Below are 243,749 nucleotides of genomic sequence, written 5' to 3' on the forward strand. Positions count from 1 at the left end.
TCAAGAAAAATGTGTCTTGATGATACAAATATCCACAAAGCCTCGAGAAGACAGAACTGCTCTTCCTCCCGGGGAAGGCCTGTCCACGCCAAGACCATTCCATCACGGTTGACAACTCTGCAGTGTCCCCCTCCTCGTGCAAAAACCTTGGCGTGACCCTGGACAACACCCTGTCAATCTCTGCAATCATCAACGCAGTGACTCATTTATGCAGGTTCATGCTCTACAACATCTGTAGAGTATGACCCTTCCTCACACAGGAAGCGGCGCGCATCCTAATCCAGGCTCTTATCATCTCGCATCTAGACGGCTGCAACTTGCTGTTGGCTGGGCTCCATGCTTGTGCCATCAAACCCTTGCAACCTATCCAAAACGCTGCAGCCCTCCTGGTGTTCAACCTTCCCAAGTTCTCCCATGTCACCTCACTCCTCCGCACACTCTACTGGCTTCCAGTCAAGGAACCCATCCTCAACAAGACCATGGTTCTAGCCTACAGAGCAGCAAGGGGAACTGCCCCTCCCTACCTTCAGGCTATGCTCAAACCCTACACCCCAACCTGAGCACTCCACTCTGCCACCTTTGCTCTTCTGGCCCTCCCAACCCTATGGGGGGTCAGCTCCCACTCAAAGTCAAAGCTCTTCTCTGACCTGGCACCCCCTGAAGCTAGGACAGAAGAGTCCCTACACGTCTTCCGAAAATATCTGAAACCCTACCTCTTCAAAGAGTATCTTAAATGAATCCTGCGGCGCTATGACTGTGATATGTGGGTAAATGATGAATGCACTATTTTTATGTTGCTCTGGATAAGAGTGTCTGCTGAATTACAAAAATGTAAAATAACAACATGAGAAATATATCGCACTTACGCCTAAAGTTCTTGCCAGTCATGGAATCTTGTTTAAGTTAGCTTATGTGGCTCTATCATAACCTCCATCATGGTGGTCTGGTCTCCTGAGTCTGATGGAGATCCTCGTGAAGACTTGTGTTCCTGGGTGCAGTGTTCAGGCCAGGGCCTGAATCTGGTGGAGCCTGTCTCCCTGCCTGCTCCCTGGTTTTGTGTTGTGGAAACAATCGGGATGCAGTGGGCCCCGGGGCCCCATGGCCCCTGGGAGGTGTCACAGAGCAGAGATCCTTGTCTGTCATCATCCCACTGCAGAGCACACACACACACACACACACAAAGATCCTGACACCGGCTGCAGGTAAGCAGGCTTTAATCACTCTCAGGCTCAGATCTTCTTCAGCACCTCTGCCATTTAGAGGTGTTTACACAACTGCACTCCACAATACCTGGATCTAAACGATGACCACCTGGAATAGGGCTAATTCCCCCGACACCATCCCCTATCACACCTCATGCCATCCGATTTACACAGTTTGGGATTTGAAACAGACCTGGGAATTGTTTTGGTTTGATGGGAAAGGGCGCACGGCACACATGAAACTGGGTTAGGTCATAGTTTATGTATGCTGTACAGTCAGTTACCGAATCAGCTTCTAGGGAGAATCTACTGGTTGATGTATTACTCAAGATATATGTGTTTTCCCGACTCTGCCCAGAATGGGTGAGAACACGCTTCGGTGATGCCATTTCTGAGTCGTCTTCGGTGATGCCATTTCTGATTTGATTGGATTTGATTTGTAAAAGGGGTGTGCAAAGGGAGGGGTGAGATTGGGATTGCATGTGGGAAAGCTTATTTTATTTGCAGTGAATTTAAACATGTTAACGCAGGACACAAAATAAAAGTTCAAAATCATCCTCAGCATCATCATATGCATGCCAGTATCAGTCCCTGAAGTAGCCTAATGACTAGAAGATGCTATGAAACTAAAGTACTGTACTGTACAGTCAGGCATCAATTCACAGACAGCACACTGTACTCCTAACTCTCAAGGGCAGGGGGAGAGTGAATGGGGAAATGAAGCCACGGTTGTACTGGGTGCACAGGCCAGGTGGAGCTGTGATGCTGCAGCATGCAGCCACGCACCCCTCCTCCAGATGGAGGGGGGAGGGGATCTAAACGATGACCACCTGGAATAGGGCTAATTCCCCCGACACCATCCCCTATGACACCTCATGCCATCAGATTTACACAGTTTGGGATTTGAACCAGACCTGGGAATTGTTTTGGTTTGTTGGGAAAGGGCGCACGGCACACATGAAACTGGGTTAGGTCATAGTTTATGTATGCTGTACAGTCAGTTACCGAATCAGCTCCTAGGGAGAATCTACTGGTTGATGTATTACTCAAGATATATGGGATATGTGTTTTCCCCACTCTGCCCAGAATGGGTGAAAACACGCTTCGGTGATGCCATTTCTGAGTCGTCTTCAGTGATGCCATTTCTGAATCGTCTTTGGTGATGCAATTTCTGAATCGTCTTCGGTGATGCAATTTCTGAATCGTCTTCGGTGATGCCATTTCTGAGTCGTCTTCGGTGATGCCATTTCTGAGTCGTCTTCGGTGATGCCATTTCTGAGTCGTCTTCGGTGATGCCATTTCTGAGTCGTCTTCGGTGATGCCATTTCTGAGTCGTCTTCGGTGATGCCATTTCTGAATCGTCTTCGGTGATGCCATTTCTGAGTCGTCTTCGGTGATGCCATTTCTGAATCGTTTTCGGTGATGCCATTTCTGAATCGTCTTCGGTGATGCCATTTCTGAGTCGTCTTCGGTGATGCCATTTCTGAATAGTCTTCGGTGATGCCATTTCTGAATCGTCTTCGGTGATGCCATTTCTGAATCGTCTTCGGTGATGCCATTTCTGAATCGTCTTCGGTGATGCAATTTCTGAATCGTCTTCGGTGATGCCATTTCTGAGTCGTCTTCGGTGATGCCATTTCTAAGTCGTCTTCGGTGATGCCATTTCTGAATCGTCTTCGGTGATGCCATTTCTGAGTCGTCTTCGGTGATGCCATTTCTGAATCGTCTTCGGTGATGCCATTTCTGAGTCGTCTTCGGTGATGCCATTTCTGAGTCGTCTTCGGTGATGCCATTTCTGAATCGTCTTCGGTGATGCAATTTCTGAGTCGTCTTCGGTGATGCCATTTCTGGGTCGTCTTCGGTGATGCCATTTCTGAATCGTCTTCGGTGATGCCATTTCTGAATCGTCTTCGGTGATGCCATTTCTGAATCGTCTTCGGTGATGCCATTTCTGAATCGTCTTCGGTGATGACATTTCTGAATCGTCTTCGGTGATGACATTTCTGAATCGTCTTCGGTGGGGATTTTCTCTAACATTACCGTAATAGTATATATAAAAAGTGGGATTTTTCATAACCTAATACATCTGATAATAAGCACTGAGCTCTGTTGACAGGGTGGTGCAGCTTTCTCGCTGCAACTTGAGGATTTTACATGTTATGGTGGTCATATTCAGAGTTGTTTCCACGGATCACAAAAAATATAAATTAGCATGAACACGACCTGAATTAAATGTTAAAGGCTTTGAAAATGAAAAGCTTGACAAGCGATGTTCTCTGGGTTAACAGCGGGGGAAGTAGTGTCTGGAGTGGTGTATCCAGCCCTGGCACGCACCCTCATGTATGTCACCACAGGCCTCCTCCATCGTCTGGAGAAGGGGTATGCATTGGTGGGGTTGCCGATTCGAATACCTTCCAACGCCATGCCGAAAATAACTCTTCTATTGGGTTTAGAAATGGAGAATATGGTGGCAGGTTGAGCATCAAAACTTGCGGATGGTCAATGAACCAATTGCAGACGAGAGCAGCCCGCTGGAAACTTACGTTGTCCCAGATAACAACAAACCTGGACTGCTCTGGCCCATTCCTCTGGTCATTGGGAGTGAAGATATTAGGCAGGGTGTCAAGGAAGGTGATAATGTGGGCAGTATTGTAAGAACCAAGAGTGGCATGATGATGAAGGACATCGTTCTGACTAATGGCTGCACACATTGTGATGTTGCCACCATGCTGTCCAGGGACATTGACGATGGTGCGGTGTCCTATGAGGTTCCTTCCCCTGTGTCTTGTTTTGGCTAGGTTAAAGCCGACCTCATCAACATAGACAAAATCATGATGCTCTGCAAGACAAAACATTATTGCGTGACAGTATGAATAGACATATAGCATTCAATATGTAGCACAATACACTGGAATACAGTACCAATGACAGAATAGTATAGCTTACTTGTATGTATTCATAGCGCAGTTGTTTCACTCGGTCAGAATTTGGCTCAAATGGTACTCTGTAGAGCTGCTGCATACGAATCTGATGGCGTTTCAGGAGACGGCCTAGTGTGGATAAACTCACCCTATTTATGTTACTGAATGCTGTGTTGTCAGTCATGATGTGGTGTTGCAGTTGTCGTAAACATATGATGTTGTTTGAAATGACCATATTCACTATGTGTTGTTCCTGCTCTGCTGTGAACAGCTGGTTTCTTCCTCCATTGAAGGGTCATCTAGCAATTCTGCAAAAACATGATGTGAATGGTTAAGGTGCAAGATTTCTTTCAGTATGAAATGTTACTGTAGTGCTGTAAGTGCTGTAGTACTGTACGTACAGTAGCATGGTATGGAGGGTAGGTTTACTTACCTGATCTCATTTTGAAATGTCTGGATGCCACTTGCTGCAGTGTAGCGGCTCAAGTTAGGCTGGACCCTCTGCCCAGCCTCCCTGAAACTCAAATCAAGGTTGACCAAATGGTCAAAGTGGCCTGGATCTCATCCGTGACTGTTCTCCATCCTCCTCTTCCTTGTCCCACTTCTCATCCTCATCCCCCTCCTCATCCTTGTCCTTGTCCTCATCCTCTTCCCCCTCCTCCTCCTCATCCTCATCCTTGTCCTCTTCTGCCTCCTCCTCCTCCTCCTCGTCCTTGTCCCCCTCTTACTCTCACTCCTCTTCCTCTACCTCTCTCTCCAAAATTGGTCTCCATTGTTGTCCAGAAAGCCAACCTGAAGCCTATTTATAGTGCTCAAGCTCTGATTTCTAAGTGAAGAAATGAGCTATAAGTGTTTTCACACGTGAGCACTGGGTTTAGGTAATCAGTAAATGAGTGAGGTATTTTGAATGGCAGTGTTTTCCAAATGAAACACAAGACCTGTTAGTTTTGAATGATGTGTCTAATGTAGAGAACTGTGTTTAGTGTTTTGCGATAAGTGTGTTTTACAATTGCAAACTGAGTGTAAAGCAGATAATATGCTTGCAGTTCGCAGACTTGGTCTGAAGATGAGGTACATGAGTTAATGGTTTGACTGAGAGTGCCTCAAGTACCACTTTAAGTGTGGAAGAGATTGTAAAAAAAAACTCACATGAAGAGCGGATACTAAAATAGGAAAATGTCTTACCTTTATATAGTTTTTTATTATTTGTTTCATTATTTATTACAAAAAACACAAGGAAGGGGTAACATTAAAGTATTAGAACATGAAGGACAAACAATACAGCAGTGCGTGTTCATGATAGTGACATAAAATATATGTCATAGTTTCCTTTTTCATGATCACAATCTTGTGAATCCCGAACCCTCCAAGATCCCCCCACAGTTCCCCAATAGCTGTCCCTCAACCATTCGAGACCCCTCCTACAGTCCCCCCCCCCGAAGAAAAAAAAGAAAAATACAATGAATTCCATTTCCCCAAGAACCCCCCAATGCAACAACAACCAAGAGAATGAACTAAAGAGAAAAAAAGACAGAAGAAAACAGCAAACAACAATGCCAAAAAATAAATAATAATAAATACATTTAAAACAAAGGACATCAAGGACAACTGAAATCATAACAGCAATGCCAACTGTATATGTTTGTGTTCATGTCTGGCACTATTACATGTATGTGTGTGTTCTTGTATGTGTTTATTTGAATGAGAGTTTGTGTATATGCATGTGTACAAACACCTGCACGGCATCAGCCTCAGGCAAACCGGCATTAGTTGTAAAAACACTGCCACTTAGTGTCATTCAAATGTACTTTTATTATGTTTTATTTTGACTTTTGTTTTCCTTTATCTTTTGACCATCATTCTCTCTCTCACACAGCAACTCCACTCCCACTTGACTCCAATTCCACATACCAACCCTCAGCTTCCCTCAGCCCATCCCATCCCAACCCTCAGCTTCCCTCAGCCCATCCCATCCCAACCCTCAGCTTCCCTCAGCCCATCCCATCCCAACCCTCAGCTTCCCTCAGCCCATCCCATCCCAACCCTCAGCTTCCCTCAGCCCATCCCATCCCAACCCTCAGCTTCCCTCAGCCCATCCCATCCCAACCCTCAGCTTCCCTCAGCCCATCCCATCCCAACCCTCAGCTTCCCTCAGCCCATCCCATCCATCTCTGCTGGCCACCCACTTTGTGTTTCTACGCAACACGTACTGTATCTGTCAACTATGCTATGATGTTTAACGTACAATTTCAATCAATCTAATCGAATAGAATCTACAGATTGCGTGTTGAAGATAAATACTTTTACTAAGAGTATTAGTATATTAGTAATTGACTGACCCGGTCTCTCCAGATCTCCTAACAGTACTATTTCTAGGGTCTATTTTAGATCAATGCTATGTATTTTCAGCCATTCCTGAACCTGAGACCAGAAACAGGCTACCTGAGGGCAATACCAAAATAAATGGTCTATTGATTCTGTATCCTAACAACAAAATCTGCAGAGCTTTTATGATTTTATGCCCCAAATATTCAACATTTTGTTGGTGGCAAGAATTCTATATAATTTTAGGTCTTTAAGTCTTGAATCTCGCTTTGTTTTATATATCAACTCGTACACCCTGTACCATGGAATCGGTACATCAGAAATCTCTTTCCAACTATTTTGCAATCTGTATGGCACAATTGTCAACATCCTGGTCCTCAAATGAAACTGGTATACTTTCCTATTTATGCTATTTTTATCCCTCCACCAGTTTTGATCCTTTATATTGGGCAGACAGACCAGTTCCCGACCTCCTCCTGCTGACACCCGCCTCCTCCATTTTTGGGGCAAAGCTGTAATCAATTGGTTGTACTCTTGGATTGAGCAGACTTTACCGTACAATTCTGAACTCCATGAAGGACATAACTCTACCATTACAATTTTTAAGAACAAAATACCCTTTTCAAACATCTTTCCCATAAATACAGGTATTTTATCAACCAGCACATTTGAGTTCAGCCATAATATTTGTTCTATCTTTTCTGGGGGATGAAATTGAAATTGTAGCCAGCTCTGCAATGCTTGTTTGAAAAATACATTTTCAAATAATCGAAAATGAGACATGGCAATCTGCACAAAGGCAAAAAGGCCATTTTTAAACAATGGATGAGCTTTTCTTAGTAATCTACTTGAGAACCATTTAGGATTCAAATACAACTTTTGAATGAGTGAAGCTTTTAGAGGTTTAGTGCTTTTATATTTAATAATCTCAACCCACCCAATTCATATTCATTATATAGATAAGCACGTTTTATTTTGTCTGGTTTAGCATCCCAGATAAAGCTAAATCTTTTGTGGCTCATATGATTTGAAAAATGAATCATCAGGAGTAGGCAGCGCCATAAGTGAGTAAACTGAGATATGACTAAGGAGTTAATCAGGGCAATTTTTCCATAAATAGACAGGTATTTACCTCTCCATGGTTGCAGTCTATGTTTACAAGTTTTCTATTGAAATTCATTGTGGAGAGCTTATTTATATCTTGTGTGATATGAATACCGAGTACGTCTACTTCACCATCAGACCATTTTATAGGTAAACTGCAGGGTAATGTAAAAGTTGTATTTTTTAAGGATCCAATGCGCAATATTGTACACTTATCATAATTAGGTTTTAGTCCAGAGAGCACAGAATCTAGAGAGCACAGAATCTAGATCTTTAATGAGACATTGCCAGGATCAAGCTTGCAGACTTAATATAAAACTTGAGTCATCGGCATACATGGACACTTTTGTTTTTAAGCCTTGGATTTCTAATCCTCTAATGTTGTTATTGGATTCTGAAAGCGCGAACCACTGCTTTTAATCAGGGCAAGGTGTCTGGCAACATGACCGAATACAAACAGTGCAGCTATTCCCTCCGCAAGGCTATTAAACAAGCTAAGCGTCAGTACAGAGACAAAGTAGAATCTCAATTCAACGGCTCAGACACAAGAGGCATGTGGCAGGGTCTACAGTCAATCACGGACTACAAGAAGAAACCCAGCCCAGTCACGGACCAGGATGTCTTGCTCCCAGGCAGACTAAATATATTTTTTGCCCGCTTTGAGGACAATACAGTGCCACTGACACGGCCTGCAACGAAAACATGCGGTCTCTCCTTCACTGCAGCCGAGGTGAGTAAGACATTTAAACGTGTTAACCCTCGCAAGGCTGCAGGCCCAGACGGCATCCCCAGCCGCGCCCTCAGAGCATGCGCAGACCAGCTGGCCGGTGTGTTTACGGACATATTCAATCAATCCCTATACCAGTCTGCTGTTCCCACATGCTTCAAGAGGGCCACCATTGTTCCTGTTCCCAAGAAAGCTAAGGTAACTGAGCTAAACGACTACCGCCCGTAGCACTCACTTCCGTCATCATGAAGTGCTTTGAGAGACTAGTCAAGGACCATATCACCTCCACCCTACCTGACACCCTAGACCCACTCCAATTTGCTTACCGCCCAAATAGGTCCACAGACAATGCAATCTCAACCACACTGCACACTGCCCTAACCCACCTGGACAAGAGGAATACCTATGTGAGAATGCTGTTCATCGACTACAGCTCGGCATTCAACACCATAGTACCCTCCAAGCTCGTCATCAAGCTTGAGACCCTGGGTCTCGACCCCGCCCTGCGCAACTGGGTACTGGACTTCCTGACGGGCCGCCCCCAGGTGGTGAGGGTAGGCAACAACATCTCCTCCCCGCTGATCCTCAACATTGAGTGGCTGCTGCCAACACACTGTCATTGACACTGACCCAACTCCAGCCACATTAATAATGGGAATTGATGGGAAATTATGTAAATATATCACTAGCCACTTTAAACAATGCTACCTTATATAATGTTACTTACCCTACATTATTCATCTCATATGCATATGTATATACTGTACTCTACATCATCGACTGCATCCTTATGTAATACATGTATCACTAGCCACTTTAACTATGCCACTTTGTTTACTTTGTCTACATACTCATCTCATATGTATATACTGTACTCGATACCATCTACTGTATGCTGCTCTGTACCATCACTCATTCATATATCCTTATGTACATATTCTTTATCCCCTTACACTGTGTATAAGACAGTAGTTTTGGAATTGTTAGTTAGATTACTTGTTGGTTATCACTGCATTGTCGGAACTAGAAGCACAAGCATTTCGCTACACTCGCATTAACATCTGCTAACCATGTGTATGTGACAAATAAAATTTGATTTGATTTGATTTGATTTGGATCTGATTTTAATATATTGTTTAATGATTCGAGAAGAAAGATAATGAGTTCAACGGGAAAGTGAGCCTGTCAGGCGTCCTTCACTCTCACACAGCATCCAGCCAAGCTGAAGCAATGCTGTGCAATTTTCCTTTTTTTCTCTTGCCGCCATTGATTTAGTCACCCTAATATTGGCTATCCTACAAGGGTACAAACTCCAATAACATTTCAACAGATTATGATAGAGACATGAAGTCTGGACCATTGGTTTTCTTAGGGTACCACAGGGGATGCTGGCCCACGTTGACTCTAATTACTTCCCACAGTTGTCAAGTTGACTGGATATCCCTTGGGTGGTGGACCATTCTTGATACGCACAGGAAACTGTTGAGTGTGAAAAACCCAGCAGCATTGCAATTCTTGACACAAACCGGTGAGCCTGGCACCTACTACCATACCCCGTTCAAAGGCACTTTAATCTTTTGTCTTACCCATTCACTTTTGAATGGCACACATACACAATCAATGTCTCAATTGTTTCAAGGCTTAAAAATCCTTCTTTAACCTGTCTCCTCCCCCTCATATATACTAATTGAAGTGAATTTAACAAGTGACATCAATAAGGGATCACGGCTTTCACCGGGATTCACCTGGTCAGTCTATGTCATGGAAAGATGTTTTGTACACTCAATGTTTTGTAGACTCAGTGTATACAAACATCTGAATTGGATGTTTACATTCCATGTGGGAATAGTAGTCAGAGGTTTGGACTCGAGTCACATGACTTGGACTCGAGTCAGACTTGTGTCACAAATAGGATGACTTGCAATTCGACTTTGACTTTAACACCAATGACTCGTGACTTGACTTGGACTTGAGCCTTTTGACTCGACCTGACTTGATACCCTCCCCAAGCGCAAATATAAAAAATTCTGCTATTAAAAAACTCTTAATTTAACGGATCAAATCAAAGTTTCTTTGTCACGTGCACTGAATACAGGTGTGTAGACCTTACAGTGAAATGCTTATTTACAGGCTCTAACCAATAGTGCAAAAAGGTGTTGGAGGGGGAATTCTGATGAAGCCCTTGGAAAGATGATACCCAAAATTATTATTTTCGGATATAAAGACAACGCTGTATCAACAAAAAACGGATTGCACCTTACAAAACAGGCGGGAAGAAGATTACAGACGCAGGCGCAACAATTTCCAACTTTGTTTGACATTTGAAGCTGCACAAAGAACACTAAGTTGTGGCTAATATAGCCGACAGCTATATAATTTATAACTGTAGATTTAACTTTATAACTGTAGAAGTGTAGCATGATCAGGCCCTACACCCAAACAAGGGCACTGCGTTCATCCACCTCTGGCCTGCTCGCCTCCCTACCACTGAGGAAGTACAGTTCCCGCTCAGCCCAGTCAAAACTGTTCGCTGCTCTGACCCCCAATGGTGGAACAAACTCCCTCACGACGCCAGGACAGCGGAGTCAATCACCACCTTCCGGAGACACCTAAAACCCCACCTCTTCAAGGAATACCTAGGATAGGGTAAGTAATCCTTCTCACCCCCCTAAAAGATTTAGATGCACTATTGTAAGTGGCTGTTCCACTGGATGTCATAAGGTGTATGCACCAATTTGTAAGTCGCTCTGGATAAGAGCGTCTGCTAAATGACTTAAATGTAATGTAAATGTAGGCAACATAACGTTAAATCAATGAGCCTCCACACAGTTAGTCAGTGCGGGAACGTGATCGTTGCACCCAAGATTGCGCTACAACGAGACACAGTGTGTGTGTTAGGGTTGGGCGATTGTGTACAAGCCTACATTGCCCAATTGCACCCCATAGCGATCCTCGATAGTCAATCACTATTGGGGGGTCTTTCTCATGGCTACCCATGTATTTACATGGAAATATAACGTTTATTAGTAAAGTAATAAATACAGAGATATTTTTAAAAGCATTCATGATTTGCGTAAATGTAATATACTAACTATTACTCTTGTTAAAAATATGAAATGGTATTACATTTGGTAAAGAGCACATTATGACTTGTTTAGGACTCGAAACTCAAAGTTCAGGACTTGAGACTTTATGGTCTGGACTTGATACTTGACTCGGACTTGCCTGTCTTGACTTGGGACTTGAGTGCTAAGACTTGAGACTTACTTGTGACTTGTAAAACAATTACTTGGTCCCACCTCTGGTGGTCATTATTATGGCCAGGAGTTTTACCTAGGAAGGTCAAGCGGTCAGGAAAAACTTCTTCTCTCAAATGTGTTCTTTGCACAGGTCAGCTGTTTCCAATGCCTGTGCTTTATTGCATTTAATGCAGATAAGATTTGCTGACACAGTACAGTAATGGCAATGATAATATCGGTTTTCCTTTTACTTTGTTTCACACACACACACACAAATAGTCCATAGGGACTGGTTGTCTACCAATGTCTGGTAGAGCTGGTAAAACTGGGCAGAGTATTAATATTAACAGGTGTGGCACCAATTTCCTCTGGCCACAGGCAGTCCATGTACCAAAAGAGAAAACAAAAAAACATAAAAGCCCCAGCGTCCTCCGAATGAGCTTGATTCAACGAGTGTAGAGAATTGATTTGCTTTGCTGTGGTTCTGGGACTGTTAAATGAAAAAACCTGGATGCTGTCCAATAATGTAAAAGGTAATATCATCTGTCAAAATGCCATCCAGGAAAAAGATATCACACTGGCTCTGGGAATTGAACAAAGTGACTACCACGATACAGCGTGAAATCTCCAACATCTTTATCTCCTTAGCATTTCTGACAACTAATTTTAGCACTATAGTATCTGGTGAGTTGGGAGCAGGGCGTTATCTCCCAGGAGGTTCTTAGAACTGCCACGTCCACTGAGACGGGCTGCCACCCGTTCTTCATCAAGAGACACCCTGGGAAATTAAAGACCTGGCCAGGGTCCAAGTTCCAGGTGGGTGGGGTTCAAGTTCCAGGTGGGCGGGGTTCAAGTTCCAGGTGGGCGGGGTTTGCACTTTTAGGAAATTTGTTTTGGTCTCAATGTAACGTGAAAGCTCAACCACAGTAATTTAAATTATTTCAAAAAGTATTTGAACCAAGGTCTGATAGACTGAAGACCTGTCTGAGAGTGACAGGGGCCAGTGAGAGGAGGAATGCCCAACACCTCGAAGGGGGTTTACAGCTGTAATCCTGCCATCAGGGGAAGGGATGAGCTTCCGAGCTGACGGATCCTTTGTGAAGGGATGGATAGGCTTTGGGACAAGCAGGGTTCACTCTGAGTGTGTGTAAAGGGATGAGCTCTGGGTTATATGGACTGATACTGGTAATGCCTAGAACAGTTCTGTCAGGTGGATGTATACCCAACCACTGGCTGGTGGTCTTGACTGAGTTATAAGGTCAAGTGGACAGAATGGCCATATACTTGAACACATGTGAAGGTTCTTACAGTTTCCACACGTTTGCTGAATCTTTGGGCCGGTTTCCCAAAAATCAAACCTCTAGCAAAAGGGGTTCTCTTTCCAAATTTTTTTTTTTTGCATCAAAATGACACACGGGTCATATGAACAGATCTGTCTACCAATCAACACACTGATGTGCTCAATGCAAAACACTACTGTGAAAATCCCATCAGTAGGTTTATGCCTTTTACATTTTCAGTGTTACACTGTAGCCGGTTGTAAAATATTGTTACCTAAATGTAAATTTTTAACACTTGTGTTTTGTATGTAACACTTTCCATACCCAACAGGAGAAAACCAGGAAAAACATTCAGTAAGATAAAGGGTTCTGTACAAAAATTAAAAATGAAAGTGGCTCAAACTTTCAAACTCTAAACACAAAAAGACAAAAACACATGCAAAATGACGTTAGGCTGCATCCTGCCTCCTATTTTGTTCTGGCCACACGACCTCATCTACATCACAAGCCATGTTCTCCCTGGCTAAACAGCACCTCATCTACATCACAAGCCATGTTCTCCCTGGCTAAACAGCACCTCATCTACATCACAAGCCATGTTCTCCCTGGCTAAACAGCACCTCATCTACATCACAAGCCATGTTCTCCCTGGCTAAACAGCACCTCATCTACATCACAAGCCATGTTCTCCCTGGCTAAACAGCACCTCATCTACATCACAAGCCATGTTCTCCCTGGCTAAACAGCACCTCATCTACATCACAAGCCATGTTCTCCCTGGCTAAACAGCACCTCATCTACATCACAAGCCATGTTCTCCCTGGCTAAACAGCACCTCATCTACATCACAAGCCATGTTCTCCCTGGCTAAACAGCACCTCATCTACATCACAAGCCATGTTCTCCCTGGCTAAACAGCACCTCATCTACATCACAAGCCATGTTCTCCCTGGCTAAACAGCACCTCATCTACATCACAAGCCATGTTCTCCCTGGCTAAACAGCACCTCATCTACATCACAAGCCATGTTCTCCCTGGCTAAACAGCACCTCATCTACATCACAAGCCATGTTCTCCCTGGCTAAACAGCACCTCATCTACATCACAAGCCATGTTCTCCCTGGCTAAACAGCACCTCATCTATATCACAAGCTATGTTCTCCCTGGCTAAACAGCACCTCATCTACATCACAAGCCATGTTCTCCCTGGCTAAACAGCACCTCATCTACATCACAAGCCATGTTCTCCCTGGCTAAACAGCACCTCATCTAAATCACAAGCCATGTTCTCCCTGGCTAAACAGCACCTCATCTACATCACAAGCCATGTTCTCCCTGGCTAAACAGCACCTCATCTACATCACAAGCCATGTTCTCCCTGGCTAAACAGCACCTCATCTAAATCACAAGCCATGTTCTCCCTGGCTAAACAGCACCTCATCTAAATCACAAGCCATGTTCTCCCTGGCTAAATAGCACCTCATCTAAATCACAAGCCATGTTCTCCCTGGCTAAACAGCACCTCATCTAAATCACAAGCCATATTCTCCCTGGCTAAACAGCACCTCATCTACATCACAAGCCATGTTCTCCCTGGCTAAACAGCACCTCATCTAAATCACAAGCCATGTTCTCCCTGGCTAAACAGCACCTCATCTACATCACAAGCTATGTTCTCCCTGGCTAAACAGCACCTCATCTACATCACAAGCCATGTTCTCCCTGGCTAAACAGCACCTCATCTAAATCACAAGCCTTGTTCTCCCTGGCTAAACAGCACCTCATCTAAATCACAAGCCATGTTCTCCCTGGCTAAACAGCACCTCATCTACATCACAAGACATGTTCTTCCTGGCTAAACAGCGGGGAAAGAATATTCTGGAGTGACGGATCCAGCCACCGAAAGCCCCCACATCAACTTCACCACATGCATCCTCCATTGCCTGGAATAGAGGCATGAGTGTGAGGGGATGGCGGTCATACACCGCATGGCAGTCATTTCCTCACATCGTATATAGACTTGTTTATACTGTATTATTGACTGTATGTTTGTTTTACTCCTTGTGGAACTCTGTCGCTGTATGTGTCGAACTTCTCTAAATGAGAACTTGTTCTCAACTTGCCTACCTGGTTAAATAAAGGTGAAATAAATCAAATAAATACACCTTCCGTCACCATGCCGAAAAAAAACTCTTCAATTGGGTTTAGGGGAACATGGTGGGAGGTATAGAATATATTGTGGGTGGTAGATGAACCAATTGCGGACCTTTGCAGCCCGGTAGAAAATCACATCGTCCCAGATGACAACATACCTGGGCTGCTCTGGTCCACCCTCTGCTCGGCTGGAATGAGGATGCCATGTCATGTGTCCAGGAATGTGATGAGAAGGGTGGTGTTGTAGGGACCAAGGTTGGCATGGTGATGGAGGACGCCTTGCTGCCTAATGGCTTCGCACATGATGATATTCCCTCCATGCTGTCCAGGGACATTCACAATCGCCAATAATGTTCCGTCCCCGTCCCCTTCTTTTGGCTAGGTTGAAGCCAGCCCCATCAATGTAAACATAAATGTGCTGAATTGCAGTGGCATCCAGGTACAAGACTCTCTGAAACAGACAACAAGACAATATGTGGCATAGACCTAGAGCAGTCAATATGGTGAGGCACAATACACAGGATTACAGTACTGTAATGTGTCTATACAGTGCTGATATGATAGTACATTCACAGTATAGTACTTGCACATATTCATAGCGCTGTTCTTTAACCCTCTGAGTTTCGCTCAAATGGCACCCTGTAAACCTGTTTCATCCGGATTCGGTTGCGCTGTAATACAGGGTCCAATGTAGACAAGCCCACCTGGTGAATGTTATTGTGTTGTCTGCAATTATGTGGTTCTGGATTTTTCGTAGTCTAATGGTATTGTTTGCCACCATGTTCCCAACAGCCGGTGTCTTCCACCATGGCCTGGCTGTATCTCAGTTCTGCTGAAGATCCACAAATATTATATGATTGGTTACAGTAAGCTAAAATAATAGATTTTCTTTCAATATGAAATGACATAACTGTAACATTCGCCAACAATCACTGAGTAACATAAGCCTAGTGATATGTCAGACTGCAGTATACATACATAAAGATTATAATGTAGATGGTAGGTAACTTAGCGGTTGTCATTTCTGAATGAACGGATGATAGATGCAACCGGCTCAGGTTGGACTGAACTCTCTGCCCAGCCTCCCTCATACTCAATCCATGGTTGAGAACATGGTCAACCAATGTGGCCCTCATCTCATCTGAGACAACTGTCTGTCTGTCTGTCTGTCTGTCTGTCTGTCTGTCTGTCTGTCTGTCTGTCTGTCTGTCTGTCTGTCTGTTTGTTTGTTTGTTTGTTTGTCCTTCCTCTAACTCCTTCACCTCTAGCTCTTGCTTCACCATTGACTTCCATTTCCCTCCAAAACAGGAGAGCCCATCTGTAGCCTTTTATAGCACTAAACCTCTGATTTCTAAGTGAACACTTCAGCAACTAGTGTTTACACCTGTGAGGAGTGAGTGTTGCCAATTGGTGTGTAGAGCCTGGCATTGTGATTGGCTTTGCTTTCCAAAGGGACTAACAAGATTTTAATTTTGAATGCTGTGCCTAATGTAGAGAACTGGGTGTAGTGTTTTTCAAAAAGTGTGATATAGAATTTAAAACTGAGTGTAAAGCAGGAATTGTGCTTGCAATTTTGCAGCCTTGGTTTAGGGATTTGGTACACGAGTTTCAGGTTTCGGTGACTGTGTTTCAAGTTCCAATTTTAGTGTGTAAACAACTGGGAAACACTGTAATTCAAAGCAGTCCGATTGGTCCATTAACTTTCTTTTGTCTGACTGAAATGATTCAAAGACTCTAATTTAAAATTATGCATCATCACACTAACGATACACCCACACACACCTGTTTATGTTACTTTTCCTAATTAGTCCACCTGGTTGGTTTCTAACTTGCCCCACGGCTACATGGTCCAGACACAGCGTGCCATGACTCAGTCTTCTCAAAGCCTAATGTAAAGAAGCAGCTGATGACTGTTCCACTTCTTACAGCGTCTGGACAATGCTAAGCGAACATAATAAACATAGAGGCAACCCTTGATGTGGTTTGCATTAAATTCTTTACCATAGGGGCGGCAGGTAGCCTTGCGGTTAGGCCAGTAACCCGAAAGGTTGCTAGTTTAAATCACAGAGCCGACAAGGTGAAACATCTGCCGATGTGCCCTTGAGCAAGGGACTTAGCCCTAATTGCTCCAGGGTTTCACCGTTGATAACGGCAGACCTTGGCCGTAACCCCACTCGCCGAGGGTGTCTTAGGGGGAGTTGGGTTATGCAAAAAAATATTTTCCAATTTATGCATGCGTATCATTCACGTGTGGAACAGGACAAATATAAACACCCACTTTTATTATGAATCCCATCAGCGTTAGAGGCAGAATGATAGAGGAGTAGGTCGACGGCGCTGAGGACTAATGGATTTCATGTAAGTTCATCTAAAGTGTCAGTGTTTTCTTTTAAAGGGTTACAGGACTGGCTTGCATTCTCACCTGTGTGGCTGTGTCTATTTTGCTGTGCCAAGAATGACCTTGCTTTCGATAAAGGACGATAAAATAATTATTGTTTTCTGGAATAATCTCGACCAATGTACTAGTACAAAATCTAAAACGTAGACATAACTGCTTTGCATTTATGTTATTGTCAGTGAATTTCTCCTTGCAGAATAACTATACATTTCCCTCCTGGGCCAGTCGACTTTTAGCATGATTATGAAAACCTACAGTAATTTGGACACCCTCCACCGGTATGAAGGCAAAATGCACTTGCCGTCATGTTTCTGTCTATGACTGTTAGGACATGATGAGAGTCTCTGAGCCAGCCAGCCTCTCCCCAGTGTGGCAATATGCAGGAGGAGCTGCAGACACTAGGCCCAGGGGGCATTCATTAATTCTCCCAGTATAAACTGGCAATCCATAGGGCCTCTTAATGGGTACTCAGATCCATTCCCACCCAATATGCTCCCCTATTATTTTGGTTTCAGTTCACAAATAGTGCAGCAGTTGTGGGCTTCAGGCTTTCAACCTGCATTGCTCTGCTTTCCCATCTCTTACCAGTTGAAAACAAGACCGGTCAGCAAGACAACACACACCAGCCACTATCCATGTCCATGCTCTGGGCTCATTCAGAGATTAGGTCTATATTTTCATATGGGTATATGCGAACTTTACACGTATTTGAACTACAATACTGGGATAGTCTTACATTTTGTCCTGCTCTTGCCTTCATCTATGTGGACAGAACTGACCCTTGCCTGAGTGGACGGGACACCCGAGGAGGCTGGTGGGGGGAGTTATAGGAGGACGGGCTCATTGTAATGTCTGGAATGGAATCAATGGAATGGCACCAAACACATCAAACTCACAGAAACTATTTGACTCTGTTACATTGATTCCATTTCAGCCATTACAATGAGCCCATCCTCCTATAGCTCCTCCCGCCAGCCTCCTCTGCAGGACACCAATACCCATGGGATGGGGGTAACTCCTAGGGTAGGAGAAGAGGAGATTTAAGGATATGAATGTGAGAGCGGTGGAAGTCGTCTGTAAGCACCAGGCCATGGGCAGTAGGAAGTACACACAGCAAGCTCATTTCCCCTGAGCTTTGCTCTCTGGGATATCTAAACATCACCTGTTGATCCTAACTTACTGAGAGAGAGACAGCGAGGGAGGGGGAGACAGGGAGGAATGTGGGAGAGAGAGTATGGAGGGGGGTGGGGGTTGATGGAGAGAGTGGAGAAATGGGAGAACGAGACATTTAGCAATGGAAATTAGAAAATGGGGTGGGGGGGAAACAGAGAGAGAGGAAGTGAGACAGAAAGTGAAACATTTTGATGTGGTAGAGATGAGAAAAACATGACCACTGTTAGTACTGGACTTACTTATAATACCCCCATCACCAGATGTAGAACCATTAAGGCGTAGTATTCATCATATCCTGCGTAACTACCTCACAGAGAGAACTGAGAAACAGAACCGAGACCAGGGCTGTCTTTATCCATGAGGTCATCTTCTGTTTTCAGGATATTGTATACAAAAAAAACAGGCGGAAGAAAATGGAGGACCCCCTATTGCACTGTCATCAAATCTCATGAGACAGTGCAGCTGAAAGTTCACAGCTGTAAATAACCCAAACACTGGGCAGCTGTCTCTGGCATGGACCATGGCACTTATCACCAGCGGGTTAGTGCTCTATGTGACACTAGAAAATGTAAAGCTCTCCAAATTAATTTGTCAGTGTTTCATATTTTGTCATACTTTGACCCCAAAAATGATGAGTTTTAGGGACAGTCGATAATGCAGACAATATGCATTAAATGATGGTTAGATACACAATATCAAAGATATTTCCCACACCCATCCAATAATTGCATATCCAGGCCAAACAAACGTCTCTTGGCAAGCATGCGTTGTGAGTAGAGATTAACTATATAATATATAATGCATCAATCTTTAACTGGAACACTCCCAGTGCTCTCTCCCCCTGCTCCCCATTAGCTCAGAAAATCCATACAGTGCATTGTGGTGGTGGTGGCCTATGGAAAACAGAGCTAAGTAGGTGTTTGCCCCGAGAAAGGATCAGCATAGAAATCCCAGCCTGGAGATGAGGGTTTGTATCAGGGCATATTTAGAGAGGGCAAGCTTAATTTAATTGAGCTTTTCTTTGCAGGCTTGCTCAACAAGTTGTCGCCTGTGATGCAATAGGTCCAGCACCACAATACTGATCAACAGCTTTTCTTCCCCCTTCTCCCACAGCCATTCAACACTCTCTCAAGAGTAAACACTGGTCCTGACTCCTGTCAAGATGTGTGGGGATTTCAAAATACAAGACATACATTTCTGAAAAGCGCCATTCAATCATGTGAGAACATTACTGTTTTCAATACAATCATCACAACATAGTATGAAACCTGAACTCTATTCTGTAAAAGCCCTATATTGTCTATCAGTGATGCCGTTTTTGTTCATGGAAATCTAACCAAACCTAAAGGGTTTGTTTGTTTTTAGTTTTCCTTTCTGGCGTTCTCCTATAATATGATGAGTCATTGGGGAAGACAATACAATGCATGAAAAGAGTTGGGTTTAGTACTAGGAGAGAAAGAGCTGTTTTGACAGTGTTTTAAAGCTGTCTCCAGGGCTAAGACTAACAATGCTCCACTCAATGGGCAGAAGCTGACAGACCACTGTGTTTAAAAGGCCTTGGAATTCACAGCTTACGAAGTTGGGCTCGGCTCAGCGCAGCAGTGCAGCGTTGGGGGCGGAAAAGCTCCTCTTCTTCAGGGGGCCTTAATCTGGAGTGCAAGCCAACACAGGTCTCAGGTGGCTGGCTGTGCAGCTCCTTGATCATCCACCATGAGAACCACCTGAAATGGAAAGCAGTGGGGGAGGAGAGGGGAAGTTTGAAGGGCGGGGGTGAGGAGAGGGGAGTGAAAGAGGCAGGGAAGACACGGTCTGGTCACCTTGTTATGGTAACTCCCTGTGTGACACAGTAACCCTCCTTCCACACCCCACTGCCTTCTCATTCTCCTCAGCATACTTTAAACCGATGTAACTATGTACAACTATGTGCATTGACAGAAAGCAAGAGAGATTTGAAGTATGAATATCTTGTTAGGTTAATTTAAGAATGAATGTCAGTATTGTACGCCTACTACAAGTAGTAATACTGTAGTAGCAGTATTATAATGTTCAGTTTCATACTCAGCAGTATTGTGTTACACGCCTCGGACTGAGACGTGGTCAGCAGATAGGCCTGAATTAACAGGGTGGAATGATGAGACAGAGAAAAGTTAGTAGTGTTCAGTATTAGGCATTCCCCAAGATTTATTCAAATACATTTTTATTTAGTAAAAAAAAAATCTCCATATTTTTGCATTGTTGTATGAAAATATTTTTACATTCCATGTTGGGTTTCAAAAATAAAGGTCTCAAGTTCAAAAAGCTATCTCTATACATCCACACATTCAAACACATTCACCTATGACCTCTCACCAATAGTCAAATGAATAGTGCATTTAATCTGAGGCTATTCAATCAGTAGTATTTAGCATCTAGCAACAAAAGCTATTTGGCATGTAAATTCACCTAGAGCTAGCTAGCTAGCTAGCACTTACCAAAGCTAAATTCGGTGAGCATAAAGCTAACAAACTGTTCAATGCTATTTTCTTACAAATGTATACACTTTCAACACATTTTATCATCACATTGCATATTTTCATATATTACCTGAAGTAAACTGAGCCTTTGCTCATAGATAATAAATAAAATAAATAGGAGCTAAAAACATTGTTGAGAAAAAGGTTTTTTTTTAAAGTTAGGACGCCATCTTATTTTCTTGCATATAAATCATTAGCTAGCAACTGAGCGAACCTCCATTACTTATAATGGGGAAAATACCAACCAGTTTTTCACTCGGTTAAAACTCCTTTCAATTGCCTTCAAACATCAACAAACTAATGGACTATGTAATTAACCATGTCATCTCAATATTTTGTCATTTTGTACTTTTGCGCATCACATACCTGCATTAACGGGGTGGAATGATGAGATGGAGACAAGTTAGTATTAGGCATTATCCAAGATTGAAGTTTCATCCAAGACCTGATGGTCCCACTAACGCTCCCAATTGACGTCACAGTTCCCCCTAGCAGCAGTAATCATATATATATATTACTTTCAATGCAAATACCTGGGAGGCCTAGATAGTGATACCAGAGATGGCTCCATAAAATAACAAACAAAATAAAACATAAAAATATAACAAGACATATTTATATTTATACATATTTATAACAGTACATATTTGTGTGCATCTCAATTGCATTAAGCAATTAGTATAATGTATTACATTTCATATACTCAGTGTTGTCTGAGCCTTATAAGGAAACCTCTTAAGCCTGTGACAACTTAAAATCCCCTTGGGGATCAATAGAGTATAATTGTCTTGTATTCTAAAAGGTGCAAATGCAGGTCACAGAGGCCGAACGTTGCAAAACAGAGGCAGCAAGTAAGGTTAACTACCCACACTCTAACTAGGTTAAAAAGCAACCCAGCACTGGGTAAACAGTGGACAGAAGACATATTGGGTTATTTTTGACCCAATAGTTTGGCCGCTTATTTGGGTTATTGAGCTACAACCAGATGGGCAGTATTTCTGTTACATGTATTTGAAATATGCATTTGAATTATTTCAGAGTATTTGGTATTTTGTATTACACTGGGCTGAACTACACTCCAATGTATTATACTTTCTAAAGCTGTAATTAGTATTTTCAAAATAAAAAACACTTTTCTATACAATTTCTTAATTGCTGTTCAGAATTGTGTGACCCCCTTTCACCCTACATTGGTATCAAAGGTCTGATGGCACGATGGTGTGATAAAAGCGCCTGCTAAACGACCGAAATGTAAACGTATGTGTAAAAATGTACATTTTCAAAGCATGTTGAGTAAAACAAGGCCAATGACAATACCCAGTGTGCTTTGCAGTTGTTCATTTTCACATATACATTTTGGTCATTTAGCAGACACTCTTATCCAGAGTGACAGTCCGTTCAACTAAGGGAAATGGGGAGCGTCATGCGTTGCCAATTTCAGTCAGGGGGAGTGTTTCATATTTTTTCCATCTAATCCAGGGGAGGGTCATGTCATTTGTAATCAATGAAATTTCAACATTTCTCAGTGTTTTAGAGTTAGTTGCTTACTAGGCTATGTATCGATGTGTGCCCGATGCCGCCCCTCATCTCTGATTCTCCGCTTGGCACGCAATATCATATGCGCCTATAGGCTATTTAGTGTGGTCTCAATCAAATGATCCATAGCCTATAGGCTATTTAGTGTGGTCTCAATCAAATAATCCATAGAGTATAGGCCAGAGGTACTCAACTCTTACCCAACGAGGTGTGGAACCTGCTGGTTTTCTGTTCTACCTGATAATTAATGGCACCCACAAATCAGTCCCTGATTAGAGAGACATTTGAAAAAAGCAGTGGAACTGGCTTTGAGGTCCAGAGTTGAGTTTGGCTATAGGCTATACAGGCTATATGCTACGAAGTGCATGCTTGGAGAAGCACAGAGCCAACTTACATGTCTAAGATAGCTGCAGGATGGTGTAAGTTCAACTAGACTGCTTTACACACTGCAATGGATATTCCAAGCTGAGCCCCGGCCTGCTCTGCTCTTGCTGATCAAAAAAAATGTTTTTGTGTGCTGCTTGGCTGTGCTGTGCTGTGTAGGGCTGCGGTGTCAATAAATCAATATATTTTGATTAGGCCTAGACCAAAACATTTGTGTGTGTTGGAGCCTAATTTCTTCCTATTTACAGATGAAATGAGGCTATAGGCTGCTATATCCATATTCCTCCACCCACCATGCACTCTTTAAATAGCCTACCTCCGTATCAGTGAAGGGCAGTTCAATTAAAACTCGAATTGAGGGGGTTTGAAAGGGTATGCCACTGGCCTACTATTATTAAAGAAAATGACAAAAAGCACATGCCTACCCCTTGTTAATTTGGATTATATAAAGTGATTTATAAACTGGGTGGTTCGAGCCCTGAATGCTGATTGTCTGAAAGCCATGGTATATCAGACCGTAAACCACAGGTATTACAAAACATTTATTTTACATTGGTTACCAGTTCATAATAAAAAATAAGGCACCTCATGGATTTGTGGTATATTGCAAATATACCATGTCTAAGGGCTGTATCCAGGCACTCTGTGTTGTGTCGTGCTTAAGAACAGCCCTTAGCCATGGTATATTGGCCATATACCACAACCCCTTGTGCCTTGTTGCTCAACTATGACAGTGCTTTGGTCCGCAATACCTTGGAAAGACGTGCCTCCCATGCATATTATGGGACAGCAGGGTAGCCTAGTGGTTAGAGCATTGGACTAGTAACTGAAATGTTGCAATATCGAATCCACGAGCTGACACGGTACAAATCTGTTGCTCTGCCATGTGCATTGAACAACCCACTGTTCTTAGGATGTCATTGAAAAGAAGAGTTTGTTCTTAACGGACTTGCCTAGTTAAATAAAGTTTTTTTTTAATATGGAATCATTGTTTTGTTTGACATTCAGAGGCTGACTTTGCTTGGGAAGTAATCTAATTCTGTCACTATCAATGTATTAAGCTAATCACTTTCTGTACAACAAAAGATGTTCAAACCCAGACAGCTTTTAGGGAAACACTTGTGACTTTCTCTCGGGTTGAACGACGGAAGAAGAGTAGCCAGTGGTTAAAGCTTACATTTTTTCTGTGTCGGTAAGAATACTCTGTCTGGGTGGAAAGGTCGGCCTAACATTTGAAAGTAGCCTACCATGCTCAGATTCCTAATGATGTCTCAGTTTAAATTATTTGCCTACAGGGACAGTTTCAATGCACACACTGATTTGGCATTGAAGAAATATGATAAGATGAACACATATGATGAGATGAACACACACACACACCGATCTCTCTGTTCATTCTTACACTGTATTTATTTTTTCTCTGACCTGCAAATACGATGATAGATTCATGCAATGTTTTTACTAAAAAGGGGATCTTTCCACCCCTACTTTCCACCCCTACCACAGAGGTCTTTGAACCCACAACCTTCTGGTCCACAGCCCTGTGCGCTATCAAAATTCCTGCATTATCATGTAAGGCTAACAGGACGAAGAACAGTTTCTAAAACTGCATATCTAAGGCTCTGGTCTGTCCAAGAAGTGAGGGTAAATGGGCATCCTGGCCAAATCCACATAGAAATGTGAGTTATAGATCTGTCATGCTCATTGAACGCAAGTCTAAGAAGTGGTAGATCTGTTCTATGTGCGCGACTTCTATGGTTCACATTCTTAAGTTTAATTTTGTGTGTTTTACTAAGCCATGCTTCCAGTCTTCTGATCCGACCTGGTGGGTAAAATAGAAAATACCCTAAAGACCAATGTATCAAAATACAATATAAGATACATGTATTTTCCATTTTTAAATAGATAAATGCCAAACAGCAACAACATTCTCAGTAATTGTTACAGAAACGTCTTACTTGCTATGACTGTGATATGTTGTTGAATGCACTGTCTCTCTGAATAGGAGCTTCTGCTAAATCAGGTGTGTCAAATTCAGTCCATGGAGGGCCTAGCGTCTGCAGGTTTTTGTTTTTTCCTTTCAATTAAGCCCAAGACAATCAAGTGTGGGGAGTTCCTTACTAATTAGTGACCTTAATTCATCAATCAAGGACAAGGGAGGAGTGAAAACCCGCAGACACTCAGCCCTCTGTGGAATGAGTTTGACACCTGCGTGACAAATGACCAAAATGGATATGTGAAAAAGTACAGCTGCAAAGCACACTGGGTATTGTCATTGGCTTAGTTTCGGCGCGGAGCTCATTATAGTAATGCTTCACAATTGTACATTTTTACATATACATTAACATTTACAATAGTTCATTTAAAATCAAATGAAATGTAATTTAACAGACGCTCGTCACACCATAGTGCAATCAGACTATTGATGACAATGTACAGTTAAAGGGGGCAACTACTGTAAAGAATAGTATAGGAAAGTCATTTGTATTTTGAAAATACAAATTACAGCTTTCGAAAGTATCTTGTTACAAAATATGTTGGATTGTAGTTCAGCCCAGTGTAATACAAAATACGCATTTTGCAGTGATATGCCATCCCATCTGGTTTTGCTCTATCACTTTTCTTTTAGGACAATGACCCAAAACACACCTCCAGGGCTATTTGACCAAGAAGAAGAGTGATGGAGTGCTGCATCAGATGACCAGTGCCCAGATTCACAAAACACTTCGTATGCAAAAACTAAAGAAAATTGTAAAGAAAAAAATAAGAAATTCATATGATATTTTGTAAGTGCAATTCCTCAACACTATCACAAGATTGAATTATTTTCTTACGAACTTGGTGTCTTCACTATTATTCTAAAATGTAGAAAATAGTACAAATAAAGGAAAACCCTTGAAGGAGTAGGTGTGTCCAAACTTTGGACTGGTACTGTATATCTGGAGATATACATCACTTGTGACTGGGAGTTCAAACTCACTTAACCACACTTAAGAGGGGAGATGGGGGTTGTTTGAACACTCAAGGCCAAGATTTGCTCAAACTGGGGGAGAGCAGGGCAGGGCGGAGGGAGGGGTGATGGGAGGTTTGATAGGGGGCGTCCCATTGAATGATAAATCACCTGTCAAGCAAGTTGAACGGCCGAGCCGTACAGTAGGAATTACTGACCAGGACCAGCGCTCATGGTTTTGGTTTGGAGCCTTACGCCATCGCATCTGGCAAGGGTTGACACTGGTATATTGCGCATGTAAGTGTTAAAACCATCTTGTTATTGAATAGCACCAGTTATTGTATGGATAGTGTTCATTGGATAGTGTTCATTGGATAGTGTTCATTGGATAGTGTTCATTCAGATTGTTGAACTAGAAGTGCAAGTAGGCCTCATTTTTTTAAATTATGAGATTAATCATGAGTTACTTGATCCTGTCACATTCTCATTGAGCTATGACACCAAAACAAGACCACTTTTTTACCAAATCATGACAACAATATATCGCTCAGTCATTATTCAGGGTCAAAACTCACACTATTGAGTTGAGTAAATGATCAACCCTGGTAAAAATTTCAAACACAATGGAAAAACGTGTTCCGCACATGTCCCTTTTCAGAGTCGTCCAAATCAAGCCAAGATGTGTTGTGCGACACTAAATATCCTCTCCTCAAAACCAAATAAGGCCCTCCAACATATTCTCCTGAAATAATTTGGAATACAAAAACGTGAAGCATTGTTCAAATATACATTACAATGACATTCTATCAATAAAAGGAATAAAGACATTTGTTCTCCATATGTGAAGCCTATAGCCTAAAGCCTACAGCGTACTGTTCAATCTGTTCTATCTGCAGTAGTCAGCAGCAACCATGTATTCCTCTGGTCAGACTTCCAGGACGCTTCATTGATGTGTTGCGTCAAACCACAGTCGACCACATGCCTCCTAAGGGAACAATCCGTGAGTCACATCCTCATTGTTTTAACTCACTGCTACACACTCACTGCACACTCACTGCTACTGCATTGCAATCAGTAACCCCTTCAAAGCACATGCACCACACGCTCACCCTGTTCCCCTAACCCCCTTTCCCGACCTCACTGGGTCAAGCCAGGCCAAGGCTTGTTTTCACGAGACAACAAGCCTGCTCAACATGTGGAACTCATAGGCACTAAACGGCAATTTGTTAATGTCATTGTCATCTGATATGTGGAGGAATGACCTCAATATGCAGACAATTAGTGGCTGCCAAGGGCATGACTTCTCTTTCTCTCCTTCCTCCTGCATACATGCGTTGTGTTCTGTCCAAGACTGGAAAGGCAGAAACTCAACTAGGCCATTGGACACACAGTGAGCGAATTTTCATGCTGTTTGTGCCTTTACGTCGCAGGAGGTTGGTGGCACCTTGATTGGGGAGGAAGGGCTCATGGTAATGGCAGGAGCGGAGTCTGTGGAATGGTGTCAAACACATGGTTTCCAGGTGTCTGATGCCATTCCATTTGCTCCATTGCAGCCATTATTATGAGTGTCCTCCCCTCAGCAGCCTCGATTGCTTTACATTGAACTATGTGAGCAACAATGTGAGCAACTGCAAGATCAGGTGTTTAGCCTCCAAATCCCATAATTCCAAGAGTCATTCAATTGGTCTGATGATGAGGTATCTGATGAATGTCCATCATGAGAGGAGGCAGATAGGAGTTTTCCTTATTCTTGCCTCGAGGGCAGAAATTCATGTGATTTTGGCAACCTTTAGGCAAGCAATCACAATTGGTTAAGGTTTTGGGTTAGGGGTTAGGATAATTTTAGGTATGAAAACAAGGGGTGCAGATGCAGTAAGGGGAGGGGTTATGAATATGTTACAGAATGCCTGACTCTCAGCCCATCTGGTGAGGGATTAACTAAGTCACATAATAATAAGCCTGCTGGACTTTACATGAATGAACCATTGCATGTGTGGAGGCTTAATTAGAAGGTGGGCTGTTATATGGACAACCCCATGCAGGCACTTGGCTCATTTAAAGAGTAGTCACTGGGTGCTGTAGGTGATGGGAGTGATGTTTGTTAGGGGTGGGGCAGGTTGTTGGGAGTGATGCTTGTTAGGGGTGGGGTATGTTGTTGGGAGTGATGTTTGTTAGGGGTGGGGTATGTTGTTGGGAGTGATGTTTGTTAGGGGTGGGGTATGTTGTTGAGTGATGTTTGTTAGGGGTGGGGTATGTTGTTGGGAGTGATGTTTGTTAGGGGTGGGGCAGGTTGTTGGGAGTGATGTTTGTTAGGGGTGGGGTAGGTTGTTGGGAGTGATGTTTGTTAGGGGTGGGGCAGGTTGTTGGGAGTGATGTTTGTTAGGGGTGGGGTAGTGTTAGGGGTGTTTGTTAGGTTGTGTTGGGAGTGATGTTTGTTAAAGTTAGGGGGGTATGTTGTTGGGAGTGATGTTTGTTAGGGGTGGGGTAGTTTGTTAGGAGTGATGTTTGTTATTGGTGGGGTAGGTTGTTGGGAGTGATGTTTGTTAGGGGTGGGGCAGGTTGTTGGGAGTGATGTTTGTTAGGGGTGGGGTAGGTTGTTGGGAGTGATGTTTGTTAGGGGTGGGGCAGGTTGTTGGGAGTGATGTTTGTTATTGGTGGGGTAGGTTGTTGGGAGTGATGTTTGTTAAAGGTAGGCACTTGTTGGGAGTGATGTTTGTTAGGGTAATGGAGCTTGTGATGTTTGTTAATGGTGGGGTAGGTTGTTGGGACCTGTTTGACAGTCCAATGGAGGATATGTTGTTAAATAAATGTTTGTTTGTGGTTTCTTCCTGGCTTCTTCTTTGTGGTTTCGTCCTGTTCTCTTGGTTTGGGGTAGTTTGTTAGGAGTTGTTTGTTATTGGTGGGGTAGGTTGTTGAAATGTTTGTTAGGGGGTGGGGCAAATAGTGTCTCTGTAGGTTGGGAAGCTGAACAGGTAGGTTCATCACCTTTATAGGCACTACTTAATAAAGTGATATCCAATGGGACTGGCACCTGTTTGACTGTAATGGAGGATATGTTTGTAAATGTGATTTGTATTTCTTCCCAGTTTTCTTTGTGGTTTGAGTCCTGTTTCTTGGTTTCAGGGAGTTGGACCAGAAATGTCACTGTAAAAACACATCAGTGAAGCTGTAGACTGAGGAAAGTAGAACAGGTAGGTTCATCAACAATAGAGCTATATCTCAGAGAACCTGGTTCATATGCAGCTTATGGGACTGCAGTTGGACTGTAACTGGTAGTTGTTTGTCAAATGTAATGCTTATTCCACATTCCCAGTTTGGTCTTGAATGAACAAGCTTTGAGAGCGGTTTACTGAATAGACACTGTGGTGGTTGGATAGATAATGTGGTGCTTGGATAGACACTCAGGGTGCATTAGATAATGTGGTGCTTGGATAGATAATGATGGTGCTTGGATAGATAATGTGGTGCTTGGATAGATAATTTGGTCTCAGGAGGACACTGTTGGGTTCATAGATAATGGGTGCTTGGATAGACACTGTGGTGCTTGGATAGATAATGTGGTGCTTGGATAGATAATGTGGTGCTTGGATTGACAATGTGGTGCTTGGATAGATAATGTGGTGCTTGGATAGACACTGTTGGGCTTGGATAGATAATGTGGTGCTTGGATAGATAATGTGGTGCTTGGATAGATAATGTGGTGCTTGGATATATAATGTGGTGCTTGGATAGATAATGTGGTGCTTGGATAGATAATGTGGTGCTTGGATAGACACTGTGGTGCTTGGATAGATAATGTGGTGCTTGGATAGATAATGTGATGCTTGGATAGACACTGTGGTGCTTGGACATATACTGTTGTTCTTGGACAATGTGCCATCCAAGTGCTCAGTTGAATTGGCCTCACTTCATCAGAATGGATGAATGGTCTCTTGTCACCATGATAGCCCTATACAAGTGAAGTCAGTGAATTTCATAATTTTATTACCTCATCTTGTGGATCCTGTTGTAGGCCTCACTTACTGACTTTAAGGCAAACTTTTGAGTGGCAGTAGACTGCATGAAACAAGAATTGCGACTGCAGAGATAATCTTTGAATGAATAGACAACAGCCATAACGTCAATGTCTTCTTGGACGTTTTTCTTTTTGTTTGAAAGTCAGAGCAAAAGACCTCACCACATCCGAATGCTCTTCCGGTGAGCCCACCGAATCTAATCCCCCACAATGAGGTGACATTTCTGGCCAAAGCAGATGAAAAAACCAAGGTCTCTTTCATATGTCCATCAAGTGTGCTCTAGACATTATGTGCCACAATGACTAATGAAGAACTGGACTGACCACTGCATCTATGAAGTAGGTCCACAGTTTACTCTAAACACATGTTATAGGGTAAATCCTTATTTAGATTGTATTATTGCTCCTGATCCACTGGTTTAATGAGGAAACGTTATTCATTCTGCTAACTTTTATGTGGGCTATAATACTTAATACCCATAGGACAATAATGAGTATACATTTCGATCAAATTCTGCAAAGCGGCATGCAGTGGGCTCTGTAATAGCCCAGCAAAACATTTGGTAACACTTTACATTACTGTTTAACTAAACGCCTGCAGGTATAATGCTTTATAACTTGTTGATGGAGACAGTTTTCTTTTACAGTTCTTCTTCACACAGAGTACAGACGGCCCCAGTTGTGTGTTGGTCGAGGCGCACTCATCATTGGTTCTCCGGCCTAGGGGCGTTCCTTGTGTTCCTGTGTTGGCGAGCGCTTATGGTGCAAGGGGTGTTCTATGGATGGTTAGTTGGCACTGATCTCTCCTTTCCATATAGACGTAGCTTACATTAGGCAGCAAATAGTCTGTTATGCATCGTAAATAGTGCGTGTTTACAGAGCATAGTGAATGCATGTTTAGCCATGCGATGAGGCCAGTGCACTTTGCAAGACTTGTGCTGCAGAGAGCCTCCGCAGATCCCACGACCTGTTGCTGACAATCTGGGAGAAGGAGAGGTGAGAGCCGCTTGAGAAGGGTAGCCTACTGCATTGGAGACGAGAGCCGGTGGTTTCTTCACCCGGGAAATCATGCAGTTTGCAATTTGGCTGGTTGGACTAATGTGTCATCTGTCAGCACTTGTCCGGAACTCCTTGGAATACCGATTGCATCCGAAACAAGGTAGGCTACGTATCTCGTTGATTTATGAATGGTAGGATCCATCCGGATAAAATGCGAAATCTGAAAGTATATGTTTAAACTGTTCAGTAGCCTAATGGCGCCGAAGAAAGATGCCAGTAGAGTACATTGTAGGCTAAGTGACACAAAATAGTTGGTGGTCAACAACTGTTACATTTACGTATCTCTCTATTGGCTACATATTTTACCGTTATAATCTCTCAGAATGCACCCCACTAATGCACGTTTCCTTGCATTTCAGAAAGTTTCATCAAACAGTTGTCATCCTATGAAATTATCACCCCGCTGCGGATAAATGATTTCGGAGAATCATTCACCCACAAGTTTCACTACAAAAGGAAACGGAGAAGTGTTAATTCTGATTATTCTGATGGTTTAAGTGCTCACTACAGAATTGAGGCATTCGGACAACGCTTTCATCTCAATCTAACCGCCGACTCCGGTTTTATTGCCCCCACGTACACTGTGACACATTTGGGAGCGGAACACAGCAACGCAACGGAGTCCCAACAACAAGAAGACAGCGATATGCGGCACTGCTTTTTCCGCGGACACGTCAACGCCAAGATTGAATCCACTGCAGTTTTCAGTCTGTGCACTGGTCTTGTGAGTATGACTTTTCCCCTCTAAACTTAAATACTTTTAATAGGCTCTGCTGAGTCTCCCTGGTTATTCCAATTTCAACGGATTCCATGGATATCCCCCATAACTCACAGCACTAGTAAAGCAACACATATCACTGCACCTGACCAGTGTATGTGACAATAAAACATATATTACTTTTGTGTTTGAAGTGCATATATGTAACATGAGCATGTATGGCTTGACGTGTCATTGACCACAGTGTGAGCAGGGACAGGGGCAGGGCAGCATCCCACCTCTTGCCTGTTCAGCAGTAATACCACCATGGTGATGTTGCTATTACACAATTCACATCATGTCCTCTGCTGGATATAATTCCAAAGTGTTTTTTTAGATTATGAAAGTCCTTTGGCACACATTTTGTTGATTTTTATTGTGCCAATGATGGAATGACACAGCGTTAGCCTCTTGGAATATATGAATCAACTTTTAAGAATCCTGGTGTTTTCTACAAGGACGCGGTGCATTATGTCATCAGGGATGTTAAGCCTACCCACTATACTTTCTGTCACTCTGGCCACTTTTATTGTGTATCTGTCTTACACATGGACTTGTATCTCATGGGGCTATAGTGGAGTTATTGGATGTTCATTGGCTTTAAACCAAGTTTCAGTTGGGTGAGAGTATCAGATAGTGTTGAAGGGGTGACTTCATGGTTCAGATAAGGTTACTGGTACAGGGGCAGGGTTTGAGCTCAGTCGTGGCAGTCGGATTCAGTGGGAACTGAACGTCTGCCTAGTTGGCCACAGAAAGTGACAGAGGGCCATAGCCCTCAGAGTCTCCCGCTGCACATGTCACTGCAACCCTGTAAGTGACGTCACACTTTATTTTTTAGATATGCACAGTTTGCATGACTCTGGCCTGGGGGTGACTGGCACTGGCCACGTATAAGATGTACTGCATGGCTGTATATCCAGCACAACACATCATCAACGGATTGGGTTTCCAGTGAAACACACCCTTCTCTTACTTCATTATCTATGCACTCTAATGTTAAGCGGGTGACTTCAGTTATACCGTACATACAGTACCTCATCTACTGGCATAAGAAGAAATAGGATATCATATTGCAAGCTTTGATTGTCATTCTTTCCAACTTGATGTCACTTCAACCTCTTTTCCAAACATTGATATATGACTTCATGCTCCTTTTTCCAAACATGTTTGCTTCCGCACAGTGTGTTACTGCCCTCTGTGATGTTATCATCAGTCATTGAGAGAGACAGGACAATGGCATCAGTACACCCATGGCTCTAGGCTATTGGGTCATAAACGTGTCGGCTTAGTCTCTGAGCGCTGAGGCTGCTGGGGCTTCGTCGGATGAGCACATGTTGGTGTGATGAGGGCTTTAAGGGATGATTAAGCCTCTAAAACAAAGGGGACATTTTGAGACGGGGAAGTTTCTCTTGCCTCTGGTGCCCAAAGGCTTCCCTCCAGGGGGCTAAGGGCCTTGTGTCTTTTCAAAGTGTGCTGTGACTTGTGGGGGAACAGGAGAAAGTGGCTGGCCTGTGGATAACTACTAATGAAGGTGCTGAGAGGAATCTAGAGTATGACTCACACCGTGGGAAATGTGTGTCCTCCTAGGGTTTCTCTGTTTAAAGGAACATAACGGGGGTACGTTCAGAATACCCCCAATGTATCCCATTCAGTATGTGTCTCTCTCTGTTTCTACTGTCAGCTGCCATGTGATAGATGTCTACACTAAAATAAATTGCTGGGTTAAAAACAACCGTTGTGTTATTTTCACTAAGCCAGTTGGGTCACAAACAAATCAAATCAAATCAAATGTATTTATATAGCCCTTCGTACATCAGCTGATATCTCAAAGTGCTGTACAGAAACCCAGCCTAAAACCCCAAACAGCAAGCAATGCAGGTGTAGAAGCACGGTGGCTAGGGAAAACTCCCTAGAAAGGCCAAAACCTAGGAAGAAACCTAGAGAGGAACCAGGCTATGTGGGGTGGCCAGTCCTCTTCTGGCTGTGCCGGGTGGAGATTATAACAGAACATGGCCAAGATGTTCAAATGTTCATAAATGACCAGCATGGTCGAATAATAGTAAGGCAGAACAGTTGAAACTGGAGCAGCAGCATGGCCAGGTGGACTGGGGACAGCAAGGAGTCATCATGTCAGGTAGTCCTGGGACATGGTCCTAGGGCTCAGGTCAGTTGAAACTGGAGCAGCAGCATGGCCAGGAGGACTGGGGACAGCAAGGAGTCATCATGTCAGGTAGTCCTGGGGCATGGTCCTAGGACTCAGGTCCTCCGAGAGAGAGAGAGAAAGAAAGAGATAAGGAGAGAATTAGAGAACGCACACTTAGATTCACACAGGACACCGAATAGGACAGGAGAAGTACTCCAGATATAACAAACTGACCCTAGCCCCCCGACACATAAACTACTGCAGCATAAATACTGGAGGCTGAGACAGGAGGGGTCAGGAGACACTGTGGCCCCATCCGAGGACACCCCCGGACAGGGCCAAACAGGAAGGATATAACCCCACCCACTTTGCCAGAGCACAGCCCCCACACCACTAGAGGGATATCTTCAACCACCAACTTACCATCCTGAGACAAGGCTGAGTATAGCCCACAAAGATCTCCGCCACGGGACAACCCAAGGGGGGGCACCAACCCAGACAGGACGACCACAACAGTGAATCAACCCACTCAGGTGACGCACCCCCTCCAGGGACGGCATGAGAGAGCCCCAGTAAGCCAGTGACTCAGCCCCTGTAATAGGGTTAGAGGCAGAGAATCCCAGTGGAAAGAGGGGAACCGGCCAGGCAGAGACAGCAAACAACCAATTGTTTTCTTTAAGTTGGGTTGTTGATGCAGGGTTATTGAGCAGAAAATGGTAGGTGTGGCTAAAGAGGAGCCTGGCTTCAGACATTTATTTCTGGCCACCTGTAAGAGTAAATGCCATTCCGGGTTAATCTGTATTGTCAATACATGTTAAGGTTGAGCACTGACACGTTTGTAGCTTTAATTAGGCTTACACAAGAGCAGAGTTATTGGATGTTAATTGGCTTTAAACCAAGTTTCAGTTGGGTGAGAGAATTATTAAAGTAAAATTTCACCCAAAAAACGATCTTATGGTATTTGTTTCATTAGTCCATTGTTGACATGGGATAGTTTCCACTTTGGAATAATATTGAAATACAAATGTTATTAATTTTTAAATAAATATACGGAATGTGTGAAAATATTGAAGGAAAATTGACATTTGCAGTGGAGAAACTTAACATGATGAACATGAATTACATTTACTCTCTCGGGTGGCCAAAAATAACTAGCTGAAAGCCACAGCCCCAATAGGCCACCCCTTTGGATTACCCACACATGGGTTAATTTAACCATCAGTTGGGTTTTTATTCACTTTCATGTTGGGTTGACCCAGCAGATGGCTCTTTTTGAATGCAATCCATAGGTTATTTTCAGGGGGTAGGGCTTTCAGATACAGTTGAAGTCGGAAGTTTACATACACCTTAGCCAACTCAGGTTTTCACAATTCACATTTAATCCCCTTTCTTAGGTTAGTTAGGATGACCACTCTATTTTAAGAATGTGAAATGTTCGAATATTAGTAGAGAGAATTATTTATTTCAGATTGAATTTTTTTCATCACATTCCAAGTGGGTCAGAAGTTTACATACACTCAATTAGTATTTGGTAGCATTGCTTTTAAAGTGTTTAACTTGGGTCAAACATTTTGTTTAGCCTTCCTTCCACAAGCGTCCCACAATAAGTTGGGTGAATTTTGGCCCATTCCTCCTGACAGAGCTGGTGTAACTGAGTCAGGTTTGTAGGCCTCCTTGCTCGCACACGCTTTTTCAGTTCTGCCCACAACTTCTCTACAGGATTGAGGTCAGGGCTTTGTGATGGCCACAACAATGCCTTTACTTTGTTGTCCTTAAGCCATTTTGCCACAACTTCTGAAGTATGCTTGGGGTCATTGTCCATTTGGAAGACCCATTTGTCACCAAGCTTTAACTTAGTGACTGATGTCTTGAGATGTTTCTTCAATATATCCACATAATTTTCCTACCTCATGATGCCATCTATTTTGCGAAGTGCACCAGTCCCTCCTGCAGCAAAGCACCCCCGCAACATGATGCTGTCACCCCCGCAACATGATGCTGTCACCCCCGCAACATGATGCTGCCACCCCCGTGCTTCACGGTTGGGATGGTGTTCTTTAGCTTGCAAGCATTCCCCTTTTTCCTCCAAACATAACAATGGTCATTATGGCCAAATAGTTCTTTTTTTGTTTTATCAGACCAAAGGACATTTCTCCAAAAAGTACGATCTTTGTCCCCATGTGCAGTTGCAAAATGTCGTCTGGCTTTTTTATGGTGGTTTTGGAGCAGTGGCTTCTTCCTTTCTGAGTAGGTTATGTCGATATAGGACTCGTTTTTACTGTGGATATAGATACTTTTAAACTTTTTTCCTCCAGCATCTTCACAAGGTCCTTTGCTGATATTCTGGGATTGATTTGCACTTTTCACACCAAGGTGCGTTCATCTCTAGGCGACAGAATGCGTCTCCTTCCTGAGCGGTATGACGGCTGCGTGGTCCAATGGTGTTTATACTTGTGTACTATTGTTTGTACAGATGAACATGGTACCTTGGAAATTGCTCCCAAGGATGAACCAGACTTGTGGAGGTTTACAATTTTTTTTGAGGTCTTGGCTGATTTCTTTTGATTTTCCCATGATGTCAAGCAAAGAGTCACTGAGTTTGAAGGTAGGCCTTGAAATACATCCACAGGTATACCTCCAATTGACTTGAATGAATTAATAGCCTATCAGAAGCTTCTAAAGCCATAACATCATTTTCTGGAATTTTCCAAGCTGTTTAAAGTACGTAAAGTATGTAAAAGTATGTAAACTTCTGAACCACTGGAATTGTGATACAGTTCAATTATAAGTGAAATAATCTGTCTGTAAACAATTGTTGGAAAAATTACTTGTGTCCTGCCCAAAGTAGATTTCCTAACCGACTTGCCAAAACTATAGTTTGTTAACATGACATTTGTGGATTGGTTGAAAAACAAGTTCTAATGACTCCAACCTAACTGTATGTAAACTTTCGACTTCAACTCTAGGTATTTTTGGCCACCTGTGAGAGTCAATGTCATTCTTGTAAACTGCAAATAAAATTTTCCTTCAATATTTTTGCACATAACATATTTTATTATACAATTAATAGAATTATTATTTAAATAACATAACAAAGTGGTAACTATCCCAACATTGATACACACATCGACACTTGAGGAACTTGTATGCCTCATTAAGCTACACATGTACCAGTGCTCAACTTTAACATGAGTTGACAGTACAACAGACCAGATGAACCGGAATGACATTTGATCTCACGAGTGGCCAAAAATAACTATAAAAAAGCGACGCCCCTACTATGTCACGCCTCCAGTCTTCTGATCTGACCCAGTGGATCATACATGTAGCTCAAAAACCCAGCTAAGTGACCCAACAGGCTCGGTCAAAAATAACCTAATATGTGTTCTCTTCATTGCACTTTTAGAAAAAAAGGTGCTATCTAGAACCTGTCCACATAGAATAACCAGTTGAAGAACCCTTTTTGGTTCCAGGTAGAAACCTTTTGAATCCAGGTAGAACCATCTTGGGTTCCATGTAGAACCCTTTCCACAGATTATTCTACATGGCACCAAAAAGGTGTTTACCTGGAACCAAAAAGAGTTCTTCAAATGGTTCACTATGAGGACAGGCAAAGGCCCGAAGAACCCTTTTGCAACCCTTTTTTCTAAGAGTGAACAGCAACATTATTGTGTTCGTCCAATTACTAAACCCCTGACACCATGCTTCCTAGTTTGTGCAAACGTAGACTTGACACTTGGTGTGTATTTAGCCGTGTGGGAACGCTTGGTGGGATAATGGGAAGAAGTCCATTCCTCACACCGACGATGTACTACTACTACATCATTTTCATATTTGTTCTTATAGAACTTGATAGATGTCATACAATGTACAATGTTAGGTAGGTCATAGTCAGTCTGTGCATCACCACAGTCTTGGCCCCAGGCTCTTTTGTGCAAAGCACATACACGAAGTGCCCGGTGCCCAGTCTACAGTTCATCAACTCAGTAATCACTCAGTCCTTGACATTACTGTACAGGACCGGTGTGAGTGCCTTAGGCTGACAGTGTCTGCGTGCACCTTGACATAACGCTGCATGGGATAGACTGCTACAAGATGTTTGCTGATGGCCTTGTATACAAACACTCCCACCCAGCACATGCTGCCAGTACCATGCCTTGTAATGAGACAAGTGTATCTGGACCCTGTTAATACTCTGCTCTATTCACGTTCACATTCACATTGACATTCATTCATCCTCACTATACTGACATGTCGTCAGAGGAGCAGAGTGGGGGCCGATCGAGGTGGTTTTCACACGGTGTTACAAGACTAAGACTTAGAGAGAGCTTCTAACTACTATAGCCATGGTTTGCTTCCTCTGCTTTGGGTCCTGTTATTACAAGTACAACCCAATCATTATGTTGTCCTTCGGCTCAGGTTGAGGTCTCATCCTATAGCTACTGTAGGTCTGCAGCACTCAGGCTTTCCAACATACAAGGGTATGTGTGTTCAAGTTTTTATCCCGTCTTTTTCCACCAGAAAAGAGGAAATGTACACATGGTATGTCCTTTATTTTCCATGGCCTGGATATTTTCTGTTTTCAAACACTGATCACTTGTGGGGATGCTCATGGAAATGACCCCAAAAAAAAAATAACATTCCACCACACAATATCCTGTTAAAGTGTGCGTGTAAAATGACCACACAAACACCTTTGTCTTCATGGCTGAGTGAGCCAGCGAGCGACTGGCTGTTGAACTAAGCAGCTTTGTGAGGGCCTCATCCTCCACATCAATATTTGCTTTGCCAAATCCTGTCACAATGATATCACTCCTCCCATTGGTTGTCATTCGTTCAAGACAGGATTTGAGTAGTGCGCTCTTAAATACCATTCAAAATGACATCTTTAAAGAAAAGATTTAGGTGGGTTGTAAGATTTAGGTGGGATGCTAATATTGTGTAATATGAAAGAAATGCTATGATATATGATGGATATACTGTATGTGTCAATTAGAGGTCGACCAATTATGATTTTTCAACGCCGATACCGATTATTGGAGGACCAAAAAAGCTGATACCGATTAATCGGCCGATTTTTGACATTTCTATTTATTTGTAAGAATGACAATTACAATATGTGAATGAACACTTATTTTAACTTAATATAATACATCAATAAAATCTATTTAGCCTCAAGTAAATCATGAAACATGTTCAATTTTGTTTAAATAATGCAAAAACAAAGTGTTGGAGAAGAAAGTAAAAGTGCAATATGTGCTATGTAAGAAAGCTAATGTTTCAGTTCCTTGCTCAGAACATGAGAACTTATGAAAGCTGGTGGTTCCTTTTAACATGAGTCTTCAATATTCCCAGGTAAGAAGTTTTAGGTTGTAGTTATTATAGGAATTAAAGGACTATTTCCCTCTATACCATTTGTATTTCATTAACCTTTGACTATTGGATGTTCTTATAGGCACTTGCCAGTGTAACAGTATAGCTTCCGTCCCTCTCCTCTCTCCTCCCTGGGCTCGAACCAGCAACACAACGAGAACAGCCACCATCGAAGAAGCGTTAACCTTGCAGAGCAAGGGGAACAACTACTAAAAGGCTCAGAGCGAGTGACGTTTGAAACTCTATTAGCGCGCGCTAACTAGCTAGCCATTTCACTTCGGTTACACCAGCCTCATCTCGGGAGTTGATAGGCTTGAAGTCATAAACAGCGCAATGCTTCACGCAAAACGAAGAGCTGCAGGCAAAACACACGAAAGTGCTGTTTGCTTGAAAGTTTATGCCTGCTTCTGCCTACCACCGCTCAGTCAGATACTTAGATACTTGTATGCTTGTATGCTCAGTCAGATTATATGCAATGCAGGACACGCTAGATAATATCTAGTAATATCATCAACCATGTGTAGTTAACTAGTGATTATGACTGATTGTTTTATATAAGATAAGTTTAATGCTAGCTAGCAATTTACCTTGGCTTACTGCATTCGCATAAAAGGCAGTCTCCTTGTGGAGTGCAATGAGAGAGATGCAGGTCGTTATTGCGTTGGACTTGTTAACTGTAAGATTCAAGATTGGATCCCCCGAGCTGACAAGGTGAAAATCTGTCGTTCTGCCCCTGAACGAGGCAGTTAACCCACCGCCCCTAGGCCGTAATTGAAACTAAGAATGTGTTCTTAACTGACTTGCCTAGTTAAATAAAGGTATAAAATATATATATATATATATATTTTTTTTAATCGGCACATCGGCGCCCAAAAATACCAATTTCCTATTGTTATGAAAACTTGAAATCGGCCCTAATTAATCGGCCAATCCGATTAATCACTCAAGCCCATCTTTTATCATCAAATTGCCTGAGGGTGATGCTGTCATCTCACCCATTATTACGCAACATCCTCTTAAGTACTCAATATTTCTTCAAGCATTACAAATGATGGAATTTGCATTCAAATGGAGGGCTCGATGGCCCATCCATATACCGCGGCACCATGAAGGCCCATTCAAATACTGCCGCGGCAAGATCGTGTTACTGCCACGACAAGTCTGGACACCTGTACTAAGACGGATTGCCAGTGTGATGATTACATCAATTGTGGTTGACTGAGACCTTTCTAAGTATTTTTGATTCTCTCCATGTTATTCTATTTCCCATTTTGTTTCCATTTCCACCGGCTAAAAATAGATACTTTCGGAAAATAGTGTACTATTGGAAGATATTCATTTTGCGTTATTCTTGTGTTGTTCGGACTAGTCATGGAACTAATGATGCATAGCACACTGTTGACTGGTACTGGACATTAACTCAGCATGTGGTCCTTCTGTAGCTCAGTTGGTAGAGCATGCCGCTTGTAACGCCAGGGTAGTGGGTTCGATTCCCGGGACCACCCATACGTAGAATGTATGCACACATGACTGTAAGTCGCTTTGGATAAAAGCGTCCGCTAAATGGCATATATATTACATGCTGTAACAGCTACATCACTCTAAAATCTGAATGAACAAACGTTTTAATTACCAGCTATTCAGCTATTACCTTGATTTCGGTTATTACAATGTCTCCTGGTTTGGGACAAGACATGCACTAGCAGCTAGTGATCACTGAAAGTATATGGACACCCAACCGTCATATTATAGCTGTCATATACACTGACCCTGTCACTCATATGACCCACACTGCACAGACCTCTAACCAACTCTTCTCTCTCTCTCTCTCTCTCTCTCTCTCTCTCTCTCTCTCTCTCTCTCTCTCTCTCTCTCTCTCTCTCTCTCTCTCTCTCTCTCTCTCACACTCTCTCTCTCTCTCTCACTCTCTCTCTCTCTCTCCCCTCCAGATCGGGACTTTTACCACCCAGCATGGTGAATACTTCTTAGAGCCCCTGATGAAGGCGGAGGAGGGGGAGGAGTACGACGAGGAGCACAACAAACCTCACCTCGTCTACAGACAGGACAGGAAGAGGAGAGAGGGCCCTGCCAGTGAACCCACACAACCCTGTTCAGCCTCAGGTAACAGACCTACCACAGTCTGGTTCTGCTCCTATATTATACTATATAACCACAGTCTGATTGTTACCGTGATTGTTACTGGGGTTCCCCTCACTCTTAGCCCCAGTATGACCTGTTCTTCAGCTCTGTGCCACAGCCGTAATAACTGTCCTAAATGCAAATTCTACCCAGTCACGATCCTTGGCTGCTGGCTTACCAAGAAGATTTGAGCCTTGATTAAGCGGGTTATTGAAATCCTTTATTTAATAAAGCTAAAATGCGTTCCAGCCCAGCCAGCCATCCCCTATCGGTGTTCACACCCAAGACCGCGGAGGAACAGAGGAAGAAATTATGGCTTTTTACTTTGTAGCACTGGCGAAGACAAATATAGAAACTGGAGAGCACTGCACTTGCAGGCTGCTATTTGAATGCTCTCCATTTCATTAGAATTTTTATAGCTACCGCCTTTAGGTGGAGGAGAGGCCCACAAAAAGCTAAGTGACCCAGCAGAGTTCACCCTGACGCAGGCCCTTAAAGGAGAGCTTGCGGGGAGCTTTGTGACAGCCTTTGTTGGCGGATGCAATAAATCTTTTATATGCTGGACACTTGATTTGCTTGTTGTCTGAACACGGCTATTGTCCGCTGGTTGTGGCCATTGTCTGTGAAGTAGTTGGAGTGACCCGAGGGGCCAGGCCAAAACCTCCTTAATATGCTTGCCTTTCACTCCATCAGTCTGTGTGTGGCAAACACAGAGGGACAACAATCTGGAGGGTCTCAGCCAGGCACTGGAGACCTTTGAAAAATGCTCTCTCTCTCTGTAGGCACTGTCAGATAGTGGGTGGGAGGCGGAAGACTCTTGGTAGGCCATTGTTTAACAGAAAGGAGGTGTAAGCAGCTATCTTGCTCACACAAGTTGTGGTTCTGTCAATATCAATATCCACCAACCACCCAGTCTCCCTTTAATATATTCCTAACCTCACAGATTAGATACAACATCAGCAGGTTTTTCTATACAAAGAGCCCAAGCAAACACAAGCTTCCTCCTCACCTTTTAACAAGTCAACGGGGTCTTGTTATAACATAGATAGATAGCAGGAGAAAGAGAAGACACCTGCAGAAAGCCTCATCAAAGGGCAGTAGAGCAGACACACAATGAGGCAGGATTAAAGGAGAGAGACAACACAGGGCCGGGTTAGGACAGGAGGACTGTGAGGTGTCCCGGGCTGTGGTTCCACACCTTTGCCTGATAGGCTCCACTCCAGATGCACTGATAAAGGCCTCTCTTTGAAGGCCACAGTAGGCCTGCCTGCCTGGCTGGCTGGCTGCTAGTAGGCCTCATTTCTTTTTATGGTAATGTGTGCAGTGCACACACTGCCTGCTACTATCAGGTCAGGAGTAAACACTGTGTTGGTTGGCTGCTCTCGAAGCACAACAAATGCATAATTGGTTTTGATGGTGTGGAAGAGCAATCTATTCGCTGCCTGTAAATTAGGGCTGACATTCTCATACAGTTAATGGTCAACTGGTCAGATAGATTAGGTGCACTAGGGGCACTATCTCCCCTCTCTCTTTATTGGCGTGTTTTTACATTACCAAAGCAAGTGAAATAAACAATAAACAAAAGTAAGATGACACAAAACAGCATCAACAAACTATTAGAATTAAAAATAAACATTTCACTCAAAAATGTTTCAAAAAGATAAAGACATTTCAAGCACATCTATGTGCAGTGTTTTAGCAATGTACAAATAGTAGGGGGAGATAAAAACAGATATACACTGCTCAAAAAAATAAAGGGAACACTTAAACAACACAATGTAACTCCAAGTCAATCACACTTCTGTGAAATCAAACTGTCCACTTAGGAAGCAACACTGATTAACAATAAATTTCACATGCTGTTGTGCAAATGGAATATACAACAGGTGGAAATTTTAGGCAATTAGCAAGACACCCCCAATAAGAGAGTGGTTCTGCAGGTGGTGACCAGACCACTTCTCAGTTCCTATGCTTCCTGGCTGATGTTTTGGTCACTTTTGAATGCTGGCGGTGCTTTCACTCTAGTGGTAGCATGAGACGGAGTCTACAACCCACACAAGTGGCTCAGGTAGTGCAGCTCATCCAGGATGGCACATCAATGCGAGCTGTGGCAAGAAAGTTTGCTGTGTCTGTCAGCGTACTGTCCAGAACATGGAGGCGCTAACAAGAGACAGGCCAGTACATCAGGAGACGTGGAGGAGGCCGTAGGAGGGCAACAACCCAGCAGCAGGACCGCTACCTCCGCCTTTGTGCAAGGAGGAGCAGGAGGAGCACTGCCAGAGCCCTGCAAAATGACCTCCAGCAGGCCACAAATGTGCATGTGTCTGCTCAAATGGTCAGAAACAGACTCCATGAGGGTGGTATGAGGGCCCGACTTCCACAGGTGGGGGTTGTGCTTACAGCCCAATACCGTGCAGGACGTTTGGCATTTGCCAGAGAACACCAAGATTGGCAAATTCGCCACTGGCGCCCTGTGCTCTTCACAGATGAAAGCAGGTTCACACTGAGCACATGTGACAGACGTGACAGTCTGGAGACTCCGTGGAGAACGTTCTGCTGCCTGCAACATCCTCCAGCATGACCGGTTTGGCGGTGGGTCAGTCATGGTGTGGGGTGGCATTTCTTTGGGGGGCCGCACAGCCCTCCATGTGCTCGCCAGAGGTAGCCTGACTGCCATTAGGTACCGAGATGAGATCCTCAGACCCCTTGTGAGACCATATGCTGGTGTGGTTGGTCCTGTGTTCCTGTTAATGCAAGACATTGCTAGACCTCATATGGCTGGAGTGTGTCAGCAGTTCTTGCAAGAAGAAGGCATTGGTGCTATGGACTTGCCCGCCCATTCCCCAGACCTGAATCCAATTGAGCACATCTGGGACATCATGTCTCGCTCCATCCACCAATGCTACGTTGCACCACAGACTGTCCAGGAGTTGGCGGATGCTTTAGTCCAGGTCTGGGAGGAGATCCCTCAGGAGACCATCCGCCACCTCATCAGGAGCATGCCCAGGCGTTGTAGGGAGGTCATACAGGCACGTGGAGGCCACACACACTACTGAGCCTCATTTTGACTTGTTTTAAGGACATTACATCAAAGTTGGATCAGCCTGTAGTGTGGTTTTCCACTTTAATTTTGAGTGTGACTCCAAATCCAGACCTCCATGGGTTGATAAATTTGATTTCCATTGATCATTTTTATGTGATTTTGCTGTCAGCACATTCAACTATGTAAAGAAAAAAGTATTTAATAAGAATATTTCATTCATTCAGATATAGGGTGTGTTATTTTTGTGTTCCCTTTATTTCTTTGAGCAGTGTATATATATTGGCGGGCTCAGCTGCCCTTTCTCTCTCTCTCTCTCTCTCTCTCTCTCTCTCTCTCTCTCTCTCTCTCTCTCTCTCTCTCTCTCTCTCTCTCTCTCTCTCTCTCTCTCTCTCTCCTCACTTATTTTCTCTCTCTTTCTCCCACACTCCTCCTCCATCCCACCGCAGACTGCCTAAACATGCAGTTCTTTACTGCAGCCTAATTGCTGAGAGCAAATTGCATTGAGCAACACTGTCAGGACCACCAGGCAGAGTGCAGTTGTAGGTGGGAAACTCTCTGCCTATACAATAGGAAGTAGGTATAGCTCCTCTTGAATGCACAAGCAGCTAGATGTGATTAAGATATTGTGCTCCAAAAGCAAGAGTAAACCTGCATTGCTGTGCAAGCCACCTAAAATAACCAGTTACTCTCTAAATGTCAGTTAGTATTCTATACAGTAGCAGGGGGGACTGGCCATCTGGCATTTCGAGCAAATGCCAGATATTTGGGCCTGTCTAACTAGTTGTTTTTTTTGCACAAAATTAGCATTCAGCTAATAATGGGGGCCTCAAGAAAAAAATTGGGCCGACGTCTTAGAAATTCCAGGGCCGATTTCTGGTTCCAGTCCGCCCCTGTACAGTAGTGACAGAAAAGATAACCTGTTGCTGGCAGAGGTCAGATTCCTCTCATCCATTCCCTCTATCCCTCTATTCCTCTTCCTGATGAGGAATAAAAGCACTCTTTGTGAGGGTCAATGATCTCATGGTCCTCTCTCTCCACTCTTTATGTCCCTGTGAAAGGAGAGTCTTTCTTAAATCAAAGTCACTAGCCGGAGTTTCATTGGTGAGGAAGCTGAAGGGTTTTGGGGGGTTGGACGGTTGGAAGGAGGCTCAAAACCTACCAACTATCCTGGTTGGTCAGAACAGAACACACATGGAAATGCCAGATGTTTTACAATGAACCATCCTGCCAGCCCTTCTTCCCTCTGTACATTTAAAAATATATTTGTTTTGCTGTTCCATTAGTCAGTCAGTGAGGAATGATTTCTTTCCCCTCTCTTTGCTGCTATGCTGTTCAGGGAGAGACATATTTTTGAAAAAGACAAAGATTTTGTCTGTTTTGTCAAGTGGTCTTCCAGGATACAAACAAAATGTGTATCAGTAAAAGGATAAGGTTTACATTCAGATAGGCCTATGTCGGCTCTTGTTGCTGCATTTGAGCATGCATGCTAGTTCAGGAATGTTATAGAAGAAGACTATTGTCTTGATGTTATACTGTGTCATTACTCTTAGTTGTATAAGACTTTCCATAGTCGGTGAGGTCCTATTGGTTTACATAGTTGGTGTAGTCCTGTTGGTTTCCATAGTTGGTGTAGTCCTGTTGGTTTACATAGTTGGTGTAGTCCTGTTGGTTTCCATAGTTGGTGAGGTCCTGTTGGTTTCTATAGTCCTGTTGGTTTCCATAGTTGGTGTAGTCCTATTGGTTTACATAGTTGGTGTAGTCCTGTTGGTTTCCATAGTTGGTGTAGTCCTGTTGGTTTACATAGTTGGTGTAGTCCTGTTGGTTTCCATAGTTGGTGAGGTCCTGTTGGTTTCTATAGTCCTGTTGGTTTCCATAGTTGGTGTAGTCCTGTTGGTTTCCATAGTTGGTGTAGTCCTGTTGGTTTCCATAGTTGGTGTAGTCCCGTTGGTTTCCATAGTCCTGTTGGTTTCCATAGTTGGTGTAGTCCTGTTGGTTTCCATAGTTGGTGTAGTCCTGTTGGTTTCAATAGTTGGTGTAGTCCTGTTGGTTTCCATTGTCCTGTTGGTTTACATAGTCCTGTTGGTTTACATAGTTGGTGAAGTCATGTTGGTTTACATAGTCCTGTTGGTTTCCATAGTTGGTGAGGTCCTGTTGGTTTCCATAGTTGGTGAAGTCCTGTTGGTTTCCATAGTTGGTATAGTCCTGTTGGTTTCCATAGTCCTGTTGGTTTCCATAGTTGGTATAGTCCTGTTGGTTTCCATAGTCCTGTTGGTTTCCATAGTCCTGTTGGTTTCCATAGTCCTGTTGGTTTCCATAGTTGGTATAGTCCTGTTGGTTTCCATAGTCCTATTGGTTTCCATAGTTAGTGTTGTGATGTTGGTTTCCATAGTTGGTGTAGTGCTGTTGGTTTCCATAGTTGGTGTAGTCCTGTTGGTTTCCATAGTCCTGTTGGTTTCCATAGTTGGTGTCGTGCTGTTGGTTTACATAGTTGGTGTAGTCCTGTTGGTTTCCATAGTTGGTGTAGTCCTGTTGGTTTCCATAGTCCTGTTGGTTTCCATAGTTGGTGTCGTGCTGTTGGTTTACATAGTCCTGTTGGTTTCCATAGTTGGCGTAGTCCTGTTGGTTTCCATAGTTGGTGTAGTGCTGTTGGTTTACATAGTCGGTGAGGTCCTGTTGGTTTCCATAGTCGGTGAGGTCCTGTTGGTTTCCATAGTTGGTATAGTCCTGTTGGTTTCCATAGTCCTGTTGGTTTCCATAGTTGGTATAGTCCTGTTGGTTTCCATAGTCCTGTTGGTTTCCATAGTCCTGTTGGTTTCCATAGTTGGTATAGTCCTGTTGGTTTCCATAGTCCTATTGGTTTCCATAGTTAGTGTTGTGATGTTGGTTTCCATAGTTGGTGTAGTGCTGTTGGTTTCCATAGTTGGTGTAGTCCTGTTGGTTTCCATAGTCCTGTTGGTTTCCATAGTTGGTGTCGTGCTGTTGGTTTACATAGTTGGTGTAGTCCTGTTGGTTTCCATAGTTGGTGTAGTCCTGTTGGTTTCCATAGTCCTGTTGGTTTCCATAGTTGGTGTCGTGCTGTTGGTTTACATAGTCCTGTTGGTTTCCATAGTTGGCGTAGTCCTGTTGGTTTCCATAGTCGGTGAGGTCCTGTTGGTTTCCATAGTCGGTGAGGTCCTGTTGGTTTCCATAGTCCTGTTGGTTTCCATAGTTGGTGTCGTCCTGTTGGTTTACATAGTTGGTGAAGTCATGTTGGTTTACATAGTCCTGTTGGTTTCCATAGTTGGTGAGGTCCTGTTGGTTTCCATAGTTGGTGAAGTCCTGTTGGTTTCCATAGTTGGTATAGTCCTGTTGGTTTCCATAGTCCTGTTGGTTTCCATAGTTGGTATAGTCCTGTTGGTTTCCATAGTCCTGTTGGTTTCCATAGTCCTGTTGGTTTCCATAGTCCTGTTGGTTTCCATAGTTGGTATAGTCCTGTTGGTTTCCATAGTCCTATTAGTTTCCATAGTTAGTGTTGTGATGTTGGTTTCCATAGTTGGTGTAGTGCTGTTGGTTTCCATAGTTGGTGTAGTCCTGTTGGTTTCCATAGTCCTGTTGGTTTCCATAGTTGGTGTCGTGCTGTTGGTTTACATAATTGGTGTAGTCCTGTTGGTTTCCATAGTTGGTGTAGTCCTGTTGGTTTCCATAGTCCTGTTGGTTTCCATAGTTGGTGTCGTGCTGTTGGTTTACATAGTCCTGTTGGTTTCCATAGTTGGCGTAGTCCTGTTGGTTTCCATAGTCCTGTTGGTTTACATAGTTGGTGTAGTCCTGTTGGTTTCCATAGTTGGTGTAGTGCTGTTGGTTTACATAGTTGGTGTAGTCCTGTTGGTTTCCATAGTCGGTGTAGTCCTGTTGGTTTCCATAGTCGGTGAGGTCCTGTTGGTTTCCATAGTCGGTGAGGTCCTGTTGGTTTACATAGTTGGTGTAGTCCTGTTGGTTTCCATAGTTGGTGTAGTCCTGTTGGTTTCTATAGTCCTGTTGGTTTCCATAGTTGGTGAGGTCCTGTTGGTTTCCATAGTTGGTGAGGTCCTGTTGGTTTACATAGTTGGTGTAGTGCTGTTGGTTTCCATAGTTGGTGAGGTCCTGTTGGTTTACATAGTTGGTGTAGTCCTGTTGGTTTCCATAGTTGGTGTAGTCCTGTTGGTTTCCATAGTCCTGTTGGTTTCCATAGTTGGTGTCGTGCTGTTGGTTTACATAGTCCTGTTGGTTTCCATAGTTGGCGTAGTCCTGTTGGTTTCCATAGTCGGTGAGGTCCTGTTGGTGAGGTCCTGTTGGTTTACATAGTTGGTGAGGTCCTATTGGTTTACATAGTTGGTGTAGTCCTGTTGGTTTCCATAGTCCTGTTGGTTTACATAGTTGGTGAGGTCCTATTGGTTTACATAGTCGGTGAGGTCCTGTTGGTTTACATAGTTGGTGTAGTCCTGTTGGTTTCCATAGTTGGTGTAGTCCTGTTGGTTTACATAGTTGGTGTAGTCCTGTTGGTTTCTATAGTCCTGTTGGTTTCCATAGTTGGTGAGGTCCTGTTGGTTTCCATAGTCGGTGAGGTCCTGTTGGTTTACATGGTTGGTGTAGTCCTGTTGGTTTCCATAGTTTGTGAGGTCCTGTTGGTTTCCATAGTCCTGTTGGTTTCCATAGTTGGTGTAGTCCTGTTGGTTTCCATAGTTGGTGTAGTCCTGTTGGTTTACATAGTTTGGTGTAGTCCTGTTGGTTTCTATAGTCCTGTTGGTTTCCATAGTTGGTGAGGTCCTGTTGGTTTCCATAGTCGGTGAGGTCCTGTTGGTTTACATAGTTGGTGTAGTCCTGTTGGTTTCCATAGTTTGTGAGGTCCTGTTGGTTTCCATAGTTGGTGAGGTCCTGTTGGTTTCCATAGTTGGTGAGGTCCTGTTGGTTTACATAGTTGGTGTAGTCCTGTTGGTTTCCATAGTTGGTGTAGTCCTGTTGGTTTCCATAGTCCTGTTGGTTTACATAGTTGGTGTCGTGCTGTTGGTTTACATAGTCCTGTTGGTTTCCATAGTTGGCGTAGTCCTGTTGGTTTCCGTATTCGGTGAGGTCCTGTTGGTTTCCATAGTTGGTGAGGTCCTATTGGTTTCTATAGTTGGTGAGGTCCTGTTGGTTTACATAGTTGGTGAGGTCCTATTGGTTTCCATAGTCGGTGTAGTCCTGTTGGTTTCCATAGTCGGTGAGGTCCTGTTGGTTTCCATAGTCGGTGAGGTCCTGTTGGTTTACATAGTTGGTGTAGTCCTGTTGGTTTCCATAGTTGGTGTAGTCCTGTTGGTTTCCATAGTCCTGTTGGTTTCCATAGTTGGTGTCGTGCTGTTGGTTTACATAGTCCTGTTGGTTTCCATAGTTGGCGTAGTCCTGTTGGTTTCCATAGTCCTGTTGGTTTACATAGTTGGTGTAGTCCTGTTGGTTTCCATAGTTGGTGTAGTGCTGTTGGTTTACATAGTTGGTGTAGTCCTGTTGGTTTCCATAGTCGGTGTAGTCCTGTTGGTTTCCATAGTCGGTGAGGTCCTGTTGGTTTCCATAGTCGGTGAGGTCCTGTTGGTTTACATAGTTGGTGTAGTCCTGTTGGTTTCCATAGTTGGTGTAGTCCTGTTGGTTTCTATAGTCCTGTTGGTTTCCATAGTTGGTTAGGTCCTGTTGGTTTCCATAGTTGGTGAGGTCCTGTTGGTTTCCATAGTTGGTGAGGTCCTGTTGGTTTACATAGTTGGTGTAGTGCTGTTGGTTTCCATAGTTGGTGAGGTCCTCTTGGTTTACATAGTTGGTGTAGTCCTGTTGGTTTCCATAGTTGGTGTAGTCCTGTTGGTTTCCATAGTCCTGTTGGTTTCCATAGTTGGTGTCGTGCTGTTGGTTTACATAGTCCTGTTGGTTTCCATAGTTGTCGTAGTCCTGTTGGTTTCCATAGTCGGTGAGGTCCTGTTGGTGAGGTCCTATTGGTTTCTATAGTTGGTGAGGTCCTGTTGGTTTACATAGTTGGTGAGGTCCTATTGGTTTACATAGTTGGTGTAGTCCTGTTGGTTTCCATAGTCCTGTTGGTTTACATAGTTGGTGAGGTCCTATTGGTTTACATAGTTGGTGTAGTCCTGTTGGTTTACATAGTTGGTGTATTCCTGTTGGTTTCCATAGTTGGTGTAGTCCTGTTGGTTTCCATAGTTGGTGTAGTCCTGTTGGTTTCCATAGTCCTGTTGGTTTCCATAGTTGGTGTAGTCCTGTTGGTTTCCATAGTTGGTGTAGTCCTGTTGGTTTACATAGTTGGTGTAGTCCTGTTGGTTTCTATAGTCCTGTTGGTTTCCATAGTTGGTGAGGTCCTGTTGGTTTCCATCGTCGGTGAGGTCCTGTTGGTTTACATAGTTGGTGTAGTCCTGTTGGTTTCCATAGTTGGTGTAGTCCTGTTGGTTTCCATAGTTGGTGAGGTCCTGTTGGTTTCTATAGTCCTGTTGGTTTCCATAGTTGGTGTAGTCCTGTTGGTTTCCATAGTTGGTGTAGTCCTGTTGGTTTCAATAGTTGGTGTAGTCCTGTTGGTTTCCATTGTCCTGTTGGTTTACATAGTCCTGTTGGTTTACATAGTTGGTGAAGTCATGTTGGTTTCCATAGTCCTATTGGTTTCCATAGTTAGTGTTGTGATGTTGGTTTCCATAGTTGGTGTAGTGCTGTTGGTTTCCATAGTTGGTGTAGTCCTGTTGGTTACCATAGTCCTGTTGGTTTCCATAGTTGGTGTCGTGCTGTTGGTTTACATAGTTGGTGTAGTCCTGTTGGTTTACATAGTCCTGTTGGTTTCCATAGTTGGCGTAGTCCTGTTGGTTTCCATAGTCCTGTTGGTTTCCATAGTTGGTGTAGTCCTGTTGGTTTCCATAGTTGGTGTAGTGCTGTTGGTTTACATAGTTGGTGTAGTCCTGTTGGTTTCCATAGTCGGTGTAGTCCTGTTGGTTTCCATAGTCGGTGAGGTCCTGTTGGTTTCCATAGTCGGTGAAGTCCTGTTGGTTTACATAGTTGGTGTAGTCCTTTTGGTTTCCATAGTTGGTGTAGTCCTGTTGGTTTCTATAGTCCTGTTGGTTTCCATAGTTGGTGAGGTCCTGTTGGTTTCCATAGTTGGTGAGGTCCTGTTGGTTTCCATAGTTGGTGAGGTCCTGTTGGTTTACATAGTTGGTGTAGTGCTGTTGGTTTCCATAGTTGGTGAGGTCCTGTTGGTTTACATAGTTGGTGTAGTCCTGTTGGTTTCCATAGTTGGTGTAGTCCTGTTGGTTTCCATAGTCCTGTTGGTTTCCATAGTTGGTGTCGTGCTGTTGGTTTACATAGTCCTGTTGGTTTCCATAGTTGGCGTAGTCCTGTTGGTTTCCATAGTCGGTGAGGTCCTGTTGGTGAGGTCCTGTTGGTTTACATAGTTGGTGAGGTCCTATTGGTTTACATAGTTGGTGTAGTCCTGTTGGTTTCCATAGTCCTGTTGGTTTACATAGTTGGTGAGGTCCTATTGGTTTACATAGTCGGTGAGGTCCTGTTGGTTTACATAGTTGGTGTAGTCCTGTTGGTTTCCATAGTTGGTGTAGTCCTGTTGGTTTACATAGTTGGTGTAGTCCTGTTGGTTTCTATAGTCCTGTTGGTTTCCATAGTTGGTGAGGTCCTGTTGGTTTCCATAGTCGGTGAGGTCCTGTTGGTTTACATGGTTGGTGTAGTCCTGTTGGTTTCCATAGTTTGTGAGGTCCTGTTGGTTTCCATAGTCCTGTTGGTTTCCATAGTTGGTGTAGTCCTGTTGGTTTCCATAGTTGGTGTAGTCCTGTTGGTTTACATAGTTTGGTGTAGTCCTGTTGGTTTCTATAGTCCTGTTGGTTTCCATAGTTGGTGAGGTCCTGTTGGTTTCCATAGTCGGTGAGGTCCTGTTGGTTTACATAGTTGGTGTAGTCCTGTTGGTTTCCATAGTTTGTGAGGTCCTGTTGGTTTCCATAGTTGGTGAGGTCCTGTTGGTTTCCATAGTTGGTGAGGTCCTGTTGGTTTACATAGTTGGTGTAGTCCTGTTGGTTTCCATAGTTGGTGTAGTCCTGTTGGTTTCCATAGTCCTGTTGGTTTCCATAGTTGGTGTCGTGCTGTTGGTTTACATAGTCCTGTTGGTTTCCATAGTTGGCGTAGTCCTGTTGGTTTCCGTATTCGGTGAGGTCCTGTTGGTTTCCATAGTTGGTGAGGTCCTATTGGTTTCTATAGTTGGTGAGGTCCTGTTGGTTTACATAGTTGGTGAGGTCCTATTGGTTTACATAGTTGGTGTAGTCCTGTTGGTTTACATAGTTGGTGTAGTCCTGTTGGTTTACATAGTCGGTGTAGTCCTGTTGGTTTCCATAGTCTTGTTGGTTTACATAGTTGGTGTAGTCCTGTTGGTTTCCATAGTCCTGTTGGTTTCCATAGTTGGTGTCGTGCTGTTGGTTTACATAGTCCTGTTGGTTTCCATAGTTGGCGTAGTCCTGTTGGTTTCCATAGTCGGTGAGGTCCTGTTGGTGAGGTCCTATTGGTTTCTATAGTTGGTGAGGTCCTGTTGGTTTACATAGTTGGTGAGGTCCTATTGGTTTACATAGTTGGTGTAGTCCTGTTGGTTTCCATAGTCCTGTTGGTTTACATAGTTGGTGAGGTCCTATTGGTTTACATAGTCTGTAGTCGGTGAGGTCCTGTTGGTTTACATAGTTGGTGTAGTCCTGTTGGTTTCCATAGTTGGTGTAGTCCTGTTGGTTTACATAGTTGGTGTAGTCCTGTTGGTTTCTATAGTCCTGTTGGTTTCCATAGTTGGTGAGGTCCTGTTGGTTTCCATAGTCGGTGAGGTCCTGTTGGTTTACATAGTTGGTGTAGTCCTGTTGGTTTCCATAGTTTGTGAGGTCCTGTTGGTTTCCATAGTCCTGTTGGTTTCCATAGTTGGTGTAGTCCTGTTGGTTTCCATAGTTGGTGTAGTCCTGTTGGTTTACATAGTTGGTGTAGTCCTGTTGGTTTCTATAGTCCTGTTGGTTTCCATAGTTGGTGAGGTCCTGTTGGTTTCCATAGTCGGTGAGGTCCTGTTGGTTTACATAGTTGGTGTAGTCCTGTTGGTTTCCATAGTTTGTGAGGTCCTGTTGGTTTCCATAGTTGGTGAGGTCCTGTTGGTTTCCATAGTTGGTTAGGTCCTGTTGGTTTACATAGTTGGTGTAGTCCTGTTGGTTTCCATAGTTGGTGTAGTCCTGTTGGTTTCCATAGTCCTGTTGGTTTCCATAGTTGGTGTCGTGCTGTTGGTTTACATAGTCCTGTTGGTTTCCATAGTTGGCGTAGTCCTGTTGGTTTCTATAGTTGGTGAGGTCCTATTGGTTTCTATAGTTGGTGAGGTCCTATTGGTTTACATAGTTGGTGTAGTCCTGTTGGTTTACATAGTTGGTGTAGTCCTGTTGGTTTACATAGTCGGTGTAGTCCTGTTGGTTTCCATAGTCTTGTTGGTTTACATAGTTGGTGTAGTCCTGTTGGTTTCCATAGTCCTGTTGGTTTACATAGTTGTTGTCGTGCTGTTGGTTTACATAGTCCTGTTGGTTTCCATAGCCGGTGTAGTCCTGTTGGTTTACATAGTTGGTATAGTCCTGTTGGTTTCTATAGTCCTGTTGGTTTACATAGTTGGTGTCGTGCTGTCGGTTTCCATAGCCCTTGCTGGTTTCCATAGTTGGTGTAGTCCTGTTGGTTTCCATAGTCTTGTTGGTTTCCATAGTTGGTGTAGTCCTGTTGGTTTCCATAGTCTTGTTGGTTTCCATAGTTGGTGTAGTCCTGTTGGTTTACATAGTCCTGTTGGTTTCCATAGTCTTGTTGGTTTACATAGTTGGTGTAGTCCTGTTGGTTTCCATAGTCGGTGTAGTCCTGTTGGTTTACATAGTTGGTGTATTCCTGTTGGTTTCCATAGTCCTGTTGGTTTCCATAGTTGGTGTAGTCCTGTTGGTTTCCATAGTCTTGTTGGTTTACACAGTTGGTGTAGTCCTGTTGGTTTCCATAGTCGGTGTAGTCCTGTTGGTTTACATAGTTGGTGTCGTCCTGTTGGTTTCCATAGTCGGTGTAGTCCTGTTGGTTTCTATAGTCCTGTTGGTTTCCATCGTTGGTGAGGTCCTGTTGGTTTCCATAGTTGGTGTAGTCCTGTTGGTTTCCATAGTTGGTGTAGTCCTGTTGGTTTACATAGTCGGTGTAGTCCTTATGGTTTCTATAGTCCTGTTGGTTTCCATAGTTGGTGAGGTCCTGTTGGTTTCCATAGTTGGTGTAGTTCTGTTGGTTTCCATAGTTGGTGTTGTCCTGTTGGTTTCCACTGAGATAAAGTGAACAAAGATCAAGTTGAAGAGATCCTTGTGTCCACTTGTGCAGTCAGTCGTCTTTGGTCTTTCAACAGAAATCTATTTTTTCCTCTCATATGTCGTCACCAACAGGGGAGTGTTGATAATTCAACTGGGCTTTTAAAGTGTAACCTCTTAGGTAAGATAGAGTTTCTGATATTTCATCATGAGTCATTACACAGTAATAAAGCTGTCATTGGCTGTGTGTTTATCCATTGTTGTTAGAGCATTACAGCATCCTTCCATGACTCCATGATTCACAGTAAAATGTTTGTCAAACTCAATATATAATTTAGGCATACTATGTTACGAAATTCAAGTTCAGATACAGTACCTTCCTTGACACTAACATGACCTTCCCACGACTGTTCACTTGGCATCAAGCAGCCACGTCTAGATCTACAGCTCTTTATGTACACTAAGCCATCCTGGCTGCTTTTACCACTGTTTTTGATAACTGTGAAGCTGGGAGCTGTTCAGTGGGTGATTCAGTTTTAAGAGGCGAACGTTCCTATTTTGTGCCCGGATGGTTTTAAAAGCTTCTCCAAAGGTGCTTGTCAGACGGAAATCCCAATCCTGTGACCGTGTCGGTCCCTTAATGCAACATTCTGGGGGGTTATCTGTCTGTGGGCTAAGGCTTGCATGTCATGTGAACCTCTATGTCGATCGTCTTGAGACGGAGATAATAAGAAAGATGGGGGGATGGCCCAGGATAGGGGCGGACAGTCTCTGCTCGCTCTGATAACTCGGTCTCTGCAGAGCTGACATCTACGAGAGCTTCGCAGGTAATTAGAGGTTGTAGTTGTGTGTTTCTCTCTCATGTACTTACCTTACTGCCGGCCTGACTCGTCCCTGGTACTAGGACTGGGTTGCTGTCAATGGGACAATTAGTGTGATTTTAGAGAAGTAGTTTCTGTTGGAGTGTACAGAGTTGGTTGGCTGTGGGCCTGCTCCCTCGTGCTCTGCCCCGTACGTCCGGTTGTTGAACTAGCCGACTTGAATCGCTCGCTGTTCTTTAGCGCTTTCGTGTATGCGAATGGAAGCACTTGTTGTGTGTTGTGTGTGACCTCGCGCTTGTGTCACCCTTTGTTTGGAGTCGCTCATTGGAGGGGATTAGACATTGGGTTCTTCCCGAGAGGTTTTCGGCCCTCCATTTCATCTGTTTACGCTCTCAGTTGAAGCTGTTTTTGTCTCTCATGGCGTGTTTGGAATGAGGTCAGCAGAGGTAGGAATGGTGTGATGGATGGATGGTTATCGGTCAGACAACCTCTTTCACCTTTAGGGTCTGGCTCAGATAGGTGTTGGGGCTTTTGGATGTCATCTGGCTCCATAGGACTTCCCAATAGACGGCCCATGAGGACAAATTTGATTTGGCCCCCAAAGTTGCCAATTTTTTGTTGTTGTTGTTGTTGGGCATTAAAGTCTGTAAAATAACAGGAAATGAGCGGAAATCAAATCAAATCAAATTAAATCAAATGTATTTATATAGCCCTTCGTACATCAGCTGATATCTCAAAGTGCTGTACAGAAACCCAGCCTAAAACCCCAAACAGCAAACAATGCAGGTGTAAAAGCACGGTGGCTAGGAAAAACTCCCGGAAAGTTATTTTCATTTAGGAAATCTGTTCCCATGTCCCCTGCATAAATAGAGAGGCACGTAATTGTATCCCATGTTATCAAGGTTTGAAATTATTCTGTTTTTGTTAAATACTATATACATTTGGGATTCTTGCAGTCAATTTGCAGTGCACAAATGATTTGTAACTATGTTCCGCACTCCTGACCATCCGCTCAAGCATAAACCATCCCACTGCTCAATGTAATTCCCGGCTGAATATAATTGGGGATCCCTGGCTTAGGCCCTCCCACTCTGAGCCTCCCTCCAGCCCCCCACCATGGAGCCGCTATTGTTGCTCATCCTGAAATGAGTATCTGGCAGTGCTTTGTTCAATGACTGAGTGTGTACAAATGTTTGCTTTGTTCGTGTGTGCGCGTGGCGAAGTGTGCGTGTGTGTAAGTAAGTGTACGCACAGACTGCGTGTGTGTGTAAGTACATGTACGCACAGACTGTGTGTGTGTGTGTGTAAGTAAGTGTACACACAGACTGTGTGTAAGTAAGTGTACGCACAGACTGTGTGTGTGTGTGTGTAAGTAAGTGTACGCACTGACTGTGTGTGTGTGTTTGAACTCTGCTGGGCTCATCTGTTTCACTCAGTGCGTGTTGTCTGTCAATGTGGCTGTGGATGAGACTACCCACTGAAGGGTTGGAATCACTGGGCGAGGAGAGGAGAGGAGTGGAGTGGAGTGGAGTGGAGTGGAGTGGAGTGGAGTGGAGAGGAGAGGAGAGGAGAGGAGAGGAGGGAGAGGAGAGGAGGGAGAGGAGAGGGAGAGGAGAGGAGAGGAGAGGAGAGGAGGGAGAGGAGAGGAGAGGAGAGGAGAGGAGAGGAGAGGAGAGGAGAGGAGAGGAGAGGAGCAAGTTTCTATTCATCTGTGTGCCCAGCCTAGTCTGCACTGTATGTGCCGGTCTCGTTCTAAACCCTGGCACCGGCCCCGGACGTTTCTCGGGCCCTCTCTGCCTTCCTCCTCCCCTCTACACCTGTGTCTCTATCTGTAATAGCCCCTCAATCCACATCAGAGTTTTCATCCTCAACTCCAACTGTACATCTACACAGGAGAAGGTGGACTGTGTACTAGCTGGGGCAGAAAAATATTGAACATGATGATACATTTGGTGAACATCATGCCTCTGTCTATTATCGATTGAGTTATGAAGTGCTGTGATGTTTCTCCGACCTAGCCAATGGTGAACCAGTATGTTATAGTTAGTATCAACAAACATCACTGGACTCCAGTTCTGCACTTGAGCAATAATAGAGCCCTCATTGCTCAATCTGTTGTTCAAATTCTAACAGCTATTTTCTGCCGAGGTACTCTGCCTTTGGTATTCTGTCTGAACAGATGGATGGGACGGGGATCCATCAGACCTACAGTTTTCTATTATAGTGTTATTATAGTGGCAGTTGTCAGAGGTGAGAGGTGTTAACAGGTGATGGACACGGTCCCCACAACGTGGCCCTGGACAGGCTGAGACACAACGGACCCTAATGGGAGGACGGGTGTAGGTCAGCTCCTCTGTCCATCTAGAATTCCTAAAGGCACCAAAACAAGTGGTTGAAATGTTACTGTTATGTCTGGAACGTCTATGGAGGTTACTTGATCTTGGGGAATTGAGACCAATGGAATATGGATGGAGAGGGGAATCAAAGATGTTGCTGCTGTCGTCTCATTTTAAAAGGGGTTCAGACACATCACGGGGAATATCTACTTCCCATCATCTAAAGAGCGCTCATGTCCTCATTAGAAGCTGAAGGGAAAGTAGATGCCAGATGCTTTGGGGTAATTGATTCAGTGCCGTGGTTTTACGAGTGTGGTTTTCTGCAACCCCTCTCATCTTTACTGTACACTCTCCCCAGAGAACAGAGCTATCAGAAATTAACCGTCCATTAACCGACCATCATCTCTACGCTGTCTCAACATGAGAGAAGCAAGGAATGTCTGGCAGCTTTCACTGTTCTTATCGTGTGAGGTAGAGATGGCTCCTAGCTGTTGCGTCATTGTTGTTGAACTCCAGAGCAGAGGAATGGGATTCCCTGTTGAGAAAGTCTGGTACCTAAACTCTAACCCTTAACCCCTTGGCCATCTGGTACCTAAACTCTAACCCTTAACCCCCTGGCCACCCTATGGCTTCTACCATGGATCTGGAGAGTAACACTGACACCACTGTGGGCAGACAGTGTGTGTGTGAAACCTGCTATCTTTCTTTCTGCTGGTCAAGGGTCATGCAGCCAGGTTTAAAAGCTTTCGTTCTTCAGCAACAATTAGTGCCCTCCTTTCTCGGTCTAGCCAGCAGCCACAGTAATTGCTCTTAATTGTAGGTCTGTGGGGGTCTACAGGATGTTGTACTGTCCATTAATCGACCTGACCCCTGATTGGCCCAGGCATGACCTATGCTTGGTGTAAGGTATGCTACAGATACACAATGCTACACTGTCACCGTAATTGGCACCCAAGTGATAGAGCTCTTTCTCTCCCAGTGGGTTATTATAGAATAATGTTAATTAGCTGAACAATGAAATCAGTGTTTCCTATTGTTGGCCTTTTGGCATTGACACTTCTGAACAAGAGTGAAAAGAGGTCGTAGAATAGATATAAATTGACTTTAATCCAGTTGAAGTGGAGGAGAACGTCATGTTTTGTTGACCTCATGCTTGAAAGATACATCTATGTTGTAAAAAAAGAAGAAGAAAAAAAGGGACAACAATCTGGTATCAAGTGTTGAAGTGATGTACTATTGATTTAATGTCTCTAAAAGGATCGTAAACCAAAATAATTGATATGGGTACCTTTTTGGGGGCTATTGTGCTTGTGTGAGTGGGTTTTATACATCTTAATCAAAGAATACATAAATAACTTGAGTTATTTATTATTACGTCGTAAAACGTTATTGGGATTAGAAATCCCTACCGTTTCCTGCTCTGTAAAGGCAGGCATTGTACCAGAAAATGCTTTTGATTCCTCAGTTACATGTATGAGTACATAAGTGCCAACAAAAACACTGTATTTTATTGATGGCACGCGTTGCAGAAATATGTGCCATTATACACTCTTAGAATTAGTGGTGACTCGAGGATACCTGGAGATCCTCAATGAACCCCTGGAGATCCTCAAGGAACCATTGCTGGTCAATGGTTTATATTTCCACCTTTGTTTAGTTGGGGGGTTCTTGGAGGATCCTTTGATGTTTCAATGTAGCAAAGAGTTCCTGGAAGAACCCTGGACCGGAGGCGTAGCTTAGTAGGGTTGTGGCGTTCAAATAGATTGCTGTCCATATGTTCTGTTGTATTGTCATCACATTACATTTACATTTAAGTCATTTAGCAGACGCTCTTATCCAGAGCGACTTACAAATTGGTGCATTCACCTTATGACATCCAGTGGAACAGCCACTTTACAATAGTGCATCTAAATCTTTTAAGGGGGGTGAGAAGGATTACTTTATCCTATCCTAGGTATTCCTTAAAGAGGTGGGGTTTCAGGTGTCTCCGGAAGGTGGTGATTGACTCCGCTGTCCTGGAGTCGTGAGGGAGTTTGTTCCACCATTGGGGGCCAGAGCAGCGAACAGTTTTGACTGGGCTGAGCGGGAACTGTACTTCCTCAGTGGTAGGGAGGCGAGCAGGCCAGAGGTGGATGAACGCAGTGCCCTTGTTTGGGTGTAAGGCCTGATCAGAGCCTGGAGGTACTGAGGTGCCGTTCCCCTCACAGCTCCATAGGCAAGCACCATGGTCTTGTAGCGGATGCGAGCTTCAACTGGAAGCCAGTGGAGAGAGCGGAGGAGCGGGGTGACGTGAGAGAACTTGGGAAGGTTGAACACCAGACGGGCTGCGGCGTTCTGGATGAGTTGTAGGGGTTTAATGGCACAGGCAGGGAGCCCAGCCAACAGCGAGTTGCAGTAATCCAGACGGGAGATGACAAGTGCCTGGATTAGGACCTGCGCCGCTTCCTGTGTGAGGCAGGGTCGTACTCTGCGGATGTTGTAGAGCATGAACCTACAGGAACGGGCCACCGCCTTGATGTTAGTTGAGAACGACAGGGTGTTGTCCAGGATCACGCCAAGGTTCTTAGCGCTCTGGGAGGAGGACACAATGGAGTTGTCAACCGTGATGGCGAGATCATGGAACGGGCAGTCCTTCCCCGGGAGGAAGAGCAGCTCCGTCTTGCCGAGGTTCAGCTTGAGGTGGTGATCCGTCATCCACACTGATATGTCTGCCAGACATGCAGAGATGCGATTCGCCACCTGGTCATCAGAAGGGGGAAAGGAGAAGATGTTCAAGAAGATCACATGTTAAGGTTGAACACTGACAATTTTGTAGCTTCATTGGGGCTTACAGAGGTATATGAGTTCCTCAAGAGCCTATGCAAATCCCGAAGTTGGAGTAGTTACCACTTTATTACTATAAGTAATCAGCAATTATATTAGACTATATAAAATTATATTAGACTATGTAATTTGCATAAATATTCAAGGGAAATTGAAGTTTGCCGTGTACAAGCGTAACAATATGAACACAAATGACATTTACTCAAACGGGTGGCCAAAAATAACTATCTGAAAGCCACACCTCAAATAAGCAACACCTCCAATTTTTCTGTTATTAAAAGGGTAAAATATTTAACCCCTCCCGTCACAAAAGGTTCTGGTTTGAACCTTTACACAGGGGTTCCTCGAAAACAGTTTTCAGAGGGCAGTTTTCAGAACTCTGAAAGGTTTTTACAGGCCCCATTACTTCTAAGAGTGTAGGGCTGGACTGCAATGTCATTATGTGTTGGGCTGCATTGCTAGTATGAGTTACTGCTGTAGTTATCTGGAACAGGGGATTTATGGATGTTTAATTATGTTTTATAAACATCTGGCAGAGGTTTTTCATAAATGTTTGATGAATATCTCTACATGTTTTATAGTGTTTTAATTGAGAGATAAATTCCCCTATTTTGGGTTTTGTCAGAGAATACTTTTAGTCCTCTGAGTGAATCGGGCCAGGGCGAGCCCAAACTATTCTTCTCACAGTGTAAGTAGCAGTTCACCGGCCAGTGAGAGAGGGGATTTGACTGTAAGGCGAATTCGGAAAGGTTTTGTATAGCTAATCTAATGTGATTTAAAGGCTATTATGACGTTGGACATATTTTCTCCTCTTGCTCCTCAACTTACTGTATTCCACTTCCACCCTATTTGCTTCTCACTTCACACTACATAGAAACATCAAAAGGTCTAGTCCACCCTTTCTCCTTCTCCACAATGCGGGATTGTTTGCTCCGCAGTGAGAAATCTGTCTGGTGGCGTTCTGGAGCTCTCTTTCGCTCTAGTTCCTGGAAAAAGAGGCCTTCGCCACGGCTCAGCGGCCTCAGCTGCTGTGTGGATGGGCAGTGGGCACCGGCTGATGGGCTTGGCGCTGACACAGGCGCCTGCCGCTGGCACGGGGTAGGGCATCGCGGCGGCAGGAGCTGTGTGCCGTTGTGCCAGGGTGTCACGCTCCATCTCGTGTGCCCGCCGCGCCAGGGGCATTGCTCAAATGATCTTGGAGTTTTCCTTTTCTTTTTCGCTCCCTCTCTTAAACCCTCTCTATCGTCCTTACAGTCTCTTTCTGTCTTGGTGGTTTGATAGAGTAGCTGGTGGGTGCTCAGACCACAAGGTGACCCTCACTATGACAGGGTTACCCAGAGGTAGTGCTGAGTGATTAACCAAAACGTTGGTTAATTTTCATTTTTTAAACAACTAACTGACCAACGTTGGTTCAGTTATCTGAGTGCCGTTCGTTTTCTCTGTGAGCTCAATGCACAGTTTCTCTAGAGATATATCAGATCAAGCCCGAACTGTGCGATGGGAGGTTACAGTTTCCAACAGGCCAATATTCTACCTAGTTTATTGCAGAAAACGTGGTAATTAACTACAATGACCATAATATATTATGCGCCTACTGGTATGGTCTGGGGGAAGAAGACACAGAAGGACGTGCGACCGAGAGGGATAGAGAATAGTTGCTTCGCAGGGTATCTCTACCTGAAAATACATGATCTAAGTGATCGATAGTTGGTACTCAGCAGTCATAAAAGTATGCCTTATTTACTTTGAAGAACTACAATCTAGTGATTTTGTCAGACAGCAGGCAGCAGCTCTATAGAGATGAGATGATGACTTGGAATTCAATAATAAAGTCATCAAAAAAACTACAACTGAATATTTTATTAAGGTAAAGTAATGTGAATAATTGATGGTTAATAAGTGATAAGCAGTAATGGGCAGTCACTGCCATCATGGGACTTTGATTAATTATTTTATTCAGTGTTGTTACAGCATTAAAGCCACATAGTGCATTTAATGTGAAAAATAACCAAAATTGAAAGCCGTTATTATTTTCCATCGAACCAAAACCCGACCAACCTCAAAAGGCACTAATCGCTCAGCACTAACCAGAGGTAAACAGTGTATAGTATATGTAGTAACTTCCTCATCCGGATACTGAAGTAAAAGGCAACTGGTAGAAAATCAAGTGTGTTGGGCTGTATATTGTCTATTGCCATGGATGCCTGGCAGACACATTACGATATAGTATTGTATTTTGATGCAGTCTCAGTACTGATCTCAGTGCAGGACAACAACATGATAAAGAATGAATATAACCAGTTACATGCTCATTCCGGCAGCTGCTTGGATCACAGTCTTCTAGTCTTCATCTTTCTTTCTGATTGGACGGTTTGTCTGGCCATAGAGATTGGTCTTACCTCAGCTGTGAGGCAGCAGAAAAATTGCAAGTCCTCATTCCGAGTCAGACATCTCAGCACATGTGGTTATAAATCAGCTCAAATGCGGAAAACCTGATGCGTGGTGTACTTTTCAACATACAGTACCAGTCAAAAGTTTGGACACACCTACTCATTCAAGGGTTTTTCTTTATTAGTACTTTTTAAAATAATAGGGAAGACATCAAAACTATGAAATAACACATGGATTCTTCAACGTAGCCACCCCTTTGCCTTGATGACAGATTTGCACACTCTTGGCATTCTCTCTACCAGCTTCATGAGGAATTATTTTCCAACCGTCTTGAAGGAGTTCCCACATTTGCTGAGCACTTGTTGGCTGCTTTTCCTTCACTCTGCGGTCCAACTCATCGCAAACCATCTCAATTGGGTTGAGGTCTGGTGATTGCGGAGGCCAGGTCATCTGATGCAGCACCCCATCACTCTCCTTCTTAGTCAAATAGCCCTTACACATCCTGGAGGTGTGTTGGGTCAATGTCCTGTTGAATAACAAATGATAGTCCCACTAAGTGAAAACCAAATGGGATGGCGTATCGCTGCAGAATGCTGTGGTGGCCATGCTGGTTAAGAGTGCCTTGAATTTACAAAGACACGGCTGTTGGAACCAAAAATCTCAAATTTGGACTCATCAGACCAAAGAACAGATTTCCACCAGTCTAATGTCCATTGCTCGTGTTTCTCGGCCTAAGCAAGTCTCTTCTTCTTATTGGTGTCCTTTAGTAGTGGTTTCTTTGCAGCAATTTGACCAGGAAGGCCTGATTCACGCAGTCTCCTCAGAACAGTTGATGTTGAGATGTGTCTGTTACTTGAACTCTGAGTCACGGGTGTCGTAGACCAAAGTGCAGCGTGGTGAGCGTACATTTTATTTTATTTTAAAATGTCGCCAACAAAACAACAAACAAAAGAAACAACCGTGAAGCTTACAGGGCTAAGTGCCACAAAAAAAAAGTTAACTACCAACACTGAAAGGAGGGAAAAGGGGCTACCTAAGTATGATTCCCAATCAGAGACAACGATAGAAAGCTGTCCCTGATTGAGAACCATACTCGGCCGAAACATAGAAATAAAGAAACCTAGAAAACAAAAAATAGAATGCACACCCCACATCACACCCTGACTTAACCAAATAGAGAAATAAAACGTCTCTCTAAGGTCAGGGCGTGACAGTAACCCCCCCTTTGGTGGCGCCTTTGGTGTGGGGAACCTCGCCGCGCCCCGGACTGGGGACCCTCGTTGTGGGCCCCGAACTGGGCACCCTTGTTGCGGGCCCCGGACTGCGCACCGTCGCTGTGGCCCCCGGACTGGGCACCCTCGTTGCGGGCCCCGGACTGGAGGCCGTCACTGGAGGCTCTGGACTGGAGGCCGCCACTGGAGGCTCCGGACTGTAGGCCGTCGCTGGAGGCTCCAGACTGGAAGCCGTCGCTGGAGGCTCCGGACTGGAAGCCGTCGCTGGAGGCTCAGGACTGGAGACCGTTGCTGGAGGCTCAGGACTGTAGGCCGTCGCTGGAGGCTTCGGACTGGAAGTCGTCGCTGGAGGCTCAGGACTGGAGACCGTCGCTGGAGGCTCAGGACTGGAGACCGTCGCTGGAGGCTCAGGACTGGAAGCCGTCGCTGGAGGCTCAGGACTGTAGGCCGTCGCTGGAGCCTCCGGACTGTAGGCCGTCGCTGGAGGCTCCGGACTGGAAGCCGTCGCTGGAGGCTCAGGACTGGAGACTGTCGCTGGAGGCTCAGGACTGGAAGCCGTCGCTGGAGGCTCAGGACTGTAGGCCGTCGCTGGAGGCTCCGGACTGTAGGCCGTCGCTGGAGGCTCTGGACTGGAAGCTGTCGCTGGAGTCTCAGGACTGGAGACCGTCGCTGGAGGCTCAGGACTGGAGACCGTCGCTGGAGGCTCCGGACTGGAGGCCGTCGTTGGAGGCTTCTTGCCATGACTCCTCACTGGAGGCTTCATGCCATGGATCATCACTGGAGGCTTCGTGCCATGGATCATCACTGGAGGCTTTGTGCCATGGATCATCACTGGAGGCTTCTTCCCATGGATCATCACTGGAGGCCTCATTCGTGCAGCAGGCACAGGACTCACCAGACTGGGGAGACACACAGGAGGCCTGGTCCTTGAAGCAGGCACAGGACTCACCGGGCTGGAGAGACACACAGGAGGCCTGGTGTGTGGGGCGGGCATCGGATACACTGGGCCGTAAAGGCACACTGGCGGTCTCGAGCACAGAGCTGGCACAACCCGTTCTGGCTGGATGACCACTTCCACCCGGCAAATGCGGGACGCTGGTACAGAGTACACCGGCCTGTGAATGCTCACTCAAGACACCGTGCACATCACCCCATAACACGGTGCCTGACCAGTCACATGCTCCCCACGGTAAGCATGGGGAGTTGGCTCAGGTCTAAACTCTGACTGCACCAATCTCCCCGTGTGCCTCCCCCCACAAATTATTTGGGGGGCTGCCTCTCGTGCCTGCTTCGCTGACTTGCCTCTTCATATTGCCACAGCTCCGCCTTAGCTGCCTCCATCTCCTCCCTCGGACGGCGATACTCCCCGGCCTGCGTCCAGGGTCCCTTTCAGTCCAGGATCTCCTCCCATGTCCAGGAGTCCTCTTTACCACGCTGCTTGGTCCTTTGGTGGTGGGTAGTTCTGTCACGGCCGTCAAAAGATGCGGACCAAATTGCAGCATGGTGAGCGTAGATTTTCTTTTATTATAAAATGTCGCCAACAAAACAACAAACGAAAGAAACAACCGTGACGCTTACAGGGCTAAGTGCCACAAACAAAGTTAACTACCCACCCTGAAAGGGGGGGAAAAGGGCTACCTAAGTATGATTCCCAATCAGAGACAACGATAGACAGCTGTCCCTGATTGAGAACCATACCCGGCCAAAACACAGAAATAAAGAAACCTAGAAAACAAAAAATAGAATGCCCACCTCACATCACACCCTGACCTAACCAAATAGAGACATACAACGGCTCTCTAAGGTCAGGGCGTGACACTCTGTGAAGCATTGATTTGGGCTGCAATCTGAGGTGCAGTTAACTCTAATCAACTTATCCTCTGCAGCAGAGGTAACTCTGGGCCAGTTTCATCATAGCGCTTGATGGTTTTTGCGACTGCACTTGAAGAAACGTTCAAAGTTTTGGAAATTTTCTGCATTGACTGACCTTCATGTCTTCAAGTATTGATGGACTGTCATTTCTCTTTGCTTTTTTGATCTGTTCTTGAGATAATTTGGACTTGGTCTTTTATCAAATAGGGCTATCTTCTGTATACTTTGTCACAACACAACTGATTTGATTTATTTTAATTTTATTTGACCGTTATTTGACCAGGTAACCTGACTGAGAACACATTCTCATTTACAGCAATGACCTGGGGAATAGTTACAGGGGAGTGGAGGGGGATGAATGAGCCAATTGTACGCTGGGATGATTAGGTGACTGTGATGGTGTGAGGGACAGCTTGGGAATTTAGCCAGGACACCGGGGTTAACACCCCTACTCTTACGATAAATGCCATGGGATCTTTAGTGACCACAGAGAGTCAAAACACCCGTTTAACATCCCATCCGAAAGACAGCGCCCTACACAGGGCAGTGATTGGCTCAAATACAATTAGAAGGAAAGAAATTCCACAAACAAGGCACACCTGTTAATTGAAATGCATTCCAGGTGACTACCTCGTGAAGCTGGTTGAGAGAATGCCAAGAGTGTGCAAAGCTGTCATCAAGGCAAAGGATGGCTACTTTGAAGAATCTCAAAAATAAAATATATTTTGATTCGTTTAACACTTTTCTTGGTTACTACATGACTCCATACGTGTTATTTCATAGCTTTTATGCCTTCACTATTATTCCAAAAATGTAGAAAATAGTACAAATGAAGAAAAACCCTGGAATGAGTATGTGTGTCCAAACTTGACTGGTACTGTACATATCCCTGGCCAAACTTAATCCATCCAGATACGTTGTTGATCTTGGACCAAAACATTGCAGCCCTGTCATGCATGCTCTCTTTACTCTCTCTGCAAAAAATGCTTTTTGTTAATGTGATACCAATATTCTCTTCCGTAGTAACACGTTGTCTTTGACTGAGATGGTCCGTTATTTCAGAAGTGGGGAAGGGTTGGGTTGGGTTGGGGGTGTGTACGACCCTCTGCAGCTGTACTCTACTGCTGCACTCTATCTCCCAAACAATGTAGCCTCTTGTGGGCAGCCGGGAGCTTGCCTGAGCGGAAAGTGAAGACCCCCACAGTCCCACAACCCTGGCCCTAGCTTCTCTTCCCTGGTGTGGTTATGCCTCAACAGCAAAGTATCCCAGGACACTGCCCTGTTCTCAGACAAAATAGATATGCATAATTAAGCTCTCTCCCTTCCTTTACCGCCACAGGTTGGCCTCAGGGTGCTTTCCTATATCCTTCTTATCCTTTCTCTCTCTTACTCTCTCCTCCTCCCTTTCTCTCTCTCTCTCTCTCTTTGTGTCTCTCTCTCTCTTTGTGTCTCTCTCTCTCGTTGTGTCTCTCTCTCTCTCTCTCTCTCTCTTTGTCTCGCTCTCTCTCTCTCGCTCTCTTTGTCTCTCTCTCTCTCTCTCTCTCTCTCTCTCTCTCTCTCTGTCTCTCTCTCGCTCTCTCTCTCTCTCTTCGTGTCTCTCTCTCTTTGTGTCTCTCTCTCTCTCTCTCTCTCTCCTTGTCTCGCTCTCTCTCTTTCTCTCTTTCTCTCTCTCTCTCTTTCTCTCTCTCTCTCTCTCTCTCTCACTCTCTCTCTCTCTCTCTCTCTCTCTCTCTCTCTCTCTCTCTCTCTCTCTCTCTCTCTCTCTCTCTCTCTCTCTCTCTCTCTCTCTCTCTCTCTTTTGTCTCTCTCTGTCTCTCTCTCTGTCCCTCTGTCTCTCTGTCTCTCTCTCTTTGTCTCTCTCTCTTTGTCTCTCTCTCTCTCTCTCTCTCTCTCTCTCTCTCTCTCTCTCTCTCTCTCTCTCTCTATTTGTGTCTCTCTCTGACTCTCTCTCTCTCTCTCTAGGTTGTTCTAAGGGTTCTTTTCTATTTTCCTCCTATTCTCTCCCTCTCTTTACCTTCTCTGTCATCATGGTAAAGGAATCTCACACTGACTGAGCTCTGCTGTGCTACACGTGCAGTTCATCTGAGGTCCACCTAACAGAGGAAAGGGTTGGAAGTGATGCCAATGGACTACATGTAGCCAGAGAATATGGCTGCTTTCCAGGTCTATGGCTGCTTTTTTAAGGTCTTTCTCCTTTGGCCTGAATATAACAGTCTCAACGTCTGAATCTAGTATCTGTTGCATTTCAGCTGTACTGTTCTGTTCAACTTATCCTCCCTTAGTGGCCCTTTCATTTGCTGTGATATACGGGCTGTGGTTTAAATGAAGTGATTTAACTACATGCTCTCGTGTGGAGGGCCCCTGTTGAATGCAGAGACAGCAGTAGAAATAGTGGGGTTTTCTGTGTTTGTAGAAGTCGAATTTGAAGCTCAGGGGTGCAGCTTCTCTGACCTTCAGCTCTAACCCTCAGACTTCTGTTACTGACCCTATGTCGCTCGCTACAACTTCTCTTCAGAACCTTGAACGTTTTTTGGGGTTTCAAGTCCAATATGTGGTGATTACTGTATGTCAGTGGAATGTGGCTAAGCTGAGGCCTTTAGCTTCAGACATGTAATACTGTGGAATGAAAATGCCAGTAGATGTCAAATAAAAGATGTATGTCCGGTATTAATTTTGTTTTGTATTCTATAAATAATTTAACGTGTTCCACTATTTACACTCAGGTCCTAGTCTATTCCTATTATCACAAGACCTTCAACCCGATTATTCACTCTGTTACTCTGTTCTATTGTCCGACAGGGGAAGGGTCTGAAGGTCCAGTTGTCAATCTTCAGAGCGATAGGAGTATGGGAGAAGAGTTGGATTCCCTGAGAGATAGAATGGACATCCACCACACCGGTTACGAGATAGACCACACGACAGAGCATCACATAGGCAACCACACCACCAACACTTCAGACCCCCGTCACAGAGCCCCGTCCAGGCAGAAAAGGTTCCTCTCGTACCCCCGCTATGTGGAACTGATGCTGACTGCTGACGTCAAGATGGCGCGCCACCACGGACGCAACCTTGAGCACTACATCCTAACAATCATGTCAGTAGTAAGTAAAATATTTTTTTTATTATGAAAAACACATTGTTGAATCTAGATGTGTTCGTTGCTGTAACTTACTCGGATTTCAGGAAATTAGACTTTTCTGTGGTACAAAGTAATTTACTTATTGGTTAATGATATTGGTGTCTGGTTGGTAGCTTGGTTGACTTTTTACTGTACCCTGTTTTCATTATCTAAGGATAACAGTTTTCACCTGCAATCATTACCCCTCTTTGTTAATCAATGTCAAGATCACTGTTGTGTCTCCCAATTTGTTGAGTATATATTATACTACACTGTAATGGTCTGTTTGGGTTTTGCCCATTAGTTTTCAGCCATGTGGATTGAGGTTTAACCCATGAACTATGTTTTACACAAAGGAGATGCATACAGTATTGTTCAGTGTGTGACTCATAAAGTAGAGAGACACAACACCCTGGAAGCCTTGACTTGGAGAATTCTGCCAAATGATACAACTTGGATTTGTGTTTACCTGTATGTAAACAGTATGTTGGATCCCTAAGAATGCAAGACAGAAATGCTGATAGTTTCTCTTCCTAATGTTAACCTGATAGCAAGCTCTCCTGCACAGTCAGAGATGTGGCTCATAAGGGGGATCAATAAGCTGACTCAACTCTTTATGATCTTATTGGCTTTTAGTTTGGTTAACATTACTACATGCTGGGGTTACCTCAGGGTTAACATTACTACATGCTGGGGTTACCTTAGGGTTAACATTACTACATGCTGGGGTTACCTCAGGGTTAACATTACTACATGCTGGGGTTACCTCAGGGTTAACATTACTACATGCTGGGGTTACCTCAGGGTTAACATTACTACATGCTGGGGTTACCTCAGGGTTAACATTACTACATGCTGGGGTTACCTCAGGGTTAACATTACTACATGCTGGGGTTACCTCAGGGTTAACATTACTACATGCTGGGGTTACCTCAGGGTTAACATTACTACATGCTGGGGTTACCTCAGGGTTAACATTACTACATGCTGGGGTTACCTCAGGGTCAACATTACTACATGCTGGGGTTACCTCAGGGTTAACATTACTACATCCTGGGGTTACCTCAGGGTTAACATTACTACATGCTGGGGTTACCTCAGGGTTAACATTACTACATGCTGGGGTTACCTTAGGGTTAACATTACTACATGCTGGGGTTACCTCAGGGTTAACATTACTACATGCTGGGGTTACCTCAGGGTTAACATTACTACATGCTGGGGATACCTTAGGGTTAACATTACTACATGCTGGGGTTACCTCAGGGTTAACATTACTACATCCTGGGGTTACGTCAGGGTTAACAACCCAAACACACAAATATGTATTTGGAAACACATGGGCCTCTGCATTAGCCCTTAAAGACATTATGAATGACCTTATGGCCGTACACACAAACATTTTCACACATACAGATGCCGTATCTTAATTTGATCATCTTGTTGTTGCAGGAATTTTCCTGCATATCAGGTAATGCAAACTTATAGTGTATTCAAGGTTTAAAAAGGCTTCTAAAGTTTGTAATTTCTACTTGAGAATTGCAGACTTTATTTGCCCCAACAATTTGTCCATGAAATATAATCCACATAATAATGCACATTTCCTGTTGTTGCAGGATAATTTTCCTGCTGTAGCAAACTGGTTCAATTTAAGATCCTACATCTGTACACACACACAAACACACACACACATGTACGTGCATACACACACATGCACACAGCTGTCGATGAAAAACCTGTCAAGGCCACTCAATCAAAAAGACCTGCCACGCTCCGGCCAAACCAACAGAAACCAGACCCAGCATTTTAAACAAGAACAGGGAAATCAGCCAAGACTGATCCGTCATCGTCATGGTGACAGCACGTTGTGCCTGTTAGTGGAGAAGGGGGCTAATGGGTGGGCTGCTAGCCCTCTGATATGATGTCATTGTGTTTACACTGACCACAGAGACACATTCCTCCAGTGTATCACAGCCTTGATTGTCTGTCCACTTATGTACCAGTGTGAAGCCGTAGTTTAGGCTACAGCACACAGTCGGGGTCCCCCTGTCTATCCCCCTGTCTATCTTTCTATCAGTCTGTCACCCTGTCTGTCCCCCTGTCTGCCTGCCTGTCTGTCTGCCTGCCTGTCTGTCTGTCTGTCTGTCTGTCTGTCTGTCTGTCTGTCTGTCTGTCTGTCTCTCTGTCTGTCTGTCTGTCTGTCTCTCTCTCTCTCTCTCTCTCTCTCTCTCTCTCTCTCTCTCTCTCTCTCTGTCTCTCTCTGTCTCTCTTGCTCGTTCTCTCTGTCTCCGACTCTCTCTCTCTCTCCTTCTCTCTTGCACCCTTCCTCTCTCTCTCTCATGCGCTCTTTCTCCCCCTACCAGAGGAGGTATCTGCTTCACTCAGCCCCCCAGGCACTGACAAGCTAAATGTTTATAGAGGGCTAATGAGTTCCTGTCAGAGCTCTGTTAGGATAGCCCCAGGAGGATAGTGACCCACACTGACAGGGCTGAACCAAAAGAAAGGCACACAAAAACAGTTTTGTCCAAGGAGCTGTGGGATACACACAAGTCAAGCGTTGCTGAAATTTTTACATTTAGTTAAAATGTCAACTCCCCCTGAAGGAATAAAAATCTTTCCTTTCTTCAACTGTTCCTGTTATTTTGGTCAGGCCTTCGGAACATGGTCTCTTGACCTACTCTCATTCAAAGTAATAATCATCTTCACATTAGTCCGTGTTGTCTGCTTTGTACCCTTAGTAGACATTTGCGTTTCTTGCCTGTGTGTTCATCTTGTCACAGGTTGCTGCGGTCTACAGCGACCCAAGTGTAGGAAACCTCATCAACGTCATGATTGTCAAGCTGATCGTCATCCACAATGAACAGGTGAGAACAGGCGCTGAGGGCTGCAGTGAGTGAGTACCCCCTGAGGCAGCTGACGTCAGCCTCTCTCTGTGGCCCTTCAGAAGGACACTGCACTCAGAGGAAAGCCTCAAGAGAAATCTCCTCAGAGAAAAGGATGCCACTATCCTGTGCTACTAACACAGCTGTGATTCAACTAGGACTGACTGAGGGGCATTCAGCACATGGCCTTGTAATGGCAGATAACTAACTCAGATGAAAATACTTGACACTTTCAGATACATGGTTACATTTTGTAGTTTTATTTAATTTTTTTAGCTAGGAACACCTGTTCAAATCCTCACCACTGTCTCTATGTCATCTCTCACAGGATGGGCCCTCGATCAATTTCAATGCTGCTACTACCCTCCACAACTTCTGTGTCTGGCAACAGACCCAAAATGTCCAGGACGACAGTCACCCTTCCCACCACGACACTGCACTCCTCATAACAAGGTGCTTACTGCTATTTCACCTTTGAACTGTACTGTCTCACTATCCTAACACACACACAACTGCATGGAGATGATGAATAATGGTGTCCTTTGCTTGTGCTTGTGTCTTCTCACAGGGAAGACATCTGCCGAGCGAAAGACAAGTGTGACACATTGGGTAAACAAACGGCTTCACATTCAGATTCAACTGTGCCCATGTCACCTTCAGTGACTCCGGGTTAACGTTCCACCACTGTTTCAATGTTTCAGCTAATATACAATAATGAGTTTATTTCAGGAGCTCATATAGTGACTGATTGGAACGGTGTAGTGAGAGGGAGGATGGAGGGTAGTACTGGTCTCTCTTATGAAACAGAAGTTTGACGGCTTAATCGCCTGTAGCGGTGGAAGGCTTTTTTTCCCTCCGCCCATTCAAGCCGCTGTGTATTGGTGACCTTCCAGGGCTGGCGGAGCTGGGGACCATGTGTGACCCGTACCGGAGCTGCTCCATCAGCGAAGAGAACGGACTCAGCGCTTCATTCACCATCGCTCACGAGCTGGGCCATGTGTAAGTTAGTGGTGTGCAGTTCGCGAACGATTCCTTCTTTTTGAGCAACTCTTTTTAGCTGACTTCGAGAGTCATGATTCATTTTACCAAATGACTCGTTCATTTTAGTCGTTCGTTTTGACCTGCTGGCTGGCCGAAATGAAACCTTCAGCAGGATTATTACGCACTCCCCCAGCTCAGCGGCTCCAGAGACGTGCTCCGACCACCAACCACCACCATAGATCATGTTGCGGGCAGCATAGAGAAGGCAAAAAGACACGTAGAACTGATAAATGATCTCATGGTGCAAGAATGAATGTAATTCATTGATTGTTGAATGTTATCGATTGACACAGCTTTGTAGAACCAAGACACAGCCTACACAGCCTGCCTCTGCTCAACAAACTCGAGAACGAATCGTTTGGGGGCTGCTGCAGTTCGCGAACAGTACAGTATGTGCTTATCTCCCTCGCGACAGTCAAGAGTTGTTCACAATCTAGTCCAGTTGCGGCCACAACTAGACCTCGTTTTAAGGTATCAAGAAATAATCTTATTTGTATCCCTAGCCATCACAAATGTACATTGTTTGAAGCACACTTTTGTAAGTCTCAGTCACAAATGACAGCTTCAAAAAGAGCCCTATGATAAATGAGAGGCTTTTAGAATCATGAGTCTTTCAAGTTTTTAGTTCATTGTTTGCTGGTAAGGGGGTCCTGCACGCTCTAGGCATTACTGGATCAAATTAACTAAATTATTGAATGATTTTTTATTTTTTTAACTGAAGGAGTTGAAAAGATCTTAATCAGTAAAAAGAGTCGAACTCCCTATCACTAGTGTAAGTACATTCTACCCCCCTCAACCCCCTGGCCCCCTTCTGAGCCTACCTCTCGGGCCCTTGGGGCCTGTCCCCTCCTGGGCATACCTCTCGGGGCCCCTGGGGCCTGCCCCCTCCTGGGCCTACCTCTTGGGGCCCCTGGGGCCTGCCCCCTCCTGGGCCTACCTCTTGGGCCCCCCGCACAACAAAAGCCCTATTATCCTGGGTGTGCATGTGCATGCAGGTGCAAAACATAATAAAGGGAAAAAAGAGGTTTAATAACATGCTAGCCTTCATTTCCTAGTGTAGTGCCCTGAGTTAAAGGGATACTTCAGGATTTTGGCAATGATGCCCTTTATCTACTTCCCTAGAGTCAGATTAACTTGTGGATACCATTTGTATATCTCTGTGTCCAGTATGAAGAAAGTTAGAGGTAGTTTTACGAGCCAATGCTAACTAGCATTAGCGCAATGACTGGAAGTAGCAGATACCAGTAATTGCGCTAGCGCTAGTTAGCAACATCCTTCAAACTACAAAATCCAGAAGTATCCCTTTAAACCTGTAGGTGTTCCAGCTTTGTAGAGGCAGCCAGGGGGATGAGGAGGAGCTGGGGCTGAAAGCCACTGCTGCCTGGGCTTTAGATGTGGTGGACCGGGGGCAGCCATTGCTTTCAACTAGGCGTCGAGATGGAAGGTGGTCATTGTAGGGACAAGTACATGTACATACATATTAAATCTATTTCATTTAGTGGGGACGGAGCACAATTCATTATCAAAGACTGTATAATGTTGGTTTTCAGGGACTGACTTGTCCACCAGCCTGTCCTAAACATTACCCCGTAAAGAAAGCTAACACTACCTGAACTGTGTAAAATAGAGCTCATCACAATGTGTTCATACTACACTGCATAATTACTGTGTAATAGCACTGTTATGATAACATTGGTCCCCGCTTAGGCTTGTTTCCACAACACACAGATGTCACCACATGTGTGAATGCAAAGAGAAGCCATATGAATAACTGCTTTGTGTCACAACATATGACCCAATCTCTTATAAGACTGCATGCATTCTAAACATTAGGCCCAAATCACCATGACAAACTGGGTATAAGTTATGAGGGATGCAAACTGTCTTTGACTTCAACTCTCCCTCTCTCCCTCCCTCCCATCCTTCCTTCCCTCCCTCCCTCCCTCCCAAAAAATACCCAACTGATGGTTAAATTAACCCATGTTTGGGTATTTCCATCAACCCAACATGTTGGGTTATTCACGCAACCCAATTGGCTAGCTCCAAATAATCCAACATGTGTTCTGTGTCCTATTTAACCAGCGCTGGCCGTCTGAGACCCAGTGCTGCTCCTCACACATTTCTCCAGAGACAGGGCTCTTTGGGCCTAGCCAGGGGAAACCAGTCCTCTTGTTTGGATCTGTTTATGCTAAAGTTCAAACAGCTGGACAGGCAGTTGGCTTCGCCTCTTGGTGCATTTAATCGCTGGGCTATATTCACAAGACCCTCTGCTGGGTGTGTGACCATCTGAGAAACAGAGTGTCAGCCAGGTAGTGGAACAAACCAACGCTCTCACAATGTTGCAGATAACGAAACGGAACCCTTAGCGCAGACTAATGGATAGGAGGCCTTTTTCATATACAGTAACTGTATAAATGTGTTCGTACAAATAGCCACTTTGGGCTCTGCTAGTGTGTTGGAGTCACTCGATATTAATACAAAAGTAATACTTACATGGCTAAATAGTGTTGAAAGGGCTTAATCGTCAAACGTTACCAAGTCCTTGCCGTCTTAGACTCAGATAACAGCTGATCCTTCCGGACGTTTTGATGAGTCATTAGAGCTACAGGATATATTTTTTAACGTCCTAGAAATATATGCAAATGTCTGAGACATGGAAGGAAACTGGCAGCTCAGTTTCTTTGCCCCGATGGACACGCAGAGTGGCTGATTGGATGAGGTCTGGATTTTTGCAGGCCATAAATCTAGAGGGAAGAGATTGTCATGTGCGTGTGTGTGTGTGTGTGTGTGTGTGTGTGTGTGTGTGTGTGTGTGTGTGTGTGTGTGTGTGTGTGTGTGTGTGTGTGTGTGTGTGTGTGTGTGTGTGTGTGTGTGTGTGTGTGTGTGTGTGTGTGTGTGTGTGTGTGTGTGTGTGTGTGTGTGTGTGTGTGTGTGTGTGCGTGTGTGTGTAGTGGCTCCCAAAGCTCCGTCTCTGTAGTGACAAGGCTGTGATTTTGCAGCAATGTTGTGATGACGTTGCGGATCTCTCACTCTGTCAGAGTGCTGACAGAGCCTGTTGCTGCAGTCCCCACGGACGTATTAAGTCTTGTTTTTGTTCTCCCCCATATGGAGAGAAAGTCATCAGGTCCTCTTCTTCACCGGGGAAGTTACTCCCTTACTCTCACTGTTATTTATCGGGTGTTAAGTCTAGAAACAAGTTGATTTGTCTTCCAGAGTCGTTCTATAGATGTTTTGTTTTGTAGAAGTTGGAGGGATGGGTATGATGATGTCATCTGTTTGGGATGAAGCTTGTTTTATTGCAGCTAAATAATAGGAGCCTGACTGTATGAGTAGAGTATTGCAGTACGCTATTAAAGCTGGAGAAGATTATGATCTAAGTGCACATTACTTCAGCAAATCTCCCTCCAGAGATGCCATTTTCCTGACTGAACTCAGATCGCATATGTCTCTCTCAGACATACAGAGAGCTACAGTAGCTCCCACTCTGCCGTAATTTACAACTTCATCAACGTAATAGAGGAAGTCCGTTCTGACTATTCCAGCCAATGCCCTCATACATGCGCTTCCCAGTAACAGCCAGTGGCTCTCCCGGTGTGTGAGGACCTCATTACAGGCCAGGGGCAGGCTGTGGCTCAGAGCACTCAATTAGGCCCTGAGCGGTCGGGCCCCCACAACCCCCTTCCACCCCCGCCGGCCCCTGTAGGGTGGGCCCCATGCCAGGGTCAGAACCTGGGCCAGGCCTGCCTTCTTTGTGTGGCAGTCAGACCAAAGCCCCAGCCGAGAGCCCAGCCATACAGTAGGCTCACATCCTGCAGTAAACACCACGCAGCTGTGTGTGTGTGTGTGTGTGTGTGTGTGTGTGTGTGTGTGTGTGTGTGTGTGTGTGTGTGTGTGTGTGTGTGTGTGTGTGTGTGTGTGTGTGTGTGTGTGTGTGTGTGTGTGTGTGTGTGTGTGTGTGTGTGCAGATTAAGGCCGACCTCATCCTTCCACTAACACAGCACACACAGCCAGTTGAGTCGGTCAGGACATCCTCTCGGATCAACACAGCCCGGCAGCACTATTCTGGACATCAAAAAAGATGAGCCACTTTATTAGACTCTTCACTATTCAGCTGGCTAGAATTAATTCAATCTGAGATGCAACGCTTCACAGGCCTTCATCTCCATATCTTAGTTCCGGAAGGCCATTGCTTGGTTGGTGGTGAGTGTGTTTCCATGTCAATTCTCTACTTCTATATATCATAGTCAGTGGTCGTGATTGAGGCTGTTATTTGAGTGTTCAGAACCTGAGTTCCATGGATGACCTCCCATCTCCCTCAGCCTTAAACCCCTTGAGAAGCTGACCCCTGATCTCGGGGAGATGAGCGGGATATGATGTGGTGTGTTCTGTATGTGGGCAGTGCAGTGAGGGAATTATGCTGGTCAGATATACAGATCAGGAAAGCATTAAAACATGTCCTTCTGGCTGGTGGAGTTTTACTGAGGCATTTGAAAACAGGTGGGAGAACCCATATGATTTGGTCGGGAAGTGTGTGTGTGTGTGTGTGTGTGTGTGTGTGTGTGTGTGTGTGTGTGTGTGTGTGTGTGTGTGTGTGTGTGTGTGTGTGTGTGTGTGTGTGTGTGTGTGTGTGTGTGTGTGTGTGCTCTCTCTCTTTGTGGGTGTATGGTGAGTGTGTGTGGTATGGGGCAGGCCTGAAAAAGTTCACAAAAGGTTTGAGGTCATCCGTTTTTAAAAATGGCTGATTATGAACCTTCTGACACTCATCCCCCTGGTTAGGGCTGATCCATTTCGCAGCCATCCCCCCTTTCCCCTAATCTCTCTCTGTCTGCATTCCCCCCCTGGGCAGGTTCAACATGCCCCACGATGACAACCCCAAATGCAGGGAGGCAGGCATGAAGCACCAGTATCATGTCATGGCGCCCACCCTCAACTACGACACCAGCCCCTGGTCCTGGTCCAAATGTAGTCGCAAGTACATCACCGAGTTTCTGGAGTAGGTACCTCCCGCTCCATCCCTTTTTCTGCAATTTTGAAACACGATGTTCAGGATGCCATCATTCTCATAATGTACACATTTTCACAGATATACAGATCCTTTTCACAGATATACTGTTCATTATGGGCCCTATTCAGACTTGAGATAAGTTGACTTAATATAGACAAAAAACGTTGACTTGAGTCCATGTTTTATTTACTTACTTCTGTGTTAAGTCTACTCAAGTCTGAATCGGGCCCTATGACTTTTAGAGATACATGAGCCACTGTAATAAAACTTTCTAATATCTTCCCTTTTCATTGGAAATGCAAGACAAAATAAATAACACAAACAAAAAGTGTTTGTATTCTTGTGACTTAATCTGGTAAGCAACCTCTGCTACCTTCTCAGAGAGGGAGAATGTAGAGCAGCGTAAACTATGTTATTGCTTGGTGTGAGACCGCATTTCCTGTTTGAAGCTGGAGTCTTCCTGGGGTGACCTGAGCGATTGATCCTCCCCCTGTTCCTCCTCTGTCTCTGCACTCAGGCAGAACCAGCTCTTGAGATGCTGGACAAACAGTCATTTAGTCGCTGGCGTGCTTTCCCCGCGAAAACGGTAACGCGGGGCAACAGCTCATTCAGCGGGCTCCAAAGCCAAGCGGTGGCCACCAACCTCTTCTGAAGGGCTTCCCTTTAAGATGGGAAATGTCAGTTATAATTAGATTTTCCCTGGACGTGACCCTTTGATCTCTCCTCCCGCTTTGTTGATTGTGAGGCTCCACAAAAGGCTGCCTTGTTGACGAGTTGCATCTTGGGAAGCGAGTGGTCGCTCCCATGCGAACGCCTCCTGTCGAGGCTGTAAGGTTACGCTCCCGACGCGCCCGACGCGCCCCGCAACTGTGCTGCATAGTTTCCTACCAGCGGATGAATCCATCCACCCAGCTTTGAGTGTTTGAATTGAACAATTTTAAAAGCAAGAACAAGAAAACTCCTTTTCATTTTTTACTGCAGAATATTTTTGTCTAAATGTCAGCTGTGTTAAGCAGGCTGAGTGTTCAAGCACTCGATGTGTGAGCGAGAGATAAATGTCAATGACTGTGAGCGAAACTTTCCATGCTGCATGAAGAGACAAGCTGATTTGTTTAACAGTGGCCATATTTATAAACAGTTCTTTGTAGCTGTGAAGAGGAGTGTAGGGTTCAGTGTGGAGGAGCCTCGGTGCTGGGAAAGGCCCCTGAGAGCGAGGCCCACTGCTTTTGAAGTCTGCGTGGCTTCAACAATGATCTAAACGGTACCTCCGTTGTCCAATAAGCTGGCCTGGTCAAGTACATCACTGTTTTGACTACTTATTCTTTTCTGAGAGCTCTCTAATGCAAAACACTCTCATGTCAACTTAAAGATGGAGGAACACACTACCTCTCAATCCCTCTTCAGGAGCCAACCCCCCTCGTTCTTATTTTTTTGCATGTGTCATAATGTGAACTCCCGTTGTGTGCACACCTGAGAGCTGAGTGGAAAGTGTCTTCGGTGTTCTTGTTGTTATTTTGTGTAGACCGTGATATAAAGACACTATTCATTCCGCTCCTGGCAGCCCGCCAGCTGGTATAAGCCACTAAACTATAAAGATCCAATTCTAATCTCTTGGTGTTGCCACCCACTAATTGATGTGTACACCTGTGTGGAGACCACATAATCATTAATACAGGCCAAGGCTATCATTTTCCATTCCAATGCCAGGCGCACACGTTGGGAATTATCCTAACCACACACAAACATCAGATGTCTCGCTAGTCGCTACCCAAAACAGTTAAAAAGTTTTCTCACGTTTTGGTAAAAAGTGTATACAAAAATCCTCAATTAATTCAAAATGCGTCTTCTGTGAAAATGATATTTTGATGACTCATACTTTTCCAGTTATTTCAGTGTTACAATGGTAATGACTGTTGTACTGTCAGGTCCACAATGATTGGCACCCTTGATAAAGATGAGAAAAAAATACTTTATAAAATAAACAATACAAATACTGAGCAATGGTGTATACCAAAGAAAATATGATTAATAAAATCTACAGGTTTTAAATGGGGTTCAAGGCCGGACTCTGAGATGGCCATTGCAAATGGTTGATTTTGTGGTCAATCATCTGTCCATAGCTCTGGTTCCAATCAAAGTGCCAATGCTGTTGAGCAAACTCAGGTATTTACATTTGTTGCTCGTGATAATGACTGGAGCAGTAGGAGTAGAATGGTATCAAATACAGGTGTTTGATGCCATTCCATTTGCTCTGTTACAGCCATTATTATGAGCCGTTCTCCCCTCAGCAGCCTCCTGTGGTCTCAATACTGGCTTTTCTCTGTCAACCCTTCCAAAGAGGCTATTGGCTTAGAGGTTTGGAGACTTGGTGACCCGAAGATGCGACAAAGTTCTGTAATACCCCAATTTTGGCCCTTGGTCTTTTCTTTGCCCACTGATCCACCTTCCTCACTGTGCGTGGGGGCCGAGCTCCCTGCCAACCAGGATACCGACACAACACACACACACACACACACACACACACACACACACACACACACACACACACACACACACACACACACACACACACACACACACACACACACACACACACACACTCACACACATACACACACATACACACACACTTTTACACTCATCATTGGCTGCTGCTACTCTGTTCTTTATTTGACTATTATGATGCCTAGTCACTTTACCCCGCCTTCATGTACATATGTACCTCAAATACCTAGTACGCCTGCACATTGATCTGGTACTGGTACAGATACTTCCTGTATATTGCTCCATTCTTGTGTATATTATTCTTTGTGTTACTATTTTTCTTTTTATAATAAAAGAAAACTCTGCGTCGTTAGGAAGGGACTGTAAGCAAGCATTACACCCGTTGTATTCGGCGTATGTGACATATAAAATTAGATTTTTTACATTTGATTTGACAAGATATACTTGCGTCCAATACCAGGCAAGTTTGCCACTGTTTCGGTGGTTTTGAACTTCTTAATTGTTTCCCTAATAGTGTTAAGTGCTATATTTGTTTTTTAAGGTATTCTTTTGTACCCATTGCCTGATTTATGGAGGTCAACAACCATTTGTCTCTTTTCAGATTTGTCATGTGTTACCACATTTTAATACCCCAGTGAAACAGTAAACCATGGAAGGCCACAATACAGATCCTTAAACTGAGATTAACTTTAAAAAAGTTGAATATAAATGCATATTTTATTTAGATAGATTTTATTTTAGAAGTATCTTCAGGGGTGCCAATCATTTTGACACCTATCTTTTTGAAAGAAAAAATATATTAGTTGTTAAACCAAATCTCTCTCTCTCTCTGAATAATGGTATTCGTATAAAATAATATATCTCCCATTTATTTTTAGAATTCAAAATGGCTCAATACTTGTATTATTTATTTTATACAGTTTTTTTTGCTCATCTTTATCAAGGGTGCCATTTTGGCTGGCTGTATATCTCCCTATGAAAAGGGGAATCACCCCAGTACTGTTTGCATTGAGTTTAATCCAACTGTGCAACCGGGATGTGCTGTGTCATTCATACAATGCATCAATCATCAATCTGACATATGAGCAGCCTCGTAGCGGCTAACAGCTCACAGGGAACTGTCTGCCTTTATGGAACTCATTAGAGAGCAGCTTATGACCAACTCTGAGAGATACCTATCAGTCATTTTCCAAATAAACTCACTTTTAAAAAGCCTCCCAATGTCTGCCACGTGTAGAACCGCTGTCGTTGCCAGAAGGGAGTCGTAATCACCTGTCTCGGGCTCTGCTCAGTCCCCTAAAAAACAGCGTGCCGAATCGAAAAATTGCTTATTTTTCCCCTCCTATCCGTCCAGTTTTTAATCACAGGCCCATATGGGTTCTGGAGTTCTGATTAGACAATGACAACCTGGTGAAAGAAGCTTGAGTATGGGGCATCAACTCTTCTCATTCTTCTGGACTCAGAAGACAGATAGACAGACCACTGACCTTATCGCTTTAATATGTGGCGTCTCTCTCTCTCTCTCTCTCTCTGCTTCTCATGGCCCTGACGGACTGTCTGACCCCGTCATAGCTTTCATCGTTTGTCTCTTCCCTTGAGCATTGGTAGGCAAACTCTTTCCACCAAGCACTTGTAGTCTTTTCTGGCTACAAAACCAATGGTTTCTTACAGTGTGTGTGGAAATGAGGGAAAACCGAAACAGTATCACAAGATAAGCCCAGGTAATTACGGTCCTCCTCATATCAGCTGGTGGTGTACCGTAGTGTACACACACACACACACACACACACACACTGTAGTCTGTATGTAACAGGTGCCTGAGCTCAACACAGGGTACAAATTGTAAGAGAAGTGTGGACATGTCGTGTAATTACACACATTATAGGCTACTCTGTTTCATCCCCAGTTTCTTTTCTGTTTTGTGTCACAGAATAAACACAGAGGAAAGATCTTTTGAGGAAGGGTTTACATTTGGTGAATGGCTGTTTGACTAGGTTTTGTGACTATGCTTTTAACATTGTCTAACGCTTAGTGCTTCATTCAGTGTTTTGGGTAAATAGCCCTGCATGCAGTACATTTTATCCAGCTGTGCTCTGTTGTCTTTTTGTGTTGCTGTAGGGGTAGGGTGTGGCTGACACACAATCTATCATTATAATAGTTCTGGTGAACTAGCCTGATTTATGCTAACTCAATGAAGGTACTTCAAATCCTCTGGGTTTTTCTTTTTGTGCACAGAGAAACGTCTGTTAAATAAACATGTGGTTGGGACTTTGCGTCTGTATGGAAATGCAGCTTTATTCCCTCTGTGTGATGGGGCCTGCCTCCGGTTTGATGGTGACGGCGTTAGCTAATGTATCAGGTCACTGAGGGGAAGTGGTGTCAGTTTCACTGTTAGGTAACACCACACACCAGAGCAGACCACCCACATGGGACAAGGTGCTGTGTGCATCTGAATATCATCACTCCTGGAGATGTTTGACTTCCAATTCTAAATGTCAAAGAAATGACACAGCGCCTACTTTCTCTCATACGACTATCGTATGCATCTTGACAGGAAGCTCTTGGTGTGAGGATGCATGAAGCAGAGCAGGAACACCCGGATCACCTTAATACACCTTTTACACATGTTTATTTCCTGTTTGTGAATGTGTGTGTGTGTGTGTGCGTGTTGCCTTCCACTTTCAGCACAGGGTATGGAGAGTGCCTATTGGACGAGCCAGTGAGCAGAACGTACGAGCTGCCCAACCACCTCCCTGGACAGGTTTACAATGCCAATCGGCAGTGTGAGCTCATGTTTGGCCCCGGCTCCATGGTCTGCCCTTACATGGTGAGCCAGGTTGCATTCCGTTCCTCTCAACCAAGTGTCTCTCAGGGTGGCACCCAATTCCCTATGGGTGTAGGCAATTCCATAGGGCTTTGGTCAAAAGTAGTGCATTATATAGGGAATAGGGTGCCATTTGGGATGTGCCCTTAATTCCTCTATTATCTACAGAAAAAGTGTGCCCTCAAACAAACGCCCTTGGAGAAGGATGTTATATGCTTCTAAGGTTCTAATGTGTCTTGTCTGTGATAAGGTGCTGAGATGATGAAGTCATAACGTTACATAGACAACACTGTAGGGCCCAGTCAGTGTTTGTCATGAGCTGTCTGTATGACGGACAGCTTTGGGGGTTTCATGAGACAATTGGCTTTGTTCAGGTTTAACAGACTGCTCGGAGGCAGGTTGGTTTCCTTCAGAGCAGCACACGTTCTCATGTTGAACATCCGGTGGTGAATGAAGAAATGCTTCTCTTGCCAGTCACTTACCCTGTAGGCTCGGCCCGCTCTCGTCTGGTTGGAGACTTCTGGAGTCATGGGTAGCTAATCTATAGTGACAGTAACAGCTGCCCTGGTGGCAAGTCTGTTACACATTTCACTGGTACAGTACAGGTCTCCTGTCTCCTGTCTGACTGTCAATATTAGGGATTTATAGTTTAGTGTTAAACAGTTGAATGATTCTCATGCAGTGGGCAGTGGGATTTTGCAACAGTGTTTAATTCTTCCTTCCTCACTGTCTCTCCCATTATCTCTCCAATGTGTCTCTCTCTTCACCCTTTCCCCCGCATGTCTCTCTCCCGCATGTCTCTCTCTTCCGCATGTCTCTCTCTCTCCCGCATGTCTCTCTCTCTCCCGCATGTCTCTCTCTCCCGCATGTCTCTCTCTCTCCCGCATGTCTCTCTCTTCCGCATGTCTCTCTCTTCCGCATGTCTCTCTCTTCCGCATGTCTCTCTCTCCCGCATGTCTCTCTCTCCCGCATGTCTCTCTCTCTCCCGCATGTCTCTCTCTCTCCCGCATGTCTCTCTCTCTCCCGCATGTCTCTCTCTCCCGCATGTCTCTCTCTCTCCCGCATGTCTCTCTCTCTCCCGCATGTCTCTCTCTCTCCCGCATGTCTCTCTCCCGCATGTCTCTCTCTCTCCCCGCATGTCTCTCTCTCTCCCGCATGTCTCTCTCCCGCATGTCTCTCTCTTCCGCATGTCTCTCTCTCCCGCATGTCTCTCTCTCCCGCATGTCTCTCTCTCCCGCATGTCTCTCTCTCCCGCATGTCTCTCTCTCCCGCATGTCTCTCTCTCTCCCGCATGTCTCTCTCTCCCCCGCATGTCTCTCTCCCGCATGTCTCTCTCTTCCGCATGTCTCTCTCTCTCCCGCATGTCTCTCTCTCTCCCGCATGTCTCTCTCTCTCCCGCATGTCTCTCTCTCCCGCATGTCTCTCTCTCTCCCGCATGTCTCTCTCTCTCCCGCATGTCTCTCTCTCTCCCGCATGTCTCTCTCTCCCGCATGTCTCTCTCTCCCGCATGTCTCTCTCTCTCCCGCATGTCTCTCTCTCTCCCGCATGTATTTTGTCCCCCCCCCCCACCCCACCCCTCTCTCTCTCCACACAGAAACAATGCAAGAGGCTTTGGTGTACGAGTGCTGAGGGGGACCATAAAGGGTGTCGGACACAGCACATGCCCTTGGCTGATGGGACAGACTGTGGACATGGAATGGTAGGACAGAATGTTGTATTTCTTGCGTTGGATCGAGTAATGAAGTTTAAATGGAGGGTAGGATGACAAACAAGGTGTATTATCTACTACTGTATTACTGTCATACCACTGTTCATGTTTTGCATTTCTGTTATCAAGGAGCATATTTCAAATGAAACATTCAGCGAGTAACCTGAAGCTTGAACATTAGCCTTAACCATGCTCTGAGGCTCCTACATTCATTAAACCTCATGTTCTCACCGCCCTGGGAGACTATGCTAATTAGCACTGTGGAAGGGGTAGTGGTGGGTACATAGTGAAAGGTACTGAGGAAGGTGCTCAGGGAAAGAAGAGTAAGACAGGGCTGGAGGAGAAGGAGAGGTGAAATCGTTGGGGAGAGGGGGGGTAGAGAGGGGTTAGATGGGATGGAGGAATCAGGTTGGCGTTTCTCATCAGTCATGGAGACTGCTCTGTAAAGTGTTCCCGAGCTAGCACAGCCATAAAATCATAAAATCAAATTTTATGATCAAAAATCAAATGATATGGAGCTGGAGGAATGTGGGGATGATATGGAGCTGGAGGAATGGGGGGATGGTATGGAGCGGGGGGAATGGAGGGATGATATGGAGCTGGGGGAATGTGGGGATGATATGGAGCTGGGGGAATGGGGGGATGATATGGAGCTGGAGGAATGGGGGGATGATATGGGGCTGGGGGAATGGGGGATGATATGGAGCTGGAGGAATGGAGGGATGCTATGGAGCTGGAGGAATGTGGGGATGATATGGAGCTGGGGAAATGGGGGGGTGATATGGAGCTGGAGGAATGGAGGGATGATATGGAGCTGGAGGAATGGAGGGATGATATGGAGCTGGAGGAATGGGGGGATGATATGGAGCTGGAGGAATGGGGGGATGATATGGAGCTGGAGGAATGGAGGGATGATATGGAGCTGGAGGAATGGGGGGATGATATGGAGCTGGAGGAATGGGGGGATGATATGGAGCTGGAGGAATGGGGGATGATATGGAGCTGGAGGAATGGGGGGATGATATGGAGCTGGAGGAATGGAGGGATGATATGGAGCTGGAGGAATGGGGGGATGATATGGAGCTGGAGGAATGGGGGATGATATGGAGCTGGAGGAATGGAGGGATGATATGGAGCTGGAGGAATGGGGGATGATATGGAGCTGGAGGAATGGGGGGATGATATGGAGCTGGAGGAATGGGGGATGATATGGAGCTGGGGGAATGGGGGGATGATATGGAGCTGGAGGAATGGGGGGATGATATGGAGCTGGAGGAATGGGGGATGATATGGAGCTGGAGGAATGGAGGGATGATATGGAGCTGGAGGAATGGAGGGATGATATGGAGCTGGAGGAATGGGGGATGATATGGGGCTGGGGGAATGGGGGGGATGATATGGAGCTGGATGAATGGGGGATGATATGGGGCTGGGGGAATGGGGGGATGATATGGGGCTGGGGGAATGGGGGATGATATGGAGCTGGAGGAATGGGGGATGATATGGGGCTGGGGGAATGGGGGGGTGATATGGAGCTGGATGAATGGGGGATGATATGGGGCTGGGGGAATGGGGGGATGATATGGGGCTGGGGGAATGGGGGATGATGTAGGGCTGGGGGAATGGGGGATGATGTGGGGCTGGGGGAATGGGGGGATGATATGGGGCTGGAGGAATGGGGGGATGATGTGGGGCTGCGGAGAAGAGAGGAGGGTGAGATGGTGTTTGGTCAAAGAGTGAAAAGAGGGGACATGGGGAGAGAGGGAGATAGAGGAAGAGAAAAGGAGGGGAGCAGTAGAGGTGAAGGCTCGGGCACTTTGAAAGGAGATGCCGCCCGCCGTTCACAGTTGAGTCACCAAGTTGTGAACCCGTGACCCTAAAACCTCTTTAAAAGGCAGGTAAGTGGGTCAGTGGACAGGCCATAACAGAGCCCAAGGCTGAGGCCATGCAGCTCTACACTCCCTCCACTCTGCTCAGCTGTTCTGCTCAGCTCAGCTCACACAATAGACCTCACATCAATGATTCCAAAAAGGAGGAGAGGAAAGAGGAGGAGGGAAAGGAGGGAGAGGTGGGCTAGGGGTGGTGTTGGTGGTGGTGGGGTGAGAAGGAGAGGACCTTATCTTCTAGTTAACTCTTTCCCTCCCACTGTAAAAAGTGAAATTTAAGCAAGCGTAAATATCTTACATTAATTTACTTAAAGGGATACTTTGGGATTTTAGCAATGAGGCCCTTTATCTACTTTATCTACTGTATTTTTACCTAAAAACAAAGGCTAAATACAAGCAATTTATTTAATTTCAAGATATTTTATCTTTTTCAATATCTTGAAAAATATATTGGTAAAAAATAAGGTCAATTAAGGTACAAAAATCTTGAGAAATTTCTTGAAATAAGATAAATTACTTGTATTAAATATTTTTGGGGTTAAAATAAGTTAAATTAATCAATCAAGTAATTTATCTTATTTCAAGAAATTTCTCAAGATTTTTTACCCGTAAGTTAAATTATCTTGAAAAATACCTTGAAATAAGATAAATTACTTGTATTGAGACATTCTTTGTTAAAATAAGCTAAATGATTTGCCAGTGACGTAAGATACTTTACCTTGGTAAGAAAAAACAAGAATTAGCACTCTATATAAAATATATTGAGTGTGTTCTCATGTAAGCAATATGTTCCACAATCTCTGTATTTTCCCCCCTGTACCATCCTGTTAAGGCTTGGATTACGACACTTAAATGAAGATAAATTAACTTAACTCTAAACACCTATGTGTCATTAACTGTGTTGGATTGTGGGAAACTGTCAAGAGAAGATTTGATCACACCTGATTGATTGCCATGACAACCTGTATGTCTGTATATATATATATATTTATATCCTTTATCTTCTGTTTTATAACCTTAATAATTATCCCAGGAGTCAATTGCCATCAATCCTGTTTAATCTATCTAATATAAATTGAAGAACGATCTGGCCTTAATGGCCATGTACTCTTATAATCACAGCCAGAAGAGGACTGGCCACTCTTCAGAGCCTGGTTCCTCTCTAGGTTTCTTCCTAGGTTCTTGCCTTTTCTGCAACTGCAGTGCTTCTTCTTGGTGGATTTTGACTGGGTATCTGTATAGCACTTTGTGAGAACTCCTGATGTAAAATGGCATTTATAAAATCCGATTGATTGATTGAGAAATTCTGCCTTTTTCCCAGACTATCCACAATAGTATCCTACAGCATAACAGGTCTGTCTTTGGGACACACTCAAGTACAGTATTTTCGCTTCACGCACTTTAAATGCTTAAAAAAAGAACACAAAGGGTTTTTTCAGCCATTTTTCATCTCTTTGGTGCCACCACCTTTTGTATGATGCTGAGGGCTTGGTGTCATCTCCAGATGGGGGTGCTTTGAAGTGGGGGAAGTTGAAAGAGAGGGGGCATCCCATTCCAGCACTCACCTGCTTCTACTGGAGCCTTTTATGTGGAGAGTGTCACTCTGCATTGTTCTGTGTGCATTTGTATGTGCATGTGTGGGGTGTGTATGTTTCTGTATCATATTCGCTCCCTCTCTCTCTCTCTCTCTCTCTCTCTCTCTCTCTCTCTCTCTCTCTCTCTCTCTCTCTCTCTCTCTCTCTCTCTCTCTCTCTCTCTCTCTCTCTCTCTCTCTCTCTCTCTCTCTCTCTCTCTCTCTCTCTCTCTCTCTCTCTCTCTCTCTCTCTCTCTCTCTCTCTCTCTCTCTCTCTCTCTCTCCCTATCTCTATCTATTTCTCTCTGTCTATCTATTTCGCTCTCTCTCTCTCTCTCTCTCTCTCTCTATCTATCTATTTCGCTCTCTCTCTCTATCTCTTTCTCTCTGTCTACCTCTCTCTCTCTCTCCCTCTCTCTCTCTCTCTCTCTCTCTCTCTCTCTCTCTCTCTCTCTCTCTCTCTCTCTCTCTCTCTCTGTCTCACTCTCTCTCTCTGTCCATCTCTGTCTCTCTCTCTCTGTATCTCTCTCTCTCTCTGTCTCTCTCTCTCTGTCTCTCTCTCTCTCGCTCTCTCTTTGTCTCTCTCTCTCTTTGTCTCTCTCTCTCTCTCTCTCTCTCTCTCTGTCTCTCTCTCTTTGTCTCTCTCTCTCTCTCTCTTTGTCTCTCTCTCTCCCTCTTTGTCTCTGTCTCTCTCTTTGTCTCTCTCTCTCTCTCTTTCTCACTCCCTCTATCAATTAAATTAATTTTCAATTCAAGGGCTTTATTGGCATGAGAAAGATATGTTAACATTGCCAACGCAAATTAAGTAGATAATATACAAAAGTGAAATAAACAATAAAAATGAACAGTAAACATGACACTCACAGAATTCCAAAATAATAAAGACATTACAAATGTCATATTATGTACAGTTGAAGTCGGAAGTTTACATACAATTTAGCCAAATATATTTAAACTCAGTTTTTCACAATTCCTGACATTTAATCCTAGTAAAACTTCCCTGTCTTAGGTCAGTTAGGATCACCACTTTATTTTAAGAATGTGAAATGTCAGAATAATAGTAGAGAGAATGATTTATTTCACCTTTTATTTCTTTTATTACATTCCCATTGGGTCAGAAGTTTACATACACTCAATTAATATTTGGTAGCATTGCTTTCAAATGGTTTATCTTGGGTCAAACGCTTCAGGTAGCCTTCCACAAGCTTCCCATTTTGGAATTTTGGAACCATTCCTCCTGACAGAGCTGGTGTAAATGAGTCAGGTTTGTAGGCCTCCTTGCTCACACAAGCTTTTTCAGTTCTTCCCACACATTTTCTATAGGATTGACGTCAGGGCTTTGTGATGGCCACTCCAATACCTTGACTTCATTGTCCTTAAGCCATGTTGCCACAACTTTGGAAGTATGCTTGGGGTCATTGTCCATTTGGAAGACCCATTTGCGACCTGACTGATGACTTGAGATGTTGCTTCAATATATCCACATAATTTTCCTACCTCATGATGCCATCTATTTTGTGAAGTGCACCAGTCCCTCCTTTAGCAAAGCACCCACACAACATGATGCTGCCACCCCCGTGCTTCACGGTTGGGATGGTGTTCTTCGGCTTGCAAGCATTCCCCTTTTTCCTCCAAACATAATGATGGTAATTATGGCCAAACAGTTCTATTTTTGTTTCATCAGATCAGGGGACATTTCTCCAAAAAGTACAATCTTTGTCCCCATGTGCAATTGCAAACCATAGTCTAGCTTTTTTTGGGCGCTTTTGGAGCAGTGGCTTCTTCCTTGCTGGGCGGCCTTTCAGGTTATGTCGATATAGGACTTGCTTTACTGTGGATATAGATACTTTTGTACCTGTTTCCTCCAGCATCTTCACAAGGTCCTTTGCTGTTGTTTTGCACTTTTCGCACCAAAGTACGTTCATCTCTAGGAGACAGAACGTGTCTAATTCCTGAGCGGTATGACGGCTCCGTGGTCCCATGGTGTTTATACTTGCGTACTATTGTTTGTACAGATGAACGTGGTACCTTCAGGCGTTTGGAAATTGCTCCCAAGGATGAACCAGACTTGTGGAGGTCTATGATTGTTTTTCTGAGTTCTTGGCTGATTTCTTTAGATTTTCCCATGATGTCAAGCAAAGAGGCACTGAGTTTGAAGGTAGGCCTTGAAATGCATCCATAGGTACACCTCCAATTGACTCAAATGATGTCAATTAGCCTATCAGAAGCTTCTAAAGCCATGACATAATTTTCTGGAATTTTTCAAGCTGTTTAAAGGCACAGTCAACTTAGTGTATGTAAACTTCTGACCCACTGGAATTGTGATACAGTGAATTACAAGTGAAATAATCTGTCTGTAAACAATTGTTGGAAAAATTACTTGTGTCATGCACAAAGTAGATGTCCTCACTGACTTGCCAAAACTATAGTTTGTTAACATTCCATTTGTGGAGTGGTTGAAAAACAAGTTTTAATGACTCCAACCTAAGTGTATGTAAACTTCAGACTTCAACTGTATATATACAGTGTTGTAACGATGTGCATAAAGGAAAATAGATTAGGATAAATATGGGTCTCTCTCTGTCTCACTTAGACTCATCCTACTCACCTTTACCATCTCCTGGTCTTTCATTCCATAGATACCCTCTCTATGACCTCTCTGTGTCTCCCTCTCTATGACCTCTCAGTCTCTCCCTCTCTGTCTCTCCCTCTCTGACCTCTCTGTCTCTTCCTCTCTGTCTCTCTATGACCTCTCTGTCTCTCCCTCTCTATGACCTCTCTGTCTCTCCCTCTCTATGACCTCTCTGTCTCTCCCTCTCTATGACCTCTCGGTCTCTCCCTCACTATGACCTCTCTGTCTCTCCCTCTCTGACCTCTCTGTCTCTCTATGACCTCTCTGTCTCTCCCTCTCTGACCTCTCTGTCTCTCTATGACCTCTCTGTCTCTCCCTCTCTGACCTCTCTGTCTCTCCCTCTCTATGACCTCTCGGTCTCTCCCTCACTATGACCTCTCTGTTTCTCCCTCTCTGACCTCTCTGTCTCTCTATGACCTCTCTGTCTCTCCCTCTCTGACCTCTCTGTCTCTCTATGACCTCTCTGTCTCTCCCTCTCTGACCTCTCTGTCTCTCCCTCTCTATGACCTCTCTCTCTCCTCTCTGTCTCTCCCCCTCTGACCTCTCTGTCTCTCCCTCTCTGACCTCTCTGTCTCTCTATGACCTCTCTGTCTCTCCCTCTCTGACCTCTCTGTCTCTCCCTCTCTATGACCTCTCTGTCTCTCCCTCTCTATGACCTCTCTGTCTCTCCCTCTCTATGACCTCTCAGTCTCTCCCTCACTATGACCTCTCGGTCTCTCCCTCACTATGACCTCTCGGTCTCTCCCTCACTATGACCTCTCTGTCTCTCCCTCTCTGACCTCTCTGTCTCTCCCTCTCTGACCTCTCTGTCTCTCTATGACCTCTCTGTCTCTCCCTCTCTGACCTCTCTGTCTCTCCCTCTCTGACCTCTCTGTCTCTCTATGACCTCTCTGTCTCTCTACCTCTCTGTCCTCTCTGTCTCTCCCTCTCTATGACCACTGTCTCTGTCTCTCCCCCTCTCTATGACCTCTCTGTCTCTCCCTCTCTATGACCTCTCTGTCTCTCCCTCTCTATGACCTCTCTGTCTCTCCCTCTCTATGACCTCTCTGACCTCTCTGTCTCTCCCTCTCTATGACCTTTCTCTCTGTCTCTCCTCTCTGTGACCTCTCTGTCTCTCCCTCTCTATGACCTCTCTGTCTCTCCTCTCTATGACCTCTCTGTCTCTCCCTCTCTATGACCTCTCTGTCTCTCCCTCACTATGACCTCTCTGTCTCTCCCTCTCTGACCTCTCTGTCTCTCTATGACCTCTCTGTCTCTCCCTCTCTGACCTCTCTGTCTCTCTATGACCTCTCTGTCTCTCCCTCTCTGACCTCTCTGTCTCTCCCTCTCTATGACCTCTCGGTCTCTCCCTCACTATGACCTCTCTGTTTCTCCCTCTCTGACCTCTCTGTCTCTCTATGACCTCTCTGTCTCTCCCTCTCTGACCTCTCTGTCTCTCCCTCTCTATGACCTCTCTGTCTCTCCCTCTCTGACCTCTCTGTCTCTCTATGACCTCTCTGTCTCTCCCTCTCTGACCTCTCTGTCTCTCCCTCTCTATGACCTCTCTGTCTCTCCCTCTCTATGACCTCTCTGTCTCTCCCTCTCTATGACCTCTCAGTCTCTCCCTCACTATGACCTCTCCTCTCCTCACTATGACCTCTCTGTCTCTCCCTCTCTGACCTCTCTGTCTCTCCTCTCTGACCTCTCTGTCTCTCTATGACCTCTCTGTCTCTCCCTCTCTGACCTCTCTGTCTCTCCCTCTATGACCTCTCTGACTCTCTCTGTCTCTCCCTCTCTCTGTTTCTCCCTCTCTATGACCACTGACCTCTCTGTCTCTCCCTCTCTATGACCTCTCTGTCTCTCCCTCTCTATGACCTCTCTGTCTCTCCCTCTCTATGACCTCTCTGTCTCTCCCTCTCTATGACCTCTCTGTCTCTGTCTCTCTATGACCTCTCTGTCTCTCCCTCTCTATGACCTCTCTGTCTCTCCCTCTCTATGACCTATCTGTCTCTCCCTCTCTATGACCTCTCTGTCTCTCCCTCTCTATGACCTCTCTGTCTCTGTCTCTCTTTGACCTCTCTGTCTCTGTCTCTCTATGACCCCTCTGTCTCTGTCTCTCTATGACCTTTCTGTCTCTGTCTCTTTATGACCTCTCTGTCTCTGTCTCTCTATGACCTCTCTGTCCCTGTCTCTCTATGACCTCTCTGTCTCTCCCTCTCTATGACCTCTCTGTCTCTCTCTCTCCGGCTCATGGGGTTTGGATTTAGGGGTCTGTGGGTTAGGGGATGGGCTGAATCCTGAGCCTGGTCTGGGGCACCTGGCTCTGAGGTGTGAGAGGGCCCCTGGTGATGGAGGTTTTAAGTCTGGGAAATAGTGAGGGCCTGATTGGGGAAATGCAGCAGGTATTGTCTCATTAACCAGAACTGATTATTTTACTGGCATTTCTGAACCTAACATTAGGCCCGACCTGATGTGTAATTTAAACCACTATAAGGAAACATAGTCTCTCATAAATATTTACATCAATGTGTTCCAAAAAGCCCTGAAAAATGTATGAATGCCTGTCAAAACTTTTTTCTCCCCGTTAGATCTCCTCCAAGGTGAAACGTATTAAATTCAACAAATCATAATAATGTGGCCTCTAAGTAAATGAGGCCAGCTTGCAAGTCTACTAAATAGGACGTGAAAAAAGTATGCGTTTGTGTACATCAGTAAGGAACTGGGGCACTATGCTGAGCTCATGTTGTGCTCTCTAGTATGCTCTCTCTCGCTCTCCTCCCTCTCGCTTTCTCTCCAAACACTCTGTCTTTCTCTCCCACTCCCTCCCTCCCTCACTCTCTCACTATGTTCTCTGTGCGCGGCAGTCCCTCTCCTCTTGTTGGGCGCTGGAGTGAGTAATGTGGTCATGTGACCCTTGGCGGTGCTTCTGTCATCCGGCCCAGTGGGCCGTGTGTTAACAAGGGCAGCCCATCACTTGTCTATAAATACCGCCACCATCCTCCTCCTCCTCCTCCTCCTCCTCGTATCTTCTTCAAAAGGGCCCTGCCTGTGTGTGTAGCTCTGGGGCCAACCAGCGCGTTCAATCAGGGCATGTCAACCCAAAGGCAGGCCCTCACTTTGTAGAGAACAGCCTTCCCTCCCTCACTGCCTCTCTTCTCACCACGCAGGGCAGGCAGCCTCACAGTGGCTTGGTGGGTGGCGAGAAGAATGCAGCCCTGACTTGAATGAAGCAAATGTGCTGTTGTTGTTGCCCACCAGTTATTAAGCACCTTACCCAGTGTTTAGGCCTGAGTGTGTGACTGAAAGAAAACTCTGTTGAAGTTTTTTTTGTCGGTTTTGTTCTGCTTGGTGCGGTAGATGGAAATTTCAATTGTGTTTCATTTCAAGACCGTCAATTCTTTCGAGTTCTGCATTTTAGTTGAACTATAACGCTTCCGGACTTCTTTCCGAAAGGTTGTTTTGAACGACTTGTGTCAAAGAGCCAGAGAGGAAATCCTAGTTGTATTATTCCAATCTGAACATTCCTCATAGCTGCAAGCTGCTCTCCTCTAATTTCAGCCAATTAGAGAGCAATAGTGAGGTCTTGAAAAGCAGAGCCAGGCTCAGGCAGAATAGAATGTGTTGGCTGAGGCGGGGAGTGTTGGCTCGGCCCCCTGGCAGCCAAACACGCTAGTGTCGTACGATGATTCCTGTGAGCTCAGGCTCTGGAATCTCTGACTCGTATCAATATCACTCTCTGCTAATCTCTGGGATTTTTTCCACTTCCCATCATCACAGACCTATTTTGCTTTGGCTGAACAAGTGGATTGTTGTTTTGCTAGCTCTCTCCATCATGTCATTTCTACGTATAATATTGTACGGTAGGGATGGAAGCTTTATGGAGACAGAGGATGGATTTCATTTTGATTGGTTAACAGGAGGTTGCTACATGACTGAGACAAATTAGGATATGCTATGTCCTTCTTCACAATGGAGGGTTTTTTAAACTAGATACAACATATATTAAATTAGGATATACTATGTCCTTCTTCACAATGGAGGGTTTTTTAAACTGGATACAACATATATTAAATTAGGATATACTATGTCCTTCTTCACAATGGAGGGTTTTTTAAGCTGGATACAACATATATTTTCTTCCTATCTAACTTTCTGATTTGAATCCACATATACAGACAATTTAATACCTGAACATGAACATTATGAAGCAAATAACCATGGCATAATCCAGAGAACCTGAAGAGGAAGAGGTAGCCTAATTTGACCCTAGGTTGAAGATACCCAGGTTAGGACAACCTAATAATTCATTGGGGAAGCTTTTGAAAATGAACAGATTCATGGGACCAGCGCCGATGCTAACTAGCATCGCTAGTCCCATTTCTTAGAATTCTTCCGCATCTATGCAGTAAGTTGTGGGATATTAGAATCCTCTTGTCTTAACCTTTGTTATCTTCAGCCTAGGTTTGAGTCTGTCTATGTGAAATGAGAGAGGAACAAACACCAAAGGTAAAAGTATCGGTACATGTGAATGGAACAGCTTACGGGCCAAACCACTCATTCACAGGAATGATAACCTTCCACTGCAGCGTAGAGAGGATGGAGGGAGGGGTTGGGGGGGTGGTTCTCAGCTTGTGGTTGCATCATCCCTCTAAGCCCCTATCTCACCTCTTAGAGTACAAGGAAGAGAGGAGATACTGTTTCCCATGATGGTTCACATCTCTCCACAAGGTTCTTTTTTGTTGTTAATCAATATGCGTACCCAGAACATAAGACCACTATTGGAAATACCAAACACAGCGCCACTGTCCGCCACACGATCGTTGTTATTGTTTTTGTTTTGTTGACGAAGCAGCACTGCAAAAACAAATATCGGACCTAGATTTTTTTTTGTATTGTTTTGAAATAATGAAGTTAAAATTATTAATTAATTAATTAATTACAGCCTCATTCTAAAATTGATTTTTTTTTTAAAGAAATCCTCCGCAATCTACACACAATACCCCATAATGACAAAGCGAAAACAGTTGTTTAGAAATGTAAGCAAATGTATTAAAATGACAGAAATACCTTATTTACATAAGTATTCAGACCGTTTCTTATGAGACTCGAAATTGAGCTCAGGTGCATCCTGTTTCCATTGATCATCCTTGAGATGTTTCTACATCTTGATTGGAGTCCACCTGTGGTAAATTCAATTGATTGGACATGATTTTGAAAGGCACACACCTGTCTATATAAGGTCCCACAGTTGACAGTGCATGTCAGAGCAAAAACCAAGCCATGAAGTTGAAGGAATTGTCCGTAGAGCTCCGAGACAGGATTGTGTCGAGGCACAGATCTGGGGAAGGGTACCAAAAAATGTCTGCCGCATTGAAGGTCCCCAAGAACACAGTGGCCTCTATCATTCTTAAATGGATGAAGTTTGGAAACACCAAGACTCTTTCTAGAGCTGGCCGCCCAGCCAAACTGAGCAATCGGGTGAGAAGGGCCTTGGTCAGGGAGGTGACCAAGAACCCGATGGTCACTCGGACAGAGCTCTAGAGTTCCTTTGTGGAAATGGGAGAAACTTCCATAAGGACAACCATCTCTGCAGCGTAGCTCTCCACCAATCAGGCCTTTATGGTAGATTGGACAGATGGAAGCCACTCATCTGTAAAAGGCACGACACCCCGCTTGGAGTTTTCCAAAAGGCACCTTAAGACTCAGACTATGAGATACAAGATTCTCTGGTCTGATGAAACCAAGATTGAATTCTTTGGTCTGAATGTCAAGTGTCACATCTGGAGGAAACCTGGCACAATACCTACGGTGAAGCATGGTGGTGGATGTTTTTCTGCAGGTAGGGACTGGGAGACTAGTCAGGATTGAGGCAAAGATGAACGGAGCAATGTACAGAGAGAGCCTTGATGAAAACCTGCTCCAGAGCGCTCAGGACCTCAGACTGGGGTGAAGGTTCATCTTCCAACAGGACAACGACCCTGAGCACACAGCCAAGTCAACGCAGGAGTGGCTTCGGGACAGGTCTCTGAATGTCCTTGAGTGACCCAGCCAGAGCCCGGACTTGAACCCGATTGACCATCTCTGGAGAGACCCAAAAACAGCTGTGCAGTGATGCTCCCCATCCAACCTGACAGAGCTTGAGAGGATCTGAAGAGAAGAATTGGAGAAACTCCCCAAATACAGGTGGGCCAGGCTTGTAGCATCATACTCAAGAAGACTCGATGCTGTAATCGCTGTCAAAGGTGCTTCACAAAGTACTGAGTAAATTTGAATACTGAATACTTATGTAAATGTGATATTTCAGTTTTTATTTGTAATAATTTTGAAACAATTTCTAAAAATCTGTTTTTGCTTTGTTATTACGGGGTATTGGGTATAGGGGTAAAAAAAGGGGTAAAAAACGATTTAATCAATTTTAGAATTATGCTGTAACATAAAAAAAAGTGAAGTGGTCTTTTCGAAGGTCACTGTAAAAATCCCCTTTCCCCTTTCTCACCTTGCACCTCTACAAGTCTGTTGAAGCAGTAGTATGGAGATATTCAGCATCACTCAGCCTTATGATAGAGTTATTGGAGATCTGTACCATGCTGGCCTTGGGAAGTAGGGGTGCTGGGGGTGTTGCCTATTGTTTGATTGGTGTTTACTTTCCTAAAACAATAACTGTCCACCTCACAGTTCAGCTGTCAAAGATTTAAGCACTAAATACATCAGAGGCCATTGCATGCGTAGATCCTTTCCTATAGGCTTATTTGTCCACTGTATGATATTCATCTTGAAAAAATGTCTATGGAGGAAGCTTAGAGAGAGATTGAGATATGCCGGAGACATGCTATGACACCAACATGCATTTCTTTATCCTTGTCAGATTGGCTAATGTGTTTGCTATACAGATATAGGGGTACAGAAAGGGGCTGCTATTATTATGTTCTTTAATGCTAATACGTTATTTTTCAATCAGAACATTTTTTATAAAGATAAGGATTGTATTTTTTTTTACCAGAGTAACTCTGGTAGGCCTAAAACAGTGTTTTACCTCACCTGTCAGAGTCAGTTGGAGTGATGATGCGCATTGCCTTCATTTCATAGGCCTGCAATATAATAGGCTAATAGCCACCCCACCAAACAAAGTTTCTAAACTTTATTAGGGTAATATCAAAAGTAAGTCAAGTCATTGTTTATTGGGAAAAATAAGAGCAGGATATTATAGCGTTGCAAACACAAACAGTTGTAAGTTAATTTGGCCAAAAACAATTATTCAAAAGAATGAAACGAAACACTTGCAAACTGGTTTAAACCTTCACAAAAAATAATAATAAATAATAATAATAATAATGACAGCAATGACAGCAATAGGCTAATAATATTTATTGTATGAAATATGACGCATCTTAAACTAAATACAGAGCACACAATTACAGATCGAACTTAATTAAGCCAACGAAAATGTCTCAACAGATTGAAACAAAACACATTTTGCATATTTAAAGAACTGGTTTGGATTAATATAACAATGATATACAATACGTATATTTCTAAAACAAATTATTATAAATAAATATATAAAAAAAAATTAAATGATGTCCTACCTGAATAGCGAGTTTCACAGTAGCCTGCATTTGGTCATTTGTGTGGTATTAAAAAATATTATGTAAATGACGTAGAATTGCATGAAATGCATTTATAAAAGGCAAAAAAATATCCCCTTGTGTGGAAATCCTAAAATCGGGTCTGCTCAACTGTATGCCACTACGCTAAAGCGATTATATGTAAATGCATGCAATGCCTATAAATAAATAAATGGGATTTTCATCTAACGCCCCCCAGCACCCCATACTCAAAACATCTTCCCATGGCTATGCATGCTAGCTTACACTGTGCTGCTGATTCAAAACATCTTCCCATGGCTATGCATGCTAGCTTACACTGTGCTGCTGATTCAAAACATCTTCCCATGGCTATGCATGCTAGCTTACACTGTGCTGCTGATTCAAAACATCTTCCCATGGCTATGCATGCTAGCTTACACTGTGCTGCTGATTCAAAACATCTTCCCATGGCTATGCATGCTAGCTTACACTGTGCTGCTGATTCAAAACATCTTCCCATGGCTATGCATGCTAGCTTACACTGTGCTGCTGATTCAAAACATCTTCACATGGCTATGCATGCTAGCTTACACTGTGCTGCTGATTCAAAACATCTTCCCATGGCTATGCATGCTAGCTTACACTGTGCTGCTGATTCAAAACATCTTCCCATGGCTATGCATGCTAGCTTACACTGTGCTGCTGATTGAACACGTTCATGGAGGTCTGGTGGTGGTCTCTATCGTGTTATATCTGAAAGTGACCCCTGATATGCAGCACACTACCCAGTCTGTTTTGGGTCTGAGGAGGAGAGCGATGGGGTAGCTAGCTAGATGGATGTGGTACTGATCTGTTCAGACCGTCAGGGACAGAAGCATACAAATCATGTCCTGCTGTGGCTGGCCAGTCTGTCTGTCTGAACTCCAACCCGGGGCTGTGAGAACCAGAACATGAAAGGTGATGCCTTTTGGAAATGGCTGTGTTAAAATTAAAGACTGGGAGGTTTTTAAATCAATCCCTCTGCCCTCTCATTCCTGTGATGATGTATGGCTTGGGGAGAAATGATGTACTCTCGAGCAACTTCCTCGCAATTACAGGGCGCAACCTCTAACCAGCCAGCTGAACTTAGAGGAGAGCAGATGCTGAGACTTGGTTTGCTGTTAGCTAAGCATTTTCCCTCCTCAACAACATGAAGCCTCACTAAACGTTGTTAAGCAACAACGTGTGTGTGTGTGTGCGCGCGTGCGTGTGTGTGTGTGTGTGTGTGTGTGCGTGTGTGTGTATGTGCGTGCGTGTGTGTGTGCATGTGAAAATTCTTAATTTGAAACAAATGCTAGCAACAGCTGGGCAAGTTTCTCTCACAAGGCCTTCAAATGTCTCACTGCATTCCCAATTGAGGACACATTTTGACAATCTGTCGAGGAAACTGTGGTCCAGAGCCCTAAAGGGTTATGCCAGCTTTACCGAGGTCTTTTCACCTCAGCGTTTTCCAAGGCTGTATTTGTGCATCCCTGAGACGTGCTAATTACAATCAATGGGGCCCCAGATGCTTCAGAGCATATATAGCACACTCAGACACACTCACACACCTCTCTCACACACACAGACACACACTCACACACACACACTTTTCAAGCTAAACAAAACGGTTGTAAACATGAAGCGCCAGAGGGGAGTGGAATGCCTTAAAGGCTTACAGGGGCTTTGGTCCTATCTGACAGACACTTGTGTTTGACAGTTGCTCAGGTCTTACTACCCAGCAGCATCGTGGTGGTCCTCCCCTGTCCCATACAACCATACTGTCCTTTTTTTTAAATGATTTTTTGAAAAACATTCAAAATGTCCAGGGTTGCCCATCTAAGGCTGGGCCAGGGTGGGGGGTGCTCTCTACCCGGCCATGGACCTCCAGCACCCCTCTGAAGGCATTAAGAGCCATCCCGAAATTTGCACCTGGTAACCCGTTCAATCACCAGGTGCACGGTTGAACATAGTGCAATGAGAAGGGGGCTGGAGGGGGGTTACACTTTTTAGGTCTTGGCTGACAATCCTCATTCTGGGGGGCATGCTGAGATGATGGTGAGAGACACTCAGTAAGCTGAGTTTAGGCAAGGTTAGTGTCAGTAAGCCTCCACCATGCTCTGCCTGGCTCTGGTGTTGTGTTATATTAGGAGGATTCTTCATTGGTTCAATCAACTCTATTGGGAGCGCTTCAGATGTTTCTCATACCACTTCCTATGATGTTTTACATTTCCTGAGCGAGCGGAGATCTATAGTGTTCAGTGTTTTCTCAACCCAAAGAAAGGCCTGCCTCGCCTTAGTACTGTGTGGAAGCCATTTCTGCGTCTACTCATGTGTGTGAGTGGTTCGTTTTTAGCACATTCCACTTTGTGTCTTTAGAACAAATCTAATATAGCTGTGGAATTCATTTGGCTAATGTCATTACAAAATTGGCCAGCATGTGGAATGTTGAGGGTGAGCTGAGGAGTGGGGGGGGGGTAAGAAAGGCCAGATCATTACTCAAAACTTGTCTGAATTATGGAAATGTTTGTGGTTTTGTTTAGTTCATCCCCCCGGGTTTTTTAACACCTGCCTGTCATCATGTATATTCCTTATACTCCATCATTGCTCTTTAGAGTGTATAACACCATAGCCCTCGTCGGAGTGGCCGTGCCAGATTCGGGATGTGTGTGTGTCTGCGGTATGGAAGGGAGATCCACAGGTGTTCACCCCAGGTCATGGCACAGCTTAGAGCACATTCATTCTCAGGCATACACAGGGACACCTCAACCTCACTGTTCCCCTGACGAGGACCCCTTGCGATTGACATTCTCTCTGGCTTAATAGAGTCATTATGAACATCTATGCAGGGTCTCATACTGTCAAACAACATCTGTTTCATAGGGGAGCGGGTGAGCAGTTTGAACAATAAGTCAAATGTAATTTGCTCAGTAGTAAAAGTATTCAGTTTGAGGCAAATTGGAGATTTAGTCGTAGGAGCTTTCCTTCCTGGCCTTCTGCATGACAAATGAACGTGGAGATGGGACTGTATCTATACATGTTACATACTATCGAAGACAGTTTGTGTACATTCAAAGCAGCACAGCAGCCTCCTTGGAGAGTGTGCCCAATGGGCTGTGGTCTGGTCACATGGTTTCTGTCTGAATGGGGAGAAAGGCAAAACGCTCCTGATGTCAAGCCAGTAATGAGCTCTGTTACCCTGTTATCACAACTCTAGAGTTTCTCTTATCGCCACCACGCCACCACTCCCCGTGTCTGTGTGCCCAGACAACGGGCTGCCTGCCTGCCTGCCGCAGTGCACCCAGACAGACGCCGTCTTGTCCCACATTCTTTCTCTGAAAAGGACCCTCCTGCTATCTTCTCTACGGAGAGAGAGATTTGGTTACACATACAGAACTAAATAGGCTGCCATGTTTGGTTTATGAAAGCACTGTTAGGTCTACCTCTTCTTGGCTGGGGTTGGTCGGTAGGTTTCCCGATACCCAGCTTAAATGCAGGATTTCATCAGTTCATACCACACTATCTCCATGCACAGTGTGCTTATGTAAAACAAAACAAAAAAGGTTATGAATCAATGTGAATGGGTAGTATATGTAAGGCCATACTGTGATAAATCCGTTGACTGTTTCCTCCTCTCCTATGTCTTTTTATGAAACAGCCCTTCCTCACGCCATATGTCCATACCCTTACGGGAAAACCCACATGATTTCACGTGAAATTTCAACATTTTGCACGTGACATTTTATTTGACATGTGAAAATTGGATATAAACCCACCCACTTTGCTAAAGCACAGCCCCCACACCACTAGAGGGATATCTTCAACCACCAACTTACCATCCTGAGACAAGGCCGAGTATAGCCCACAAAGATCTCCGCCACGGCACAACCCAAGGGGGGGGCGCCAACCCAGACAGGAAGTTCACATCAGTGACTCAACCCACTCAAGTGACGCACCCCTCCTAGGGACGTCCTGAAAGAGCACCAGTAAGCCAGTGACTCATCCCCTGTAATAGGGTTAGAGGCAGAGAATCCCAGTGGAAAGAGGAGAACCGGCCAGGCAGAGACAGCAAGGGCGGTGCGTTGCTCCAGAGCCTTTCCGTTCACCTTCACACTCCTGGGCCAGACTACACTCAAACATATGACCCACTGAAGAGATGAGTCTTCAGTAAAGACTTAAAGGTTGAGACCGAGTTTGAGTCTCTCACATGGGTAGGCAGACCATTCCATAAAAATGGAGCTCTATAGGAGAAAGCCCTCCCTCCAGCTGTTTGCTTAGAAATTCTAGGGACAATTAGAAGGCCTGCGTCTTGTGACCGTAGCGTACGTGTAGGTATTTACGGCAGGACCAAATCAGAGAGATAGGTAGGAGCAAGCCCATGTAATGCTTTGTAGGTTAGCAGTAAAACCTTGAAATCAGCCCTTGCCTTGACACTAAGCCAGTGTAGGGTGGCTAGCACTGGTGTAATATGATCATATTTTTTGGTTCTAGTCAGGATTCTAGCAACCGTATTTAGTACTAACTGAAGTTTATTTAGTGCGTTATCCGGGTAGCCGGAAAGTAGAGCATTGCAGTAGTCTAACCTAGAAGTAACAAAAGCATGGATTCATTTTTCTGCATCATTTTTGGACATAAAGTTTCTGATTTTTGCAATATTACGTAGATGGAAAAAATCAGGGTCCAGAGTAACGCCGAGGTCCTTCACAGTTTTATTTGAGACGACTGTACAACCATTAAGATTAATTGTCAGATTCAACAGAAGATCTCTTTATTTCTTAGGACCTAGAACAAGCATCTCTCTAAGTGAATAAGTGAATTAAATGAATTAAATGAATGATGAGAGAAGAGTCAGATTAACTAAAATAGCAGTTCAGTTGGCACCATGTGCTACAGACTTTGTGGTGCAGCAGAAAGATCAGCAAACCCCAAAATCAAGAAGCTGTGAGTTTAAATCCCAGGTGGGATGATATTGACAAGTCAGTACTGTCATCATGACAAATGTAAGCATATTATCATTGATTAAAGTTGTTTACACTATTTTAGTTGAACAGCGTACCACTTTCATTCCCTTACAAAAAACACATGTGAAATTGCATTGTCAAGTGAAATAGCTGTTTTCACCTGTTGAGCCGAAATGTCCACGTTAAAACAAAAGAAACACATGTTCACAATATGAAACATATGAAATATGAAACAATATGTTCACATGTATTAAATTTAGAGTTCACATGTTAACACCATCTTCTCACGTGAGGAGAATAATGTTTTCACCTCACGTGAATTACAGATTCACATTCAATATATCACATGTGAAAAATGTTCACATGTGAAAATCGAATTTGCACTTTCACATGTGAAAATCTAACCCTCACATGTGGAATTGCATTTTCAAATGTGGAAAAAGTCACGTGAAAATCGAATTAGCACTTGAGATCATGTTTTCACGTGTAGTTTCATGGTATCATGTTGCTTTTACATGTTGTCACATGTTATCACATCAACTTGACATAGGATCACATGTAAAATGAATGTGGTTTTTCTGTAAGGGTAGGGTGACTTTCAATTTCCAGCGCTGCTGATGAAATGGCAGGCTCGTCATGCATCCCAAATGGCACCCTATTCCCTACATAGTGCCCTACTGTTGACCAGATACCTATGGAACTATTTAGGGAACAGGGTGCCATTTGGGATGCCCCCTTACATAGTTTGGAGGAATATCTGGCTGTCCACACGAGAGGGTGGCATGTGACACCAGCAGAGAAGGAATTCAACAGGAGAGGACCTGGCTTAGCTCATTGAGAAGAAACAGCCAAACGCATTTGAAGATTTTATTGGCTGCCCCCTCGGTCAATCCATGATGTAATAAAGGCTGACAACATGGAAGTGTTGCAGTGTGCAGCTCTGCAGAGTGCTGTTGGCTCTGGTTCCACTCACTGGCACTGCCCTCATCCCCTCCTCTCCCCTCATCCCTCCCCACACAGCAGGCTAGGCGCTGAACCGGAGCCGACGGGCCCTATCCCCACAGCTGCATGGGGAACTTGAAAACATTCCTCTTGGGTAAATGATAGTAGGTTTAGCATCCCCCTTAGTTTCTTTAAGGGTCTAGTTTTACATTTGAACAGAGGATTAAGGAAGGGGAGGAGGGACAACACTCCCAGCTGTGATCGCTGTCTGCGCTAAATGTGGTTCTGCACCAACCAGAGCTGAGTTGACATTCTTGCACTGTGGTGTGTTGGTTGGGATTTGGATAAGTGATGATGTCACACTCTCTAAGATGATCCCCTGTGTGTGTTTGTGGTCTCAAGTTTCAAATTCAAGTTTATTTTTCCATATGTCCATCACGAATGCATTGGAATACATTGGAAATCTTACCTACCACTTATACACTACATGACCAAAAGTATGTGGACACCTGTTCGTCAAACATTTAATTCCGAAAACATGGGCATTAATATGGAGTTGGTCCCTCTTTTGCTGCTATAACATCCTCCACTCTTCTGGGAAGGCTTTCGACTAGATGTTGGAACATTGCTTCCATTCAGCCACGAGCATTAGTGAGGTCGGACACTGATGTTGGGCGGTTAGGCCTGGCTTGCAGTCTGCGTTCCAATTCATCCCAAATGTGTTCTTTTGGGTTGAGGTCAGGGCTCTGTGCAGGCCAATCAAGTTCATCCCTACCGCTCTCGACAAACCATTTCTGTATGGACCTCGCTTTGTGCACGGGGGAATTGTCATGCTGAAACAGGAAAGCGCCTTCCCCAAACTGTTGCCAACAAAGTTGGAATCACAGAATCATCTAGAATGTCATTGTATGCTGTAGCGTGAAGATTTCCCTTCACTGGAACTAAGGGACCTAGCCTGAACCAAGAAAAACAGCCCCAGACCATTATTCCTCCTTCAACAAACGTTTTAAATAGGTGCTATGGATTGGGGCAGTTAGTGTTCTCCTGGCATCCACTAAACCCAGATTTGTTCGTCGGCCTACCAGATGGTGAAGCATGATTCATCACTCCAGAGAACGCTTTTCCACTGCTCCAGAGTAAAATGGCGGTGAGCTTTACACCTCTACAGCCGACGCTTGGAATTGCGCATGGTGATCTTAGGCTCGTGTGTGGCTACTCGGCCATGGAAACAAATTTCAGCACTCAGTGGTCTCGTTCTGTGAGCTTGTATGGCCTACCACTTTGCGGCTGAGCCGTTGTTGCTCCTAGACGTTTCCACTTACAGTTGACCGGGGCAGCTCTAGAAGGGCAGTGATGATTTCATACACCTGTCTGCAACGGGTGGGGCTGAAATAGCCGAATCCACTCATTTGAAGGGGTGTCCACATACTTTTGTGTATATAGTGTACTCTTTCTCTGTGCAGCACTGCAGACATGGGAAGTGTGTGAACAAGGAGTTGGACCTGCGGCCGGTCCATGGGGAGTGGGGCCCCTGGGGACCCTACAGTGTCTGCTCCAGGACCTGTGGAGGAGGCACCAGGAGCACCTCCAGAGACTGCAACAACCCTGAGTAAGACTCTTATTCCTACTACTGCAACACACCAGGAGACTGCAACAACCCGGAGTTGGAGTCTTAGAGTAACCAGTCCAAACACAACAGCAGACTCCTTCAAACCTGAGTAAGATTGAGTCTTAGTCTAACTAAGCCAAACTAAGTCAAAACACACCAGGATTAGCCAGTAAAAGCAATAATAACACACCTTGAGTAAGGGCTCTGATTAGTCATAACAATACTACACCTGAGTAAAAGCCACAAAAAAAAGCCTGAGTTGCGTACTTGGCAAAACACATGTCAATCAAAGAGTCAAACCCTAAGTGAATGTCAGTCAAGTTTTAATCAAGTTCCATTGTCGTAATGTTTCTTCAGGCCCAGGAACAGAGGAAGGTTCTGTGTGGGTCGAAGGATGAAGTTCCGGTCGTGCAACACTGAGCCGTGTCCCAGAGGACAGAGAGACTTCCGCGAGGAGCAGTGCTCTCAGTTCGACGGCAAGCACTTCAACATCAACGGTCTACCTCCCACCGTCCGCTGGGTGCCCAAGTACAGCGGTAGTGAGTACCCTCTATTTTAATGCGTCTTTTGGGTCCTTGAAAATCACTACTGTATATAAAACTCCATGTATTATTTGTGCTAGGGCACACTGCACTAGCAGTTCAACCATGAGAACACCTTGGCATCTGTTATAGTTTGTAATGGAGGCACTACATTATGTGGTACCATTATACTATACTACCCCTATAGACACTTCTTGACGACCTCTCACAGATCTCAAAGAACCAGACTGAACCGGATTTAAGTAAACTGTCAGAAAGTCCACCATGCCTAATTGAGGGCTAAAAGGGATTATTAGTCAATATTTTTCAGGATGACATAAGTAAAACATGTCTCTGGTGCTTCTGTCTCCATACCCACAATGCCCATCTTGTCCTGGTAAATAGACTAACTCTACTGTTTGCTTTTGACTCCGTAGAGGCAGATTCTGTCAGTGTGTTCTTTCCCTCAACGCTTAGCATAGTCTGGATAGGAACAGACGGATGAATGTAATCAACACGATAGAAACATTCAATACTACCACATGATGCTCCTGGATAGCTTCCCTCTTCTATACCTCATGCGTTGTTATAATTATTGTGATGGCTGGCTCTGCTGGACAAGATGCCGTTTGGCAAAGCAGACAGGGCTTTGGCGCAGTGTTGATGATTTCGAAGAAGTAACCTCAAGCTGTCACAATACAATGTTAAACAAGCAAACTGACCAAGCACAGAGTCCAAATTGCTGTCAAGCTGAGTGGAATATTTCCAAATAACTGATAGAATTGTTGGTATTTCAGCAAAGCTAACTGCTGACCCTAGCAAAAATGTAAATAGTGGTATTATTGTGGATAATAAATAAATAAAAATGGTTGACTTGCTAACAGTAGGCTTATAATGTAAGATACTGTTGTTTTTATGTGTTTCCCTATAATATTGTCACATAGAAGAAAAAACAAACGATGGAGTATTCTTTGTATCTTTCCTTCCTCTGTAGTTCTAATGAAGGATCGGTGCAAGCTCTTCTGTCGGGTTACCGGGACAATGGCCTACTATCAGCTGAAGGACCGCGTCATCGACGGCACACCATGTGGCCCAGACACCTACGACATCTGCGTTCAAGGCCTCTGTCGGGTAGCTGTACTCCCTTACGTCAACACTGTGTATCAAGCACAGCTACACACTTATATGTTCTCTCAGCTGTGTCTGTCTATATCAGCATATCGCTTATAATGTTGTGACATGTTGCTGATGCTGACCTTCTGTATCAGAGTGCGCGCGCACACACACACACACACACACACACACACACGTTTTCACCATTTTTGCCTCCTCAAAGAGAAAGCTGTAGTTTTGTGGATGTTGGGTTGAGGATAACATCTATTGTTAGTGCAGGTTTGTGACTACCGATGACAGAGATAGCCCTTGGTGTGACCCCATGTCTGATTGGTGTGTGTCTGTGTGACCCTCTGTCTGATTGGTGTGTCTCTGTGTGACCCTCTGTCTGATTGGTGTGTCTCTGTGTGACCCTCTGTCTGATTGGTGTGTCTCTGTGTGACCGCCTGTCTGATTGGTTTGTCTCTGTGGCGTTTCCACAGCAAGCAGGCTGTGACCATGTGTTGAACTCCAAGGCGAAGAACGACAAGTGTGGAGTGTGTGGAGGGGACAACTCCTCCTGCAAAACCCTCGCTGGGACCTTCAACGACGCCGAGTATGGTAAGCCTGGCTGCCTTTCTTCTGTTTCCCTGTATTCCAAAATACTTAAGAAGGTATTGCACACTGTTCACAATAACAATTGTCGATGAACAGGTGAAATACAACACACTTGCCATAAACTATTTGACACTTGAATACTGCACAAATGACCACAGAATTATGACATAACTTTTGGATGCTTGTGAAGGCTATTATTTTTTTCCTTTTTGCTTTTGGACAATGCTTTGCATAACAGATATCCTGATAAAGTCCTCAAACCTGTGGAAAGCCCAGGTAAACACTGGAAGTTCTCAAACTGACCCCCTCAAACTCATAATTGGTATGATATCTCATCCCAGGCCAATCGCTAATTACATCCAATCACCTTCAAGTCTGAGCTACAAAATAACAAAATAGAAGTTACCATAGGTGTCAAGTTTACTCAATATTAGTTTTGTTCTTCGCTTCTCTTTGTCTCTATCTGTCCGTTCCTCCGCTTGTGTCTGTACCGAGGAGTCCTGGGCCAAGCATGTGTAACCACACCCTCTCTCTCCCTCCTCCCTCTCTTCAGCCAGGCTCAGCTATCCCAGGGTGCACAGGGGTGTCTTTCCTTTAGGACTGTGTTTACATTCTGCGGTCGCCCTGCGGTTACATTCGATTGTATGTGTGGTCAATGGTTGTTTTGGGGGCTTCGAGGGCCTGTGGAGGTGCTGTGGCTTTCTCTAAGGGGGACCTGGTCTGCGGTTTACTCAGTTCATCTACTCCTTGTACCTATGTGCTGAAGCTGTCTTCACCAGTTAGAGCGGGAATTTAACATGCTACTTAAATCCTAACAGCACAGAAGAGACATTTATGCTGCTGTTTGATTTTAGCACTGAAGTGAATGGGTTTGAATTGACTTGTAATGAACCTTCTTCAGCAATTGCTGTTTACCAACTGCTTTAAACCATTTATTTTGGTTTTGGTTGATGCTGTAAGACTTTTTTCTTGTGGTACCAGAGTAAACTGTGTGTTGGAGTGTTGTGATTGGCCAGTCGGCTGGTCGGTGTGATGAGAGATAACCTTTAGTAGTGCTAGCCCTGAGTGGCCCATGCCGTTCTCTCTCTTCTCCATTTCTCCCTGTCTCTCACCTCTGTTTAATCCGTCTCTCTCTTCCAACCCCTCTCCTCTCCCCTCATTCCAATATGTCTTCAAACTCCATCCTCCTAGTTCTCTCCCCTCTTTCCACCTCTCTCTTTGTCCCTTTCAACTCTATCTCCTGTTATTTTCCTACTCTCTTCCTCCCTCTTCCCGTTTACCTCTTCCCTCTCTTTCACCCTCTTCCCGTTCACCTCTTCCCTCTCTTCCTCCCTCTTCCCGTTCACCTCTTCCCTCTCTTCCTCCCTCTTCCCGTTCACCTCTTCCCTCTCTTCCTCCCTCTTCCCGTTCACCTCTTCCCTCTCTTCCTCCCTCTTCCCGTTCACCTCTTCCCTCTCTTTTACCCTCTTCCCGTTCACCTCTTCCCTCTCTTCCTCCCTCTTCCCGTTCACCTCTTCCCTCTCTTTCACCCTCTTCCCGTTCACCTCTTCCCTCTCTTCCTCCCTCTTCCCGTTCACCTCTTCCCTCTCTTCCTCCCTCTTCCCGTTCACCTCTTCCCTCTCTTCCTCCCTCTTCCCGTTCACCTCTTCCCTCTCTTCCTCCCTCTTCCCGTTCACCTCTTCCCTCTCTTCCTCCCTCTTCCCGTTCACCTCTTCCCTCTCTTCCTCCCTCTTCCCGTTCACCTCTTCCCTCTCTTCCTCCCTCTTCCCGTTCACCTCTTCCCTCTCTTTCACCCTCTTCCCGTTCACCTCTTCCCTCTCTTTCACCCTCTTCCCGTTCACCTCTTCCCTCTCTTCCTCCCTCTTCCCGTTCACCTCTTCCCTCTCTTTCACCCTCTTCCCGTTCACCTCTTCCCTCTCTTCCACCCTCTTCCCGTTCACCTCTTCCCTCTCTTCCTCCCTCTTCCCGTTCACCTCTTCCCTCTCTTCCTCCCTCTTCCCGTTCACCTCTTCCCTCTCTTCCTCCCTCTTCCCGTTCACCTCTTCCCTCTCTTCCTCCCTCTTCCCGTTCACCTCTTCCCTCTCTTCCTCCCTCTTCCCGTTCACCTCTTCCCTCTCTTCTTCCCTCTTCCCGTTCACCTCTTCCATCTCTTCCTCCCTCTTCCCGTTCACCTCTTCCCTCTCCTCCCTCTTCCCGTTCACCTCTTCCCTCTCTTCTTCCCTCTTCCCGTTCACCTCTTCCATCTCTTCCTCCCTCTTCCCGTTCACCTCTTCCCTCTCTTCCCGTTCACCTCTTCCCTCTCTTCTTCCCTCTTCCCGTTCACCTCTTCCCTCTCTTCCTCCCTCTTCCCGTTCACCTCTTCCCTCTCTTTTACCCTCTTCCCGTTCACCTCTTCCCTCTCTTTCACCCTCTTCCCGTTCACCTTTTCCTACTCTCTTCCTCTTCCCATTCACCTCTTCCCTCTCTTTCACCCTCTTCCCGTTCACCTCTTTTCTCTCCTCTCCTCTCTCTCCTCTTCCCTCTACCCATGTCGGCCTGTCATGGAACACAGACCCAGGGAAATTACAGGGTAATCGCCGGACCGGGCCGGGGAGTAATTACATATTATTTCACGGGTGGGCCTCTGTGAGTTAAATTAACCTTCTACAGGTTATTTGAGAGCTCCTCTTATTTTTCCAAGTGTGACATTTTAATCCCAGAGGTAAGAGCTCGCCTTCCCTTCCCATGGAAGATCACAGATCCTGAATCCTACAGCATAGTGAAGCCATTAAATCAAGGTGTGACTGTTCTGTTCAGTACTGGGACTGTTGTGGTTGCCCTTAGCTTTGTCACCGTAAACTACATCGCTCTCTGTCTTTCTCTCTCTCTTTTTGTTCTCTCTCTTTCTCTTTCTTTCTCTCTCTCTCCATCCAGGTTACAACACAGTAGTTCGGATCCCTGCAGGAGCCACCAACATTGATATCAAACAGGTCAGCTACTCTGGGAAGCCGGAGGATGACAACTACCTCGGTGAGTGTGTGTGTATGTATGTGTATGTGTGTGTGTGTGTGTGTGTGTGTGTGTGTGTGTGTGTGTGTGTGTGTGTGTGTGTGTGTGTGTGTGTGTGTGTGTGTGTGTGTGTGTGTGTGTGTGTGTGTGTGTGTGTGTGTGTGTGTGTGTGTGTGTGTGTGTGATTACTGTTCTGGATGTCACCTCAGTCCCATGTGGTTATGTGTGATGGTGTCACTAGTTAGCCACTGTGCCTCACACCAGGCCAACTCACTCACAGCCAGTTTATGACAAATAATTTCTAACTGTAGAGGCTTATAGCGATTTTTATTTTTGCCCCTTTAAATGGTGTGCACCATACAATAGGTCAATGTGATTCTCCCCCTCCTCTATCAAAGGGCAACCATTGGTCAGAACATGGTTACCCACCAGCGACCTCAGCTGTAGGTACAAGGTAAGGAAGGGGGTGAGGAAGTATGGACTAATGCCAAACCGCTGGTCATTTATATCAGTCAGAATGTATATGGAGGAAGCATGGTGGGGTGTGGGCCCACATAGTCAGGCCATAAGGGCTCGCTGGGAAAGAAAACGGAGTGGCAGAATGAGAGGATGATGAATGAGTGTAGAATAGGTGCTAATTAGAGGCATGTGTAACCAGGCCTGATGAAAGTACATAGGGGCTGGATGAGATGGACCATGGTTGTGTGTGTGTGTGTGTGTTTGAAATTCTTAATTTAATAAAACAACCACATTTTGAGAGTAGTTTTTATGATGTTTTTATGATAGCGGTGAAAAAACATACACACCTTGCTGTCTTGATCGTGTACTTTAACACTAAGTATGTTTCACTACCTATTGAAATAAATATGTATTCCTCAAATAATTTGACTGTGTCTTCGACTCACAGATTGATATAACACACGATGTGGTAAACTAAGACTTAAAACATCTATCCAGGTGTTGTAAGATCTGACATGATCCCCCCTGCTCAGACGTTGCATGTGTCAACCAATGCTTGCATGCCACGCCATTGACTGTGCCGTTGGGCACCAGATTGCTATAACATATGTGGTTAGTTGATACGCAAAATACCTATCTAGACATTGTAAGATCTGGCATACATCAGCAACGCCTGGGCAGAGGAATGCGTCAACAGCCTACCTTAGCATTCACACGTTTCACACGTGTAGCTTGTTGTTATTGTCGGCCAATCAAGGTGCCACTACAGTCAAAGGCTCTGTGTGTAGCAAGCAATGTAAAGTGGCAGGTCTCTAATCAAAGCTAAATGGAATTAAAATGACGGGTTAAATTAGCTAAATGAGAAGGAGGATGCTACAACAAGCAACCGACGGGTAGACTGTTGTTTAATCTGAATGGAGTTGTTGTAGACAAGGACGGGGAGCATAGCAAAATAGCCTAATTTAGCCTAGCTAGATGGCTATTTTAGCTAGCTTCTTCACATTGATTTGATGCAATAAAGACACTACCAGGTTCGATGGTTGATAACCTGTGGCATCTATAGGTTTGTCTAACTCGCACGAGTCCGCGTGGCTACTTTTTGTCTCTCTCCGTGCCAGAAACCTTGTCATTTCAGAAAGAATGACATTATTTAAAATACCCATTCCTACTGGAGACCTAGCCCATTCATAAACGTGAACTACCTGTAGCGCCTATTGATGAAGGCATCGTATGAGCCCCGACGCTTGCTCTAAACGTTGACACGCATCGCTTGCGGTCCAGGTTTTAGAAACATATGGAACATATCTTTCATATCAACTTCGAAATAATTGTTTGAAAAAAACATATTATATAGGGTTAGGGTTCCCACACGGCCATATCTCCACCGTACAGCACTTGTTTACGGAAGACATCGGCATTATCTATCTATGCCTCCGAACACCTCTGTGTGAGCATAACTGGGGAGGAAGTTCATCAACTGGAGGCACACATAGAGTTTGGATCTGTTCAAATCTGCTACAGGTGTATCTTTTTTTTATTTGAAAGATTATTTCTCACTGATTTAAAAGATAAGGGCCATATGTTTCGAAAACCGATCGCAAGCGATGATTGACGTTTCTAACATAGCATAGGAAAATGATAGTTCACAGGGCCAACCGTGAGCGAAGCTAATCGCTGAAAGGGTTTTCGAGAACCACAGGAGACCTAATCACACACACATTGTTTCAACATGGGCTCTCTCACATTGTAATTACATTGTATTTACTGCATATTTCTCAGAACCATCATTTGTTTGTGTGTGTGTGTTGACGGGGTTAGCTCGTTGGTGTTTGGTTGTTAATGTGTATATCAGAGTTGGTTCAGCACATGTGTGCGTTTGTGTTTGTTTTTATGTAATTGTTTGGATTTGGGGGTTACTTTGTTAGCATTGTAATGTCATTTGGCAAGGAGAGTCACGCAGTCTAGCTCCAAATTACTGCAATTTGGAGCCACCAATTCTTTTTACTTACCCCCATGCAACAATGGCATTGCAGAACATTATTGGTTTGAAGTCAATGAATGTTTATGCTACTTTCCCCCTCAAACTATTGTCCAAACCTGAAACCCACAAGACTCAGAGTAAATTGCAAAGAAAGCAGTTTTTCTCAAATGTGTTGAGGCTATATTTTATATTTATATATTATTTTCTCTTTTTGTTTCCTTTCAGCTTTATCTGACGGCCATTCTAACTTTCTCCTGAATGGAAACTTTGTGGTGGCCATGTTCAAAAGGGAAATCACCTTCAAGGGAACTGTCATTGAGTACAGCGGCTCAGACACCAAAGAGGAGCGCATCAACTGCACTGAACGTGTTGAGGAGGAACTCATCCTACAGGCAAGGCTGACGTCTGTCTCTGTCTCTCTGTCTCTGTTTCTGTCTTTCTCACATTCTTCTCTCTCTCCCTCTCCCCCTCATCTCTCCTTCTATATTGTCAAAGCTTTTTCTCATTGTTGCCCTAGGTTCTGTGTGTGGGGAACCTGTACAACCCAGACGTGCGCTACTCGTTCAACATCCCCATCGAGGAGCACAGGGAACAGTTTGTGTGGGACCCCTCGGGTTCCTGGCTGGAGTGCAGCCGCATGTGTCAGGGTAAGGTCATAGTCGTCCACCCAATTAGCCATGTGTCTTTGCAGCCCCTCTGCGCTGACCCGGTTGATCACATCCCAGTACATCAGGGTTCCCCAACAGAATAAATATTATTATGTTGTGCTATTGTTTCATTCATTTTTCACTTTCCCCCCTGCTGCTCCTCTGATAGAGTTCTACATCCCGCCTCCCACCCAACGAACACTAAAAGCGTTCCACAGGGATGCTGGCCAATGTTGACTCCAATGCTTCCCACAGTTGTGTCACGTTGGCTGGATGTCCTTTGGGTGGTGGACCATTCTTGAAACAGCCAGAAACTGTTGAGCGTGAAAAACCCAGCAGTGTTGCAGTTCTTGACACAAACCAGTGCACCTGGTACCTACTACCATACCCCGTTCAAAGGCACCTAAATATTTTGTCTTGCCCTTTCTCCCTGAATGGCACACATACAATCCATGTCTCTAATGTCTCAAGGCTTAAAAGTCCTTCTATGACTTGTCTCCTCCCCTTCATCTACACTGACTGAAGTGGCTTTAACAAGTGACATCAATAAGGGATCACAGCTTTCCCCTGGTCAGTCTGTGTCATGGAAAGAGCAGGTGTTCTTAATGTTTTGTACACTCAGTGTATATTATTATTGTCTCATTCACTTTATTATAAAACATTTGACCTACACTGTTGGATCTCGGCACATAAGAGTTTCACTGTACCCTGCGACTACATCTGCATGTGACTAATAAACTCATCTAATCTAGGCGGCCTGCGGGCCAAAACCATTATTGATGTTCTTGGACATAAAAATCTGTGAAATAACCAGGAAATGAGCTCAATGTGATTTTAATTTAGGAAATCTGTTGCCAGGTAATCCCATGCATAAATAGAGGCACGTAATCGTATCCCATGATATCGAGGTTTGAAATGATTCTGTTTTTGACAAATACTAAATCTGTTTGGCATTCTTGTGGTCGATCTGCAGTGTAAAAAATATCTATAACTATGTTCCGGCCCCCCGACCATCCGCTCAAGGAAATATCAGACCATGGCTGAATCTAGATGGACTCCTGCTGTACACCTTCCACCCCCTGAGCCTATAAGCAGGGGCTGATACTTCCTTTGCCTCAGAGCATACAGCATCATTAGCAGGATCCAGTTGAAACGGTTTGATTCCAGCCCGGCTAAGACCATTTGGTCTGAGACCCAATGACAGGAAATTGATCAGAACATGTAAAGGAGGGGGAAATGCGTACCTTGGCAGTCGATCCTTTAGTCAAATGGGGTCTAATCCAAAGTTTACCTGTGTGTGCGTGTACCAGTGTACCAGTGTACCAGGGTACCAGTGTACCAGGGTTGTCCTATTCTATTTTTAAAGACAATAAATACAACTTTTGCCAGCCAAAATGTCCAGTAGAAAACTAAATTGCATTACAAAATAATGCTTTTTATTAATTGATGGCAATTACCAGTAGATGGAAATACATTTGGCCATTATGCTTATCGGTCTAATTTACATAATTTAGTGGAATTCAATTGGCCTGTGCGTATTTTTGTTAGTCGTCATGTATCTTATTCATCCAACCCAACTATCACAAGCGTACAGCATACAGAGCCTCTTCTGAGACGGATTTCTCCTGCAGAGCCTCAGCTGGTTGCTGCTGTAGTAAAACTTGTTTTCGTCAGCCCATTGATTGAGCGACATGTTTTTTTAAAGTGTTTTGACGTTTCTCAGATGCTCTGATCCAGAGCGACGTACAGTAGTGAGTACATACATGTTCATATTTGTTTGTACGATTCTAAATCCAACCGCGTGTTTCAAAACAGTTTTTGGTGTACGATTAAAAACCTCTAACGTTACTATTTGTATTTCTCAACTAATTAAAGCGCACGTTCCTTTCACCATTCTAGTGAAGACGACAGGCTGTCATTTCTTTAGCCACCAATGGATCACAGTGTTTCAAAACTGTTTCAAGAAAATGCACATGAAAATCATAACTGGCACGAAGAATGGTAAAAATGGTAGGATAAATTAAGTAAGCTTCCCCAAACTTGAAACTCACGCACAGCCTATGAATTCTTTATCAAATAATTGCCTACACTTTTCCATGGTAGGAGTTTGCCTATAGTCTACTTTGACGCAAGCCTCATAATATGAAATAAAACATTCAGATTTCCAACAATTAAGTATGTTTTCAAAATGCATACTGCCTCCAGCTCACATTGTAAAGTGGAACGAATTGCAAAAATCGCTGAAGTTGGAGACTTTTATCTCCCTCACCAACTTCAAACATCTGCTACCTGAGCAGCTAACCGATCGCTACAGCTATACATAGTCTCGGTAAATAGCCCACCCATTTTTACCTACCTCATCCCCACATGCTCACGAGGCACTCCAAACAAAAGATCATAAAAAATAAAAAAAGACAAATCTTGGAAATTATAGTTATGAAATAAACAAAAATGTGTTTCTCACAAGTTTAGCAGGTTGTGAACTCTGCAAACAACGTTTCCACTCTGAGAATGAGAACGGTAATTTACTGTAATTAGTACATGCATTAACAGAAATGTATGTAGCCAAATGATGTGGATTAACGCTACTTTTACTACTGGTGACTTTTATACAATGAAACAATGAATGACTGGGGAGAGACTCCTTTATCTTCACCAAACACCCCTCCCCTTCTTCTTGTCTCAACATTTGAAATGACACTGGACACATTATCTTCACACATATTTGAGATGCTTTTCACTGACAGCCCCAACTCAATCATCAACTGAGCCTATTGCCTCGCCCACTACCCATATTTTGGGCTTCCCATATAGGCATAGGTCTACGAGCTTGTGATTTGAAACAGCCCACAGCTATTTTTTTTGTTGAAAGAAGCTAATGATCCTCGATTCCTCTGTGGCTTGTCAGTCATGCTTTCTGGTGAAGTCTTTTTTTTAATGATTTCCTTTCTTTCTGTGAAGACAGGTGTAATGATATAATTTTGGGACATTTATTTACTTCTCTATTGGACTCACCACTATGCAATTTCTCTCCTGTTCTATTGGATTTCATATCAACTTTCTGTCATTGTCCAGAAGCCAAAGGCACAGTCCTAGTTATATTAACAACACATCCTAGTTGTTGCATCTTTACATCTCCCCTCTTTCTAAGTTTCAACAGAGATCTTCGTCTCTGTCACATATGGAACTGCTATCAGGTGCGCTATTTATTTATTTAGAATGGTGTTTTATGACGTTTTATTGGCTGCTTCCTTACATAATCTACATGTTCTGTTGAGATTAATTACCATAATCTACATGTTTTGTTGAGATGAATTACCATAATCTACATGTGATTTCTGTCATTCTGAGCACCGTGGGTGGACAACCTAATGGGTTTATGCACCCAAATGCATATGGGTTCGGTCAATTTCTCAAATGGTAAATGAGAATCTTACCGGTCACTTTGTCCGGCGCCACATTTTCCTAACGGAATCCCTGGTGTGTGTGTGTGTGCATATAGGTGAGCGATGGCGCAAGGCAGCGTGTGTGAGGAAGAGTGACCACCTGGGGGTTTCTGACCAGCGCTGTGAGCCTCTACCCCGTCCCAACGCTGCCACTGAGCCATGTAACACTGACTGTGAACTCAGGTAGATACACACACACACACACACTCTGTGTATCTGTTAAACAGACACTAATCCATATAGCCTGTTGCAGGTGGCACATAGCAGGGAAAAGTGAGTGCTCTGCTAAGTGCGGCCCTGGCTACCGGACCCTGGACGTGCAGTGTATGAGGTACAGCTCGCTGAAGAGGCAGAGTGAGAGGGTGGAGGGGAGGGCCTGTTCTGACCTACCCAAACCACAGGTCAGAGAGGCCTGCCACGGCGACTGTCTGCTCAAGAGCTGGCAGTACAGCATCTGGTCCCAGGTCAGTGGAAACTACAGTCAAAGACACACATCATCTAAGTGAAAGATGATTATAATACTTGTTTTCACTACGTGATGCTATTGCACATTGTCTTGATAAAAAGCCTCTTCATTTCTCGTCTCCTCATGCAAGACAGATGCTACTTGACTTGTGCTTCCGTGTTACTATAAGTGGACATGATATAGACTTCCGTGTTACTATAAGTGGACATGATATAGACTTCCGTGTTACTATAAGTGGACATGATATAGACTTCCGTGTTACTATAAGTGGACATGATATAGACTTCCGTGTTACTATAAGTGGACATGATATAGACTTCCGTGTTACTATAAATGGACATGATATAGACTTCCGTGTTACTATAAGTGGACATGATATAGACTTCCGTGTTACTATAAGTGGACATGATATAGACTTCCGTGTTACTATAAGTGGACATGATATCGACTTCCGTGTTACTATAAGTGGACATGATATAGACTTCCGTGTTACTATAAGTGGACATGATATAGACTTCCGTGTTACTATAAGTGGACATGATATAGACTTCCGTGTTACTATAAGTGGACATGATATAGACTTCCGTGTTACTATAAGTGGACATGATATCGACTTCCGTGTTACTATAAGTGGACATGATATAGACTTCCGTGTTACTATAAATGGACATGATATAGACTTCCGTGTTACTATAAGTGGGCATGATATAGACTCGAAGTAAATGTGGGTATGTTATTCGTTTGGTGCAGTACAAGTTGAATGGTGAGTCTCATGCTGATTCTAATGTGTTGTGACGTGGGCAGTGTTCGAAGACGTGTGGTCGCGGGGCTCGTACCAGGGACTCCTACTGTATGAACAACCTGGGGAGGAGACTGGTGGACAGGGACTGTAGTGACTCCCTGAGACTGGTCACCGAGAGCTGCAACGACCAGGCCTGCCCTGGCTGGTCAGCCAGCGAGTGGAGCGAGGTACAGGACACACACACACACATGCGCCTGCACACACATAAACACGTCTATAAACACACATTATGTAAACATTCCTACACACATAATAACACACACATAAATACTGTATATACACGCTTTATAAACTATATGCACATCAATGTAAACACACAGATTTGCTCTAACATGCACACACACACTTTGAGGATAACATTTTACACATTTCACACACACACAATCACCCTCCCCACTCACACACTCCCTTCATACACACAAACAAGTTTAGACTTTATTCAATCTGATCTCATAGTTTCACTTCGGAATTTGCCGTAATTGGATGAACGTCGATCTTTGACCCCTTAATTCCGCGTGGTTACAGGGTTGAAACAGAAACAACTCAAAGGGTTCAGCTTTGAGCCTCATCAAGGTTGAGCCAGTGCTGTGCATTTGTGGTTTTTTGTTTAGTTTTTGGACCATTTCAAACGTCCAAAATCGGTGGCTCTTTGTTGTGACTAACTTGACTTTATTAGTCTTTCTCCTACACCCCATCTTTCCCTCTGTGTCCTCTCCCAGTGCTTGGTGACGTGTGGGAAGGGGATGAGGCACAGGCAGGTGTCCTGTAGCATGGGGGTAGGAGAGGAGAAGCTGAGCGAACACTTCTGTGACCCGAGCGCTAAGCCTCCGGCTGTGGGGAGCTGTGAGCTGCCAGAGTGTGCCTCCTGGCAGGTCGGAGTCTGGGGACCGGTGAGTCCAGATGGATCTCTGTGTGTGTGTGCGTGTGTGTGTGTGTGTGTCTGACAGAATCAGATTCTTGGTGTGCGTCTGTGTTTGAATCTTAGTGTGTGCATAGGAGTGCAATAGTTAATGTTGGAGTATGTGACATTATAGTGTGTGTTATTTATGTCTAGTTGTACATACAGTATATCCCCTTTTCCCAGTGTGTGTCGGTGGTGTTTGTCTGTGTGTCTGTGTGTGGGGTCAGATTTATTCCGACAGGATATGAGGGCAGAGTGAAAGCGCTAGGGAGGAAATGGCAGCTCAAGTCAGAGCACACCACTCCATAACTCACCAGGCTGTTAGGTTTCCCCACTGCCTTAGAAGGAGCCACACACACTCACACACACACCTTGTGAGTCTGCTAGTCCAATACTCTGTCTATACGCTAGAGGTCTTCAGGAGTCCAAGAAGTTGGACCCAAGGGCAATCAGACCTGGCCTGAGGTTAACTGGACCGAGACCAGGCCCAATTGGACCCAAGTGACAAAATAATGTTTATCAGCCAAGTTGCTCTTCTGGTTAACGAGTCTTTATATGTTGGCTAAGCCTTCTATAACTTAATTAATTGACCTTATTAGCGTAAAATAAATATGCTGTAGGCTATGCAGAGCCGTGGTTGGGTCCATTTTGATCCACTCAGCTGTAATTACATAGACCCCGGGACCTGATGACAATCAAACAGGAGCCAACCCTGACCCGAGGAAAAGTTTGAATTTCAGACCCAAACCCGATTGGGTTGTAGTCGGGTCTCGGGTATGTCTGGTCCACTCAGACCCATGAAGACCTCTACTATACGCACACCCGGTCTGGAGATTTGAATTTTGAAAATATTGAATAAATAAATGAATGAGCAAATAAATAAATGAATGAGCAATTTAGAGAATTAAGGAATGTCTTTGACCATTCATTGACTCAACTGAACGAGTTGGCGGGCGGGATACTCAGCTACTTCTATTGACAGCTGGTATAGATCTGTCTGTTAATACCTATGTAATCATAATCTACTGCCCAAATAAACATATACTGCAGCACTTCCTCCACCAACTCAACACCAAATGTGCACACACACACACACACACACACACACACACACACACACACACACACACACACACACACACACACACACACACAGAGCGATCTGGGGTAGAAGATTGGCATCTGGGGAGGTAGTAGGCTTCAATTACACTGAGTTAGACTGGGCTTAGCTGGGCTAGTTAAAACTGCGTCCACCCTTCCTTCCTTGAAGTAATCACGGATCTGCTAGCCAAGGTTTTACTGTCTGACCCTGTGTGTGTCTCTCCTGTGTGTTGTTGCAGTGTGCGGTGACGTGTGGCCATGGTTACCAGATGCGGGCTGTGAGGTGTGTGTCAGGGGCGTATGGTGACACGGTGGATGACAGGGAGTGTAACGCTGCATCCAGACCCAGGGACAGCCAGGACTGTGAGGTGGCACCGTGTCCCTGGGCCTCTCCTCAACACAGCACTGTCCGCCCTGACAGCTCTGGTCAGCTCTTCACACAGTGGAGATACGGCTCCTGGACCACGGTGAACACAGCACACACACAACCTTATATAGGCCCATACACACTCACCTATACAGTAGCACTCAGACTGGTACAGTAGTTTCTAGAATGCAGCACGCACCCCTGCTTCACACACCCCTGCTTCACACACCCCTGCTTCACACACTCCTGCTTCACACACCCCTGCTTCACACACACACCCCTACTTCACACACCCCTGCTTCACACACACACCCCTACTTCACACACCCCTGCTTCACACACTCCTGCTTCACACACACACCCCTGCTTCACACACCCCTGCTTCACACACACACCCCTACTTCACACACCCCTGCTTCACACACCCCTGCTTCACACACACATCCCTGCTTCACACACCCCTGCTTCACACACACACCCCTACTTCACACACCCCTGCTTCACACACCCCTGCTTCACACACACACCCCTACTTCACACACCCCTGCTTCACACGGACCCCTGCTTCACACACACACCCCTGCTTCACACACCCGCTCCCTCATCCTGGCCTCAGCAGTTTGTCTGCCTTGTTTAGGCTTCTGTCTGTCTAATGCTTTGCATTGTTTTCCAGTGCAAATGAAAACCAGGTCTAAACACCAGGCTTGGGTTTCAAACATGACTCTCAGACTATCAGCAATGTCTGACAGAGAGGTGGTGAGCTCACATGTCTAAGAGGAGGCTAGCGCAAGTGTGTTCCCTCCGACAAAAAATACACGGACATTCCCCTCAGAAGTGATACTTTTGATTGCTGTAGGTATTTACCGCTTGGTAATGTTCACTTTGTCCTCGCTCGGGTGCAGCTAGAATATCACCAGGTGAAAACCTTATGGAGCAGTCTTTAATGAAGACGGAGAGATATACCAATTATTCACACATACAGTTTGTTAAATATACAGAGTAAGTGGCTGAAGTGGTGTCTCAAACGTTTGTAGAAAAGGACTGTTGTTATATACCAGTATGAGTTTATATACTAAGCAACAGGACTGTTTCGCTAACACAGACTGGAATATATTCCGGGACCCAACTTGAGGAATTTACCACATCAGTCACCAACTCCATTAATAAGTACATTGACGCCGTCCCCCCCACTGTGACCATACCTACAGTACATATCCCAACAAGAAGAAAGACAACCTCCGCACTGAGCTAAAGGCTAGAGGTGCCGCTTTCAAGGAGCGGGGCGCTAATCCGGACGCTTATAAGAAATTCCGCTACGCCTTTAGACGGACCATGAAACAGGCAAAGCGTCAATACAGGACCAAGATCGAATCCTACTGCACCGCCTCTGACGCTCGTCCGATGTGGCGGGGCTTGCAAACTATCATGGATTACAAAGTGAAACCCAGCCCTACGGGGAACACTGAACCATGTGTGACAACACCAACTGTTTCGAACGACTGTGTGATCTCGCTCTCCATAGGCCAGACGGATGATCAGGATGCGTACTCAGATCATGCGCTGACCAGCTGGCAAGTGTTTTCACATACATTTTGCCCAAGAACGCCAAGGTAACCTGTTTAAACGACTATCACCCCGTAGCACTCACATCTGTAGCCATGTAATACTTTGAAAGGCTGGTCATGGCTCACATCAACACCATCATCCCAGACACCCTGGACCCACTGCAATAACGCATATTGTCCCAACAGATCTACAGATGACCAAATGTCTATTGCACCCCACACTGCCCTTTTACCCACTTGGATGAAAGGAACACCTACATCGTACGTGAGAATGCTGTTCATTGACTACAGCTCAGCATTCAACACCATGGTGCCCTCCAAGCTCATCACTAAGCTAAGGACCCTGAACACTGAACACCTCCCTCTGCAACTGGATCCTGGACTTCCTGATGGGCCGCCCCTAGGCGGTGAGGGTATGCAACAACACATCCGCCACGCTGACCCCCAACACGGGGGCCCTCATAGGTGCGTGCTTAGTCCCCTCCTGTACTCATTGTTCACCCACTACTCACCCTACACCATTATCAAGTTTGCTGACACGACAGTGGTAGACCTAAATCATCGACGATGATGAGACAACCTATAGAGAGGAGGTCAGAGACCTGGCAGTGTGATGCCCAGACAACAACCTTTCCCTCAACATCAGCAAGACAAAGGAGCTGATCGTGGACTACAGGAAACGGAGGGTCGAGCACGTCCACATCTACATCGACAGGGCTGTAGTGGAGGGGGTCTAGAGCTTCAAGTTCCTTGGTGTCCACATCACTAAGGACCTATCATGGTCAGAACACACCAACACAGCCGTGAACAGGCCATGAAAAGTCCTCTTCCCCATCAGGAGCCTGAAAAGATTTGGCATGGGTCCTCAGATCCTCGAAAAAGTAATACAGCTGCAGCATCTTGACTGGCTGCATCACCACTTGGTATGGCAACTGCTTGGCATCTGACTGCAAAGCGCTACAGAGTGTAGTGCATTTTGCCCAGTACATCACTGGGGCCGAGCTTCCTGCCATCCAGGACCTCTATAATAGGCGGTGTCAGAGTAAGGCCCTAAATATTTACTCCAGCCACCCAAGTCATAGACTATTAACTCTGCTACCGCACGGTACGCAGTACTGATGAACCAGGTCTGGAACCAACAGGACCCTGAACAGCTTCTAACCCCAAGCCATAAGACTGCTAGATGGTTAGTTAATAAAATAGCTATACGGACTATCTGCATTGTCCCTTTTTGCATGAACTTTTTTTTGACTCACCACATACGCTGCTGCTACTATTTACTACCTGTCACTTTATAACTAGCATGTACATTTACACCTGTTACCGCGTACTCCTGCACATGGACTCAGTACTGGTATCCCTTGTGTATAGACAGCCAAGTTATCATTACTCATTATGTATCTATTGTTACTTTTATTATTACCTGTTTTACTCTTCTATTATTTCTCCATTTTCTTTCTCTCTGCATTGTAAGGCCCATAAGTAAGTATTTCACTGTTTGATTTGTACTATTAGATATAGAAGGGAGACAGTTTGACACAATGCTTTTACTGTACGTCTGATCTTAAATGCTTGTTCCTCTGTGTGTGCCTGTCTCAGTGCTCTGTCTCCTGTGGGAAGGGGAAGCGTGCCCGTTACGTCAGCTGTCGGGACGCCCAGGGTGGCGTGGCAGACGAGTCCTACTGTGCCCAGCTGCTCCGGCCCCCAGAATCCTCAGCCTGCTTCAGCCCGTGTGGCCAGTGGCGCTCCTGGGAGTGGTCTCCTGTATGTTATAGTTGTAATTTTTCCAACTCTATTAGTATAAATATATGTCAACCGCTATTTTGTAGTGAAGTTGCCTTTACTACTGAAAGAATGCCTCACTTATGTCTGATGATTTGATCTGCTCTCTGCCCAGTGTTCAGTGATATGACCTTGTCTATTCTCTGCCCAGTGTTCAGTGATATGACCTTGTCTATTCTCTGCCCAGTGTTCAGTGACGTGTGGTGTGGGCCGGGCCACCAGGCAGGTGGTGTGCAGTAACTACCACCACCAGGTTGACGAGTCCTTCTGTGATCAGGACGAGAGGCCCAGCACAGAGCAGGAGTGTACAGGTGCCCCCTGCCCCTCCGTGTACCGCCAGAGGCCCAACGACCAGCCCTACAGCCCCCACGACCCCGCCAGCCACCCGGGACACAGCAGCTGGAACGTCCCCTCGGCAGACAACCAGTGGAGGACGGGGCCCTGGGGAGGAGTATGTACAGAACCGTAGGACCATGTCACCTGACCAGGACCAGAGAAGAGAATCATTCCTGGTCGGGTTACATGGTCAAGAAAACCCCCTGACACTTCGATACCATCTCCATTCACTGCTCTGTCTCACTTAATTGTCTAACTGCGTGCTGCAGTATCTCACATAGAGATCTCTTACTGAGACAGCAAGGATGTGATGTGTAACTGTAATTGGTTGCAGAAAATACCTGCTGCGTAGTTCAAGGCTATTCTATGTGTCACATTGTCCTTCTAAGGCCGATGCTTTCCATCTGTATGTGGACCGAGTGTATTGTAACTCCACAGTGTACTGTAACTCCACAGTGTACTGTAACTCCACAGTGTACTGTACCTCCACAGTGTACTGTACCTCCACAGTGTACTGTACCTCCACAGTGTACTGTACCTCCACAGTGTACTGTAACTCCACAGTGTACTGTAACTCCACAGTCTACTTTAACTCCACAGTCTACTATCACTCCACAATGTACTTTAACTCTACAGTCTACTATAACTCCACAGTGTACTGTAACTCCACAGTGTACTGTAACTCCAGTGTACTGTAACTCCACAGTCTACTGTAACTCCACAGTGTACTGTAACTCTACAGTGTACTGTAACTCCACAGTCTACTGTCACTCCACAGTGTACTGTAACTCTACAGTGTACTGTAACTCCACAGTGTACTGTCACTCCACAGTGTACTGTAACTCCACAGCTGGCTTTGGTTTACATTGCAGCTGGTCTGTTCAAAGTTGTCTGTGTATGTTTCCCCTCGGTCTGTAACACACATTCTGTGCCCGTCCATAGTGCTCCAGTACGTGTGCGGGGGGCTTCCAGAGGAGGGTGGTGGTGTGTCAGGATGCGGAGGGTCGCAGCACCAGCCACTGTGACCAGAGGGTCAAACCTGCCGAGTCCAAGAACTGTGACTCAGGACCCTGCCCTCTGTGGAACTACGGCGTCTGGGGAGAGGTCAGTACACAGGCAGTACAAGGACTATGTGCATCCCTTTCCTGCAGTCTCATGACCTCGTGCCCTCATGGGTGGAATGTTATTCAGATTTCATACTTAGTTTTTATTTATTTGTTTCTATGTCAAACGGATTTGTTATGTTTCAGTCTTCTGGTGATGTATATAAATTGTAGTATTGTGATGCAAACTCAAAATATTATACATTCAACTCTATATCTGACATGGTACAGATGTTTTCTTTTTTGTAAGTCCATAGCCATGTGTGTGAGGTGTATACTTTTGTTTAAAAAAATATTTGTTTAAGACCAAGAAACACTCTGTGTGACCCTGATTTAGCCCACTGCAGTAAAAGGTTATTAAGCAGATCTGCTTCTGTTAAGCGACGCTACAACAATACAGTCCACTACTAAACTAAAGATACTAATTTCCGACTCCTGGGCGTGAGTCAAATAGTCTAAAGTCACTTCCTTTCCTCTGCACCTCTTCATCATCTAATCCTGCCCTGAAAGAAGATCTATTGACATACTGTACTTAGGAGCCTGCTGAATACTCAGTGACCCCTCCCTCATCTTCCCTTGTGTCCTCTCAGTGTACCCAGACGTGTGGTGGAGGCAGGAGGACGCGCCAGGTGGTATGCCAACGGCCCAACGGTCAAAGACTCAACGACCACAACTGTGACATCCTGGACAAGCCTCCTGACGTGGAGCAGTGTAACCTGGACCTGTGCCCGGGCAGCGCATCCTGGCACCGCCGACCATGGAAGCCGGTACGATAGTACTTCCTCTTACCTAACTCCCCTTTGACTTCCTCCTTCACTGGGGCGCGTCACCGTGAGTAGACATGGGGGTGTACTTAAATTACAGCGAGTGTACTTCTGGCCGTCCGCTAGCGACTAACAGCTAGAGGCTAGCGGCTAGCTTACTGTGTTTTAGGAGTTCTGTAGGAGAGTTAATGGAGCGCTAGCATCAGCGCTAGGCTACGTTAGCCCCAGCCCACCCACACTGGGCCCTGCAGTGGCATGGTGCTGATTAGAAACAAGGGAGAGGGAGAACACACACAGAATGCTACTCCACATTGGGAATCATCAGAAACACATGGTTCCCATTTGGAACTTAGGCTCCAAATAAAACTATAAATTAGAAGGACAATGTTGTCCAACAATGCCATATATTTGTAGAGGCGAATTAATAACTCAAGATATATTTATTTCATATGTGAAGCGTGAAGTACATTTTCTGTTGTTGTGATTGCTGTCTCACCCTGTAACCGAAGTACACAAGTGTATATTTGTGTATAAGAGTTTTTAATATTATTACTTTATCAAACGGCAACAAATGACTGTTACTGTGTTTTGTGTGTGTCTTTGTACAGTGTGATTTTATTTTTAGTGGCTAGATTTCATAAATGAATATGATATTTCATATTTCTACTGGTGCTTTTCGGTCTGATCCTTTAAGTCTCATGAACAGTGACAGTTTGTACAGAGGAACATATTTTAAAAACAACAGTATGTTTTGTTAGTATTTTTTACGTTATGAAAATAGTATTTTTTTTTTTAAAGACTCATAAATTAAGGATGAAATGCAGTTTTCAAAAATGTCATGTCTCTTAGAATGTTATATTGAAGATGTTTTCACAGTTCTACCATCCCTGTGTAATCCTCGTGCGGTTAACATTTTTACTCATTAACTGCAAATGAATCACAAAATGTAAAAACAGTAACTATAGGACACTATAGATCGAGATATAACCATTTATTTTAGGATTACATTTGAATTGGCAGATGTTTGAAATGCTTAGACAAATACTGTTAGTGAAATAGGAAGAAAGCTATAATGCCCGTGCAAGGCAAATATCAGGTGCGTTAAGTTATGTTAACTAGTACTGTAGCTACAACGGCTAGGCGCTCACCTTCTCCACTTCAGGGATCGCAAAACTGAACATCGTACAGGGATCACTGGTTCGGCAAAACCCTCAACATCACCTCAGAATATACTCTCACCCTCACCAGTACACGTGTTGTACATTTCCTGTCTTCTGGTAAGTGTGTTAATTGGTCATAGTGGCACAAACGATTTGAACGTTTGCCTTGTATGGTGAGCACTTTGTCTCTACTGTAAAACTACACTAAAGTAAAGGAGAATTTTACATCAAAATGCTGTTTACAGTTGGGTTTCTATAGAAAAACCAGTCGGCCATTTTGATGTCAGAGAATTGGACATTTTTTCTTTACCTGTGATTAGTTGACTGTAGGGGCTCTTAACAGACTGACATAACAGTAGGTTGGCCAATGTGTTCAGAACGAGTCACTTTAAAAATGGTTTTATTGTAGAACTTATTCACAGGTCATATAGCTGATATATTTATCTAGTTTACAGTGCATTTGGAAAGTATTCTGCCCCCTTTTACCTTTTCTACATTTTGTTACGTTACAGCCTTATTCTTAAATGGATTACATTTCTTTTTTTACTCAGCAATCTACACACAATATCCCATAATGACAGCAAAAACCGTTTTTTAGACATTTTTTCAAATGTATATTAAAATGAAATCATATTTACATAAGTATTGAGACCCTTTACTCAGTTCTTTGTTGAAGCACCTTTGGAAGCGATTACAGCCTCTTGGGTATGACGCTACAAGATTTGCACACCTGTATTTTGGGAGTTCTCCCATTCTTCTCTGCAGATCCTCTCCAACTCTGTCAGGTTGGATGGGGAGCATCGATTCACAGCTTGTTCAATTGGGTTCAAGTCCGGGCTCTCAAGGACATTCAAAGACTAGTCCCGAAGCCACTCCTGCATTGTCTTGACTGTGTGCTTAGGGTCATTGTCCTTTTGGAAGGTCCTCTGGAGCAGGTTTTCATCAAGGATCTCTCTGTACTTTGCTCTGTTCTTCTTTCACTCGATCCTGACTAGTCTCCCAGTCCCAGCCGCTGAGAAACATCCCCACAGCATGATGCTACCACCACCACGCTTCACTGTAGGGATTGTGCCAGGTTTCTTCCAGACGTGACGCTTGGCATTCAGGCGAAAGTGTTCAATCTTAGCATCATCAGACCAGAGAATCTTGTTTCTCATGGTCTGAGAGTCTTTTAGGTGCATTCTGGCAAACTCCAAGCGGGTTGTCATGTGCCTTTTACTGAGGAGTAGTAAGGTCTGGCCACTTTTACCATAAAGACCTGATTGTTGGAGTGCTGCAGAGATGGTTGTCCTTCTGGAAGGTTCACCTATCTCCACAGAGGAACTCTGGAGCTCTGTCCGAGTGACCATCGGGTTCTTCTCCCAGATTGCTCAGTTTGGCCGGGCGGCCAGCTCTAGGAAGAGTCTTGGTGTTTCCAAATTTCTTCCATTTAAGAATGATGGAGGCCACTGTGTTCTTGAGGACATTCAATGCTGCAGACATTTTTTGGTACCCTTCCCCAGATCTGTGCCTCGACACAATCCTGTCTCGGAGCTCTAAGGACAATTCCTTCAACCTCATGGCTTGATTCTTGCTCTGACATTCACTGTCAAATGTGGGACCTTATACAGACAGGTGTGCCTTTCCAAACCAATTGAATTTTCAACAGGTGGACTCCAATCAAGTTGTAGAAACATCTCAAGGATGATCAATGGAAACGGGATGCACCTGAGCTCAATTTTGAGTATCATAGCAAAGTGTCTGAATACCTATAAGGTATTTCAGTTGTTTTATTGGTAATACATTTGCAAAAAATGCTTAACCTGTTTTCGCTTTGTCATTATGGGGTATTGTGTGTAGATTGCTAAAAATATATAATTTCATACATTTTAGAATAAGGATGTAACGTAACAAAATGTGGAAAGAGGGAAGGGTGTGAATACTTCCCAAAGGCCCTGTATGTTAATGCAGTAGCAAGATGAATGCAGTCTATTATGGTACACAAACATCAAACTATGCAATCCAGTTTTTAAAGCTCTACAATTTCATCGTAGATGAACTTCCTGTCGATGTGGCTTTCATCTTAATTCAAGTCTGATAGCTCAAAAGGTACAACTAACTGAATTGGCATCTGCAAATCTCCTACCAACTGAAGCACACAAATACCTCTCTCATGATATTGTAGTCATTTGTTGCTGTTTCACTTTTTCTGGGGCCAGTTTTTATATGTCTGAAGGATCTTTCAAATGAAACGTATTTATTTGTTTACAATAGTTTATTTATTGTTGCAGCTTTTAATGTTTTATTTGTTTCGGTTTAGATGTATGTAACACTTGGGTTGAACTATCTGTCATAACCTTCGTAGTGCTGTCGTGAACCTGGCCTGGCATCCGATAACTGCTCCATACATTTCAAAACAATTCATGGCCAACTACTACATCTTGCTTGATGGCTAGCCAGCCAGTCGTCATATATTATATTTGATGTCCTACGACCACAGGAGGCTGCTGAGGGGAGGACGGCTCATAATAATGGCTGTAACAGAGCAAATGGAATGGCATCAAACACATGTAAAACCACGTGTTTGATGTATTTGATACCATTCCACTGATTCTGCTCCAGTCATTACAATGAGCCCGTTCTCCCTAACTAAGGTGCCGCCAACCTCCTGTGCCTACGACAGTATAAAAAAATCCTAAGTGAAACATGATTTCACAAGGTGTCATGTGTGATAGCAAGGTGAAGTCTTTCTGACACATAGTTCATTTGAAGTGTTACCAAAATGGCTCTGTGTTTGTGTTGACCGTAAGCTCTCCTGTGAGGTCCACTCTGGGCTCTCTTGTCCTCTTCCTCCTTCCGTCCCAAGACATTCGCTCCATCCAAGACTCCTCCTCCGCCTCGCCAGCCCAGTCGCCACCTCGCGGCTCCCAACTTTTTTACCCAAGGTGCTTAGTGGGGCAACAGTGCTTTGCTTCTTTTTTTTGTGTTCAAATGTTATTCATCTTTTTCTATTTATTTCATTCACATGCGAAAATACATAAACATGTTGAAATAGCTTTTCCAACTGTAAAGAATATTAAAGAAACATAACGGTTGTGACATTTGTGTTGTTTTTCCATGTAGTATCATGCTGTGATACTTGGCAAGTGTTGCAATCTTTGGCAATAATAGTTGCTCCATAACTTCAAAGTCATATTGTTGAGCATGTACTTTCTATGCTCATCGTAGTATAGAAAATAGCATCATAGGTGCTCTGTGTGCTTATCTGATATGAGTTTATACCAAATACGTTCTAAAAGATGTACTACACTCAGCAAAAAGTACTGAGACCTAAAGGCCTACATGTGAAGCAAGCTGAACCCCCGCCCAAAAGTTGTACACAGGCTAACTTCAGACACAAACTTAAAGATAACTGTTTCGGTTGAATTATATCCCTATGGCAATTCATACACAATATATAATGCAATATTTGTTGATATAAAGGAATTAATCAATGTCAATCATGTCCTTTTAAATAACATATAAAATCCATTGCCTGACAGGATGTCTCTACACCTCATCAAGATCCAACATTCTGAGCTTTTCTGAATAGCATAAAAGCGTGCTTTCTAACGTAGCATAAACAGCATATATTAAAACCCACACTAAATAAAATTGGTCCATTAGTTGCATGTGTGGTAATCCTTACATGCATATGACTGACGCGCTGCAGACAACTACCCAAATGTCTATATCTGATTGGAACCAAGCCTATTCAATCTCTTTATATAAACATATTACCATAAACACTTCAAACACTTACATAGATTCAGTCCTCAAAAATTGTTGTTCCATATTCATAGCAATGGTCGCTGTCTGCTTAGAAGTATATTGTGGTATCATTGGGATCAATATCATCTAGCCGGTCATAAACTATACTGCTTAGCCTAACTGCTCGTGAATACATACTGTACAGTATTCCTGTCTGTTTGTATGCCTCCTTGAGGTTATAGAACTGTACTGTTCACCGTAAGCCTATAGCGATGGCTCGGTTGATAGCAGTTCAGTTTGTGGTCCTTGGTATTTGACCAACCATTGACCTCACTCCCCTTGGGCAGTCTTATCTAATGATCAGAAACGCTAGCCATCTTTTTGGGACATTCTTGTTATAAATATGGTCTGTACAATTTCTACCTGTAATTTGTTGGGGCTATTTCCACCCCTGTCACATAGTGTAAAACGGACTGCAGGCTTTATTCATATCGTTATGATATATTTTTGTACATAATTCTATTTAGAAAACACTCAAGAGAAGACATCCTGACTCCAAATCAAACTTTGGCACAGGCTGGCACATCTGTTTCCAATTGTAATAATAGGGCTCTCTCCGTAATGCCTTTGGCTGGAGACCAACCGAGTATTCAGTTTTACTACAACAATAATTGGTATAAATCGATGTTGGCAAGCTTGTTATATTTGAAGAGGTCCCAAATTGAAACCTGAAAAAAGTGTTTATAGAATATTGTTGATGGATTAATTAATGTGTGCCTTTTCTTCTGTTGTATTTTAGCATGCTTCCACATAGAGAGGAGGGTATTTTAACAGGACAAATAAAAGAAGCAGAGCCAATATCTCAGCTAATGCCATGATGTTTTTACCTTTTTATACTGGCCTCTAATAGCCATGTATCTATAATCAATTTTTAGCTTATACAAATGACATTTTTTAGGGTGTACAAATGCTATCCCCCATCCCAACTTCTAAGCAGTATGCTAAGCTATGCAATAGTAACTTAGGCCATTTTTCATACAAAATAACCCATACAGCGACAGGGAAGTCAGTGTATGAGCGTAAACATGAACCTGAAACCCTGAGGTAATTATTTGACTAAACGGTTCAGTGACAGAGTGAATCACGCATAACATTTACATAAGATGAATTTAAACAAGATGAAAGTTTAGATTCCTTTTCTGTGAAATGTCGTGTTGAAAGAAAGTCCTGTATCAAGGGGTGTCCTGTTGAGACGCCACGTTTATTAGAGCCTTATGGTCTGTCTGGTGAGCGAGAGGAAATAGCATGGTGTTGGAGCTTTCGGATTTCCTGAAATACTTCTTGTGGTTGGCATAATTGAACCTTACCTTACTTTGAGGGGTGGCCCTTCACTTTTTTATTTTATTTTTAAAAATGATTTGTATTTATCCTTTGTTTATACAGGTTTTTCTCATTGAGATAAAAATCTATTTTTCAAGAGAGACCTGGTCAGTGATCTCAAATAATGTTGTACTTTATTAAGCTATGGTAACGATTTGTGTTTTCGCAGTGATTAGCGTTTTCAATCATTGAGACAGTATTCGGTAACAAACAGTCATGAATGAGTTAGATGCTGGACTACAGATGGCTCCATATGGAATTCCTGTAGCCTTTGTGGCTATGTATATACAGTATGTTGCCATGCTTCACAAAGGGGTTGGTTTTCTCAAGTGGCAGTTGTATGGGTTAAACCTCGTCATGGACTTACCTGGCGAGATAATTAGGGTGTCTCGTGGCATTCTTCAGTCAGGGTTTATCCCATTTGACAATCAAGTCATGTAAGCATTAACTGATACTGAAGAGAATGACTCACCAAAGACTGAAAATCATAGAAATTTATTGCACAGATTTTGGTGATCAAACAGTTTATGAGCAGTAAAGTTCCACACAAAACAGATTAGCAACAATGTAAACATTTTAAGTAATGATGATTGTTTTAAAAACCGTTTGCAAAAAAATGTGTGTGAAGCAACATTAACCAACAATAATGCAGTGTGTGATGAATTGGCAAACATTTGAGTAATTTATGCCTATTTTGTTGCTAATGAAAACCATTTCCTGCTGTGAGTGAGGGTTCCCAAGGAGAGCAATCTAGGTTGGAGAGATCGCATTGGTTCAAATGAAATCCACATGCACAACATAGACATACTTGACTTTGGCCTGAGGCCACTTGCAGACAAATTCCCCAAACCTGTCACCCTGGGGTCAGATGGTCATGACATCATTGAGCTTGTGTTTCCTGATCCAGCCCATATGCCAGTCTAGCAACTGGAACTAGCTAGGACCTGGAGACTCCAAGGTTCCCTCGGCCCCAGTTCTTCAAGCATGGTTCTTGTCATAGCTTAGGTTTGAAACCAGAGCAGGCGGCTAATGTTACATGTGGGCCCTTTGGGGATTGTTTATTTGATGTTAAATCAAACCAAATGATGCAATTCATTAGTTGTATTGGTCAATAGTTGATTGCTGTATCTTGTAGATTTTGGCTTGCCAGGAGGCTGAAGCCTTTGGAGACATCAAACCAGATGCTGCTTTCAGATGTTTTCTGAGGCAACATCTTTGGACATGAGTAGAGCTTTGACAGCAGCAGTAAAGTCTGTATCAGAAGGCCAAAGAGTTGGGAAAACATGGAGAATAACATATATATTGAAAGAAGAGAAATAGAGAAAAATAATAATACGTTTCTCCATTATTCAATTTCCTGTCTGTTTCAAATCAAAGTAATGTGATTTTGGCGTGGGATTTCATTCCAAAACAACTGTAATAATAGCATGATACTCTTCGCCAACATTTATGTGTCCAAGCTTTTCTTTCTTCCAATTTATTGCAATTTAGAGAGCAATTAAATTATGCTGCCAGGCCTCTTTAGAAAGAAATTACTAACAAAAGTCATGTCTTGCATACAAAGATTGATTTGTTTTTATCCCAGACTGACTAGCAAAACAAGCATATCTTGACATGTTTGACTGAAAGAGAAATAGACACGATATGTATATGTTGCATATGGAGAATAAATATTACACATCAATGGTGGAGAAAGTAATTGATGTAAACCAGTGACCCTACTTTCTTTATGGACATCTGCCATTGAGCACGGTCGACGTCATATACTCGTGATATATAGTCGGCTCCACTGTATGTGGCCTAGTCCTCTGAATTCACTCATATAGACATAACCGCTAATGCAGTCTCAGTGAGGGAGGGCGATGACATAAAATGGCCCAAACCTTTGAGAGCAGGAGTTTCCTCGCAACCACAAATAATCTCTGGATACAGAGCAGAGAAAGGGGAGAAAGAGCAAGAGAGCGGAAGTGACAAGATTAGGCAGATATTTGTTTCGCTGGTGTTTCAGCTGAGGATGAAATCAGGGGGATAAAATGAGAGATGTAGGGTAAAGATCTGGAAGCGTTTAACCCAGGCTTTCCCTGGCTCTTCTAATGATCGGGAACAGGTCCCCTCTGAAGAGCGCCTGCTTTTTCTCAACTGGCATTGCAACACATCTGAGAGAAGGTCGCTAAAAGCTTATGGGGTGGTGAATCCTCTCTGAAATTGGACTTAAATGCATGTTCCTCTCACCTCGTCTTTCCCGGAGACGTGATGGGATGATTCAAGTTGGGGTCTGTTGGTGGCTATCAGGTTGATGTACTGTACCTTGGGAGTTGGACTGTATTAAACTCACTCTTTTTTTTCTTCTTTCAAACTTGGTTTAGTGGGAAAGAGTTTGATGGATGAAGTGTCCTAGAAGAGCATGGTAACCTACTCAAAGTAACAGATCTCCCTTGAAAGTAGGGCTTATCACGTTTCACCTCACATCTTACCATAGGCACTCGACAGCTCTGCTTTCTGATGTGGACTCAGTGTATTACCCTTTATACAATAGACGTCAGTGTATTACCCTTTATACAATAGGCGTCAGTGTATTACCCTTTATACAATAGGCGTCAGTGTATTACCCTTTATACAATAGGCGTCAGTGTATTACCCTTTATACAATAGGCTTCAGTGTATTACCCTTTATACAATAGGCGTCAGTGTATTACCCTTTATACAATAGGCGTCAGTGTATTACCCTTTATACAATAGGCGTCAGTGTATTACCCTTTATACAATAGGCTTCAGTGTATTACCCTTTATACAATAGGCGTCAGTGTATTACCCTTTATACAATAGGCATCAGTGTATTACCCTTTATACAATAGGCGTCAGTGTATTACCCTTTATACAATAGGCTTCAGTGTATTACCCTTTATACAATAGACGTCAGTGTATTACCCTTTATACAATAGGCGTCAGTGTATTACCCTTTATACAATAGGCGTCAGTGTATTACCCTTTATACAATAGACGTCAGTGTATTTATTACCCTTTATACAATAGGCGTCAGTGTATTACCCTTTATACAATAGGCTTCAGTGTATTACCCTTTATACAATAGGCGTCAGTGTATTATCCTTTATACAATAGATGTCAGTGTATTACCCTTTATACAATAGGCGTCAGTGTATTACCCTTTATACAATAGACGTCAGTGTATTACCCTTTATACAATAGGCGTCAGTGTATTACCCTTTATACAATAGGCGTCCGTGTATTACCCTTTATACAATAGGCGTCAGTGTATTACCCTTTATACAATAGGCGTCAGTGTATTACCCTTTATACAATAGGCTTCAGTGTATTACCCTTTATACAATAGGCGTCAGTGTATTATCCTTTATACAATAGATGTCAGTGTATTACCCTTTATACAATAGGCGTCAGTGTATTACCCTTTATACAATAGACGTCAGTGCATTACCCTTTATACAATAGGCGTCAGTGTATTACCCTTTATACAATAGGCATCAGTGTATTACCCTTTATACAATAGGCGTCAGTGTATTACCCTTTATACAATAGGCTTCAGTGTATTACCCTTTATACAATAGACGTCAGTGTATTACCCTTTATACAATAGACGTCAGTGTATTACCCTTTATACAATAGGCGTCAGTGTATTACCCTTTATACAATAGGCGTCAGTGTATTACCCTTTATACAATAGACGTCAGTGTATTTATTACCCTTTATACAATAGGCGTCAGTGTATTACCCTTTATACAATAGGCTTCAGTGTATTACCCTTTATACAATAGGCGTCAGTGTATGACCCTTTATACAATAGGCGTCAGTGTATGACCCTTTATACAATAGGCGTCAGTGTATTACCCTTTATACAATAGGCGTCAGTGTATGACCCTTTATACAATAGGCGTCAGTGTATTTATTACCCTTTATACAATAGGCGTCAGTGTATGACCCTTTATACAATAGGCGTCAGTGTATTTATTACCCTTTATACAATAGGCGTCAGTGTATGACCCTTTATACAATAGGCGTCAGTGTATTTATTACCCTTTATACAATAGACGTCAGTGTATTACCCTTCATATGAAGTTCACATTGCGCAAAGTTCAGTTCTCCTCCCATATCGTCCTACAGCGTCGTATTCGCCCGAGTAAATTGCAAGCCCATTTCAAAGGCTCTAGGTTCTTAAAAATATACAGTGCTGAAGTCTGTGAGGCAGTCATTGGTGGGCAAATATTATATCTGATGTGTTCCAAACACAGGATTAATAGTTTTCTTTTGACTTTGTAGTCACTGCTATTATGAAAAAAACATACATTTTACTGTTGAGGACACATAGTCATTCTTCAGGTTAAAAAACACTTTTTGAGTCCGCTGAGGCCAGCTGCAGACTGAACTTTGTTGCACATCTTCAAAGACTGCTTTAGTGGGGGTAGATGGAATCAAAGGGAGATAGCATAGCAGGCTTGGTAAACACACCAGCGACACACAACAACATCACTCCCATAACGCCCCCATAAAAGCTAGCGGTGTAAACAGAGTGTTCATCTTAGAGGAATGTGTTAATGAGACACACACAGACCAGGTGTTGACGTTCAACCACCTCTAAAGTACAAAGACCTCTAACAACAATGGGATCGTCCCACGATGAACATGCAACACTTTCACATATTTCTTGTCTATTTGAGAGAGGGAAATGTCACCCTTTGACTGAAAACTGGACTGTAGCCTTTTGGTTGAAACGCAAGGTAAACGTCGTTGTTTTTTTGCGGTTTAATTGCATTATCAGGACGAACCAGGCCAAAATAGAATGCGAGCTTGGCTGTGAAAGCGCTCCTTCTCTTTGGCTTGCGAGCTCGTCTCTACAATAAATTAGGCTAGAGTTTGGGGTTTTGACAGACCCAAAGTAAACCGGCGTTAAGTAAGAATAATTGGCTGGATGGAATTTGGAAGGATAGAATATGCCAGAAATAGGGACCCTTGGAGATCCTGCGCTAAAATGTAAATTTAGAACCTCACTCCTGTTCCGTCTTTTTAGTGTGGCTGTCAGAAATCAGGTTCACTCCCATAGCCTGGCATAACTTTACGAGACAGCAGTGGTTTGCTCAATTGAGCACCAATGGATTTTTTCTGGAATGGAACATGGAAATGGAAATTGGTTCCAGGTGAAAGTTTGGGCAGGCTGAAAAACTGGTCGTTTTTTGTCATTCCAAAAGTTGTCTTATGGTTGCTCAGTTTCTGTCCCGAGTGGTGTTGACTTAAAAAGGGAATTGTGTTGGGAAAACTAAATATGCCCTCTTTTTGGGTTGTTTATTTGAGTTTCTGACCATGGCAGAGGCACAGTTTGGCAACATCGGAAGATTACGCATTTGATTTTAGTTGACTATTTTAATTTTCCATCACAAGCCGCCTGAAGCTCCTGTAGTGGACATTTTGTTAACTTTGTTAACACAGAGCTAGACTTGTTTAGACATTGCAATATTCTTTTCAGTCATCATTACCCTGACAGTGAACTCCATGGTGATCCCAACATGACTGTAGGTGGGTCATACCACACAATTAACTTGGTATCATGGTGAAAAAAAATTGTATTTCACCTCATTTTAACATTCTGAAGAGCACATGGTCAACTTAATAGAAACATGTTTTCCTATCCCAATAACTTAAATAAGAAAACTGACTAGTAAGTACCTATTAGGTCTCGGCAGTAAACCGCATTTTACTATATACCGGATTGGATTTGTACTTTTCCTTATCTAACGTTTTTTTCAATGTTTGGTTTGTTGGCCTCCCGAGTGGCGCAGCATTCTAAGGCACTGCAGTGCTTGAGGCGTCACTACAGACCCGGGTTCGATCCCAGGCTGTCTTGCAGCTGGCCGCTGCTAGGAGACCCATGCGGCGGCCCACAATTGGCCCACTGTCGTCCAAGTTAGGGGAGGGTTTTTCTGGCTGGGATGTCCTTGTCCCATAGCACTCTAGCGATCCCTTGTGGAGAACCGGGCACATGCACGCTAACTTCGGGTCGGTAGTTGTACTGTGATTCCTCCGACACATTGGTGCGGCTGGCGACCAGTGTGCCAAGAAACAGTGCAACTTGCCAAGGTCATGTCTCGGAAGACGCATGGCTCTCGACCTTCGCCTCTCCCGAGTCCGTATGGGAGTTGCAGCGATGGAACAAGACTATAACTACCAAAGGGGTAAAAAATAAAATGTTAAAAAGATAATGTTTGGTTTGTTAAATGTAGTGATGAAAAATGATGGCAATCTTCCGTTCTTACCGCTAGTAAGAGACTGCTAACAGGTAAGAACTGCTCATTTCTAGCAACAGATTCGGATGCGCATGTACTTGTGTGCGACAGGTAGTGCCTGTGAGGCAGCGTTGGTGCCGTATATATGCCATGAATCTTGCCTGTGAGGCAGTGCAGGTGCCAAAAGCGCCTTAGTTGACACACCGCCCCTTGTGGCAAAAGTAAGAACTGCCATTGAATCCATTCAAAATACATGATCATAAAGAATAATAATTGTTCTGATAAAGGAAAATGTACCTTTTCACAAAATAGGGCATTTTGAAATTATAGCAAACGAGTAAAGAAAATGCAGAAATGTATGCAAATGCTTTAAATAATCTAATAAATAAAACAATCAGAAGAGAGAAAGACCCATTAAAACCACTTAGAAGGTAATTGTTAGCAACCTAGGGTCATGCGCTACCCATGAAGCATATAAATAACTTCTATTATTCAAAAACATAAAATACTGTCATACCTTCAAAAATAAGAAAATATTGTGATATGATATTTTGGCCATATCACCCAACAATAGTGCTTATTAAGTGCAAAATGAAGTACAAAATAAAGTACAAAGGTTAACCGTAACAGTCAAAGGTTTGTACACACCTACTCATTCAAGGGTTTTTCTTTTCTTTTTTATTATTTTCTACAAAATTGTCTGTAGAATAATACTGAAGAAATGAACACTATAAAAGAACACATATGGAATCATGTAGTAACCCAAAAAGCATTAAACAAATAGATTAGATTCTTCAAAGTAGCCACATTTTTCCTTGATGACAGATTTGCACACTCTTGGCATTCTCTCAACCAGCTTCAGCTTGAATGCTTTTCCAACCATTTTGAAGGAGTTCCCACATATATTGAGCACTTGGTGGCTGTTTTTCCTTCACTCTGCGGTTCAACTCATCCCAAACCATCTCAATTGGGTTGAGTTTGGGTGATTGTGGAGGCCAGGTCATCTGATCCATCACTCTCCTTCTTGGTAAAATAGTCCTTACACAGCCTGGAGGTGTGTTGGGTCATTGTCCTGTTGAAAAACATGTGATATTCCCACTAAGCGCAAACCAGATGGGATGGTGTATCGCTGCAGAATGCTGTGGTAGCCATGGTGGTTAAGTGTGCCTTGAATTCGAAATAAATCAGACAGTGTCACCAGCAAAGCAACCCACACCATCACTATGCTTCACAGTGGGAACCACACATGCAGATAGGTGACGGATGATCTCCGCGTCTCACAAAGACATGGCTGTTGAAACCAAAAATCTCAAATTTGGCCTCATCAGACCAAAGGACAGATTTCCACCGGTCTAATGTCCATTGCTTGTGTTTCTTGGCCCAAACAAGTCTCTTCTTCTTATTGGTGTCCTTTAGTAGTGGTTTCTTTGCAGTAATTCTACCATGAAGGCCTGATTCACACAGTCTCCTCTGAACAGTTGATGTTGAGATGTGTCTGTTACTTAAACTGTGAAGCATTTATTTGGGTTGCAATCTGAGGTGCAGTTAACTCTAATGAACTTATCCTCTGTAGCAGAGGTAATTCTGGGTCTTCTTTTCCTGTGTCGGTCCTCATGAGAGCCAGTTTCATCACTTGATGGCGACTGCATTTGGAGAAACTTTCAAAGTTCTTATAATACATTTATCAGGATTGACTGTCCTTCATGTCTTAAAGTAATGATGGACTGTCATTTCTCTTATTTGAGCTGTTCTTACCATAATATGGACTTGGTCTTTTATCAAATAGGGCTATCTTCTGTTTAACACCCCTACGTTGTCACAACACAACTGATTGGCTCAAACACATTAAGAAGGAAAGAAATTCCACAAATTAACTTTGAACAAAAAAAAAGGAATAGTTTCACTATATTAAAACGAGAGTTCACTTCACGTAACAGGGTTGACCTTAAAATGTGGGACAGGTTTTCCCCCCTTACAATTAATCATTAATGACATGAAATCAATTATAATGTTCACAAATGGCATTGTCAAAGCAACAAATTAACTAGGGCTTTACAATGATTTATTAAGAGGGTTCAAATCTGCATAAAGGTCACAGGGTGCACCGAGGGACAGCAAGTCTTTGTTCATATACAAAATAATATTTATTGAATTCTCCATGTGGTCTATATTGAAGGGTACTTAATTTAATATACGATGCTTTTAAAATTCAATATTTGTGTACAATTCCTACTAAAAATATCAAAGGAAAGCAAAAGGGATTTTTTTCGTAGAAGGACCATTATAGAAAAGTCCCTATTTTGACTTTTTTGGTACCTAAATATACAGTGGGGCAAAAAAGTATTTAGTCAGCCACCAATTGTGCAAGTTCTCCCACTTAAAAAGATGAGAGAGGCCTGTAATTTTCATCATAGGTACACTTCAACAATGACAGACAAAATGAGAGAAAAAAATCCAGAAAATCACATTGTAGGATTTTTAATTCATTTATTTGCAAATTATGGTATTTGTATTTGGTCACCTACAAACAAGTATTTGGTCACCTACAAACAAGCAAGATTTCTGGCTCTCACAGACCTGTAACTTTTTCTTTAAGAGGATCCTCTGTCCTCCACTCGTTCGTTACCTGTATTAATGGCACCTGTTTGAACTTGTTATCAGTATAAAAGACACCTGTCCACAACCTCAAACAGTCACACTCCAAACTCCACTATGGCCAAGACCAAAGAGCTGTCAAAGGACACCAGAAACAAAATTGTAGACCTGCACCAGACTGGGAAGACTGAATCTGCAATATGTAAGCAGCTTGGTTTGAAGAAATCAACTGTGGGAGCAATTATTAGGAAATGGAAGACCTACAAGACCACTGATAATCTCCCTCGATCTGGGGCTCCACGCAAGATCTCACCCCGTGGGGTCAAAATGATCACAAGAACGGTGAGCAAAAATCCCAGAACCACACGGGGGGACCTCGTGAATGACCTGCAGAGAGCTGGGACCAACGTAACAAAGCCTACCATCAGTAACACACTACGCCGCCAGGGACTCAAATCCTGCAGTGCCAGACGTGTCTCCCTGCTTAAGCCAGTACATGTCCAGGCCCGTCTGAAGTTTGCTAGAGAACATTTGGATGATCCAGCAGAAGATTGGGAGAATGTCATATGGTCAGATGAAACCAAAATATAACTTTTTGGTTAAAACTCAACTCGTTGTGTTTGGAGGACAAAGAATGCTGAGTTGCGTCCAAAGAACACCATACCTACTGTGAAGCATGGGGGTGGAAACATGCTTTGGGGCTGTTTTTCTACAAAGGGACCAGGACGACTGAGTGAAAACCTCCTTCCATCAGCAAGGGCATTGAAGATGAAACGTGGCTGGGTTTTTCAGCATGACAATGATCCCAAACACACCGCCCGGGCAACGAAGGAGTGGCTTCGTAAGAAGCATTTCAAGGTCCTGGAGTGGCCTAGCCAGTCTCCAGATCTCAATCCTATAGAAAATCTTTGGAGTGAGTTGAATGTCTGTGTTGCCCAGCAACAGCCCCAAAACATCACTGCTCTAGAGGAGCTCTGCATGGAGGAATGGGCCAAAATACCAGCAACAGTGTGTGAAAACCTTGTGAAGACTTACAGAAAACGTTTGACCTCTGTCATTGCCAACAAAGGGTATATAACAAAGTATTGAGAAACTTTTGTTATTGACCAAATACAAATTATCCACCATAATTTGCAAACATATTCATTAAAAATCCTACAATGTGATTTTCTGGATTTTTTTCTAATTTTGTCTGTCATAGTTGAAGTGTACCTATGGTGAAAATTACAAGCCTCTCTCATCTTTTTAAGTGGGAGAACTTGCACAATTGGTGGCTGACTAAATACTTTTTTGACCCACTGTACTTATGTCATTGGTTTGTACCAACTGTTTTGTGAAGCAATCCTATTTGTGAGTTAATACCAGTTAATTTGAATAAATATAACCTACTTATTCATGTAGTAATTATCTAAGGATTTCTGGATGCAAGATTTGGACCGCATTGACCAGGGTTGGATTGGACTGTATTTGTGTTGGTTAGTGTTTCTTCCTATGCATGGAGATGATCAGGCCTGTGTGTGGCTATTTCGGCCATGAGGATGAAAGATCTATGACTCTAACATTCCTCCGCACCACAACGCTCTGCCCTTACCAGCTGTTCCCACGTCGACAACATGTGTGGTTTTGACTTCTGTCTTTGAAACTTCCCTGCAAAACAGGACCTTGAACAGTAAAAGCAGCCTGCGATAGCTCACTGGCGTATGTCTTACCCTCTGAGCTCCGCAAACATCTTCTTTTCCCCACAGTGACACTGACAAAGCTGTAATGAGATCATAGTATTACTATCTCTTAGTGTATTTGTTCACTGATATTTCTTGGTCCTGGGGAAATGTGTACATATTGCATTGTTAGGAAGATCATAAACCTTGATTATCTTCAATAGGACTGAGATGACCATCTTTTTCAAGAAGTTGTTGCCAATTACTATAAAGATTATTTGGGTATCTGTTTGCCAGAACAGATTGTAATATTCTGGACAATCTTCGCACAATCGTGAGTTTGTTCTTCGTTCAGGTCAGCTCTGATCCCCTTTTGAAGAGACAGTGTACTGTCACTATGGTTATCATGTGCTTGATATTACCATTCCAGTTGCGCTGTGAGCACAATGTGATAGGAATTCAGCCTTGGCACTCTCATGTTCTGAGAGATGGTATTTGTTAGAACTCGGGAATATAGGATAAATACTAGGGGGAAAAGTCTGCTCCCACACTACAGGTGCTATTAACCCACGTTAAGTCCACCTCTACTAAACATTACACTAGTGGTCTTCAAAATCCACCTGTGAAGTTGAAGGCAGAAGACTTCAGTACCAGTAATCTGATCCAGTGTCTGTTCCAATATTACAGATTATTTTTATGACATTATTTCCTTTTCTATGTACTCTTTCAATCTTTACATTTTGTACCACAATTTGAACACAATTTATTGAATTGCAGTAAATAGGTACAGTTGAAATCGGAATTTTACATGCACTTTGGTTGGATTCATTAAAACTTGTTTTTCAACCACTCAACCACACATTTCTTGTTAACAAACTATAGTTTTGGCAAGTCGGTTAGGACATCTACGTTGTGCATGACACACTTAAATTTTCCAACAATTGTTTACCCCACAGATTATTTCACTTATAAGTCACTGTATCACAATTCCAGTGGGTCAGAAGTTTACATGCACTAAGTTGACTCTGCCTTCTAAACAGCTTGGAAAATTCCAGAAAATGTCATGGCTTTAGAAGCTTCTGATAGGCTAATTGACATCATTTGAGTCAATTGGAGGTGTACCTGTATTTCAAGGCCTACCTTCAAACTCAGTGCTTCTTTGCTTGACATCATGTAAAAATCTAAAGATATCAGCCAAGACCTCAGAAAATAAATTGTAGACCTCCACAAGTCTGGTTCATCCTTGTGAGCAATTTCCAAATGCCTGAAGGTGGCACGTTCATTTTTACAAACAATAGTACGCAAGTATAAACACCATGGGACCACGCAGCCATCATAACGCTCAGGAAGGAGACTCATTCTGTCTCCTGGAGAAAGGACCTTGTGAAGATGCTGGAGGAAACAGGTACAAAAGTATCTATATCCACAGTAAAACTGGCCCTATATCGACATAACCTGAAAGGCCGCCCAGCAAGGAAGAAGCCACTGCTCCAAAACCTCCATAATAAGCCAGACTACGGTTTGCAACTGCACATGGGGACGAAGATCGTACTTTTTGGAGAAATGTCCTCTGGTCTGATGAAACAAAAATATAACTCTTTGGCCATAATGATCTTTGTTATGTTAGGAGGAAGAGGGGGAGGCTTGCAAGCCGAAGAACACCATCCCAACCGTGAAGCACGGGGGTGGCAGCATCATGTTGTGGGGGTGCTTGCTGCAGGAGGGACTGGTGCACTTCACAAATAGATGGCATCCTGAGGCAGGAAAAGTCTGTGGATATATTGAAGCAACATCTCAAGATATCAGTCAGGAAGTTAAAGCTTGGTCGCAAATAGGTCTTCCAAGTGGATAATGACCCCAAGCATCCTTCCAAAGTTGTGGCAAAATGGCTTAAGGACAACAAAGGCAAGGTATTGGAGTGGCCATCACAAAGCCCTGACTTCAATCCTATAGAATATTTGATGGCAGAACTGAAAAAGCGTGTGCGAGCAAGGAGGCCTACAAATCTGACTCAGTTACACCAGCTCTGTCAGGAGGAATGGGCCAAAATTTACCCAACTTATTGTGGGAAGCTTGTGGAAGGCTACCCAAAACGTTTGACCCAAGTTAAAATATTTAAAGGCAATGCTACCTAATACTAATTGAGTGTATGTAAACTTCTGACCCACTGGGAATGTGTTGAAAGAAATAAAAGTTGAAATAAATCATTCTCTCTACTATTATTCTGACATTTCAAAATCTTAAAATAAAGTGGCAATCCTAATTGACCTAAGACAGGGAATGTTTACGAGGAGGATTAAATGTCAGGAATTGTGAAAAACTGAGTTTAAATGTATTTGGCTAAATTGTATGTAAACTTCCGACTTCAACTGTACATCCCTATACTGGTTTTAAGTCAGAGTGGACAGCATGAAATATAAATAAACCATTTCTAAATGCCACACCCTTAGTCCACAACCTAAGTAATTTATTTTGCACATCGAGCTATATTTTTCAACCCCAAATTAATGGAAAACATATACTTACGAACATTTGAGAAATTGTACGGTGCCTTTTGAGGTTTGAAAACATCTGACAAGCTTTTGAAGTGAACTACTAATTTAAAGTTAGTTGTTCTGTAGGGACTTCTCTGTTATTTTTGTTAAAGTTCCATATGCTGTGGCATAGTGATATAGGCTGAACAACAGATAATGGTCTCATAGGTTACCCAATAGCGTGGTCTCTCAATGCCATTGGCTTACCTGTCCTCTGGGATGGAATGGGCGGAGTCATCCCGCGACTGCAGCCTGCCAATCCTAGACAAAGACATGCTCTTATCAATACCATAGAAAAATGTAAAAGATAACCTGTCCATATATTTGATGCGGGTTACATTTCAATATAGTCTACCGTAGTCCATTAAAGTAACATGTGTGATAATTGTTTTTTTGAAGAAAGGCAGCTCTGTCTATTTAACTTCAAGGGCTACATGCCGTTTTCTAGTATATTCTTTATGCCACACTGAATAAACATGAAATAGCTGGATTTGGTTTGGTTTGGCAATCGATTAAGTCAACTGTTCCAGAACCCTTAAACACTAGAAAAGCAGGAAAGCAGTGGAAAGAAGCAGAACAAGCACCAGCAGCTTAGCTGTTAGCTGTTATTACAATGCAGTACATGGTTAAACATTGCCTATGTCTTTCTGCCTAATACATCTCCCGTTCTGGTTGAAAAACGTTGTTAAACAAAACCACAGCTATGTTACTGTGGTTGCTTTCAGGCAACAATCCCATTCTGTCTACTATAGTAATCCATATTATTTCCAGATGAATGTCACTGGCTGATACTAGAATTAACCCACCCAATCATGTGAAACAAATTGCTGTTACAACTTGGGAGGGCAAATCTGTCTTGAAAAGTCGTTTTTTCATGCGGATTGTTTTTTCTCTTCAAGAAAGTTTTCATAATGATAATATATACAACCTGTAGCAGGAACGTTTTCATAATGATAATATATACAACCTGTAGCAGGAACGTTTTCATAATGATAATATATACAACCAGTAGCAGGAACGTTTTCATAATGATAATATATACAACCTGTAGCAGGAACGTTTTCATAATGATAATATATACAACCAGTAGCAGGAACGTTTTCATAATGATAATATATACAACCTGTAGCAGGAACGTTTTCATAATGATAATATATACAACCAGTAGCAGGAACGTTTTCATAATGATAATATATACAACCTGTAGCAGGAACGTTTTCATAATGATAATATATACAACCTGTAGCAGGAACGTTTTCATAATGATAATATATTCAACCTGTAGCAGGAACATTTTCATAATGATAATATATACAACCAGTAGCAGGAACGTTTTCATAATGATAATATATACAATCTGTAGCAGGAACGTTTTCATAATGATAATATATACAACCTGTAGCAGGAACGTTTTCATAATGATAATATATACAATCTGTAGCAGGAACGTTTTCATAATGATAATATATACAATCTGTAGCAGGAACGTTTTCATAATGATAATATATACAACCTGTAGCAGGAACGTTTTCATAATGATAATATATACAATCTGTAGCAGGAACGTTTTCATAATGATAATATATACAAAATGCTTACATTTTAGTGACTAAAGGTTTGTGTTACATATTCATTTTCTGTGAATGTGACCTTCAGTCCCCCCCCACCCCATTAATTCTCTATTTTGTTAGAAATTCCCACACTGTAGTCGATACTGTAGTAACATTGCTCTTTGTTAAAAGTTGATAAAAGCAGCAGTGATATCTGTAAAACACATTTTTACTCACATGCCATAATGAAGTAGCACCACTAGTAAAACAATGCATTTCAAACCATTGCATTTAGTCATCCTTGCTCAGTTACTATTCATGCAATACCAGCCTGTAAAACCTTCATCGGTCATATTCATTTGATTTACTCATTTTCAATCACATCTTTTGACCTTAGTATGTTAGTTAGCAGACCAGCAGCTATTCACAGATAAGCCATTTGAGTAGTTGAGTGGAGAGTCGACTTACCTGAGAAGGTGTTGAGTAGAGTGAGCCTGGCAGTGGAGTGCAGAGTGGAGGACACCGTCGGTCCCCTGGGTCCTTGCCCTCCTCCTGCTCTGCTCTCAGAGGTGAAGCTGTCCTCTGGGTCACACGCGCTGTGCCAGTTTTCTGCGCTCCTTGTGCGTTACCCGCCCTGATTAACTAATGGTTGACAGATGAGGCTGCCTGGCTGGGGAGAGGGAGGAGCACGCTGCCATATAGTGTCTTCTCCCCGCCGTTAAACAGGCAGGAGACACAGTTCAGCGGAGGAGCGCGGCCCTTATGGCTCTGCTATTCTTTCTTCCTCCAGCTTTTTTTCATTTTTCTATTTTTTTTCTTCTCTTACAGCAGTAAGGAGGGGCTAACCCCCCCCACCCCCACTACCCCCGCCCATACATGTTTGCCTGTCTCTGTTCCTGCCTGAAGTGGAAGGAGTAGTGTTATCATCTCTGAGTGAGCGTGCAGCGGGTATGAGAGTCTGCCACGTTTAGGAGTAGCCAGTCAACGCGGGCAGCTTTGATGTCTCCTTGTCACCCGAGCTAAGCCCTGTGTTTAAAATACCTTGGTAATTACACTGTGTACGATGTGTGTGTGTGTGGTGTCGAGCACTGCCCGCACCACAGTAAAGAAGAGAGCACGAGATGCCTCCGTTTGAAGGGGTTACTGGGTACTAGAGTACACTCGTGTGTCTCTCTGAGTGCTAGAATGCTTCTCCTCCGGTAGTGAAAAAAAAACTTATTCTCCAGATCCTACAGCTCCTGTTGTCCAAAAAAAAGGACCAGCTTTTCTTAGAACTCACTACAGTATGTCTACTTGTCTCAAATACATTTTCCTCAAATAGTTCCATCACAGCACAGTCAGTCCAATATAGTGTACTATAACCACCACAAGTTTACCATGAGGCCTGACGAAGGAAAATGCATGGCATTTGGTTTGGTGTTATGCAACATTCTGACATCATAATTAAGGGGAAATGCATATTATGTTTATCTGGGCTGTAAAATATGCTAAAGACAAAAGAGAGTTCTCCTCATCTTGTTGCACTCTATTCCAATACCCCATTTTGGAGTGGCTTTGTGTAAGGGGGCTCACTCCCTCTCTCACTGAGAGCAGAGCAGAAATAGTTGGCTCTCTAATTGCTGTCTGGCCTCATGAAGACGCAATAATGTAGAATATTTTAATCTACCAACCGACCATCATCTCAGGCACGGGGCTTTATGAAGGCTCCGGGTCTGATCAGGGTCTCTGCTTTTTATTCGTTTCGTTTTTTTTTTCTCTCTGTAGCTTTCCTGAAGCATCGTACAGCTTCTTATTGAAACCAGATGATTGTCTAGCCATATGTATGCATCCTGGTATTTTAGCTCTGTGAGTCTTCTCTCTCCTAAGCTTGTGTGTGTGTCTCTCTCTCTAGTTTGTGCCCTACACTATGTTCAGTGTTTACAGGTTAAAGACGGGACTGCATTCAGACCTGGGTGTTCAGTGGATGCTTTACAGAAATCCATGTCATGATTAGTTTAGCCAAAAGTGGTTTATAGCTTGTTTACTTGGCCATGAGATGCAGCAACAAATCAAGAGCGTTTTTCTCCATCTCATACACTGTAGACATCTGTATTGAGCAAAGCAGTGTGTTGGATACTTATATACATTTTAGAACATGGCTCCGAGCAGCGGGTATCAGCATTATTTCAACAAATGTCGTTGGAAAAGCTTTCCGTAGAACCTCTACACGCACTGCCGCCATTTACATGTTCTCTCCCTGTCGCTCTCTCTCTAGTGTTCTGTGAGCTGTGGCCGTGGGACCAAGGAGCGGGAGATAGCCTGTGTTTACCCAAACCAAACCCGAATAGAGGAAGATCGCTGCAGTCATCTGTCACGTCCCCGGACACAAAAGGCCTGCCGAGCCCGGGGATGCCCCAGCTGGAAAGCCAACAGGTGGAGCGAGGTATGTGTTCACGCCACCCCGTCCCCACACACTCTCGAAATACCCCCTGGCCTCTATAAAGCTAACAGTCACCTCTAGCAGCTGGGACACACAACTCAAACACAGATGTAGATGATGTACTGTACTCACTAAGAACCTGTCCTATCACTAAGCAGTTGACATATTCCTCTGTCCTTCCGATGTGAGTTAAACACCACAGGCTGGATTTACATAACTGTTTATGCAATTCACTAGACTTGTATACTTGAGAGAAGAAATGTTATGGGAATACCAAAAGGCTTGTGCTGTGCTTTCTCTTCCTCTTCTGGGGTTGACTAGTTATCAAGACAGCTTTGGCTAATTCACCAATGCCTTTCTGGTGCATTTTGCTGCTCCGATGCAGCATGCTAGACAACATTTTGAATGTGCAATTCACACTTTTCAAACATCACAAATGCAAGAAGGTACCTACTTTCTACAGACGGACGTCACATTGCACATGGCTCCAGACTTGGACAGCCAGGTTGGCGGTCCAACATAGATAAAAGCATGGTGGTAGAAGAGACATTCACAAAGCACAGCAGGTTACTGAAGTGCTGGACTGGCTGCAATCAAGACACTTCAGTGCAAAGGGCAGGCGCAGGAGAGACACTTTTTAAAAATATATATATATTTTTTTCTTCTCCAAGATGGTGTAACAGTCAGGCGTCTTCGTGTTGTCGTGTGCCGTGTATATACAGTGCCTTGCGAAAGTATTCGGCCCCCTTAAACTTTGCGACCTTTTGCCACATTTCAGGCTTCAAACATAAAGATATATAAACTGTATTTTTTTGTGAATAATCAACAACAAGTGGGACACAATCATGAAGTGGAGCGACATTTATTGGATATTTCAAACTTTTTTAACAAATCAAAAACTGAAAAATTGGGCGTGCAAAATTATTTAGCCCCCTTAAGTTAATACTTTGTAGCGCCACCTTTTGCTGCGATTACAGCTGTAAGTCGCTTGGGGTATGTCTCTATCAGTTTTGCACATCGAGAGACTGAATTTTTTTCCCATTCCTCCTTGCAAAACAGCTCGAGCTCAGTGAGGTTGGATGGAGAGCATTTGTGAACAGCAGTTTTCAGTTCTTTCCACAGATTCTCGATTGGATTCAGGTCTGCACTTTGACTTGGCCATTCTAACACCTGGATATGTTTATTTTTGAACCATTCCATTGTAGATTTTGCTTTATGTTTTGGATCATTGTCTTGTTGGAAGACAAATCTCCGTCCCAGTCTCAGGTCTTTTGCAGACTCCATCAGGGTTTCTTCCAGAATGGTCCTGTATTTGGCTCCATCCATCTTCCCATCAATTTGAACCATCTTCCCTGTCCCTGCTGAAGAAAAGCAGGCCCAAACCATGATGCTGCCACCACCATGTTTGACAGTGGGGATGGTGTGTTCAGGGTGATGAGCTGTGTTGCTTTTACGCCAAACATAAGGTTTTGCATTGTTGCCAAAAAGTTCAATTTTGGTTTCATCTGACCAGAGCACCTTCTTCCACATGTTTGGTGTGTCTCCCAGGTGGCTTGTGGCAAACTTTAAACAACACTTTTTATGGATATCTTTAAGAAATGGCTTTCTTCTTGCCACTCTTCCATAAAGGCCAGATTTGTGCAATAAACAACTGATTGTTGTCCTATGGACAGAGTCTCCCACCTCAGCTGTAGATCTCTGCAGTTCATCCAGAGTGATCATGGGCCTCTTGGCTGCATCTCTGATCAGTCTTCTCCTTGTATGAGCTGAAAGTCTAGAGGGACGGCCAGGTCTTGGTAGATTTGCAGTGGTCTGATACTCCTTCCATTTCAATATTATCGCTTGCACAGTGCTCCTTGGGATGTTTAAAGCTTGGGAAATCTTTTTGTATCCAAATCCAGCTTTAAACTTCTTCACAACAGTATCTCGGACCTGCCTGGTGTGTTCCTTGTTCTTCATGATGCTCTCTGCGCTTTTAACGGACCTCTGAGACTATCACAGTGCAGGTGCATTTATACCGAGACTTGATTACACACAGGTGGATTGTATTTATCATCATTAGTCATTTAGGTCAACATTGGATCATTCGGAGATCCTCACTGAACTTCTGGAGAGAGTTTGCTGCACTGAAAGTAAAGGGGCTGAATAATTTTGCACGCCCAATTTTTCAGTTTTTGATTTGTTAAAAAAGTTTGAAATATCCAATAAATGTCGTTCCACTTCATGATTGTGTCCCACTTGTTGTTGATTCTTCACAACAAAATACAGTTTATATCTTTATGTTTGAAGCCTGAAATGTGGCAAAAGGTCGCAAAGTTCAAGGGGGCCGAATACTTTCGCAAGGCACTGTATCTTTATATATATATTTATTTCACATATTTTTTATATTTTTCTTAACCTCAACTTCAACATACTCTCCTGCAACCCGCCTCACCCAATGTGGTATGGATCTGCTATTTTATTTACTTTAGAACCGGTCAACAGCTAACTGCCAGTCTGCACAGCGTGAGACAACCCAGAGCTTATCGGACTCCTCTTTCTCCATATTTCTGGATTCCTACCGCAAGCGCTGAACCTCTTCACTTGGATCATTGCAGCTAGCTCGCTGCTATCCTGATTGGCTTCTCCTGGCTAACATCCCTGTCCCGAAACAAGAACCAATTAGCCTGGAGCTAGCCTATGCTAAGCCCATCTCCCGGCTAGCTGAAGAGGTCCATCAGCAACTCCTTGGGCTACAATACCTATTCTGCCAATTGGCCTGAACCACTTTTACTGCCGACAAGGAGCCCCGCCGATCCATCACGACTGGACTACCGACGTAATCCACCCAAGAGGGTTTTTCAACAGGCTCCTCCGTCGCAACGTTCCCTAAATGCCCGCCAGACTTTTAGCTGAAGTGGTCAATCAGTCAAATTCTTCGGCTACTATACCTATTTTGCCAATTGGCCTGGACCCTTTTACTACACGGACCCCTGCTGATCCATCACGACTGGTCTGCTGACGTAACCGCACGAGGGGGCTACAACAGAGTTCTTCCGTTGCGATGTCCCTCTAAGGCCCTTCTGCTATCCCCGGCCTGCTAGCTATCTGAATCGCCATGTCTCCAGCCCGTCCAGCTACTCATTGGACCCTTTGATCACTCGGCTACGCATACCTCTCCCGAATGTCAAAATGCCTTGTCCATTGCTGTTTTGGTTAGTGATTATTGTCTTATTTCACTGTAGAGCTCCCAGCCCTGCTCAATATGCCTCAGCTAACCCTCTTGTCCCACCTCCCACACATGCGGTGACCTCACCTGGTTTAATTGATGTCTCTAGAGACAATACCTCTCTCATCATCACTCAATGCCTAGGTTTTTACCTCCACTGTATTTATATCCTACCATATCTTTGTCTTTACATTATGCATTGAATCTATTCTACCGCGCCCAAAAACCTGCTCCTTTTACTCTCTGTTATGAACGTACTAGACAAACACTTCTTATAGCCTTTAGCCATACCCTTATTCTACTCCTCCTCTGCTCCTCTGGTGATGTAGAGGTTAAGCCATGCCCTAGAGTGCCTAGCTCTACTCCCATTCCCCAGGCGCTCTCATTTGTTGACTTCTGTATCTGAAAAAGCCTTGGTTTCATCCATGTTAACATTAGAAGCCTCCTCCCTAAGTTTGTTTTATTTACTGCTTTCGCACATGCTGCCAACCCGGATGTCCTAGCCGTGTCTGAATCCTGGCTTAGGAAGGCCACCAAAAACCATGAAATTTCAATCCATAACTATAAAATTTTCCGACAAGATAGAACTGCCAAAGGGGTCGGAGTTGCAATCTACCGCAGAGTTCTGTCTTACTATCCAGGTCTGTGTCCAAACAATTCGGGCTTCTACTTTTAAAAATCCACCTTTGCAGAAACAAGTCTCTTACCGTTGCCACTTGCTATAGACCACCTTCTGCCCCCAGCTGTGCTCTGGACACCATATGTAAATTGATTGCCCCCATCTATCTTGTGCTGTTAGGTGACCTAAACTGGGACATGCTTAACACCCGGCCATCCACGATATGCAACTTTTCAGGTAAGTTAGGAACCAATATACACAGGTAGTTAGGAAAGCAAAGGCTAGCTTTTTCAAACAGAAATGTGCATCCTGCAGCACAAACTCCAAAAAGTTCTGGGACACTATAAAGTCCATGGAGAATAAGAGCACCTCCTCCCAGCTGCCCACTGCACTGAGGCTAGGAAACACTGTTACCACCGATAAATCCACAATAATTGAGCATTTCAATAAGCATTTTTCTATGGCTGGCCATGCTTTCCACCTGGCCACCCCGACCCTGGTCAACAGCCCTGTACCCCCCACAGCAACTTGCCCAAGCCTACCCCATTTCTCCTTCACCCAAAACCAGATAGCTGATGTTCTGAAAGAGCTGCAAAATCTGGACCCCTACAAATCAGCAGGGCAAGACAATCTGGACCCTCTCTTTCTAAAATGATCAGCCAAAATTGTTGCAACCTCTATTACTATCTTCTGAGATAGATTGGAAAGCTGTCGCGAAGATGGGGAGACACTCTAGACCCAAACTGCCACAGACCTATATATATCCTACCCTGCCTTTCTAAGGTCTTCGAAAGCCAAGTTAACAAACAGATCGCCGACCATTTCACATCCCACCGTACCTTCTCTGCTTTGCAATCTGGTTTCCGAGCTGGTCATGGGTGCACCTCAGCCACGCTCAAGGTCCTAAACGATATCATAACCACCATTGATAAGAGACAATACTGTGCATCTGTATTCATTGACCTGGCCATGGCTTTCGACTGTCAATCACCACATTCTTATTGGAAGACTCAACAGCCTTAGTTTCTCAAATGACTGCCTCGCCTGGTTCACCAACTACTTCTCAGACAGAGTTCAGTGTGTCAAATCGGAGGGCCAGTTGTCCGGACCTCTGGCAGTCTATGGGGGTGCCACGGGGTTCAATTCTCGGGCCGACTATTTTCTCTGTATACATCAATGATGTGTCTCTTGCTGCCGGTGATTCTCTGATCCACCTCTACGCAGACGACGCCATTCTGTATAGTTCTGGCCCTTCTTTGGACACTGTGTTAATTAACCTCCAGATGAGCTTCAATGCCATACAACTCTCCTTCCGTGGCCTCCAACTGCTCGTAAATGCAAGTAAAACTAAATGCATGTTCTTCAAACGATCACTGCCCGCACCTGCCGTCCGTCCAGCATCACTATTCTGGACGGTTCTGACTTAGAATATGTGGACAACTACAAATACCTAGGTGTCTTGTTAGACTGTAAACTCTCCTTCCAGACTCACATTGAGCATCTCCAATCAAAGTCTTTAAGTTTTTGCTAGGTAAATCCCCACCTTATCTCAGCTCACTGGTCACCATTGCAGCACCCACCCGTAGCACCCAATCCAGCAGGTATATTTCACCCCCAGCAGGTATATGGTCACCCCTAAAGCCAATTCCTCCTTTGGCCGACCTTTCCTTCTAGTTCTCTGCTGCCAATGACTGGAACTAATTGCAAAAATCACTGAAGCTGAAGACTCATATCTCCCTCACTAACTTTAAGCACCATCTGTCCAAGCAGCTCACAGATCACTGGACCTGTACATAGCCCATCTGTAAATTGCCAATCTAAATACCTCATCCCCATACTGTTATTTATTTATTTTGCTCCTTTGCACCCCAGTATCTCTACTTGCACATTCATCTTCTGCACATCTGTCACATCTATCACTGCAGTAATTTACATCTATCACTCCATGTTCTGCACATCTATCACTCCAGTAATTTACATCTATCACTCTATCTTCTCCACATCTATCACATCTATGACTCCAGTCATTTCTAAACTGTAATTATTTGCCACTATGGCCTATTTATTGCCTTACCTCCCTTATCTCAGCTCATTTGCACACACTGTATATAGACTTTTTTCTATTGTGTTCTTGACTGTATGTTTGTTTATTGCATGTGTTGTTGTTTGTGTCGAACTGCTTTGCTTTATCTTGGCCAGTTGTAAATGAGAACTTGTTCTCAACTAGCCTACCTGGTTAATTAAAGGTGAAATAAAAATAAAATAAATACTACTGGTTGGGGGAGGTGGTGGGGGACCTGTGAGGGGACAGTCCTGGCGGAGCCGACCACACTCTCTTGGTGTCTGCCAAACGAGCGTGCGGCAACTGTGTCAGGGGTGTGACAGCACTTATGGAACCAGAGTCACGCTGGGTCAGAAAGCACAGCCAGGGGGCCAGCGCAGGGAGAGGGGGAAAGCCATGAGCCCAAATGTATCACAAGGCCACCAGAGAGTAAAGGAGATGAAGGTGGAGGGAGCTTTTTCAGGTGTACCAAGGTGGAGGGAGCATAGGGAGTGTCTGTATCTGTCCATAAAACACACTCTAGAGAATATATACACAGGGGTTAAATTGGGCCGGGGTCCGGCCGAGTCTGAGACCTGGGTACCGCCAGGTCCGAGACCTGACACCTATGATCCAAATGAGAGCCGGGCAGAGCTGAAATCCAGTACAACACGAGTAAGCAACAGCAAAATCAGACAACCCCATACTGTAGTAGAATAGTTTACCTATTCAATTGTTCAGCCTATAGTATTCTATACGAGATAAAATCCTATTCATCTCGAGGTGCATTCAAATTGCGAGTGCCGCACAGGGCGAGAAATATGCATACCCAGTACCCATTGTACATTCTTTTTTTTTGTTTTGAATTTTACCCCTTTTTCTCCCCAATTTCGTGGTATCCAATTGTTTAGTAGCTACTATCTTGTCTCATCGCTACAACTCCCGTACGGGCTCGGGAGAGACGAAGGTTGATAGTGATGCGTCTTCCGATACACAACCCAACCAAGCCGCACTGCTTCTTAACACAGCGCCATCCAACCCGGAAGCCAGCTGCACCAATGTGTCGGAGGAAACACCATGCACCTGGCAACCTTGGTTAGCGCGCACTGCGCCCAGCCCGCCACAGGAGTTGCTGGTGTGCGATGAGACAAGGATTTCCCTACCGGCCAAACCCTCCCTAACCCGGATGACGCTATGCCAATTGTGCGTCGCCCCACGGACCTCCCGGTCGCGGCCGGTTTTGACAGAGCCTGGGCGTGAATCCAGAGTCTCTGGTGGCACAGCTGGCGCTGCAGTACAGTGCCCTTAACCACTGCGCCAGCCGGGAGGCCCCATCATTGTACATTCTCAATGCAGTCGCAGGAAAACACACTTTTCAAATGAGTTTTGAATGCCACTGTTAAAAAAGGAGGATCACTGAGCTTTCTAGTGTTACTAGGCTACACTTATTTCTTAAATCCAATAAATTATTTGGCTAAAATGCACATTTTTAGAGCCTGAGTTTTCAGCAGCAGCATGGTTTATTCGCTCACCAATGGCGTTGAATGCATATGGAAGACCAGGGCTAAATGTAACAAGGGTCCGCTGTAACAGGTAGGCCTGAATTATATTCACAGTACATGATCCTTGGTTGGTTGAGTGCCCGTGGAAGGTATCTAGTAATCAACATGGTGCTAACTAGCAACAAGAGCCTAATGTTTAGACTTTAGAATTTGAGTTCTAGCTAATGATTAGCCCAATGGGATAAATGCAGATGGGCAACCCTCAGCCTGTATATTTATAGCCACTATGGTGCATCAGGTGGGCTACATCAGGTGATGATGCTTATTGCTAAATAGCACACCTGTCTGATAATATGGACCAATATGTTATATTGGGCTCATTTCTGGAGGGGGAAATTATATTTTAGATGTCAGCATCATTTTATTTTCATACATTTTGGAGTAAAACACCCTTTTCAAAAGTCTGACCTTATGATGTTCTCACAGTCATTCTCCCCCCAAAAATGGTAGGTCCCTCTACAACCTGTGGTATGCTATGATATGTGCGTTTTTTGTCTGTATATATTCATGCTAATATATTATATTACCCCACCAGACCCCCCAGTTTTCACTGCTTCTCTCACTCTAATGATATATTTAAGTTATTTTTGTGTTGGACATAGGATGGGGAGCAAAGTGAGATCAACAGGTCTTGTATGAAGTGAACTCACACTGCTCTCCACGCCTAAACTGCGGTTGTGAAATCCCAATTGGGCTTGCATTGGTAACCCATCTCTGTCTTCCCACATGAGACCACTCCCCTTAAGGGCCTCACTCTCCCTCTCACTCTTCCTCCCTGGTGTCTGGAAGCAATCATCTCCCTCCACATACCACCAGAAACCATGAAATCCACAACTATAACATAAAGACATGTTTCATATCTAAACGTTCATGCCTGTGACAACTTTGGAAACCTCAGCACCCACCGTTTGGGCTTTTCAGCAGCTAGCCACTCAACCCCCTCACCGTCGCCTCTGAATGGGGGTCTGTGAAGGAGTACAAGGGGGTGTGAGAAGGGTAAATGAGGAAGGGGTGAGGACTGCCTGTAGAGCTCTTGGTGTGGGGCGGCCCGTGCTTGGGAGTGGAGTGGCGGCGATCCCACTGATTCGTCTGTGACAGCTGCATGTTCCACCTCTCTATGGTCAACCACACTGTGCTAAGGCATGTTTTTGGGGTCCGCTGTCCTATCCAATCAAAACCCATAGAATTAGAATAACTAGTTCACATTCTAGTATATTCTTATTCTAATTATATTCTAAATTCGATGTTTATGTCAAACAGACGTACTGCAGATGGGTAGAGAGCAGCAGTCTGTGGAGAAGCTCAACTCCAACATTGAATAGTGAATAGTCCGACATTGAATAGTGAATAGTCCGACAGTGAATAGTGTGCTCAATTGTGATAAATTTGATCTTCAGCAATGAAAACCAAAAGTCTCTTGGAAAGAGAATCACATTTCTTAACCCATAACTGTTGTTCAAATCGCAATAGGAGGCTCTATGGGATGTTAAAAACGCAAGCCTTTAAATGAGGCCTCGTTCTTTGGCTTAGACCTGCATCTGAGTTCAGATTCCCCTTAATGCCTTTTGTTCTCCTTCCAAACATAAGGAGCAAGACTTCACCTAACCGCACACCATAGAGACGACGACGTAGGCCTGCAAACAGTTGTAGTACAGCATGATATAGCCTACTGTATAAATGATCGAACGGGATATATGGTACTTACAGTACATGTGGCTCTATAGTATTTACACAGCTTTCTTCTAGAACCCTGGGGGTTGGTTTCCAGACCCAGATTAAGCTAGTCCTGGACTAAAAAGCACTTTGAGCGGAGAGTCTCCATTAAACATGCTTCTTAGTCCAGGATATGGCTTAATCTTTTGTCTAGGAAACCTTTTTCTAATGTTCTGGAGAGCTTCTTCGGCATGCAGGTAGGATTCCTAATGGCTTCAAAGAGATGGGCCATGTGATAGACCTGTGAGTGAACTGACAATACGGCTCACACAGGCACGACGAATGCAGGCTCAGAGGAAAACATATTTCTCCGTTTGTATTGGTCAATACGCAGCATCATATGTTACAATGGGCATCCAATGGGGATGATTTCTGTATTTTGGAAGTTACACATCTTGAAAACGTGATTTGATGACAAGCAAAACATTTTGGGCATATGTCAACAATGGACTTATGAAACAAATACCAAAATATAGTTTTTGTGTGGAGTTTTCCTTTAAAGCCTGTGAATCAAACCCAGCAGAATAAATGAAGCATATAAACTCAGCAAAAAAAAAAACATCCCTTTTTCAGGACCCTATCTTTCAAAGATAATTTGTAAAAATCCAAATAACTTCACAGATCTTCATTGTAAAGGGTTCAAGCACTTCCCATGCTTGTTCAATGAACAATAAACAATTAATGAACATTAATGAACACCTGTGGAATGGTTGTTAAGACACTAACAACTTACAGATGGTAGGCAATTAAGGTCACAGTTATGAAAACTTAGGACACTAAAGAGGCCTTTCTACTGACTCTGAAAAAGACCAAAAGAAAGATGCCCAGGTTCCCTGCTCATCTGCGTGAACATGCCTTAAGCATGCTGCAAGGATGCATGAGGGCTGCAGATGTGGCCAGGGCAATAAATTGCAATGTCCGTACTGTGAGGCTCCTAAGACAGGGAGACAGGACGGACAGCTGATCGTCCTCGCAGTGGTAGACCACGTGTAACAGCACCTGCACAGGATCGGTACATCTGAACATCACATCTGCGGGACAGGTACAGGATGGCAACAACATGCACAATCCCTCCATCAGTGCTCAGACTGTCCCCAATAGGCTGAGAGAGGCTGAAAGAGGCTGAACTGAGGGCTTGTAGGCCTGTTGTAAGGCAGGTCCTCACCAAACATCGCTGGCAACAACGTCACCTACACAAACCCACCTTCGCTGGACCAGACAGGACTGGCAAAAAGTGCTCTTCACTGACAATTCGTGGTTTTGTCTCATCAGGGGTGATGGTCGGATTCACGTTTATCGTCGAAGGAATGAGCGTTACACCGAGGCCTGTACTCTGGAGCAGGATCAATTTGGAGGTGGAGGGTCCGTCATGGTCTGGGGCGGTGTGTCACAGCATCATCGGACTGAGCTTGTTGTCATTGCAGGCAATCTCAATGCTGTGCGTTACAGGGAAGACATCCTCCTCCCTCCTCCCTCCCACCCTTACTGCAGGCGGCTCATCCTGACATGACCATCCAGCATGACAATGCCACCAGCCATACTGCTCGTTCTGTGCGTGATTTCCTGCAAGACAGGAATGTCAGTGTTCTGCCATGGCCAGCGAAGGGCTCGGATCTCAATCCCATTGAGCACGTCTGGGACCTCTTGGATCGGAGGGTGAGGGCTAGGGCTATTTCCCACAGAAATGTCCGGAAACTTGCAGGTGCCTTGGTGGAGGAGTGGGGTAACATCTCACAGCAAGAACTGGCAAATCTGGTGCAGTCAATGAAGAGGAGATGCACTGCAGTACTTAATGCAGCTGGTGGCCACACCAGATACTGATTGTTACTTTTGATTTTGACCCCCCCTTTGTTCAGGGACACATTATTCCATTTCTGTTAGTCACATGTCTGTGGAACTTGTTCAGTTTATGTCTCAGTTGTTGAATCTTGTTATGTTCCTACAAATATTTATACATGTTAAGTTTGCTGAAAATTAAACAGTTGACAGTGAGAGGACATTTCTTTTTTTGCTGAGTTTATGTTTACTTAGTCCCGGTCAGAGAAGATGAGAGGGGACATGATGGGAAAATGTATGTGTTTTGGTTTAGATTTCAGATCTGGTTGCTACAGCCCAAGCCATACGACTCCTGAACATCTAGTCAAATGGCTACCCAGACTATTCACACCCCCCCTCCCCTCCCCTCTCCACACAACTGCCACTCTATGTTGTGCATAGTCACTTTAATTAACTCTACCTACATGTACATACTATCTCAACCAACCGGGGCCCCCGCACATTGACTCTGTACCAGCACCCCCCTGTATATATTGTTATTTTTTACTGCTGCTCTTTAATTACTTGTTATTTTTATCTCTTATTCTTATCCGTATTTTTTGAAACTGCACTGTTGGTTAGGGGCTCGTAAGTAAGCATTTCACTGTAAGGTCTACACCTCTTGTATTCGGCGCATGTGACAGATACAATTTGATTTGATTTGATTACAGTACCAGTGGAATGACAAAAAAGGTTCTCTGAGCAGGAAATTTAATCAGATGATTAACTCTCACTCTGTGTTTAAAATCACCAAAACGTTGCATTTGGGAATAAAAAGTGTCTGCTGAAGGTGTTCGTGAAACGCCTTTGTGTGCAGACTTATATAGTGTGTGCTTCTTTCTGTCAGTGTGTTTTGTGTCAGGCAATCTAACGCGTGTGTTTGTGTGTTTGTGTGTATTTGTAGTGCTCTGTCCCCTGTGGAGTAGGGGTCCAGAACAGAGAAGTGTACTGCAGACTGAAGGGTACAGGACGGGTAAGAGAAGAGCTGTGTGGTTCCCACAACCATCCTGCCACTGCCCAGCCCTGCCAGGCTACTGAGTGTCTCCATTACACCTGGGCAGCCGGAGAGTGGCAAGATGTAAGTATTGACCTCTGTCTATCTTTCTCTTTGTCTTTCCATCTCCTTCTTTCTATTTCACTTCCCTTCTCTCTTCTTCTTCCTTCTCCTTTGACACAAACAGGGGCGAGTCACCAGCCCCTCCATATAACTGTCTTATTGTAGGTTTGGGGTTTCTCCCATCAAACTTCAAATTCACCTCTATGTGCTATGGGTCCTGTTCAGGGTTTGATCAGTAGCCGACCATCAACGTGCTCTCTTTACTATCCACCCCCGCCCCCCCTAAAAAAAAAACTGAACTTCAGAGTGCCAATGTGCTTTTAAATACGATTTCATCATTTGATTATATTCACATACATTTGTTAATAGAGGCAGACTCCAGTTGCATGTGTGTTTAATGAATACACAGCGGTTAGGGTGTTTGTGTGCGAGAGAAAGACATAAAATCATCATACTGGAGATTTGTTATTGGCAGTGCTCGGACACAGCACTTTCCACTAGACTAGAGCAAGTGGACCAGACCAGCTGTGTTTGTGAGGTCGCTAAGGTAGCCCGGCACTCCTGCATCACACAATGAGGGTCTGAATGATAACCATCAGTCTATGATAAATCACATCCAAACCTCAAAGCACTGATCCGTATCAGCTCTGCGGCTTTTGTCTTTTCGAGGGGCACTACACTGTGTGACGTGAGCACTGAGCAGTCCCCTTGAACTCAGTGTTTTCTACCCTTGGCCTCTCTCTTTCTTTCATGTCCCCCTCCCCCCCTACATCGTCGCCAAAGTTCAGGACACAAAAAGATGAGCGCCATGTAAGGACTTTGTGCTGCTTCCTGGTGCAGGAATGTTTGCACGCACTCAGATCCTGTCTGCCTGTGTTGCTGTGCATTCCACTGATCGTTTACAGCCTCCTGTCTCAGAAACAGACGTTTCTGGCCCAGAAACCATTTCGGGCTTAGAATATGAGATATTATTACAAACAAAACTGATAACTTATTTGATTTCGTAGGACATTATGCTTTAGCCATTCAAACTGTAGTGTGCCTACTCTCACATTGGCATACCTGTCTTCACTCTTGACTACCTCTCTAAACCGTCGTTTTGAGTTCACTCAAAACCAACTCGAGTCTCCACCCATGACGTGCTGTTTGCTTTATCGTTGGGGTTATTCTTGAAAGCAACATGAGATGTCATATCATGCTTACTGTTCCTCTCCTGGATAAAGTGTAGAATACATATTTTTTTAGACAGAACCGTTTTCTTCTGGAGTTTGACCATCTGGAGGAAACAACCAAACCTGGCAGAACTTCTCTGCTAGCGGTCCAACACTGCCCCCTATGCCAATCTGAAGACATTACCCTTTGTTCCACACTTTACTCGTCCGCCAGCCGTCTCTCTCGCTCTCGCTCTCTCTCTCTCTCAATTCAATTCAATTCAATTCAAGGGCTTTATTGGCATGGGAAACATGTGTTAACATTGCCAAAGCAAGTGAGGTAGACTCTCTCTCTCTCTCTCTCTCTCTCTCTCTCTCTCTCTCTCTCTCTCTCTCTTCTCTCTCTCTCTCTCTCTCTCTCTCTCTCTCTCTCTCTCTCTCTCTCTCTCTCTCCTCTCTTCTCTCTCTCTCTCTCTCCTCTCTCTCCTCTCTCTCTCTCTCTCTCTCCACTCCTCTCTCTCCACTCCTCTCTCTCCACTCCCCTCTCCTCTCTTCTTTCTTTCTTTCTTTCTTTCTTTCTTTCTTTCTTTCTTTCTCTCTTTCTTTCTTTCTCCCCCCCCCCCCCTCTGTGTGTCGAATCTATATGCGGTAGCAATTGAGACTGGGGACAAGTTTACACTTGTTTTACATATAATGCCTTTTGATGTTGACACGATGACTGACCCTCATGTTGTTCTCGTCCTCTGTCTGTTCTTCGCAGTGTAACGCCACCTGTGGAGAGGGTATGAGGAACAGGAAGGTTCTGTGTGTGGGGGCTGGGCTGACCCCTGTCCAGGACGCCCTCTGTGACCCCTCGTCTTGCCCTGCCCTGCGCCAGCCCTGCAGTGGAGCAGCCTGCCACTACACGTGGATGACAGGGGAGTGGTCACAGGTAGGAACCTTGATTTAGGAAACCCCTGCCTCCTGTTTGTGTCGCTTTTTCACTTCTAGAATTGCAAAGCGACTGCGTCCTTGAAAACCGCTATTCAAATCCCATGTATTATTATTATACCTTTAGATAGGCCGACCTTTGTGTCATTCGGTGTAACGATTTACCAACAGTATTTGACTAGCCTAGGTCGTCAAAGACAAATGGATATATTGTGTTAATTCACGTGTCTCTACTGTATATCCGCTAAGGTGTGATCTCCATTGTGTGTGATTTCCAGTGCTCTACCAGCTGTGGAGTGGGCTACCAGCAGCGTATAGTGTCCTGCTCCGTGATGCCATCCTCTCTGACCCTGCACCCATATGATGCCCAGTCCTCTGCACAGTCCCACCCCCACTGTCCAGAGCCCCACCCTCCTGGCACCAGACAGTGCCTCCTTAGGGACTGCCCACAAGCTGCCTACTGGAAAGTTGGCCCATGGAGCAAGGTGTGTTTCAGTGTGTTTGAGAGAGAGAAAAAGGGGGATGGAGAGAATGGGGAGAGGGAGAGAGAGTGGTTGGTAAACAGTATCAGGTCATGATATTGAAACAACAGTTACTTGATACAGTTTTGTTTTGTACTGTGAGTGTGTAATGTGTCAGTAGTTTCCATGTAATTGATGCCCTTTATGTGCTCCTCAGTGCTCCCAGACGTGTGGAGCGGGAGTGATGGAGCGCAGGTTGGAGTGTCTGGCCTCAAAAGGCCAACCGTCCAAACACTGCCGTCCAGCCGAGAGGCCCGAGTCACGGGCCGCCTGCCGAGAGAGAGAGTGTGAGTCTCTACAATGCTACTTTTAGTGTACACAGCCTCTCTACTACTCATCTCCACTATTTCTACACAGCCTCTCTACTACTCATCTCCACTATTTCTACACAGCCTCTCTACTACTCATCTCCACTATTTCTACACAGCCTCTCTGCTACTCATCTCCACTATTTCTACACAGCCTCTACTACTCATCTCCACTATTTCTACACAGCCTCTCTACTACTCATCTCCACTATTTCTACACAGCCTCTCTACTACTCATCTACACTATTTCTACTCAGCCTCTCTACTACTCATCTCCACTATTTCTATACAGCCTCTCTATTACTAATCTCCACTATTTCTACTCAGCCTCTCTACTACTCATCTCCACTATTTCTACACCGCCTCTCTATTACTAATCTCCACTATTTCTACACAGCCTCTCTACTACTCATCTCCACTATTTCTACACAGCCTCTCTACTACTCATCTCCACTATTTCTACACAGCCTCTCTACTACTCATCTCCACTATTTCTACACAGCATCTCTACTACTCATCTCCACTATTTCTACACAGCCTCTCTACTACTCGTCTCCACTATTTCTACACAGCCTCTCTACTACTCGTCTCCACTATTTCTACTCAGCCTCTCTACTAATCATCTCCACTATTTCTACTCAGCCTCTCTACTAATCATCTCCACTATTTCTACACAGCCTCTCTACTACTCGTCTCCACTATTTCTACACAGCCTGTCTACTACTCATCTCCACTATTTCTACTCAGCCTCTCTACTACTCATCTCCACTATTTCTACACAGCCTCTCTACTACTCATCTCCACTATTTCTACACAGCCTCTCTACTACTCATCTCCACTATTTCTACTCAGCCTCTCTACTACTCATCTCCACTATTTCTACACAGCCTCTCTACTACTCATCTCCACTATTTCTACACAGCCTCTCCACTACTCATCTCCACTATTTCTACACAGCCTCTCCACTACTCATCTCCACTATTTCTACACAGCCTCTCTGCTACTCATCTCCACTATTTCTACACAGCCTCTCTACTACTCATCTCCACTATTTCTACTCAGCCTTTCTACTACTCATCTCCACTATTTCTACACAGCCTCTCTACTACTCATCTCCACTATTTCTACACAGCCTCTCTGCTACTCATCTCTACTATTTCTACACAGCCTCTCTACTACTCATCTCCACTATTTCTACTCAGCCTTTCTACTACTCATCTCCACTATTTCTACTCAGCCTTTCTACTATTCATCTCCACTATTTCTACACAGCCTCTCTACTACTCATCTCCACTATTTCTACACAGCCTCTCTACTACTCATCTCCACTATTTCTACACAGCCTCTCCACTACTCATCTCCACTATTTCTACACAGCCTCTCTACTACTCATCTCCACTATTTCTACTCAGCCTCTCTACTACTCATCTCCACTATTTCTACACACCCTCTCTACTACTCATCTCCAATATTTCTACACAGCCTCTCTGCTACTCATCTCTACTATTTCTACTCAGCCTCTACTACTACTCATCTCCACTATTTATACACAGCCTCTCTACTACTCATCTCCACTATTTATACACAGCCTCTCTACTACTCATCTCCACTATTTCTACTCAGCCTCTCTACTACTCATCTCCAATATTTCTACACAGCCTCTCTGCTACTCATCTCTACTATTTCTACTCAGCCTCTCTACTACTCATCTCCACTATTTATACACAGCCTCTCTACTACTCATCTCCACTATTTCTACACAGCCTCTCCACTACTCATCTCCACTATTTCTACACAGCCTCTCTGCTACTCATCTCCACTATTTCTACACAGCCTCTCTACTACTCATCTCCACTATTTCTACTCAGCCTTTCTACTACTCATCTCCACTATTTCTACACAGCCTCTCTACTACTCATCTCCACTATTTCTACAAAGCCTCTCTACTACTCATCTCCACTATTTCTACACAGCCTCTCCGCTACTCATCTCCACTATTTCTACACAGCCTCTCTGCTACTCATCTCCACTATTTCTACACAGCCTCTCTACTACTCATCTCCACTATTTCTACTCAGCCTCTCTACTACTCATCTCCACTATTTCTACACAGCCTCTCTACTACTTCTACTCAGCCTCTCTACTACTCATCTCCACTATTTCTACACAGCCTCTCTGCTACTCATTTCCACTATTTCTACACAGCCTCTGCTACTCATCTCCACTATTTCTACACAGCCTCTCTACTACTCATCTCCACTATTTCTACTCAGCCTCTCTGCTACTCATCTCCACTATTTCTACACAGCCTCTCTGCTACTCATCTCCACTATTTCTACACAGCCTCTCTACTACTCATCTCCATTATTTCTACACAGCCTCTGCTACTCATCTCCACTATTTCTACACAGCCTCTCTGCTACTCATCTCCACTATTTCTACACAGCCTCTCTACTACTCATCTCCACTATTTCTACACAGCCTCTCTGCTACTCATCTCCACTATTTCTACACAGCCTCTCTACTACTCATCTCCACTATTTCTACTCAGCCTCTACTACTCATCTCCACTATTTCTACACAGCCTCTCTACTACTCATCTCCACTATTTCTACACAGCCTCTCTACTACTCATCTACACTATTTCTACTCAGCCTCTCTACTACTCATCTCCACTATTTCTATACAGCCTCTCTATTACTAATCTCCACTATTTCTACTCAGCCTCTCTACTACTCATCTCCACTATTTCTACACCGCCTCTCTATTACTAATCTCCACTATTTCTACACAGCCTCTCTACTACTCATCTCCACTATTTCTACACAGCCTCTCTACTACTCATCTCCACTATTTCTACACAGCCTCTCTACTACTCATCTCCACTATTTCTACACAGCATCTCTACTACTCATCTCCACTATTTCTACACAGCCTCTCTACTACTCGTCTCCACTATTTCTACACAGCCTCTCTACTACTCGTCTCCACTATTTCTACTCAGCCTCTCTACTAATCATCTCCACTATTTCTACTCAGCCTCTCTACTACTCATCTCCACTATTTCTACACAGCCTCTCTACTACTCGTCTCCACTATTTCTACACAGCCTGTCTACTACTCATCTCCACTATTTCTACTCAGCCTCTCTACTACTCATCTCCACTATTTCTACACAGCCTCTCTACTACTCATCTCCACTATTTCTACACAGCCTCTCTACTACTCATCTCCACTATTTCTACTCAGCCTCTCTACTACTCATCTCCACTATTTCTACACAGCCTCTCTGCTACTCATCTCCACTATTTCTACACAGCCTCTCTACTACTCATCTCCACTATTTCTACTCAGCCTCTACTACTCATCTCCACTATTTCTACTCAGCCTCTCTACTACTCATCTCCACTATTTCTACACAGCCTCTCTACTACTCATCTCCACTATTTCTACACAGCCTCTCTACTACTCATCTCCACTATTTCTACTCAGCCTCTCTACTACTCATCTCCACTATTTCTACACAGCCTCTCTACTACTCATCTCCACTATTTCTACACAGCCTCTCCACTACTCATCTCCACTATTTCTACACAGCCTCTCTGCTACTCATCTCCACTATTTCTACACAGCCTCTCCACTACTCATCTCCACTATTTCTACACAGCCTCTCTGCTACTCATCTCCACTATTTCTACACAGCCTCTCTACTACTCATCTCCACTATTTCTACTCAGCCTTTCTACTACTCATCTCCACTATTTCTACTCAGCCTTTCTACTATTCATCTCCACTATTTCTACACAGCCTCTCTACTACTCATCTCCACTATTTCTACACAGCCTCTCCACTACTCATCTCCACTATTTCTACACAGCCTCTCTACTACTCATCTCCACTATTTCTACTCAGCCTCTCTACTACTCATCTCCACTATTTCTACACACCCTCTCTACTACTCATCTCCAATATTTCTACACAGCCTCTCTGCTACTCATCTCTACTATTTCTACTCAGCCTCTCTACTACTCATCTCCACTATTTCTACACAGCCTCTCTACTACTCATCTCCACTATTTCTACACAGCCTCTCCACTACTCATCTCCACTATTTCTACACAGCCTCTCTGCTACTCATCTCCACTATTTCTACACAGCCTCTCTACTACTCATCTCCACTATTTCTACTCAGCTTTTCTACTACTCATCTCCACTATTTCTACACAGCCTCTCTACTACTCATCTCCACTATTTCTACAAAGCCTCTCTACTACTCATCTCCACTATTTCTACACAGCCTCTCCGCTACTCATCTCCACTATTTCTACACAGCCTCTCTGCTACTCATCTCCACTATTTCTACACAGCCTCTCTACTACTCATCTCCACTATTTCTACTCAGCCTCTCTACTACTCATCTCCACTATTTCTACACAGCCTCTCTACTACTTCTACTCAGCCTCTCTACTACTCATCTCCACTATTTCTACACAGCCTCTCTGCTACTCATTTCCACTATTTCTACACAGCCTCTGCTACTCATCTCCACTATTTCTACACAGCCTCTCTACTACTCATCTCCACTATTTCTACTCAGCCTCTCTGCTACTCATCTCCACTATTTCTACACAGCCTCTCTGCTACTCATCTCCACTATTTCTACACAGCCTCTCTACTACTCATCTCCACTATTTCTACACAGCCTCTGCTACTCATCTCCACTATTTCTACACAGCCTCTCTGCTACTCATCTCCACTATTTCTACACAGCCTCTCTACTACTCATCTCCACTATTTCTACACAGCCTCTCTGCTACTCATCTCCACTATTTCTACACAGCCTCTCTGCTACTCATCTCCACTATTTCTACACAGCCTCTCTGCTACTCATCTCCACTATTTCTACACAGCCTCTCTACTACTCATCTCCACTATTTCTACACAGCCTCTCCACTACTCATCTCTACTATTTCTACACAGCCTCTCTGCTACTCATCTCTACTATTTCTACACAGCCTCTCTACTACTCATCTCCACTATTTCTACACAGCCTCTCCACTACTCATCTCTACTATTTCTACACAGCCTCTCTGCTACTCATCTCCACTATTTCTACACAGCCTCTCTACTACTCATCTCCACTATTTCTACTCAGCCTCTCTGCTACTCATCTCCACTATTTCTACACAGCCTCTCTACTACTCATCTCCACTATTTCTACACAGCCTCTCTACTACTCATCTCCACTATTTCTACACAGCCTCTCTGCTACTCATCTCCACTATTTCTACACAGCCTCTCCCTGAAGTATTAGGCCTAAAACGTAGATGTGCTTTCCTTGCCAACTTGTCTGATCCATGCAGTGCTTATTGCCAAACAGGAATGTGTATAGTAATAGTATTGAATAGACTGTGCTGTATATTGTGATTTGTCTGATGGTGTTTACAGAATGTCAACTTGTTTCTTCATTTGAACACTTTACGTTAACCTTGACTTTAAGCCTCTCTTGGAGAAGTTGATTTCTGAAACAATAAATAGTGAGTTGGTGACAGACAGCTTGCAGTGTGCTACGGTTGGGGTTAAGACTGGAGTTGAGTCTGAGATTGGGTCTGGTTCTGTGACTGGGTCTGGGGCTGGGGCCGAGGCTGGGGGAGACCTTCACTCCTGACCCTGGCTGTGTGTTAGCTGAGTCGGCTCCAGGTTTGCAGGTTCATTCCCCACATCTCAGATGTTTAGACACGGTCTCACTGTGGAGCATTCTGCCGTTAAGTCTCTTGCCAAGTCAGGCATCGGGCGAAAGAAAAATGCTCGGTTGACAGCCGGTTCACCAGTAAAGTATTAATACTATCAGCTAATCGGAGAGTTCTGGCCTCCAACCGCACAGGAACAACTGTGGGGGGAATGTAAACAAAGAGAGATGTTTTTAACAAGGCTCCCCCAGTGTTGAACTCCTACTCACACCTTGACCAGATACAAATCATTTTCGTTGAGTTTTTCCTGATGTTTATTTATTGGAATGCTTCTAACGTTTTGTGGAACACGATCATTTACTGACCTATGTGAAGTCTACCGTAGCACTACGGGGACTCTTCCATTATACGCTACAGTTACACTACTGTTCAAACGTTTGGGGTCACTTAGAAATGTCCTTGTTTTTGAAAGAAAGCCTAATTTTTCTGTTTGTTAAAATAACATCAAATTGATCAGAAATACAGCGTTGACATTTTTAATGTTGTAAATGACTATTGTAGGTGGAAACGGCAGATTTTTTAATGGAATATCTACATAGGCCCATTATCAGCAACCAATCACTCCTGTGTTCCAATGGCACGTTGTGTTAGCTAATCCAAGTTTATCATTTTTAAAGGCTAATTGATCATTAGAAAACCCTTTTGCAATTATGTTAGCACACCTGTAAACTGTTGTTCTGATTAAAGAAGCAATAAAACTGACCTTCTTTAGACTAGTTGAGTATCTGGAGCATCAGCATTTGTGGGTTCGATTACAGGCTCAAAATGGCCAGAAACAAAGAACTTTCTTCTGAAACTCGTCAGTCTATTCCTGTTCTGGGAAATGAAGGTTAATCCATGCGAGAAATTGCCAAGAAACTTTCAAAAACAAGGTGATCCCAAACATTTGAACGGTAATGTATATTAAATGATTAGTTAAAATAACGTTCTAATATCTGTACTTTGTAACTTTGTTTTTCATGGTAATTTTCATTTCAGTGTTAAGTATCCTGTTATGTTCATATTGACCTACATATTGACCATCGACTATAATACTGTAAAATCAAAGGTGCTCCCTCTTATTCCTGATCACAGGTCAGCTGTTCATGTCCTGCAGAGAGGTCCAGATGAGACAGGAAGTGAGGATGGATGGGGAGTTCTACCTGAAGGTCAAGTCCAGGATACTGCAGGTGTGTGTGCTCTGTCAAAATAACTTCCCATCACTTTGTCATTCAGCCACATCCTCATCTGTTGTCTCAATGTGTGTTTCCTCCTAGATCTTCTGTGCTGAGATGCAGACTGATTTCCCTAAGGAATATGTTACTCTGCGGAGTGGTCAGACTGACAACTACTCGGAGGTCTATGGATACAGGTGTGCTTGTTGAAATCCGATTATTCTCCTGCAACAATACATTCGAGTCATTTAGCAGGCCCTCTTTCCCACAACAACTTACAGTAGTGAGTGCAGACATTTTCTCATACTGGTCCCCCATGGGAATTGAACCCACAACCCTGGTCTTGCAAGCACCATCCTCTACCAACTGAGCCACCCTGTTGCCAGTGCATGTGATGAGTGACAGCATGTATAGGATTCCTTCCTGTATTAAATTATTATTATTATTTTTTAAATGTACCTTTATTATGGCCCAGCATTGTCCGGGTTTGGCCGGTGTAGGCCGTCATTGTAAATAAGAATTTGTTCATAACTGACTTAACTGACCCTACCTCGGACGACGCTGGGCCAATTGTGCACCTCCCTATGGGACTCGTCATCACGGCCGGCTGTCTACGGACAGAATGTACTGTATTTTCCATATAAGGAATGTACCTTATCTGTACCATTATTTTTAACGTCTAGGTTGCTGAACCCTTTTGAGTGCCCGTATAATGGCAGCAGAAGGCAGGACTGTGACTGCAGGAACGATTACTCTGCAGCGGGATACACTCTCTTCCACAAGGTCCGCCTGGACATCAGCTCCCTGAGGATAATGAGTGAGTAATGACCATGTGATTGCCTGACCACTCCACTGTAATGAGACCACACATCCATGTTGTTTTACCCCTGCACACACCCCACTCCTCTTACCCACAGCACGGAATAACGTCTTGCCAAGAGGGAATTGCTCACCGAATGCAATTTTGAACACCTTTCGCCATACTCCTCACAGAAATCGCGATAATCGCCTTTCAACGGGCCTTGGTCACGTCACTGGGATAGAGTCAAAGCAGTCCCCTTTGAGACACAAACTCACAGACACATGGTTACACGCAGGCATACTCACAAACACACAAATGCTCGTACACACACACAAAATCGATTGTGTTTTCTGACATACACATCGGGAGTCACACATACTCTCTTCTCTCTCTCTCTTATACACACACACACACACATGCAACAACTCCAGGCGATATTCCTATCCTCTGCCCAACCTCTCCTGTTGTCCCTGAGCATGCCTTAGATTAGTGCACATGTGGCGTGGTCAGGATATGTGGTAATTATATGTGTGTGCGGCTAGGAGGAGGGAGCCCACCACTCTACTCCACCACTTCACAGAACCCATGCAGTCATCTTCCCATCCCATCCCATTCCCTGTCTACTCTGGTCCTGACAGCACATGTTCCCACCACGCCAGGCCCTCCCCTCGCACTGCAAGGAACTCATTTGGGCTTGACTCTTAAAAATAAAAAAAAACAAGAAGAATAATGACTTAGATTATGAGCTGCTCTAGCTGTGCAATGTGTTTCTCATTAACTTTACAAAGCGAGAGAGGGAGAGAGAGCGAGGGAAGAGAGAGAGAGAGAGAAGGGAAGAGAGAGAGGGAAGGGAGAGAGAGAGAGAGAGAGAGACAGGGAGGGAAGGGAGAGAGAGAGAGAGAGAGACACAGGGAGGGAGATGGAAGGAAGGAAAGAGAGGGGGAGAGAGAGAGAGAGGGAGGGAGACTAGGAGGGAGGGAGCGCACTGGTCATGGTCACCATGCGCGACGAAGCCGTAAAAACAGGGGAACTAAGATCATCTTAAATGTCATGTCGTTAGGCCTTAAGCCAAGGTAGTTGTTTAGAGCCCCTCGTCTCCTACTCATGTGTCTGTGTATTGACTGTGACCTTCATATGCTCTGTGTCTCTGCGTTGTGTACCAGCCACAGACCTGCAGTTCTCTCAGACCCTGCTTGGCCGTCCCGTCCCGTTCGCCACGGCGGGAGACTGTTACAGCGCTGCCAAGTGTCCTCAGGTATGAAACACAGACCATTTGTGAGTCTATAAATGACAGACTATAATCTGTATGCCTGTATGTCTTGATGGGGGCCTTGAGCCAACCTTTGCTGGCCGAGGTGTTGAAATTCAGTTCTGTCTGACTTGGTTTTACTGACCTGACCCGTCCAGTCTGTTAACTGGAGAGAAGTGTGAAATCGTATGTTTTCCCAGTTTCCACCAGGGTAGTAACCACAGAATCACATTTAACCGTCCAGTGGAGCTCAGTGTGTCTGCCCACTGTACCGTGGTGCTTTAGTTGTCAGCCACCGGAATGGAAATTAGATACAGCCTAATTGACTGTATTTGATTCCTGATCCACTTAAAACAGTTTCAGTTTGTTGGTCTATTGTAATCACTCTGGTGTGCTTCCGCAGGGCCAGTTTAGCATCAACCTCATAGGGACTGGTCTGAAGGTGGCTGAGACAACCAAGTGGACCTCACAGGGCAACTATGTCTCTGTCAAAGTCCACAGATCAGAGGTAAGGAGGACTAGAAATTCTGGATGTTCTGAATGACTGTACTCTAAACCGTCCGATCGTCTGAATTGTCACTTGTTGTATTTTCAAATCTGATTCATTCAAGAGGAATTTCTAGAGGCATTAATAAAAATCCTCATTCTCTATGGAAAGTTCATTTTTGTCCTGTCCCACTCCATTCCATTCTCATTTCTCCCTCTCTGTCTGTAGGACGGGGCAAGAATCTACGGTCGCTGTGGTGGCTTTTGTGGGAAGTGCATTCCCCAGCCTCACAACGGCCTGCTGGTTCAGGTCCAGTAAGGGTCGGAGCAACGTCAGACCAGGCAGTGAAACAGACACCAGACCAGAGCTTCCGGGGATCCAATGCACTTCATTTGTGAATGTGGCCACTAACTCCTCCGTTCATCACCCCTTCCTCCCCACCCGGCAGCTAGAACATAGGGACAGCTCAAAGAATCTACACTGAGTATACCAAATATTAGGAACACCTGCCCCCTTTTGCCCTCAGAACAGCCTCAATTCGTCGGGGCATAGACTCTACAAGGTGTCAAAAGCGTTCCACAGGGATGCTGGCCCATGTTGACTCCAATGCTTCCCACAGTTGTGTTCAGTTGGCTGGATGTCCTTTGGATGGAGGACCATTCTTGATACACACGGGAAACTGTTGAGCGGGAAAACCCAGCAGCGTTGCAGTTCTTGACACAAACCGGTGAACCTGGCACATATTACCTGTTCAAAGACACTTCATTATTTTGTCTTGCCCATTCACCCTCTGAATGACACACATGCATGTCTCAATTGTCTCGAGGCCGTCTGCTAAATGGCATATATTATTATTATTATATATTAAAAAACCTTCTTTATCCTGTCTCCTCCCCTTCATCTACACTGATTGAAGTGGATATTAACAGGTGACATCAATAAGAGATCATAGCTTTTACCTGTATTCACCTGGTCTGTCTATGTCATGGAAAGATCGGGTGTCCTTAATGTTTTGTATACTCAGTGTACACACTGCTAGCCATGCAGGGTCCTTTAAAAGAAGACGAGAGACAACCTTATTACGTTCCGTCCTCGCTAGTGTTTGTAATTGTAGTGGTTACCAATCTGCATTGGGATATGAAAAGCAGAATTTGTCAGACACTCTCACATATTCCAGCATTGTACAGTCTCAAAGGGCCACAGTCATATTTCTGGTCGGAAGTTGCAACACTGAGGTAGCCACTGCATAGTACCGAGCTTAGGGAAGAATCCTCTCATGGTTGGAAGTGAGATCTTCCTCATCTCGCAAAGTTACCATTTTTCCTTTGGCCCTCAAAAGAAAGGTGAAATAGTCATTATGGAACAAAGTGTTTTTATTTTTATACCGTCAGCGAGGAAACGTTTTGTTCTTAAAATGGAACATCTCGCTCAATATTTGAATTGTATTCGCTAGTAGTGTCATGACGCGTGGGTTATTACTCATTCCTGCCAAAAGGCTGTTCGTGTTGTGATTAGTATTCATCCAACATTATAGGAAGAAGAAAGCTACAGATCAGGAGATGCGTCCAGACGTGTGTTTTTCGGGAAATATTTGTTCACCAATGAGTTAGCTAGGGTTTGTGTACTACTGTTGTTGTGCATTCTTCTACTAATGGTCACCCAGACTTGCCTTATCTCAAAGGTCAAATGTTACAGTGAGGAGTACTATGCCTTCTGACCACTGCATCCCAGACTAGTCCTCACGGTTCAGAACCCAATGTTACTGACTACTGACTGACAATGTGATTAGAATAATATCTCTAGCAGGTCATAGAGAGACAACCAATAGACACTAACTCATTGGTGATGCGGTCTGGGGGGAAGAAATTGGTTTTTTGTCCCTGGAAAACAGTTTGTTTATATATTTAAATTAATTCATATGGTGGTAACTGTTGTCTACATCATTTAAGAGGTGGAAAGTCAAGGCCGAGCTCTCATCTCCAGTCAGAAACTAGTTTGGCTTAGTTCACTTGTGACATTGTTTTCCAGATCATGTCCCTTCTAGGTCCTATAGGTGCATGCGACCCTACCTCTCACAAGCATCCATACTCATGAGATGTATTTCATTTATATCGTCAAATATTTCTTTGACCATATTTATACTGTAATGATACATAGAGACATGTTTTTGTACTACAATGACTACTAGAAGCCGGGAAGCTATTGTTTGGTTTACTTGTTTGTTGCTGAAATGGTATTACAGTGTGTAGCGTGAGTAACTACTAATCTGAAAGAGGCTCTTTGAATGGTGCTTTAATAGCACTGACATCACCACTAATCTTGAGAAGGAACTCACTACTGGCATTTCGAACTGCCATTAGCTTCATGCCTAGTGTAAATGTACTACTACAGAATAATGCCCACAATGCTTTGCAGAACATGTCATGGTCCTTTTATTAATGTAGCTGAAGACCAACCTGGAGGGTTGCCAGATATCCTGAATTACACGAGGGAACCTGCCTGAAGTAGCTCTATCATCATTTAGGTAAATGCGACTCTTTTTCACCACTATAACTGGGGCAGATTTGGCAACCCTGCCATGCTGGTACGCCGGTGTTAAGCTTTAACCAAAGTTTCATAGATGCAGATTAGAACTCTTTTGTCAGACAATGCAGCTACTTTTGATTTAAGGAATGGTAGGTAGAAAACCCCTTACAAAAGTCAATGAGCAGCTAGAAAACCTTTGGCTATCATTCTTGTTTGATAGGCAATTATACTATGATGAGGTCTGTATCAGAAATTGAAAGAATACTTGATGCACTATGTGCCATAAATTTTGTAGAAAAGTAATCCTGTTTGTTTCTTTTTTAAATAATAGTTCAGATTTGTAACTTATGATGTATGTTTATTTTTTAATATTCGTGCAGTGTTTTGAATGTAATGGGAATTGGTACGGAATTGAACAAGATGCTTGTTTGCTATGTATTATCCAAAGATGATTTTAAGAATCATATGTACTTACAGTGTGTATGTAGGTTATATAAAAATGGATTGATCCAGGTGCTATGGTCACTAATTGCATCAACATCATAGGTCTTGCTACTTTACTAATACTGTAAAATAAGAAATAATAAAATATTTTAATGCTTTTCAATTGATTTCTGTGTGTTGAATGCTTCCATATTACAATGCTTTTGTCTTGCTTCATACAGAGTGAATGGTTAACAGATCAATGCTGGTCTTCAACAGAGGTGGCCTTTGGTTAGACATGAATGGCAGAGGGTCAGAGCTAGTTAGATGGCTGCGTTAGCTGACTTGTGGGCCCATGTGGATTCACTTATTTGTGCATTTCCAAAACATGACTTGAGTTCAATTTCACTCAAATACTTTGGCTGTAGTTTCTCACTACACCAGGTACACTCAGTGTTGAACCCTACAGCTTGGGCTGCCAACTTATCAATGAGTCACCAAATCCATATGTCAAATCAAAAAGTGAGGTCAGTTCTCCAATTCTCTTTGAAAACATGACTAAAAAAAGCCAAATTCAAAATAATTATGTCACTGAAAATGACTTGATAATGAAGGCACAGGTACTTTAGTGAGAAGAGCTGTTTATGTATGAGGCAGGCTCAGCTTTGTACATTAAATAAAACCAGATACCGTAATCCCTAAAGAACTTCTTTGATTCTGTGCCAGTAGAAAATGTTTAAAAAACTAGCTTGGTTCCCCAAAAAGTTAATCTAATGATTTGGAAGAAGGGTTGTATCACAACAAGAACTCCCCGAAAGCAGTTTTTCAGGGAAGCCAAGCTGTGCTGAAGTCCACATTGAGTCTTCTGGCTAAAGAGAGAGAAGTCAGATTAGATGTGCTGGGCTCCTCTGTTCTATGCTCAGAGAAACCAGACATCCCTAATGAATGTGTTGAGAAACATAGACCAGCACAGAGGATCCTCATAAAAGCAACTAATGATTGATGTTAAACATGAAAAACATCATACAGAAAGGAAGCAGCCCAGCTCGTTGCTCCACTCTGCATTCCATTACCACATCACTTCTAACCAATGATTTATATATGGTATACACTATGGGCCCGAATCAGACTTAAGAAATGTACGGCTTAACTACCCACATCTTTCCTATGCACTTCTCAGTAGTTGGTATTCAGACACCTTATGTAGGTGCATAACAGGCTTTGCAGGCGTGGTTCCTTTGTGGGCACTGAATACATTCAATTAAACCCCTGAAAATCCTGATTTTCTCATGGAATTTTCATTCAATAGGGTTTTCAGTACATTTAGAACTAGAATTGTGTTGTCAGACTAGAATACACTGAGAGAACGGGTTCAGAATACAGGGATCAATGAAAGAAAGACATCTAAATATATGCGTATTTGTCTCTGTTTCAGCACCAACTGGTAGATTTAAAAATACTCTGATCTTGTAGAGTAGCACATTTTTGGGTTAGGAAAGTATGTATGAATCATGAAAAAAAACGAACTGGTTTGGAGAGCCTTTACGCACACAATATATTGATGAATACAAAAATACAAAAATACAAAAATACAGTGGTTTGATTCATGCTGAAAGTGGTCATATTCAAGTGCAATCCAGGAAACGCTAGAAGGTGGAGAAAAAAAAGTCTACAATAAGGGATGAACAATAGTCATGTAAATCTACCCTAATCCTCACTAATCATGGAAAAGTATGACAACTGAACCGTGTTCAAGGTCTGAGTTCCACAATGATTCAAGTAGACTACAAGTCCCAAATGATTGCCCAACGTTAGCCTAATATGATCCACTAATGCTAGCAACCCTCAGGAACAACTACACAGAAGTGACAGAGGACAGAAAGGTAAACGGAATGGAAGCTAGAAATGGAAGAAAACGAACACTAAAGTGACAATTATAAATGTATGTGGGTATTACTGACGGTGGCTCCTGATAGAGGCTAATATTTAAATGGAGAAAAGTCTGGTTATATAATTCAAGCATTCTACAGTGTATACATCAACTCGGCAGGTTCAGCCCTACAGAAGCACAGCTTGGGTCTCCAAATTTCATTCAAAAAAATGAGGACACACAATAAAAATTCTGACCAAACAGTTATTTATAGCCTACTTCACTGTGGAAAAAGGGGCCACAATACATGTCATATTGATATGATTTTCACTTTGCTTCCATATGACTGGTTAAACATTCGTCTCCAGGGATCATAAGGAAAAATGATTTAAAACAATGTCTGTGTATTTACAATCTGCTTCTCCAAACTGATTATTCATTTAACTAGCTCTTATCAATAGCTCTTCTCAATTATAAATGACAGTTTATGGAGAATGCTGTCATTTCTATCAGAAAACAAATGAAGTTCATGCTTATTCATGGTTTCCTCCTGTGTAAAGGTGGTGGAATTATGAGGGATTAAGTCAGTCAGAATATGTTGTCTCCGTAGACACACCTCCACCACAGCCTTAATTTCTTAGATCTCCACCCCGAACGAATAACAGATAAATAGCATGCTATTCTCATGCTTAACTTCAAGATCAGATTACGCATTGAGAGAAAAGTGCATAAAGAGAGAATTATGTTCCACTTAAACATGCTTAACTCTGGTCCGAATCGGCCTCTTCATGACTGACAGGAGGAGCTGTTTTGATGCCACCACACCTCCATCGAAGGCACTTTGGAAGCTATATAAAATGCATTTATTCATGTTTATATTTGTTTTTGCCATGTTTATTCTACAGACAATTTAATGCATACTTTTAAATTATATTATGTGAACTAAACATACAAAACAAAGAAAACTTTATATATAAAAACGATTTCCTTTTTAGAAAGTTCTAGTGTTACTTTCCCCACCACAAACAAACACTTAAATACATGTAATTTTGTCCTTGAAACATTTCATTGAAATACTGTAGAAGTCCATTAACTCCTTTGGAAGACTGGTCTTCTGAGGAGTGCCTATATGGCCGACCGGTGGTGGCTAAAGCCTCTCATTGGCCAATGAATAGCATAAGCAATTCAGGTTTTATACACAGTACATCATTGCTTCAAACATGGAGCATTCTAAAAGTATTTTACTGTATACAATGGAAAGATCATTTTATCTCACCATACATTAGAAGGTACATTGGTTTAATATTACAATGTACATGCAGTGACAGTCAAGGTTATAAAAAGAGGTCTGTATAAAAACGTATAATCTGATCAAATCGCATTGGGCCCTGGGTTCATTGGGTAACAAATTCCTGATTTGGGTAAACACTGCCCTCTGCTGGAGGTACAGTGAGACTACACAAGCCGTGTCATAGTCGTTGGACTGTGCACTTCATTTATTTGTACATACAGCAACATGATGTTAACAAGTCCATAAAACATAGGTTAAATAGTTAGATATAGGTGAAGGTCTAAAGCAGTTGTGAAATTGAACCGGAGCTTCCCGGAGCCAGGTCCCTGCACCTTGGGTCAATGGGAGAGTCAGGCGGAGCCAGGCTCCTGCACCTTGGGTCAATGGGAGAGTCAGGCGGAGCCAGGCTCCTGCACCTTGGGTCAATGGGAGAGTCAGGCGGAGCCAGGCTCCTGCACCTTGGGTCAATGGGAGAGTCAGGCGGAGCCAGGCTCCTGCACCTTGGGTCAATGGGAGAGTCAGGCGAAGCCAGGCTCCTGCACCTTGGGTCAATGGGAGAGTCAGGCGGAGCCAGACTCCTGCACCTTGGGTCAATGGGAGAGTCAGGCGGAGCCAGGCTCCTGCACCTTGGGTCAATGGGAGAGTCAGGCGGAGCCAGGCTCCTGCACCTTGGGTCAATGGGAGAGTCATGCGGATCCGAGCTTACAGTACCTTAAGGGTTCAAAGTAGTATAAAAAGTAGGAGAAAATGATGATAAAGGATAGGGTTAGGGTTGAGGCTACTGTGTTTTTTATTACATTTTTAAATCATCACTGTATGTCATGAAAATAATTCAAAATATATTTTGCACCATTTATTTCCCTGAGCCTCCTTCTTCCATTGAAATCCTCAGTCTGACCGTGCGGGCGTGTTGAGACACATTTTTACATATTTACATAAATAGCCTTGGATAGGATAGCATTTGGTATTTTATACGGATCCCCATTGGCTGCTGCAAAAGCAGTAGCTACTCGTCCTGGGGTCCACACAAAACATGAAACATTACATAATTCAGAACATTAGCTCAAGGACAGAACTACATCAATATAGATTCTAGAGCACAACCTGCTTACCCATTCAAATTAGGCAAATACATATGCAAATAAAAGATGAATGGATTCTTCTATAACAGGGGTCTTCAACTTTTTATTTCCTAAGGACCCCCTCCCAGGCAAGCAGGTTACCCAGGGACCCACATCACACGTTAACAAAAAAATAGCTGTCTGTCTTATCTTCAGGTGAATGATAATGGCAATGAGAATAAATGAACATTTTTAAATTAATAGATTTGGTAGATGGATTTTCATAATTTTGACCAACCCCACATTTCATTTGGAAGAAGAAGTATAAACTGTAACATAGGTTACACCAAACACATTTTTTCTGCTAAGCAGCTGATTAGCTGGTTAAACAAAGGTAAGCCATGTGTTGTCAAAAGAATTGTCAAGAAAATTTGCAGGTGCATTTTCAAAGCATTTAACACTCTTTTCACACCACTTTGATACAAAATTAATTTTGTAACAGGTTTTCGCATTTTTAGCTTAACCCCAGCATTTTTACCTTAATCTCAGTCTCCTAACCTGTTACGTTAATTCTCCTAAACCTGCTACAAAAAGTCACATCAGATTCTCCAATGTAACTGGCTCCAGTGAGTGTAATTTGCTCATTATTAGGTGCTGAGAAATAACATTGACATCATTAGAAAGATATTTTCCTCTTTTCTTCTGTAGTTATTTAATTCAAAATGTGTTTATTCTGTTGTTACTAGCGATATGCATAAAAACATTTCACTATAAAACATTTAAAAACACTTTAAAAAAAATATACACTGAGTATACCAAACACAATCTGTGCTGCTATCAGAAACCATGGTGTTCTACATCACCATGTTACACTCGGGCCACATAACACCCAGCACCTTCTAAGATTTATTGACAATCTAAGAGATATTTTATTTGAGCAGCAGGTTCAAGAGCAGCAGGGTCAAGAGCTAAATGACGTGTGCTAGTGTGGAACAGTGTCCGTTTCCACCGAGCTGCTCAGGTAATGGGCAGTTTATGAACTTGTAACTCCCTCCATACTTGCCTTTCCTGAATCCGATTGAGGAGTTTTTCTCCTCTTGGAGATGGAAAGTGTATGATAGACAACCCTATACCAGAGTAAATCTGCTGCAAGCCATGGATTTAGCCTGTGGTGATATAGGCGAGGAATCATGTCAGGGCTGGATACGGCACACAAGAGGCTTCTTCCCCCGTTGCCTCAGGAGGGACAATATTGCTTGTGATGTCGATGAAGTGCTCTGGCCTGACCCAGCCCAAAGACAAGGAGAAGCACATTGATCACATGTTTACTCCTTTGATTTTTGTCCCTTTTAGTATTGTATACTGTAGTACAGTGCAATGGACAATTTTTTATTTTTATTTTACCTTTATTTAACCAGGCAAGTCAGTTAAGAACAAATTCTTATTTTCAATGACGGCCTGGGAACAGTGGGTTAACTGCCTGTTCAGGGGCAGAACAACAGATTTGTACCTTGTCAGCTGGGGGGTTTGAACTCATAACCTTTCGGTTACTAGTCCAACGCTCTAACCACTAGGCTACTCTGCCACCCCAGACAAATTGTATGGCCCTGAACATTGTGCTTTCCATTTATTAACAGTACTGACTGCTCAATAGATTTTGACTGGTTGCAGGTTCATATCAACAAAGAACAAGAATTACAGTATTACAGGTCAAGTTTGTGAGATGCAGGGCAGGGTACACTACTGTAAAAATAGGGGTAGGAGGAGGAAGAACAAAAAACAAAATTGCAAAGAGCAAAGCAGAGTAGTAATTTCTGATCAATTTTGAGCTACTATGATAGAACATGTTTTCGTTCATCAAAAGACAATGACGGAAAAATATGAATTTTTTATTTATTTAAAATGTACTTCTCCCTGTTTTGAACAATGTCTTTTCTATTTTTCGGCGTATTGTTTACTGACTGCTTGAGAGTGTATATCATTTTGATCACTTTGTTTATGATTTGAGAGCCGTGTTTGATTTTGAACACTGGTAAAACTGTTTTGAGGCGAATATTTCATTTTGCAAGAGGAGTCAGAGGTTATGTAAATAGTGCTGGAAGATGAGGTTTTGTGTTTAATATTTTCAGGAAATGGAGCAAGGTTTCAGAAATTGTGTTTTAGCAATTGAGAAAAACTTTAATAAGGGATCATAGCTTTCACCTGGACTCACCTGGTCAGTCTGTCATGGAAACAGCAGGTGTTCTCAATGTTTTGTATACTCAGTGTATTTTGGAAGACCACCTACAGTACCGTAGCAGACCACTACATGGACACGTGATTGAACTGTCTTTACAACAGGACATTTACATTATTTTGTTTTGATTTGGTTGTAAAAAAAGCAAAATTCTCCTTTAAGGCTTAAGTTAAGGTTCAACTGATAAGTGGACACGAAGCTAGGGTTAGGCTATGGTTAGGGTTTGATTGTGAGGCTGTGTGTACAGTATGAGAATCTTTGACCTTAATATAATATTCTTCTGCCCTTAGCAAGGATTATACTCTCCAACCTTCATATCCAGCAGATGATGCTGCTGTGCTTGTTGTCACATTTACCTTGACCACACCACCGCAAATATAGCTGATAAAATCACCATGACTATCACACTTTATAATTCATCATTTATCAATGTCACACAAAATATCCCTGGTAACGGCCACATACACTACATGTCCAAAACTCATTCCAAAGTCATGGACATTAATATGGAGTTGGTCCCCCCTTTGCTGCTATAACAGCCTCCACTCTCCTGGGAAGGCTTTCCACTAGATGTTAGAACATTGCTGTGGAGAGCAAGGGCATTAGTGAGGTCGGGCACTGATGTTGGGCGATTAGGCCTGGCTTGCAGGCGGAGTTCCAATTCATCCAAAAGATGTTCGATGGGGTTGAGGTCAGGGCTCTGTGCAGGCCAGTCAAGTTCTTCCACACCGATCTCGACAAACCATTTCTGTATGGACCTCGCTTTGTGTATGGGGGGGCATTGTCATTCCACGAAGTTGGAAGCACAGAATCATCTAGAATGTCATTGTATGCTGTAAGGTTAAGATTTCCCTTCACTGGAACTAAGGGGCCTGGCACGCACCATGAAAAACAGCCCCAGACCATTATTCCTCCTCCACCAATCTTTACAGTTGGCACTATGTATTCAGGCAGATAGCGTTCTACTGCATTCCGCCAAATCCAGATTCGACCGTCGGACTACCAGATGGTGAATTCGTGATTCATCACTCCAGAGAACGTGTTTCCACTGCTCCAGAGTCCAATGGCGGTGAGCTTCACACCACTCCGCTTGGCTTGTGTGCGGATGCTCGCCATGGAAACCCATTTCATGAAGCTCCTGACGAACAGTTATTGTGCTGGCGTTGCTTCCAGAGGCAGTTTGGAACTCAGTAGTGAGTTTTGCAATCGAGGCGGTCCCATTCTGTAAACTTGTGTGGCCTACCACTTCGTGGCTGAGTTGTTGTTGCTCCTAGACATTTCCACTTCACAATAACAGCACTTACAGTTGACTGGGGCAGCTCTAGCAGGGCAGACATTTTACAAACTGACTTGTTGGGAAGGTGGCATCCTATGACGGTGCCACGTTGAAAGTCACTGAACTCTTCAGTAAGGCCATTCTACTGCCAATGTTTGTCTATGTAGATTGTGCTCGAATTTTATACACCTGTCAGCAACGGGTGTGGCTGAAATAGCAGAATCCACTAATTTGAATAGTGTGTCGACATATTTTTGTATATATCGTGTATCACTGGGCGATGGGTTAATAAACACAAATAGTATGGAGAAGTTCAACTGCTGTTCTTTGTATAAACATTAATCTTTAGGCAGGAAATGCCAAATAATAACTGAATGATCTATGCTAAAACACATTAGTACTCCCTGCCTGGCTCCATTCTGATCCACAGCCCTTACACCTTTGGTGTTCCTAGATATGAAAGAACTAGAGCTGCTCTATAAACTTATAATAATATTAAAACGCTGTGTGAAGAACAGCCTGAAGCTAGTCTCATTTAATTAAATAACAAGTGTAGGACGTTTGTTAACAATTTAGTGCAGTTCATGGTCAGTTTAGCCCACGTCTGTGCTAGACATACAGATGCCTACTACGTGACTGTCTGTTGTGAGCACTCAGAGCAACATCAACAGACACGTGAGGATCATTATCTTCGCCGTTTGAATAATTTATTACAATATTCAGTCATTTTTGTTGAAATTCTCCAGCAATACATTTTTATAGAGAACATGTACAAATTTACACAGCACAAATTACTACCATTTTATCATATAAAGAACATATCAACAATGTCAGCAGTGAAAAATTAAATGAAAAAATACTTAAGCCTTCATCATTTTAAGACAATTCTTTGAGGTAAAATGGTCCCATAACTAAACTACTTCAACCTCAAAATATCCATCTATCTTCAATACTCCAAGTAGTGGATTAGTTGTTCGAAGTCTTCTGGGTTTTCTGAAATTCAGTGACCTCAACCTTTGGAACCCTATGGTCAAAATTGTAATATGACAATGCGTAGTCAATCTCACATTACTAAAGTCTGTCAATGATGTTCAATATATACAACAGGCTATGTATGACATTGTATAACCATTTCACATTTGGCATATTATAAAATGAAGACAAACCTTTAATAAGTGTGTACCAGCCATTCAACCCTGATTTGTAAACACTGTCATCATAGTCAGGTACATCTCTTGTGCCATCTGAAAGTCATGAAATACAATATCCAATACGTGACGAGAAAAAAAAATGCCCTCACGACATGGAAGCAGAGCCAGAAGTTAAACTTACATTTTCCTTTGAGATACATCATTGACTGAGGGCCCCAGCGGTTTGGATTAATTTTAATCTGTCGAACAACGTAGAGATAAACTCATTTAGATCACATGGCTGTAGTTGCTGCATTCATTAGCAGTACAAGTATATTGATACATGTTCTTTAAAAACAGTTCAGAAAATAACAAGATTAATACAATTCTTTACCTTTTGAGCATGTGATTCCACAAGCAACCAAATCACAATGATTGTGCAAGTCCATTGAATCGTTGTTCTTGACCTCTACAAATAAATAAACATCCCATTACTTCTCCTTATAGCCTGTTTTTTGTTGAAAATACTCAAAATTGTAATATCTAATACTTACCATGTCTACAAAAGAGCTGCCTGTCTACAGCCAAGCCAAACCATCTGTAATTGAGCCAATGTTCTTGTCCCCTTTTATTGTTAGGGATAGCAACAGGGTCTCAGGTTCAATAGTACCCCCCGTGTGAGACAACTGTTGCAGGTACTCTGAGCTCTCCTAGGAAGGCTGTTGATGTTATCTCAAAAACAAAAAGCTTACGTCAAGACCTCAATTGACATAATGAAAGTCAATACAATTAGAGTATCCTGGATCTTTAGATCTGTTTTTAAAGATTCTGCATATCGTTTATTTGCAGACATTTAGAAACATTAAAACTAATCACATTGTCGGAATTTAATATTTTATTTTCACAGAATGCTCATCAGTACATTTGGATGTTGTATTTTAACAGAGACTCAACAGGGACATTTGCATAAAATTAAACGTTCTTTCTGCAGCTTAAAAAGAAAGGATGAAAGAAATGGAAAGAATTGTTCACAATAACTATTTTTTTATTCATATTTCAAACCAATGACATATGACCCAAAGCTGATGGAAATGTCCTCCATTCTGAGACTTAAACTAAAGTGAGTGAATAAGTTAAATAAATTAACGCATAAATACATGCATAAATCAATTATGTAACAAATAAATACATACGCATACACAATTCACAACATCTTGTTAATAAACATGTTGATAAAAAATGGCAGTTTAAATGTCATCATGTCTAGAACAGACCATATCCAAAATGTTAATCAACTTGTCCTACATGAGATTCTATCTACGAGCTAGTAGGTTTAAATATTGACCGAACAATCTGCGTCAAACACTGGCCGAACTCCTCCAAAATCATTTTCTCAGCTTGACACAGCGTGTAGCCTTCCTTCTCAGCCTCCTCTGCTTGCGCCAGAAGACAGCCGCATGTGGCTTCCACGACGTCGAGCGTGATGCACGACAGAGGACACCTATCAGCCAAAAGACCAACAGTGAACAAAAGAAGGAAGGAGACCATTCTCCTCTCCTTACAACAACAACATAATGCAATTAGCAAGTCCTGAAGAGACTAAATTATTTGTTTGTCAAGTGAAATGAAAATCATCTTACACTACATATGCATAGATATTCATTCATGGCCTACTTCCTAGTCAATTAGTCAATTACTTATTTTCGCCATCATGTTTAGGATAAATGTATTATGATTTTTAAACAATTCATTATTTAATTGACTAAACCTGGGGGGTAAGGGAGTTGGACAGAAAGCAGGGAATGATTGCTTTCGAAAACTAAATCTATGACATTGGATTAATTTAGATGTCCTCACTTGTCCTTGTCACATTTGGCCTTCTTGTAGAAGGTGGTGTCAGGGCTGTCCCACACCATGGTCTTCCTTTCTGGACTGTCCTCATAGTTTCTGCAGCCCACACACTTACAGGTGGATGAGCACATTATCTTGGCCTGTATGGGACAATAGAAACACTACTGTTACAGACTAGTATTCTACACTGGCTATACCAAACATTAGGAACACCTTCCTGATATTGAGTTGCAGTGCCCTTTACCCTCAGAACAGCCTAAAGGACTCTAACAAGGTGTGAAAGCGTTCCACAGGGATGCCCATGTTGACTCCAATGCTTCAAACAGTTGTGTCAAGTTGGCTGGATGTCCTTTGGGTGGTGGACCCTTCTTGATACACACAGGAAACTGTAGCGCATGAAAAACCCAGCAGCGTTGCAGTTCTTGACACTACAGGTTCCTCTTAAGTCAAACAGAGTAATGTTTTATCCATATATACCTCATAGCACTCGCAGTAGTTCTTCAGACAGCCTGAGCGTTTGCAGTTGCAGCCCTTGTTGTGGCGTCCTTTGATCTCTCCCAGTTTCCCGTTTCCAATCTTTGGTCTGAACGCCTCGGGATTTCTGTCCAGACAAATCTTCAGGAAAATTATATGTTTATCAATCTTAAAATAACATAGAAAGCAGTCTACCAATAATAATTAAACATGATTTATGTTTAACTCCCTACACGTCTAGCTCAGTTGACTTTGACAATATTTTTCACTAACAAGATGAAAGATACCGACTAACACTAAAGCATACACAAAAAAAAAGATTCTACCTAAAAGGCTTCTTCGACTGTCCCCATTGGAGAACCCTTTGAAGAACCCTTTTGGTTCCAGGTAGAACCCCTTTGGGTTCCATAAAGAACCCTTTCCACAGAGGGTTCTATCTGGAATCCAAAAGTGCTATTCTATGGCAGGGGTGTCAAACTCATTCCACGGAGGGTCGAATGTCTGCAGGTTTTTCAATTAAGATCTAGTCAACCAGGTGAGGGGAGTTTCTTACTAATTAGTGACCTTAATTCATCAATCAAGTACAAGGGTGGAGCGAAAACCCGCAAACACTTAGCCCTCCGTGGAATGAGTTTAACACGTGTTCTATGGGGACAGCCAAAGGTTCCTTTTGGAACCCTTTTTTCTACGGGTGTAGGGGAACCCTGGTCCACTGAAGCTGTTGTCTTTCTGTCTGCTGGCAACTCCAGTGGCTCACTGAGCCATCAAACTCCCCTAATAGTCTGACCCTCTAACCTTGGGCGAATCCATAAATGGTTCAATACAAACCCTGATGAGTTCATTCAAGCAGTGTAGTGCCTGTCAGCAATGACAGCAGGCAGATACTATGGGTGTCCTCTCAACAACTTCATCAGTTGTTTCAAGACATGACTAGCACTGTTGTGGTGACCATATCATTGGCACACCCGCAAACAAAATTCCATGTGACTAATCAACTAATCTCCTTTCATGCACTCTGGACATGCGTTGGTTGTACCCAACTCACTAACAACCACCAGGTCCTAATGGCCTGGTACTCAGGGCTCTATTGTCCCTCCATCAGGTCTTAATGGCCTAGAACTCAGGGCTCTATTGTCCCTCTAACCACTCTGACATCTATGCAATGCAATCGAAAATCACATCAAACACTCATCAAAACAGTATCGTGCTTTTAAAACTCACCTCACTGTGCTACACCGGCTCCGACGCTCATGGGATGTGGCAGGGCTGGCAAACAGTTACAGACTAAAAAGTAGGTGCCCAGTGACATGAAACAGGTCAACATTCACAAGGCAGCAGGGCCCGACGGATTACCAGTATGTGTACTCCGAGCATGTGCTGACCAACTGGCAAGTGTCTTCACTGACATTTTCAACCTTTCCCTGACGGAGTCTGTAATATCAACATGTTTCATGCAGACAACCATAGTCCCTGTGCCCAAGAATGGCTACCGAATGTAGCACTCACGTCTGTAGCCATGAAGTGCTTTGAAAGGCTGGTCATGGCTCACATCAACACCATTATCCCAGAAACCCTAGACCCACTCCAATTTGCATACCACACATGATGCAATCTCTATTGCACTCAACACTGCCCTTTCCCACCTGGACAAAAGGAACACCTATGTGAGAATGCTATTCATCAACTACAGCTCAGCGTTCAACACCATAGGGCTCTCAAAGCTCATCACTAAGCCAAGGACCCTGGGACTAAACACCTCCCTCTGCAACTGTATCCTGGACTTCCTGACAGGCCGCCCCTAGGTGGTAAGGGTAGGTAACAACACATCCGTCACACGGATCCTCAACACGTGCTCAGTCCCCTCCAGTACTCCCTGATCACTCATGACTACAAAGCCAGGCACAACTCCAACACCATCATTAAGTTTGCTGATGACACAACAGTGGTTGGCCTAATCACCAACAACAATGAGACAGCCTATAGGGAGGAGGTCAGAGACCTGACCGTGTGGTGCAAGGACAATAACCTATCCCTCAACGTGATCAAGACAAAGGAGATGATTGTGGACTACAGGAAACTGAGCACACCCCCATTCTCATCGACGGGGCTGTAGTGGAGCAGGTTGAGAGTTTCAAGTTCCTTGGCGTCCACATCAACAACAAACTAACATGGTCCAAGCACACCAAGACAGTCGTGAAGAGGGCATGACAAAACCTATTCCCCCTCAGGAGACTGAAAAGATTTGGCATGGGTCCATAGATCCTCAAAAGGTTCTACAGCTGCACCATTGAGAGCATCCTGACGGGTTGCATCACTGCTTGGTATGGCAACTGCTCGGTCTCCGACCACAAGGCACCACAGAGGGTAGTGCATACGGCTCAGTACATCACCAGGGCCAAGCTTCCTGCCATCCAGGACCTCTATACCAGGCGGTGTCAGAGGAATGCCCTAATAATTGTCAAAGACTCCAACCTAGTCATGGACTGTTCTCTTTGCTACCGCGCGGCAAGCGGTACCAGAGCGCCATGTCTAGGTCCAAAAGGCTTATTAACAGCTTCTTCCCCCAAGCCATAAAACTCCTGAACAGCTTATCAAAGGGCTACCAAGACCCAGCTTTTACGCTGCTGCTACTTTCTGTTTATTATCTACGCATAGTCACTTTAACTCCACCTACATATTACCTCAATTACCTTGACTAACCGGTGCCCCCGCACATTGACTCTGTACCGGTACCCCCTGTATAAAGCCTCGCTTTTGTTATCTTTCTGCTGCTGTTGAATTATTTGTTACTTTTATTTCTATTTTTTACTATTTTTTACTTAACACTTCTTAAAGTATTGTTGGTTAAGAGCTTGTAAGTAAGCATTTCACTGTAAGGTCTGCGCATGTGACAAATAAAATGTTATTCGATTTTTTATTTATTTATTCCATTTAATTAGGCAAGTCAGTTAATAACAAATGTTTTTTATTTGATTTGATCAACACGAAGAAAAAAGTTCAACAATAAGTTGAAACTAAGTGTAAAACATGGTAGTTGTGGATGTTGTTTTAAAGCCTAACACAACGAAATGGACTGTGCTCTCTAAGGTGATGATTACTTCAAAACATCCCATTGCATATTAGAGCTTATGTATACACATAGGCCTATGAGCCCAAATCCGAAAATCCCGATTTAAAATAATGATTATGCTGTTATTCAATACATACATGCATGACAGAAAAACATACAAAAACAAAAAAAAGATTTAAAGATTTATTTTGTACATAATTGGTCCAGCCTATACTCCAAAAATGTAAAGATTATAGTAATCACCTTTGTGTGGACTGTATTATTATGCATACTGGATGGACTGGTTATCTTATGCTATGCTCCAACATTACTATCCATGAGTCTGGGAGAGAACCTACAGGACTAGGTGATGCTGTTGGTTCATTGATTGTGCAGGGCGGCTACAGAGTAGGCTGGTTAGCCTACTCTGTATTTGAATAGGGCATTTTCACCACTGTGCGATTCCATCTCCTCTCTCTCCTCAATTCCTCTCTCCAGCGAGCAGAGAGGGGCTGTCAAAAGTTTCATGAAATATGTTTAGTTGTGGAAACATTGATGTTCCCGAACAGATTTCAATTGGTTTCCCAAATTAAGCACGGGGTAGCTGCAGGAACATAATTGGAGAGCCCATGGCATACAGAGTTTAGACGGAATATCACCTGTCGCACAGTGAGAGTGTGCATGCTCCTCAAACAGCGGTGGAGTGAAATAACTGGAGAAGCCTACCAGCGTGATTGAAAAAGAAACCAACGGGGGGCTCCATTCGCTATTTGAGTGCATATTGCTTACGTCTTTTCCCCCTACCTATCTGATAATGGGCCATTCTAAATTCAAAAGGCACTCGCACATTTAAGCTATCTTTGTTGCAGGTGTATGGTAACAATTGAATAACATGACAGAAGAAAGCTGCATGCCTCTCTTGCTAGTGTCACTGTCCCCTTGAGGCCGATGTGTAGAGCTTAAAAAAAGAACAGTGATACTAGCAAGAGCAACACGTTGGTTGTTTATTTTTTCTAAATCGAAATAAAGACAAGATAAAATTGAGAATAGTGAAAATAATATGAACACTTGATGAGAGAACAGCGTGTGCAGCCTGAGGCAACGAACAGAGAGCAAGCTTCTCACATCATCAATAGCCTATAGTTACATCATAAAGCCCATATATGTTCTAATTTCTAAGACATTCTACGGTTTGTATCATTCACGTCTAAAGTTGACAAATAAGTCTAAACCTAGCGTATAGCACCTGTTTCAAATTATCACTTTTACGCTCAACATAGCCACTTCATATTATGACGACCCTCCCACTTTGTCTGCCGGATTTTCTCTGTTATTTCCTTATTAGGATGCTGGTGGGCGGAGTTGGGAGGGTTGTCAGCTACATGGGAAACACCTAGGCCCGGTGTCTCCCAGGATAAATACACCACTTCCCCATTCATGGAGGAGACTCTCTCCATGCAGACACCTTTATGGATTTTGTTGTGTTTCTTGGTGGTTTTTGGGTTGTTCGCGACAGCATCTTTCAACACCCTGCATTATCACATTAATGCATGTAAAACACTCACTTACACTACTGATTACTGATTACACACACCATTGTATATTTTCCTTAGTTGCTTTAGTTAATAAATATATCTTTTGTTACGCCTTAACTCCACGTTGTCTCCCTTTTGTTACGGGCTTTGAGCCGGTTCGTGACAAGATGCATTCCGGAATGGGAAAAATATCCTTTCTATTTTATTCAGCTATGTTCAATTATGTTCTTCTTACTATAAAATCATATAATATTAAAGAATGGCAGACTTATAAGAATATATTGTCTGCTAAATGAACAAGCCCACAGCCTATGGCATGGCACATAGCCAGATAACATACAGAAGGTCAACTCATATTCTGTTCTTTTGAAATACATTTTCTTCATATCGTGTTTCTTTAGACCTGCCTAAAATATAGAATGGATGTGTTGTGATTGTGTATATTAAATTGATTTATTATACTTTTTAAAAAATGTTTCAAAGGGACGCATCAGCGGCTTGTATGTGTGGAGGCCTGGAAATACTAAACATGTTTGTTAATTAACGGACATTTACAATGGGACCAGCAGTCTTTTGCATGACAATTATCGGCTGACAAAATGTCATGACTGCCATAGAATGGACAACTTGTAATCAGTAGGGACAGGAGTTGTTCCTAACCAGGAAAAACTCTAATGAGAAGTGTTTCACTGTACCTTGATGGCCTTGTATCTCTCTGACTCGTGCTCATTGTTGTTGCAGCAGTTGATGCAGTTGCAGTTGCTGCAGACGTCGCCGTTAGCAAAGCAGTCACAGTAACTACAAAGACAGCATACACAGTGATTAGACCAGTCATGATGACATAATGTACAATGGCAAATAACATGAGGAGTGAAGGTCTTAGGACACACCCAATAATTGCTGAGTCATTGGTTGGTCATTCTACAAACATTCACACAACAGATAACAGAGTAGGAAAGAAACTACTGTATATCTCACTGGTTGTGATACAACTCACAGTTTGAGACACTGAGATTTAGTGCAGTTGCAGGGCTTCTTGGATTTGGAGTCCCATAGAGATCCACTGAGACTTGATCAAGGTGAAAGAGAAGATGCAGAGTTACTACCATGACCTGCTGACCATATGATCTATGACAATATCTGCAGTGTCATAGTCAGCTAGCTAGCACACGGTGTCACCCCCGCCTCCCGGAGTCCTCCTTAGGACTAGCTGGCTAAGCTAACACAGTGTCCTCGGCATCGTTAACAGAACAGGAGCGAGGGACACTACTGGTGTGTACTTTTCTTCTGTGGGGTTTATCAGCCGTTGGCATTCAACGTTATGGTCAATTACTGCCATTTACTGTACTGGAGTGCCTCCTCCTGCCTAAGTACTGCAGTCATAGCTTAAAAATGGGCAAATACAAGTATAAAGAGGGGTTCCTGCAGATGCAGAAACTGACCACATGCAGGAATGCCCCGAATTGTGGCCTGCAGTCACACCCTTCTCAAAACACTTTCAGACTTGAGTGATCACTATTGAACAGCAAATGGCCACTAGTGGTGTAAAGTACTTAAACACACACTATGCAGAAATCGCTTCTCCATTTCCTGGTTGCAAAAACTTGAATAGTTTACCTAATTTCAGTTTATATGACAAAACAAGCAAGTATAGTGTAGAGAATCATTGTAACATCTAAACCACTGTGAAATATATTTTCCATAACCAAAAATATTGTATTTTCAGCTGTTTGAAGCTAGTATACAAAAACAAAAGAGACAAAAATGTAACTTAAGAACGGGAAGCATAGACATAACACACATAGAACAGATTTACCACTTCTTAGACTTGCTTTCAATGCAAATTATAGATCTATAACCAGCATTTCTATGTGAATTTGGTCAGATCGCCCAAAAAGTTACATATTGAAACTTCACAACTTTTACTCCACTAGATTCCTAAAGAAAATATGTACTTTTTACTCCCATACATTTTTCACGACACCTGAAAATTACTTGTTACATTTTGAATGCTCAGGCAGGCCAGAATTCTGGTCCAATTCACACACATATCAATATAACAGGTTGCCCTCCCTACTACTTCTGATCTGGCAAACTCACTATACACAAACACTGTGTTTGTAAATTATGTCTGAGTGTTGAAGTGTATCCTTCTATCCGTAAATAGAAAAAATAGAAAATCGAGCTGTCTGGTTTGCTTAATATAGGGAATTTGATGTACAGCATTTATTTTGTACGTTTACTCAAGTATGACATTGGAGTAATAATATAATAAAGTACTTTTTCCACCACTGTACTTCAGTAGTCTACTTTTAGACTTTTAGTAAAGTAGTATTTAAGTGGATTCATGTGGAATCCTTTGCATTTTTCTTATCGTTTTAATGGAAAACCGGGACAAATTCCATTTGTCACATCCCCTAGTGTTCCTACCGTAAGACACTGTTTGCCGTGGACTGACCATCAGGGACCAGACATAGGGAGTCAGGATACTCAGGATACTGGTGGTACTGGCAGGACAACCATATACATGTCACTTTTCAACTTCATGGTCAATTGTTATGAAGTTCATTTTTCTTTTTAGCTTTTCAAGTTTGATGGTTGATTTAGTGTTATTTATCAGTAGTAAAAGCAAACATTCTGGCCTACATTTTTTGATTGTTACCACAGTTGATCTTATGCAGGTCATGAGACTTGAGGATGAGACAGACATGCTACTGACCTGTGAGAAGTAGGGTGCAGGCATGTGGTTGTAGCTGTATCCAGAGCTAGGAGGACCAGAGAAGACCAGATGGTTGGGGGAAAGGAGGCTGTGGTTGGGCCCAATGGGAGGCAGGCTAATAGAGGGCAGGTAGGACTGAGAAGCTGTAGTACATGAAGAATGAGATTGGTGTCGATACTGCACAACACATCATACCCTGCTATGAATATTTATTTATCTAAAAATGCATAATAAACATTCTGGGATTAAATAGTTTATACATCAATATTGGCTTACATTTTAAGACGTATTCAAATAACCAGAACAGCTCAACAACAGTAGGCCTATGAGGTATGGGATGATCAAGATTCTTCATGGTAGCCTACACGTCAACAACACAGCACTAAGACGTGATCTGCCTGCCTCTAACCTTTTCCCATTGAGTAGCTCTGCTCTGAGTTTTCCTTAGAGGATGTGGTGTAGTAGTGGGTCTCTGGACTGGAGTCAGGGTGGCCAGGAGGCAGGGAGTGGAGCATCTGACCTGGGCTACAATGGTTCATTACCACCATCTGCCCTCGGCCACTCATGTTGCACACAACCTAGATAAAGCCCCACAGTGGACGTGTCATAATACCCATAAAACCAAGCAGTCAAATAGGGAAATGGTTCCAATCGTTTTTCCACCATTCCTTTTGCCCATAGGGGATTTTGAAACACTTAAAATAAGGGCTGTGTTTTGTGTAGGCTTACCCTGGTGTGACTTTTCTGGTAACCATGTAAATCTCTCGGATAAGGTGACTTTTATCAATATATTCAGCTCTACTCTGAGAATAGAAAATGCTAATTAACATCAAAGTAGACATCATGCAAGACTACAAATCCCTGCAAGCTTCTGTACGTAATGTTTAGCTGACATCTTTGCTAACAGGCATTGTGTCAATTTAAGACTTGCCAAAGACAGTTCACAGAATTGTCAATTTAAGTAAATGTTGCTTATTTATTCATTAGTAAATGTTGTTAACATTAGATAGTTAATCCAGAGATTCTTACCTTTGCCTTGATTCGGCAGTCTCATCCAGATCATGGCATTTGTAGTTCTTTATGAGCTAATTAGCATTTCATTTTGAGGGGGTAAATACAGGCAAATATACTGAAAAGTCACCTTGCCCTGAGAGAGATTTCCATCGTTATCAAAACGTCATGCCAGGGTAAGCCTACACGAAACACAGCCATTATTTAAGTGTTTCTAAAATCCCCTATGGGAAAATGGATGTTGAAAAAACTATTTGAACTATTTCCCTGTTTGTTTAATTGCTAGGTTTTATGGGTATTATGACTCATACTGTGGTACTCTTATGGAGTTACAGTTTACTGCTACACACTCACAGAACCATGTCCACCTGTAGAGTAGGCCTTCATTGTGGAATTGAATGTGTACTGTAGTGCCTAAAGGTAATACATGTTGTTGATGATGGAAAACTATGGCCAGTGGAAAATACCCACTGGGCACACACTGGTGTTTCCACGTCATTTCAATGAAATTAGATTTAACCAACATAGAATAGACGTTGTATTGAAGTCTGTGCCCAGTAGGTTTTATATACATCTCTCAGCTAAACAATTACACACTCACAGTGGCGTTCTCCCCAAGCTGGTGGTCTAGGTGCTGTAGATACACAGTGAGCGGCCCGTTGGCCTAGAGACCGGAAACACAGAGATTTTATAATCAGATGCCTGGCATTTCATAGCTAAATATGCATATCACTGAGAATCCACACAGTAATGGTCTTGAGTTATGGTTGTTATGAAAGGACCTTCACATATCCTCTTGTTAGAATTATTGCTTAACACAAACTAACACACCATTTGACTCTTGTAAGGTCATTGCAATCATGTTTAGAATACTGCTCTATCTTTTGACTCAGAGAGCCCTATTCAATAATGACCATTCAATTAGGTTTCCAAGGCTAGATAATTTCTATGATTTTATCTTTGCTATGCAAGACTGCATATTAAAATTGTCATGCTGACATTTAGCCTGTTTTTCACAGTCAACCCTTTTTCATTGATCACATGAATCAAAGAATATGTCTATTCCTGCAGTGCAAAATGTTATGAAATAAATGCTTTCTGGTAAAGGTTGTATATGGTCCTGCATTATACATTATTTGTAGGTTACATGTACACTTGTACACATCAGACAGTAAGTTGGAAATCCTCTTACAGACTGACTGATGTCCATTTGATTCTGAGGCATTAGCTCGGCCATAGTCTCCTGTTTGCGATAGGACTCTGGTCCGTGGTCATCCTTGCTGTCTGGGCAAATGCTCGCCACAGCATCATAAATTTCACCCTGGACAAAACAAAATAATATGAATATGTAACATAACACAAACTTGAATTAGAGCAATATACTGTACCACCTCAATAATTGATAGTGATGTCAAAATATCCAATAAAATATCAGTGTATTGGGTAAGTACATTCTGCATCGCCGGATGCCCCGGGTTTGCACCTTTTAGACCATTCTATTGGTAATTTAAAAAATCTTCACCCACTCGGGGTGCCAGGCGTTGCAATACGAACTCACCCATAGATTGAGGATTGTAATGTAATTTCTAAGGTTTGTTTTTGGTTTGAATTAGCACTTACTGACAACATATTGCTGTGGACTGGGCCCTCAGATGACCACTGGCCACCAAGTGAACTGAGATGACTGTTATTAGCTAAACTGGGGTTCATTAAATGGAACGGGCTAGACTGGGGGAGCACATAATCTCCATGAGTAGCAAATTGGTATTGAGGGAGTGAGGGTTCAGCATCATGTGGAGGTGGGTAGAATCTGTAGTTGGTACAGTGGTGGTCCATCCTGCTGGACCCAGCTTCTCTGCTGTACCCTGACCACTCTCCACCTGAACAATGGGGCATCACTCCTGGCACACTGAAGTCAGTGTGATCGCCTGAATCAATGTTGACGTCCAATGTTCTTAGGTGGCGACCATAGTTCTCAGAGGAATAGACAGCGGAGGTTTCGGATCCATTGTTCAAACTTCTTTGGTTTTGGCAACTCATTCTGAAAACAAGGCCTGACATAAGCATAAATCAGTGACAGTGGTGTTAGCCTGGATAGTTAGTAAAACACTGGCCCAGAGATGCATTTTAGGCTGACTTCATGGTTAGAATCAATGAGCATGGTTCTAACGATTAAATTTAGCCTTAAAATGCTTTTGGGAAAGCGGCCCAGATGTCTAGTCTAGTTAGATTAGCTAGAGAATCAGTCAGTTCACCATTCAATAATACATTTGACATATAGCTTTCCTTCGTCATGATTTTAAGCGTTAGCATAGCTAGAATAGATAGTTGAGCTAATTACTGTAGCTGACTTAGTACAATACTATTCATGTAAATATTTTACGTTTTTTTCTCGACCTCTCTTGTTCCAATAGCTATTAGTTGGACAGTTCACAACAAATAACAATATGCTGGTGTTTCAAAGCTAATTAGTACTAGCTAGCTACCTCCACCAATAACTTTACCTGACAGTCAGCTGTGGAAGAACCTTTCCTGAGGCGAAGTGACTGGAGGGAGGGGCGGTGCGAGCCACATCCATCTTTCAAAATGGATGCGTTCGATGGTTTGGCTAGTGCCAGGGGGGATGTTTTGGATTTGCACTTTGGGGCTAGTAATAATGTTATATAATTTAAATGAGTAGTGAATTTAAGAGGGAAATCATTTTTGATTGGCTTGTATTAGTTTACTAATTCTTTGGGGTTTGCCAAAGACCTTTGTGTTTTTACACATCTAAATAGAATAGATCTTTGTTATTATTGAATATTTTGTTAGTGTCCTATGGCGGGTGATCAGTGTCAGTTCGGAAATGCAATGCTTAAACGCTAAATATTAATGTGAAATTTGTAAATGCGTTTGTATTTTCAAATCAGTGTGCATGATTCATGTCACAATTAAATTGAACCTGCTCTAATCACCCTATCTGTGTATAAAATAATATGATATATTATTTCAAAGTTGCTGAAAAAAATAAATAAATAAAAATGACACATTTAGAAGGCAACAGGCAGGTCAAACTGAATTTTTTTTCTGTAAAAATGGCAAGAAATAAGAAGAGTTGACAGAAACCCTTCATTGGTCCAGTCGGGTTGTTTTATAACCACACCTTCAGATTGTAACGCTACTAAAGTTCTGTCTGGACAGGCCAATCATATTTCCTAATCATCAAACAAAGTAAACTGATAGACATATTCTAAATAGTATGAATCGACATTTTTGAAAATGTCATTCTGTACTAATTACTGGGGCGTGCAGAGGCCTTGGTCTACAAATGGTGAAAGACCTGGCTAGAAGCATCGAGCGACCGACCACAATAAGTGACTGCGCGCAAACCACCCGCAGCACAAGTAGGAGAATATCATGTTCAACTTGTTTTATGAATTCCATCTAATGGGAATACACGTGTGAGGATATGTTTTGACTGTAAACCTAGGGATGCATGATAAAAGTTGTTCTTCATCGGGATCTACATAATATTGCCAAATCCTACAAAGGTGTTTATATTGTACGGCTTGGTGAGTAGCATAGCCAACATAATTACGTAAAAGAGAGCGCAGAGTAATGCGGATGGATTCATTATTTTGTTGGGGATATGATTCTATGTGTATCATGTGCCATGTTTGGTATTCCAGCAGATGACGCAAGAGGCACTGTATTGGGTTTTGGCTTGAGGTTCCTCAAATGGCTTCTCTTTAAATTAAAACATTTAAGTAACTTTGATTACATGCTCAATTTTATGTTTCAAGTACTCAACAGAACATGAAGAGATGCCAAACTGAAATAACCATTAGCTAATTAAACCTTATCCTCTTAAATAAAAACAAGCAACAACAAAAATGGTTTGTTTCTTGTTTTAAATGGTCATGCTTTCTTTGTTATCAGATGTTGTCAGCCAGTCATGTATAGACTCAGCATTTCACGAGGTGTCATCCATACTGGGAGGTGATGGGCTCAACTGCCTCATAAACAACACAGCTGATCTGAAGACAGTGACACCTGACAACTTTCGAGAGTAATAATGTTTCTACTCTTTTTGCCACCAAGGTAAATGTATTTGTTTCACCCCTAGAAGAGCATGAATGAGAAACCTCTTAATTTTGTTGGAGTACAGAGGATCTTCACATACCCAAGTTTTATGATCGGTTCCCTACTTCATCGAAGAAACCTACATTGTAACTGTCCAGATCACATTGTCATGTTTTTGACTGAGTTGTTTATGTTGTTGGCTCTTGTAGGCATTTCTGCCATTGCTCCGGGCAGCTGCTGCATGGACCACTGTAATGGGGATCAATAGGGCAGCTGTGATAAACATCTCTTCCATACTGGGCTCCATTAAGGCCAATTGGGGAGCCGGAGCAGCCTTCAAAAGCTATGCTTACAGGACCTCAAAGGTGAACAGCAACAGTAATTGTCCTTTCAATAGAGCCCATATAAACATTACAGATCATCTCCGGTTGCAATATTGGCCATAGGATGTTTGGGTGTGAAGACAATTAATCTGACTGTTTGTATGTGTACACAGTCATTACATGTCCTGTCCATCTCATTTTGTTTACATATGTAGGCTGCCTTGAACATGGCGACAAGTTGTCTAGCCATTGACCTGGAATCTGAAGAGATTCTGTGTATAGCCCTTCACCCTGGCTGGGTGCGCACTGACGTAGGTGGCCCATATGTGAGTGTCTCATACTCTTGGTTGAGGTGTTTTATGATTGGGTCCTTAATATGAATACATTATAATATATTTCTGTGTATCTCAATAAATTGACTGTTATGCAGCATTTCCTGTCTATTATGGAATAGGCGGATTTGAGTACGGAGGATCATCTTTGCTGTCTCTGACAGAAAAGCATCATGGAGGATTCTTCAACAACTCTGGAAACAAGCTACCATGGTGAAGCTCAACTTTGAAACAGTAACTTGTGTAATGTGCAGTTGTACTGCCGACAATTCACTGGGACAAAACACTGAGCAGAGATCATAGAATACAACGCACAATTGCATCATCATGCTGTTAGGTTGCTCTGCAATCTCTGATTTCTTTGTATTTAGTTGGCGTGAGAGAGAAGCTGGAGACTTGACATTTTAAATGTGGAATTTAAAAAACAAATCTGAGTTGTTTGGCTTGTTGCACTTTCTAAGGTAATCTCACCGTTTGCATAGAACAACTATATACTGTATAATCAATATATAGGAACAAAAAAGTCTTGCCATTCAAAAAGTTTTATTCAATACATTTCTTTCAAATTATAATAGGAACATATTTACTCTGTATAGGAGATTGTTGTAAATCATGACACCAGTATCCAGTATAATGGGATATGCACAGACAATGTACTTTGCAGGCTTTTGAAGAGTTGAGAATAGATCAATGAATGTTGAAGTTGAACTAGGGCTGACTCATCTCTTCTGATGTGAGCAAGGAAGGCAGGGTATCCAGAGCTCCGATTTCTGCAAAGTAGATGAAAAAAAACATTTTAGTGAGTACAGTCAGATGGTTATATCTGATCAGTACTATGCTAGTAAGTTGTTCTGTTCCAAATATGTTTTTAACTATATACTGCCAGGAATCTGACTACAAATGTAAATATTACATCAAAATATGATCATTTTACTCTGGAACATGTCAACATAACCGTATATGATATGAATAAAACTCTTTGCTGTAATTAAACATTCATAACAGACATCAACTCACCTTTAAGTTGCATGTATGATAAGAAGTCAATGACATTGTGTAATACATCCTCATCTGTTATTCTCAAGGAACCTGCAAAATTAGAGATCCTCATGAGGTGTAGAAGACGTACAGCAGACTTACTGTACTGCAGCACTCTGAACGTTGGATTCTCCCTCTCATAGGGTCTATAAACTGTAGGCTACAAGCCCCAGGTTTTACATGGCTGTTAGAGCCTCTCACCTGATTTGAAGTCATAGTCCCGGGGCATGTCTCTCTTACCAGCAAGGCCATGCTTGTCACTGAGCGTCCGGTGACCATCGATGCCATCTGAACAACAAGACAAAATCATAGTTTGCACAGCTGACTTTCACCCATTCCCTAGATGAAATCCCCTTCATTGCACACCACGCACAAACACCACAGCCCTGCCTAAAGCCTCAAGGCACCCTTGTAATTTATGAGCGTGCGTTTTTTTCCTTTTATCTGTCACGAGTCTGAAAAGCAACCTGCAGGGCTTGAGTCTCGGAATTGCTTTACAACTTATATTCACCAATGGAATAAGTGACACATTTGAGAATGGATACAGAACCTAAAAAGGAAATAAATATTAAGGAACAGTCCAACCACATGCTAAGAAAAAATACAAATAAAAACCAAGAAAGCTAGGCTAAATTAACGTTTGGAGAGTAATTTCATTCACTGTGCATCTCAGAGAGCACAGTGCTTATGTTTTTAATTTATAGCCAAAGGGGCAAGGTGCAACTTTAATAGAGGTTTAAGTCAAGACGGCTAGGAAAAATGCACTGAACAATCATGTAAGTGCACTAATTATCTGAATTGTAATCCTTGAATTTTTACCTTAACCCATAGCCTCAGTCATCACACATCAAGTATAATTAAATACTAAAATAACATTAGCATCATTGTCTTTGTTCTCACAGTGCCTTTCTGAGATTTAAGCTCCTGTATGACAATTTAATCATTCATAAACAGGTAGAAAAATAAACTAACAAAGGGACCATGGCTGTGATAAAACACCTCTGCTTGGTTGTTTAATACATCATGAGACATGAAATATGCTTAATCTGGAAACAGTAAATAAGCACACAGAGCGATGCGTCACAGAGCAATTCCTCCGTTGACTCCAATGTCCTGCAGGAGCTATCTTACATTGACTTAGCAGTTCTTCTCTCCCCCTTACGCTGGGATTATCCTTTATCTGTATTAGGTGATCAATACGACCTGAAACACAGGGATGATGGCATTTTACCTGAACTTACAACACTGACCTGTGTCTATAAAGTAGTGTACACTGAGTATTGAGATGTTTAAATTAACATTGTGCAGTTAACCACTTACCATCATTGGCATTCAGCAGACAGATTGGATTAAATGTGATATTTAAATAAATCCTCAGTTAAAAGTACAAAGTTGCATATGACAGAGGTACTGCATATTGCATTTGTGTTTGATAATTAAACTAGTTTAGGACATATCCTCATTCTTTGTTGACAAGAATTGATTAACCTTTGGAATGAATAGGTTATCCTGTTTAAAGAAGATACCTTCCAAAATATTATAATATAGTGAATATAGTCAGGGATGACAACTTAAAAGTCCAATAATTACACAGAACAAGTATGTTGGAAACCATCATGCCACATCACACAGCCAGGTGAAAGGTGAAAAAGTGTACAATGGGCAAACAAATATGAGGTTCAGACTAGGAGAAAGGAGTTGACTGTTGTGATTGAGAGGCTGTACATGTATATATTGTTAATAAGTTAGAAGCGGGGTTGGGTACTTTCTAAATGTAATCCGTTACTAGTTACCTGTAGAAATTTGTAATCGGTAATTTAACTTTTGGATTACCCAAACTCAGTAACGTAATCTGATTACATTCAGTTACTTTTAGATTACATTCCCCTTAAACTGCATTAGAAGAAGACAAAAATGTATGTTGCCAATTGAACGACATCTATTGCAGGATAAATTATTGTTAAAGTTTACATAGCTGGCCATACATGGATGTTACATTTTACTTTATGTGTTGGTTATGTATACTTCTTCTAACCCATCGCTTTCTACTTCATCTTTACATTAAAGTATATCATTTATAAATCCAAAAATTGATGTAGCAACTACAAATTTCCCCTTTTAAGTCTATCAAAAGTGTGTGAGTTTGAGCATGTGTCCAATCCTATGGATTTTTTTTTAAATCAGCATGGATTAGATTGAGCAATAAAAGCCCTACATTTATCCATAGGCTGGGATCCGCACTATGCAGCTGTTGCAAGAGCGCATTTTTCACTGGCTGTCCACTGGTTTCAAAAACAATGATTGATAGGTAGCTTACATTTATTGAATTCAACCATTGTTGGGTTCAAATATACTTTTAGATTTGTGAACAGCCATCCTCAACAACCACAATCCGTAAGGCGCAAATAGCTAAATGAGAGCAACAGTGTGATTCACATCACTGCGCAATGTAGATATCAATAATAAGTGATATCCGTATCGCCCTAGACTACACCACTGCTGTCATCCTTACCTCTAAACATTATTCAAATTGGATAATCGTTGGATGCCGACAGCAGTCGCACCATTGGAAGAAATGTTTGGACTGTAGCCTACAAAATCCTATTCCTGCTCTTTTCCCGCGATCCATCAAACACTGTGTGTCATCACAGTGGCATCTGACTCGTGGTCAGACTCCCTCAGGTGGAACAAATTGAAACTTGAGCCTTTTTTCGATGCTGATTTGAATGTCATTGAGCAATCAGAAGTGTCAAATATTTTTTTCGCAAACATCCTTTGTGAATTTAAAAGTAATCGTCTAGTTTTTCAAAAGTATCTGTCATTACAATATGTTTTGTTTGTAACGGATTACAGTTACCGTTTTTTGTAATCCCTTACATGTAACGTTACATTATGTCATCTGTTACTCCCCAACCCTGGTTAGAAGTCACTTACGAGGACCCAAAAGGTAGCCAGCACTGTTCAGTGTCCATCCTCGCTTCTCTTTAGCCTGCGATCACAAACACAACACACACACACACACACACACACACACACACACACACACACACACACACACACACACACACACACACACACACACACACACACACACACACACACACAAATCAGATTCCTTATACACACTGTATACTCACTCATCAGTTAACTCAACACACACCTCACACTACAGTATTTCACTTGTTAATAAATTACATTTTTGGAATGCCAATTGCTCAACTTAACTATATTGCAATAACTCGATTCTCTCAATGCCACGTTATGGTGTTAAGTCATTAAAACGTTAATATAATTTGTATGTTGTTTGCAATAGCCTAGGCCTACTTCTAGTTAAAACAACGAGAAAATCACAGCATTTTAGACAACATTTTTCCAAATACAATACAACGTTGACCTACCGCAATCACTAATCCAATTGTTTCTGACAGAGCTGCGCAGAAAATGAGTGATATGCAAACTACTCCAATAGACTTCTGCATCTAAGGCAAGATATAAAAACATTTTAGTTGTAGAAAACCTCAAAATTGTAGAAGTTGAAAGTCGCAAAACAAACATTTATAAAGAAGTCTTAAATCTGCTTACCTTTAAAGTTTTGTTCAACGGTGGAAGAGAAAATATAATGTAAACGTCTATAAGGCTTTATTCAAAATAGGTATGCTCATAGATGAGGAGAGAACTTCAATGTCCATGTAGTGATTCTCGTTTGGGTTAGGATGATTCTGGTAGCCTTTTATAATCCCCAAGCAACTACAAAAAAGTGTAGGGGGGATAAAGCGTAGGGGGGTCCTACCTGTTCCTCAAATTCAGACGTCACAACCACCTACCCCCTCCTGTAGGCTTAGTGGTCATGTCACGATGAAATTACAATAACATCGTCATGTACTTTTTGCAGCCTGAAACATTGAGTTGGACAGTAGTTCTGAAAGTCGGATCAATTTTCTCATTAACAGAATCTCACGTGATATCATTTGTAGAAAAACCATTTATCGTGTATGTCTATACTAAAACTGCTATAAGATCAGTGAATCTAAAATATTTATTTTAGAGCCTCTCAGAGTGGTTAAAATGTCAAAATACAAAACCCTTACAGACAAGGAGAAAGTTAGAATCTTTCCATGGATTTGTGGACTGGTCCGTTTCAATTATGAAAGCAGGAAATCCTGAATCAAAGGGCGAGATCTATTTTGTGACAATAGATTGAAACTTTTCTGTAGCCTTTATCCATAGATAGTTGCCATAAAATATTAGTTTGAAGGTGTTGAATTAACACTTGTCAGAAATGGTTATAGGTTACATGTATATGAGATCAATAAGAGGGATTTAAATGAAGTTCTTTCTTTAATTAACAGATCCGAAATAATGAGAGCATGATTTATATGAACATGTTATTCTATCATTGAGATTAACTAGTCATACTGGAGGATGGTAGTCACAAGCTACACTAGATAACAGACTAGAAAAGCCACTCTCAGGGCACCATGACCTTCCATTCCAATGACAGTACAGGTCAGCAGCCACCAACAGAGAGCAAAATGGGACAAAAACAGTGTGTAACAAAGGCAGGAACCTTAGGGCTCTTTGTAAAATGGTTTGTCCGTTTTTAGATGTTCGGTCTGATTCTGCAACAGGCATAGGCAGTTCGGTAAGTTCTTCTCTCCATTTGTCATTGGTCTGTGTGGGAAATCCTCCATTGTAACAAGCATCACACCTTGGGCAATGTTCTGATCCATTATGACATGAGGAAGGAACTCCATCCAAAGAACTCAATGCTGAAGATCTATGGCTGTTTCCTTTCACATTGATGATCGGAGTATTTATCACACCACCACACAATCCATGTGTTGATGTTTTCTGCAGGGAGAGGTTGCTGAATAGAAAATCACGTTTTTATGAGCACTGTTCTGACTCAACACCTTGTATTATACAATCTACACTCCATCCTGTACCAACCATACAGGACAGATCTATTTGGATACAACCACTTTTCCAGCTAAAGTCCAGGCCTACCTGCTTTCGATGTTCTTTCCTTGCCTTGTCTTTAATTGCAAAGTCCTATTCACAGAATGGCCTTAGCTCCTGGACTCCAGGTAGGGCTCTTGCACAAGGGTTCTTGTCTGGAAGAAACAGTGCTATAACCCCATCCTTGGTAATTGCAACACATCCATATCTGCCGGCACTGTTTAACTGGACTACGCATGGTTGTGCTTTAGAGAAACGTGCAACTTCTGATGCAGGTAATGGTCTTTGTTGCTCCGAATCAGAGGTCTCTCGCGTAGTTCACAATGCATTCTTTTAGCAGACAATCCATTGGGCAACATTTCAACCTCTGCAAGTTGACCATTGAAGCCTGGCAGTTTTCTTCTGACTTTCTACAATATTAAATATCATAGATGAAGTTAAGGAAAGTTCCTAACTCATTTATAAAGTAAAGTATTCCCAAAATACATTATTTGCATCAATGACGTCACGTGAGTCTGCATACATCTGCACTAACACGTATTTTCTTTGAGACTCCATGCCCTCTGTGTCTTCAATGATCGTTGTCTCGGTCCTTCTGTAGCTCAGTTGGTAGAGCATGGCGCTTGTAACGCCAGGGTAGTGGGTTCGATCCCCGGGACCACCCATACGTAGAATGTATGCACACATGACTGTAAGTCGCTTTGGATAAAAGCGTCTGCTAAATGGCATATATTATTATTATTATTATTATCGCACATTTTATTTATTTTAGTTATCTTACAAGGGCTAAATTAATTACACAAATTCTGGATTTGTGAAAGACAACTTATTACAGATTATAGCAGTGGCTAAATGTCTATTTTCGCAATGTAAACGGACAGCGTACTAGCCTTGCTTGTCCGAGACAGCTCCTGTGTGGAGCGCACTGTCGCGTAGCGCACTGGCTGTTCAACCAAAGGCGTCCAATGACGTCACGCGATCATAAAGCTCGAAACATCGTTCTAGCCTAGCAACGTTACATTGAAACGTTTACACTGGTCTCTCGGAAATTTGGATGAACTTGGAGAAAAAAACGTTGTCTCAAATCCCAAAATAAATCCATGAGGTAAGTTTATTTGAGTAGTGTGTTTAGCTTGCTAACGTATGCTAACATAGCTAACGTTAGCAAGCGTATTTTGCCCACAGAAGCCGTTGATCAGCGCAGTGGGAAATGGGCTCGATCTCGTATGTTTGTGGTTTCATAGCTACTGTAGCTAACTAGCTAACTGCTGCAGTGGTTGGCTAGTTTCTGGCTTCGTTGCCACGCAAGCTAACCAGAACTGTCGTGTAGTAGCTAGTGATCTAAAGTTAGCTAACTAACGTTACATGTAGTTTAACTACATAACGTTAGCTAATATTACTCATTTCTGTAATTAGCTAGCTAGCTACATTTTTGTAGCTTGGCGGTAGTCAGTATTGAGGAAGCTACCCACTGGGCAGTGGGCACACCACTTCATTTCAACGTGGATAATTGGGTAATATTTGGTTGAGACATTGTAGATCAATGCGAATACAACCTATATTCACCCACTCAAAAAGCTAGTTGAATTTCCAATTCCAATGTGTTATCCCTATGCTTTCAACCACCTAAAAGCACAACCAAATTCCAATGGAAAAACAATGTCTGATTTTTGGTTAGTTGTTAACATTAGCCAAATGTTTATCAATGCGCGTTTTGACACAACCAAATGTCAGCATTTTAAAGGATGTGCTTAATCTAGTGCTTGAATAGTACCATCTGTGCCACAGACTTGGCTTGCTTTAATTCCAGTTTGTCTACAAATTAATCAAATCAAATTTTATTTGTCACGTACATGTGCTTAGCAGATGCTATTGCGGGTGTTGCGAAATGCTTGTGGTTCTAGCTCTAACAGTGCAGTAATATCTAACTGTAATATCTAACAATTTCACAACAATACACGCACATCTAAAGTAAAATAATGAAATTAAGAATATTTCAACATTTGGGAGAGCAATGCCAGAGCGGCATAGACTAAGATACAGTAGAATAGGATATAATACAGTATATACATATTAGATGAGTAATCCAAATTTGTAAACATTATTAAAGTGACTAGTATTCCATTATTAAAGTGGCCAGTGATTCCAAGTCTATCTATATAGGGCAGCCTCCTCTAATGTGCTAGTGATAGCTATTTAACAGTATTTAACAGTCTGGTCTTTTTGGCCTTCCTGTGACATCGGGTGCTGTCGGTGTCCTCGAGGGCAGGTAGTTTGCTCCCGGTGATGCATTGGGCAGACTGCACCACCCTCTGGAGAGCCCTGTGGTTGCGGGTGGTGCAGTTGCTGTACCAGGCAGTGATACCTGACAGGATGCCCTCAATTGTGCATCTGTAACATTTTGTGAGGGTTTTAAGTGCCAAGACAAATTTCTTCAACGTCCTGAGGTTGAAGAGGCGCTGTTCCACCACACTGTTTGTGTGGGTGAGCCATTTCAGTTAGTCAGTGATGTGTACGCCGAGGAACTTGGTCGACCGATTATGATTTTTCAACACAGATACCGATTATTGAAGGACCAAAAAAGCCGCTGCCGATTAATCGGCCGATTTAATATATATGTTTTTACATTTGTAATAATGACAATTACAACAATACTGAATGAACACTTATTTTAACTTAATATAATACATCAATAAAATCTATTTAGCCTCAAGTAAATAATGAAACATGTTCAACTTGGTTTAAATAATGCAAAAACAAAGTGTTGGAGAAGAAAGTAAAAGTGCATTATGTGCTATGTAAGAAAGCTAACGTTTCAGTTCCTTGCTCAGAACTTGAAAACATATGAAAGCGGGTGGTTCCTTTTATCATGAGTCTTCAAAATTCCCAGGTAAGAACTTTTAGGTTGTAGTTATTATAGGAATTATAGGACTATTTCCCTCTATACCATTTGTATTTCATTAACCTTTGACTATTGGATGTTCTTATAGGCACTTTAGTATTGCCAGTGTAACAGTATAGCTTCCGTCCCTCTCCTCGCTCCTCCCTGGGCTCGAACCAGCAACACAACGACAACAGCCACCATCAAAGCAGCGTTACCCATGCAGAGCAATGAGCAAAGGCTCAGAGCGAGTGACGTTTGAAACGCTATTAGCGCGCGCTAACTAGCTAGCCATTTCACTTCGGTTATTTCACAGCCTCATCTTGGGATTTGATAGGCTTGAAGTCATAAACAACATAAGTTTAATGCTAGCTAGCAACATACCTTGGCTTACTGCATTCGCGTAACAGGCAGTCTCCTTGTGGAGTGCAACGAGAGAGAGGCAGGCCGTTATTGCGTTGAACTAGTTGCAAGATTGGATCCCCCGAGCTGACAAGTTGAAAATCTGTCGTTCTGCCCATGAACAAGGCAGTTAACCCACCGTTCCTAGGCCGTCATTGAAAATAAGAATGTGTTTTTAACTGACTTGCCTAGTTAAATAAAGGTACAAATATTTTAAAAAATCGGCGCCCAAAAATACAGATTTCCAATTGTTATGAAAACTTGATATCAGCCCTAATTAATCAGCCATTCCGATTAATCGGTCGAACTCTACTTTTCACCTTCTCCACTGTGGTCGCATCGATGTGGATAGGGGGGGGGGGCTCCCTCTGCTGTTTCCTTGACATGTTTCCTTGATATGTTGGATTCATGTCTCAATCAAAAGTCTAACTTAAATGATAGTACTAAATAAAATCCATGATGACATAATTACGTTGAAACAACGTTGATAATATAATAATAATATAATAATAATATAATAATAATAATAATATATGCCATTTAGCAGACGCTTTTATCCAAAGCGACTTACAGTCATGTGTGCATACATTCTACGTATGGGTGGTCCCGGGGATCGAACCCACTACCCTGGCGTTACAAGCGCCATGCTCTACCAACTGAGCTACAGAAGGACGTTGAGTCTGTGTTTGTGCTCAGTGGGTACTCTGAAAATATAGCTAGCTAGCTAGTTCAAAGTAATGTTACATGCTACCAAAAGAAGTTAAGCTGCACCAGAGAGGAAGAAGCAAAGCGAGAGTGTTTACAGTACTCTGACCAAAATCTGTTCGCATGAGATAAGCAGACCAAGTGGGGTTTACATTTTTATTATTCTAATATTTTTTTCTACATTTTTACCCTTTTTTTTACCCAATTGGTAGTTACAGTCTTGTCCCATCGCTGCAACTTGAGTACAGACTCGGGAAATGCGAAGGTCAAGAGCCATACGTCCTCCGAAACACGACTCTGCTAAGCCGCACTACTTCTTGACACACCGCTCGCTAAACCTGGAAGCCAGCTGCACAAATGTGTCGGAGGAAACACCGTACAACTGGTGACTGTGTCAGCGTTCATGCGCCCGGCCCGCCACAGGAGTCGCTAGAGTGAGATGGGACAAGGACATCCTTGCCGGCCAAACCTTCCCCAAACCTGGACAACGCTGGGCCAATTGTGCTTCTGCTCATGGATCTCCCGGTCGCAGCCGGCTGCAACGCAGCCCTGGATCAAACCCGGATCTGTAGTGACACCTCAAGCACTGCAGTGCCTTAGACTGCTGCGCCACTCGGGAGGCCAAGTGGGGATTGTTTTGTATGGAGGTCTATGAGAGAGTTTCCAATAACATGAGGCTTATTTGATCTAATAGAGGTTTTATAATGTTTAGCTGTTACAAATAATGTACGTTAAGTGGATGCATGTGGCTTTCTGGGCAACTTTGAGAAAAATGACTTAGTTGTGCCTGTTGTTCACACGTGTATCTGCCCTTTTATTGGCTAGAATGGTCCTATCTGATCTCGCCTCTCGTCTGCCTTCCATCTTTGTGGACATGATTTTGTTGAATTTCTTGCCAATATCATATATATTCCGATGGAATTGAGGAGTACACCACATCAGTCACTGGCTTCATCAATAATTGCATCGATAATGTCGTCCCCACAGTGACTGTACGTACATACCCCAACCAGAAGCCATGGATTACAGGCAACATCTGCACTGAGCTAAAGGCTAGAGCTGCTGCTCTCAAGGAGCAGACTACAAAGGGAAGCACAGCCGAGAGCTGCCCAGTGACACAAGCCTACCAGACGAGCTAAATAACTATTATGCTCGCTTCGAGGCAAATAACACTAAAACATGCATGAGAGCATCAGCTGTTCCAGACGATTGTGTGATCACGCTCTCCGCAACCAATGTGAGTAAGACTTTCAAACAGGTCAACATTCAGACGGATTGCCAGGACATGTACTCCGAGCATGCGCTGACCAACTGGCAAGTTTCTTCACTGACATTTTCAACCTATCCCTGTCTGTCTGTAATACCAACATGTTTCAAGCAGACAACCATTGTCACTGTGCCCAAGAACACTAAGGTAACCTGCTTAAATGACTACCAACCCGTACCACTCACCTCTGTTGCCATGAAGTGCTTTGAAAGGCTGGTCATGGCTCACATCAACAGTATTATCCCAGAAACCCTAGACCCACATCAATTTGCATACTACCCCAACAGATCCACAGATGATGCAATCTCGATTGCACTCCACACTGCCGTTTCCCACCTGGACAAAAGGAACACCTATGTGAGAATGGTATTATATGACTACAGCTCAGCATTCAATATCATAGTGCCCGCAAAGCTCATCAATAATCAAATCAAAGTTTATTTGGCATGTGCGCCAAACTACTTACAGGCCCTAATCAACAGTGCATTTTTAAGTAAGAAATTGCTATTAGGTGAACAATAGATAAGTAAAGTAATAAAAAACAACAGTAAAAAGACATTGAAAAATATTAGTAGCGAGGCTATATACAGGCACCGATTAGTCGGGCTAATTGAGGTAGTATGTACATGAATGTATAGTTAAAGTGATTATGCATATATGATAAACAGAGTAGCAGCAGCATAAATGAGGGGTTTGTGGGGCGGGACAATGCAAATAGTATGGGTAGCCATTTGATTACCTGTTCAGGAGTCTTTTGGCTTGGGGGTAAAAGCTGTTGAGAAGCATTTTGGTCCTAAACTTGGTGCTCTGGTACCGCTTGCCATGCAGTAGTAGAGAAAACAGTCAATGACAGGGTTGGCTGGGGTCTTTGACCGGATGGTGTAGAGATCCTGGATAGCAGGCAGCTGCCCCAGTGATGTACTGGGTCGTACGCACTACTCTCTGTAGTGCCTTGCAGTCGGAGTCTGAGCAGTTGCCATACCAGGCAGTGACCACTCGCATTAACATTTGCTAACTATGTGTATGTGACCAATAAAATGTAATTTGATTCGATGCAACCCATCACGATTCTCTCTGTTGCAGCTGTAGAACCTTTTGAGGATCTGAGGACCTATGCCAAATCTTTTCAGTCTCCTGAGCGGGACTAGGTTTTGAAAAGCTTCAAGTTCCTTGGCATCCACATCAACAAAAAACTAACATGGTCCAACCACACCAAGACAGTCGTGAAGAGGGCACGACAAAATCTATTCCCCCTCAGGAGACTAAAAATATTTGGCATGGGTCCTCAGATCCTCAAAAGGTTCTACAGTTGCACCATAGAGAGCATCCTGATGGGTTGGCAACTGCTCGACCTCCGACTGCAAGGCACTACAGAGGGTAGTACGTACGGCCAGTACATCACCGGGGCCAAGCTTCCTGCCATCCAGGACCTCTATACCAGGTGGTGTCAGAGGAATGCCCTAATTGTTGTCAAAGACTCCAGCCACCCTAGTCATAGACTGTTCTCTCTGCTACCGCACGACAAGCGGTACCGGAGCGTCAAGGTTCAAGAGGCTTCTAAACAACTTTTAAACAAATCAAAATATATTTTATATTTGAGATTCTTCAAAGTAGCCACCCTTTGCCTTGATGACAACTTTGCACACTCTTGGCATTCTCTCAACCAGCTTCACCTGGAAGGCTTTTCCACATATGCTGAGCACTTGTTGGCTGCTTTTTCTTCACTCTGCGGTCCAACTCTTCACAAACCACCTCAATTGGGCTGAGGTCGGGTGATTGTGTCATCTGATGCAGCACTACATCACTCTCCTTCTTGGTCAAATTGCCCTTACACAACCTTGAGGTGTGTTGGGTCATTGTCCTGTTGAAAACAAATGATAGTCCCACTAAGCGCAAACCAGATGATATGGCGTATTGCTGCAGAATGCTGTGGTAGCCATGCTGATTAAGTGTGCCTTGAATTGTAAATAAATCACAGACAGTGTCACCAGCAAAGCACCATCACACCGCCTCCTCCATGCTTCATGGTGGAGCACACATTTGGAATTAATCCGTTCACCTACTCTGCGTCTCACAAAGACACGGCGGTTGGAACCAAAAATCTAATTTGGACTCATCAGACCAAAGAACAGGTTTCCACTGGTCCAATGTCCATTGCTCATGTTTCTTGGCCCAAGCAAGTCTCTTCTTCTCATTGGTGTTCTTTAGTAGTGGTTTCTTTGTAGCAATTTGACCATGAAGGCCTGATTCACACAGTCTCCTCTGAACAGTTGATGTTGAGATGCGTCTGTTTCTTGAACTCTATGAAGCATTTATGTGGGCTGCAATTTCTAAGGCTGGTAACTAACGAACTAATGAAATTCCACAAATTATTTTCTAACAAGGCAGACCTGTTAATTGAAATGCATTCCAGGTGACTACCTCATGAAGCTGGTTGAGAGAATGCCAAGAGTGTGCAAAGCTGTCATCAAGGCAAATGGTGGCTATTTTGAAGAATCTCAAATATAAGATATTCTGATTTGTTTAACATTTTTGTGGTTACCACATGATTCCATATATGTTATTCATATTTTTTGATGTCTTCACTATTATTCTACATTGGAGATAATAGTAAAAATAAAGAAAAACCCTTGAATGAGTAGGTGTGTCCAAACATTTGACTGGTACTGTATATATTTACTTAAACCAAGCAAATATATACAACCATTAAAAGATATCTGCCTGCTTCACCTATATTTTGTTTACCCACTGGTTGAATCAATGTTTTTTCCACATCATTGAAATGAAATTACGTTGAACCAACGTGAAATAGACGTTGAATTGACATCTGTGCCCAGTGGGTAGCTATGTAGTTCCAGTTCTAGTTAGCTTACTAACTACACCCCTACATGGCAAACAAACAAGTAAGTAAGTTAGCTAGCTAGCTAATTGACTAGCTAGCTAACTACCGAAAACACTAGCTACCAATATTTTAATTTAGCTTGTTGAACAACCACCAAGCTACTGCAAAATGTAGTTAAATTACTAGCTTGTTGAATAAGCTTCATGGAGTTCACTACTCCCCAACACTGAGTAGTTGAACTAAATTCAAATCTAGGTAATGTTTTCAGTAACCTAGTTAATTAATTTTTTGCCATGTAGGGGTGTAGCTAGCTACTGTACTACATACTACTTTTTTTGTACAAAAATACATAAATATCAGAGAAGTGTTTAATAGACTAAATGACTAAATGATCTGTTCTTGCATTTCAGATTTACACTGTACATGTGATACTTTTTATGAAGTAGTTTGGATGCATTCAATGTAACTTCAGTTAAGTAAGCTATATTTTTCTTGAGGGTAGCTTTAGTGTAGCTTAACTTCTTTCATTGTGATGTACCTGCTAGCTTGGAAAACTATAGGCCTATTTTCAGAGTAGCTTCCCCAACACTGCTAGCCACACCTATTTTGTCTAACCACCAGATATCCAAAAGAAGCCTGATGTCTTTTGAACAGTTTGACCTGGCTGAGTATCTTTAACGTTAGCTAGTGTGATTTGTAACCCGTCCGAGCCCGCTGACAATGCCCACCCGTTGTCACCGATGGGTGCAATAACCTTTTTCCTGTCCCTCCCTCCCAGTCTATCTGCATGCAAAAATGGCTTTCCTACACACCGAATCTCATTCAGAAATCAGCAATATGATGTCTGATAATGACACCAGCCTCATGCCCTGGATTCTTTTAAGTGACCAGAGTCAACCAGGGATCATACTCACTGTGTTTGGAGCATGTCTCTTTGGAGGTAATGTTAGATAACTAGCTAGACCGTATACACTAGTCACTTCTTGTGCACAATCCAAAACTAAATGCAATATGTAATTGCAAACCATGTCAGTGCCGTACAATTATACACTACCCCTACAATTACCCGTGTTACCCGAAATCCCTCACAAACATGACAACTTTTTTTCCCTCTGGTTTCTACAGCTGTTGTCAGAACCCTCTTGCAGACTCTGAAGCTGCCATATACTGTACTATTAGCCCTTTGTGGGATGTTACTAGGAACACTCAGTTTCCAGTATCCAGAGGTATGGACATACATTTGAACTTGGAAGTTTACATAAACCTTAGCCAAATACATTTGGCTAAGGTGTATGTTTTTCACAATTCCTGACATTTAATCTTAGTAAAAAATCCCTGTCTTAGGTCAGTTAGGATCACCACTTTATTTTAAGAATGTGAAATGTCAGAATAATAGCAGAGAGAATGATTTATTTTAGCTTTTATTTATTTCATCACATTCCCAGTGGGTCAGAAGTTTACATACACTCAATTAGTATTTGGTAGCATTGCCTTTAAATTGTTTAACTTGGGTCAAACATTTCGGGTAGCATTCCACAAGCTTCCCACAATAACTTGGGTGAATTTTGGCCCATTCCTCTTGACAGAGCTGGTGTAACTGAGTCAGGTTTGTAGGCCTCCTTGCTTTCACACACTTTTTCACTTCTGCCAACAAATGTTTTATAGGATTGAGGTCAGGGCTTTGTGATAGCCACTCCAATACCTTGACGTTGTTGTCCTTAAGCCATTTTAACACAACTTTGGAAGTATGCTTGCGGTCATTGTCCATTTGGAAGACCCATTTGCGAACAAGCTTTAACTTACTGACTGATGTCTTGAGATGTTGCTTCAATATATCCACATAATGTTCCTTGCTAATGATGCCATCTATTTTGTGAAGTGCACCAGTCCCTCCTGCAGCAAAGCACCCCCACAACATGATGCTGCTACCCCCTTGCTTCACAGTTGGGATGGTGTTCTTCGGCTTGCAAGCATCCCCCTTTTTCCCCCAAACATAACGATGGTCTTCATGGCCAAACAGTTCTATTTTTGTTTCATCAGACCAGAGGACATTTCTTCAAAAAGTCTGATCTTTGTCCCCATGGGCAGTTGCAAACTGTAGTTTGGCTTTTTTATGGTGGTTTTGGAGCAGTGGCTTCTTCCTTGCTGAGCGGCCTTTCAGGTTATGTCGATATAGGACTCGTTTTACTGTAGATATAGATACTTTTGTACCGGTTTCCTCCAGCATCTTAACAAGGTCCTTTGCTGTTGTTCTGGGATTGATTTTCACTTTTCATACCAAAGTACTTTCATCTCCAGGAGACAGAACGTGTCTCCTTCCTGAGTGGTATGATGGCTGTGTGGTCCCATGGTGTTTATACTTGCGTACTATTGTTTGTACAGATGAACGTGGTACGGTACCTTCAGTCATTTGGAAATTGCTCCCAAGGATGAACCAGACTTGTGGAGGTCTACAATTGTTTGGCTGATTTCTTTAGATTTTCCCATAATGTCAAGCATAGAGGCACTGAGTTTGAAGGTAGGCCTTGAAATACATCCACAGGTACACCTCCAACTGACTCAAATGATGTCAATTAGCCTATCAGAAGCTTCTAAAGCCATGACATCATTTTTTGGAATTTTCCAAGCTGTTTAAAGGCAGTCATCTTAGTGTATGTAAACTTCTGACCCACTGGAATTGTGATACAGTGAATTATAAGTGAAATAATCTGTCTGTAAGCAATTGTTAGAAAAATTACTTGTGTCATGCACAAAGTGGATGTCCTAACCGACTTGCCAAAATTATAGTTTGTTAACAAGAAATTTGTGGAGTGGTTGAAAAACAAGTTCTAATGACTCCAACCTAAGTGTATGTAAACTTCTGACTTCAATTGTATCATATTTATCCAATGATTTAATATCTAAAAGTCTAAAATATACTGTTGTGTAAAGTTGTGTTTTATTATTTTTTATGTTCTGCCTCTATAGTCTGGCTTACAACCCAAAATTCTGATGTTAATCATAGGCCATATGATCAGAATCAGAATTATGATACCTTTGCTGATATGGATTTTTATTGCTGTCCAGGTCAGTTATTACACAAAGGAGATTGCACACATCAGCCCCAAACTGTTGATTCACACGTTTATGCCCGTGTTGATATTCAGTAGTGCCTTCGAAATTGAATCCCACATCTTTTGGAAATCTTTAATACAGGTGAGGTCTTCCCTGCACTGTTGTTATTATGAACAGGTTGCAATACAATTCATTTTGTGAATTGCCTTATGGTGTTTAAAAGAAACATAAGTTAACAACACTAAAATACGTCACTAGAAATGACTAAAGAAATAACATAAACAGATTATTTAAACTTTGTGTTAAACAGGTACTACTGCTGGCAATACCTGGATTTTTGCTCAGTTCTTCTATGATTGCATTGCTAGTTGTGAAAGTGTATGCTTACAACTGGGACTGGTATGTTGGCATGATGTTTGGAGCCATTGTAAGCACCATTGACCCTTTCATATCAACGGCTTTGTTACGCAGTCTCGGTAAGAATACACATCTTTCTGCAGAAAAATGAAATTTAATGATATCAACTGTACTGGTAGGAACTCACTATGTCCCTCTCTACAGGAACAGCCAAACCCCTCATACTTCTGATAGAGGGAGAGTCATTGTTCAGTGATGGCGCCTCTATCATTACATTTGATGCATTCAAAGACCTTGCCACTGATCTTAGTCATTTTGAAGGTACAATGTACAGTATCTGTGAAATTACAGTTGTATCTATTTTGGGGTTCAAAGAAGGAATATTCTGTAATCATGTGAATGTTTTCATCCCACAGCAACAACTTTCACCATCAAGCTGATATTGAAAGTCTTCGGGAGCCCTCTGTTAGGGTTCATCATGTCTAAAATCATTATGTTTTGGCTGTCCTACATCTTCAACGATGGACTGATTGAAATAACCATCAGCCTGGCAATGACGTACATCACATTTTACTTCGGTACGGGAGTTTTTGTTACGTCCTTTTAGAAATGACGTAATTTTGTTTGTTCAATAGCAAGAAATGTATCTTAAATAAATATAATTAGTTTAATGAACATTTTCATGTCATTTAGCTGAATGGCTAGGCATGTCTGGGGTCATAGCTGTCCTCATTATGGGGCTTCTCTTGGACACTGTCAACTTCAGCCCGGAAATTGAAGTGTTTCTTTTACGGTGAGTCTAGATAATTAAATCCACTTTCTGTGGTGTTTTCTGAATTTAAAATAGTTTCTAAAGACAAGATTCAAATTTTTCTATAGGTTCTGGGAGATGCTGACCTATTTGGCCAACACCTTAATTTTCTTCATTGTTGGTATTGTGGTAGCCAGAGCATTTCAACACGTGGGAGTCAACGATTTTTTCAACATTGTAGTGCTCTACTTTGCTATGTACATCATAAGGTAAAGAACATCACTGTTTTAATGAGTTTACATCAGGCATTTAACCAGTTTTTCTACCATGTGCTAATGTTATGTATCAGTTTGGTTTGGGACTCTTCTTTCTCTATTACAGACTTGTGACTGTTATTGCACTGTCACCCTTTCTGGTACGCACTGGCTATGGCTTCAGCTGGCGGTGGGCAGCAGTCTGTGTCTGGGGCGGGACCAAAGGGGCCTTTTGTCTAAGTCTTACACTCATGGCTTTTCAGTCAGATGATTTAGATGAAGAGCAAGTGAGAGAAAAGGTAGGGATTTTTTTGTATTTGCTACTTTCTACCCCTTTAGCAGGCTACCATGATGATAGCAGTGTCTTATGGCCCCGGTTAATGTAATTGCAATCTTGACAGTTGAATATCATCTCTGTTACAGATTTTGGTCCTGTCTTCTGGAATGGTGGTCCTAACACTTCTTATCAATGCATCATCGATGACTTGGTTCCTTAGACTATTAGGTGAGGTATACTGTGTCAAGTAGTTTCTCTTCCTTGACAGCTTGTAGTCCTCTCAAATCTGGTTCGGCCAAAAAAAACATCCAAAAACACCATTCATTTTCCTCGTAGGCTTTGTCCAAAGAACCATGTTTGCGAGGCCAACTAAACTGCACTTAGGAGCACCTAGGCAGCAAGAGGTTGTCTCTCTCTGACAATGCATCTTGTGTTCCCAGGCCTGTATTATGTGTCTGTGCCCAGGCCTATATAATGTCTCTTGTGTTCCCAGGCCTGTATGATGTGTCTGTGCCCAGGCCTATATAATGTATCTTGTGTTCCCAGGCCTGTATGATGTGTCTGTGCCCAGGCCTATATAATGTCTCTTGTGTTGCCAGGCCTGTATGATGTGTCTGTGCCCAGGCCTATATAATGTATCTTGTGTTCCCAGGCCTGTATGATGTGTCTGTGCCCAGGCCTATATAATGTATCTTGTGTTCCCAGGCCTGTATGATGTGTCTGTGCCCAGGCCTATATAATGTATCTTGTGTTCCCAGGCCTGTATGATGTGTCTGTGCCCAGGCCTATATAATGTCTCTTGTGTTCCCAGGCCTGTATGATGTGTCTGTGCCCAGGCCTATATAATGTCTCTTGTGTTCCCAGGCCTGTATGATGTGTCTGTGCCCAGGCCTATATAATGTATCTTGTGTTCCCAGGCCTGTATGATGTGTCTGTACCCAGGCGCATGGCCATGTATAGTGCGGTGCAGCGGGTGCGGGAGAGCTCGCAGAACACTTTCAGTTTGTTGAAGATTGACAGGTTTTTAGCAGATGCTAACTGGGAAATGGCAGAGCAGAGAGTCCTCATAGAGGACCCCTATAAAACACCCAATGAAAAGGTATTGTGTGTCTCTTTCTGTTTTCTTTAACACGAAGAAGTAACCGATTTGAAACAAAGACGACATGCATATCATCTGTAGTCATTTGGCACTGTGTTACAGTGTAAACACCCAAATCAGTATATCTATATTTTACTCCTACTTTGACATATGAGTGAAAATATATGTCTTTGCCTGTGCCCTTTCTTCCAGGTTAGCATTGAAGAGTTCTCTCCCACAGCCAGGATGACTAAGTGCCCAGACTGTGATAGGGACATTCCCTATACACCATCACCACAGGAGCTGGAGGACATGATGGAGGAGGCTCGCATGCGCATCCTGAAGGCTCAGAAGGTATGGTTCACTCCACTGGATCCTACTGACCACAATGTTCATCATAGTCACCCTGACCTTGCGTACAGAGATGGGGCCTAATCGCTCATTCAGCCTGTTCAATGTACAACACATGGAAGCAATGCTCACCTAAAAAGAGGATGAGGTCGAATGTTCTGTTCTTTTCAAATATGTAAAATCAATGTGGTCGTTCGATAGGATATTACGTTAGAAATGGTTTTTGTTTCTTTAATCACAGCTTGTACCTCTGCTTTTCCTCACTTAGTTGTAGCCTTGTTGATACACTTCTACAATTTGGTTAGGATGACCCATAAGAATATAATTAACTTTTTAGCCCACAGGGAAAGAACTATTGACTTTGGTGAATGTAATGGGTTTAGCATGAAGTTGACCGATGAATCATTAAGAGTCCAGAATGAATGGTGCTTAAACTGGAAACTGATGTTGGTTTCCTACCAGACAAGCTACTGGAAGCAGTACAGCGCTGGAATGCTGAACCGAGAGGCAGCCAGGACTCTGATCAATACAGCTGAGAACATGACAGACCACAAGGGAAAGTAAGTGCTGCTCTCGTTGACCTCACTCAAAAAGATATAGGACCACTTGGTTCAGTCCGGTCTTTGTGTTTATGATGAGCATCTTCCATTGTTTTCATAGTCATTGTGTAAGTGTGTGGCACCCTTTGGAAAAGGGGGCACCACTTGGAAGACTCTAACCTCAGTAATTGCACCTTATTATGTACTTAGATTAAGCACCCCTTAAATATTTGACATCTCTCTGGGTTATGATTCTATTATTGTCCTAGAGGTTTATTGGCCTATGGCAATGTTAATAGGCCAAGTAATATACAGTGCATTTGGTAAGTATTCAGACCCATTGACTTTTTCCACATTTTATTACGTTACAGCCTTATTCTAAAGTGGATTAAATATTTTTTTCCCCCTCATCAATCTACACACAATACCCCATAATGACAAAGCCCAAACGGGTTTTTAGAATTAAAACATAAATCAATAAAAATGGCCAAAATCTGTTCACATGAGATAAGCAGACCAAGTGGTTTTTTTTGTATGGAGGTCTATGAGAGTGTCGAATAACATGAGGCTTATTTGATCGAATTGACGTTTCGTAATGTTTATGCTGTTACAAATAACGTACTGCTATAAGTGGATGCACGTGACATTCCCTCAACTTTGAGAAATATGACTTAGTTGTGCCTGTTGTTCACACACGTATCTGCCTTTTCATTGGCTAGAATGGTCCCACCTGATCTCGCCTCCTCTCGCCTATAATAGATCATCTTTGACTGCGATAAAGTTACCATTAAGATACATATTGGTAACATTAGTTTACTTAGCTAGCGAACTAAAGTAACTTTGAAAAGTAGCCAGCTAGTTCACTAACATAGTAATGTTAGTTACTTCCAAACTACTTTTTGATAAATTATCATATCTAAATGTGAATTGTTAGCTAACTAGACTAACGTTAGAAATTGCAAGTACAGATCACTTTGGAGTCAAATGTTACGAGAATGTGTAATTTAGTTTATTAAACACCAAATTGTTTCGAGTGAGAATTAGGCAGGTCTGATGCTGAAAAACATATAATAATTTATTCCATTTGTAAAGCGATTTTCATTATACAAGATTCTCAAAGTGCAGAAAATAAAAGTATTGACATTACCGGTCAAAAGTTTTAGAACACCTACTCATTCAAGGGTTTTTTGTTATTTTTACTATTTTCTACATTGTAGAATAATATTGAAGACATCAGAACTATGATGTGGAACACATCTGGAATCATGTAGTAACCAAAAAAGAGTTTAAAAAAGACCAATATACAGTGCCTTGCGAAAGTATTCGGCCCCCTTGAACTTTGCGACCTTTTGCCACATTTCAGGCTTCAAACATAAAGATATAAAACTGTATTTTTTTGTGAAGAATCAACAACAAGTGGGACACAATCATGAAGTGGAACGACATTTATTGGATATTTCAAACTTTTTTAACAAATCAAAAACTGAAAAATTGGGCGTGCAAAATTATTCAGCCCCCTTAAGTTAATACTTTGTAGCGCCACCTTTTGCTGTGATTACAGCTGGAAGCTTGGGGTATGTCTCTATCAGTTTTGCACATCGAGAGACTGAAATGTTTTCCCATTCCTCCTTGCAAAACAGCTCGAGCTCAGTGAGGTTGGATGGAGAGCATTTGTGAACAGCAGTTTTCAGTTCTTTCCACAGATTCTCGATTGGATTCAGGTCTGGACTTTGACTTGGCCATTCTAACACCTGGATATGTTTATTTTTGAACCATTCCATTGTAGATTTTGCTTTATGTTTTGGATCATTGTCTTGTTGGAAGACAAATCTCCATCCCAGTCTCAGGTCTTTTGCAGACTCCATCAGGTTTTCTTCCAGAATGGTCCTGTATTTGGCTCCATCCATCTTCCCATCAATTTTAACCATCTTCCCTGTCCCTGCTGAAGAAAAGCAGGCCCAAACCATGATGCTGCCACCCCCATGTTTGACAGTGGGGATGGTGTGTTCAGGGTGATGAGCTGTGTTGCTTTTACGCCAAACATAACGTTTTGCATTGTTGCCAAAAAGTTCAATTTTGGTTTCATCTGACCAGAGCACCTTCTTCCACATGTTTGGTGTGTCTCCCAGGTGGCTTGTGGCAAACTTTAAACAACACTTTTTATGGATATCTTTAAGAAATGGCTTTCTTCTTGCCACTCTTCCATAAAGGCCAGATTTGTGCAATATACGACTGATTGTTGTCCTATGGACAGAGTCTCCCACCTCAGCTGTAGATCTCTGCAGTTCATCCAGAGTGATCATGGGCCTCTTGGCTGCATCTCTGATCAGTCTTCTCCTTGTATGAGCTGAAAGTTTAGAGGGACGGCCAGGTCTTGGTAGATTTGCAGTGGTCTGATACTCCTTCCATTTCAATATTATCGCTTGCACAGTGCTCCTTGGGATGTTTAAAGCTTGGGAAATCTTTTTGTATCCAAATCCGGCTTTAAACTTCTTCACAACAGTATCTCGGACCTGCCTGGTGTGTTCCTTGTTCTTCATGATGCTCTCTGCGCTTTTAACGGACCTCTGAGACTATCACAGTGCAGGTGCATTTATACGGAGACTTGATTACACACAGGTGGATTGTATTTATCATCCTTAGTCATTTAGGTCAACATTGGATCATTCAGAGATCCTCACTGAACTTCTGGAGAGAGTTTGCTGCACTGAAAGTAAAGGGGCTGAATAATTTTCCACGCCCAATTTTTCAGTGTTTGATTTGTTAAAAAAGTTTGAAATATCCAATAAATGTCGTTCCACTTCATGATTGTGTCCCACTTGTTGTTGATTCTTCACAAAAAAATACAGGTTTATATCTTTATGTTTGAAGCCTGAAATGTGGCAAAAGGTCGCAAAGTTCAAGGGGGCCGAATACTTTCGCAAGGCACTGTATTTATATTTGAGATTCTTCAAATAGCCACCCTTCGTCTTGATAACAGCTTTGCACACTCTTGGCATTCTCTCAACCAGCTTCATCTGGAATGCTTTTCCAACAGTCTTGAAGGAGTTCCCACATATGCTGAGCACTTGTTGGCTGCTTTTCCTTCACTCTGTGGTCCGACCCATCCCAAACCATCTCAATTTGGTTGAGGTCGGGTATTTGATATTTGTGGAGGCCAGGTCTTCTGATGCAGCACTCCATCATTCTCCTTCTTGGTAAAATAGCCCTTACACAGCCTGGAGGTGTGTTGGGTCATTGTCCTGTTGAAAAACAAGTGATGCTCCCACTTAGCCCAAACCAGATGGGATGGTGTATCGCTAAAGAATGCTGTGGTAGCCATGCTGGTTAAGTGTGCCTTGAATTCTAAATAAATCACAGACAGTGTCACCAGCAAAGCACCCCCACACCATAACACCTCCACCTCCATGCTTTACGGTGGGAAATACACATGTGGAGATCATCCATTTACCCACACAGCGTCTCACAAATTTCCAATGTCCATTGCTCGTGTTTCTTGGCCCAAGCAAGTCTCTTCTTATTATTTGTGTCCTTTAGTAGTGGTTTCTTTGCAGAAAAAGGCCTGATTCACACAGTCTCCTCTGAACAGTTGAGATGTGTCTGTTACTTGAACTCTGTGAAGCATTTATTTGGTCTACAATTTCTGAAGCTGGTAACTCTAATGAACTTATCCTCTGCAGCAGAGGTAACTCTGGGTCATCCATTCCTGTGGCGGTCGTCATGAGAGCCAGTTTCATCATAGCGCTTGATGGTTTTTGCGACTGCACTTGAAGAAACTTTAAAAGGTCTTGAAATGTTCCGCATTGACTGACCTTAAAGTAATGATGGACTGTCATTTCTCTTTGCTTATTTGAGCTGTTCTTGCCATAATATGGACTTGGTCTTTTTATTTTATTTTACCTTTATTTAACCAGGCAAGTCAGTTAAGAACACATTCTTATTTTCAATGACGGCCTGGGAACAGTGGGTTAACTGCCTGTTCAGGGGCAGAACGACAGATTTGTACCTTGTCAGCTCGGGGGTTTTGAACTCGCAACCTTCCGGTTACTAGTCCAACGCTCTAACCACTAGGCTACCCTGCCGCCCCTTTTACCAAATAGTGCTATCTTCTGTATACCACCCCTACCTTGTCACAACACAACTGATTGGCTCAAACACATTAAGAAGGAAAGAAATTCCACAAATTGACTTTTAACAAGGCACACCTGTTAATTGAAATACATTCCAGGTGACTACCTCATGAAGCTGGTTGAGAGAATGCCAAGAGTGTGCAAAGCTGTCAAGTGTGGCTACTTTGAAGAATCTCAAATATAAAATATATTTTGATTTGATTAACACTCTTTTGGTTACTACATGATTCCATATGTTATTTCATAGTTTTGATGTCTTCACTATTATTCTACAATGTAGAAAATAGTAAAAAATAAAGAAAACCCTTGAATGAGTAAGTGTGTTCAAACGTGTGTGTATATATATATATATTTACTTATACGAAGCAAATATATTTAACCATTAAGTTTGAGTATGCAGTGCATTCCGAAAGTATTCAGACACCTTGACTGTTCACATTTTGTTACGTTACAGCCTTATTCTAAAATTTTATTACAATATTACATTGTTTTACCCCATAATGACAAAGCAAAAACAGGTTTTTCAGAAATTGCTTCAAATTTATAAGAATTTAAAACCTTAAATATCACATTTCCCTAAACTTTCAGACCCTTTACTCAGTACTTTGTTGAAGCACCCTTGGCAGCGATTACAGCCTTGAGTCTTCTTGGGTATGATGCTACAAGCTTGGCACAGCTGTTTTTGAGGAGTTTCTCCCATTCTTCTCTGCAGATCCTCTCAAGCTCTGTGAGGTTGGATGGGGAGCATCGCTGTACAGCTACTTTCAGGTCTCTCCAGAGATGTTAGATTGGGTTCAAGTCCGGGCTCTGGCTGGGCCATTCAAGGACATTCAGACTTGTCCCGAAGCCACTCCTGCGTTGTCTTGGCTATGTGCTTAAGGTCGTTGTCCTGTTGGAAGATGAACCTTTGCCCCAGTCTGAGGTCTTGTTGCGCTCTGGAGCAGGTTTTCATCAAGGATCTCTCTGTACTTTGCTCTGTTCATCAGGGATGCAAACTAGTCACCTTTCAGCGAAATTCGCCGTTTTGAATCCAAAATAGGTGACTTACGTGAATCGTGTGGATTCGATGAGAATAGTTTGGGGGGAGGGTCACTTGGAGTACTACTGGCTGTAAACAAACGAGTGATGCGCGTTTGTAAGCAAACAAGTGATGCGCGTTTGGAGCAATACTGGCTGTATCCAAGGCTCAGCCAATCGTTGACATGACAACAGAATGCAGCACGCGACTGAAGAGAGAAAAGACAACCAGTTTGCTAGTTACAGAATCAGCGCTCGCTCTGGAAAGACAGCAGTAGGGTGCAAAGGCAGTTTGCCAGTTACAGTAGTGCGTCCCTGAACGATAACGAAGTGGTAGGTGAGACGCCTGACCACTGAGACGGGGGTGAGAAGGTGATGAAGTGTACTTCATGAGCTGTAACCGAAAAACAACTGGCATTTGGAAAGTTTGAGGTGAAGGAAAAAGTGTGTATTGTTAGCATTGAACTCATGTTTTCCCGCTACAGTATGTGGTTCATTTTCAGAGTGAGAGAATTACATAAAAAAGAGGCGTTGCTTGCTGGAGGAGCCGACCCTTTCACATTTTTTTTTTGCCTAAAATGTCATACCCAAATCTAACTGCCTGTAGCTCAGGAGCTGAAGCAAGGATATGCATATTCTTGATACCATTTGAAAGGAAACACATTTTGAAGTTTGTGGAAATGTGAAATTAAAGTAGGAGAATATAACACATTAGATCCGGTAAAAGATAATACAAAGAGAAAATCAGTTTTTTTAGTGTTTTTTTTGCCATCTTTGAAATGCAAGAGAACAGCCATAATGTCTTATTCTAGCCCAGGCACAATTTAGAGTTTGGCCACTAGATGGCAGCAGTGTATGTGCAACGTTTTAGACTGATCCAATGAACCATTGCATATCTGTTCAAAATGTTGTATCAAGACTGCCCAAATGTGCCTAATTGGTTTATTAGTTGTGCACTCTCCTCAACCAATAGCATGATATTATTTCACTGTAATAGCTACTGTAAATTGGACAGTGCAGTTAGATTAACAAGAATTTAAGATTTCTGCCCATATCAGATATGTCTATGTCCTGGGATTTTTTGTTTTTTTTGTTACTTACAACCTCAGGCTAATGTGATTAGCATATGTTAGCTCAACCATCCCGCAGGGGGGACTCCAATCCCATAGAGGTTAAACAAGTGGATTCAGGTATCAATTGGAGCTGGGCCTGGCTTATGCTGGATGCCAATACAGGTGAAAGAAATGCCACACACTTTCCCTCTTTCAATACAGTGGATAAAAGGGGTATGCCGGGTGTACTCTCTGCCTGAAAGAGATCAATTATTCCAACAAAGGATATCATGCTCTGCTGGAACATTGTAGAACAGATGTCCACAGGCAGAAAGTGAACAATGTAATAACGTGCAGTGTAGCCCAAAGATATTGCTTTTATTGTGTGGAACTTGACAGTAACACTTGTGTGAGTGAGGGTGGATTATTACATTTTTTACTCAGTGAACGTTATTTTTGTAGCCTTACAAAGTGGCCACTATGATAGAGCAAAAATAGAATGCCTGTTTGTTTCATTCTATATATTTTTTCTTTTTTTTCCCCAAGTGCAATATTTAGATGTGTGTGTGGTCACAAGCATTCTATAATAAAGGCTGTAATGGCTAACTGCAATATTAGTGTATTGTTTTTTTCTCAAGACTTGAGTGTCATTTGCAGTCTAGCCAACAAATAACATTGGATTGATTTCCTTACATTTTTTGCTGTGAGATAGGTTCACATTAACCACTTTTTTATTTTACATACAGAGACTGATCATGTAGATCACATTATTTGTTGTTTAATCAGTTAAAACCTGCATTTCCCCCTAGCAGGGATTTTTTTGCATGTTTCAGTGAAGAGGGAAAAAAGTGTCACTTTTGTCACCTGTCTAGTCTCCCAGTCCCTGCCGCTGAAAATCATCCTCACAGCATGATGCTGCCACCACCATGCTACACAGTAGGGATGGTGCCAGGTTCCCTTCAGACGTGATGCTTTGCATTCAGGCCAAAGAGTTCAATCTTGGTTTCATCAGACCAGAGAATCTTGTTTCTCATAGTCTGAGAGTCCTTTAGGTGCCTTTTGGCAAACTCCAAGTGGGCTGTCGTGCCTTTTACTGAGGAGTGGCCTCCGTCTGGCCACTCTTCCATAAAGACCTGATTGGTGGAGTTTCGAGTCTCATAGCAAAGGGTCTGAATACTTATGTAAATGAGGTATTTCTGTTTTTATTTTTAATCATTTTAGTTTAAATTTAAAATAAAATAAAAAACTATTTTTCATTTTGTCATTATGGGGTATTGTGTGTAGATTGATGAGGACCATTTTTTATTTAATCCACTTAAGAATGGACGTAACGTAACAAAATATGGAAAACGTCAAGGGGTCTGAATACTTTCCGAATGCACTGTAGCTACGATGTGTGGTTTATTTTTAGAAAGTGGAAATATGAGTTCATATGCAGGTACATGATATACATTGAGGACTGTTTAAGTATAGGAGAAGATATGTTTGCAAAAATTGGGAGAGCAATGCATACGTTTCTGTCTTTGTTTAGGTTCATGAGTGTTCAGGATGTCAAGAAATACTGGGAGCTGAAAGGGTTTTTTGTGTCTCTTCGGAGGAGTCTAGAGGACTGGCTGTACAATGTCAAGCTTGATAAACTTAAACCATCAAGGTAAGAAAGCACAGCTGAAATTTACTGTAAATTAATTTAGACCACCAGGTTACTCAGTGAAATAATGGTGTTGTATAACTGCTCTAATTACACATAATGTACGCAACGATATGTTGTATTTCAGGAATGCGATGCTCAAGCGGTGCTACCAGGTTGTCTTCAGCCTCCCCTTTGAGTATTTCATCTACGCATTGATTGTCCTCAACATCTTCCCCATCATCCTGGAGTTCATCCCAGCGATCAGTGACAAACATAACCTAGAACTCAGTATTATCAACTACATTTTCTTCAGCGGCTATCTTGTGGAGGCTATACTGAAGGTAGGACATAGGCCTACACAAAAATACATGTAAACTAAAAATCATCTAATACACAATGCCCTCACATAATGTCAAACATTTGGGTTTTAAGACCCTCTGTGACACATTTCCTCTTGTTCTACAGGCTTTGGCCATGAGGAAGGCCTATATCTTCAATCACTGGAACCAGTTTGACCTCTTCATTATCGTCTTGGCTTGTGTTGACATATTCCTGGACCATTATTTAGAAACCACAGCATATGTTGTCAATATTCACATGATAAAAATTGTGAAGGTGTCTAAAATGATCCGCCTTACCAGGGCACTTCGTTTGGTGAAGGTATGCTATGCTTTGATGGGATCATAAAATCTATGATCAGTGATATACACTGAGTGTACATTTTTTACATTAGTAACACCTTCCTAATATTAAGTTGCACCCCCTTTTGCCCTAAGAACAGCCTCAATTTGTCAGGGCAAATAATTCCACAGGGATGCTGGCCCATGTTGACTCCAATGGTTCCCACAGTTGTGTCAAGTTGGCTGGATGTCCTTTGGGTGGTGGACCATTCTTGATACACACAGTAAAGTGTTGAGCGTGAAAAACCTAGCAGCGTTGCAGTTCTTGACACAAACCAGTGCGCCTGGCACCTACTACCATACCCTGTTCAAAGGCACTTAAATATTGTCTTGACCATTCACCCTCTGAATGGCACACATACACAATCCATGCCTCAATTGTCTCAAGGCTTAAAAATCCTTCTTTAACCTGTCTCCTCCCATTCATCTACACTGGTTGAAGTGGATTTAACAGGTGACATCAATAAGGGATCATAGCTTCCAGCTGGTTTCACCTGGCCAGTTTGTCATGGAAAGAGCAGGTGTTCCTAATATTTTGTACACTCAGTGTAGATTTGACATAGCTTTACAGCCCATTTTTTAAGGTTATCCAGTTACATTTAGCAAGGCTGTGAATCTTAATAATCTATTGTTGAATGTATATGTTTCAGATCATCATTCCCAAGCTCATAGAAATCATAAACCGGCAGATCCATAAGCAGCTCAGCTTTGGGTATGACATCGGGAAAGGCTATGTCATCGGAGAGGAGCACATAAGCAAGATCATTGACCATATCTCTGATGACAAAAGCATATCTAAGGTGTTTTTAAATGACATTTACAATACAGTATACAACAACAGATGTTGATCTTTTCACAACATGATATCATGTTTAGTTCGCTCATAGTAAAGAAATCTTAGGGACCTCCCTTTTTTTTGTGTTTTTTTTGCAACACAGAGATGTATCTAGCCAAATAATAATTACTCCATAGCCCTATAATGTGTTGGGATCATGTACATCACACCACATCTTGTGTTGCAGAAATTGAAAATAATACTGGAGAGAAACTGCCAGCAGGCTGTCAGGGAGATTGGTAAGAGAGTAGGGGAGACAGACAAGCAATGTTACTGCATGTACACTGTGTCTTCAGTATATCAGTCATGCTGAATAACGGCCATCACTTTAACCAGGGTCACTGTGAGATCACAAATATAGTATAGTTAGTTGGCTTTAACTCACCTACATCTTTCACAGCAGCAATCCTTCAGTCCTATTTACATGTCAAGTATCCTACATTAAACCTCCCCTAAATTGATATAGATTAAAAAAATATTCAATGAAACAATGACAGAATCCTTCAATTGACTGATGTTAATACTCTTGAGTGGCCGGTATAGTAAGTAAGGGATAACCAACGAGGGGCTGGCTATCAGTTCTATCGAAAATAATGAACAACGTGTAAAGTGTGTTCCGCTATACACTAGCAGAGTGGAACTGACGTGCATTATTTTCCAGAGAACGCATAGAGCCCCCAGTTTATTATCCCTTTTATACCATGGCTATAATGTAACACATGTGCCGATATAAATGTGTTCATTTTCCTGTAGAAATGTGTTCCAACATCCAAGAGTAGCTAGCAAGTTTACTAGATACCTACAGTAGTTGCCGTGGTAAACAAACATACCTGCTAGTTTAGCTAACCATACCACCCATCAGTCCTAGCTTGCCATTATTAAAATCTAATTCAACAATGCCGATAATGTTTTCAATTTGACTTTTGTTTTCAAAAGCAGCTCAAACATAGAACATGTAAGAATAAATTACAGCCATTGAATTCTACAGTACATTATCGGCAAATAATGCACGCTCTACAATGCCCATCAAGCCAATTCAGAAACAAGTATTCATCAATGCCATGGCGATTTTTTTCCCGAACTATTGCAAAGGCGAAAGTCTACAAAACTTAGTCCACTCTGTTCATAACAGATTCTCGTTTTGGGAACAGAAAACTATTGAGATCAAATGTTTCATCGATGAGAAAATGTGCAGAATGTCAGCCAAAATCCATCTTGTTCCATCTTCTCATTCCCGTGGTATACGTCTGATATACCACGGCTGTCAGCCAATCAGCATTCAGGGCTCGAACTACCCAGTTTAGAATGTGTGATATTCTAATTGTGTACCTTGGTTAATGGAGGAAAATGCACTGCTAGCCAATCATGCTTTAAAGACGTACAATCATTTAAACGTATGTATAGTTGAAGCTGTTCTGGTCATGCTTGTAGTGATTCTACGTACCTAAGTTCTGACCAAACTTACTTGAGAGTGAGAAAAAGGGAGCAGGCTGGGGGATCAAGTCTGTGTACTTTTAGAGCAACTATCTTTTTTAGATACAACCATCAAAGGAAATGGGACACATCAGGAAATACTAATGATTGGGCCCCTGGTATCGGGAAGCTAGCAGGGCTTCGGAGAAAAGGTATGGGATGTAACTACCAGTCCATTGTACCCCATCAAAGACAGAAACAGGACATAGGTGACTCCTCAAAGTAGGGGACCTAAATGTGTTCTGGGAGAACACAAGGGCTCAGTAGGATACTGGTAATAATACCTCATGGAGCCATTTTCTCAGATTCCCAGCATGCTCTCCTGCTGGACGAGATTGATGCTTCTTTCTGAAAACTATATAACACCTTTCATTAGCATTTAGAAAGAGCAGATCTGTGGTGACCTTAGGGAGTCTTCACAGACGCAAAGCAGGATTACACACTACAAGTATATGTAAAACAGCTTGATTTTCTATTTGTGAAATAGAATTCTGTAGCCCTCAGTGCTTCTCAGGTTCTTTTTGTTATTTGATGGCAAGCTTACGCACAGTGTGCTAAGTTCACAACTGACAGGAGTGTGACTGAGGACACCGTGTGGGATATTTTCTCAGGCTTGCTGCAGAGAGACCATCCTGAGATTGCCATCTCGGTGAAGACCAGACAGGCCATACGAGCCGTGCTGAACAGTGAGAGAGACGCCATCCATACACTCGTGTCCGGGGGGCTCTTAGATGACATAGAAGCATCAAAGCTGGAGAAGGTGCTTTCAGTTTGCTTCTCCTGCCATTTACAATGCCTCCAATGAATTTCCTCAAATATATACATATATTGTTACCTCTGACTATACAGAGAGTTAGGTTTATTATTGACAAATTAAATGAATGAATGTTACATTTTTCCCTTTGGCAGATGATTGAAATAAAAATGAAGAAATTGATCAAATTTCCACCAACAATCCCAGCAGCAACAGCAGAGGAGCTTCTGCAGAATTTGCCTTGGCTGAACAAAGACAGCACCCAGATTCAGTTCATCAAGGTAGAGCACACATCTCCCAGACCCTTGCCTTAGAATGACAATCGTTTTTATTTTCTGTATTATACCAATGTTTCTTTCATGCCATTTTTTTCCTTCTATTTATCGTGTTATTTCAGACAGTGGCCAAGCTTCTTTTCTTTGACTTTGGAGACACCATCATACAAGAAAATGATGACCCTCAAGGAATACACTTGATTGTCTCTGGCCTGGTTAAGGTATGTACTGATACACACAAATAGTAAAAGGGATAACATACTACTGAGCTGAAGTTGTGTTAATCAGGGGTTACTGTTCTGAAAATGCATTCTCGTTTTTGTATCGAGCGGTTTTCATTTGCAATATGATCAGACACAAAAACCACAAACTTGAAACATCACTGCTAGATGTAATAGTTGGGAATGAATGTCTTTGGCATGACACATTATTTTCAGAGCCAACAAAATAATGACTGGCTGATATTCATCTGCCTACTACTCACCAGTAGTTTCTTTCCCAGTCTTCACCACAAACAAATTACCTCACTCCGTCACATTGTAGATCTGTAGAACACAACATCAAGTACACAGTCAATGCTATTAATATTTGTAAATTACACTTAATCACTTGTCATTTTGGTCACCTTAAAATGGAACACAATGTAAGCTATTTCAACACATTACAGTGTGACAGTGCAATTATGGGTCATTTTGAAAGGCAGGAGATAATTGCGCTCTCTTTGTACAGACACCTTTACTTACCTTGTGATCTTACGCCGTTGTTCAAAATCAGCTCATTTTCTATACCAATTCTTGTTTCTTTGCCTCTGAATACAAAACTGGCCTTTTTTAATATTTTTTAAGTCATAGTCCCATTCATGTTGTTAATGCAGTATAAGGCATTGGTTTCAGGACCTGATATTAAACAATATTCAGAAACATTGATGAACACGTTTCCTACATTTTCTTTATATCGAATTTCTCATTCGGTAGATACAGTAAGCCAAAGTACCTTCAGGGACACTTTGTTTGTTGAAGCTTTATTAAGGATAGTAGAAAACAAACTAGAAAGGGAAGTCTCAAATAGAAATATTGAGTGCAACAACAATCTCTAAGTAGTAGAAGGAGGGCTGTAATTGTACAGTATTTTATTCAAAATTATTTTTGTAATTAGCAAGGTCGTAAAATTTTAAAAGCACAAACATCCCTTTGTTACTTAGGGCTCTATTCAATCTATAACACTGAAGCTCTACAGATTCCGCGATAGAAATTTAAAGGGGATTTTCCGATTGAAACGACTAAGCGGGAACATTGCCTTTTACATTTCAATCACGCTGTAAAGCTGAACTTCCGCAATTACTGTATTAAGAAATTGTCTTTTGCTACATTTTTTTGTTTGATCTCCTCATCCTAGAATGGTTTAAACTTACCAACGTCACAGGTCATTTTCACATTGTATGAAGACGGAGTGTGTAATAAGCTCTATGACTCTGTGAGTCATGGAGCAGCACGATGGGCATAAAAGCAAATGCTTTGTTACCTATGAGGCCAGCTGTCACACTTACAAACTGCAGTATCCTCTTCTCAGAGCTCCCATCCTTATTCCCTGGGTCACATTGATGACGCTGGTTGATGCATCTTCTTCAAGAGGTGTAATTAAATGTACACATCCCCAGCTTATGTCTTTACATTATACTTTACATGGAAGGGTTTCCGGTTGTTGAAATGGAAGCTGTACCTTGAAATGATCTCTTATGTTGATGCTATTTGTATTTTTTATGAGGTAATTTAAATCAAATGCTGGTCTTATAGCATAAGCTCCCCTAATCATCAAACAAGCACAAAATCACCTGATTGACGCTCTGTGGTCATAACCTTATACTGTATGGATGTGAATCTCTGAACCGTACTGTATCGCAGATGACTGGAGGAAGCCCAAACCTTGGAGGCAAGAGGCCCAAGGAGAAGACCAGACTGACAGACTACAGGAGCTGCGGGGCCATCATGGGAGAACTCAACTGTCTCACCCAGCAGTCTATGGAGATGACGGTCACCTGTGAGACAGCCACTCAGGTCTCTTTACAGTTCATTTACTAAACTTTGTTCGCATGAAATTGCCTACGTATGTCAGTGAAGACAAGTGTTTGAGAACCTTATTCAGTCTCAAAGTTTGGATCAGTACAAATGTAAAGGAGAATAATAGTATGAACAAAGTGGCCAATATTATCAAGGCTCTTTCCAGAATGGCCCTGTATCTGATGCAGGTTTTTTGGAGAAAGCCCAAGTAACTGAATATCCACTCCTCTGTCTGATAATAGCTATGTCAGACAAGGGTGTGATTTTTCACGACATAGATAATTGTGTGCAAAAACGTCACTGTGAGGTTGATAAACCAGCCATAAGGCCCCTTCTCCAACTGTTCCATGTAACCATGGAGACAATTGTTATCTGCCATTTTTTCCACTGTCTATATTTTTCCTGATTGTTTGTCCATGGTTTCTCCCCAGACCTGCTTCATTGCTATTGAATCCCTGTTTGAGGCGTTTGATGTTTTCCCCGAGTTCCCGTCTCTGGAGTATATGATCTGGCGCTCCCTGGCAGTGAAAATCAGCACCAGCACTTTCATGGAGCACATTATCTATCAGGTACTACCAACTTAGCGCTCTATGGTGCAATATGTAGTAAAGATCCAAACTGCTTACACCCCAGGTTTCATTGAAATAAATGGGAGTCTCACACTCTGCAAGTTACACATCCACTGTAGCATTCCTATAAAGTTAAACAACAAAGAAAATGGCCCATAAATCGCAGCACAGATTGAGAGCGTGAGTTGCGTTACTTTGCATTCTGTATAACCATGGGACAACAGACAGTTTTGTTAGACAGTTCCAAAATCATTTGAACAAAATCCTTTTCCCTCACAGGGCTGGAGTTACCACAGGATTTGTTCTCATCTGGCCCGGGCCTATCTGGTAGACGTGGAGGTGAACAGGAAGTTTGACGTGTACGACGGCACCATGGAGGACGTGGTGGTGATCTATGGGAGTTGTGATGACCTCGCGTCCCAGTGCTCCTACAACGCCCCAGCTCTCATCAGCAGGACTACTCACCAGGTTACTATACAACTCAGATGTCACCTTCTCATACTGTGGCTACACTAGTCAACTTGACATTCACTGACTAGGAAATACTGCCACCTGCTGGAGACATTATCAGTGCAACAAGTGTCATGTTAAAAATGGCCGACATCCTCAGATAAGTTGCGCTATTGTATGTCTTTCTATTGTTTTTACCTCTTCATTCAGATGCAGAAAGTGTTAACTTATTTTGTTTTAACTCAACTCGGTATAGGTACTGGGCACAGCAAACACCACCAAACTGTTGATTGTGCCAAGTGAGCATTCTGAAATGAAGCAGACCGTCTCAGAGCTTCCAAGACAGGACAGTGTTCCCTGTCTGAGACATGCAGCTCATAGGAGAGGTGAATGAGGGCTTTACTACAGTCAGCCTCAGGGTGATTACGTGGGGTGTCCCTGCTCTCTTTTGAACCTAGAATGATGCACGTCTTTGTAAGATGGGCAGAATGCTAAACTAACATTATGACCAAGCCCTTCAGTAGTATTATTTCAAATGGGCTTGATTGATATTTTAAGTACAACGACCAACGCTGCTGGCTTTACAAGTATTGCAAGTGAATTGACATCGGACTCTCCTCTTTCTCTCCCGGCAGCATCTAGAGATGATCGATCAGGGCTGCTGAGAACAGTAAGCGTAAGTTAATATAATGAACTGTATCTTATTTATTTGACCTTTATTTAACTAGGCAAGTCAGTGACGGCTTAGAAACAGTGGGTTTCTAACCACTAGGCTACCCTGCCGCCCCTTATCATGTTTAACACATTAATGAAATGAAATAGTGGCCCCAGAGAGGAACATCCGTCTTTCTTTGTGAAGGTGACGTCTAAGGAGGGTTCTTCAAAGAGAAGTTGTTCATCACTTGACAAGCCCACGTGATGATAGGGTATGACTGTGCAACTGTTGGCCATACAGGCCCAGACACAACCTGCCAGGCAACCTGAATCTGTAAAACTCATATAAGCAAATATTTTCAAATGTATCATACTGATTTAATATTAAACATATTTATTTCATATAGCGTTTGTGTGTTACTGTTTTAAGCTTAAACCTACTTGTCATCCAAGCTGTTCAAGGCTCAACTATTGTGCAGTGGCTATACAAACTGCCGTTTGATTAATCCAAAATCGACTCTGGGAAAATAACACTGTACTAGCAAAGCACATGAGCATTTGAACACCTAGATTAATTGAACAGAAAAGGCCCCCAGGTTTGTTTGAATTGAATCCCTAAAGACCGTTGTCAAACTCTTGAATCAATGTCATGTTAGGAGTAATTATTTTGAGATTAATATCTGAGAAAATAGGGTAGAATAGTGCTTATATAAACAGTTTATCCCCTTTCCATTGCTGGCACAGATACCATCTACACTACATGACCAAAAGTATGTGGACACCTGCTTGTCAAACATCTCATTCCAAATTCATGGTCATTAATAGGGAGTTGGCCCCCCCTTTGCAGCTATAACAGCCTCCACTTTTCTGGGAAGGCTTTCCACAAGATGTAGGAACATTGCTGCGGGGACTTGCCACGAGAGCATTAGTGAGGTCGTGCACTGATGTTGGGCGATTAGGCTTGGCTCGCAGTTGGCGTTCCAATTCTTCCCAAAGGTGTTCAATGGGGTTGAGGTTAGGGCTCTGTGTAGTCCAGTCAAGTTCTTTTATGACGATCTCGACAAACCATTTCTGTATGGACCTCGCTTTGTGCACTGGGGCATTTTTTAATGCTGAAACAGGAAAGGGACTTCCCCAAGCTGTTGCCACGAAGATAGAAGCAATCGTCTAGAATGTCATCCAATGTATGCTGGAGCATTAAGATTTCACTTCACTGGAAACTAAGGGGCCTAGCCTGAACCATGAAAAACAGCCCCAGACCATTATTCCTCCTCCACCCAACTTTACAGTCGGCACTATGCATTCGGGCAGGTAAGTGTTCTCCTGGAATCCACCAAACTCAGATTCGTCTGTCGAACTGCCAGATGGTAAAGCGTGATTCATCACTCCAAGGAATGCATTTCCACTGCTCCAGAGTCCAATGGCGGGGAGCTTTACACCACTCCAGCCAACGCTTGGCATTGCGTATCTTAGGCTTGTGTGCAGCTGCTTGCCTGTGGAAACCCATTTAATGAAGCTCCAGACTAACAGTTATTGTGCTGACGTTGCATCTAGAGGCAGCATGAACTCAGTAGTGAGTGTTGCAACTGAGGACAGGTGATTTCTGTGTTTCAGCGGTCCTGTTCTATGAGCTTGTGTGGCCAACCACTTCATGGGTGAGCCGTTTTCGCCCCTAGACATTTCCACTTCACATTAACAGCACTTACAGTTGACTGGGGCAGCTCTAGCAGGGTAGAAATTCGACGAACTGACTTGTTGGGAAGGTGGCATCCTATGACGGCGCCACGTTGAAAGTCACTGAGCTCTTCAGTAAGGCCATTCTACTGCCAATGTTTGTGTATGGAGATTACATGGCTGTGTCCATTTTATACAACTGTCAGCCTCAGGTATGGCTGAAATAGCCAAATCCACTCATTTGAAGGGTTGTCCACGTGTGTGTGTGTGTATATATACAGTACCAGTCAATTTTGGACACACCTACTTATTCCAGGGTTTTTCTTTAGTTTTACTATATTGTAGAATAATAGTGAAGACGATCAATATTATGAAATAACACATGGAATCATGTAGTAACTAAAATTGTTAAACAAATCAAAATAAATGTTATATTTGAGATTCTTCAAAGTAGCCACCCTTTGCCTTGATGACAGCTTTGCACTCTTGGCATTCTCTAAACCAGCTTCATGAGGAAGTCACATGGAATGCATTTTAATTAACAGGTGTGCATTGTTAAAAGTTAATTTCCTTAATACATTTGAGACAATCAGTTGTGTTGTGACAAGGTAGGGGTGGTATACAGAAGATAGTCCTATTTGGTAAAATACCCATATTATGGAAAGAACAGCTCAAAAAAGCAAAGAGAAATGACAGTCAGTCCATCATTAAGGCAATAATGAACATTTCAAGAACTTTGAATGTTTCTTCAAGTGGTCGCAAAAACCATCAGGTGCTCTGATGAAATTGGCTCTCATGAGGACCGCCACAGGAAAGGAAGACCCAAAGTTACCTCTGCTGCAGAGGATACATTCATTAGAGTTACCAGCCTCAGAAATTGCAGTCCAAATAAATGCGTTACGGAGTTCAAGAAAGAGACGCATGTCAACATCAACTGTTCAGAGGAGACTGCGTGAATATGGCCTTCATGTTAGAATTGTTGCAAGAAACCACTATTGAAGGACACCAATACGAAGAAGAGACTTGCTTGGGCCAAGAAACACGAGCAATTGACATCAGACTGGTGGAAGTCCTTTGGTCTGATGAGTCAAAATTTGAGATTTTTGGTTCCAACCGCCGTGTCTTTGTGAGACGCAGAGTAGGTGAACGGGTGATCTCTGCATGTGTGGTTCCCACCGTGAAGCATGGAGGAGGTGGTGTGATGACGACAACGTCTGTGATTTATTTAGAATTCAAGGCACACATGGCTACTACAGCATTCTGCAGCGATACACAATCCCAGCTGGTTTGCACTTAGTGGGACTATCATTTGTTTTTCAACAGGACAATGACCCAACACACCTCCATGTTGTGAAAGGGCAATTTGACCAAGGAGCGTGATGGAGGGCTGCATCAGATGACCTGGCCTCCACAATCACCCGACCTCAACCCAATTGAGACGGTTTGGGATGAGTTGGCCCACAGAGTGAAGCTAAAGTAGCCAACATGTGCTCAGCATATGTGGGAACTCCTTCAAGACTGTTGGAAAAGTATTCCAGGTGAAGTTGGTTGAGAGAATGCCAAGTGTGCAAAGGGTGTCAACTTTGAAGAATTAAAAATACATTTTGATTTGTTTAACACTGACACAATACCTCATGACAAAGCGAAAACTGCTTTTTCAAAATATTTGCAAATATAAAACTGAAATACCTTATTTATATATTCAGACCCTTTGCTATGAGACTCAAAATTGAGCACATATGCATCCTGTTTCCATCGATGATCCTTGTGATGTTTCTACAACTTGGAGTTCACCTGTGGTAAATTCAATTGATTGAATATGATTTGGAAAGGCACACACTTCTATATAGAAGGTCCCATAGTTGACAGTGCATGTCAGAACAAAAGCCATGAGGTCGAAGGAATTGTCTGTAGAGCTCCGAGACAGGATTGTGTCAAGGCACAGAGCAGGATAAGGGTGCCAAAAAATGTTTGCAGCATTGAAGGTCCCCAAGAACACAGTGGCCTCCATCATTCTTAAATGGAAAAAGTTTGGAACCACCAAGACTCTTCCTAGAGCTGGCCGCCCAGCCAAACTGAGTAATTGGGGGAGAAGGGCCTTGGTCAGGGAGGTGACCAAGAACCAGATGGTCACCCTGACAGAGCTCTGGAGTTCCTCTGTGGAGATGGGAGAACCTTCCAGAAGAACAACCTTCTCTGCAGCACCACCAATCAGGTCCTTATGGTAGAGTAGTCAAACGGAAGCCACTCCTCAGTAAAAGGCACATGACAGCCTGCTTGGAATTTGCCAAAAGGCACCTAAAGACCCTCAGACCATGAGAAAACAAGATTCTCTGGTCTGGTGAAACCAAGATTGAACAATTTGGCCTGAATGCCAAGCGTCATGTCCGAAGGAAACCTGGCACCATCCCTGCGGTGAAGCATGGTGGTGGTAGCATCATGCTGTGGGGATGTTTTTCAGCAGCAGGGACTGGGAGACTAGTCAGGATCTAGGGAAATATTAACAGAGCAAAGTACAGTCGTGGCCAAAAGTTGAAAATGACACTAATTTTCACAATGTCTGCTGCCTCAGTTTGTATGATGGCAATTTGCATATACTCCAGAATGTTATGAAGAGTGATCAGATTAATTGCAATTAATTCATGCAAATGAACTGAATCCCCCCCAAAAAAACATTTCCACTGCATTTCAGCCCTGCCACAAAAGAACCAGCTGACATGTCAGTGATTCTCTCTTGTTGACGAGGACAGGGCTAGAGATCACTGTCATGCTGATTGAGTTCAAATAACAGACTGGAAGCTTCAAGGAGGGTGGTGCTTAGAATCATTGTTCCTCTGTCAACTACGGTTACCTGCAAGGAAACACGTGCCTTCATCATTGCTTTGCACAAAATGGGCTTCACAGGCAAGGATATTGCTACCAGTAAGATTGCACCAAAATCAAACATTTATCGGATCAAGGAGAGCTGTTCAATTGTTGTGAAGGCTTCTGGGCACCCAAGAAAGTCCAGCAAACGCCAGGACCGTCTCCTAAAGTTGATTCAGCTGCAGGATCGGGGCACCACCAGTACAGAGCTTGCTCAGGAATGGCAGCAGGCAGGTGAGTGGATCTGCACGTACAGTGAGGCCAAGACTTTTGGAGGATGTCCTGGTGTCAAGAAGGGCAGCAAAGAAGCCACTTCTCTCCAGGAGAAACATCAGGGACAGCCTGATATTCTGAAAAGGGTACAGGGATCGGACTGCCGAAAAGTAATTTCCAGAAAAAAGCTTGTCCGGAGAAGTCAAGGTGAGCACTACCATTAGTCCTGTGTCATGCCAACAGTAAAGCAACCTGAGACCATTCATGTGTGGGGTTGCTTCTCAGCCAAGGGAGTGGGCTCACTCACAATTTTGCCTAAGAACACAGCCATGAGTAAAGAATGGTACCAACACATCTTCTAAGAGCAGCTTCTCCCAACCATCCAGGAACAGTTTGGTGACAAACAATGCCTTTTCCAGTATGATGGAGCACCT

The 243,749-nt window shown here is 43.1% G+C and overlaps 4 protein-coding genes, 1 long non-coding RNA gene and 1 pseudogene across 17 annotated transcripts; 3 read left to right on the plus strand and 3 right to left on the minus strand.

Moving 5' to 3' along the window:
- Positions 1-13,293: 13,293 nt before the first annotated feature.
- On the minus strand, positions 13,294-14,551 carry LOC127908524 (uncharacterized). 5 transcript variants are annotated; one of them, XR_008067553.1, is made up of 4 exons: positions 14,365-14,393; positions 14,107-14,235; positions 13,978-14,063; positions 13,294-13,934 (listed from the first exon to the last, which is right to left on the minus strand). It is a non-coding gene; the product is annotated as an uncharacterized LOC127908524 (long non-coding RNA). The 5 variants fall into 5 exon arrangements; XR_008067554.1 differs by lacking the exon at positions 14,365-14,393 and adding an exon at positions 14,494-14,551 and having other exon boundaries at positions 13,978-14,192; XR_008067551.1 differs by lacking the exon at positions 14,365-14,393 and adding an exon at positions 14,494-14,522 and having other exon boundaries at positions 13,978-14,235.
- A 16,128-nt stretch (positions 14,552-30,679) lies between these two features.
- LOC118396232 (A disintegrin and metalloproteinase with thrombospondin motifs 20-like) lies at positions 30,680-178,196 on the plus strand. Of its 2 annotated transcripts, XM_052465637.1 has the most exons (38): positions 30,680-31,081; positions 31,341-31,705; positions 41,204-41,375; positions 69,012-69,313; positions 72,111-72,194; positions 72,541-72,665; positions 72,781-72,821; positions 73,106-73,211; positions 78,100-78,246; positions 83,449-83,590; positions 85,182-85,286; positions 106,336-106,481; positions 106,839-107,020; positions 107,997-108,133; positions 108,598-108,715; positions 111,626-111,721; positions 114,366-114,532; positions 114,658-114,787; positions 118,290-118,416; positions 118,487-118,697; positions 119,504-119,668; positions 120,221-120,391; positions 121,743-121,970; positions 125,035-125,199; positions 125,405-125,668; positions 126,496-126,657; positions 127,247-127,423; positions 150,532-150,699; positions 162,559-162,732; positions 164,623-164,793; positions 165,071-165,277; positions 165,471-165,600; positions 172,446-172,540; positions 172,628-172,722; positions 173,209-173,342; positions 174,491-174,582; positions 174,980-175,084; positions 175,292-178,196. In XM_052465637.1, exons 1-38 carry the CDS (start codon positions 30,991-30,993, stop codon positions 175,379-175,381), a joined length of 5,787 nt encoding a protein of 1,928 aa, XP_052321597.1. In that variant the 5' UTR covers positions 30,680-30,990; the 3' UTR covers positions 175,382-178,196. The 2 variants fall into 2 exon arrangements, with proteins under 2 accessions (XP_052321597.1, XP_052321598.1); XM_052465638.1 differs by lacking the exons at positions 30,680-31,081; positions 31,341-31,705; positions 41,204-41,375 and having other exon boundaries at positions 69,160-69,306.
- Positions 178,197-187,898: 9,702 nt separating this feature from the next.
- Positions 187,899-200,221, minus strand: tesmin (testis expressed metallothionein like protein). 5 transcript variants are annotated; one of them, XM_035790804.2, is made up of 12 exons: positions 200,020-200,221; positions 199,136-199,556; positions 198,708-198,836; positions 198,117-198,179; positions 196,914-197,082; positions 196,505-196,647; positions 196,216-196,292; positions 194,783-194,854; positions 194,481-194,583; positions 189,205-189,342; positions 188,734-188,867; positions 187,899-188,377 (listed from the first exon to the last, which is right to left on the minus strand). In XM_035790804.2, exons 1-12 carry the CDS (start codon positions 200,091-200,093, stop codon positions 188,194-188,196), a joined length of 1,707 nt encoding a protein of 568 aa, XP_035646697.1. In that variant the 5' UTR covers positions 200,094-200,221; the 3' UTR covers positions 187,899-188,193. The 5 variants fall into 5 exon arrangements, with proteins under 5 accessions (XP_035646697.1, XP_035646698.1, XP_035646699.1 ...); XM_035790805.1 differs by having other exon boundaries at positions 199,136-199,569; positions 200,020-200,147; XM_035790806.1 differs by lacking the exon at positions 200,020-200,221 and adding an exon at positions 199,899-200,013 and having other exon boundaries at positions 199,136-199,569.
- Positions 200,222-200,370: 149 nt separating this feature from the next.
- LOC118396548 (C-factor-like) lies at positions 200,371-202,629 on the plus strand (annotated as a pseudogene).
- Positions 202,630-202,758: 129 nt separating this feature from the next.
- On the minus strand, positions 202,759-206,987 carry LOC118396549 (galanin peptides-like). 2 transcript variants are annotated; one of them, XM_035790808.1, is made up of 7 exons: positions 206,853-206,987; positions 206,669-206,749; positions 206,205-206,259; positions 204,402-204,473; positions 203,472-203,558; positions 203,250-203,321; positions 202,759-203,002 (listed from the first exon to the last, which is right to left on the minus strand). In XM_035790808.1, the coding sequence occupies exons 2-7, from the start codon at positions 206,747-206,749 to the stop codon at positions 202,941-202,943; spliced, it is 429 nt and encodes a 142-aa protein (XP_035646701.1). In that variant the 5' UTR covers positions 206,853-206,987; the 3' UTR covers positions 202,759-202,940. The 2 variants fall into 2 exon arrangements, with proteins under 2 accessions (XP_035646701.1, XP_035646702.1); XM_035790809.1 differs by lacking the exon at positions 204,402-204,473.
- A 2,135-nt stretch (positions 206,988-209,122) lies between these two features.
- Positions 209,123-238,965, plus strand: LOC118396119 (sodium/hydrogen exchanger 10-like). Of its 3 annotated transcripts, none has more exons than XM_035790240.2 (29): positions 209,123-209,334; positions 216,737-216,802; positions 217,105-217,266; positions 217,452-217,552; positions 219,393-219,521; positions 219,691-219,856; positions 219,942-220,058; positions 220,154-220,315; positions 220,431-220,530; positions 220,617-220,757; positions 220,870-221,041; positions 221,166-221,247; positions 221,937-222,118; positions 222,311-222,451; positions 222,911-223,008; positions 230,718-230,837; positions 230,962-231,157; positions 231,282-231,476; positions 232,147-232,296; positions 232,519-232,570; positions 234,416-234,564; positions 234,714-234,839; positions 234,956-235,054; positions 236,735-236,887; positions 237,322-237,459; positions 237,739-237,927; positions 238,166-238,295; positions 238,545-238,585; positions 238,769-238,965. In XM_035790240.2, exons 3-29 carry the CDS (start codon positions 217,122-217,124, stop codon positions 238,826-238,828), a joined length of 3,534 nt encoding a protein of 1,177 aa, XP_035646133.1. In that variant the 5' UTR covers positions 209,123-209,334; positions 216,737-216,802; positions 217,105-217,121; the 3' UTR covers positions 238,829-238,965. The 3 variants fall into 3 exon arrangements, with proteins under 3 accessions (XP_035646133.1, XP_035646134.1, XP_035646135.1); XM_035790241.2 differs by having other exon boundaries at positions 216,737-216,797; XM_035790242.2 differs by lacking the exon at positions 216,737-216,802.
- Positions 238,966-243,749: the final 4,784 nt, after the last annotated feature.

The sequence above is a fragment of the Oncorhynchus keta genome, chromosome 17, assembly GCF_023373465.1.
Source record: "Oncorhynchus keta strain PuntledgeMale-10-30-2019 chromosome 17, Oket_V2, whole genome shotgun sequence".
Classification (NCBI taxonomy): domain Eukaryota; kingdom Metazoa; phylum Chordata; class Actinopteri; order Salmoniformes; family Salmonidae; genus Oncorhynchus; species Oncorhynchus keta.

Coding starts and splice junctions, on each gene's coding strand:
- LOC118396232 (XM_052465637.1), top strand. CDS start 30,991: ATGCAGTTTGCAATTTGGCTGGTTGGACTAATGTGTCATCTGTCAGCA. Junction 85,287..106,335: donor CAGACTGTGGACATGGAATG/GTAGGACAGAAT, acceptor TTCTCTGTGCAG/CACTGCAGACATGGGAAGTG. Junction 174,583..174,979: donor GCGCTGCCAAGTGTCCTCAG/GTATGAAACACA, acceptor GTGCTTCCGCAG/GGCCAGTTTAGCATCAACCT.
- LOC118396549 (XM_035790808.1), bottom strand. CDS start 206,749: ATGCAGAAGTCTATTGGAGTAGTTTGCATATCACTCATTTTCTGCGCA. Junction 206,260..206,668: donor CAATTGGATTAGTGATTGCG/GTAGGTCAACGT, acceptor TTGTGATCGCAG/GCTAAAGAGAAGCGAGGATG. Junction 204,474..206,204: donor TGGCTACCTTTTGGGTCCTC/GTAAGTGACTTC, acceptor CCTGTGTTTCAG/GTCGTATTGATCACCTAATA.
- LOC118396119 (XM_035790240.2), top strand. CDS start 217,122: ATGGCTTTCCTACACACCGAATCTCATTCAGAAATCAGCAATATGATG. Junction 217,267..217,451: donor TGGAGCATGTCTCTTTGGAG/GTAATGTTAGAT, acceptor TGGTTTCTACAG/CTGTTGTCAGAACCCTCTTG. Junction 234,565..234,713: donor AAGCATCAAAGCTGGAGAAG/GTGCTTTCAGTT, acceptor TCCCTTTGGCAG/ATGATTGAAATAAAAATGAA.
- tesmin (XM_035790804.2), bottom strand. CDS start 200,093: ATGGATGTGGCTCGCACCGCCCCTCCCTCCAGTCACTTCGCCTCAGGA. Junction 196,293..196,504: donor CTGCACCCTACTTCTCACAG/GTCAGTAGCATG, acceptor TTGTCCTGCCAG/TACCACCAGTATCCTGAGTA. Junction 194,584..194,782: donor AAATCTCAGTGTCTCAAACT/GTGAGTTGTATC, acceptor CTGTCTTTGTAG/TTACTGTGACTGCTTTGCTA.